We start from the raw sequence: 288,358 nt of genomic DNA, 5'->3' as shown, positions 1-288,358 counted from the left end.
AAAATCATGCTGGAGCAGGAAAAGTAGAGTCAAGTCTCTTGGCCTCTTTTCACTGCTTGAGAAGACAGCCAGAGGAATAGACACGCCAGGAGAAATGGCAAAAACTAAATTAGACTCCTAAAATCCTATTTCAGGTTTAATGATCAAGGGTGTTAACTCAAGGATTTATACCTGTAATTTTGAAACTGATGTCTGTAATTAACTAATGATTTTGCAGAGCTTATATATTCTCTGAGGAAAGTGCAAAAACTCTGCAAGTTTTGTGGTTGCAAGCGGCTGCACAACAACAGCCTCCAGCAGTTAATGGCAAGGGCAAAGTCAAGACTTGGACTGTCCTTCTCCTAACAAGGCGCTGATTGGCACTCATTGAGCTCAAACAGAATCATTTATAGCCACTGGCTAATGGGGTCCAGGTAACTTTCCTCTGATGGGAGGATTTTCAGGTTTTGGATTAATGATACCACAGACACAAAGATACATGTGATGACTATATGCAGACTAGTTCAATTTCAATAGGATTCAGGTTCAGGGTTCAGGTTCCTAAAGTAACAGGGTTGTATTATCAACTCAAGATGTACCAGGGGAGATTTAGATTGGACATGAGAAGGAATTTCTTCAAGAAAAGGGTTGTTGAGCATTGAACAGACTGCCCAGAGAGGTGGCACCATCACCATCCCTGGAGGTGTTAATGAAATCTCTGGACATGGTACTCAGTGCCATGGCCTAGTTGACAATATGGTGATCAGTCAGAGGTTGAACAATCAACGACATTTATCATTTCCCATTACAGATATTTCATGGATGGCTATGCCCTCTACTTTTCAGAGTTCCTTGCCAGCATTTAGGTGCAGTGCTGGGTCATCATTGTGCGTTTAGGTAAGGCACTGTGCTTGACACAAACCCTTCCAGAATGGGGAGCTTTGGGATTTAAGATGGAGACATGGCTCAGCTCCTGGATAGCTGCTTCAATCTGGAAGGGAAAACATGAAAACAGAATTGAAAGTCCTAGACAGAGCAGGTAACTGTAAACAGCTACTGTTACATTACACTATTACACTGCAGTAATGGAGGCCATAGTATTTACTGGTTTGGCATGAAAAAAGAAGGAGTAGCTGGACATTGTTTGGTGAAACCAAGTATGGATGACTTAAGGCCTGGGGGACTTGTCTCCTGTCTTGTTTGCTGCTGTTACCCTTGGCAGATTCATCCAACAGCAAGGCTGAGTGTCAACTCCAAAAATGAGAAAAGCCACCACACAATACAGTCACTGCCAAGCACACACCAGTGTGGACAGAGTCTGACAGAGATGCCTTTATCAGCACCCGCACAAGCACACTCTGCACCTGAACCAACCACAGCCTGATCCTGCTCCTCCTTGCCAGCTCACTGAGACTGTGCTTTCCAAACGGCCTTGCAGACACTCCAGCTTGATTGATCTAAAGTCACACGAACCAGATTTAAAGTCCATCCACAATCCCACCTGTTTATCCCAAATCCAGTGCTGGGTTTTTCAGTTTTTTTATCTCCAAATCATTGGCTGATCTGACTTGGAGTTTGGTAGGAAATCACGTACATATTGCCCTATTCACATCCAGAAAATGGAACAAAGCCAACAAAATGAAAACAGAGTTTGAGGAGACAATATGACAGACTGTTGTGATTAGGTAAGTGCACTGACTGGTATCTCACTTACTCATGCCCAGTCATATTTATCCTTCTTTGTCTGCTTTTTCCCACATGTGCATTCTGATCATAGAGGAGAAAAGGTTGCCATTTTGGAGTTTACTGAGGCAGAATTCATTAGAAGCTGCTCAATAATTTTCATGAGTTATATTTTAAGTCATCAAGTATTAATGAAGAAAAATGGACAGGATATTATGCACAGTTCATTAGAAATTATTGCTGTCTGAAGTAATCTAGGATGGACAGTCCTAGACAACACTGATTGTTTTCTGCCATGGTAAGGTTAAGCAAGACCATTAATTAAACTAGTTCAGGGTATGTGTGGAACTACGTGTATATTCTTTTGAAAAGTAAAATAAGTCTTCACTGAATTTCCATCATGTCATAAAACCAGAAAATTGTCAATATTAATAGCCCTGTCAGGACACAACAGAAAGAATTGCAGAGATAAAAGTTATGGAGGCAGCACCATTATTACTTTCTGCGAAGCTTTTACTGCTGAACAGAAAAAAACAGGTGGTTTGGCCATAGCAGGAGCTCATGTGACAGCCCATGTGACAATAGTATCGGTTTAAAACAGAAGAGTGGCAATTTGTCTCGTTGAGCTATACATGTTACTGCTTTTTTTTGGACACAGAAGACAGTACTGAAAAGATGTCCTCAGGAGTTCACAAGAGTTGAAAGACTTTTTGACCTTCCATCAGTTTCATTTTATAAAATCAGGAAACTTTTTACCATAGGTGTTTCCTCCTCTTCTACACTTAGTCATAAAATACTTCTTGGAGCCACACCAGAACATGAATGATCATATTGCATAAGGCAAAATACTGCCAATATTTTTATCATTTTACTTGCGTTCGAAGCATATCAAGCATACTAATTAAGTCATTCTACAGAGAAGCTGTAAAACAACCCAATGCACTTACAATCTGTCTTATTATAGCATACAGTGGGTCAACCAGATAATAAACAAGGAAAGATCAATTGTAGCTGTTGGGAGTATTGGATAAGGCTTATGTTCAGGCTTGGATAAAGTTCTAGGGCATTGACATTTTTCCAGGAATTCATTAGGCCGAGTTCCATGCAGGAGTCAGTCGAGCAGCTTCACTGAAATCAGCTCTCAGCAGCAGCCAATGGAGCCAGGCAATAAAATGAACCTTTAGCTCAGGTGTGCCTCTAACTGCTGGGTCTGGGAGTGCAGTAATCAGACAGTGCTGCAGGAAAGCACACTGTCAGTAAGCAGTGATTTTAGTAACAATTTTTCTGGGCAGTTGTCTGGTCACAAGGGGTGCAGTGGTGTTTCTGTGTTTATGCCTTGTGTTTTACGTGTGGCTGAGGACGCATGGCAGGGACTCATGAAGTAGCTGGTACTGTCTGCCTATGGCTAGTGTTCAGCTAGAGGAGTGATACAAGCTCCCAGCAACAGGGAAACATTATTACATTTTCTAGGAATTTCTAAAAAATTGTTAGATTAATTAGCTTGCTAACAGGAGGTGAAGAGCATTATCCTTTACAGCTGAACATGTGACAATGACTTGTAAATTGCAAGTTTTTGCCTTTTTAAGGAAACAAGACTTAATGTACTTAATGTGAGCTCAGTTCCCCTGTTTGACTTAAACTCACTAGGGAATGGTGAGTAAGTGTGGTGGGGAGTAGGCTCGAGGAACTGAAGTGAATTCTTAAATAATATAAAAATTTGTGGGAGATTTCTCAGCTCCTAATTCCAGGTGGTGGAAGAGAAATCCTTTATGCTGCTAATTCCTATAATGTGTCACATAGACAAATATGTAGAATGTTCCTAACAGAGATGGCACCAGGGACACAAGAATCCCATATTGTGTTTCAGTCTGGAAGAGCACAAACTTTGTTTGCCCCTGGGCTCCTGGGATGATTTATGTGCCTGTTCAGTGAACTGTTGTTGGAAACTGAACTGGAATAACTTTGGATTTCTGAGGAAACAAGATAGGGAGGCATTTTTTTCAGGTCAGTTGATAACAAAACTTTCTATTTTGGCATCTTCTTGGATTTATTAGGTTGGCCTAATAAAGATTCATGCGGGGAAGAGGACAGTGGTTAGTTGACTCTACTCTCTTTTGCTAGCCAAATGAGCAATTTTCCCTAGTCCTCTTCCAAAAGTAGGCTAGCCACATGCCAAATTATTCTTACAATAGCTATATCTTTAGAGATTGCCCTTAGTTGTAAGTGAAGGTGAGAGAGTTATTTCTTTTGAGGAAGAAGTAGAGTAGAAAAACATGCTCTCTTCTAGAAGGCGTTCTGAGTAACCAGTTACTCAACTGTTCTGTCCCTCGCTTTTCTACTTTCTTTATGCCTTTCCCACCAGCTTGCTGAAGGCTTGCAGCAAATCTTCAATGGATAGTTTGCAGTTCTGATGACATCCTATATTGTTTAAAAATAAAATGTCTTTCAAAATATTGGCTTACAATATTAGAATTCTTCAGTCTTCTCCCTTGTCTGCTCAAACACCTTGCAGTGTGTAACTGTGAGCATTTTCACCCACATCCTCTTCCAGCTACCAGGGAATAATCTGTTCATTTTCTCCATTTGCCCAGTGGAAACACTGCTAGTGTTTCTGAACAACAGTTCTGCTGTTGTGTCTGGAGTTACTTGCTCTGAGAGCAGCTGTGTGAAATATCCCAGCCAAGGAACCAATGCCAAAGGCTAAGGGAAGTCTGAAAGCTGTGGAGCTAAAATATGACTCTGAAACATGGTTGTGAAAATAACACCTTCTCAACCAACATTTTTCCACTTGTTAGGATTGAACAAAGAAGCTGAGGTTTATTCTGGAGGTCATCTGCTCAAATAGGGGCCACCTTCAGTGAGCTGCCTAGGACCATTCCAGATGACTTCAGAACATCTCCAGGGATGGAGTCTCTACGGCATTTCTTGGCAACCTGCACTACTACCTGGACATCTTCACTGTAAAAGTGTTTCCTGATGCTCAGATGGAGCTTCTAGTTTGTGCCCATTGCTTTTTATCCTGTCCCTGGGCACCACTGAAAAAGAGTTTGCTTTTTTATTTAGCCTGCTCTGACTTCACTTGTAAAATTTGAGAAAGATGTCCAAAAAGTAAATTATCTGAGATACCAAGATGCTCAGTAGGATTTATCTTAAAATCCCTTGTCTGAGACAAGACACTTTCTCCACACGGCAAGCAGTTCAGAGGGAAGGCTTCACCTTCTTCAGTACCCTTCACTGCACTAGTACCAAGAGATAAGGGTTATAGTGTCCTCAGTATATCACTGCCAAGAAATACACTGTTATTGTGTGGCTTCTTGGAGACATCATCTCCTAATGAGCTTTATATTCTTTTTCATACTCAAAGTGAAAAGCTCAGTAAACCGTCTGAACTTACCAAGTGCTGCTTGTCCGCAGCAACCACTGCATGTCAAAGCTTTGTTTTGAAAAGATTTCTGACTGCTCTCACAGTGAATTTTTTACCTTGCTCTGCATTTTAAATCTGCACTTTGAGTTTTGAAGCACTCATTGGTTTGTGTAGGGACTAGATCCTGTTTGGCTTTTGCTTATGCTATTATATCCAGCCTTGTTTCTGCCTGCTCCTTATCCAGAGTGGCTGGGACCTGGCATCTCTCATGACTGGCTTATGCTTGGTGTTTTTTTTTCAGGCAAGATCTGTTTTCTGTCAAATTCACTGTGTGCCATTAGCCATGGTGAAATGCCAAGGTCAAATCTCTCCCCATATATTTTGTCTATCATATAATCCTCTTTTGAGAAAGCACTATTACACTGATTAAGGGGTTATACAATGCTCATAAATCTTCCATTTCTCTGTTTGCACTTGATAAATTGGGCTTGGCCATCACTGGAGGGGCAGATGGACTGCCAAGTGCAAAACACCCATCCTGAAGGCAGCATCTAAGGCAGCATCGAGTTGAAAGTGGCCAAAATCATAATTCATGCAAAATAACCTTCTTGGATGCTTCAGCTCTTGTAGCTACTCCTACAAGGCTGCCAGTTTGCTTAACTGTAACTACCAATGCATATCTTGCTAAATCAAGCTCCAGACAAGGCAGCCTACTGGGGCTGGAGGGAACCTCTCATGTATCTTTCTCTGGCAGCTCCGTGAGCAGGCCAGCCAGGCTGACAATAGACCAGCAGACTTGCTCACTCTTGTGTGCATGCACAACAAATAAAATATGTTCTGGTAGTCCTGCAAGAGGACAATTCAGTCTTTTGCATCCTTCCCCCTTTTTACCCTCGTAAATATGACTCCAGGCATAGCAAACAACTTTAATATTATTCTCAAAGCCAGAAAATTGAATATCACAGAATATTGGGAGTGATATGAAAAGGTTTTTCTATAACCCTTTTTTCAATTACAAGGTTTCTGATTATTTAGCAGGTAAAAGAAACATAGCCTTATTCCCAGCCTCATTCTGGAAGTAATTTTTTATTAAAGTGAAAATTAAATTTTTTAGGAAACATTATAAGATCCTTTCTCTTCCTCTCCTTTTGCAATACTATAGGTAAGAGGTTAGACCATTGACAAAATATCTCAGGCCAATGAAATAAATCTCTTCTATTTAATGACTCCCCTTCTCCAAGTCTTTTTACACTGTTCTTAATCTAGGATTCAAGCCTAGAATAAGGGATTCTTCAGTTTCTTTCCTTTGTCTTTTGCTAAGCTTCAGTATTGTTCCTTTCGTCACTTTCTGGACTACAAGTTTAACAGTACTCCATGTTTCCTTCATCATAGAAACAAATATTTGGGGGGGTTTTTCCACTGCACTGATCAGAGTAGTATCAATGAATATTGCAAAAGATAACTTTCTAGCTTTGCTTGTAGTTTTCTGTATAAAGCACCTCTGTTGACCCTTGCAAGCACTCAAATTATCACTTTAATATTAAAAAAACATAGCAATAGGACAAGTAAAAGACATCTTTCTGGCCACTATCAATATCTGATCTAGGTTCCAGTGGTTGGGCTGTTTGTTCATGTGCATCTCCCCTGGGGAAAAAAACCAAATATGAATCATGGCAGTGATATAAAGAATGCATGATATAAAGGACAAAGGCAGTGATATAAAGAATGCATGTCCAGTATGATGCTTAGTACGGTTGCAGCAAGACTTCTCTTTTCAGTAGTGTACTCGGGAGATTTTTGACTTCACAGTTCAAACATGAGAATATGGCTTTCTGAAACAGAGTTTGATGAACAGCAAACAGTTGCATGCAATTCCAGAGTAGGTTCCAATTTCACCTGAACCAATCCACCAATATGTCACAGATGTTACTTGGTTTCTTGCTGAACTCTGCTGGTTTTTCACATGAAGGTGCTTTGCAGCATAATCTCATGTCTTAATATGTTGCTTATTAGAAGCTGCACTTGTAGAGAATCTCCTTGGAATGTAGGTGAAATCAGGTTTATGAGGACAGCTTTTAAGTGAAGTTGAGATTCCAGTAGATTGAGTTTGGGTGCACATTTTAGAAACAAAAGAAAGAGTAAATCATTGTTATGGTTTAATACACCAAAATATTTATTATCAGCTTGCTAGATTATACCATTACACATGAAGACCCAAGAAAAATCTCTATCTGGTGATGCATGGAGATGCTGTGTAGGTTCAGGATGCATATATGAACAAGTAATGTCATAACAGTTCAGTATTCCAGTCTATGCTAAACCACATTGTTTCCCTGTGTAGGGAAATCCACTGATACTCCTACTTAGGTAGTTGCTTCAATATTTATATTTACTTCTGTCACAGCCTTTCCTCAATTTGCTCAGTACTCTAACAGTGGATATAAATAATCTGAACTTTGCAAATGTCCTTCAATTTTTATTAGTTTAAGTGGAAAAAATGAGGCAGACTTAAGTGATGATAAAGAGTGTTCCCTCTGGTGATCCACTTTTATTTCTCTAACCCTGTAAGACCATTAATGTGTCTGGCAATGCACAAAGGGGTAATTTGAAAAAGACTTGCAGAATTTCTGGATCTGCTTGTCCAAATTCTTCCTTTGTTCAGCTATCTGACAATATAAGATCTGCATCTCAGGAGAGATCCTCCTATTTAATGGAGCTCCACAGTCCAGTCTGTTCTCACTTCTAGAGTCACTCTGAGCCCTGCATACTGCCATTAACAAAGTCAGAAAAGTGTTATAATAGCTCAATGTTTTTAAGAGACGAAAGAATCATGTACACTTACGTTCATGCCTTTGAGAAACCAAAATGCTCTGCACAAAACTCTGCTTTGAGAGTTATTCTTCCAAAAGAGAACCTGAGAACAAAGCACCATTCTATCCCAAGGGATATGCTGTGCTTCTGGTCTTTGTTTAGGCTTGCTTGGTGTTTGCACTGAAAGGAAAGGAGAAGCAGTGCGTGCAATTCTGTGTTGGCTTTCCATGTTAATATCTGCAGCAGTGACTAATGTCTGTTGTCACATATTCCCACAAGGAATAACATCCCAGACAGTGAACTCTTAGAAAGTGCCAGGAAGCTTTTTGGATTCCTGTTCAAAGGCTTTGGTATTTTCTGTACTAACAGTGAATGCAACATCCCTATATTTCAATTCTTTTCAGTCTGGAAAAAGTTAAATGAGCCTAGAACAGCTGAGTGTTTGCAGACTTGTACTTTGTACCCAAGTTCTATCGGTCCACTGAGATTTGAGATTGTTTTGAACACATCTGTCAGCATGTTCATCTGGAGATGAGTGTTAACTGGGTATATTCAAGGCAATATTACTGATCCATTTCTTGAGAGTTGAATCAAGCCTCAGAGGTGAAAGAGAATAACCAGTGTTTTCCCATCAGTTCACAAAGGCTGATAAGTAAATTGTCAGGTAGAAAACTTCTGCATTTTCCTCCCTAGAAATTTACACTCCATTTTATCATACAATTTTCAGATTTTCTTCACATTAACATTCTATATTAACATTCACTAACAGTCTATATGTGTGATGATGACTTCTAATTCAAGCACATGGCCTTCCCCTGTTCCATGCTTAATTTCTAGAAATTATCTGGCAACCCTCAATTCTTCCTCTGTTGATAGCATCTTCCACTGTTGTTTCAAGCTTGAGAAAATGGTCAGATGCTGGGGATGCTGAACAGGTGATTGGAATTGTTCTCCCTTATTTTAGCTATGTGGCTCCTAAAAAAGCTAGCTGATCCACAGAACAGCACATATACACATGGGTGTGCAACGTATGTTCATTTATGGAGAGGAATATGAGGCTGAAATACAAGGCTTTCTCTTTCATTAGTGACACTTAAAGAGACTTTCTAAGCCTTTGAAATCTAGTTATCATATTAAATTTGACTTATTATTATTTTATGTGATTATTATTCCAGAACGTTACACTGCTTTGTAATATTTCTAAGTTGTGCACGTGAATCAGGACAATGCCAAGCATGAATACAGGCGTGGTGAAGAATGGATTGAGAGTAGCCCTAGGATGAATACTTGGAGGTGTTGGTTTATAAGAAGCTCAGCTTGGCCCATCAGGGTGCACTTTTAGCACAGAAAACCAACCACATCCTGGGCTGCACCAAGAGCAGGGTGACGAGCAGGCCAAGGCAGGGGATTTATTTTGCCCCTCTACTCTGTCTTTGTGAGACCCCATGTAAAATCTGGCATCCCAGATAAGGAGCATGTAAACCTCTTTTAGTGGGTATGGAGAGGGGCCACAAAGATGATCAAACAGCTGGAGAGCCTTTGCTAGGGAAACAGGGTGAGAGAGCTGGGACTCTTCCTACTGGAGGACAGGAGGATCCAGGGAGAACTTACATCACCTTTCAGTACCTAAATGGGGCTGCAAGAGAGCTGGAGGGGACTTTTACCCAGACCATGTAGTGTTAGGTAAGGGGTAATGGCTTAGAACGGAAAAAGTGTCATTTTAGATTACATATTACTGGAACAGGTTGCCCAAAGAAATTCTGGAAGCACCAGCCCTGGCAGAGTTCAAGGCCAGGTTGGATTGGGCTCTGGCTCTGAGCAGCCTCCTCTAGTGGAAGGTGTTCCTGCCTGTGGCAGAGGGGTTGAAACTACATGACCTTAAGTTCCTCTTCCAAACCAAACCATTCAATAATTCTAAAATACTTTTCTTAATTCAAAGATACTAATTTGTAAACTCAGTTTGAGGAAGGATAGTCCCTCGACTTTTTTTTTGGAAACAAAATTACCTTGGAAGACTCCTTTCTGATCTTCTCTTATCATGACAAAGCTTAAGTGAGCTTAAGGTTGGGCTCAGGTGTGCTGGGATGGATTCATAAGAGAGATAGATGCTTTTCTGTTAAAAAAGAGGTGGACTCATGCTGATCTGCTGTTATTGCACTCTTTTAAAAGGCTGACAGTGCTGGGAGTAAATTTAGGACATAATATTAGGATAAAAATTCAAACAAATTTCTCACATCTTGTTTGAAAAATCTTTTTATTAAATTCAGCAAGAGAAAAATATTCCTCTTTTCCCCCAAATGACTTTTTTCAAAACATTTATATAGCCCTGGAACATTTACACAGTGCTCTACACTGCTGACATGCTTCTTACCTGGGTCAGTGGAGACAAGAGAGATACATGGATGATAACCTGTTATGGATAAAAAGGAAAGAGAGAAATGAAGCAGAAGGATTAGGGAGGAGCACTGGACTGTGAGCAAACCAGGGCTGAACCTGGAGGGAAGTTATTGCAGAACACAAGAGAGGAAAGTTAAATGACTTGTGTGTGCCAATACTTGGGGAAAGAATGAGAATGCAGAACAACAAAGCAGCATAAACAGGGGGAAGAGCAGATGTCTAATTAACCTAATTTTTTTTACAGTGAAATAATTCCTAAATGTTCCTGTAGAAGTGTGAGCCATTTGTCAGGAGCCCTGCTGGTTAAATTAATGTAGCAGTGAGTCTATGTTTAGAGACAATAGAGGCTCAGTTATCATTTCACATACACCCACCTAAATCAGAATTTCATGCTATGGTAAAAACCATGCAGGGAAAGACAGCAATCCCCAGGTCTGTGCTGCATAGAAAATACTTCCACCCTGCAAGGATTAAGAGTGTGGCCTCTGCTGTTTACAGACTCAGAATGCAAGAGGAAAATCTCACCTATCTTGTAACCTATCTGCTGCTACACCCAAAATTATAAAAGTATTTTAAGCCTAGACTAGATCAGAAGCCCTGTGAGTGAGGTAACGGCTCAGTTTAAGGAATTTCTAGAGAGCACCTTATATATGTGGACTTCATACATTTACGATATATAGTGTAATATATAAATTATAATGGAAGTTCTCTGGCCTTTTTCATATGCAGAATTCAACCTAAATTCTGAATATTCACCTCCATTGAAAGCTGCCCAAGTATCAGCTAATGCTGCCAACTTACAAAGGCTGATGATATAGTCAAAACTTTTGTGTTAAAGGTGGATTGCAAAGGATGTATTTGTATCATAGATCCATGGGAACAGCATTTAAAAAGTTGGTTGCACTCATGCAGTTGGCTGCTGCCATTTGTAACCTTGATTTTATTGTGTTGCATTCCTTGCATGAAAACTTTTCTCTGTGGACGTCTTTACACCCAAAGTCAGTGAGGTTATTAAACTCCAGGGCATTAGAATTTCCCAAGTCTTCATGGTACTCCAGATAGAGATTTAACTTCCCTCTTTCCCAGAGCAAGGCAATCTGTTTAGGTTGTTACATCAGGATCTGTGGAAAGTTAGACAAAGCATTTGGTTTTTCTCCTTCGAGGTGTTTGTCTCCATGGGGTATTTTCTCATATTTTGAGAGCTTCCAAAAGTGTTAGGAGTCTTTGCTGGATTTTGTTACTTTGGCTCAGAGATCCTATTTAAAATAAAATGGAAAAAATTGTTAAATTATTGAAGTGGATGTGTCTATTTGTTTGAGACTTAGGGAAAAAATAATTTCTATACATGACTTCAGGTCCATCTTCCCTCCCCTCCCCTCTGTCCCCCAAGAATAGCTATAATATAAAACTAGAAAAGCTATTTTCTGAAGACCTGGGAGAGATTTACTATTGAAGCCAGTGGTGTTGTTCCCAGGTGGACCCAAGATTTATTATTCTTCTGTAGAAAAATCTTGCATTGGAGAACTTTAATAAAGCTCCAGTTATCTAAAACCCTACAAAGCCAGATTCAGGAGTTTCAAAGCAGCACATTACCTACATGAAAGGTGATCTCTAGTAACATGAAGATGGGACTAAATAAACTGCCCAGTGGAAAAGGACTTGGGGGTGCTGGTCAGCAGTGGCTGAACATGAGCCAGCTTGTGCCAAGGTGATCAAGAAGGCTGATGGCATCCTGGCCTGTGCCAAAAACAGCGTGACCAGCAGGACCAGGACAGTGATTATACTGAGCACTGGTGAGGCCCCACCTTGAGTGCTGTGTCCAGCTCTGGGCCTGTCGCCACAATGAAGACATTGAGGTGGTGCAGTGTCCAGAGGAGGACAGCAGAGCTGCTGAAAGGTTTGGAATCCAAGTATTATGAGGAGTAGATGAGGGATCTGGGGTTGGTTAACCTTAATGCTCTCTGCAAGTGCCTGAAAGGAGATTGTGACAGATGGGGGTCAGCTTCTCCCTTCCCAGCTATTGGTAGGACAAGAGGAAATGTCCTCAAGTGGTGCCAGTGAATTTCAGGTTGGATATTAAGAAAAATTTCTTCATTGAAATAGTGGTTAAACATTGCAACAGGCTTCCCAGGAAAGTGAAGGATTTGCTATCCCTGGGAAATGTTAAGAAAATGAGTAGAGGTGACATTTTGTGTGTGTGGCTTAGTCGACCATATTTGGTCGAAGGTTGGACTTAATGATCTTGGAGGTCTTTCAGTGGTTCTATGACAGTTTTTTTTTTAAGAACACTCAAAATTTCAAATGAATTGCTATTTTTTTTAAATTGTTCATTCCTTCTTATAAAGGACCTTGAAAACTCCAGCATCACAAAGAGACCAAGGCTAAAACTGTCTGTGTGAGATTGCGTCTGAATAGGATTATTTGAGATCACAGACATTTCCAGGTGCACAATAGTCAAGGACAAAAAGCTCCTTATAATTTTGGTTGAGATCACAGCATGATGTGTGGCCATTCACATATGTGTGTACAGGATTTGAACTACCTGCTTTTCTCCTGCCCTGCCTAAGCAGGCACAAGTTTTTGAGAGCTGCCATGGAGCGTACCAGCTCAAGAGCTTCCAGCCCTCTTTATACATGGTCAGGAGGTTAAGTACAGGGTACCAAATAATAACTGAGGAAGGTTGATGCCTACATTTGTGAAAGTTAACCCTTGTGTGAAAGTGTTTGACTACAAACAGTGAAAGGATAGGAAGTGGCCTTTTTTTTCCCCTCTAAAGGAAGATGTGCATCAATGCTACAGCTCAGTTCATTGCACATATCTTAAAGCAAGAAGAGATGTGATTTGGTATTGTAATTCCTGAAAGCATAAAGTAATCTTTTACTCCCCCTGGGCACTGCCACATCTTTCTATTTCTCTCGCTGAGTCACATTAAACAAAGCATCAAATAAAATTCATGATCTGACTGAAGAGCCTCTCTCTGTCTAAGGGGTTGCAAAGAGAGACCTCCACACTGGGACACAAAAAGTGCTAAGGAGGGAGGGAATTTATGGAAAGAATATCTGCCTCATTAGGGATGATTAATGTGAAGGAAGAGCTCATTTATCTGGAAGGCACAGTGTTGGAGCAGACTCTGTGGGCAGGATGGGAAAATATTTGGCTGGAACAAAGAAAAAGTTGTCACTGCAGAAGGAAAAGGGAACAGAAAAAACCTTTCATGCTTATCAAAGATGCAGAAGGACCAGGTGCCTTTCTGTCTTCTGCAGGAGAAATGTCTTTGAAAAAAGAAAGACAACACTTCACTAAATGTCTTAGAGTCTTGTCGTGCTTTTGACCTTCAAATCCAGCTTTTGACCTTCATCTCCAGCAACCATTCCCCTCTCTGTGACAGATGTTAGGTGAAAGAGATATTTTGAACACAGTGCCTCTTTGTGTTACCTTACCCTTGCTTACACATGCCCAGTTTGACAGTGAGCCTGCAGTAAGCACTGGTAGCAGACAGGGTTTGCCAGTCCCCTTGCTATTGGAAATAAGGTACAGAAGAGGGAATGACAATCTACTCTGTAAATCTGGGTTCATCGGATGTCATTTGTGTTTAGGAACCAATACATTGTCAGGTGTGGTCAGAAAATAATGCTATGTCCTGCTAATTCCTTGGCTGTTACTTGCACTAAAATATTCTTGGGTCTGTCTATGCTAATGCCCTCCATGTGTGCTGGAGTATGGCAGCACAGTGGTTATTCTAACCTTTATTTTTGGGACATCTCCTAAAGTTCCAAAGGTTCAGCATCACATTAATTATGAAGAAGAATCCAAGAGCTATGTCCAGGATGCTTTATCTCCTCTATCTGTCTTTGTGCTGTTGAGTTGCTGGTGACTCTGTTAAAATGAATGCGGCTTGTGAAAGTAACCTAAAGCCAGTGGCCTCTTGCTCAAAAACAGTAAAATCTTTTTTCCAGGGTGGCCCATGATTGAAAGAGGTAATTTATGAAAGTTGAAAATTGAATGGTTTAGGCAAAGGAATTTAAATAATCTAGGGAATTTTCAAAGGAAAACTAAATTGTATTAGTGTATTAATTGTAATATATTTATTACTAAAAGGTCTTATGTTGAGGGGTATATAACTAAAATTATTCCAATGTTGTGTTGGGCACCTGTAAGCTTCATCTATATCCATTCCTTGGCAAGTTTATCCACAAGCTCAGTTTTGATGGAATACCCAGGGACCCAACATCCAGATGCAATTCAGTCAGATTCAGCACAAAGGTCACTGTGAATTTGGTGAGGCCACTTCAGAAATGAACCTGATCTCATCTGTTATTTTTAGGAAAAATATAATCAAAGTCATTGTGTGGGAGAAATTTGTGATGTTGCTGCTATACAAACCCTTTGCTAATATCTGTCATGTGTTACCATCTCTTACCTGGAAGAGATCAAAACCAGTGACTTGGAAAAAAAAATGAGAAGGATTTTACAATGAAAAAATGGTTACTGAGGATTATTTTTAGAATTAAATATTTTTTGTACCAGTATTCAGAATGAAAAATAACAAGAATAATTAATTATTAAAAAGAACTGCAAAGCAAATATGTAAAAGCACCATTCAAAAATGGTTTACTGGGACAAAAGCATTATAAATTAGTTTTGACAGGCTAATGTGGGTCTTAAATGCCTGTCCTGTTCAGTTTGTATCTCACTACCACTGAAGTGAAGGTAGAGCAATGTTATATGTGACAGAGGTCTGGTAGAACACAGAGGTGAGCTGAAGAGACTCGAGGTCAGCAGAGTAAATGCAAATTTGGCTGAGCAGTTCAGAGGTAGCTGTATGGGGCCACAGGCTTCCAAGTAGTTGTAAATTAGTGTCTGAATATGTCAGGTAAATACTAAGAAGATGCTATAGAATGCTTTCAAAGTGTCCCAAGGAGCTGTACATAAAAAGTTGTATCTCTTGGCTGGGTTTTGGCCCGCTGTCCTCAGGAGGTGTCTCCAATTGTGCAGGGCCTCCCTTTCCAGGGAGATTTGACAGTGTCTCTGCCTTTGGCTGGGGGTCACTGTCTGTAAAGGCTTTCCTTCCACTTCATTCACTTTCTAATTGCTACCTGAGATGTGACTGATCAGTTATAGACAGCTGTGTGCAGGAGTTTCTGGACACATGAAGATGCCAAGCTTTTTCTCTGGCTGGGTAAACTGTTCCATACAGGCAGCATTTGGTGTAAAAGGAAATGACCCTGCATGATGCAAGCAAATAAGGACAAAGCCTGTAAGTTTAATGCAACCATGCATATACTGCGACATACTGCCAGCTTCTAAACTCATGTTGGAAGATATTTCTTGTTTTCCCTGGTCTCTCTGATCAGTTGCAGATTTTCAGTCAGTGGAGGAGTGTAGCATCCAGGTGTTCCAATCTATCTGCTCTGGGCAGCAGCAAGATTTTGGGAAAGTTCCCAGAAACTATGGAGATGTGATATAATCTTGTGATTTCCTGAATGCTCAGATACCAACTTTAGCCTGAAAGCAACAAATTTCATTTTTTGCAATGTTTTTTTCCCTTCTTCTAGATTTCCTTTAAAAATCAGCTGTTATAATCCTGGGTAATTTTTTCTATGCTAAATTTCCCCATTGAATCCAGTGTGAATTGGACAGTGGCAGTGACTGCCCCAGCCTGATTTCACAATGCTTGACTGATGTTCCTTTCTCTTTTTCCACGTTTCAGCTTCCTTTGTCCAAACCCTGTGAGACAGGGAGACTGGATGCTCCCAGGCCTTTTCCTTCAGTGAGTGCTCTGTTCTATAAATTCTTTTCTTATTGTTGCTAACTTCCCAATCTAAGTATTTTCTATTTTTACTGAATTATAGTTTTTTCTGTTTGTTTGTTTGGGGTTTTTTTGGGGTTTTTTTTTGTTTTTTTTTTTTTTTTTTTTTTTTTGTTTTTTTTTTTTTTTTTGGTTTTTTTTTTTTTTGGTTTTTTTTTTGTTTTTTTTTGTTTTTTTTTTCCTAAGCAGTTGCTCATTTTGATCACCATTCTGAGCTCCTTCTAGTTTAGAGATGTCTTGTTTGGGTGACATGGCCATTACACATTGCACTCCAGGGAATGTTGTGCTGTTACTTGCTGTTCTAAATTCCTTGTCTAACAAAGCCTTAATAGCCTATAGAAGATATACAAAGGAGTTGAACATTGGAAGTGACCCAGAAAGCTGGATCTAAGCACCTTTAAGCTTCAGGGAAATTTGGATTCAGATGAGAGGTTTTTTGGCTTGTACTTGGAGTGTAGTCAGCAATTGCTTCCGTGACTGCTGAACCCAAGCTAAAATTTAGCAGTTTTACATATAGCCTCTTTATCTGATTTGGAAAACTGCCCATCCCTGTGCTAGTCAAAGACTGAGGAATCAAAAACGTGACCTAAAGCCACCTCTGTCTCCTCAGCTCTTGCAGAGAAGATGACTGCTGCACTAAAAGAACCATCCATTTGCTTTTCTTTTGCTTGTTCAGCCCTTGCACTGCCTGTAATTCCTGTGTCATGCCAGTCCCCTTGGATTCTTAGTGGTGATGCAGGGTTAGAGGCCTCATGACTACCTGTGCCCAGCCTCCTGTGAAGAAACATCCTCTTTTTGAACCTTTGTCACCATTCATATGTAGGTGAAATGGTCAAGATAAGCCAACATTCATAATTGGACATTATGAATGTCCAGTTATGAATGTTGGCTTATCTTGACCATTTTTTCTTAATGAGTAAAATTGTTTTCTTAACGAATAAAATTGTCTAGAAGGAACTTTAAGAACCCTCCAGCTGGTACTGCTAAACCTCCAGGAATAGGACATTGTAAATGAAATGGTAGGGTTGGACTGGTGTGAAATACAAGCTGTCAGGGATGGAAGCTCAAACAAGACTGAAAAATACCTGTATTTTTTGTTAACTTTTTCAGTTAAAATCCTACAACTAAGGGATGAGGGGAGGTGGTGAACTGACTCTGCTGGGATCTAGTAATAAGAGAAAACCTACTTTTCAACTCAGACTGAAGTATTGGCAGGAGTTTGCTGTTGCCTTCCTCCTGCTTTTTCTTGTCCTCTTTGAAGAACATATCCCCTGCTGAGGAGTTGCAATTCTTTGCAAGATGTCCATATTCTTGCTGCTGTCACTTTTCATATAAGTATCATTCCTAAGGATTGAAAGCTGGGATATCAGAATAATTTAAGGAAGACATAAGAAGACAGTAGAAGGAAAAATGTGGTAAAAGCAATATAAATAGAGTGTTTGCACAGAGGCTTCATACTGTAACAGTGCTCCCCTAGCTAAAGGGGGGTTGCATTTCTGTCAGCTGGTTTAGTAGGACAGTTTTTCCCTTTTTAGATTACATGAGCCTTGAAGAGGGAAAAAATGTCTCATGCCATGTTTTTTACTTCAGTCTTAGTGACTGCTGTTACCAAAACAGCTTACAAGGCTTCTGGAGGTAGTATTTTTTCTAAATCTCTCTGAAAACTGAAATTGTCTCTTTAGGTGAAGCTAATATATTAATTAATTGTTCATAGAGTATTTAGGCAGATGGAATGTGGATGGATCAAAGTCCAAAAGAGCTTAAAAGGGAAAGAAATTGATGATCTTTTTTTATGCATTAAAAGTCAGAGTTAATCAAGGAAAAAGTAAAAGAAAAGAATTTATTACTCCCTAATGTTTCCTGTTCTATGTGCCAAATTCTCTAGTTTATTGCTTGGTACCGACCCATTTTCTATTTTACAGAAAGATTCTCTCTAGCCATTCTTTTGTGTCAGGATGTCCCCTGGATCCCTGTCCTTCACCCCAATCATCTGGGCACTTTCTACAAGTTTACATTATCAAAAGGTTTTAGGATCAGAAGAGGAAATCCCCTCCCAGCTCCCCCTCCCCAGTAAACAGTTTACCTGGGTTCATTTTCTTCTGTTTCCCTTGTTTCCAAGAGGTTGAACACCCAATCTCTTTGTTGCAAGGGAAATATTTCCATGGTTTTGTCCTTAGAGGAAGCTGAGATTGCCCGTGGAATTAGAGAATTTGTCATGTTGATTCAGGGGAAGAGAAATATTTGAAATAATTGGAGAAGTGGTAGCACCTGGCAAGTTGATGTCCTTGTCACTATGATCTGAGCTGGCTCTGGTAGTTCTGGCCTGAATTTGGACTACAGAATAGGAAGATGAGGTGAACTTTTGATGTCACCGCACACCATGCTCCATACATTGCATTATCTTAGATCTTCTGCCTAAGATATTTTTTTTCCTATTTTCTACTGGATAATTGTGTGACTTGGAACCTTTTGGGTTAGTTGCACTGCATTTTTTTTGTTGCAGAAATTTACATTATAACCTTTTCCACTGGAGAACCTCAAAGTGGATTGCAAGCATCATTAAATTTTTAGTTTCTTCCTATTTTTTTTTCCCTCATTATACTAATTTCAGGAGGAGATGTGAGTTTTGCAAGGGTTAGGAAAAATGCACAAGGTTATGGAATAAAATATCAATAGTCAGGGACAAAACTTTTTAATCCTTCTTCCTAGTCACTCACAGACTTCAGAATAAGACCTTCAAATGTAATATTGAGAGTAAGTAGCAGCCAAGAGAAGTTTTGTGTGATTTCCACTTATATAACTAAAAACATAATTAAAACTTTATCCTTCAAGAATAGCATTTCATACATGGCAAATATAAACTTTTTCAAGTAGGCTGCAGATATATATAAACTTCTCAGTTTTCTATATGAGAAAGCATATTCACTGTCATCCTTTTAATGGATGAGAATTTCAATAGGAAATTGGGGAAACAGGCTTAGGAGGAAAAGGAGACAGAATTAGTCATTTAGTGTATCTGCCATTGCCCCATGGAGCACAATTCACCAAAGTATTAGTTGTAGACATATTTGCTGCACGTGAATTCTTGTTTTTATTTAGGTCAAATTTCCAAATCTGTCACTGATTCAGTACATTGACAGATAATGTACGTGTAGATATTTATCTAAAGAAGTCTTTAGATTAATATTTTTTGTTTCTTTTTGCTGTTACTTTTTTCACTTGCTGGATATTTGGTAATTCTCTTTCCTGAGTGGTTAACAAGAGATTGAACTCAAAAGTAAACACTCTGTTGCAGGTAGGAATTTGCAGATGAACCAAAAGATGAATCAAGAGTTCACAAGGTAAGAGAATGAGCAAACTTTTCCATAGGTATTGGAATACTTATAAATTGATACCTTTTTTCTAAGAGCTCATGCAATACAAAATTTTGTATCCATTGTATCCTCAACCTTTTTATGCCTAGCTATTTGTTTTTAAAAAATCAGTTGTCATGTTTATAGCATTGCATTGGTTGCTGTTTAAACCTGTTTCTCATCTCCCCTTCTGCTCTTTACTGGAGCTTCCTCAATCACCATTGCACTGGTTTGTTACTTACAAATAAATTTATCACTGCTTTCCAGGTTTGTCCATCCATGTGTGGCCAACATATTCATCTGCTAGCCATGGTAATGCAAATTAGAAGGCTTGTCTGAATTACACTTGGCATCAGCCTGCAACCCTGTAACTTAGGAACTGCTGTTTGCAGATGAGCTGTTGCCACTTCACTGCCCCACAGCTTTGACCTAAAGCAGAGCAGTGACTGGTGCCTCCAAAATAGATGCATGGTTTTTTACAGTAATTCACATGTGGGGATATTTATGCATGTTTTGGCAAATTTCCTGAGCCCTACTGAACATCTTCTTTGCCATTCCCTGTGTAAAATGGAAGGCTGGAGTCCACATCTTGGACTCTGCAAATATGTTGGCATTTCCAATACTACCAGCATTTCTTACCCACAACCTGTAGAGTATGATTTGCTGCCTGGAAGAAGAGAGAGGAATGGGATGGTAATGCAACTTGGTGATTCTCTTCCATGATCAAAGACAGCCCCGTTGCATTAAATGATGTGTCAAAGCAACAAAATACATTAGAACTAATTTAGTTCTCAAGCTTAAATCATCCCAAAAATAAGTAGTGGTGTTTGGAGAAAAATGTATGTATAACAGAAGAAAACTTGTTAATATTTTAAAGGAAGGAATTTAGCAGTGCTGGGTGGTTTGTTGGTACCAGATGGTCTTAATCTGAAATACATCTTGAAAAAATACTCTTTTTTTGTGGGAACAGGTCCAACAGCAGTGATCATCTACAGTCTTGTCAGGGTCACGAATGTGTCCCAAAGTGTGATATGCAGAAATGAGCCTTTCTGTTTCAGGTGCCTCATAGTGGAAATAACTGAGCACATTCTCAGACTTGAGATATTTCTCTCTGGTATGTATTATTATGCTATTTTTATTAAGAATGAGGGAACTAAGATACCAGCTATCATGACAAGATTTGGTAACTGAATTTTTTAAACAGCATTCTCAGGGTAAAAGCAATGAGCTTCTCTCTGCTCTGAAAATATTTTCTCTGGTTCATTGTATGGGCATGTCAAATAAATGCCACTTTGAAGAAACTGCCTCTCCCAATGTAATTCTTTTCAGTGCATAAATAGGTTTTTATTCTGCAAAGCTAAGCCAAAACTATATCATTCATATGAATTCATATTTAAATATTCCTTTTATTCTTCACTTGGCACAGGAGAGATTGCCTTCCTTGATTGTCATATTTATGTGAATGACTTTGTTCTGAGTTAAGTGCCTGAAGCCGTCCATGAATGCCACCAAGCTGTGTCCATTAATGACAAATTACACATTGCTGGTGTCTGGTTGCCACCAACACACTGGCCTCTGCTAGTAATTATGAATATTATGTAATTTACCAGGTTAGGGTTTGATGAACTGCATTGGCATGAGGGCTGCTTTGGCAGCTGGAGGGCAGAAGTAGTTGTGTGTACACAGCCCTACAGCAGGTACTGGTGCTTCCAGGGACTCATCTTTTGTGCGTGTTTTGCATATTGAGAGTCCCTTGTCATGCAAAACACAGCCCCTAATTATTCCATTACAAGATTTTTCCTTTTGAAAAGAACAGAGTACCTAATTTAAAAACAGTTTTGAAAGCATTCTACTTATATTATCCTGAGGAGGAAGAAGGGGGAAAGGAAATTAAAACTTCGACTACTGACAAACATTGTAGTGTGGTTTTGGTGGTACGGGAAGCCAGCAAAAGGACAAAAGAAGTCCATAATTTTAATACTGTGTACAGGCAAAACCAAATGGGTCTGCCATGGGTATGGGTACAGGCAAAACCAGATGACACTGCTTCAGTGTGCCCTCATAGGAGATGGTGTGCCAAGGAAAAGCAATCTTTTCTCTAGTGCAATATTTAACAGTAAGTTTTTAACTTTTCTTCTGTGTAAATGTACCAGTTACTCCCAGGTGGACTACTTGATATTTGGCATTTGGTTCTGAGTAAACAGCTCAGCTTGTTTAAATATTTGTTCCTAGGGCTTGGATATTACTCTGTGTACATTTTTAGTACCTATTCAATGTGGTTTTATACATTAAATGATACCAAAAATGGTTGAAATGAACTCAGTTAAAAATACCTGTGGTTAGTTGCAATATCTCTTATCTCACTAAGGAAACGTATAGTCTGCCACTCCATACTCTATTGATTTTTCTTCCTCTTTCTAATGGAAATTTAAAACAAAAATTTGTTTCTACTAAGTATGGTAAAATGGATAAAATGGATCAGTGTCATGGTTTAGGAATGGTATTCCTTAATTCATTTCCCCCACTGAGACTCACCAAAACCACACTGCCTCTGTCTCTTTTGGTCCCCCTCACCCTGTTTTTCCCTTCTCCCTTTCCATGGCAGTGGGATGCAGTTGAAGACTGGAGGCAAAGGTCACCCACTAGTGGAGATAAAACAATTTACTGGAAACAGCAATGAGATAAGAAAATGAACTAACAGCACCAATATTAATAACAAAAGATATCAGACAAAGAAATTATTTACACAGCCCGCAGTAATGAGCCCAACCCCTGGGTTCCTTCCCCCCACCCTGACAATGACATGAGGTGGTATCAAATAACATCAGGGTCTTGGCCACAGCCTTCTGGTAGTATTGTTATTATTATTGTTATTACTCCTATTATTATTATTATTTAAGGGCTTTCTTCAGGAATTATTCAAAACTATTCTCATTTATTTGAAGCAGCCTCCCTTAACTGGACTTCTGGGTCTTTTGTACCACCACTGTCCATGCAGTTCTACCAACAGGATGATAAATGGTGTGGTCAAATAAAGATGCAGGTTGTTCTTCACTGTTGCAGCATACTTGTTTTATAATATATATATTTTTTTTTTATGTTACATTTTCTTTCTTTCTATATAATGGTGTAATTTCATATTTCTATATCAGGAAGTTTAAGTATTGAGGACTGATAGCTCTGATCAAAAGCATCTTTTTTCAAAATGGGGAGCAGTTTTATACCAAAGTGAATTGTTCACTTCCTTAAAAGAGAGTTTCAGGTTTTTCCACTCCCCTGTCCTCATATATCTAGATGACTTCTAGTTCTGAGCCCTTTCAGTTATTGAATGAAATCCTAACAAGTATTGAAAATAGTCCTTGATACATTTTATTGTGAAAAAAATTAAATAAAAAATAGCTGAGACAGAAAATATCCTTTCCCTTAAATGAATGGTTAGCTGATTTACTGATGGATAAAGCCTTACATCCTTTCAAAATTCATGTTAAAAAATCTCTCTGTCTATCTATCTATCTATCTATCTATCTATCTATCTATCTATCTATCTATCTATCTATCTATCTATCAGATAGACATATGGATGTATCTAGGATCTATACAGATTAGGATCTATACATCCTAAATCAAACCTCTATATAAATATGTGAAATATGATACTTGAATGAAACTCTTGGGTTTTCTTTTTGTGTGGGACTCTAATCCTTCCCAGAAACTTGTCTAATGTAAGGTATTTATGATTTCTCAAGGAAGAGAATTTCACCTTCTAAATGCATAAATGACAAAAAGTATTACTTTTCTTTTGAGTATTCCACTTTGTTGTGATCCAGTGTCCTTTTCCTTCTGTACTCTAACTAGGTAACAGTTCCTGCTGTACTGATTCTAAGCAAGTTATTCCCCTATTTTATATTTCTCTTCAGATTAGTACAGACTTTGTAGTATAGTTCTGGTTGTAAACTTTAGCTTCTGTGCTTCTGCACCCTTCCACTCTCAAACACTCCCCCGTGGAGAAAAGAAAAAGCTGTTCAAGTCTATTTTGTTTCCTAGTGATCTGGATAAAGCCTTACCATAACCTTCCTCTTTTTTCCTCCCCCGCTGCAGCTTATCCAAGTCTCTCATTTTCTCAGCCAGAACAAAAATCATCCCCCTTGCTGGATTTTCTTCCACCAACTCCCATGCCTTTCGAGCTGATGTGCCATTGACTTTAATGCATGCTGTTGGGGGTAAAGTGCATCAGTCTACTTGGTCCTGAGGGCACAATAACACCCTTGTCTCCACATGGCAGAATTATCTGTCTGCTAGAAGAAATCAAAGACGATGACACATGTTTTCATTCCTTCCAGTTTTTTTTCATTGGACATCGTTATTCCACATATCAGATGCCCATCAGGCCCTTCACAGAGCAGCTACATTCAATGGTGTGAGTATTCACCCAAGAGGGGTTTTGCCACAGGGCAGAGTTCAGGGCCACATCTATTGCAGGTTGGAAAAAAAGCTCTTTAGGTTATGCTGGCCAATACATGCCATGTCAACATCATCTTTTCGGCCAGGCTTAGGTGCTGAATTAAGAACCAGTGAGAGAGGAAAGCACTAAGAGTTTACTGCATGAAGGCACATAGTCTTTTTTGGTATGAATGATGCATTTGGTCTGAAGAGAGCTCCACTGTCCTCCTAGGATATTTGCTTTGGGAAAAAAAATGGCTTGTGTTAAGTTTAATGTTACAGAACACGGTATGTGTCCACTAAAAAATAAGTGTGACTATATTATGTGCTAAGTGGAGTTTACATAGCTTTCCTGCAGAGCAGTCAAGGCAGATAGCAAGATGAAGCTGAGCAACAGGAGAGGGTTTATTCTTTTCAATCCAATAACTTCTTATTTGATGACCCTTTTAAAATACTTCTACTCCCAGCTCCCAAAAGCCCTTAGCAGACAATGTTTGGTAAGCAGATTACATGAAGCTTTTGCAAGCTCTGTAAGGAGCGGGAAGGACTGGGAGCCTTGAGGGGTTTCACATTAAAGAGTGGTGCCTGGTCACAGAGTTCCCAGCATCCAGAACTCAACCCTGTGCAGACAGGGGGACAGTGAGGCCGTCTGGGGCCCCGAGCCACTTCCCTGCCCGGGATCAGAGAGAGGATGTGACAGCACACTGTCACAGGCAGCAGGGCGGGGAGGCATGGGTACAGCTGGCTGCAATTAGCCAGCACTCTCAGAGCCCTTGGCACCCAGAAAGACGTGGCACAATGTGAATCTGCCTCCTCCCCTTATCCTCAAGGGAATGTGGTTATGCTTAGGAAAGCCGGGTGGCAGGGGAAGCTAAAGGGCAAATAGACGTGTCAAGTAAGTCTTTAAAAGAAAGGAAAGGAGGCTGAGGAATACTGGAGACAGACTGAGGCCTGTCACATCCTGTCAAGACAGCTAGAATTAGAAAATTATAGTTATGTTAGGAAGGAATTTTTTTTAAAAAATGGAGCTAAGGTTTTTCAGAAACTGATTTTTACAGTAGAAATTATGGGGTTGTGTGGGTGAATGAGTATACTTTGGGAGCAAAAAAAGACAAAATAAACCATGAAAAACTTCAAAAGAACTTTTTTTTTTGTTAGACCATCAGTGTGGGAAGGAGGAACTAGCCAGGAAACAGCTCAGTAGCAAGGAAGGGATCTGAATTCTGCTGTATATCATGAGCCATATGCAACTGAGTTTTATTATGATGTTGTGGTAAAGCAAGTACAAGGGATAAACAGTGTGTTGCCTAGAAGATATGAGGAATAAAGCAATCAGTGCTAGCACTGCTTCACCAATCAGTATGTCGGTATATTTTGCTGAGGTAGAAGCAGGGAGTATACTGTGTGATAAATATCCATGCCAGAAGGTAGAAGCTTGTGACTCCATCTTTGTTTCTTTATGAAGTGTCTTCTGATTGGTTTGAAAGAAACTGCAATTTCTATTTTCAGTATCTTTTCAGATTGCATATATACATATATATATATATATATATATATGTAGTATATATATGTAGACATTTTGCATTATTTTTTTACCTGGCATATAGAAAAATCAAGCTTAGAAAAGTGTATGTGCGCAGGTAAGAAAAGGCACTGGTCTGAAAAGGGTGAAAATAGTGGAACAGTGTGGCCTTGTTGTAGATTATAAAGTAATTTACTTAAACTACCTTTCAAGACTCCTTTGACACTAAGAAAGACAAAATGACAAATAGTTTAAATTGCTATGAAAGTAATCCTTTTTACTTTCTTCATGGATATTTGGAGCTTTCTGTTAGAAGCCCTAAGAATAAGAGTTACTGCACAGAAATGTTTATTAAAAAGTTCCCCATAGTAGTTCCTATAAAAACATTAAGTATTCAGTAATTTTATGCTAAAGTGTTCTTTCAAAAATGTTTAATGGAAAAAGTTGCTACTTGCCAAAAATAACAATTAAAAATATAGACAAAGGGTTTAAGATGAGGAGTCATTTTACTAGAAATAAATCTAAGTGTTAAAGGGGTGGAAATGCCAGGGGAATTTTGGCTGTGTCCATTAGCCAAGTGATGGCTGCTCCTGTGCATTGCTGCTGGGTAGTGGAGCGTGGAGAATTGCTGACAGTGGAGATGAGTGACCTTCGCTTTGAACGATGGAACTTCTCACAGCTGGTCCAGGGCTTCTAATGGCCCTGAACTGACAAGCTCTGGAGGGAAGCAGGGGCTGAATGAGCCCTGCCAGGTTCATTCAGGAAGGACCGCAGCCCTCTGACACTGCCCCAGATGCACAGCACTTGTCAGACAGGTAATGAGAGAAATGGCTTTGTTTTCCAGCAGTACACATCACTTGCTGCTTGGCTGAATTCAGCTAAAATTATTGCAAAAAGGAAAACAAACCCAAAAGTCTGGGAGGGTATGGGGAGGTTGGAGTATCTGGAAAGACTAGAGCAAGTAGAATTTGGCCAGGGCCACCAATCACACTAATGCCAACAAGAAATTTTCCCACAGAAATTGTGTAGCAGTGACAAAACTAAGGTGTTGTAGTCTGGCAAAGAAGACCAGTACCTGTCTCAAGAGACAAAGAGCAGGATTAAAGGTAAGAAATGGAGCACAAAGAATGGAGTAATAGCTGAAGTGTGATGGTGAACATCTCATCCTCTTTGAAAAATCTGGGTGCATGTGGGCATTGAAGGATGGGCTGGTTAAAGGATGTTCTACCTAAAGAAAGGTTTTTGTCTCTAAAAGGTTGATTTCTTTTGTTAAATCAGAAGCTGTAACTGTAGCTAGAAAGGAAAATCCAAACAAACCAACAACAAAACTCCAACTAATGATAAACCTCACCTTTTGTAACACCAGAGCTACAAAAATAGCACTTAGCACTGTTGAGTTTTTTTCTGTCAGAGAAGAACTCTGGAAAACACTGCTACACGAGCAGTGCAGTGACCATCAGTGGGTACATCTGTTGTATATTTACACTTTTTTCAGCAATAACCACTTGAATATTCCTAGTTTATGCTGTCAGATGAAGGTCACAGTCTCTTCAGAAACTGTCTCATCAAGAGGAAATAAATGTACTTTCCAGTAGCTCCAAAACCAGTTTTATTCCAGCTACATTGCCATTAATAATGTGAATTATTTCAGGCAAAGAAATGCAGAAAATGTGAGCTCAGTCTAATGTGAATGAGCACGATCTGTTCCCCTCCTCACAAATGTACGAAATACCTAAACCCAGGTTCTGTGTCTGCTGGGATGGTGCAGTGACAAGCTCAGTATAGTTTTGGTGAATAGGCAAGAGCTAGGCACTCTATGTGTAGTTAAGAGGCATCTCAAGGAACCACACAACACTCTGCTGGACCCCAAGTATGGTCCGGGACCCTGAGCAAACAAGTTCTCAGGCTCTAGAGATAAGGAGCAGCTGTGGTTTTTGATGTAAGGTTTTGCTGGTTCACTTTAGTGCCAGCTGAGGAAAGCACATCTCATGGATAGGATTAAAAACATGAAAATTTTAAAAGGTTAACAGACATGTTTTTAAGGAATATCTGTCTAAAGTGGTGCTTTCTGTAAAAGATGCAAATTCCTACATAGAGGGCTCCAGCTAAGTTCTTACCCAACATCCCAGGGGCATTCAGTTCTTGCTGATCACTTGTTAAAGCATTTGTCCAAACTTTAATTCAGGTTATGCCATCAGACTAATCTGATGCTTTATCCAACAATATATCTCCTGCTCAAGTATGACTCAGGATGCACCAGTAGCTATATTACCTGATTTTTCTGAAGACCACTTTTCCAGGGGTTTCACATTAAAATGCTTCACTTGTGTTAGGTCATAAAGTGGAAAACTGGCAGGTTCTTTTGAAGTATTATGCATTTTTAACTTTTTGTTTTAAATTAGGAAGTCCTAGGCAGTGGATTGAATGCTTCTGGAAACTCCTGGGCTCACCAGAGCTACTAGGTATCCCGACTGCCAATGATTCCTGAGACTACAGGTGAAAATGAGACCTTCTTGCCAATGCTTTGTGAAAAATTATTGCAGTTTTAGCTCCTTAGGGACTGGATGCTTAGAACAGAATGTATTTGACTGTCAACTGTATATTAAACAAAAAGCAACATCTCATAGAGCTCTGCTTTTTAAAGTTACTGTTATCTCCCCCAGCTTTCAGGAACATTGCAGGAAGTCTTTATGTGCTGAGTTAGATGCTGCATAATGAGCCATGACAGTTGGCATCCTGTAATCCTTCAGGTGGTGCCATGGTAATACATTGTACAGGGTGCCTGTGGATCAGCTCAAGAGCTGGCAGATTAAGATTTTGACAAGTTGGAATTAATAGTCAAATGGCCTTTTCTTGCAGTCATATGATGATTCCTATTCTGAAGAAGACCAGAGCGTATGAAGGAACAAAGTCAAACAACAGAAACATGATCAGGAAAAACTGTTCTTCAGCTCCCACAGTTGGGGATTTGACTATGACTGCACGTGCTGATCCCCTTGTGGTGCTCCCTGTGTGGCAGCTGGGGAAACATGGAGATGTATGCTTCCTCTTGCTTCTCCAGAGTCAATAACACCTTAATAAACACGTGTGGAATGAGCTTAGTAGGTATTCTCAACACAGAAAAAACCTCGTATTAAGACCTGGTAGATCATCTGGCTTGTCCACTCACCACAAGCTATCCCATTGCTTTCTCTGGCAAAGGCAACTTGGACACAGACCCCACAAGATATCTTCAAACTGCTCTTGAAATCTAGAGGTATCTTCAAACTTCTGTTGAAATCCACAGTAGTTATGAGTCTTGAATTTGGAGCTAGTCAAGAGATTGTATTATGAAGCTAGATGTGTGTTCTAGGTCTGGATGTTCAAGCAAATTTCTTTACTGTTTTCTGGCTTCAACACTTTCAAACCATGTTTTAAATTAGTAATGCCTGTGTTGGAGATGATTTACAGTACCATTACAGTTTAAGTTTCATCTTGGTTACATACACCTCATTGACTGCTTATTATTGTCCGTGCTTTGCCTTAGAACATGTCTACATTTACAAATTATGTCTGATTGATGGAATAACAAGTGATGGGGATTGAGAAGATCAACTGCAGCTATGACTTGCTCATTCCTAGTTTGATTAGTTTTCCTCTCTCTCCTATCTGAATGATTTCAGCAGGATCCTACAAATGATATGCAGTTAGTACCTCTATGGAACCACTACAACTTCTGCATTGTATCTTCAGAGGAAAAGCTGTATTTTCTTTCAGATGAGTAAGTAAAAACAACTTCTCTAGATGACACTACAGGGGAAACTTGAGATGGTGTAAATGAACCTAAGGTGACCTTCAGTATGACATGTACAAAACATCATGGTGCTTACTGATGATCACCAGCAGAGGAGGCTTGAAGTATCTTTTCTAAAACATCACAGATGTGCATTTGGATCACTTTGAATACTTCTCATTATCAACACACTCTTCTTTCTTTCATTCTCTATCCTTATATTTTAGTGTCTGCTTCACTACAGAAAATGTCTAGCCACCCACATTTGCCTGAATTCCACAGAATTTAGAGATTTAACTAAGAGGGTATCTTGCATTGAGGCCAGAGAAAGTTGATTCTGCTGCAGTAATATTTCTCCCAAAATGGAAAAGCTTTACTTGAAAACAGCTGCAACCTCACAACTATTGCTAAAAAACAGAATACAGGATTTTCTAATGGATTTCTGCCTTGTCTGTTCAGGAAATGTACTGCTTCTGCCTCTGAGTAGTTAATAGCAGCATTAGAGCCAGGTATCATGTGCACAGGTGTCATGGAAGTTTTGTTAAGTAATCTCAGCCCTAAGATGTTGTCTTGGCTGTATCTAAGAGGAGCCCATCAGCATCTGCTGTTCTGCCTCAGCTCAGACCAGCAGCCTCCTTTAGACCCGCTTGAACTGTCAGCACAGTGCTGTGAGCCCACAGCAACCTTTGCAGTGGCAATCCTTGCAGCTCACAGCAACCTTTGCTGGGGTAGTCCTTGGTTCCCAACCACTCTGCTGATCCAATCTGCAAAGCCCATTCAGCCTCTGCTCTGTCCCCCAGCTTTCACCCAGCTGTAGATCAGTCCTGATTTGATGCTTTTCCTGTGATCATTAAAATATCACTAATTTCATTACCACCAGGGAGCTGCACAGTTGGGTTTTGGAACAAATCCTGTAAGGATTTTCAACCTTAGCTGCTAAAAGCACAATTCCTCATGTACCTCTGCAATAGCTAATTGCTTTTATCTCACCTAAACTTTTTTTCTTAAAACATCCCCTGTTCAGATTGTGGGGCATGCAATTTTTGTCGACCCTGGAGCTTGGATATCTGAATGTTTTCACAAGCCATAAAGTACTCACAAAAAAAAAAAAATAGATTTGTCTGCCCTGTCACCAATAGCTGTTTATTCTGTTTCCACAGAGTCAAATTTACACTTAAGCTGTTTGTTCAAGATTTCAGAGGTTAAAGTAACCTAAAGCAACTAAAAAAACCTTAACACCAAAACTGGTCAGCCAATTTCCAAATTTCAGAAATATGAGAAGCACCCCAGTTGTTCTTGAAAATGTTTTGATCTTGGAGCTGCAACACACGCATTTGGAAATTACCTTCCTTTCTCAGGAACATTGTGTCCATCAAAAAAGGAAAGGATCCTGACTTCATTGCACAGGACTATGCCATACCTAGATACTGAAAACAACATGTCTGGGGGTAGCATCAAAATACTGGTTTTAAAAGTCTCCATTCAAGGAATTTGAGATCAGTCAAAATATAATGATTATGTTATGGGAGCATACAGTACTTCTATTCAAAGTCTTAATGCTGTCAATGGGAAAGGGAAATTATATATTTTTAAAATAATGTTCAGGAGGTGGTTCTGAAAATAAAGACTTTGATTTAACACCACTTTCTACTGTAAACTTAAAATGTAGTTTTTACTGGCAGGAGTTGCATGCAGCAAATTGACAAAAGAATGGAAGACAAATGCAGGGATTCTGCTTTCAGCAAAATCTTAATTTCCTGGTTGATTTTTGCCAAATGTAGCTTCATGCATGTACCACTCTGTTGTCTGTTGTGCAAGATAGGATTGTGTAAATGATAAAATTACCTTGTTGCATGGTCAATGGTGAGCTGCTAGAGGAATGTGTGTACTGAAGAGTCTCTATGCTTTCTTGCATCCACAGTGTTGTACTGGGTAAATGCCTGTGGAGTGAGACTGTAGAAGGGCATCATTATTGGGCTGACAGCTATTGATTGCTTCCACTAGTTTCTCATACTTTATTATCATCTATTCTTCACTCCACAGATGCCTCTACACCTTTCCTGTACTGAACACGGTTCATAAGTTGCAGCTAAACACACACAGGCAGAACTTGCCAAAGAGATCAGCAGGACAAAAACAGCAGCAGCTCAACAGTAATGCTTGGTGCAGAAGGAGAACTTAGTTTAAAAAGTGATTGACTGGCATCAAAGCCACTTTTCTCCTTGTGCAAACCTCCTCTTCAGTGAGTGAATTTCTAGATTACAATGCATGGGAATTTTGATCAGTTCTGATAGGATAAAATATTACTCTAATGAAGAATGAAATGGTTCAAGAAACACTGCTGGAAGAATTCTGAATGTCCTCTAAAACCCCAGCAGAGTAAGAAAATAAGATGTTAACAGAACTGGATGAACAGAATCATAACAGACCTTAAAGAGCACAGTTCAGCCAGCTGCAGGGGTTGCCTTTCTTTGCAGAGTTCACCTGGTGAGCAGCAAATTCCCCTCCATGGCTGGATGGGGCTGTCACAGGCCCTTGCTTGGGATCAGCTGCAGGAGCCTGGCTGTGCTTGGGTGGTGCTGCTGCAGCAAAGAGGGTCAGCAGCACACTGCCCCCCAGCACCAGCAGCCTGGGATCCTCCACTTCCTGGGATCTCTGCCCCATGTGGCAGGTTTGCTCACTGTGCACACCGAGGAATCCCTCTGTGACTTGTATCATACGGCCTGCACTTCTGTTGATGGCAGACTATTGACTGATACATTAATTTCACCTATAATATGTACTTAAAATTTTAATTATTCACCTCATAAACCATCAAAGAAAATGTCCTTGTCAAGCAGATAGTTAAAATCTCCTGTTTCTAAATATTGTAAGGATATTGAAATGCCCAGCGCTATTCGTTACTAAAAAATCCTGCTGGCTAAAATATTTTTGTGAGGTTGTAAATGGTGAACTTCTCTGTTATTGCTGCTGTGTAGTTTCTGGTATAAATGTCTCGACTCTGGGAAGGCAAGCCTATTGGAGGTAACAAAAATAGTGAAAAGGGAGATGGACAAAGAAAAGGGGGATGGTCAAGGAAAAGGAGTGATTTTTTAGCATGTAAAGATAATATTGATTAAGACATGCTAATGAAGTCTTAAAATTAATTCTTGTCATACAAGAGACCACAAAATAGCACAACTTTCCTTGTCAGTGTTGGGTGTGGGGGTGTTTTTCCCACATGCTCCATGCTTACTTGGAATATATAGGGAGAAGAGTATGGTTTATTTTTAAAGGAAAATTTTCTATACCAGCTAATGCTGCAGTAAAGAACTAATCATCATTTCAGGCTCTGCTGCCTCTTTGCAAACAAGAGCTGGGAAGCAATGCCTGCTTTTCTCTGCAGGCTGTTTGTGCTTCAGTGTAAAATGGCAAATGTGCCCTATGTTAGCTGGCATTTTGTGTCTTCTAAGAAGGAAAGGTACTTTCTTATTGTCATTTATGAGGCTGAAGTGTGGCTAAATCATAAAATACAAGCATGTATACAATGCAATAGACAGAATATATGCTGGCAAAGCACTGGTTTTCACAAAGCTGGAAAGATTTCTGAGTTTTATGTGCCCTTTGCACTGAGATGTATTCTCTCATTGAATTTCAGCACTAGGAATGAGGTAAATCAAGGTCTTAGGTGATGTATCTCTTTTCTTGGACACATATTCAATGTGAAGTTTTAAAAGTAAACAGGGAAAGAGAGTACCAAACTTCATTCCATTTCTATGGGAAACAGTTGCCTAATCATAATTTATGCCTTTCAAGTATATATTTGAGTGTGGAAAACATTTGGTGATGCTTAGTGTCTGTTATGTGGCTTCCCTGAAGTAGAGCAAGTGCCATGAGAATTTGTAGAGGGAGGAATAATAGATCTTAATAAGCTCTTCTCTTAATTGCTGGGCACTATAAATTTGCCTCTGTGGTACTGTTCTGTATCTCAGCTTTTCAGTGATGAAGAGTGCAATCACATGGCTTTCTTTCCATATGTAAATTTACTGGATTCCACATGTACTACAGTGAAAGACACTTTGAATTTCTCTTCTTGCCAGTATGAGCAAGGGCTGTTGAGTTTGAGCACCAGACAGATACCCCAAGTTTGTTCCCTTTTCCAAAAGAGAAAGTCCAGGTAATAAATTGGGTCAAAGAAAAGTTCAGAAAATCACAGGGAAGTGCTTAATGTTCCTGCTACTAAAAAACCAAGAGCATAAAGATGCCTGGTATTAAAGCTGAGGCTGTGATTATCTCATTCAGGATAAAATATGGTTTATTCTATGAGTAATTTAATGAGAGTATATGGCAGGTATGGCCAATGTAAGACTGTCCTAAAAAATAAGAAAGCAAAAGGTGCTATAGATATGTCTGTGTAAGATTATTTTCCTTTCTGGACTTGTTTTTTAGTAATACCCTGGTCGAGAATGTCAACTATTAGTGGCCTTATATAGGTTATAATTTAAATTTGTTCCGTTATCTGAGGACTGGATATGTAGCAAATAAAATTCTTTTTTAAAAAGGGCTGTGGGTCTGATCTGAATTGATGATTTTTTGCCTTATGTACAGGTCGTAACTGCTAACCTAGCAGCACATTTGTGAATGAACATGATATACCAGGAAATAACTGCTGTATATAATGCATATGGAGCCATGTCTTCCAGAATTATATTTTAGTTCTCAGAAGGAGTCAGAAATGTGGCTGATATGGTCAGCCATGACTCATGTGGGCTGAAAAATGGTCAGGTTTTACAGCTGAGAGGAGATTTTAACATCATCCACTAGGATCTTTGGGAGTGCTTGGATCAGCACTACTCAACAAATTCATAGGCTGTTTCTACAAAGAAATCAACAGTGACACAAGAATAATTGGAGATTTTTTGTTTTGTTTCAAATGATAAAAATAATTAAAAATGTGTTAGAAGTAAAAGTGAATGAGGAGACAGGTTGGAGGTAATTCCATGTCCTCAGTTACACAAAACTAGGAAAGAAATATAGGACATCTGCAAAAGTATGCTACAAAATGTCTTAATACTCAACATGAATTGAAAAGGCATCTAGAAAGATGGGAATGATTGGGAAGTAATAGAGAATAAAACAGGATACATCATTATTCTGTGATGCATTCTATTATTTCATTGTGCTGTAACTCTCTTCCCATGTTTTGAATACTGCATAACATAAATTAGATTGTAAAAGGTTGCTTAGGTCACAAAAGAAGTAACTGGGATATAGGCCTACATAATCACAAATGACAGGGAAAAGATGAGAAATAATGAGTAAAAGTTCCATACTCACAGTTGAAGAAGCAGAGGAAACTTGACAAAATGATTAGGTAGAAGATTTAAAACAGAAGTTTGCCATGTTCTTTTGCAAGCACTGACCTGGAAGGTCATTAAATTCTAAGAAATGGAAACATACATCTCTTGATACAGCAGTTGTAGTCAAGACTATTCTGTACTTCTTTTGTACAGAATTGGGGCACTAAACAGGACAGACTCTTCCTTTGAACTAGACATTCTATAAGAACCATAGATTTTCATTTGAGCCTTTTTGGAGGATACCAGAGGACAAAGAAATGGTAGCAAATTGCTACACAACTGATGGTGATATGCACCGGGAAACGATCTGCAGACACTGAGCATGTCCCAGAACTGTGTCTCATGGCATTTATTTCACTCTCCACTGCCTTTTCATTTCCTTTCTTTTCCTTCTAGTTATAACATGCTTACAGAACAGTACCTTTAGTAAGGTGTCTCTTTGAAATGCTCTGCTCTGTGTGTTATTTGTCTCTTCTCTTATTTTTCATTCCAGTGTGGTAAGTACTTCTACACTGTCAGGGAGCTGAGTTTGTCTGGAGATTCTTCAGGTTTCAGACAAAAAGACCAAACTCCTTATCTGAGGTGCAATAATCCTATATTCCCTTTCAGGACTGAATTAATCCAAATCTTGTGCCTAATAGAGAAAAGCTGCAGCTCATTTCCTTATTTATGTAGTTTCCTGTTTCAACACGTCCTTAGGAGCTGTTAGATGGAAAGGCAATTTGGACTTTTCCTTGCTTCATAGAACTTGCAGGCCAAAGGAAAAATCTATTCAGACAGAACAGCCATCAACAGAACAATGGCTGAGTTTTTAAGAGCACATTCCAAACCCTGAAGAATTCAATATCATTTTCTATTTCATTAGTACTTTTAATCAAAATGAGCACAGTACTTTGTTTAGTTTGAAAGGAGCAGTACAGATTTACACCTACTGAGATTCTGCTCATGTGTGTCTCATCTCTCCCAAGTATTCCCCATCCTGTGTGCTTAACTTGTCACCAATTTGGAATAGGCAACATGAAAGAGGTGCACTCTTCAGCTATTCTTATGGTAGTTTCTTCAGATAATTAGAAGTCTCTGCTTCTTTAGTTTGGGGCCTTTCAGCTACACTGGATTTATCTGAAGGAAGGTCTAAACCAACAGGCCAAACTGATGGATGTGCTCACACATAGCCTTGTTTGTCACCTGTGTCGTAAGTACATTGTAGACCCCTAGCTGTGAAGATTGGTGGTTTTATTTTTCTCTGTTCCCTGTACTATTGCTCATTTCCTGCTAGTACACAGAAGGCCCAAAGCAAAAAACCACCCTGGCCATTCTGAGCACGAAATCCACTTTAAGGCCATGGTGAAAAATCTTTTAGATTGTAAAGCACTGCTAGAATATCACAGGTCAAAAGATGATTCAGCTCAATGCTTTTTCCAAGGAAATTCTAATGCTAACAAAACCTTTCAAATTTTGTGTGGCTACTACTATACCTCTGTAACATCCAGTCTGCAGCAATTCTGGAGTGACAACTGTCCATGCTTTCTCAGGTGAGCATGAACAGGTTTTATTTGAGGGTCCTTGTACCATGATAGCAATCAAAATCTCACTGTTAACAAGGACTTGCAGTCTGAGAAGTGAGTTTTACCAGGAGCCTGTAAGTAGTGAAACCAGTGACAGGCTTAATGCCTAAAAACTGAACTTGGCAAAGAGTGATGGTGTCTGTATGGTGGGAGGCTCAGTTGCTGTGGAAGGAAATGGGTAGAGCTAGATCTGGAAAGGCCATGGCATTGAAGAATGTCGTGGTTGGTGCTTTGTCAGTTCCTGCTTTCCCTTTCTGGTATGGAGATAAGGCACTCCTGTTCATCTGAATGTCCCCAAAGGGAAAAGCCTGACAAAGTTATTGCAGACCATTAAGTTTTCCCTGTCCTTATATAAAATACAAATGCTGGACAAGGTGCCAGTGTCTGCCTTCCTTATGCATTATTAGTCGCTGGTGAGGCTTTTTGTCTAGGAAGCAGGAGTCTGCTCAAATTTTTGTTTGAGACAGCTCTGACACAAGCTTCCTACTTCCCCTGTATCTGCTAATGACTGCCCTTATTTTTCAGAGACCTGCTCCACTCCTCCTTGCTCGTTGTGCTTCATTGGCTGTGACAGTGCATGAAGTCGAGTAACTGTAGACTGGTGGGGAGTAGGGGAAGTTTTTCTTCTGGTCCAGTCCCTGCCCCCAAAACTATTTAGATAGTTCAAGCCTTCTGTGAGATAAAATCTAAAATTCTTCTGCAGACAGGGCTCAGAAGAGAGACAGTAATTGCAGCTGAATCATTTCCACAGATACTACTTTAAGAAAAGGAAAATGATCATCTACCAATGTTGCTGTCATTAACCTTTTCTGCTTTTGGGGATCAAAAAAGGAAGAAAGAACAGAAGAGTTCAGTGAAAAATAGTTCATGAAGTGGTATTTCTACAGTCAAGTAAAATTGCTTTTAGGTATTATTGCGAGTTGGATTAAATCTCTCTGAAACATATTATGTGTTCCAATAAATTGGTTGCACCCTTCATGAAACTGAAAATTAGAATCAGTAATGCTGTACATAACAAGTGAAAGTAGATTTACCTTTTGCTACCTAGTCATGAGCAGCTATATTCAAAATACTAAACAACTACATTACTGAGTTTCACATTTGCAAGTGGTGACATGACGGAAAAAAGCAATCAATTACTATTCATCATTTACTGTGTGCTATTTGTCTGGAAACTGCATACTCCTCTGCTGTGGTTGATGTTTTATTTAGAGGTGGTTCTTGGCTCCTTGAAGGTGTGCTAGTGGCCACAAGGGATTTTTTCAGCATTTAACATTTGCAGAAAGAGTGCCAATCATTGATTGAGGTGAGGGGAGTTATCTGCTCAAAGGTTGCTAAACGATGTATATCTTTCCAGAACCTGATTATCTCTCCACAAATGTATTTCTTCAGAAGTCTCATCCAAAGTCTGAGAAGAAACAGGGAATTTTTGTTACACACGATAAATTATAAGCATCCAAAAATAGACACATCAGTATTAAAGTTATTTCTCCCTGGGCAGAGGAAAAGAAGTAAAGCATTGAACCTGAATTTCTTGTGATCACTAATCTGTTGCATGATGATGGGATTGCATGGCCCTATGCCTATACGCCTATATGGTATGATCTGTGTTTCTATCTGATACATAGAGTATAATTCTATTCCCCTCAACCCTTGCAGCTAAGAGTTCAAATGCAATAGTTTTAATTCTGGTATATATTGTGGGCCTTGGGTATTACTGAAATCTCTCTCTACATTCATTTTTAATTTCATGTTTGTGTGAACTAATATTTTTTCTTTTTAAATTGCACCCTCATGAAACAATAATTTTACCATATGATGTTCAATGTGTGGAATTGTTCAGTCAGAATAACTAGATCCTTAAATTATTCATATAATTAAATATGTTTACACTTTATTAAAATATTTGTAAAACATTTCCATATATTTTGTTACATGGGAATTATAAGATGCATAGGACAGGAGCCACATTTTGGAAATTCTGCATCCAACCAAACTACACCTAATGGCTTAGGGTTGGATTTCCCTTCTGAATGTGTTTGCTCAGAAATAAGGCAGCAAGAGTAAAGCTGTACATGCATTTGACCTTAATTGTAAGAGGTAAGCCTAGTCTGTGTTGACACACAGAATAACCTGAAACTGTCATTATTTTAAAACAATTTTTTTTAATTCTTTGAACTGTTCACAAAAGCTCTAGCCCATTGTCTTCATTAATATGTATTACACAGGAAAAAGTCAGGTTATAGCCCTGCTGACAGTACTTGCTTTCTAAGTCTTGTGGCATGCTTTTTCTGGTACAACCTCTTAACTATTTTGCTGTCAATGATCTGAATTAGAGATGTGCTCATCCATACTGTTCATTGCTGTGCTTAATGTGTCATTACACAAAAAAACATTAAAAACAAATCTCTTGGGTTTTGCATTACTCAGCCCTTTAGTTTTGTTTAGCTTGGTATTGACTTGTGTAGCAATTTCCTACCTTAGGAAAATATTTTCACTGTTCCTTAAGTTCAATGCTGTCAGCTGGGGACTAAATGCAAAGAGAGCCCTTCTGTCATTGCCTGTGCTGTGCCCACCCTCCCTCAGCCCTGGGCGAGTACCTGGCAATTGAGGGGCTCTGAGTGAGCAGAGCAGCAGTGACTGGATGGGAGCCACTCTGGGACAGCTCAGGTTTTGCTCCAGGCTCTGTCCTTAAGCTCATCCCCAGGAGGAAACAAGTCCTGCTCTTCCCATCTTCTCTTGACACTGGACTTGAAGGAGCTTTTTAAAGCACAGAGAAAGCCCTATGGCAACATCTATATCAGATTCATTTGCTGCAGTCAGTTTTTCACTTTGCATTGCATTTTGGCTCTGTGTCTGAAACTTTCTGACAACCTTGTTATGGCAGCCCACAGTATTTTTGTGTGGCTGGTATTACAGAGGAGATTTTTGTAGACATGATCATTACAAAAATGAGTTTGGTACCCTGGACTTATTTTCATATTGAATTGAAATGGTGTCTACAGTTTTCATATTCAAGTCTCACCATAAATGTCCATGATAGCCTATACTTTGAAGTCATGTGAAGAAAATGCAGATTTCTGATATACAAGGTTGAATGCAGAGTACTGGGATGTGCACTGGTATAGAAATTGGCATTTTGAGATTATAGGGTGCAATTATCTCCTTGGCTGTTTAAGTGCCTCTTCAGATTGGGAGCAGTTAAATATTTTCTGTGTATTTCACTGTCACTAGCACAGTGTAACAAATGGTTCTTAAAGGACTGATCTGTGCTATTATTCTCAGTTATGTGTTTGATCAGATTTATGGTACGAGGCTAATTACAGTTGGTTTACAGTTTTAGGATATTTTTCTTTAAACAAATAAACAAATGCTAATTGACTAGTAAATGCTTTTTAATAAAATCTTAAATTATCAATGCATGGTAAGCAAGGGAAGGTTTCCTCAGTGAACACAGTTCTTTCAGATGGATGCTCATACTCACTTCCAAGTCTGTACCTTTTTTCCCACCTAGAGCCAACATCACCACTATTAGATTCAGTATCATTATTTCGACTTACAGTAGAGATTTTAAACAAGAAGTTTAATTACTTAAGATGCAAAAGTCATCTTATCTTTCTAGAATGTCCAGTAACTACAGGCATATTGTTACAACCTGAAAAAGGTTTTCATAGAAAGAATTTACCGCATGAGCATAAGTATTCAGTTCTTAAAGGAAATTGTTCTTATCCTGCAGCTCAACATTACACATCATGGTAATGTGAGTAGTTTGAGATCTGTAGTTATAGGAAAAGTTGTTGCTGGAGAGACAGAGAAGACAATAAACATAGTAATATAACATTACTGCAGAGATATTGTCTTTTTCTAAAGTTAAATATTTCAGAGCCCAAGGTCCTAAATGGCCGTGGTTCCTTCATTTTCTGTTATAACATTGATGTTTTAATCCGTTTTTAATTGATGAGTGCTCTGAACATCAGGGTGTATGCATCTTTTGTATAACCATAATGGACACATGCAAGGATCTAGTGCGAAAGAGTCTTATTGTGGAAGGAAGTGGTGAATTTGAGTTTAATTAGCATTTGGCTGGGTCTTTGAAACTACGGGTTCCTCTAGGCAAAGCCTTGTTAGTGGTCTATTATGTACTATGTAAATACATGATAAAGTGCTATTTGAAGCCTGTATTTGAAGTAAGGACCTTAACTCAGTGGTTTCTGGGTGTGGTGGAGCACCCTGGCAAACTGGGGAAGGAGAGCTGCAGCAAAACTCTGGGAAAACCTGTTTCTGGGGAAATACTAAATCAACCTCTGCCAAACTTGTGACACTAACATTCAGTGAAGTGTTCCTGTAGATAAATATTCAAATCTGAGCATTTGCAGAGGGAACAAAATTTTGGAGATTTTGACGTGGTTACTCTCCTACTGAAATCTTTTATAGAATCGTACTTTTGGTGAAAGCTCAAACCACTACTAAGAATTTTTGAAAATGTCACCTCACAATTCCCGTGTAGTTTCCATACACGTTATTGTCTGTTTTCTGCTTCAGAAGGTAAAATCATGTAACTGGTCTCCCTTCTTAAGGAGCAGATGAGCTGATCCTTGTGTGTGAATGCAGGACAAAACAGAGCTCTGTTCTCAAGCTAAACTGGCACTGTGATGGTAGTAAGGATTTTGGCCTGAGGGCTATGGATTTGTTCCTTTGATAGGGTTGTAAGCTTTGTTTCCACTTTTTTTTTGGTCCAGCTTGTAACAGAAATTTTCTCAGTTTTAAAATCAAGATGAGGAAGTTAAAGCTGTCCTTTTGGGTTTTAGGAAAATAATATATTAAATTGGCTAATGCATGTTTCTTAAATGATGTATCTTAGAACTGTAAAATCTTTTAGGCTAGAAAAGGCCTTTAAAATCATCTACTCCAACCTAGATAATCTAGTTCTAAGGACAGATTCTGCTGCAAATTAAATCTTTTAATCTGGAAACAGTAAAGTAGATGAAAGCATTACAGGATGATGGAAATTTTCTTCAGTTGCTAATCTTCTCCATGCTGAGTGTCACTACTGTCATTTCACTGAATCCAGGAAATCTTCCAAGCTTTTATCAATGTTATGATATGAGGAGAGGGAGATTCCTATCATATTGGATACTATCCATGAATAATTTTTCTTGGCTGGAATTTACCTGACTGCAATCTTTGATGCTTGGGCTGTGGAGTGTGACAGATGGATTCAGGATACAGATCTGCATCAGAGGCTGAAATAGAAGGACCATTGTGCAGACCAGATCTCCCACAGATATGTGTAAATGTTGAATTGGTTTGGGAGATCTGAGACATCTTTTTTTACATCTGCAGCAAAAATTAAAAGCAGGAAATAATACAGGGGCAACATGATGGCAACAGATTTGATCCTGACCCCACAGGTACCAAGGGAAGTGCTGCTGCTGGCTTTCTTTTTGAAGAAGCAAGTAGGTACTGAGGATTGTAACCATGCTAATTGAGGATGTCTGTCCTCCACTGGGACCTTGTGGTACATTGTTATTCACCAGCAAATCATGCAGCAGCAGGTCTTAGGAGAGTCTCACTTAATCTCTGCTTTTTTTTGTCTTTAAGTGAACATTGTCGTGTATCCCAACTTTGTTCTTGCAACCTGTGTGTCACATTATTATTACATTATTGTAGCATACTTGAAAAGAGGACATGTCCTCCAGATGCATTGCAAAGACTGTGTGTTTGCCTGGGTGTCTGAAAGGCTGGGGAATGGGAAAGAGGGTACAATAATAGTCGCACTTGCAGTACATTTCTCAAAATAATTTTTTTTTTTTAAGTAAATGTCATGATTTCAGAACATCCATCCTAATGTATTGCTTAAATACCTCTGAAAAAGTATTGATTCAGATTAAGGAAAAGGCTTGGACATGTTAGGTCAGCAGAGTGACCCAGAAAGCTCCTGTTTAGTGTTTGCTGGTTGGTAGGACTAAGATGCCAAACCCTCTGTTCTTGCACAGATTCATATCTGCATCCACTTTGCCAGAGCTGAATCTTTCAGCATGGCTCCCACTGAAGCCATTTTTAGATCTTGAAATTTTAATGTTCCTCTGACCATGTCCCTGAAGAGCCTGGTCTGCCACACCTGAAGCACCTTCCCCACCCTGAACACAGAAATCACCATAGTCTTTCTGTCATGGAGCAAAGACCTTAAGGCTTGAGCTGATGGATTTATAGTGAAATGGGAATGTGGGTGGCTATTGTGGAGATAAATGATCTCCTGAAGAGCCCTGAATTGTGGTCTGAATTCCCCTATTTTTCTGAACATTAGTTAAAAATGCAAAAATAATTCAGGGAACAGGACTGTTACCCAGACAACTGTCTCCCAAACACATTTTGGCCTCCGTAAATGCTCGTGCTCTCTGTTTACTTCTTCTAATTGCACATCTATGACAGGAAGGACAGAGAAAGTGGTGTCACAGGTTTCAGCAGTAAACAAATGTAGTTAATGAACAGATCCTGGCTGTCTGATCAATACTGGGCTGTGTGTTTATCACTTTCTGGCTCTTTTAGCATAAGAATCTCTGAGATGCTCTGTGGTCTGTTGCTCCTGGATGCTGCTTCACCACAAAGGTTTATGAATATTCAGGCAGAGAATTATTTTCTCTGTCTCCATCATCACCAGGGTTTAGATCTCTGCCCAACAAGCACCCTCAGGACGTTATCACTGTGAATTCACTGCTGGAGGAATGATCTTCTGCATACTTACTCTGCTGTAGGTATGAATGTGGCATCCTAGGTGGACAGGAAGATCCTTACCTTGATAGATCCCAGTTTGCAGAGAATGTGCAACACGAAAGAGATGGAAAGAATGAAGAGACAGAAAAGGTGGCCTGTCCTGCCAGACACAGGACAATGCAAATGGCAGTAGGTTCAAGTTTGTGTTAAACTGCTATGGATGCTCCATTGCTTCTGGAAGTTATTAAGGATTTTGGGAGGAGGGTGATAAGCTGGCAGGAACTTTGATAGCTGAATAAGAAAATATGTAAAAATAAAAACTGAGTAAAGGTTCATTACAGAGCAAAGAAATGGAGTTTACCTCATATTCAATTGATCAGTTCAGTGTCATGCTGGATAGTGATGGCTTTGTATTCACTTTTTCAAGAGGTCTTTGTCACAGCTTTTAGTTCCTAACTTTTACTTCTTCCCAAGAACATTGGCATCTCTGTCCTCCTTCATTGTGCAATCTGCTGAATCCTAATCTTGTGGTTAAAACAAGTGCTTAAGGTGCTCTGGGATCTTGTCTCTCCCTGAACAGTGCTGTCAATCAGACATCTTTCACAATCAATTGAATCAGAAAACTTCAAGAAGGCAGATATGAGCTAAAAGTTAAATGAAATTTTGCTTTAGGCCCGAAGGACCAACTTTGAAAATCTTTTGGACGTATCTCCTTGTATATTTTGAGATAAGGTTAATTCCCTGCAGATAAAGTCAAACTCTTCAGACAGAGACAGCAAAGAGTTCATTGTCACTTTAAAGGGGGTTGAATCCATCCACTTCTTTGACAGCAGAGGTAATGTAGCAGACTCATTTTCATCTCTCATTCAGAAAGCAGATGAGATGGGAATCAACTTGTTTGACAGATGAACACCCTGGAGATAATTTCACTTTGTCACAGTATGTGTGATTTCTTTACAATTAATGCCAAGCTACAAGAATGTGGAAGACTGGCCCATAAATGCCAGCCATTCTGCTTCCTTTAAGTCCCAGAATATAAAACACTTTTCTAATTTTAAATATTAAAATATTGTTAGAAATTATAGCCTTCATTGGAAAAACAGATGCTTTTTACAGTCAGATAGGAAAAACAGAAGAAGTCACGAAATTGGAGGGAGATGAGAACTGTGGGGTTTATTTAATTTTTTTCTTTTTCATTCCTCAATTTTGAATGAAATGAGTTTGAAGGAGAGATGCCATGTGCCTACTACCTCTCTTGCTTCAAAAGGGTATGGTTCAGTGTGCTGAGACACTCTGTACCACTGCTCTCCTAGACAATAGGTATATGGGTCACTTTGGGTGTCAGAAGCAAATGTTTGCAACAGTGAAATGCAGCAGAGATGTGGCTCCTTGTGGAGCATGTAGGTCCTGCTGCAGCTCCCAAAGAGCCTGACACCTCTCTTCATTTAACACTGGCTGCCAGTTTGGCTATAAAAATATTGGAGGGGAAACCACCTGCTTTCCTGGGCAAAAAAAATGATTGTGCTGAAGTCATCAAAATGTTTCCACTCCTTCAGAAACATACTGTGTTCCAACTGAAAGCAGGATAGATTCTCATGCTGATTTTTTTTACTGGAAGACTGTTCCAGATCATCATATCTCCATTGGTTAACCTGTTGCTATCTTCCTGTTGCTCAGGAGAAATTTCTAACACATGCAACATAGCCTAAAAAGGATGTTCAGTAAAGTGGAATACTGATTCCTTCTCTTGAGAAGATACTTGAAAATAACACAGTGGTTTTAAAAAGTCTTGGGACCTATATACTGTTTCTGAAAGAGATGACTTGAGAACCAAACCTACTAGTTAGGCTTAGTTGGAAGAAGTTCACATACAGTGGTCACAAGGTTACAGGTCTGTTAGCCAGTTCTGGTTTTAGAGGCTTAGTGGGGACAGAGGATTAGATTTTTTTTTATCATATGCACAATTTTTTCCTGTTTTATCATCTTTAGCAATATGTGCAGTATATTTCAACTGTTACCGTGGGTGTTGGTTGAAACTCAGAACAGTAGACAAAGGTAACAGAGATGAGAAGAGAGACAGAGAAATTTTTGCACTTCCTTCTGCTAATTATTGTGTGCATGAAGTCTCACCAGCTGACCTTGTGTCTTCTCTAAAATTACATTGCTAATTAATTTCCTTACCTTTCATCCTTTGTGAATCTTTCATTGTCCTTTCCCAGCCTTGTGATCACCTGCTTTGTGCTGCTCAATCCATGGTGAAAGAGGTGAGTGCCCTGCTGGAGAGGAGCAGCCCTGCTCTTTCCCTGTGTGCTCTCTCCAGTGACTCCACTGATTGTTCTTCCTGCTTTCCTGAATGTCACCTACAGGCAGTCCTGGCACCCTTCTGCTACAGACCACTTCTGCTGCAGGAGATATTACCAAAACTGTATTTGGTGGGAACAAATAGCACCTAGAGAGGTCTGTGGAACAGAACAGCTGATTTCTCCCTTGAGAAATTCTAGCATCAGCAGTCATTTTCTCCCTGACTGGGGAGCAAGAAGTCAAAATTTCAAATTTATTTTTTTAATTCTTTGATGAACATGAAAAGTGTAAACAGCTTAAATGAATTTGTCTATAAACATAATCAAGACATTCAGTTTCCATCCTGTTCCTACATGATGCACATAGGCCAATGGCCAAGAGCAGATATTCTCTGTAAGCTGCCAAAAGACTTATGGTCAGAAGCTATTTGCACATTATGGTCAGGTGCTATTCGCAACTTTCTCCATTCGGTCTGAAAAACCACATCCTGTGTGGTTGTTTGACCCTGCCTGAATGACAGGTGCCTACCAAAGACACTCTATTTCTCCCCTCCTCAACTGGACAGGGGAAAGAAAATATAACAAAAGTTTATAATTTGCAGTATGGATGGGGGGAGGTCACTCACCATCATGAGCATTACAGACTTGACTTAAAGAAGTAAGTTGAATTTATCATTCTCAGGTTGCGATTTGCAATAATGAGAAATAAAACAAATCTTTCCCTACCCCTCATTTCTTACCAAGCTTAATTTTATTTCCAATTCTCTCTCTCCTTCCTCCAGTGGTGCAGGAGACAGGGAATGGGCGCTACTGTCAGCTCATCCCATGTTGTTTCTGCTTCTGCTTTTCTCCTCAGGGACAGGAGTCCTTCCCCTGGTCTAGCATGAGGTCACTCCTATGGGAGACCATTGTCCACAGACTTCTCCAGTTGCGAGTCCTTCTCTCCTGCAGTTCTTCCCAAACTGCTCCCATGTGGGTCCCTCACAGGGTCACAGGTTCTACCAGTGGTTCTAATGTGGGCTCCTATCTCCATGGGTCTGCAGGTCCTTCCCAGGAGACTGCTCCATCATGGGCTTCCCATCTGCTCACAACCTGCTTTTGGGCATCCACCTGCTCCATGGCCTGCATGGACTTCCACAGGCTGCAGAGGGACACTCTTCCACTGGGGGCTGCAGGGAATCCCTGCTCCAGTGCCTGGAGCACCTCCTTCCTCTCCTGCTTCGCTGACCTTGGTGCCTGCAGAGTGATTTCTCTCACATAATCACTGCAGTGTCACAGACCATCAGCACAAGTCTGGAGACTGTCTGGACTGTCTGAACCTACTGCCAAGTGAGACTTGTAGCAAGATGCTATAACCTCTCCATCCCTCCAGTTCTCTGCAAATGTTACTCATTATTTGAATGAAATAATCATGGAAAAAACGTTAGAATCTCCATTTTATTGAGGAAATTATTTCAATATTTTTCAATATTCTTGTATGAAATTTTGATTGTTTGGAAAATCCTGCAAGTTCTATGAAATGCTGATGTCATACTGCTTAACCATCACCATTCGGTGTCTTGCTTAAGAACAGAGAGAAGTTTTTTCTTCTTTCCCACAGCATTTTCAGTGTTCTACAGTATCTGAGCACCTTTTCCTGCTGCCAGTTGTCCCCCGTAATTCTCAGCACATCTGCAGGATGGTTGTCCAGATCTCCATCTCATCTCATCTCATCTCATCTCATCTCATCTCATCTCATCTCATCTCATCTCATCTCATCTCATCTCATCTCATCTCATCTCGCTCTTTGGAGAACTATTTTCTCCTTCCTGCCTGTGCTCCTGCAACTGTCTCTCTCCTCTTCTGAGTGATTTCCTGGGTCCTTGGAAGTTCACATTCATTCTTCTCTGCCCTCAGCCTCCAGCATGATCCTGGATGGCACAGGAAAGGATGGCAATCAAGAAACCAAGAGGTTTCAAGCCAGGAAATAAAGAAGCAAGTTGATACTGGAAATTTCGGCAGAATATTAAACATTCTGACATTCATATTTATATTTCCAGGCTCAGCTTATCTTACAGATCACCCAGCTATATTCAGACTTTGGTGTAGTCACTTTCAAATAAATATGGCATTAAGCTATGAAAAAATAATTGAATAAAATTCAAACAGTCTAAGTGTTGAAGAGGTTTGCATTAAAACCAGTACTTACATAAACATGTAGTTTCTGTCTTTTTAGTGCATTTTTTGGTGTAGTCTTTCTCATATCAGACATTTCAGAGAAAAATAGATTTTATTGTTCCTCCAGATATTACTTTAGAAAGCTTTTTTATAAAGAGAGGATGTTTAAGTGGAATAAATACAGGTACAAAAAGGAACCAGAAGAATAAACATTATCTTTTCAGAGCTTGAGCTGACTGAGGATATCTTGTGCCATCTCAACTAACTCCATGTTTGTCCTTCTACATTTTGCTTATTGAAGCAAACCTGTGCAATGTTGAACCCTTTTGCTCCTGAATGCAGAAGTGTCTGTCTGACAGTAGCAGTGAAATGTAAAAATTATTCTATTGAAAGAGCAGAAACTTTATAAAGATTACTCTGAATGAAAGTACCAGGTTTTTTATTTAAGCTTCTAAATTGTGAATCATATTCTAGAAAGAACTTCAGGAGAACTGAATCTCTCCAGTAGTAAAGCAATTGGAAGCACTTATTCATTTTACTTAGAAATGTTTTGCTTAGAAACAAAACAAAACAAAAATTGTTAGGGGAATTTTATAGCTATTCTCTGTTCAATTAAAGTTTTAAAGTTGTTGTCAAATGTGCTTGTTAGAAGTAAGAATGCAGACAACACCAGCCTATTACCTGTGACAATTCCATATTTGTGTAAAGGGTGCCTTAGCCAAGCAATGAGTTACGTCACAGAATGTAAGTCAAGATGTGTGGTTTTGGAACAAAGATTAATATGCAAAAGTTACAGACAGGGTAATTAAGATTTGAACATTAGCTATGCAATGGTGTCCTGAATAAAAATCTCTAGTTTCTTTCTTTATAAATCCCACAATGGTCAGTTCATTTGAAATCCAAAGTTCTGTCAGTGGATTAATTTTATTTCTCATTTAAATGCTTGATATATTGTTTTCCTTCTTAGTAGACTTCCAAGCTTCTTAAGTCCCTTTCATAAACTTGTCAGGTGTTGGAAGTTTTTTGTCACCTCACATAATTTTGAGCATTCAGTTTTCTCTCAGTTCACATCACCTTCATCTGAGCTTCCCCAAAATAGCCTTGTAGTAAATATCTCAAACACTGCTTTGTCACCCCAAAACTTCTCCTTTTCCAGCACCATTTACTTTGTGAGGAAGATTATTTCAAAACTTAATAATAGCTCACCTTCCTCACCCCAAAGGTTTTGAATATCCATTATGAGATTTTATGTACGGAAAAATTATTTAAAATGGCTTTAAATAGAAAGGTTTGGAGGATTTTTTTTTCAATCAAATTGCATATTAATTATCTTGAAATTTTTCTGTAAGCAAATGATTTCAGAGATTTCTCACTATTTAGTGAACCTGCTGGACTAAGCACCAATCTGAAGAGTGGGGAATCTTTCTTCCAGTATTTGCTGGTTTCTGCATCATCAGTATGAGAGAAATACTTCTCTCCTCCTAACAAAATGTCTCAGAAAAACTGAAACAGCTACACATTTCCTTGAATGGAGGGTGCCCCTATGTGAAGATTCACATTGTAAAGAACCTGATCCACAACCTTCCATCTGGGCAGGTGCACGACTCTTGCAGAGACATTGTTTTCAGGTTCTCACTCTTTTTTCCCTCTTCTTAAAGTTTATGAAAGAATTCTATCTCAGTTTTATTTTCATGTTTCTCTTTTTAAATTCTTGTTATTTTATGTTTTAATATTTTGCTTGATTTAATGTTCCTTTAAATTGCTGCACAAGCAGCATAAAAGCCATGAATAGAATAAGGGAATGGCAGGCACAAACATAAAGAGGGAAGAATGACATCAGGTATTGACTGTAACTGCAAGAAATTAATGACTGCTTGTTGACAGAAAGACATAAACTGTGAGTAAAGCCTTGGTGTAAAAGCTGAACAGAAAATAAGTTTTTATGCAGAAATCTACTCAATTGCAGGCTAAACCATCAAATTGGTTTAACAAAGTGCAGGTTACTTGCCAAAAATATGAATGAGATTTATGCATCCAGCTCTGCAGCACAGAGTGAAGGGTACACAACGAAGTTCTTTTGCATATGGTGGCAAGAAGGGCTTGGAAATCGGGTCCCTTCATTTTGTACCCCCTCTGTAAATACCTCCCCTGCCCAAAGATAAACACTCTGATACAAATTTCAAATAATCATAGAACAGTTTGGATTGGAAGGGACCTTTAAAGGTCATCTAATCCAACCCCACTGCAATGAGCAGGGACGTCTTCAATGAAATCAGGTATGTGTGAAGACAAGTAATCAAAACCAGGTCTTGCTCTTTTCCTGTCTCCATCAATTATTTTTCTTAGTTATCTTGTTGTTCAAACCTCATTATTTTTGTAATTTACTGTTTATGACAGTTTGCTGCTGAACTGAGCAGTACTGTGCTGCTGAAGTGCCCTGTGGACATGATTGTACCAGACATTCCATGGTCTTGGTCTGTGTCTGTGTGACTCGATTCCCTGCTATTCCCTGATTCCATGAAGTATCATCAGACCTCCTCATATAAATCCTGGGCTTGTGGAGAGAACAGCAAAGCCACATGCAAAAACAGCAAATAGCTGACAATATTGTGCCAATTTGCAATGAAGGTTTATGTTGACATATTAATTTATTGATCCATAGCTACCATTTTCTCAGATGAAGGAAATGGATTTATTTATTTGTCACTGGTAGCCTTTGGAGTGTAGGGTCCATTGCTGATGGGTTGGAGCCTTCTGTAGTCTGTAGGCTGCTTTAGGGTGCAATCACTCATCTAAGTGTGGGCTGGGGATAGCAGAGCTCAACTTCCATTGTGATCTTCTGAACCCTAAAGCCCATTAACATCCTGTTCAACTTCCAAGGTTATGATTCTTCTCAAAAGACCTGCACATGAAGTCTGTCCTTGATGCTGAAATCTAAACAGACCAACAGTTTTCATGTGTGCTTATTAAATATAAAAATAAGAGGAAAGAAAGAAGAGGGACACCCAGTGATTCAAGATCACGTTTGTGTCTGCAGTGACTTCTGTGAAGGGGCACCCACTCTCCTCCTCCAAGGAAAAACCCACCGCCCCTGCAGATGGGGCAGACACCGTGCTTCATCTGTCTCTCTGAGGGCTTCTGAGGTGAGAGTTGCTGATCAGATGACAAAAGCAAAGGATGGTATTTAGACAAATGTCACAATTTTTGAGAAGAAACAGAGAAATATTTATTTTCAGGATATCAGTCCTCATGGCATACTGTTTTCCTTAGAGTTTTTACCTTGAACTTGCTCTAATTAAATGTTGAAAGCAAACACGTATCTCTTGGTTAAAAATGCATTATAAATTCATGATTTTTTGATTTCTGCAGAAGTTCCTTACTAGGGTTATTAAATCATATTTTATGCCCTTTTCACTTTAATCTCTGAGCAAACCCAATTCATGCACACCTGATTTGCTGTCACAGAAACTGAAACAGAAACTGGTGATTCAGATCAAATATCTAATTGTGCCTGGGGTCCTGCATCTTGAACAGATGGTTTTCTTCTTATCCATTCATCTTTACAATGCATAGATTTATATTTCCTACTGAGAAACATTTCGTAATATACAGGCATATTTCCAGAAAGGAGACAAAATGTTTATTAGTGTGCACAGCAGATCCTTGCATATGTCAGTGCTGTGTGTGGGAATTGTTTAACTGGAATGCCTGGAGAGAAGCAAATTCCACTTAATGTCTTTCCTGTAATGGGGCATTTAAAAGTTTGCATTTATTGAGGTATTACTTCCTGGCTAACTAACTCTCATCTAAGGACAAATATAATGGCTCTTGTCACCCTGACATTTTCTGAAAAATCCCTTCTCCAGGATTTTTTCTCCTGAGAAGATAAGAAGCCTCAGCTTCTCCATGTTTTGCTGCTCTGGAATGTGGTCTGGAGATTGTTTATCCAAACATGTGAATTGTTTTAAATTAATGACCAATCACCATCAGCTGTGTTGGATTCTGAGGAGTCAGTGCTTTCATTATCATTCTTGTTAAGCTGTCTGATGTATCCTTTGTCTTTCTTTAGTATAGTTTTAGTATACCATTCTATAATTAATACATAATATCATATCATATCATATCATATATCATATCATATCATATCATATCATATCATATCATATCATATCATATCATATCATATCATATCATATAATGTATTCATAAATCAGCCGTCTGAGAACATGGAAAGAAATTCTTATCTCTCACCTCATCCTGGGGATCCTCACAAACACCACAGGCTCTTCTTCTCAGATATTTTTGTGGCTTTTTGTACTTTCTTTGTACTTCCAAGGCCTCTATCTGCCTGTTGGATTTAATTGACCAGTTAGATAAGTTATCTGGGACAGAATAAGGAGAGGGGCAAAGTAGGATGGAATTTCCCTAGGACATTTCTTTCCCCCTATGTTTAAGATATTTTTTTCCTTATCCTTAGGGGGTTTTTTGGGGATTTTTTTGTGTTTTCACTTTTTTGTTGGTTTTTGTTTTTTTTTTTTTTTTTTTAATAATTCAGATTGCATGTTTCTTTCCTCTTTTAATTTTCTGGTCTACCAATATATGACCTCTAAAATTTGAGGAAATGTCAACAGAGGCTCAAGAGATCAGCATGTTATATCACCAGCTTTCTCTGTAAGGGATTGGTTTATTGCTTTTTGTTTTCCTCTCTTTTTGGAAAGGTGTATACTGCAAGCCCCAATTTTTTTAAGCTAGAAGGGCAGAGTACCTCTAGCACTACTTGTCACTTTAAAATGGGAAGTCAATTTTTGGGGGCAGGAGTCTGGCTGTTCTCAGAAGAGGGGCTGGACTTGATCTTACTTCAGTTCAGGACTTTGTCTGCAGTGGTCACAATCCTCAGCATCTATTTAAAGCTACCCAGCTGCCTTAAGCCAAACACTCACACAACCTAATTTTACAGAGCTTTTGATCTGTCACTCTGGGCAGCCTTGTCATTGTTATAACGAGTTAAAACTGAAATGGTCAGGAAGTTGGTCTGATACTTTAAAGGCACTATCATGCTTACATTGCTTACATGGCACCAGTACATTTGAGGGAAGGATGATGCTCCCCTTCTCCCCTCTCACAGAAATCTGTTTTGAATTGTCTCTCTCACAAACTTGGGGGTTAATCAATTATGAATCTTCCCAGACCTGTGGCAGTGGCCATCAAAGGGAGCCTGCTTTTCCAAGCATCAAGGCAAAGCAAACAAAGTGAGAGGATCCTCTGCCAACAGCCCAGAATCCCTGGTGTGGGTTACAAAGTGTGTTTGCACCCTTTATGTGGGAGGCAGGCAACATTCAGTTAATTAGGGCTTAATTTGTCATTTATTACAGCACATATGTTCTTCAAGGGAGGAAAAAAGTGAATTAGGGTCTTGCTGTGAATATTTTTCCTTGCTCTGACCTGAAGTATGGCTGACTGTAACAGCAACCACACTTTTTAATGCTATCAATTACTTCCACATATAGAACAGACACTTCATCTACCACACAACACTTTGCAATAGAGAACATATATTTCTATCAATGTAATAGAGGTATATTGGGAAAGACAACAAAACTTGAATATAAAGTGTAACAAAATATATTTCTTAGACCCTACTAAACTCTTACAGTCTCAGAAAAATGTAATGGAAACATGATTTAACTGTGGCATTCTTTGCTTCTTAAACAATAAAGAATAGTAACTTTGTTTTTAAAACGAAAATCCTTTTCAAATAAATTCTAGATCCTCCATATAGAGAATTTGCTAATATAACTGCAATTCTCTTTGCAAAATTGACCAGAGCAGTTCAAGAGACAATTGCACATTGGTAAATTCCCTGTTGTATGTACCTCTCAATTTTGATGTGCATCCTTTTGAAAACAGCTACCACAGGGTCATTGGTTTTCTAAGACATCAAGAATAGGCACAGGTAAGACAGAGTCAGTGCCCTGAATCTCTGCAGAGAGATGAACTGAAACTTTAGGGAGTGGATGGTTATTCTTCTTGTAACCCTGGTCTAAGATGCAGATCTCTGTGATACAGAGAGGTAGGCAGACCTGTGAAGAAAACTCAAATTTATTAATCTCCTTATAATCATCTTTGCAGGCAGAAGATCTACATTTGGCCTGGACTCCCTTATTCTTCCCTATCCAAATAAGTGCACAGTTTATTTCACAAAATAAACAGGAGAAACAAGTCACTCATCACAGAGTGAATACCCACAAAGTTATTTCACAGAACCTTCACTACCACAGTGGCTTTAATGGGGTCTCTCATTCACTTCATTATAAAGACAAGAAACCACATTGTGGGCACCACGAGACCTTTGCTACCACTTTTTTGCATCTTTTTAGGGCTGGTTGGGACAGCTATGTAGGTGCTCTCTGGTTGGTTCATGCTTCCTAGACTTGTCTCTGCACAGATCTTGAGTAGTAGAATTGTATCAGTTCTGCTGTGTGTGGTGTTTTCCCATGGTTTAAGGGCCTAAAAATTATTAATTTTAGTAATATTCTTTTTATTTGACTGGACCTAGAAGCTGGAGGTGGAGAGAGCCTCCAGCTCTCTCATATCCAATGCAGAGCTTCTCTCTGGGATATTCATCAGGGCACCACCCAGAGAAGCTGCAAATGACTGCAGTGACAGGGCTGAAGGTGTTTCCTTCCAGGAGGCTGCATCAGGAGCTCAGCACAGGGGCTGTGTGCACACCCTGCCCACATTTACCCTGTCAGCTTTCATACAGCTGCTGCACTGAGGCGCAGTCACTTCACAGCTCAAGGGATAAGCAGCAGCAGCTTCCACAGGGGGAATGTGAGCTGAGCAATGTCACCTTTCCTGCCTTTGGTAAAGACTTTGTGTCAGGTTCCTGAGGAAACTTTGACTCCCAGCAGCATCCTGGATCTGACAACTGGGCTCTGCAACCTGGACATCCAGCATTCATCTGAATGGATCTTCCCTTTGGGACCATCTCCTCTAACATAAACAGTACATTCAGACTCAGCCTTACATGGCTCCAAATTGCCTGCTTTTCTTTAAGACACCTTTGACAACAGTTTTAGGAAATGGTACTATTACTGCAGAAGTTGTGTGATGTGCACAGAGCTGGTGAAGAGTAATATGGGGGAGGACTAGCTAAAGTTTTTAAAGGTTGCGTGTGTATTACATTTTCTTTTTTCAATAAAAATGAAGCCTTTTCAAATCTAATCCTGTCATACATGTTCTCTGAAACCTCAGCCAGACTCTAGAGCATAAAAATTGGCCTGGTCTACATGCATTCTCAGCCTTGCACTGGTGATGTTTCTCCTGAACAGGAACTCAGGCTGTTAGCCTTAGATAATAGTAGAGAGGGGAGGCCTGAATCTTAATCATTAGATGTTTATTGGTCTTTTTGAAGAATATTCACCCCACTTAATTGACAAGAACTTACAAAATACTGTTTCTACAGGTTGTATTTAATCCCAATTTCGGTTTAATTGCTTCCCACAAAAGGAGCTTCCATCATTCACAGTCTGAACCTAGTTAATATATTTGTATTTCTGGTTTTCTTAAAAAATTTTCACAATTAGGTGGGTTTTTTCCTGCCATCAGAAATAGCAGCTTTCAGCTGGAATTATGGCACAGTTGCAATGTATTTCAGTTGAACTTCAGTTGTACTTCAGTTGAACTTGAGATCTTGAATTAGTTTCCAGTGCTACTTTGAGATTGATTTAGGTGTTTAGATATAGCATTGAACTAGAATTGTCAAGTGCACAGTTAAATGAAATTTAATTTGGTCAATTTAACTTTCACAGGTTTTTTTGGACACCTTGTTACTTAACACATACTGAAACTGATTGCTTTCATATGAAAATCAGTAGAAATAATATTTTTAAATAGGTCTATTTTCAATATAATACTCCCTCTAGTAGAAAAATAAGGCTATTTTTAATTTACATCAAAATTTCAGGTTCAGACAGCCTAAGTATATATGAGAAGAGTTCAAGCCTCTGGAGCACTTTTACCCCTGATTGGTTTCTCCTTTCTGTGTGAAAGTAAAGAAAACTACTTCCTGAGGGTCTCTGCATATTTGTATCATTCTTTCTTGCCTCATAGCTTGGTCTTGCTAGTACAGCTTTCAAAATCTGATTTGATGGAAGTACTGATTTCACATCAGGATAAAAAACATGTGGCCAAGTGTGGTTTAGGTTTAAATTTTAGATTAGGACTATATCTCAGAAGAAAAAAGACACCAATTAATGTTTAAAAAATAAATTAGGAAAAGGTAGAGAGTGAAGCTGTTTCTTTTTCTGAAAGCACCTTGTGTCTCTAGCTGGGTTATATTTGTAGCTAACTGTCTCAGCCCTTGTACTGCACCTGAGGAGAGCAGTACTCTGTGTGAGAGTAGATAAATGAGGTTCACAGAAAATGGGTTCCTTTCTTGCTGTATGAAAAGAATGTGCTTGGCAGTACATGTCCCTATTTGGCTAAATTATTAAAATACACACCTCAAAGAGAAGGAAATTTATCAAACATCAAAGTAAATGGCCAGCTTTATGTGTTCAGTAAGGTCTGATCCAAAATCCACTGAGGGAGGTGAAGTACATTTCTGTGTGATTTGAAGGGCTTTGGTCCGTGAAATGTCAGTGGTTTGACAACTCAGATCAAAGTTGCCTGGACATTTGCATGCCTGACAGTGCAGTTGAGTTCTTAGTGGGCTTTTCTGCCTGGCTTGAGCAGCTTTGGTGTCTGCTTGTTATGGGCAGCGGTAACATCAGTTCCCTAATTCGTCAGCTTTGCATGGGTGTCCCCTTTATCCAGGAATTAGGGTGTTTTCTATCACAGCATTTCACATTTGGCCTGTCTCAGCAAGACTGCAAATGTTGTGTGGATGCATTAGGGTAAACATCTGCACTAACAAAGGCATTTCCAGTTAAAGTAACTGGACAGTCCAAGAATCGAGTGGAAGTCTTAATTTATTATTTAACCTGAGAGTGAGTTTCATGTCCCGTGACCAGATTTTGTGCCAAGTCATGGTGCAGCTCTTGCTGCTTATTCCCTGGCTTATGTCTTTTTGGATGCTCTTTGTGGCTGAGCCATGGTCCTTGTGTAAATGACCAGCTCTTGTTCCCAGACAGAAATATTAATTGAGAGTGACACAGCTGCTTTTTGGTGTCTGCCCGTGTGTCATGCTGTTGTGCAGCCAGTGATGGGAACCGGACCTGGAGTCACCACTGAGCCCCCACACAAATGCAGGTGTGGGAAGGGAAGGGCTGTGCCCTGGATCTTAGTGCTGAACTCTGCCTTCTCTTTAATATCTGCCTCTATTTTTGCTCCTCTCTCCTCTCTTTAAGCAATGGTGTGTTTGATCAAAAGGAATGTCCTGCCAAAATTAGAACATATATATATATATATATGTATATAAATGTCCCTTTCTTCTGCCTGCATACATTAGAGAAAAGCACTTAGACAAATCACGTGAGAGCAGAAATAATTAGGTGTGTGATTGCGCATCAGGCTTCCCTAAATACATTCTCATCAGACATTCAGGAAACATTGCGATTTTATTACCAAGGGAAGGGTTTACTTTTATTATTTTTGTAGGGGTAATTGTTTTGGGTTCTATAAAATACAATCTTCTAACTAAAGAGTGTGTTTGTTTTGAAACCTTTGGCATGAAAGAAATTAACGTTTCAGTTTCACTGTTTTTACAATTGTAGTGGGTATCTCTATTAGCTGGTGTGAATCAGGGAGTTTCTATTACGTTTATTTGTTTACTAGCACCCACCTCAGGTTCACAGCCCTCTTGGTTAATGTACTAGTATGAGATCCTGGGAAAGCATTCCAAAAAATTTGCACACTTCTGTGATGTCCCACAAAATGGTTTGTCCCACCTGGTGATGCTGAAGTCATCAGCCCATATTTTACTTGCTGCCCAGAATAGTAAGGGAAAGGATGACCAAAAACTCCTTCTGCCCCTTTTGGCTTCCTCACCAATTCCCTTTTTGAGTTCCCTCTTTTTGTTTTCTTATCCTTTTCTCTGCTCTCTTGTTTTCACTCAAGTTCTTATAGACATGTAAGTTTCAAACCCTTTTGTGATGCTCCCTTTAATTCTCTGTTTTCTTGTTTCACACATTTGTTCTTTCTCCACTTTTGGTTTTTTCTGTGTCTAGCATTTTTGTTGTGTTTTGTTTTGTTTTGTATTTTTAATGTTAATTCTGCCAGGCTCCCTGTCTCTTCCCAGCAGCCCTGGGAGGCATGACAGAACTATCTCTATTTCCTTCTCTTTCTCCTTTGCAAAACAGGAATTGAATTCTTAGGATGGGTTGCAAAGAAGTTGGGCAGAGTGAAGGGAGTAAACACACAGGGGAATTTGTACCCTTGCTTTCCTGCAGCACCATCTACTCCTACATTGCTGTAGCATGGGAGCATATATGAGATCGAGAGACAGGGATGCTTTGGGGTGCCTTCAGCCCTCATATTTGTCCCTTGGTAAGGCAGGATGGTGTCAGCTTGATGGCATCTATTTGCAGCAGGTGTAAATTCTTCTGTAGCCAGGTCCTAGGTAGGAATAGAAACTTCCAGTAAAGTTACATCATTACAAAGTGTAACGGTAGAGATATCCATTTAATGGGCACTCCAGGGGTGACTGGAGTAGGTCCCTCATGGGATCTTGGGTCATGAGACACCGCAAAGCTCTGCTGCTGGGGAGACTGTTCAGACCAAAATTATTATCAAAGGGCCCAAATCTCCATGTCAGCACACATTAATTCATCTGCCTGAAAACCCATCTAGTTTACAAGTTCTGTACACATGTAAGGTTCTATTTGTAATGTGCTTGGTCATGTGTGGAGTATAGCAACCTTTGAAGGACCCCAAAGTCTCTGAGGCAGCTTTCCAGAACAGCTGCCACAGAGCTTGTATGCATCCCTGTGTATGCATGTACGCCCACATTTGTGTATATTCTCACACTTATCGAGGCCTTACACATGACTAAATTTCATCCTTTAATGCCCAGCTATATCTTCTCTCTCAGCATCCTCTACTTTTAATATTTTCAATCAATGCCTCCTAGATATCCCATTTTATGCCCAGCTACAGAGACAATGATTTCCAAGTACAAGAGAAACATGGAAATGTTTCAGGCTTCTGCTCTGGTGGCCTCATGTTCAATCCTATGTACAGAAACCAGGGCAGCTGTCAAAAAGAAAGCAAGAATCACGCATTCTGGTTTGTACATTTATGTGCCTGGTTTCTTAGAGATTTCTGCAGCTATTTCAGAATAATTTCCTTTTGAGTTCAAGGGAGTATTTACTTGCTCTGTAGTGAACCAAATTCCAAGCCTTATTGTAAGTCTTTCTTATGCCTATAACCACAAAGGCGTTTTCTGTCGCTCCTCTAATACAACTGTGATAAAGACTCAGCAGTGGATCAGTATCCAAGTTCTTCTGAAATTCATATTTTTTCCTTTACTCTGCTCTGAAACTGAGCTTGCATTGAATAATGTTAGATAAAATCTCTTGAGGTAGATCATGTAATGGTGGGACAGGTATCGTCTGAGCAGGACTCAATGAGCTGAAATATACAGCAGCACAAGAAACTCATTTAATTTGACATAGCTATGAATATTTGACATTTTATAAGGAAATACAGAAATTAAGCCCATCTTACTATGATTCTCTAGGAAGTACAGATTTTCTTACATGTGTGATCTCTGTGAACACAGAGGTTGAGGAGGCTGGTGAGGAGAAGTAGCAGCTCATGCAAAGATTGTCCAACTCTTATAGAGCAAACTTATTGCAAAAATTGAATTCCCAAAGTTTTTGCATTGGGTGTTAAAATACTGAGTTGTATTACACATGCCTTGCAATAGATGCTCAAGCTTTTAATACATGAGAAAACTTTTCTTCTGTGTATGTTTATTGGTTGCATACTTTATTTTCTCCAGTGTCCCTGAGCAGAATAACAGCAGAGGGAAGATACTCTGAGATGGCCTGGACATGCAAGGTCTGACTGAAGGCCAGGTCTCACTTCCTTTTTGGAGATGAGAGCACAGAGGGCAGTGAAAACCATGTTAAAGGATTCTCTACTTAGGTTGTTCTTAAAATGGTGTCTTTTTTCATACCATGCTTGAGATAACCTGAAACCTCTGAAATTGCTCTGTGTACCCTATTCTCCTCACAGCCAAGTAGTTCTTGCTGTGCCTCCTTCTGAACACAGTTTAAATTTACGTACTTTGACTTAGCTCTTGCATTCACTGATGCTTTTTAAGACAGCTGTCATTTTTCTCTTTGATTCCTCTTAAGTTTTTGAAGTAAATAAGAAAGAAGATATGAAGTAAGAATTAAGAAGATATGGACTAATTTTCTCCTTCCTTCTTTTTCTCTGGTAGACTCAAATAGGAGTAGAAGCTGAGAGAGGAATCCAAATCACTTGTTATCCTGATACTGCTACTCTGCAGTACCACAGAATTCCCTCTTCCTCCTTTATTTGGATATGCCCACCTGGGTTATGAATGGAAGCAGGGACCTCACCCATGCCTCACCCAGCAGCTTCCAAGGCCTCAGGCAAAAGCCAAGAAGAATTTGTTGAATCTCCTCTTTACATAACCACACTTCATTGGCATCAGTCTCGGGAAGGAAGGATAGGACAGGGCAGACCTGAGAATAATTTGGGAGCTGTAAGGAGCCCATCTTCCCCCAAGCTGGAGACCAGCAGAGCAGGCAGAAATCAAACCCTGCCTTGCCTCTGAGGCATTCACACCCCCTTCTGTTTCATTTTCCTTTCTTCATCAAACTTTAATAATATATAGGTTCCAAGTCAGATCCCAAATCATGCCTAACTTGTGGTTTTCTTATTTTCTAACCTAAATATTTTGTAATATTAGGAATAAAACCCGCTTTTTTGCATCATGCTTAAGCTTCATTAATCACCTTGTATTTGTTTTACTCTGTGTACTGCAAGCCCTGTGTTACAATCTTAACTCACTTCAGAGGTCTGGGATTGTTCCTTTAAAGTACCTGATCCCATCTTTGGCAAACTTAGTAGCTTTCAGACAATTGTGACCACAGAAACTAAAGTGCTTTGTGGCTGGGAAGAATTCTTCCCACAATTTGCGAGGTAGATTATTGAGGTTATTGATGGATTCATTCCTTTGACACCTCCATGCTATGATGTGACAGTGTTGGCCCACACTGACTTTATGGTCATGACTGTAACTTTGATACAAAACCCTTGTTTTATTTGCCTAAAAGCTTCTCACCTCCACCATGTATTTTAATTCAGTGCATAATTTTAACCATTCAGTTCCATGGCTGAGACAAGCAATTTTGAAAGGACTAGAATGATTCCTGAACAGCTTAAGGAGCTGACCTTGTCCTAGATATGGACTCTAGTCCATTGTATGCCAGTCTTCTTGCATGATTAGCATAAGACTGGTTTCACAACATTACCCCACTTGACAAATCCTCTCTGAGGATTACCGGTCCCCAGCCTCTCACAATCCCTCTCTCCTTAAAGGTTAAAAAATGCCAAATAACCTTCTTGTCTTCCAAACTTGTTTTTAAGTGGCAATTAGAAAGCAAACTAAGATCTGTACCATGTAACAGGGCATGAAGACAAATGACTCAGCTGGTGCAGAAGTGAGATTGGCAGGGGAGTCACTGCAGCAAGTCCCAGCCAGGGCAGCCTGACCTCCCTAAAATTGCTCCTATTGCCATTGTAACAGAGGATCACAGCCTCCTCTCCAAAGAGGGACCCCCTGCTGCATGGCAAGTGCACATATCCTCTTTCAATAATGAAAAACTCTTATTCTGTGTGGAAAGGGTCAGACTCTAGAATGAAGACTCACATTCACACTCCTCTCGTGCCATGCCTTTATTGCACTGGGCATCTGCTGCCCCTCTGGATTTCAGTGGTGACTGGGAGTGCTCTGTGCAGAGTGTATCGATGCCAGAGGACGCAAACCCACCAGGATGAGGTCCTTGTGGCCAGGTGGCAGAGTGCTGCTGCCTCCAGGTGTACTGTGGAAGCTAATGCTGTACTTTTCATCAAATTAAGAGAATTGGGAAAGCACTGACAAGGCAGTCTCCTTATTCTGATGAACACCGTGCTGAAACAGATGTCCACTAAATAAGAAGTTTATTTATTTGCTTGTTTGCCTGTTTGTTGAGTGAATAGATTTCCCTGGTCTCAAAGAGCAATCATTTGTCCCCAGTAGAACCAGTCCACTTGTCTGGGAGAAACTTCTGCTATTCCTAATTCTGAGTTTTCTGAACAGGAGATGCCCAGCTGTAATTCATAATTACCACTTTGAAGTTTTGATAACATACCAAAGTCTTTTGAGTAACAAAGTGAGGTGTGGTTTTTTTTTTTTTTTAATACCAGCAGTTAAATATATAAAGAGAGTAGAGTAAATGCATCATCATTAAATCAAGAGTTAATCATTGACTGCCTTTATAAAATATATATTTTTGCAGCACCCAATATTATAATGATAGATGCAGGAGCCACAGAGAGGATTTCTGTAACTGAGGTTATGCAGAAGGTCAAATGAGATGGCCATAATGATCCCTTCTGGTCTTAAACTATCAATCAAAGGGCATTAAATTTTACTCACTGAGCTGGACATGTGATTATGCAAAACAGAAGTACAAGGATTTTCCTGCTTGTAAAGGGAGAACCTGGGAAGAATAATAACCCTGGGATAAAAATATTATGCTGACCTTCTTTCAGAGCACCTACAAAGTTACAGTGGGTCCTTTTAAGGTTAGCACAAGTATCCTGGTTATTCCAGATGAGATGAATGCTTAGAATGGAGTAGATTATGAATATATAATTTATTCTATGACCTGAAATAACTTGGTATTTGGTATTTGGAAACCCTTCTGCATTTAGCTGCATGATGGACAATGAAAGATTGTTGTAGAGTTGTTGAAGTATTTTAATGAAGTTCACCCTCATATTTTGTTGTGATATTAGTCTATGCTTTTTATAACACTGTATTGCAAAAGGGACCTTTTGTGATGCTTTTGTCTCATCATTACCCTCAAAACCCCTTTTCCTTTCACTGCATTGTAAAACAGCACCTAGTCTCTGTTGGATGTCTGGGTCTAGAAATTTGGATAAAGTGTTCCCCATGCTAAGATGCAAGAAACTGAAAGAAAGCACATTCATTTTGTCTGTTGGCTGGAGCTGCTTTTAAAAGCAGAGGGATGTGTGGGTGGAGGATGTGAGAAGGAGATTTTGTACTGGCATATACATGTGTAAACAGATATTCAATGATTTGTAAAGAGCTGAGCTGTACAACACCCAAGAAATATACAATTTTTCCCCAAACCTCCAATGTTTGAAAGCTGGTGTGTTCAGCTCCTGACGTTTGTTTTTGTCAGTAGGGCCACAGAATAAAGGTTTTTTAGATTGTCTTTCAATCAGTGTAATTGATTGGCAGCCATTGATTAAATGGTCATGTGGACCGGTGCTGACAACTTTGGTTTGGAAGTGAGTGGGCAGGAAATGGGAATCACCAATGTCTACAAGCACATGCTAAATTGTATTGTCAATCAGATGGCCAAAGGCTTCAGAGTTTTTTCTGCTAGACTTGAAAGGGAGAGTGGTGTTTGCAGCAGGTGAAATTGTCCTGGAAGTCTCCAAAACATCTCAATTTTATTTTTGTCTTGCTCTGCTAGCCTAGTTCAGTTTTCTTAGGTTTTGATGTTATATCTGGCACTGTACGTCAAAGGAGAGAGTTTCCATTACACAATTTCTGTGTCAAGTTAGATCTTTTCAGTGATTGACACTGTTCAAGGAAACTTGTATGAATGTGATTTTAAGGATTTAATGAGTTTTATGAGTCTCTTTTCATAGAGAAATTATGCATTCTGTTGGGGCACAGGATTTCCTGCATCACTGAAAGCTTCAGCTGCTCAGCAAGATTCACGGAGCAAAAGTTAGACATCTGTAATCTTGATCTCTCATGTATTTTCTAGATCTAAGCCAAGAATGAAAAACTGAACCTTGACAGTTCTTTCCAGGAGTGGATATTGTGAGCTTGTGAGATTATCACAACCCAGGCAAAATGAGATTTCTCTTGTGGCTCTTTGGGTCTGATGGGATTTCAGTGGAGGTGGAAGTAACAGCAGATGTAGCTCAAACATCCTTGTTGGCTGGCTAGGAGCAAGGGCAGGATTGGAGAGAGGGGAGGCCTGAGCAAAAGAGATGAGTGGAAGTGATAGCCTGCTAGGAGGACCAAGAAAGAAAGCTGTTGATTCACTGAGAAGCTCCTTACTTGGGAGCCAAGCAATATATAAATACCAGGGATGGTTAGTGAAGAGGAGAAGCTGAAGAGCAAATGCCAGGGAATTCTGATTGAATTCTACAGGGCATTAGAGAAAGCACCCTGGCCTCACACACTGGAGACCCATAAAACCACAGCCTCATGTAAACCTTTACTTTTGAGTGATTTTATTTTTTTTTCCAGGGTTGTATCATCTTTTATTTTTTCATTGTGAGTTTTCGCTGACAGAACTGTAGCTGGTGAAAGATTTTTGGAAGATTTTTGGAGTTCATTTGTAGAGTACACTGATTTCTGTCACTGCAAGCAATATTTTGCTTTCAAATCAGACTCTGAAACACTAGTCTCAGAGTCTATTATTAATTCTTGATGTCATTAAGAGATGTCTTCTTGTCTGTGATGCACTGACATTTATTTTATAAGGCACTGACATGATTAGAGCTTTCATTCGATTTTCTAGCCAATGTGCTGGCACAGGGTTCCCAAGAGTTATGTTTAAAGTTAGCTTTCTAAGTTTGTGCTTCAGTCATCTATAAATGAAATAATTTCTTAATATTTTAACACCCAGTTTGGCAGCTTTCATTTTCTCAAGTCTTGCTTTGGCCTGACCACTTGCTTCAGTGCCCAGTAAGATTACTCTTGGCCTTCTTCCCAAGAAGGGCCCTTCAGCACTGTTCCAAATAGAGCCAAGGAGAGCTGAATAGGCTGAAAAATAGGCAACTGCTGTCTGTGCAGTCCTTGCTCATCTGTTTAACCACAGTCTGGATCCCCTGTGTGCTAAGCCTGCAGCTTGCACCTTAGGGATAGAGAGAGTCACTGGGAATGCAGCAGGCACAGGAAAAAGGGGTGAGACTGGTAACAGCAAGGGATCTAAAGTTTGCAGCAGTACCTGCCTCTCCAAGAGAACCACATGTATTCCTCTATGCAGTCATTCATAAAAATATCTAAAAATATCTTCAAACTTTTCAGTTCAGTCTGGTCTGACTTTCTAGGGGCCAAATTTGATACCTGCATATTATTTGTGTGACCTGGTTCTTTTACCTGCTCTGGATAGCCTCTTGAAGAACATTTGATGTTTCCACCGAGAGTAAGGAGTAAATGAGGAGAGTAGCTAGGCTATATGAGGCTATAAAAATATATTTCTTACCCTTCAGAATGAAATACTACAGCTCTTTCTGAACTCTTGGCCTTTGTTCACACTGGGATGTTGACAAAGTGTCAGAAGATTTTACTCTTTAGATCCTGAGTGTCTTAAAAGAGGTGTACTTTACACCAAATGCAAAGGACCTCAAAAGCAGACCTTACATGTTTAGTCTGGATGTGCAGAAGCAGACTGTTTCACTGCTCATGCCTCAGTGCATTAACTAATCTTTAAAGAACAGGGATTAAGGAGAAGCTTTGCTCATGAACAGGTTAGCCCTGGCTGTCTGGCACAGTCTGCAAAAACTCATTCAGATTCCTCAGAGGTATCTAGTGCTGATCACTGTCCAGAGACAGGACACTGGACTAAATGGACCATAGATGTGACCAGGGCCACAGTTCTCAGGTAAATTTCCACTGCAAAATGATACCACTTTCTTGGTTTGTGAGGTTTTCTGGTGTTTGTTTGGTTGTTTTCTATTCCTTTCATGTGCATTATGAGTTGTTATTTCTGTTGATGTATAGATACTGGTGTGTAGTAAGTTGAACAAGATTCCTCCTCTTTTATAGTCAGTGCTTATCTTTTCCCTGGCTCTGTCTAGGAGCCTCTTCAACCAAGAGAGGCAGAAGAAAATTAGTGTCTCTGTGCCAGGAGGGCTGGAGAGAGGAACCCACTGGTTAATGAGAAAGGCTAATCAATCTGCATGAGTTCTTTTATCTCAGTTCAAGTTTTATTTAGACATTACAATACTGTTCAGTACAAAGGGAGAACTACTACTACTTTCTTGCCAACAGCATTAGAATTAATACCATTTAACATGGGCAACCCCTGTACATGTTCTTCTCTTTGTCATTTAATTTTCTAAAACATAGCAAGGAAAAATGTTTCCAGTATTAAATAGAACGAATGAAGCTGACAGTGCTATTAAAATCATAGAATGGTTTAGGTCAGAAAAGACTTTTGAGATCATTGAACCCAACTGTTAAGACAGCACTGCCAAATCCACCCCTAAACTGTGTCCCTAAGCACCACATATGGTTTTTATCTATCTTTTCCTACATCGATACAGATATATATGACTTCCACTAAAACACTTCAAGCATCGGCACCACCTGAGAGCTCAACTGCGGCTTATGCATTTTGCAGTAAAATTTCTCTCCTCTTCTGTCTTCCCTCCTCTTCCTCCGCCCCCAGAGGACTGACAGGCTTTCTACTGACAAATGTTGAGTGTAGCTACTGAGGATTTAGCATGTCAGGCTGTGTCTACACAGCTTAGGTTTCTATTATTATGCAATGGCTTAGAGGGCAGTGCTTTGCCACATAATTACAGCGCCAATCTCTGTTAGGACCCGGAGTTTGGATGCCTCTTTCTATATCAGCTATTTGCCTCCTGCCCGCTTAGGACTCCTCCCTGACACTCATACTTGTTTATTAGCTTCTTTTTGTACCCTTGTTTCATCTGGTTTCTGGTTTTCTTCCCTTTCCTACGGTGCATAATTGTTTATTTCAGAGGTGAGGGGTCTGACTGAGTCGTGCCTGCGCGGATTCCTATGCAGTACAAAGCACTTGCTGCATGTTGCATCGTCAGAAGAGGTAAGAAGAAATTCCTGAAGCTGCCTGCTAGTTCTCTCGGGTTTTTCACACTCTATCTTTTTTTTTTTTTTCCTTCTTTTTTTCCTTTTTTTTTTTTTTTTTTTTTTTTTTTCCCTGTGTGTGCACATTGCTTGTCTTACAAGCCGTGCAGGCTCTGCCATCTAGAGCACTTTGTGAGATCACTCCACTTTGCTGTTTTTCCTTCTCCCATCCCTGCGTGTGACTGTGTGTGTCTGCCTCTCTCTGCCTCTCTTCCCCCCGCGGTAGGGCTCGGTCCCCCACCCCACACACACACACACACACACACATATACACACACACAGAGGAGCTGGGCTTGCTTGTATGAACTTGAAGACTTGCTGTACTGAAATGCATGTGTTACCTTGGGATGCACTAGGATCAGAATGCTCAAAAAGCCTGCAGGCTGCTTAGTCCTCCAAGACGGGGTTTTTTAAATCACACAGGAAAAGAATAAGTTATTCACTCTTTTTTATTCTCTTTCTTTTTCTGTTTTTTCTCTTTCCTTTTTTTGTGCTTTGGATATTACTGAACAAGGAGTCTCAGGGATTGACACGCTCGGACTTCACTGAATCAGGCTGCGTCTGACAAACAATCTTGTCTACATTTTGGTTTGCTAGAGATCAACTGGGATTTTTCTGATTCTATCTTCTTTTGAAAAAAGGATGCATGGAATAGAAAGAAGGTCTAAGTGCCTGTCTGAGACTATTTTACCAAACCTGGGATAAATGTTACTTCTCAAAGGTAAGTGCAAGGTTTTTTTCCTATGTATGTATAAACTGTGTAGTTATAAACTGTAAATAGATATATACCCAAAACATTTTATAGACAGCTACCTTTGATGGCAAAAAATGTCTCAGTCGTGTATCTTAAAGGATTGGTGAAATATATAACTTTATCTCTCTTTTCATGTTAGCTTAGATAAGATTGTTCATATACAGTAATGGATCTCAGTTTGGTTTCTGCCTCTCATGGTATGAAAAGGCATTTCAAAACCAATATTGTTTTAGAGTCAATAGGATTTTTTAATTATAGTTTTTAAACAGTGATGGAAAATGATGAAAAGGGTAATAATTTTGTTTCTAATAAAGGAGGACTTGAGGAATAGAGTAAAGCTGTGAAAGCAATTTCAGCTTTCTGAGGAATTAGTAAATCTTCCAAAGATAAGGAACAACTTTGCTGGACAGATCAACTCTGCTGTGTATAAAACAGGAGAGTAAAAGTGAGGACCTTGGCAAATGTCATTTGAAGAAACAAATGAAGGCATAGGAGCAACTAGAGAAGGGAAGGCAGTGAAGGGTGTGGAGGGGCAGTGGGCACCACTTTGGTATCTGCTGCCACAGAGGCTGTTGTTCTTGGTGAGGTGATGCCACTGGTGATGGATGTCCAGAACTGGCAAGGTGGGCATGTGGGGGACGGGGTACACAAACAGGTATATGCTCTGTCATGTCTGTCTGACGTCAGCAGACATATATGCTCTCAGCAAGACTAAATGTACTGAGAATTGGGGTGGGGGAAGCATCTGAGTGGCAGCACAGTACAAGACATAGCAAAATGGGAACTGAATCTCTCTCTGATTTGCAAGGATGTATGTACATGTTTGGGACACAGGGCAAGTGCATGACTGAATAAAAGAAAGGAACTAATGGGGTAAAAGAAATTGGCAGTGAAGTCAACAAGTCCCAGTGTGGCAGATTAGCCACTGGAAATGTAAAATGGTCAGTTGTGGTAGTGTATGTAAGAAAGGGTTCTTAAACTGGGTAACTACTACTTACACAGAAGAGACAAATAATATTGATTTAAAGCAAGAATAATTTTCTCTTTTCAGACTGCCTGATCTAGTATTTTAGGGGCAGTGCCATGAAGACATTAAGAAAAATAAGGTTTATTTTATCTATTCTACCTTTGGGATTACTATGACAGAAAAACTCTTTTGATGAGAAGAGGGAGGGAAACAGTAAGCATCATATCCTTCTATAAACTCACAGTTAATTAAATCTCTTGATATCTCTTAACTTTATAATACAATGTTCAGCTTGTGTAAGTCCAGCAGATGCAACACAATTGTCATGGGGATTTTCTGTTCCTCCAGAAAGAGGAAACATTGCCATGCAGGGGATCAATTTCTTATTGGACCTTGATGTGTACAGAGACCGTACTGGGGCAAATTTAGGCTTGTGATGAGAAAGAAGAGAGACAAAGAATTACTTCCACTCCTGCTGTGTTTCAGGCTGGTTGCAGTCCCCTTGTTTACAGCTTGCTCTGTGTCAGTGGTGAGTTTGCATTGCCCAGGGATCACCACTTGAGCACAACAGAGTGCTTCTTGCATGCGCTCTGCTCGGAGCTGCCGCGCCACAGCAGCACCAAGAAGAGCTCAGACCTTCCCTGAAACTGCTTCTGATTCTAGGGGAGAGAGGGGATGCAAAAAATAAACAATGCCAGGAGACATGTAACAAAAATTTCATGCTGAATTTTCTTAACCCATGAAACCCAGCAAAGATCTGCATCACCTCTTGGATCAGAGACAGTGTCTGATCTGCTCTGCCCAGCACAGCTCTGGTTTCTTTAGGGTGACTCTGGACCAGGTGTGCCCCAGCATCTGGCTGTGTAGGGCACTGGAATGCAGGCAAGCTGGCCCCCTTGGTGCACCATAAAGGGTGAGAAATGCGACCCAGCCTCAGAGCCCTGTTTGCTGCTGTCCTCTCTGCCCCATGCTGCACTTCACAGCTTCGGTGCTTCTTGTTGAAATTTACAGTTGGGCCATTAGTGACCATTTTTCCTAATGGGAAGTACAAATGGCACGTGTAGCCGTGCCCCTTAGCCTGCACTTTGCCTGCTGCTCAGGTGGACCCGAGCTGACAGCCCCCAGCAATCCTGGTCAGAGTGCTTCTGCTCCCCCTCTTTGCTGAGGAATCTGACCACTGACTCAAGTTTGCAATGTAATGGTTAGAGACACATCTGATCCGCCCCCTCCTCCCAGTTCTTTTTTTTTTTTTTTTTTTTTTTTTTTTTGTGCTGGTGGGCAAAAAGCAAAATGGGAGGCTGATTCAAAATTATCAAGGTTTAACTCGTCGTAGGCGGGAATATTCTTCAAGTGACTTAACTCCCTGCTGAAAAACCTGTGGACTGAAAACCCTTGAGGCTGCATTTGCTACCCACCCTCACAGAGGTGAGGGAGGGGATGATGACAGCGCCTATTCACTCCCAAATCCCGTTTTGCATTGCTAATGCATTTCTGCCTTGACTTACAAAGATCACCTGAGGGACAAGAGCGGTAATTTGTTCCAGCTGTGTACTCAGTCTTTTTTTTTTTTTTGTTTCCTGGCCTGAGCACTTAGCCTTACTTTCTTCATGTTTGTCCAATGTGCTGTCATGGGTTTGTTTTTGTGGAGAGGCTAATTATCTTCCAGGTGCTGAACTGAAAAGCAGTAACACTCTTTTTGAAGGAAGACATCTGTGGCTCCTTCAGACCAGTCCAGATGTCTCTGAAATTTGTTGTCCAACACCAAATAGGCCATTGTTTGTATTCTCTTTTCCCTCTTTTGTTTTACCATGTAGAATTTGAATAGTTCTAGCAAACAATTCTAGCAACTAATTCTAGCAACTAAGGATCTCACCAAGGGGCTGGGATTTTCTCTGTCAGTGTCCACAGGCCATGTGTGCTTGGATGGGGCTGAACAGCACCCAGTTATGAACTGAAACTTGTGACTACAGACAGGGTTTCATCAGAGTGCACGAGAATAAAAACAAACCCCACAAATCACAAATCAGCCTGATGCAGTGCTGCAGTGAAGGGCCAGCTGTTACTCTCTGCCCAACCCAGCTCCACCTGGGATGCACAGAGAGAGAGGAAAGCCTGTAAGTGATAATTCTGATTCTAGGAATTCAAACTACCTCCTGCTATGGCTAAATGATAAACCTTGGCATGAAATTAACATACATAAACCTGTCATTAGAAGGCTCACAGTGATGTGACATGGAAAAATGGGAAAAGACTGCGTCATTTAGAAGCATTTCTGCATCCCTTGGATCAGCAATTGTCACTGTACCTCAGAATATTGATATGACATTTTTTCTGATTTTTCTCTTTTCCTGTCATTTTCTTTGTCTTACCCACAATATGGGTCTCTGATAATATCCTCATCTTTATGGAAAAACATTGGTGACAAATCCAGGATGCCAACTTCAGCATATAAAATGAGCAGCAGCAGTAGAAGTTAGAAAATATCTTTTCAGTTGAAAAAAACGCTGATTTGAAAACATAGGAGAAGGAAAAATATGTCCTGTCAGGGTCTGCCCCCATGCAGAATCACTATTGACCTACATAGAAGGCAGAGCTGAGTGGGAGTTTTTAGTATAAATGTTTTTTGTTTTTGCAGGAAAAGGTATTTTAACAGACAGAAATATGATTGGGAAATGGCCAGTCTTAGGAATTTCCTGATTAAAAAACTGTAGGAACAACATTTCTTGAACACTTTACCTTACATTCTTTCTGGAAGATAATTTTTTATTACTTCTTTCTAGTTCATGCATTTTGCATGAAAACTGAAAAAAATTCATACAAAACTTTATCATAAAACCCCATTTTTCTAAAGGACAAGCAAATCTGTGAGCTGAACTGGAATTAAGCATTTTTGGCTCATTAGAAGGCTTGCATACCTTCAGATTGGGACAAGGATACTGTAGACATTGTCATTTTGACTCAAGGAACCAAAAGACTTTTGCCTGCCAAGCCTTACCTGGAAATCAATTTATTTCACCAAATTGGATTGTTTTAGGGGTGTCTTGTCAACAAATGCTGTGAGATATCAAGGCCTCTGAGATCTTGCTCTTGAAGTAATTTCTCCAGCTATGGAAAACTTATGCACTGAGAGGATATGGCAGCTAAATAACAGGTAGGAGGGGATAGCTGCAGCAATAGTATAAGCAGTACAATGGAGCATTTAGGAGGCTTCTGCTAATCACACCTCAAGAAGGAACAGGTCTCTAATCCTCTGAAAGATCTGCTGCCACTGTGGGGTTATGGAAAGAGGTGAGATAAGGAGAGGGTCCTGGAATAGCTGTAAATCCAGGGTCCTGGACAATGGTTGGTCAGAAGGTGAGAGGTAGGGCTGGTGCATCCCAGTGCACAGCAAGGCAGATTCTGAGCAGAACAGAAGCTGGATTAAGGATAAAATCAACAGAAAGTACACGATGGCTGAAAGCATCTTGTCTATTTTAATAGAGATAATGTTGCACTGAAAATCCCTGGAAAACACGTGTGTGTGGCACTGGTGCAGAAAATCACCAGTGTGACTCTTTTCCTGAATCCAGAAGAGGTAAGTGAGAGTGGTGCATAGATCTTTATGTGCAGGACTGAGACTCATGGCTGCAGTTGTCCAGTTAGGACAGGAGAGTTTGAACTGCCTTGGCTGGGAGAAGGAAAGACTATGAAAAACCTAAATCTAATCAAGTCACGTGGATTGTGGTGACCAGGCATGACTGAGGTTGGAGGAAATACATGCATTGGTGGACAAGTAAGGAATTTTTCCTCCTCTGCCTTTAGAAGTGCAAAGGGGCTCAAAATGGCACCAGTCATCAAGAGCTCTTAGCCATTCCTTTGTGGTGTCTAAGCTCCTCAGGAAAGCTTCAGTCTACATGTTGGTCAGAATGAGTAATCCTCCTTTTGTTACAGCCCAAAGATAAAAACTAAGAATGGGAAAGGAAAAGAGGATGTCTCAAACATGCCACATCCTCTGTTGCAGTGGCAGGATGGATAGGCTGTGATTATCAGCAAGAGAGAGGCACATGTATTGGTGCTACAAAGGAAGAACTGGCTGTACCAGGATTTAAATTAGATCCCTCAGTTAACAGCCTTTAAAAAATCTATCTGCCCTTTCAGTACAGAATGAAAACAATGAGCAGTCAAATGGCAAAAGGAAAAGTCGAATGAAAAAAGTGCCTGTCATGGTTTGTTCAGCATTCCCTGTCTGGTTTAAAAGTAGCCAACAACAAATGTCTGTTTCCTTAGAGATAAATATCAAAACCTTCCCAATCATTTCAGGAGATATTTCATCTCCTTCCCTTTGTGAATATTCCTGTGAATAGCTAAACACATGGGATACTCAGAAAGCTCTGCATGGTTTGGATGTGAAACAAGAATGCTAAACTAAGAAAGAAAAAGGCCAAACTGTATTGATAGAAAATAAATTATCTGGACTGAGACCATTTTGTTGATTTCCTAAATTGAGGAGTAGTTGGCATTTCGTATGACTTATCTTTAGTGTAAGTGAATGTTATCACTGCTGCTGGCAGATATTTACTGTATATTGTTTTTTAAATAAGGGTACAACATTGATTACTTGCTCTCCAAACTATTGACTGCACTTTCTCCCTGTTGTCAGCTCAGATAACTTATCTCTTCTGGAAATGTTCAGTAGAAAAATGGGAAAATGTGTTTGTTCCCAGAAACTCTCATGAAGAAGAGGATCAAAGGGTTTTGTGTTTTTCTGGTTTGGTGGGTTTTTTTTTGAAAGCTGCCTATAATCAAAATATCTTGTAATTATCTCTGAAAATTGATAAATTCCTCTGTGAGATATATGAGCATTCACTAATCCCATTTCACATGACCAAGTAGCCCACTGAGCCATGAATTCTTCAGTTGACACCCACTTTGGAAGGATAGTGTGTTCTTTCCTTAATAGTGCAACTACATCTTCTGTTCATGGCTCCACAAATGCATTTTGGCAGCGATACCTTCTTGAGATGAGGGGGAAGGTTGTTCATGGACTTCACAGTTCTGCTGTGTGGCCAGGAGTCTCACAGAGAATGAGCTTTCCTCTGTCCCTGGTCTCCCATCATCCTACCCTGACTGGACTCAACAGGCTGGTGGGAGAAGTTTCAGGGGCATTAATTAATAATGTTTTCTTTCGGATCCAGGGGTGGGTGGCAGCAGTTTCATGTGAACTGGAGAGAATTGGTCATACTGACAGAGAGTTGGAGCAGAGAAGCTGAAGTGCAGCCTGATGCATATTCATGAGAGCAAATACCCTGAGAGCAGAGAAACACTGGGAGAAAAATTGGAGAAATTTGGGTAGGATGAGGGGGAAGACAGAAAGCAAAAACAGCTGTGATAAAGCTAAGAAGATGTTTCTCTCTCTTTAGTTATTTGAATGTCACTTTTTTCCACTGAGCCAGAATACCAGGCTAGGCTAAAAACAGACTAATGATGTGTGTCACTGGTCACACTGTTCATAGCTGATACCTCTCTCAGCCACTCAAGGCTGTTTTATTTTTCACATCTAACCTGTTTTAGCATTTTGGTGAACATGAGAAAAAGCCCTTTGTGCATTTGTTCCTGATGTCTCAGTCTTTCACCTCCCTGGATCAGTGAGTTAAGAAGCTATTTTTTTTTTTTTTCCTCAGGACTGAACACAAAGAGTTTCTTATCATCAGCTAATACTTATAACCACTCAATTCCTAGTAGAACCTAGCAACAAGCTTTCAAGTTAATGTGAGAGACCCTCTAAAATACACTAGTCCCTCTTCTTATGATATCTTTTCCAGAGAGTGCGCAACTGATGGGCTGAGATCTTTCCCTTCTGTGCTGGATGTCTGATGGCTGCATTTCATGATCACCTTGGGGTTTTTATTTACCTCTTTTACAACTTTTTCATTTGTCTAATGCTATGAGCAGCAAAACAAAGGTCTGTGATGACCTTGTGGGTCTATGTCTCACAAAACCTCGCTACATTTTGGATTGTGTCAAGAAAATGAACAAATCCATCCTCTTGTAAGAAGGCTGAGATAGGACACAGTGAATTTCTGTGTACTGGTGACTTTTATCCTATGTCAGTGTCCTACCACAGAATGGAAAAATCAAAGTTATGCCACATTCTATCTCAACTATAGGATTTACATTTAAAAATAAATAATGCCCTTGGGCCAAGTAACAACTGCTGCAGTTCTTTCCAGCACAGCTCATTGACCTTGTCCTCTCATTTGACATATCCTGCTACTCCCATGGTGCTGTAGTTAGCATTAAATCACAGAGAGATCATGTAGTGACCTCACTGAAACTGAGACCTAGTTGGGGTAGGCTTTGCATACAGATATACCAGTCCTTACACCACCATCTCACCACACAGTGGAGAAAGACCTGAGAACAGTCTTTATTAGGCTGTGTTCTCTGTTTCTGTTTTTCAAATAGATTTTTTGCTTATTATATGTTAGTCTAATCATGCTTGCTTTAAGGAATTACTTTCAACTTTTTTATTTTTTCTTTTTTTTTAATAGCAGGTGTTGTTTTATCATGAAATGGTGATGAGCTTAATACATTTGTTAAAACTACAGTATTCCACAAAAATCCTGTTATAGAAACCAAATATCTTTTAGGAACTCCTAAATAAAAAGCCTCCCAAGTTTAGTACATCATGTAATTTTCTCACTATCATTCCTCACATTTCTCACAATCAATCCTCTCTTTTCTTTGTACTGACAAGTACATGAAGAGCAAAAATTAACTCTGCAGCCAGCTGTTCTTCCTAAATATGTCTTGTCTTGCTAGTTCAGGTAAAAGGCAAATTGCACTTTGAGACTTTATTTCTGCAGCAAATCAGGTCTATTTTCAGAGGAATTCTTCTTCAGTCACAGTATTCCAAGATGGGAAGCCAGGATGTGTTCCTGCCACAATCTGATTATACCATGTTTGCAGAGACTTTAGTCATAGGGTGGCAAAAACATTTAAGAACAAAAGAACACAGTTTTAGACCTTTGCTTCCATTTCTTCCACTCCTGATTAAATTTTCAAAGCCTTTCTAACATTTAACAAAGCATTATCTGAGAGCTGTTTGGAAAGAATATGGGATCTTAGATTGACATTCTCGGAAAAATTTCTACTTTGTTTCAAAACAATCTCTCCTGCAGCTATAAATTTATTTTGTAACCTATTTTATGCTCCTTCTATTGTTGCATCCTTCTGTTAAAAACATATTGTTTTTGTTTCTGTAGTCTTACTAGGAACAAGAAAAAACCATTTACCTTGCCAACACACAGTTATTTTTATTTGATTGTGTCACAGAATAACAGATATTGCTGAATGCTTATAGGGCACCAAGTAGTAAAATCATATTTACCTCAAACAAGAAAAGGATATTTGAGCTTACTAGCAGGCCTTTTTTAAATTGATACTCCAGAGAAACTTGATTCCTTGAAATTCTGTTGATAAATGCCAAGCTTTGGTGACATTAACTGATACTGGGCACTGGGATTTCCATTAATTTTTCTGAGATTATTTGACTAGTGTGATATTCAAATGACCAGGTGCTTTAGTCATTCAGAGAGGCAGCAGCACCCTGGGATGAGATAAAAAATGAAGTAAGAATTCAATCATAACAAAGAGTTTTTTTGAAATTGATACTTCTAATCACTATTAAAAATTAATAACAATAAAATGTAGACTGCATCACAGTTAGTGTATTTTAAAATTGATATCCAGTAAATCCTGGCATCTCACAGGGGAAAGGAATGGCAGTACCAGCCCCTTTGACGTACATATCTGTATTAAAATATTTTCATTTATTTGCAGGAAAAAACTGAGGAAGGAAGCAAAACCAAATAAAACTTTGGTTAAAGCCTTAAAGACAAAGTAGGCTTGCAAGAAACAGTCTATGCAGGACTTACTAAGGTTTGCAAAAGCCCACAGTTGGCTGCAAAGAAAAAGGGAAAGAAACTTTCAATTTGCTAATTTTGGAAAGGTATATTCCCAAAATTCCCTTTTGTATATTATCTATTAGGTCACTTCTAAAATGGAAATGGTAATTTGAAATTAAATGCTTGGGTAATTATGTTTCTACTTCAGATTCAATAAATGTTTTCAGAAAGGTGAAATGAGTTCAACTGAAACAAAGGATCTTTTTCCTGTTTAAATAAGAAAATGGCAAGTCAGTTCAAAAAATGTATTTTTCATTAATTTTGACCCTTTTGATTACATTTTTGAAATTACTGAACATATATGTATAATGCGTGCTTGTATACATATGGTTGGATACATTCTTGGCCGTAGGTATAAACTTTGCTTTTCACTTCTGCCTTTGTAACAGGAGATAATGGTAACAAATGTCAGAGACTTAGGCCTAGCAGAACTGATGTTTACAGAGTGCTTATAGAGCAGTAAAGACAAAGGATCCACTCGTGAGCGTACCTGTGTCAACAAAAGGAGACACACAACATAATAAGAGCTGGTGAAGAATTTTCAGTCAGCCTGGGATGTGGACAAGCTCGAGAAGTGGGCCCAAGGGAGTCTCATGAGGTTTAACAGGACCAGGTGCTGGTGTTGCACCTGGATGGAGCAGCCCTGGTATCAACACAGGCTGGGGGATGATCAAGAGCAGCCCTGAGGACAAGGACTTGGGGGTGCTGCTGGGTGAGAGGCTGGACATGAGCTGGAAATGTGCACTCCCAGCCCAGAAAGTCAAACCTGTCCTGGGCAGCATCCTATCCCTCTGCTCCCCTCTGCTGAGAACTCACTGACAGTGTGGCATCCGCTCTGGGGTTCCCAGCACAGCAGGACATGGACATGTTGGAGAGCATCCACTGGAAGGCCATCAAGTTGTTTAGAGGGTGGAGTGCCTCTCCTATGGAGAAAGGTTGAGAGAAGTGGGATTGTTCAGCCTGGAAAAGAGAGAGTTTCAGGATGACAAGGCTGTGGTCTTCCAGTGCCTGAAGGGAGCCTACAAGAAAGATGGAGAAGGACTTTTTACAAGGCCAGGCAGTGGCAGGATAAAGGGGAATTGCTTCAAACTGAGTGAGGTTTAGCTTAGATATTAGGAAAAAAATTCTTCCCTGTGAGCATGGTGAAGCACTGAACAGGTTGTCCAGAGCAGTGGATGCCCCATCCCTGGAAGTGTTCAATTGGGCTTTGAACAATCTGGTCTAGTGGAACTGTCTCTGTCCATGGCAGGGGGCTTGGAGCTAGCTGATCTCTAAGGTCCCTTCCAACCTAAACCATTCTATGAACTTTTTTCATTAGTGAATAGGTTTTTGTCCAAATTAGCTTTCTGAGTACGTTGTGGGAGGGGGGATGGGTATTATTCAACAATATCTTCATACGTTCTGTCTTTTAAAATATTTTTGGCTGGAATGTTTATGAGTTTTGTTTCTAAATGAAATTGAACTTTATATCATGTTTAAAGCTTTAATGTGGCATTTTGTGCTATTTTTACAGAAAATAACTTCTTATATTTTCCAGAAAGCAGATATTCTTCAAATTTTAATGAGACAGTCTAATCTAAATAAGTCAAAATTTTCTCTCAATTTCTGATAAAATTATGCTTTCTTACCATAATTCTCCTAAACAGCAATTCTAAACAATTTCCACAATAATTCTTAACATTAACTGATAACCATACAGCAATAACACCACTTCTTTTTGTAGAATTCTTTCTTTTATCCTATTTCATTTTTTTTTTTTGTTTTCTTGTCCTGGTAGGTCTGTTCTTTGTAGATGACTATGCACAAATGGAACAGATAGTTCAAAGGCTTCTCCAAATATAACAGGCCGTAAAAATGCTGCATTTACTTTAAGGTTCATAGGACAGGAAAATATGAAGGTAAAATGGCAAGGAGCATGTGGTATTTGAGTGGGAGGCTTGTGCCAAGGCAAAGCAGACCATCACAATCCTGAATTAGCCTCTGAAATATAATCTGTGCAGAAGAAATGGGGGCTGAGAGGGAGCACAAGTGATCACCAATGAATTAAGGAGTTCACTCTCAGTGCTCTGTGATGAATGAAAAGTAAAAGAAGCAGCTGAGAAATGTAAGAAAGTTTCCTGTGGCAGAGGAGCCACCTGCAGCAGCTTGATACCCTTCATACTAGAAATGCTGTTGGGTCGTCCATGGTTAATATTCTCTTAGGTGTAAAAGTGAACCTGCAACTACTCCATTTTAAAATGTGTTAGGGGCTATCATTAACACATGATTCATCATTCTAAGCCAGGGCAAAGGGGAATGAGGGGATCCTGACAGTTTATATCAAAATATTCCTAGAGTGCAGAGCTTTTGGAGGCTCTGACACTGCAGTGAGCACTCCCTTTGATGTTAGCACATTTTTCACTCAGAACTCTGAGCAAATGAACTGATCCTTGATGCTTTCCATGTAAATTGGGGTAGAGTTGCTATTCCTTAACTGAGAAATTGGCACGTGGGTTTTGGTTTGAACTGCTCTGTGCTCACCTGCAGTGCCTACAGCAGAGTGGTTGGTTGGTCAGCCATCACACTGGCTTTTGTCATCCTGCTGGGGCTGAGGCCGTGGTGAGGCAGTGCTGAGCCAGAGGAATGGAAAACAGATAAAATCCCAGAGCTGTGCTGCAGCAGAAACAGAGTGAGCTGTGCCTACACGAGTGAGCCCACTGGAGAGCTTCATTTAGGCTTTTCATTCCAGCAAGACTGTTACGAAAACAGTACTCAAATAGCAAGCCTTAGCTAAAGTAGGAGCCACAGAACTCTTTTTTACAATTTTTACATGCTCTAATAGAGTTGAAGAAAGTAGTCATCATATGCATTATCTTCCTGCTTATATTTTCTATGTTTATTTAATAGTCATTTGGGAGGAATATGGATATAACACCAACTGGAATTAAAAAAAAAAAAAACAAAAAAACAAAAACAACAAAACAAAAACAAAACAAATAAACAAAAAAAAAAATCAACCAAAAAAAACCCCAAGCAGAAATAGCTATACTAAGCTTTTCATCTTGCTTGGGATGCTAGAAATCATCCAAGCTTACATCCAGGCAAACCCACTCTTCCTCATGGATATTTTACTTATTATCATGAATTGGCATACTGAATTACTGATGAAATTCACACTAGAAGAAATTCAAATGATATAATTATTTTACTCCAGTGATGGACTGAAACATTTTATTCATATTACATACACAATTTTTCTGCTTTCATTATGCTACAGCTAAGATTTATTTGGCCTTTTAATTTTTAGGGCTTCTTATTTCAACTGAAGTTCTGAAGGATGTAATTTATGTCAGCTCATGGTTGACTTATTCCTTTAGTTTTCATATGAAGAGACCAAGAACTTCTCACTTCTCTCTCCTCATTTTGCATGTAAACATAACCTCAGCCTGGTAGTGAAAATGGTCAGTCTAGCAAAATCAGAAAGGTCAGGTGACCTAAGATCATTGATCTAGTTATTCACAGAGGAAATATGCAAACTGCTTATAAATGGTTCATGTGAAAAAAAAAGTAGAATTTATACTTTAGAAGATTTATAGTTACTTAAGTAAACTCAGAAAAAACCCCACCTAAGTCCCTTGACCAAAGCTTTTCTTACCACTTCTACAAGACAGCCTTTAAATCCACACTGAGAAATAAACCAAAAAAACATTCCATCAAACCAAATAAAGTTCTGCACTGCAGCTGTACATCACCCATTTCACATTTGGTGCAGTTTGTCTGGACTGCAACTAGTCCCTCCTGGCACAGACTACAATCCTGTCACAGCTGTCCAAACCTCAGTTACCCAGAACAGGATAGTGGTCCTCTGTGCCTGTTAGCTGCACTGGTAATTCCCATAATTACTTGGACATGCTTCATCTCCCATGACATTCAGTTGAATGAAGATGCACTGCCTGGTAAAAACTTCATTTTAATGTCTCACTCTAATTCCCCCCATAATACATTCAGCAGCAGCATGTTTACTTGTTCTTCCTGATGTGAAAGCTTCTAATATATGACTACAGCAGAGATAAAAACAACAATAAATATTCAAAAATCACCAGTGTGATTAACACACATAATCCATAAGAGCAGTAAGAAGAGCAGTAGTTATTAAATATAGATGGTTTACTCATGTGTCATCAATAAACATGTGATTTGTGATTCTCTGAGACTTTTTAGGTGATGATTCATTCATGATTTTATTTATTTTACTGTATAATGAAGCAGAATAGCAGAAGGAAGAGATTTTAGCTGATGCCACAAACATCTTCTTATTTGGTGAGATGTCTTCCAGTACTTTCTAGCTCGAGAAATTAAAGTTTAGGGGTCTAGAGCCTGCAAGGCAACTGAGCGTCCCTGGAGAGTGCTGTGTGAGCTTTTCTGCTTGGTACAAAGTGGCACTGCTCTGTAGGTGCTGCAGATGGTTATCCAGTGACAGTAAATCCAATGGCCTTTGCCACTGGTGATAAACAGATCCTAACAGAGACCCACCAGCACAATTCTGTGTCTACAACAGCCCTTTTGGGTGCAGCTTCAGCTGGTAAGAGACTTCAGTGCTCTCATCAATGATGTTGTACAATTCTGGTCCTAGAAGATGAACTGAAAAATTGCAGAGAAGTAGAGCATGGGTGGATGGATGGATAAGCTTTTAAACAAAGAATGATTGAATGCTGTGGCTTGGAAGGAATTTACTCTAGTTTGATATGATAAAGATATCTAAGACCATGGAAAATATTTTTGTTCCATGTCTCTTCTTATGAAAGTCTTACAGGACAACAGATAAAATTGGAGAGCGACAGGTCCAGAAAAATAATGAAGCATTGCTTATCTTGGGATACTGAGAAGATGTGAAACCCTTTTCTGCAGGATTCAGGGGTTTCTAATTGTTTACTTTGACTTATAGACCATTTGGAGAACTAAATAGGAAAGAAACATGATGTTTTTTAACACTCAAAGACATCATCTTCAGCTAACAATGTTAGCTGCACCACAAGCAGCTAAGAAGCAGAGAGGGAGAGTATTCTGGGAAATTGTCACCAAAGGCCTGCATTGCTTTTGAGTTTTTTGACTCTTTTCCCTATTAGCTACTAGCAGAGACAAGGTAGTGTAGCTACTAGCAGAGACAAGAGATATGCCATAGATGTGACATGATTCAGATTTGTTCAGACTGATTTGACTCAAGATGCTGATTCCTATGGTGCTCATGGCACACAAGGATGCCGTGTTTGGCTGAGTCCACAGCTGTGCACCAGCAGGGTGCAAAGAGGTGCAAATTACTCAGCGCTTGCACATGTGGGCAGAAGCAGTGATCTTCTACCAGGATACAGAGAGAAAGCTTCACTGCTGCACTGACTAAGTTATTAGCACCCTGGATTCTGAAACTATGCTGATATAATCACAGTCTCTGGCTCAGAAATTTCAGATAGCTTTCATAGTGTTTCACTCCTAGTTAGGTGAAAATTGTACTCTCTGCACTTTGGGCTTCTTCAATAGTTGCAGTGGCTGGCTGTGTTGGTGTGAGCACGAGGAGGCTGCTGTTGAGCTCTGGCAGCTGGAAAAGGTAGGCATTCTTATTGGGAAAAAAATTTAAATGGTATTATGGGCCTATTAAGCTGGAAAAGGAGAATGCTTCTTTCTCTCTTGTGAAACTGTTCTTCTAGAAGTTTAATAATGATAACATTTGAGTGTATAGACAAGAAATCACTTGAAAGGCTGTGGTTTGTGAGGAAACAAGAGTCTGAGCTCTTGCATATGGTTCTCAATCCCTATAACAAGTTAGAAGTATGGCAAATAGGGGGAGCTGTTTCAAGAAGACATCTGACTGGTTTCTTTAACTTTTACGGATTTAATTTAGGATTTTTTGTGTGTATTTAGAATCTGGCTTACCTGAGTTCCGTATGGGTAGAATTATTCACTGGCACCTGCCTTGAGTTAGGAAGGAAGTTTTTTCTTGTGCTGGTGGAGGGTGCTTCAGAAGAGAGTTTCCAGACAGACAAGAATAGAGGGAAGCCTCTAAATCAAGACAAAATAGGATGGGGGAGGGGGCAAGACTGAAGAACTATCACCAAGGTGATTGTTGACAGAGGAATTCATTTCTTTCTGGGCTGGTGTGTCTTGTTTTGTTAAATATCTTTAGTGATAAACCACAGATAGAATTCTCAAAACTCAGCACATCAGAAGGCTCTTTTACAGAAGAAATATATTAAATGTGCTATAAATTATATATTAAAAAGTGTCTTTATTTCCACTATTTTTTCTTAGGCTAAATTTTTAAAACCTTTATTCAGGTATTGTCAAGGTACTCTGAAAACCTAAGGAAATTCTGAGTTATTTTATGAAATAGTTGGGTCTCAGGAGGGGATCGTTTAGCCAAAATTCTCCAGTCTGTTCTGTGTGTTTTGAATACTAAATAAATGAATTTGTGATACTCCCTTCTTGGGTAGACTCATAGGCATTGACCATTGGCCTGCAATATATGAAATTACGACTGCATTGCTTTTATTCCTTGGATCACCCCATTCAATTTTTTTTTTTTTTTTTTCCAGAATATCTAGATTTGTACTCTCTGGTGGAGAAAGCTGCACTGAGATTCTTTTTCTAATACAACCATTTACAGAAGTGCTAATGTGTCCTAGGAAACATGAAGGCACAGTACTGTATTTAGAAATTGTTCTACAGAGTTATCAGATTTTTTTTTCCCTTTTTTTTTTTTCTTTCCTGCTCAATATTTCAAGAACTATCTTTAGGCTAAACAGAAAGAAAAGATTTATTGACAGCAAGATTCATTAGACTGTGAAATAGCCTCCTAAGGAAAGTTGATAGAAACTTTGAGATTTTAAAAGCAGCTTATTTGGCACAGGGGAACTCAAAACTTTTAATGTACTGCATGAGATAAGAAATGTGTTAGAAGAGAGAAGATGGACTAACTGGCTTGATAAGGCCATCTTTTGATGTGTAGTTCCTATAGCTATTTGCACAGAAACACTAGCGCTGCTAATTAACTGCTCATCTGCTTCGTGTACTTACGGCTTACCAGCTATAGTCAAATCCCATCTGTCACTTGAGGACAATTAAGTGGGCTGAGAAGCAGCATTTCATGACAGCACCTGGCCAGGAGGAGATAGTCCAGATGGACAGCATGGGAATCAGGAGATACCTAGGTGAGGAAGGGGAGGAGGCTGTCTCTGCACCAGGCAGATGCAGGTGGTTGCAAGCCTGTTCATATAAAGCAAGGAAAACCTGTTCTGGAGTGGCACTGATAGGAGCACACAAAACTCAAACTCGTGGTTCCAGGACCACTGCAAGAGCTGTGTGGTTTTCTTCAGACTGCTACGGTTCCTGTCTTCAATTTTGTATGAATTTTGACACCATAGACAGTGGAAAATTGCAAGAGCTGACCAAAACCCAAAAAATGACATGAATAATGTTGGAGATGAGGAAGAGATGATATAACCATTGTTATTAAGTGAGACCCAAACCCTGGAATAGGGTTAGGGTCAGTGGTGCTGTGACACAGGTATATGATACTGTCTCTTGGTTCTGCCTGGAACATGATCCTGGGGACTGAACAACTGCATAAATAACCACCAATAATCATGGTGTTGTCACAGCTCTCACTTTGTGCATTTTCATTCATGCTGCTCTTGCTGTCTGCTGCTTGTGGCTTGCAATGAGATCCTTTCATTTGAGTAAGAAAACATGTGGTGAATAATTATATTTGTCCCTAAATATAATGTTTCCTCAAATCTCTTCAAGCAGTGTCAGTGGCGCTTTAGAGGCCATTTCCAAGCTTACAGCAGTGTGCTTGGGTAATGAGGTAATGGTAGTGCCTCAATTATATTCTGCAGGTGAGGATGAAGCCTTAAACTGCCATTCAGCTTTAGAATTACTGCTGTAATTTTAAAAGTATCTACCCTCCTTTCTCTTTAAGCAAAATCACCCACTCCATTTGTCAAGATAATGATATCTGTGGCCAAGCAGGACCTCTCCTTCCAGGGATAGCTTCCTTCAGAGGGATGCCATTACAGCCTCATTTTCTATCACCTGAATTCATATAGTTTAATTTATGTCAATTCTATTTTTTTTTGACTGTTATTCCCCATGACTGTACATTATGCATGACCAGGAGATTGAAAGAAGAGCAATTGTGCCATATCAGTCTTTGTGCTGATATTTCCCAGCAAAGATTTTACATACATATATATATATATATACACACACACATATATATATACACACATATATATATATGTATATACAGAGATAAATTTATATATATATGTATGTCTTTTATCTGTAAGTAGATGTACATGGAAGAGAGATTTGTTTCTTGGCAGGCAAAAAAGGAAGAACTTTAACTTTTCCTGGTAGTAAATTTTGCACTTCCTGGCACGGTGAAAAGTTGCAGTGGGCTCTGTGGTCCCTTCTGGCAGGGCTGCACTCAGGCCAGAAAGACACATCAGTAAAGCCTTCTGGCAGATGGACTCTCTTTCCCCTCTGTGGGAAAACAGACTGAATTCTCTGCTCTTGCTTGCACATCTCAACGGGGAAAGGTTTCAAATAAAACCACTTCTGTTTTGTAGAGCTGAGGGGTCTTGTAAGGTGGCTGTGAAGAAAAAGTAGGTAATACTAAGTCTTGTTAGCCATAAGCATGCAGAAATCATTGCTCTAAATATCAGATGAGAGTTTAGTGTGGTATAATCTACCTTTTGTAACACTGCCTATTTTTAGGCTCCATTTTTCCAGTTTCTAAACTATTTTGGACCATATTTAAAAAAGAAATAAAATTCTTTCCTAACCACGTGATTCCAGGAGGCCTGTGCTCCTGTGTGTTCATGTGTCCATGGTTCCCATGCTGGTGGATAAAGGACCATTTGATATTATTCATTCTTTGTGCTTTCAAACTGAATCAGGACAGGTTATCAAAACAAGGCTGTGCAAGGTTTTGTGGAGTTTGTTGTTTGGGTTTTTAACCTCATCTTCGTGGGGTGTTTTGTTGCTTGGAGTTTTTTTTTTCACTATGATATTTAAAATATACTTTTAAAAGTTGTTGCTTAAGTATTCTGAAAGCCAGACTTGATCATCAGTTTACCTGTTCGTTCAGGAAAACCATGAAACTGAATGGATTCCTACAGAGAGAGGGACTCATTTGCCTAATCCTGCCAATCAAGACAAGAAAGATGAAATAAAAGCCAGCAACATAACAGGTAGAAAAATAAATTAAAATACTTTCATTCTTGCCCAAGCAAAAGGATTTGAGTAAGGAATATAGGAGAAAATGTTGAATAAAATTTTATTTAAATTGTGCTCTCTACAATTTAAAAGACATACCTGAACAGATTTTTCTCAACCACCAAAGTCATACCTTTCTAACCTGCACATCACTTTCCAAATTTAAAAATATTTTTTTCTTCTTCCATCCTTCCCTAATAATTTGAGGCTCTAAGGTCTTTCATAGGCCTGCATGAGGAATATCATATGTATTTTAACAATTTATTTTTAATTCTGTTCTCTCTCTAGTACAGAAATTCTATCCAAACAAAAATCACAGTTTTGATGCCTGTATCTGGCACAAGCACAGCCTGAGACAAATGGTGAATAATGCAAAGAATAATGAGGTGTACTATGGCATACTAGATACCCAGTTTCAAATGACTGTGATTACACCTTTCTCCCCTGTTACTTTTGTCACTAACATAACACTAAGCACATTTCTTTCAAAAAATGCGTTTTGAGCCTATTAGAGAGAATATGTTAAGGTCAGATTTTTCAAATGTGCTCAGCATAATGAATGCAGATGGGGTGCTAAGTGCTCTGGTGTTTTGTGGGTTGATTTTTGTTTTGCTGCTTTTTTTTTTTTTTTTAATGATCCCACAATAGGATTTATGGACATAAAATGACTTTGAAAATTCAGCTGCTATGTAAATTCTCAGGTCTGAAAGAGCTGGCTTGTAACAACCTTTTTTCATTTTGGAAAAAGTGCTTTGGTTGTGGGATTTTCAGGCATTTTCCCAACTGGCCAAATTCTGTTCTATGTGAAATCAGTGAAAATAATTTTATCTCAAATTGATCTTATCTGATGTGGATTTTTGGTCCTGCTTGTCTTCTTTACCCTTTGTCCATAGGTATATGTTTAGGAACAAACTTCACCTGAGCTCACAGAGGACTAGAAGTGCCTCAGCCCAGGTCCCAGCTCTTTGCCCCTGTGCTGAGGGTGGATCAGACACAGGTGATGCCCAGCGACTCACACCTGCCAGCACATGTGCTAATTATGGCTTTTCCTTAAACCCAAGCAAGAGTCTGGGGTTAGATGGCTGTATAGGGGTTTTCCATATGCAAGCCTTTATGACAGGTGAAGAAGAATACACTTTCATGATGCAGCTGTGCTCAGCTTTAGTAGCTGAAGCACTCAGTAAGGTAGATATCAATAATAAGCATGATGAGTTATGTCTCAGAACTGTCTAAGTCTTTTGATTCATCCACAAGGGTCACCAGATGACAAGATAATATGTGAATGTCTAAATTACGGGCCTCAAAAATGAGATCAAAGCTACTGCTAGCCACAGTGGATGAAAAACACAGGGGTCATTCAGTGTGCAAAAGCTCTTCATCTCTATTTTAACTTTGCATCCTTACCTTATTTTTGTGCCACTGGTTTCACTTGAGAAAAATAATTCCATACCAATTGTTTCTGAAACCTTTACCTACAGCTCAGGCACTGTGTAGCTCTGCACTATGGCCATTTCCCTTTAAATTACTTGCATTTTTCATTGTGAAACAACTTGTCCCTGGGACTGTTTTTGTACCACAGGCGCAGAAATGGACCAGTGACTAACTGATTTGCTCTCTAAGACATCATGTATTTCACATTGTAGCCATCTGTGCTGTGATGATACCCTTATTTGATTCTGTTTCTTGAACTCTCTAATGCTAATTTAGGAAATTATTTGCCTGGCATTTTTTAAGTTTTTTTTTTGTTGTTGTTATCACTATTATTTTTAGAGACAATGAGCATAAGGAGATATTTGGAACCTTTGTTTGTTCGGGTTTTTTTTCTCAATTTCTGAAAAGATTTTTATTTTTAACAGATGAACTTAGGACAAAAGAGACTAGATCCTAGCACATCACTGCTTTCTGGTACTGCTATGGTAAATGAATACATAATTCCTTGACTTATTACAGGCTAATACAAATCTGTATGTTTTTTCTCCACCTCTTTTAACCTCCTACATTCTCAGAGCATATGTTGAGAATGCCACCCGTAGCAAAGGATCAGTGTAAAGCATCTGTTGCAAATGATCCAGCTGAGATTGATTGATTTTTCAATTTATGCATTTAACTCTCTTGGTTTAGATTTCAACCTAGACCTCAACTGAATTTCAATAATGACACATGCCAGACTTAAGTGCTAGAGAGCTCCTGAAATTCAATAGATCCAACATTGGTAATTAATAGATATTTAGGCACTGGTTGACCTTGTACCTTTCTAATAAACCTCTAGGAAACTAATAGGTTAAGACATAAAGAACCTTTCTGAAATGTCCCTTGGTGGATTAAACTTCCAGGGGTGGCAGGCACTAAAACTTGCAACCTTCCTGTTTTTGAAGGTCTCTTCTTTTGGAGCTCCCTGTGCTTCTGAGGTCTGCTGCAATCCTTCTAGGATTGTTTAAACAAGATTTATAGCCAAGCAGTAAAGCAAACTAGCAGTAAAAATTCTTAAATTATTGTGCTAGGCAGTCTCCTAAGCTGTACTGAAAAAGTAATCACTTTCACTTATGCGTCTTGATTTATTGTTTCTGAAAGAAGCCCTGTACTCTGGTAGCATTTTCGTCAACTTCCTTTGCTGTTGAAAAAACTGTGCTTTACCTAGTTTTCTTCCTCTATTTCTGTCAGTATTTTCTGCTATGTGAAGAGAAATCTCAGTCAGGTCAATAAAGTTACTAAGATAAACAAATAGGAAATCCAGCTGTGACCATATCATTTGGAGGAAGGGATGAAGGTTCTTTGTAAGCTAAGCAAGTGAATTGGGTAGTTTTTCACACATCAGTTGGAAAGTTGAATACTTGACCAGCAAGATAGTTTTCAAGTTTGAAATTTGCTTCTCTCCCTAATGGAAATGTGAAAAAATAATTTCTTACCACTTCTGTGAAATGTTTGTAGAGGGACCAGAAAGAGAGATGGTAATGTGGGTGGCAAGAAGTCTGGCCATACAAAGTAATTGCAGCAAATTTAGAGTATCAGAACCCTTGTTTTGGTTTTGGGTTCATTTTTTTGTTGTTGTTGTGGCTTTGTTTGTTTGTTTTGTTTCTGTGTGCAATGAAAATTAAGAAATGTGAACCTTTCTTTCACAGACTATAGACTCTGTGTCTGATTTTCTCTACCCAAAAGAGACAAGGTGACCTGAATGTAGAGCTTTCGCTGCTATGTTATGAAACTGCAGAGCCTGATGAACAGGCAACTGCAGTTTGTTTATGGAATAGTGGCACAGAAAGTCACCATGACTTTGAAACCGAGCCGAGATCCATACATTGAATAGCAGATCTGTGTAGCATTGTTGCAAACCATAGTGCAAGGAATCAAGAGCCACATTTCCCCTGAGATTGCAGGTAATTTTTATGTTTCTGACTTTCTGTTAAACAAGAAACCTGCAGTTTCAAGTTAGTTCACAGTCATATTACCTACGGGACCATTGAATCTGGGGAAGATTAAAGCCATGTTGCAGGTGAATACCCAATCTCAATTACTGGCTGCTGAGCCAAGGAAACAGGGCTTTCCCAAAGCAACAAGTTGGGGAAAGAAGAGGTCTATGTCTCCACATTGCAGGAGGTCTATGTCTCCACAACCACCGGAGAGAAGGGAAGAGAGGTGAGCACACCGCAGGATTTCTCTCTTACTCGGCTCCTTGGGAGCATGAACACAGACGAGCATTGTAGCCACTGACTGACGGGGCAGGAAACCCTGGGGAGGTGCAAGATGCTCCCTTCCAGTGGGTACCTTGCTTTTTCACTTTTCTGCAGTTTGTTTCCCTTGATGCACTGCATTCCAGCAGCTGCCTTTGTTTCCTATAGCACGTATTTCCTTTATATTGTTTTATGTTGCCCTGCCTATACAATGGTAAGCCAAGAGTAAATCCTTTATGAGTGACTACATGACAAGCACAAGACAGACACAAGAGACACTGTCCTATTCTTGTAGCTGAGAAGGAATTTAAGCTCTGTATAAGGTGCCACAAAAGATTTCATGCAGTGGTTGGAGTTACATTATTTGTAACCAGAAATAACCGTGACAAAGACAGTTAAACTCTGCATCTGTTTTTGTCATGTGGATTCATGTTTTGTGATGAAGGCCAGGGATACAAAAAGAGTAAGCTGTATGTCATGCTTTTATAATATTTATCTATAAACAGAGACCTCCATTTGAATTGGGAAATTGTGATAAAGCAACAGAGACTTGCAATTAAATGTCTTTTGGTTATGGGTTTAGGTTTTTGGGTAAATTGTTCTTCCAGTTTCTGCTTTGAGGAAGATAATTAATTCTCTCCTAATTTGGTAGTGATGCATTCAGTTTTTAGCTTGGTAAATCATGTAACAGATTGGTTTCATTTCACAAAGGAACAAGGAACAAGAGTACTGGCTTAGAGGACAGATAAAATGTTCTAAGTCTCCTGTTATACTTAATTCGAGTAAACCTAAACCTTCAAATATGGCTCAACACTGGTTGAATAAGTCCTTACTTTCCCCAAGTCCCAGCAGGTATCCTACTTGCTGGCAGCAATTCTGGAATCTCACTAGAGCAGATAATTTGAGCTAAATCATAAATTGTCCCCTCATCGCGCGGTCAGAAGGCGAGGAGGTGATAAGTGTTTTCTGAGGTGTTTCTGATATATGTGTTTCCCTGAGGTTGTGAACACTGATTACAGAAGTGAGTCAGAGTCCATGGAAAGGGAGTTTTCTGCTAGATAAACCTCTACAGTGTGATTTCTCTGCAGATCGAGGAGTGACTTCTGTCAGGAAGGAAAAGCAGTATTAACTTTAAGGGGACCCTCAGAGTTAAGGGCAGAAGACAGCAGTTCTATTATTGGGCTAGATCCCTTCTTGCCCTGCAGAGCAATTCTGTGGTTTCAGAAATCTTCCTCTTGCTGCCATGGGGAGAGGTGAGATATCCAGACTTGGGTGTTCAGTTGGAATTCTGTAGGATGTGATGGTGTTTGCAGGGGTCTTAGGATGAGGGAAGAGATGAGAATGTTGACTCCATGTTTCAGAAGGCTTGATTTATTATTTTATGATATATATTATATTTTAAACTATACTAAAAGAATAGGATAAAGGATTTAATTAGAAAGCTAGCTAAGAATAGAAAAAAGAATTATAACAAAGGCTTGTGACTGACTGAGACAGTCCGGACATCTGGACTGTGATTGGCCAATAATTAGAAATAACCATATGAGACCAATCACAGATCCACCTGTTGCATTCCACAGCAGCAGATAATCATTGCTTGCATTTTGTTCCTGAGGTCTCTCAGCCTCTCAGGAGAAAAAATCCTAAGGAAAGGATTTTTCATAAAACGTGTCTGTGACAGTAGAAAGCCTTGTTCCCCCTGAAGAAGAGCAGAAACGTGAACTGTTTCCTATCTTCTGGCAAGTCACTGTAATCTCCTGGCTGCTCTGAAGTTTGCTTATGGTTGTTTTTACTGCACATGCGCCATTAAAAATGGGCAGATGTCCAGGCTGATGACAGCAAGTGAGTGAGCACAACCAGCAAGAGCTGCTTTTCTGGTAAAGTGTCTGATTGGGAAGAGCAGAGACCAGATCTCCTGCCGTGGGTAAATGACAGTCTGAACTGGCAGGTAACTAAAGAGCTCTGGGCTGGTCTTTTGTTCCCCTCTTGGTGGCTTTCAGCAGAGTAAGTGGATAGAATTGCTGCTCTGTTTTGTCACTAGCCTCTCCCAAAAGGAAGAAACAGCCTGTCCATTTGTGGAGGGGGAATTTACCTTATCTGGGTGGCATAAAATTGGCTGGAAGCTGTCATACTGAAATGTTAGAGAAGGTCTCAGTATGTTCCACTTGAATTGACACCTCTCCTTTTAAAAACTAGAATGCTTGCTAAGACATTTAAACCCATACATTATGAAGAAAAAAAATCACGTTGCATTTAATGAAATATTCAAGGCTGCCTTCTTTTTTTCTTTTTGTTGAAATCCCTGCCCCCAAAACACCTATTTCAGCTTGAAAAATCTCATTCCAAATCAGAAATACTTTGGGAGGAACAAAATTAACTAGCAAGAACCTATTATCTACACATCTGTAGCTGTGTAATCACACTTCAGATGATTGTCATTTCCATGTCTCTATAGGAAGACTGAGTCTTTTCTTTCATACCTAAAACTAAAGCAATCAGAAGTTCTGTGTTTGACAGATCTGAATTTTTAAGTTCTCTTGCAGAAGAGCACTGTAGACAAGATCTGAAATGATATGTCCTTAAAAAGGGGAAATGTTTATTTGGGAGTAACCACATAATTGTGGTTTTCTGTTGCATTGCAACTACTTGGAACAAACAAAAAAAATTTTGGCATAAAGTTTTTTTCACCACAAACAGTAAGAATTAATTTTGGAATCTTCTTAATGGGTTCTGGTTCTTTAACATTAGAAGCTTTTTCAAGACTTATCTAGGTTTATTTAGCCAACTAAAATGACAGTATGAAATTTCTTTGTTCACATCTCCTGCCTGACAAACAGAGGGAAATGGATGAGGAAATGTATTGGAATTTATTTTTTTTTCCAATTCAAAGCACACAACATTGTCTAATTGGCCTGAAGAAGTATGTATGTTTGTGGAAATGAAGATGTAAATTGGGAGCAATCAATTTTGACTACTTAGACTATCTCTAGATGGTGAGGGAGAAAGAAAAAGAAAAAAATTACAAACAACCAAACAACAAGAATTAAAAAAAAATAAAATACTATCTTGTTCTGCTCCTGTTGTGGAAAACCATTTTGCTTCTAAGGAAAGCAAACGTTGTGCAAACTTCTAGCTAGTGCAACTTTTATTGTTATTTGACAGATGGGTGTGCTTGTTTTTAATGGTCCTGTTTTGCCTTGATTATCTGCATCTTGTCACTTCTGGCTGAGCACAAGGAACACGTTGGCGCATTTCAGTGCAGACTACCTGTCAGTAGGAATATGCTTACAAACACTAATGTTGCAGCTGGAGTTAGCGTATTTTTTGTGACTCGACTGAAGCATAGAATTGCTCTCTGAGCCCTGTGAACCAACTGGTTTCTACAGGTAGTATCTTAGCAAGAGGGGAGCTCCTTGCTCCCAGCATCCTCCTAGGGACACACATGTGAGGCTGTGTGATGGTTGAGTTCAGCCCCAGTCATTAATGGGTCCCTCCTCCTTCTCACTGACACCTGCTTAGACAGAAGTTAATTTGTTGTTTTGCAGAGAACTGAGTCTAACCCCAGGCTTCTGGACATTATTCCTCTGCTTAGTAATGTGGCACCTGTTTATGCCCATGTGTTATTATTTTGTGCGGTGGGTTTTGGTGGTGTTAGCCAACAAAGTTCTCAATGCTGACTTTAGGCTTGGGTAAAGTGGGCATTTGCCAGCAAAACGACTGTGAGGCAAAAGACCAGCTTGTGATTCTCTGTGCTGCCTTGACTGTGCTTAGGAGCCTGGAAAACTGAGCCTCAGAAGAGGCTTATGCTACAGAAATACAGCTACCATCGTTCTCCCTTGCAAACAGCAAATTCTACTGTCTTGATCTCTCCTCTTTTTCTGTCTGTTATATTTATTTTGCTTCTTTCCATAGCTGGAGTTCTGTATCCCTGTTAGAGGCTTAAGTTTTCATCCTTGGAAAAGTTAAATTCTCACTGCATTTCTCAAAAGCTTTGAGGTGGCCTCATCTGTCACTGTATATCTGGATTCCTCTACCCTACTTACGTAGCTCTACAGTTTCTGAGAGCTACGGGTGCACTGTAGCAAATAATTTGCTTTCCCACATCCCTTCACAGAATGAGTGGGTTTTTTCCTTGCATAGCATTCAGCCCCTGTGAAAGGATCCGTATTTTTATGTTCCCAAAATGTCCAAGGTCTGATGTTGTCTTTATCTTGGTCTACCTCACCTTTCTTCTCTCTGTGCCCTTTCTGAATGGGCAGCACAGAAAGCTCTGCATATGGGGAAGACCTGGGTTTTGTACATACAGCATGAATACTGCCAATTGCGCCCACAGTGGAGCTTTTTCATCCCAGAAGAATGAGGGAGGACCAGTGTGTTAAATGGAGTGCAGAAATAGACACTGGTGACTCCATAGCACAACTCCCCCTCTGCAGGAGCACATCATGCCTGAGCAGCATGAAGGGAATGATGACAACGGCAAGTCCCTGCACAGGGACACTCTGGATTTTGGAGTACTGTGGGAGCACCTCCATTCTCGAGCAGAAGAGCTGTTTCACAGTGTCCAAACAGCAGTAGACCAATCAGAAGTGCCAGTCTCATGGAAAACTTGGAAAAATTTTGGCCAGCTTTCAGCATTTGATGTTGCGGCTCTTAACAGAGAGCTGCAAGTGACACACGTGATCGTTTTGTTGGTTCTCTGTCTGCTGCCAAAGAAAGTGGCGTGGATGCCGTAGGTGACGCGCAGCAATTGAGCCAGCCAGCTCTCAGGCCAGCCTGGCTGCCTGCCACCCACAGGCTGGCTGAGCCCTGGCTGCTGGGGATGGGTTCCAGTGGGTGGTTTTCCTTCTCCTTGCGGGGTAAGTAAGTTTTGCATCCTGACATGTCTCTGACTGATATCTATTCTATAATACCGTGGGGGGATCTCTTCAAAACAGCTCCATGTGAATGTGTCTGAGCAGATAGTCTCCTGCATTTAAATGCTGTTAATGTACCCAAAATGAGCTGTACAGTGCATGACCATTAGCATTTGTGAAGGAAGTGGGATGTGCTGGGTCCCAAACACGCAGATTTCTACATCATGCAGCCTTTCTGCTAGACTGGAATTTCTCCAGACAGCTCAGCACGACGACAGAGGTCAAATGGCTTTTCTTAGGTATTCTCTGAAGCTAACCCTGTGGTCTCCAACATTGTGTTCTTCAGGTATTTCTTTTAGAGCAGTTTCAATGACCCACATTTAACTATTTATTTTATTATTTAACTCCTGAGGTTGGTGTTGGTGGAATATTTTTTATTTTCCATTGCTGGCAAAAACCCTAAGTAAATTGCTGAAAAGCAAGTCCCAGGAGCATGATAGCATGCTTCACTCACAGTTACTGCTGCTGTGTGTGTACATACATAGATGTATGTGCAGCTGCTTTATCCAAAATAGTGGTGATCATAAACATTACTGGTGGTAGTTCTCCTAGAAGTTTAAATGAACTGAAACAATAAATTTACTAGCTCAGATTTCTTTCCTGAGTTCCAGTTGGTAGCCACAAACAATACTATAGTTTTAGTCACAAGGACATTTTCTCTTTGTATTAATCATCCAAGGTCATGAATACTCCCATCCTGTTAAGATTGTGCCAGGCAGTAGAACCCTCCTGAATTTAAAAAAACAAACAAAACAAGAAAAGGGCAGAGAACATGATCTCATACCTCTGTTTAGTATGATCTCAACTTCAATCATGCTTCTAATTGTTTATCAGTTGAACAGCAAGACAATTGTACCTGGTTCTGACTTCCTTTAAAGCAAGGCTAGGCTCCTTTCAGTGGTGCCAGGGACAGGCCAAGAGGTAAGAGACAAACAGAAGATGCTGCATTAGAACATCTGGAAACACTTCTTCACTCTGAGTGTAACCAGGCATAGAAATAGGCTACCCAGAGAAGATGTGGTGTCTCTGTCCTTGCAGGTGTTCAAAACCCACCTGGACATGATCCTGAGCAGCTGGCTCTGAGCTGGCTTGAGCAGGGGGATGGACAATATGACCTCCAGAGCTCCCTTCCACTGTCAACTGCTCTGTAATTCTATGATCACAGCTCTTGTCCCTCTTCACCTTTACATCATTTCTTCTAGAGTAGGTGATGAAAGGGAATGAAAGGAATGACACAGAATGATAGGGGAAACCTTTAGGAATAGGATAGGGAGGCATGATGGAGGCATGAAATGCTAGGAAACAAGAGGTTGTCCCAAAGAAAACCCTGGAAATGCAGTGCAGCAGGATGCCAGGGACTGACCGAGATGCAGGAAGATCAGTCCAGAGAAGTCATTAAGCCTCCACTGCTCTGGGTGTGAGCACCAATGATTTGGACATGGATATAAGTCTGTAAGGAGCTTCTTAGATGTTGAGTCCTCTTCCTTTTCATCTGGTGCAGCAGTTGTACAGAGCAACACTGGAATGCTAAACCTCACAAACCCAGGCTCCCTGACAGCTCTTGGCACTGAAGTGACTTTTGCTCCAGGCCCAGGGATGGATCATTTGGCAATGAGGTGCCCAGCTGCTTCTGGAGGCCTCTACTGTCAGGATCGTGGGGGCAGCAGGGAGAGTGTCAGCCCAGACAGGTGATGAATAAAAATGGAGAAAAGAGCTTCTATAATTTTATAACCTGCAGAAAATCAAAAGAAGCTGTAAAAAAAAAAAAAGGAAGCATTCTGCGTTCATCACCTTAACATAATCAGGAATGTTGCTATATTCATTTTTCTTTTCTTTTCCTTTTATTCCCCTACCCCACTCCTCCCCATGCTAATGTCACTATACTTTTTCTATATGTGGCCTGGGGGTAGTCACTGATGCTTTTACTGTGAAAAAGATCCCTCCATACCACAAAAGAGGTTGAAGCTGTGCTCGTTCAGTTTTTTTTTTTTTAGTTGAGTTCTGTTTGTTCCATTATCTTCCCAGTGGTAAGTGACAGGTGCCACTCTTCTGGGGAGAGATTACACTGAAGTGTGACTAGAGTCCTTTTAACAGGCTTTTATATTAATGATAGCTAGCTGTGCTAATGCTTAACACTCCTTTTTCCCTTTTTTTTTTTTTTTTAATCTTCATTGAATAAAAATACGAAACAGTGATGCTATGGCCACTTGGAGTTTAATCAGAACACTTACTGTGTTATTTATTTGTCCTTACTAGCAGTAACTTTCTTGGTTTCCAGAGCATTGCTCCTGAAACTACTTTCTTTAATAGAGACTAGGACGTCCCTTTACAATGAACAGGAAAATTTTCTTGTTTACTGTGGGGGGTTTTGTTGATTGGTTTTTGGTTTGGGGTTTTTTAATTTGGTGTTTTGGGGGGGTGGTTTAGGGGTCTTCCTGTCCTTTTTTCTGGTTTTTGGTTGTTTTTATTTTATTAAAACATGCTCTTAAATAATAGAATTTGTTGCAAATTAGATGCATCAGTGGAGCTGTTACCTCTCAATGTAAGAGAAGTTCCTTGAGAGTCTGCTGATATGTGTGTGTGTATGTATGAGGCAGCTGATGCTAGGGGCTGACATATCCTGGCTACTGGGAGCGAATATTTCAGAAGTTCCCACATCAAAAACTATTGTTGCTGTCAGCAGGGAAGGGTAGCAGGCTAAAGGTAGGTACTGAAAAGGATTTTCTTTGATTTGGTTTCTCCTAGTGAGGGAATTTTCAGGATATGAGTATCTGATGGGGAAAAAAACCAAAAACACTAAGATGCCCAACATAAATGCCTAGGTGGATTGGGAGCAAGAAGAGGTCTGACAGTAAAACCTGCCCTCTTTTGCTGTCATCTTTCTAGTGCCTGCTTTGATCTTTTGATGATAGTTTTGGCTGAATATAGGCCTAATGTACCCCAGCCCTGATCACCAATGCCACCTGCTCTCTTGTCCCCATCCTCCTAGAATTTGTACTGCACATCCTGCTGACATTGCAGCAACACTTTGAACTTCCTTCTTTTGGCAGCCTCCTCCTGTGAATTCCATTAGGTCACAAATACTTGAAACTAAATATTCTTCCCTACACAGATTCTCCATGTCCCCTCTGTGTTTCTAATTTTAAATTTGTTAGTATACAAATTAGTGTAAACCTGAAGTGTCCCATTAAGACCTGCCTTCTGTTTCCTGGGAAAATGTCCTCTGAAGTAACCTCAGAGTGTCCACTGAAATCTCTAAGGTAAAAGAAGATTGTCAGGGCTCTGGAATGTCCAGAGAAAGCTGATTTGTTTCCCAGAGATGCTCAAATGTTCTACACTGCATTTAAATGTTGCATTATGTTTTCCCTGTGGCATTCACATAATCTTGTTTCGGTAATTGAAAGTTACAGAAATTGGAGCTTTATCATTTAATAACCTTCCTACTTGCTGTTTGCTCAGATGACTGTGATCTAGTTAAAAACATTATGTAAATGTATTTACAAACAAAAAGTAATCAACCTGTAGAGGAAGGAACGCCAAAGCAGGAATACACTAAAAGTCAGAGACAAAAATAATATACCTGAGACTTGAATTCAGAAAATACTTATCAGTCCCAATTTTATGTGAAAACATAAATGTTTGGATGTTGAATGTGCTGACTACTTAACAACCATAAAGTTCTTGCTTTCTTGTGAAGTGTTAACTTTAGTAATGGGATATTTTGACTGACATCAAGTGAGAGCAGCTTAATATCTTACTAATCTCTTATTAGGACACTTTATTTGCACTTGTCAAAAAGATGTTTTCTTCTGTCTTTTATGTCTGTGATTTAAGATCCAGCCCTTCACTGAAGATTGTAGTTTGTTTTTTGAAGTTCTGAAATATAAATCAGCAACAGAAATAGAATAAAAGTAAATCTCTGGCTACCTCACTGAGGGGGAGGACAAGGGCACCTGTTTGGTTCTTGCACAGAACATTCGGCTCTGAGCCACTGCATATTTCAAGCGGTTATGAAGATGTGCAGGAGTTTCTTAGTGTCAATCTGCAATTACTTGATAAAGATCTGGTGGTTTTGTCAATCTGTAAGGGACACCATTTTTCCCCCCTAAATTTATTTTCAGGAAGAGAGAACATCAGATACAGTTTAATCTGTTTTGGGATAATTGGCACTGTTACCAGTGGTAGTAGGAAGTGTTGGTTACTGAGATAGTTCAGTACTTGGAAAACAGTATCAAAGGTTTCAGTCCAATGTAAGCTCCAGATTTTTTGATAGAGGAGCGTGATACTAGATCAAATAATCCTACATAAGGAGACATATTCTCATGCCTGCTGTTGACAGTAAAGGACACAGTATTTTTAGGAGAGGTGCCAAACACACCACTCTATTTATGCAATGCATAAACATCCTAAAAGGATAGGTAGAGATGATTGTATTTCTCTCCGCTCCTCAGGTGATTAATTGAATGCTGTTAAATGAGCAAAAAAGTCCATCTTTTCCCAGGACTGTTCTCTCATGCCTGTTTTTCAAAGGATCCATAAATCTATGGACTTTTCCTTCTGACATTAAGATCTGGTTAACAGTTCTATACATTCAACCAACTTTGCCCAGTTTCTGCTCACAGAAGTTTCTAAATCAATGTGTAAGGCAGGTATAGGGAGAACACAATTTTTGTCCCCAGCCATCTCCTTCCCAGGGCAGTTGGTATAAATTTTATTGGAAATTGCTCCTGGCAGTATGTGCCACTTATTTTCCTTTAATCCTGTTTTCATCTCACCTCATAATGATTTCAGGAATGTTTTTAGTTTCCAAAGCCAAGGAAACAGTTTCTTCTTGGCGGAAACAGCACTGGCTGTTAAATAAAAAGAAATGTGCTTTTCTGGCTGAGCTGTATGAAGATGATTGTACAATCTGTACTGTACGCTTGGAAACTGCTGCAACAAGACGTGCACCATATGGTGTATATGGCATTCCCTTACCTCAAGTGTTCCCTTACTCAGGCTGATAGGGTTGGTAATGAGCTCATTTTTGAATAAGAGAAATATGGCTGATTTTTGTCTTTTTGGATAGGGGGTTGGGGTAGGTGAGATGAGGCAAGCAGAAATCTTTACATGCAAGAACAGGGCAGAGAAATGTTATCATTCTTCACCACTGCTGGTTCTCTGATCAGCTTGAAGTCTATAGCAATCAGGAACTTCATTAGGAAAAAAAAGGGAGACTATTGAGCTGAGGTTAAGTTTATCATGATGCCATGATAAGAAAATAGAATTTAAGTAAGAATGGTTTTTCTTTCTCTTTCCGTCTGGCAGACACATAGTCCATAAATATGTGGGAAGTGAGCACAATAGGCAGGTGAAATGTGATATCAGCTCTCTTTTAATGTGTGAGAAGAGAATGGGAGGCTGGTAACCTTGGGAAACTCTTCTGCACATTGCATTCTTCTTCTTGGAAGTCACCTTAGAGAAAACTCTAGGAATGTGATACAGAGAAGTTAAAATTTTCTCTACCTGTGTGTTCCTAAAAACCACAGACAGAGAGGGAAATCCATTTAGACTATCACTGCTCCCAGGCAAAGTGGGTTTAGCACGTCACCATTCTTTCCTGATCTGCCCTAAATAGAAACAACCAGTTCATGGAAATTGATGAGCTGTATTACCAAGCTGACACAAAACACTGTTTTGTACTCCCTCCTATTGGATATAGTTGTTCATCGTGTGTATCCTGGTCTTGCTGAAAAAGGAATTAGTAGACCACTAGTGCCTACAAAAGCTTGAGATGGCTTTTTTTATCTCTCACCAAGATATTGCATTCTACATTTATTAAAGATGAAGTCCATCCAAAGTAACATGCAGTGACATGTCAGGCACATTAAGAATAAATGTGTATTGTCTCAGGTAAAGCCTAAAAATCTGGATAAACGTTTCTTGAGCTTGCATATTCTTACTAATCTATTCCAGTGTCCTAACACAGGAAAAGTCACGGGACTAAAAGGAATACATTGATCCTGAATAAAAGGAATATCCTTTGTCAAGAACCAAAATATGATCTTTTGTTACAGGCTATTAGTGTTACAAATCCTGTGTAGAATTTTCTGTCAAGAACCTCAACAGTAACCAGAGATAATGGGTAGATTGTGGAAAATAGAGGCATACTGGGGACTAAAACTGCAATTGTGGATAGGGCAAGCTGCATGATAAGTAAGATGTAACACCATCACACAGTTTTTCATGTAGTGAACAAAACTAGTCTGCAGCGCCATTGCAGTTACACCATGAACACTGTTAGGGCAGCCAAGAGCTGATAACTGAGGGCTCTCCTGAAGAATTGCTTTTGCCATGAGAGGGGTGATATGTTATCTTGGAAAACAAATTGAGCATGGGATGATGATGCAAAGCCCCAAGCTCCTTTCTTGAATGCAGAGGGTCCTATTGCTCCCCGAGGTTTATGGTTATTTTCGTTGAATTTTGGGTTCTCCTTTTATTACATGGGGATGAATATGAACAGAAAATGGAAAAATAGACTGCATCATTTTTGTGTTCCTGCCTTACCATTTTAGCTAAAGACACCTCAATAAGGATTCATGACAAAATAAATGTCTATAATATTAAAGAGTAAAGAACATAATTGCTAATTTGAGGAATTTGAAGAAAAATATCAAGAACAGTGTATTTGACTATTAGACAAACAAAAGCTGAATTTTCTAAGCTTAAATTGGCACTTTTTAAATGAAAAGTAGATTTATATTGTAATGAGTATTGAGAAACAGACCATTATCTGTGAGGTATCATTAAACTTATTGAAATGAAGACAAACAAATATTCTTTAATTTTTCATTATCTGAAGTCTCCAAAAGTTCATGAGGGTTTCTCACTGCATGTTTTTTATGGTGTGTTAGAGAAAGAAAAACATGCCTGAGCCAATGGAATATATTTGCATACAAAATAAAAAAAAGTAATTGCATTTCTGTATATGTATGGTCAGGTTAGAAGTCAGTAAACACTTGCACGTTTCTCTCTATGGAAGCAGGCTTTAATTCTCTACTGTTTTAATTTTCATCATTTATCAATCTGCAAGTCAGTATTTAAAATGCTATCACGTTGATTTGGCAACAGCCCTTTTGCATTAATTTGTGCTAGCAGTGTTAAGAAAAGGAGAGCCAGAGTCTGAAACTTCAGTGTCTCTTCAGAAAACTGTCAGACAGGAATATGTGTCCTGCTGCCACATGGGAGTGGACTTGAATTAAAATCCCAGGTTGTATTTGCACTGTGGATCACTACCTGACTTCCTGGGTTGCATAAACCTATTCAAGGACAAGGATCATTCCAAGCTCTGAGGTGCAAATAGAAGTAATTTCACCAAGAAATTGGTGAAATATAGAGAATAGAAATATCTAGTCAGAGGCCAACAGACTCATGTTTCCTTGGGAATACTCAATCATACTTTGCAGGACAGACTAACACAGTAATAAAACTTTGGGGGGTATAGCATGGCCTCCTTGTCCAAGAGCTTTAGAATATATTATTTTAGATATTTATTATGTATAGCATATATTTCAACTCCTGGGAGAAGCAGCTTTCAAACAGAATATCAAATATTAGAACTGGACCTATCCTGAAGACTTTTCACAATATACTGGCTTTCAGTGGAAGTCTCAATGTAAATAAAATGTTTATCTAATTTGAAAACCAAATATCAAGTTAGATTGGTGCTTTCCTTGTAGAATTCAAAAGAGGTAAAATATGCAGTTTCCACAGAGGTTTTCCTTTTTGCTTTCAAATGAAGGGCTTTTGTAATGAAAAAAAAAACCCTCAGCTCTGAGGATGTATACAGTTCTTTTCCTGCTTAGGATGATAGTGTATGCTTTTGTATTTTTTCCCAAAATCAGTTTGACCCCAAGTCTTACCACGATTTATTGCCCACCTGCAGTTCCATGCAGAAAGATCTAAATACACTTTATTACCTTGTACTTTATCTGACACAAGTGAGCCCAAATCTTCCCTGGGGTTCTGAGCTGTGGCGGCTGAAAATCTTCCCTGTTATGTAGACAAGGGTTTAGCTGAAAAATCACTGGATTGACTAGGGATTCTGTTTAAGATGCTTTGTTTCTCTGGATAACCTCTTGACCTGAGCATACTCACTACTTCTCCTGTTGTGATACATCAAAAAAGGATGAGCTTGAGACCAGCCTTTTAATTGCTACTTCCAAAAGTGTGGTTATCAGCTTAATATTGTCACTTTCTTGCTGTTTTACCCTTTTTACACACAGTGCTTTGCACATATGTATTGTAGTCCTTGTAAGCACCTGCTCCAGCTGAAAACCAGATCTGAAAACAGGTGTGCTGAACCCCACCATAATCTGCGTATTTTAATTTTTAGTGTTGTCTGATCAGCCTATTTGCTGACATGCTTCCATCTAAAACCTGAACTCTTTCTGGACTGTATGCCATTCTTACAAATATGCATCAAACTACTTATTCTTCTCCCAGGCCCAGGAAACAGCGAAATATGTTACAAATCTCATTTGGCACTAAGAGAAATTCATTTCAACCTTTATAGTTTTGAGTGAATGCTTAGGGATTTGTTCCTGTTCTCCACAGCTAAAAAAAAAAAAAACAAAAAAAAAAAAAACAAACCCAAAAAACAACCACAAAACAAAAACAAACCCAAAAAGTAAATAATAAATCATCTTGGCATGATAACCATTTTCTGATTTTCTGTTGGCTCAATTTATTATTCTCTGTGTGTATGGTTTTGACATTCAAGCCCCTGAAGACCTTATTTTAAACTTCCTGAAATAAAATTCTATGACAAGTTTCAGAGGTTTTTGGTTGAGTGAAAGTTCAGGGATCCCTTTGTTAAAATTATAGTTCCAGCACAGCACCACCACTTTGAGCAGAGATGAAATTAATTTCTTGTAAACTAAATGTGATGTCAGTTCTGTGTCTGGGTGAGGACATGAGGATCTGAGTGTAGCAGAAAATATGAGCCCACAGTGTAATTTACTGTCTGGCCTCTAAAGATCAATGCTGCTTTATCCTGCAACTATTCAAATCTTCTTTGAAGCCAGGAAATGCTGATGTTGATGATGATTAGAAGCATAGCAAGCATAAAGATCCAATCTGCACTAACCTAATATCAGGTGAATGCTGGTTTTGGTTTCTTCAAGGAACTTCCAATTCTTCTTTTTGTCTGACTCCTCTTCTACCAAAACCTTTCCCCACGGGTGGCTCACCCAGCAACTGGAGGAGGCACAATAATTCCTGCCATGACCAAGCAGGCCTGTGCCTGGCTGCAAGCCCCAGATGCCATCTTCATACATGTAATAGCAGCTGTAAAACACATGTTTCTCATGTTTAGTGGAGTCTTAACACCATATGGTTGTCAGTGTTCACAAATGAGGTGTTATTAAGTTGTCAGTTGCTTACAGGGGTGAAGTGGAATGGATTGGATGAAGAGGGAGGAGTGACCTTGAGTTAATGGAGGCTATTGTGGCACACTAAGCAATGAATAACACTGTGGGTAATAACCAGCTTGTTCTCATCCATATCCCTTTTCAAGTGCACCTTCTTTTATTACATCAATGAGCAAGTAGTCGGTGCATATGGCTGCAGGCAAGGAATTAAAAGGTATAAATAACACATACTTTAATTGAAATCCAACAGTGAATGCCTGGCCTCTGTGATTAAACCTTTTATCACATCTATTGTCCCACCACAGGTGCATTCCTACTACTCAGAGAACTACTTAGCTTAAAAAAATAAAAAGTCCTTTCTTTTTTTCAGATGTCCAACTTGAGTTATTTGAGAATTTCTATGGCAGTACCAGGACAAGTATTGTGGACATAACAAAGTCATTCTTGCACGTGTGTAGAATCCTCCTGTGGTCCCTTCTGCTCAAATGCTGGTGGCAAGCACTTTGAACATGCCAAAGGAAGAGGGAGCATGGGACCTGCATTATGGGTACTGAGGGTCATCTGCCTTAGGGCTTTCCACTCCAAGTATAGCTCACTAATGTGGTCCCTAGGATTTCCTAAAAATAATAAAAAGCCCCATTGGATTGGGCCAGCCTTGGTAGCATTGCCTAAGGAAAAAGGCTTGATGCTGGATTTCTCCAGGCTTTCTGTCTTCATCAAACCTCAGTGAAAAGGCTTGATGAGCAGGCTGCTGAGCAAGCAGTGTGACTCCTAGGGGGATTTAGCTGTGTGAGTAGATCAACATTTGCCTGAAAATAGGGGCACTGCTGGTGTCATCCTTTACACAATGGGTAGCAGAGTGGGACCTTGATTACTGTGATGGAAACAGCAATGGGCGATATTTATTACAGATCACTTCATGGGCAGACTGTCTGCAGTGATGATGAATTAATGTTTTCCAGGGGAGAGGGATGACTAGCTGTTCCTAAGCCTCAAATTTAGGAGTTTGGTTTGTTTATAACTCTGTCTGGAAAGAGTCCTCCAAACATTATCCAAGATTTACACTTATGTGATATGATAACCAAGCTGAAAAAAACCACTGTTCTTGACAGCAATATCCAAGTATTTTTTCTAGTTCAGGTGTGTCATATCTGCAATGTGATGGATTTCTTTTAACAAATCAGTACTGACATAAACTTGATGCCTGGTATTTCCCAAATAAAATTATGTGGAGGAAAATCTCTGTGTCCGAGCTACAAAAAAAGCTGGTTGCTGCAAAGAATGCAGAAAAATAACATTATATACAGCTCATAGTCCTGCATTAGTGCAGTGAATAGCCCTGATAATATATTTTAAATTACTCACTTAAAGATATTTGGTTTCTCTCAAGGAGATTTACCAGCAAAGACCAGCTTTTGTGGAATGTTTTTGAACCTAAACTACATAAAAGAGGCCAGTAAATACAGACCAGCAAAAGGAGAGAATGGCTCTGGGAGCTGTTAGAGTTATAAATTATTTGGTTTTACTGCAGCATGCAGCTGGAAGGTTCTTCCTTGATTTAAACGGTTGCTTTGTTTTCCCCTTCGTTGATATACCAAGTTTCCAAAGGCACTTAAGCCAGGTAAATCAGTATTTCTAGCACTGCAGTAAACATGTCAATTGAATATGGCGCTGAGAAGAACTCTGAATTAAAAATCTAAATGAGAAGTTTTACATGGCATCTGGTGGAAGGAGGAATTTGAAACTGGGTTTTCATCTATAGAAGACAATAAGCACCACAAAAAGTGTTTTATTCTTCATGCAGCACCTAAGGTTTTGAACGTAAACTCTTTGAGCCTAAATTGTCACAGCTTTCTTAAGTTTTACAATTTTTTTTTTACTGTATTTAAGTTTCTGTGCAGGAGTGCATGTTTCAAGAATGCCCTTGGTATTTGAAAGAAGAGAATTCAATAAGCTAAATTATAGAAAGAAGTAGATTAGGTTTTTACCCCACAGTCTCCTTTCAGAAGGGACTCCCCAAAGGCCTTTTCAAACCAGCAGGTTCCATCCCAGGGAAGGACAGGATGAAGGCTCACCTTGTTGCAGCGTGCACTAAGATTTTCTCTAGTGTGTCTCTATCGTCTTCTCTGAGACTGCTTTTGCTTTGAAGCAGGGTAGGAGAAAGCAGAATCCTGCAGGGACTGTGCAGGCAAAAGTAAGTGCTCTGATGTACTCTACAGTGGTTCATGCATATATACAGGGGATGTAGAAAAGCTGTTTTATTGGCAAGGGGGCTGTTGGCCAAGGCACCATGGTTGTGCAGTAGTACCTTGGGACCAGTACGTTCCACAAGAGCAGACACTGTGAATTTTGAATTACTGTTGCCTCTAAAAAATTATGCAGCCAATAGTGCTGTACCTCCACACAGTAATTGTCATTCCGCACTCAGACTTTGTCAGGCATTTTAAAGTTCCACAGCAAATCAATGTGTCCTCAGTGTTTCACAGCATCAGATCCTACTGGTTCAATGTCACCTGATAAAAATGAAAGACTTTATCTTATAAAAACTTGGTAAACATGAGAATGTGTATATTGTGGGGAATGATTCTCTGTTGCTGAGCCCTGGACTGCTCAGGAGCTCACATATGCCTGTTCTATTTTGGGCCTTTTGCAATAATGTTGAAATATTTCAGCTTGCCATGAACTTTCTTCCCATCAGTTCATACTGGGTTAGTAATGAAGCAAGGAAAAGGTATGGTGAGTGTTATGCCAAAAAAACCCCCAAAACAAAAACAAACTTATTCCCTCTCACTAAACTCTTGGAAGCTTATCAAATTTGTTGAAGAAAGTAGCCAAACAATCAAACAAAGCCCCCCATACCAGCTCTGGGTGGTTTTATCAAGCACGACCTCCTACAGGTCAGAGGCTGTAGATGGTCTTCAGTCAAAGGCAGAATGGAGATTTACTAGAAAGTTTGAGATCTGTTTACAGCAGGGTAAGAATAAATCTGGAAAATGTATAAAGAGGGATTATGACCCAAAGCAGTCCTTGTACTCTGAAGACTTTTTGAGTCTTGCTAACCTACAGAACGTCTGCTCACAGGCTCTGTTTTAAGAGTCTAAGCTGTCCGTAATGGAAGCGTGGTGCTCACAAGTCCTCCAAAAGCCCTGGAAAACCCTCATTCTCAAGTGCAATATCAATCTGTGATGTAATAGATATAATAAAAAACATTCACGTGAAACCCCTGGCACAAGGAAAATTATATCTTGGTAAAAGAATGTTGTCAACAGGAACAAGGTCCTTGCTTGGAAGATGATCCAATTTGTTGGTGTCTCTCCTTGTGTAGAGGTGACCAATATCTTGAGCACTGTATAACTCCATTGTCATGATGCTACCTGCAAAATTAATTTGTCATGTGTGTATCAATTTGTGCCAAACTATCTCAATTTTCAAGTGATAGTCATATTAAGAAACAAAAGCCAAATGCAGGGGGATTTCAAAAACATTTCAAGCACATATATTAGTATCAATTACTTCATTTTAAACTGCACCCACAGTCTAGGTAAATTTATTAATATTAGGTTTGGCTTCAGTATTGTTAGTAAAAGTTTGGTGTGATGTTACTTGGATTTATAGTCTAGGAATGAAGTAATTGCAGCAATGGAGGAAAAAGAGTGAGTGAACTACCTCTGTTAGTTACTGAGCTTTTTCACAACAAAATATTGCACTTTTTTTTTTCTTTCTGTTTTCTGTAGAAAACTTTGTTACCTTATATATGTGGACTATGTCTTGTTGACAGGAGGAAGTTTTGCTTTTTAGCTATGCTGATACCATTAAATTGGCAAAACCCCTGTAGTGTGAATACAGTTATTGCTAGAATAAAAGTGCTTATGTTAGTATATCTTATTCTATTTCAGCAGGAGAAATAATTTACACACCCAGAAATCACCTTATATTTCTCAGACTACATCTGCACTAGGGCTTTTATTGTAGTACTTCACTAGCAGTCAGGCTCACTAACTCCCTTTCTACCCTGACACTGAATAGGGGTAATGTGCCAGTAGGCTCAGCATTATACTTGCTTAAGTTTTCCCAAAGCAAGCAGAAGGTAATTGTGAAATCTTGTCAGAAAAAAAGTCAGAGTTTTCTCCTTTTGGAAAGTATAAAATCCTTTTGAGCTCAAAAGATAAACAACTTTTAGCCATAAACCTTTATATGAAAACCCGACATTTAGTTTTTGAATTCTTCCTCTGCGTCTCTCCAGCGAGGCTTAGGTTGTTTATGTTGCCAATCTGCCCTGCACTCTGAACACCCTTTGTGAAACTCACCTTCAACCTTCAAGTCCTTGTCTTGCAGGAATGTTGTAACTCATCACTGATGTCCTTGGCAAAGGGCAAAGGAGCTGGGTGGTGAATGTAGCTCATAAGGGAGGACTTCTATTGCCTGAAAATACATGGAAGTACTTATATGTGAAAAGTGGGAGAGGAAAGGTATTTGCTATTCATAACTTATAAAAAAAAACCCCACAAAAATTGGGCTCTTGATCTCAATAAAAAAATATTCACAAGGAAAGTATACTTTGGATAAGAAAAAACCAAAAACCCCCCAAACACATTCTCCTTGATTAAAGACCCTATTTTCCTTTCGTCTTCAAAAGAAATGGATTGTAGGAGAAAAGGCACCAGTGAACCTGCTAACCTTTGGTCAAGAATGTTGGGATTTCAGTCACCAGTTGTAGTGTCATGAGCATTAACTGAGACCATTTCCCTCTTTCAGCTCACTGGGTGAGCCCCTTCTTTCCAATGTTTTTCACCATGACATCCAGCATGAACACTTAAAGAGCAAACTTCAGAAACACGTTGCAAGAGGCTCCTGAAGCATCTGTTTTAAAAGCAAAGCACGTTAAACATTAATTGAAATTAACACACTGTTTACAAAGGATAAATCCACATGAATGTCTGACCCATAGGATTTCCACTTCAGTCTGAGGTTTCACATGGTTCAGTGACAAAAACAATTGTGCTGCAAGCTGCTGGCAGAAGAGGTAGCAGAGGGAAGGCTGTGTTTCTCTGGCCACAAGTACAAGTTCAGATTTCATCCCCACCAGAGTCGTTTTAAGACTGTTTCACAAAGGCTTTTTTTAGATTTTGGGAACCAGTGTACTGTGTCTTCTTTTCTGCCTTGATTTAAATTTATAATAATATTACAAATGTTGAAAGGTAGTGTTCAAAGCATCCAAAATACATTGTGCACTAGATTCATTCAAATTAGAGTTCCTTGAGTTAATTCCTGCCAAGCAATTCCTCTGAAATTTAGAAAGTTGTATAAGCCAGGGACCCAGACTGAAGCATTCACGAAATTCTAGTTAATTTAAATCTGGATTTAGGCATTTTATTGACATGTTTACTTGATGTGATTTTTTTTTTTTTTTTTTTGAGATCTCTGTCCATTTATTTGCCCGTCTGAATTCTGATGCCATATTAGGAGACAAGAAAAGCCTTTGCAATTTTCACCACCTAGTTAAAAACAAGAAAAGTCAAAAAAAAACATTAAGAAAGCTTTTCTGGTTTTGCAGTATTCTGATTTGCATTTTGTATTTTGAAGATTTTGGGGGAAAAAAATCTGAGCTTTGCCTGCTTTCATGAATAGAGCTCCCACGCCTTTTAGAGACATTCCTGCTCACAATCTCATCAAATTACAGATGGGCTGAACGCTGATTATCCAAACCTTGTTTTTTTATTTGCATGATGAAGTGTCACCATGGTATTACCAGGCTTAATAATTTGGAAAGTCACGATTTGATTGCTTTCATTTTGATGCAGCTCTACCTTGGCAATCAAGTGTTTGTGACTGCCTTGAGTGCAGTCATTCTCCTGGGAGGCTGTGCCTCCAGTCAGTCCTGTGGCAGGGCTGGCCCCTGGGTCTGGGCAGTAGGGAGGGGAGCCTCACGTGATGCCATTTCTTCTACAGCCTCTGACATTGATCTTATTTGCTGTTTTCTAGCCCAGACTCCCTCTCTGAGTGCTTTACTGTTGCACAGTTTGTATAGCACAGCCATATTATCCATATTTGTGCCTGCCCTGTGCCAGCTCATGGTGTTCAGCCCCTGCTGCACAACTTTGTTCCTGGTCCTTATCTCCAAATTCCTGCTCAGCTTTTTGTTTCTGAAATCATGCACTGGCCTTGCTCCAATTCTTCCACAGTTGTTACCCTCGCTTTTACTGGGATTCCCATACTTCTGGCTTTTTGACTCTCTTTCCAGCCTAATTTTCAAACTGGATTTTCCATCCCTGCTTTTAGACTCTGACTACTAGCCATGCTTTATGCCAAACACAGGGGTTTGCTATGGATTTTGCCTTCTCTGTGTTCCTAGTTTGTACTTGGTTCAAATTTGATACACAATTTAATACCTGCCCTGTTTTTACACTTAGTGATCCCATCAGAAGATAAGAATTTTCCACATCCTTGTGAAGAAAAGGTCTACTGTTCCAAAATAAAAGCATTCACCTCCATTACCCTTGATCAGAAGAGTATTTAGGCTACAAGGAGTCAGCTTGTCATTTTTTCCCACTGATCCCCATGGTGAGGCTACAGGAATTGCTGTTCCCTCTTTTGCTCAGCTGCTGGCCATTCTGTTGTCCATCCCTGTACTTCACTTTTATGTCCTTCTTTGACATGTGGAATGATTCTGCAGGCAGGCAATTTATGATAAAGGATCTCACAGCGCATTTCAAATTGTTACTGTGCCCAAGATACATTTTCCAGACAGCTGGTTCAGCATGCAGCAGCTCATAACTCAGTATTTTCCATCAATGTCTTATGCACATTAGGATTGTCAAGGGGATTTTGTCAGGACAATTTTCAGGATTGAGCTAATAGAGAAACATTCTCCTCAGTTTGCAAAGAATTTGCCAGGCTATGCCTATTAATAATAATGGTGATGATGATTGTTATTGTTTGTTTCACTGGGATGTATGTCATTCAGATGGAGATTTTGGTCTGTTGTGGTAGTTTTATTTGTGATCCGATTTTCCCAGGGGTGTGAATGGATTGCTGTTTATACAATGCAGCTGTGTTTTGGGTAGACTGGTACATAAGCTGTGGACACAATTTTTCTCTGAGAGGCTCTGGTTTTATTTCCCTCTGACAACACTAATATGCAGCTTTTACAATTGGCATGAATGGTGGATTTCCTACGGATTCATCAGAAAAATGAGGAACACTGAATTTTTAAGCAATTATAACTAGTATCAATTATGAAGCTGTTATAATTATAAAGTAACCCAAAATGAAAACAAAAACTCAATGACAACTCAGGCACAAATAACTACTTGTGTCCAGAAGAGTGATTCAGGATTGGGCCTTGTCATTAAAAGCAGATAACTAAGCTAAATAATGCAGAACAAGTGGCTGCATGTATGTCAGAAAATTATTAATTTATTAACACTTAAAGACAAACACAATTCCTATAATAATTTACATACTATACATCAATATATTGTATTTCATTGTATCTACCAATAGCGAATTTTTATATTTTAAATTATTCTAAATTTCATGTTATATATTAAATATTAATCGTATATTTTTATTATTTATATGAAGACATTTATTGTGATGAGGAAGATAGATTTTTTAACCATATAATGGATTATATCAGGTCAATTTCTCATTAAAGCTAGTATCATGCTCCTTGCAGCAGCTAACACCTCCAGCTGGAGATATGGATGAAATACACCCTGAAAGTCTTTAGGCAGTGGTGGCTCTCCATTATCAGGGAGCAGGAACTGAAAGATGGCATTCCTCACCATGTTAACTGGGTTAATGGGGTTGGGCAGAAGAATTGATACCAACCCAAAAACTAAAGCTGAAAACTCTCACATCTCTCTGCAGTGATAGAAAGATCCATGTAGGAATGCTGGTACTTAAATCACCTCTTCAAAGGGGATACAGTTTGAAACCATTGTCTAACACTCATTTACCCCTTAACAGTGGGGAAGACAGGAACATCTGGATGTGCAAGAAGGCAAGCCAATCAGGAATGTTTTCAGAGATAACACCCTCTGAAAAAGTAGACACCATCCTTTCTGCTCTTTGGTTTAGGGAGGCCTAGAACTGAGAGACCATTGTATACAGAACCAGCCTCACAGTGCTTGCAAGACATATCTGCTTGGAGTGTTTTGGAGGCAGGGTGGGGAAGAAAAAGCAAGAATGGACAAATAAAACAAAACCAAACCCCAAGTCAACAAAAAAAAAGCAAACAAAACAACAACAAAATCCATTAAAAATTTCTCCAATGAAAAATTTTACTCCCCAAAGCACACTCCCTCCCCACACACACCATATTATACGCCAATTTCTGAAACATTCCAAGTGTTGCCCAAATGTACATTGACCTGTTGACCAAGAATCTTGAATATGATAAGAAGTCTGGATGCCTTTGTTTTGGGAAATCTCACCTTCTTCTGAGAGATCAGGTTTTTATTTCTCATCATGTATGCTGAGATATCAGTCATGAATACATGCTACGAAGCTCCCAGTTGGTATTAAAATCCCCTGGCTGTCTGTTAAAATATTGACTTCAACCTCTGCCTATGATGGGATGCATGCACCAGTTTTCCACACACGTGTGAGCGAATACAGCAACTACTTCTGTTCTAACTGCGTGCAGCAGATGGGATCCAAACATGAAAATATTTGTACCATTCCCACAGATGTTTTTCATTTTCTTTGTTTCTTTGTACCTTGAAGGTGCATTGGAGGAACTAATTGAAAAGAGAGACAGTCAAAGATTGCAAACAAATCAGAAACATAGGAAAGTTAACATAGAAAATAGTTTATGACTGAAACCCTGACGTTATAGCACTGAGAGAAGGTGAATGACATCAGGAGATGCTATAGGGTTGAAAAGCCTGAACTCTTATCAGGATAATGGGGTCTCATCTTAAGGTATCTATAGTGTGCCATTAGAACACAGATGTTCTGTCTTTTCATTTAATTTCCTCTGTGTCCATTATTTTTTCAAGTGTTCTTCACATCCCAGCACTATGCAGCATCCTTGCAGGTCTGTGTGTATGCTTTCACATCCTTGTGTCTTCACACATGCACAGACAGTGTGATACCTGAAGGTTTCCTGAGCTGAAATAGGTACATTCAGACCTGTAGAGTCAATTATAAAGCAGATCAAACTAGATTGCCATAATCCTGTCAATCTATACATTGACCTTGTGTATCAGAGCCTTCTGTAAGCTACAGATAGGATAGTAAGGATTTGCCAGTGTGGGCTTGCAATGATTGCATTACTCACAGGTAAATAAACTGAGTTGTCTCTAAGAACAAAAAGAATGGCAACAAGGTCTCAGCAACAGATGGCATTCAGTCTCTAAGCAGCCCTTCAGGCTAAAAATCTGTGTCTGTGTTTGTGTTCAGGAGTGGGGAAAGGATTCCGTGAGGCCAGCCAGCGTAGCAGTGATACCTTTTCATATGTACCACGGAAAAAGTCATGCCACTAATAAAGTTTGATGGCATCACCCATTAGATGTTTTTTTTTTTTTGTTTGTTTGTTTGTTTTTTTTTCCCTCAGTAACAGGTTTTGCTTTTTTGAAAATGCCTTATTGCTGCTAGTTTTACTATGGTACCTGCACACAAAGCAACTGTTCCTCCAGGCAGTTCCTTCACCCAGGCAGCATCTGCTGTGTCACCTGTGCTGGCATTTGGCTGCAGGGGTGGCAGAGTGCTCTGCGGCAGACATGGGGCTTTATGCTCACCTTCCCTGTTTCATGTCCCTTTCCTTTCCCTGGTTTGCACTATCCTACCAGACCTAATCCACAGCTGTGGACGTAAGAGCTTTATCCCATTGCTGCACTATCCTCAGTGCTTCATCCCAGACTAATCCAGTACAAAACCAGCTTTCTCACTTTGTAGAGAGGCTTTCAGCAGCTTCTTACTGAATCCAGACAGCAGGAGCTGCATGGTGCCAGAAGCAGGGATGTGATGGACCCTTGGCTCTTGGGAAAGCAAGAAGGCCAATGAAGAAGCCTTGCACGCCCTCTAGTTTCTTCCATCTGTGCACTGATTCTGGAATATGAGTCAGTTCACCACATATTGTGAGCAGAGAAAGGAGAATTTACTGATTTTTGCTCATGAGGTGAATACGGTGTAATTCCATAAATGCATAAGTATATATATTTTTAAAAATGAAAGAAATTTCAGTAACTTTATTTTTATGAAGTTCAGGTGAGTTAGAAAGGATCTGTGGGTTTGAGTTACAAATATCAGGATACTGTCACTGATTCCAGTGAGAGCTGAAGAAACCCAGCATTTCTGGGAACTTGCATGCTCTAGTAGGTGTCAAGACCAGCATCTAAATCCAAACAAAAATTTTGGGGAAAAGTGATGCCTGTGTTTTGTTGTAGGTCGTGTGGCCATCCAGCCAAGGAAAGAAGCCAGGAATCCTGACTCTATCTCCTAAAAAGCTATTTCAGCCAGTTTTCACTTCTGTACATAGCAATGGGAAAAAAAAAAACCTCTGTGGCCAAACCCCAGGGTAGAATTTGTTCAAACCATAGGAGCACTGTGGTGTGTCTGTGCGTGTGCTCTCTCCTTCTGGCTCATGGGCTGTTTCATGTGGTTCTCCTTGGCAGAGGAAAAATTGATCAGGGTGAGCAGCTTGTGAATCTCAAAGCATTTTGATTTTCAATTTAGATAAATATCAGAAAGGTCAGATGCTTCTGAAGAATTCCTCCCACCCTTAACTGGAGAAATCAAATTGACAGGTGTGTCATGTAGAGAACTACACTGCAAATAGTAACAGGAGTGTCAGGTGGTGCAATCTTTTTGAAAAATACAGACCTTCTCTGATTATTTGAATTTGTAAGACATTTTCCTGATTTGATAGGAGAGCTGGCAAAATCTTGGTGGGAAAAAAGATTCCTAACTTTTACATCTTTACTTATTTGGTGTCCTGGTTTTGGCTGAGATAGAGTTATTTTTTTCTTTTTTTCTTTTCTTTTCTTTTTTTTTTTTTAATTTCTAAAGTGTTCTATTTTGGAAACTAAATAGTCCTAGGCTTCTTTATAAATTTCCTAAATTCTAAAATTTAAGCTGTATTACCCAAGTTTTGCTCAGTCAGTGCCCATGTGTCTCAAGTGACAATTCTTACACCAAGAAGGTGCTCCACCATCTGGTCCATCATCAGGAGTCTCCTGCTCTCTCCACATTCTTCTACCTAGACATGACTGCAGTTGAAATACTCTTATTTTTTTGTCTCATTAAGCCATTGTTGTAGAAGTTACTGCATGATTAATAATTCAGAGTAATAACTTTTGAATGAGAACATATTGTACTTTAGTAGTTTAATCATTGCAGCTGTCCCTTGTTAAACTTTCCTATAAACTTTTCAACTTTTGGGTCACCAAAGTTTCTAAAATATAAATTATTCACTGCAAAGTCCTGGCAGGTAACAACATTTTAGGAACACGAATTTTCCTAACCAGATAAATAATGTTTTCATTGATATTGGCTTCTGAAAAGCTTATGGAAGCTTTTTATCTTTTTATATTTTTATGCCAAAAATTCAGGTGCTGTATTGGGATGGTATCATGTTCTCTGATTGCCTCACAGTGTGAAATCTTCCTGGCTCAACCTTCCTAAAGCATCTAAAAAAAAGAGACCCTGAAATTAATCCATAACTTCAGTGTTTTAGTAAAGGAGCATTTGTTTTTCTCTGCCCATAATTATTTCTTAGTTTTTATGTCCATAATATGTGGGTATCAAAAAATTACTCCAATATTACGTACGCATGAATTGCCCAATATCTAATTCCCAGGGACAGAAGCAGTTCAGATAAGGTTATTTCAGCTCCCAACAGCATCAAAGGTGTCCTGATACTGATTCTAAGAATGATTACACCAAGCATTTAGGAGGAGTAGACAGAGTATCAGTGGAGGAGAAGAAGAGTAGAAATTCTGAAAAATCTTTTGTTTATGCATTTCTTTTCAATAAGTGGTTTCAGTGTGACTCTCTCATTTGCTTATTGGGCTTTTGGTAGAATCCAGAAGGAGATGGAAATTGTTGAACTTTAGCATTTTGAGGAGAATTCATCAAGAAAGCCAGCAGAGGTGACAATGTCCGTCTGGGAAGTAGCTCTCTCCTGATCTCAGGCATTTCTCACATTGCCGGGTAATCAAGATCACTGAAGCAAAAGGCAGCACCCAGAAACATTTCACTCCCCTGGGAACGGAGAAAAGAAGTAGAAACAGACTGATCCACCAGCAAGGTGACCCTTTCTCTCTTGAACACCTTCAAAGGGGATCTGGAGGTGCAAGGATGACACTTTACCTTCAGTTTCATCTCTGTGAATATAGTCTTCCTTTTCACTTGTAAATAAAGTTTTTAAATAATAATCTCTTCCATTTGAACATCTCTTTTGCAAGCAGTAAAATGGTACCCTTATGCAAATTTACTGGAAATATTTATTCATTTCCAGAAGTGCTTAAGTGTGTTTAATTGGCACCACTGTAATGAAGTTAGTAATGCTACAGACTTCTGCTGCAGTGTGAGTGTGCTTGTAGAAACAGAGGTTGATTTGGTGAATTTGTGCTGCCTTCTGTCCAAAAGCAGGCAGGAAGGAAAAGCAGTAGAAAATCTTCCACTTATTCACTTCTTAGATCAAATTATTGTATTTAATTTCTCCAGATATTCATGCCATTATGTTGTTTTCTCAGTACTTGCTGCTGATGGCTGGAAATTCCATGAATTGATATGGACCAGTACCAAGAACTTGTGAATGATTCGAAGTGGACATTATTCTTTTCTTTGGGCTGTATAACATGATATCAGAAAGAATAGTAATAGGATCTCATCACTGTGCACAGGGCTTTGTGCCAGGCTGGGCAAGGTGGACCATGACCTGTGTTCTCGTTTTACAGATATCTATATTCTGGCTCTGATACTCCTGTTTCTCAGCAAGCTGCCAAGGGAAAAAAAATAAAAAAGAAGTGTAAAAAGGAAAAACTTAAAAGACTGTGAATCATGTCTCAGGAGCTGCTAATGATCACCCTTCAGCTGCTAGCACAATGCCTGTAAATGCCTATTTAGGAAAAGAGCAACATGAATTCTAATGCCAGTGATCAGCACTCTTATGGTTACACATGTGGTGCCATTTTGTGAGGTTAAATCACATCTCTTCTTTCTCAACTAAGTGTTCAGAATGATTTTGTCTTTTTTTTTTTTCATTGCTCATTAGAGAAATCAGAAGTGGGGAAAAGCTACTGCCGTTGATGCGTGCGCACTCTGATAGTAGGAAAGTTAGAACAAACTAGTCTGTTTCATTAGAAAGGGATTGACAATGATCTGGTCCAACTGCCTGACCAATTCAGGGCTGATCAAAACCTAAAATTTTGTTAAGGGCATGGTTCAAATGGTTCTTAGCTACTGACAGGCTTGGGGCATCATTCACCTGTCTAGGCTGCCTGTTACAGTGCTTGACCATCCTCTCAGTAAAGAAATGCATCCAAATGTCTAGTCCACCAGCTTTTCTCAGGAATGGGATATACCCTATAATCCCTTCTTTAATACAGCTGTATACTTCCAACAAAATCTATTAATTATTTTTGTCAATATTAAAAAATATAAAGAACAACAAAATCCTATAAGGCAATTTAATACATAAATATAATAATATATAAAAATGTAAGAACAACAAAATCTTATAAACCAACCAAATACTTATTTAATTTAAATTAACTTGTTTCTAAATCAGAATAGGAAGTATTAGTCCATGTTGTTTTCAAAGACTGAATTTTTTTCTCCTGAGCTTGGGCCTTTACATGCCAATGGTCAGTCCTGAGCACTGTTTCTCAAAACACATATTGTACTTTTGGGTTGAGTTGTTCTGTTTCAGTACATAAACAAGAATTAGAGCTTTGGACTGATGTTCAACCTCATCAGTATTGTTTGAAAGGCTTGGTATTTCCCCTGAAACTGTCTAGGATGGAAGACTCAAAATTGCCCAGGACACTTCCTTTTTTCTAATGTCACAACACTAAAGAAGGAAACCTCTGTCCCTATAATGTGTCACTAAAAGGTGAACAGAGATCTGAGGTGAGCAGCTGAGACTTTCTGTTACAAGATTTTTGTATGCTTTGATGGCATGGCTAAAGATGCCAAGTTTGAGACATTTATCAATTCCTAGTTTGTAGGTTTGGGGTTTTTTTTCCTAATGTAAAAGGCATATAAGGAGTTGCTCCAGAAAATGTATTGCTGACAGGAATCTGCAGCCAAAAATAATTTAGGAGAGATTATCCTCCCTTTCACCTGTAACTAAATCCCAATGTGGTCATTAGCTCTACCCTTCATCAGCTCTGTTCCTCAGTCCTCCTCTGCTCCCTGACTCTGGTTGCAGTTAAACTCCAAGCAGGGAATGTTTCCTGTTTCCCTCTCCTTCTCTACTAATGTTTCCTATGGGACACTGCAGTTGCACAGGGAGTCCCCAGTAAGGTGGATCACAGGTGTGCAGCCAGAGGGAGAACTTCCCTGACCAGGAGTGTTGTTTGGAGAAAGCATCTTTCCAGCAGTGCCACGAGCTCACAGAGTAGGCTCAGTTGGCAGGTGTCCCAACATAATAATACACTCTTTTCCCTCCTTTTAGTCCCACTATTGCTTCATTCTTCATATTTGCAGGTCAAATGCCATGCCAAAATATAAATACCCAAAATAAAATAAGTTTCATTTCAACTGAGGGGAAGGCTTCTGGGTCTGCTGGCTCTCACTGTACCAGCAGTCAGGCAGCAAGCTGAGCAGCATCCCACCAAACCAGCTGCCTTAGGAGGTGGGGTAGCAGGCAGGCAGACAATTGGGCAACATTTCCTTGCCAGTAATGCTCCTGCAGATTTCAGATACATTAAGTGGTGAGTTTTCAGTATAAAATAATTCTGTGGACACTTCCGTGCAGCTGCTGTTCTGACAATGGTGATTGACAGAAACAAGCTGGGAAACGTGCTCAGAGCTCAAAAGAAAGGCTGAGGAAGGCAAACAGAGTGCAAAGATGAGGTGGGAGGAGGAACTGTGTTGAGCAGGAATCTGTGAGGGAGTTTTTGTATTCCTAATGCTTTGATCATGTAGAAGAAGCCCTTTTCCAAAGCCCTGCTGACCCTTGTTGCTCTTGTTTGGTGAAAAAAACAAGAAATCCATAGACTGGAGAAGACTGTGTCTGATATGTTGTTCACTATATCAAATACTACTTTTTTATTAATAATTCAATCAATTTCTTCTCCTTTCCTTCCTCACTTGCTCATATTGTATTCTCATGCTAGAATAAACATTTTCCATTCTGAGCTCTGAAAGACGATGACACCTTGCTGTTAAACAGACAAGTATGGATTTTAAAAACAAATCACGTATCATTTCTTTCACTAGTGATTTTGTCATGCATAAAGACACATCTCTGAACATGATTATAGATAGATAAGTATGAACATTTTGTTTATACCTGATAGACTTTGTGGCATAAAGAAATCCATGAAGGTTTCTATCTGACTGTTAAGAGATGGTACCAAACTAACAGAGAGAAATCAGTGAGGATGTTATTTTCGCTCTGACCACTGATTTGACTTTTTAAGTATTCTTACCAAAAATGCAAATGTCCTGGCAGTATTTTATTAAAAAATATTTTGATTGAACCTACAATATGAAATCAAGGGGAGCTTTATTAGTTCAATATTAATAACTTATACAGAATGTAGCACCCTTCTCTGCTGCATAGGATTGCAAAAGAGCAGTATAGATCTGCACTTTTAATGTTATAACACAGAACTGTGCAGAAGACAGAGGTGCAAAACTAGATTACTAAAGGTCATTCACAATCTGGTAGTAAGATATGGAAGATTTCCCCAAAATAATATTATCATCAACCATCTTACTTAAATACATATTCTGAGCCATATTTGCTGTAAATATGGGCTTTTTGAAAATTAATTTGGTTATGTTTAGCCCTATGAAGTGAGTTGCATAAGGACAGCAGAATTTTGTGTTTTAGCATGGCAGAGAGTGCGTCCTCTTGCTGTGTACTTATTCAAACCCCAAACTTCACATTGGCACGTTCATCATAAAATTCTGACAGTCTTTTAAGATGTCTGCTCCCTAGAAGTGTTCCTTGAAAAAATATCAAGGAACAACTTTCATCTTCTCTTTTATCTAAGATCTCTCTGGGTATTTGCAAAGGTTTATTTGTGCAAATGGTCACCTGATTTCCTCTTTTGATCACTTGAAACAGGGGAATAGTGAGAGATTAGCCTTCAGAAATACTTAGCTGCTGTTAACATTGGGGAAACTTTCATTAGGAATGAAAAAACTCTGTGTACAATGAAAAAGTTGCTGCAAAAAACAGACCTGACATGCAGTATTTATGAATGAATAGTGCATCTAGGTTTGTTTGCTGCTTTCTGGTTTGTTCCATTCCCAATGGGAATTATGCTGTATGGATGGTTAGACTACTAGGAAGATTATTACATAGCAACATAATGATTAGATTTTTTTGTCCAGAAAAAATATTTTTTCGTGTCATTTTCCATAGTGTACAAATTTTGGACATGCCTTCCATTTATTTTTATACAATTCTGAGTGACAGAGAGCCCAAAAAAAGATGTTATTTGAGGCAATGTTTGAACTTTAGGAAAAAACATCCTTGCGATCAGAGGAAAGGAAATCAATCCCCAAAAGCATGTAGTGCTGGTTTTGAGGCTTATATGGCTGTGTCTGCACTGAGGAATTTTCCTGTTTTCCCCATCCCTGCCTCAAAGTTATCTAAGGTAGGCAGTCTCTCTGAATGGACTGGGGCTGCCTTCCTGCACGTTTCCTCAGATATCCTTCCAAAGGATGAGTAGCACACCTGGGGACCGGTGCCTTGTAAACACACTTGACATCTGCTTCACTGAAACCTCCATTTACCAGTAATCTGTGCCCAGGCACTCTCCCTGGTAGCTGTCTGCTGTAACAATGACTGGAGATGGTGTTGAACAGAGTGGTGGCAGAATGGTTCACTTTGCTCCAGCCTCCTGCCTTTGTCACTGCAGACCCGGAGCTGCACCTGTGGTACAGCTTACAGCAGAAAATGGCTTTTCATTCACTCACTCCCAGGAGGCTGAAACAGTTTGCAAGGTTTATGCATTTGATAAGATCAAAGGGCTGGAGAGTGAAAGAAGCTGTTCAGAGTTATTAGCATTATTATTATTAACTCAAATGACAGTTTATGGTCAGCAGTGTTTTTCTTTTTGAATGGCAGGGTGTTTGAACCACATTCATAAATTCTAAAAATATTTGTGGTACAGGTGATTGACAGCTCTTTGAATGTTTTGAAAGAGAATTGGAATCTGTGACACAGAATGACCATGCATCTTGACTGAAGTTTGTCACTGTCTTTGCTTTCCCAAGTTCCTTCCATTCTAAAATGTTTACTTACATAGATGGTCCATCTCATCTTTTTCATCTACAGTCAGAGTAGTAATGGAAAGTTCTCTTAATTTTTAACTCAAGTGATAACCCATCTTAGAAGCTCAGTCAACAAATCTCACATAGCTCCACTGACTGCTGTGAGAATGTTCTGGCATCTTAATGTAAAGTGTCGCTAACCTGGTTCTGAAATTCACAGAGAATTTAAGCCTGCAAAACCAACTAGCATTTCACGTCAGTGTGGTTTGGTTATGATGAATATTTCAAACATTTTAACCAGCATTTTAACATCAAAGCTCTGGAGTCTATTTTAGGCAAGTATTGCTATAATTCTTTATATGTACGCTGATCCTGAAAAAATAGAAAAACTCTAAAGGTCTAGTATGCATATGAATAACTAAGGAGACAATATGGATGAGAGGTTTAAAACCCACACAGAATTAGGACATGTATATTCAATGTGTGCTCCAAAATTATCTTTTTATTTATTATATACATGGTTTTCTTCTGCTAGAGACAAAAAAAGAAAAAATCCCAAACCAGGAAGTGGCATCATTTCAACAAGAAGGTACTTGAGTGAATTTGCAAAGAAAATAGGTGCATTCTTGTTCTGTTATTGAATCTAATATCAGCCTTAAGAAGTCAGATGGTTTTCCTAAAAAAAAAGCAGAGCAGTTACAAAATAAAATTGCTGTCATATTTGTGAATGAGTAAAGCTTTGTGCTTCACCCAGTCAAAAGAGCTGAAATGAGATGCATTCAGTTTAGAGATGATTCCCTGTTTTCATAGCTTTTTCTTCTGCTATTATTTCAACACAAATTTACTCTATTCGGTTCTTGGATGCAAAACAATAGCATTAGGTCTTAAAAATAGCCTTTTCTTTATTGCTGCTTTGCTTGACTGCCAAATCTTCCCAGATGCTTTTGTTACTGGATTTATTATTAACCTTTATCAGATAAAATCTAACTACAAATAAGTAAAAAAATTTTGTTCACCTGGACACAATATTAAAATAACATCTTTACCTAAAGTGCATTGTTTTATATTTACTGTGACTTATCTCCTCTAATCAACTTTCTTTATACAGTCCCTATGCTAAATGCTCAGCAGTCTTCTACAGAAGTGACATTTGACTCCATGTCAGAGTTTCTTGCACTTATTAATTTTTCTGTGTAGTTTCTCCAGCCTCTTTTTCCTACTTTTCTCCATTTTCTCAGCAACTTGAGTGATTCCTCTCCATTTTTACCAGGCACCAAAGGTGAAAGCATCTCTATAATAAAAACGTGTGTGAGGAGAGCAGAGCAATTTGCAGTGTCACAACATTGTGACACTGTTATCACATCAGGAGGTGCAAATGCTGTGCTCCCAAGCAAAGATCATGCCATGCAGCCACTCCTGGCAGCATGTCAGAACTGCTCCTGACTTGTCTTGTTCCCTGCTGCAAAAGTTACATAAACCTTCAATCCTCATTATCCAACACTATTAGAATACAGGGCAGTAAAAGAGAAGATGGAATGGGTGAGATAGATTTTCTGCAGGTTTTTGAGGAAAATTTCCTGCGTCATGGAGGATTTTCGACTCTTAGGTATGAGGCCCAAAACAGTGCTCTTTCTAGGGCTTAACTTTCATGATGAACAATTTACTTTTTGGCTATAGTTATTGGATATTGATGATACAGTCAAATTCACTTTCAGTATGTGGGAGTGACACCTCTGCAACTGACAGAGGCAGGGAGGAAAATCCACTGAGCTGCTGGGCAGCAGGAACCAGGCACCAGGCTTATGGTGACTGCTGTGTTGTTATTTGTGGGTAAACCATGGACTTCCAGTCCACATTGCTAAGGGAGCTGCTAGCTTTAGAACCCATTAAGGGCTCCAGGTAAGGAATGATGTGAGCTCCTTTCCTGTCCCCAGACTCTACTTTTGCTTTTCATAACAGCCATGACTGACCATATAGACTGCCCTCCTGATAGGACAGCTCCATGCTTCTGCTAACATCAGGAAGGTGTTGGTTTACCAGGTTAGCACTCCAAAACAGACTCACCTAAGTTAAGAGTAACAGCCACAGGCCACAGATATGTCTGTGAATTATCTGCCGATCATCAAAAAACCTTCACCCTAGATAGTCAGACACATACTGAATAACTCTGAAGTCAAAAGTGTTTGAAAATGGTGCTTTGCATTTTATCCAACAGATTCAGAGAGAGGGATGCAGATGGTTTTTCAGTGAACCCAAGAAAGGGATGCATCCCTCAAAGGGTTGGCGTGGAAAGGCTAGATACAGATATGCAATCTTGGCAGAGACCAGGTCTGTGCCTGACAAGTTAGACCTTGCTTTGAGGGCTGTGGAGAGCAGTTGAAGTGATTTCCTGGTGGGTGGTTAGCATTCTGCAACAGCAGAAGCCATTTGGTGGGGAAGACTTTTTTTGGCAGTCATGGTTTTGCTTAAGCACTCAAAGCAGGAGTTTTTGTCATTAGCTGCTTACCCTGGGGCTGTGGTAGTGCTGCTCAGCACGCCTGCCCTCATGCTTGCACCCTCCACGTCCCCGTGCTTCAAACTTGCTTATGTTGGGGCAGGGGAGACTGAAAACAGAGGAAATGGAGATGCACTAGCTCTGCAAAGCTTTAAATCAGCCCCATGACACTGAATTCTATGGGGTTGAGTGGAGCAGCTGGTCTATGTGCAGCACAGAAGAGTCCCCTCCACAAACAGCAGTGTCAGCAAAGACATGCTCAGGTGTAACAATGTGAGGGCCAGGCCTTAGCATCCAACTCGAGTTCTTGTCACTGAAAATTTTCGAGTGCTTTATTGATAGTGGCTAGAGTGGTATTGCTTATTTAGTGGCATAAGAAGTAGAAAGAAACAAGAGACTAACTTAAAAAAAAAAAAAAAAAAAGAAAAACTTGCTTCTAGTATAAACATTTTTAATCCCTGCAGTGATCATGTAGAAGATATCTGTAAAAACCTGATTTCTGTTAATCCCAGTTGCTTCCTAGTTGTTGATCAGCAAACTAACCTAGGGCTATTGGGATTCTTGCTATCAAATGATTCCATAGAAACCAAGGAGCATCCTACCTGCTCCAGCTAACAGAAGGACCAGCTTGAATGCCTGCAGTGAATAATTTTCTAATCCAAAATTGGGGCCATCAACTTTATCACTGTACAGATGATGCTGTTAATGGTTGAGCTCAGCTGGCCAGTTGTGGGAGTCGGGAACAATGTATTGTTCAGAACCAGCTCTCAGGAGTATTTGCTCTCCAGTGTGCATTAGGAATACCCACAGAACTCGATAATCCCTTGATCTGTACTGCTGCCTGCCCTCTCCCCAACAGGTAAGGGTTAAGCGTGGTGATCAAGCCCTCTGTCATCAAGCCTTCTTATTAGCAGGAGAAAGGAACACACATAACTATACAGTTTGCAGAGCTGTGTGTTTGTGCAGGATATGAAAGAGCCTGTCCGCTGTTGTGAAGACTGAGGGGATAGCTCCTTTCACAGTCATTTTACCTCGGTAAGGATATTTTTAAAATAATCAATTGTTTTAGTCTGAGTGAAATAAAATGTCTTGTTGACTTTGCACTCTAAAAGCACCGTTGAGATTTCCCTTCTTCATTTAGATATTTTGGCTGAAGCGATTTAACAGGACATCTTTAATGTCTTGCTATGAGAAGAGAGAGAAGTGGTATGTGGTTGAGTTTACAGTGTCTGCCAGGATGCTGAGGCTCAGCAGAAATAAGATAACCTCACAAACAAACAACAGATGGCCGATGGCCTAATGCTTTGATTTGGGTGTACATGACAGGGATTTATTCTTTCAACCTGGAGAAGGAGCCTCAGAAAGGCTGAAACTGCAGAAATGCCTGACATGCGGACAGACACAGTTTGTTATGGGGATTTGGTCTGAGCAGATGGTATTGGAATACAGATCTATTATTAGGCATCTGCTTCCCTTCTCACTTATATGATGCGTAAGACTTGGATTAAATTCCCCAGGGAATGCCTGGATCACTTACTAATTTGTGCATGTGCATCTCTATTTGTGTCTCTGAATACAATGAGCTACATCCTGAGCTAAGTTACAGAGAGATACATTTATGGAGTGACAGCCGTGTCACTGCCAGCATCATCTCATCTGTGTTCTCATTGCACACAGAGCTCCTTGGTGATAAACTATTAGTTAAGGTTTAGTACTCAAAACAGATGGAGTTTCTGTGGTCTCTGAGTGAATGTGCATGGATCCACACAATGGGAAGGCAGCAACATGTAAATGTTCTATAAGACCTACATCCAAGTAGAAGCAGTGTAGATTAGGATTTATTTCTGCTTTTACTCCCTTTTCTGTCAAGTTAAGGTATATCATGGGATCAGTAAAATGGATGCCTTCATGCCAGCCTCTGCTGGGTTTAAAGCAGGAGCTATTCCAGGCTTTTAATGTAGGGACTTCTGAACTCTGCTTTTTATGCTTCCCATGTGAACAATGTGAAGCTGATCAGGAGAGCCCAATGGCTTCCTGCCTTGAGGCACCAACCTCCCACTGCCCCACGTGCAGCAGGTTTGAACACAATTCATGATCCAGTGGAGAATCCATGCAGCCTCCCCCTGGGGGGGTGACCTGACAGGGTTGCATGCCCTGATGGGGGGAGCAGTAGCCCTCAGCAGTACCTCAGGCCAGTGCCCTGCCTTGTACCAGACAGATGGATGTGCTGACAGCTGTCCTGCTAGGAGCAGCCCAGGTGGGGCCAAGGATCTGTGTTTTATCAGCTTATCCACACTCCCTTCCCTCACTGCTCCGCTCCCTGCACATGCCACGCAGAGGAGGGACTTTGAGCTCTGACTCTCCCTTAATCAACACTCCCACTTGGAAGCCCTGGAGCACGAGCATGCATCTGTGACACAGCTCTCACCATGACTGTTATGTCCAAGCCCTCACAAAGGCAAGAGGACCACAATTTCATCTGCTTGGCCCTTCAAAAGGACAGATTGTGTGGAGGCTGAGGCAACTAACCCATTTAAGGAGAGAAAACACTCCCAACCTAACATTTCTGCCCCTTATCTTCAAATATTTAGTAATAAGTACGTTTTAGTGTAGGAAAGATGCTGCCCTAGATGTGTCTCAGTTGCAGTTGGGGTTGTTGTTTTATCTACTGTGTTGCAGTGAAGGAAGAAAAAGATACTGAAATTCAGCTCCAGCAAAGGTCTCTGATAAATATGTAAAGCAAAATTCTGATTACATCAAAGAAAATAATGTATCTGTTAAGCTCTGCTTCTCTGAAGTGATTTCAAGCTAGTGTAAGTTGTTTTATTAATAAATAAATATACAGATTTAACAAGCAGTTCTCTCTCCTTACACAGAGAAACTAAGGAATGATATGTAACCACGGAAGTAATTCTTCTGCCTTCGAATTCCCACCATCTTCTGCAAAGCAAAAAAGTGCAATATTTGGCTGTCCTTTTCAAGTTCATGATGTTATTTATGACCCAAGCTGCTGTGTTTAGGAATGGGTGTATGTTACCCAAGTTGATAGTGTTCAAGTGTGAACAAGCTCTTACATCTGATCCCAATTAGAGTGGAAGAATCAGTGCTGGCATTCAAAAATTTACCCAAAACTTATGTTCTTACTGTCATGACGAGTGAACCTGCATCCTAGGGCTGCTTTTCCAGGTCGGAGGCTCATCCTTTGTGGCTGAAGGCAATGCCCAGCTCAATAGTTATTCAGTGCTTCAAAATGCATCAGGATGAGGGTACTATACAACAGAAACCATCCAGTATGAGATTTCTTGTAGAGTTCAGTGGCTGTACATCTGTTATGGTGACTTTGCTGATCAACCTGAGTACACAGTCACTGTCAGTGCAGGATTTAGTGGTGTACATGAGCTTTGTCAGACCTACAACCACATAAAAGCCCATGTCCTCATTTTTTTCAGTCAGACCAGTATCCCAGCTACTCCAGACAGTGCTCATGGGGTGGAAAGGAAACTGGACATCCATTTTCCCATTAATTCTGTGACTATAAATCAGTCTGGCTCAATTAAACCCAGTTTATATAATTGCATGAGAATAGCCATGTCTCTTTGAGCTATAGAGTAGTTACAGCCTTATTTAATTGCATGGTACTTAATTTTTGCTGAGTATTGAGCTGGTCTCCTGAAATGTTGGAAGACAGATGAGGCATTGCAGTAGCATAGTTAAGTTCTCTGAGGAAAGTTTTCTAAGAACAGAGGTGAAGGAGATGGGTGGAGATCTGAGATCCCTGTAAACCTCTAAGGGTGGGGAGGGGAGTTAATAGCTAGGGCACTAGTCAGGTTAATTCAGCCCTGAAAATTTCAGCGGCAAAAGCCATTGCACTTATCCAAAAAAATGCAGTGGATTATCAAGTTTTGCATTTTCACTTTCCATACCATGAATCATTCTAAGTGGAGAGAAAAAATAAATAGAAAAATGGGAATGGAGAATAAAGCCGCTTTCATGAAAGACATGTAATGAGCAGAGAAAATTGCCTCTTTTCATTACAGCCCTAAGCCTGACCTCATGCTCTGTCTCACAAGCTGTATTTCTCATTATTATCCTCAGAAATATCTTCTATTCCATGCATTTATTCTTCCTTTTGAAGAAATTCAGACAATGATGGCAATGACGGTGATGAAGAACTCTGTTTTATGGGAGCTAACCTGTGGCCATCCACTCAAGGCTTCTAAAGAATCCCAAAGGGCTTCTCTCCAAGAATTTATAGTTAATTAACACTTTTCACCCTCAGCTGATGATATTTCAGACTGAGTAAATTGTATCTATCATTGCTCAAGTGGAACTTGAACCCCAGATTTCTTTCATTAAAAAAAAAAATAGAATAAATTCTGTGGATAGAGAAAGAAAGCAGATGTCTACCCTAGCATGGGTTGCAAATGTCAATCTTATATTAATTACCAGCAACAATTGTTTCACATTGAGCTTAAATCTTGACAAGAGCATTGTATCTAATTCTCTCTTTACTGAGGTGGTAGAAGCTGAGGGGGAAGAGAGCCAAAAGTATTTTTACTTCCTTTACAAAGTTAAATAGAATCAATCCTGAGTGTATCATTAGACTTCACTATAAAAGCAGGGCAATTTTGAAAAATGAAACTCATTGACACTAGCTAAAAAATTAGTGACATAATACCATATCCCAGTAAAGAGATCTAGAATGCCTAATTGTCCAGAAATACAGACTGAAATGAGCCTGAATGAGGAGAAAAACATTAAATTTTTAAAAATTTCTAAATTCCATCATTTTCCTTCAATAAACAGGGGTAAAACAGCATTACCTACAATTCTTCAACAACATGCACCATTTCAGGAGACTGAATCTGAGCTGCTTATCAGTCATAGTCCAGAGGCTTATTTATGAGCTGATATTTCCCAGGATGTGTGGGGTTTTTTGTGTGTTTATTTTCCTGTGTATATGTGGCCCACATTGCTGAGAATGCTGCTGTGCATTTGGCTGTGTTAAAAGAGTTTCTAAAACAAATAATTAAGATTTTGTATGGCATTATATTGTTGGTTCATCTCATCATCGTCCATTAGTTTTCTTGAACCTCATTTCTTCATTCTTTTCTTCCCAGTCTCTCCTCACAACAGACAGTTTCCAGGTTCTTGATGTCTCAGTTTGGTTCTTTTTGTGAAACTAAGTCCTAGTTGTTTTCTTTTATTTTGGAAGTATTTGTTCATAATATTTTCTTGTATTGATAGTATTCACTGACTTAAAATATTCAGTTTTTCCTCCTCTTTTGTTTTTTTTTTTTTTTTTTTTTGGTCAGAGAAAGGAGATTCCAGATACAATCTTTTTAGGCAATAAAATGATTACTTCCCTGGGCATTTTTTTTTTTCTGAAAAAAATGTTCATTATTGATAACCAAAAAATAAAGGAAGAAAAAAATACTTAAAATGTAAGTTTACTTCTCAAAAGCTGAAAGTTGGAGTAATATCAAGTGCAATAAGCATAACTCCAGTGTAATTCTGCAATTTGTACCATTTGGGAATATGAAGAAATGTGACAAAGTGTAAACCTTTTCTTTTTCTGCTGATCTGGTTCAGCTGGGCATTGCTTGAGTATGAACTCTCAATCCTCTTCTAAGATGGGCAGATCACTCACCCAAAGAATTTTTAATAAAAAATATTTTTGAATAATTTAAGAATTTCAGGTGCTTTTAAGAAATGTGGTTTGAAGACCTGGTTTCAAATGTGGTTTTCAACTTTGGTTGACATCCTGCATCTTAGACAGAAGTTGACAAGACAGACCTCCTGCTCTTCCAAGTCTCTTTTATGTGGTCTTGTAAAGTAAAATCAACTTTCCTACTACTGTATCTGTCAGGATTAAATATTTATCATTAGACAAGATACCTTACCCGTAATTTTAAGGGTGGAAAGAAGGTAGCAATGTATCTCATAGGAGACTGACACATCCAAGAGCTTAGCAAGGTTAATTCTCTGCCTGTGCACCACTGCCTCTGAATGGAAGCTTTGTAATTGAAGAGGGAAGATGTTCTCTAGCAAGTGTTTTCCTATTGACATGATCATTTATTGTTTATTCATGCTCACTATAGCAGGAAGACTATTTTCTTCAAAGAGGCTATTTATACTGCTTTTCAATTTTCCCATTTCAATGGCTTTATGACTTGTCCTTCAGGTTTGCTGAGTTTTCTCTGCTAGAGGAATTTTCCTCCTCTCATAAGCAGAGGCACGGCTTGGGGAAGAGTACAATGTAGATGTGTGAGTGGCCTCCTGTACTTCCTGCAGAAGTCCCTGCTGGCCAGTCAAGTGATTTAATCCTCAATGCAAAAAGGCTTAATGAAACTGGAAGGAGTAGGAATGCAAGCCATCTCTACAGAGCAATGGATTCAAAAGTTTTTTGTAACTTTTTTGCAGGTACAATATAGGTCTGTGCTTCTTTGGGCTTGGCAAGAGGGAAAAATCCCACGGACTCAGGGCTCAGCAACACCGTGGTTGAAGAATCCAACTTCTTATCAAATGCTGACATAACTTGTTTCACTTTTTCAGCCAAGTGATTCCTGTAATTTCCTATGACAGCAAAGTGATTTGCACAAGAAAAAATTCAAGATTATTTCCTTTCCTTCAGGGACCACTGTGAACTAGAAATCACCAAAGGAAACCTTGGGTGACTTTTGGAGAACACAATATCTGTGTAGGTCCAAGATAATTAAAGTCTGGATGGTCAGGGAATTCATTACTGTTTTGTTTTGGTGGATTTTTAGGATGCACTACAAGATAGGGCATTGCTCCATAGAGGGAAAGTAAGTTTTTTTAATTGAAAACACTTTGTAAGGTGACTAAACTGTTTCATAGCACACTGCTAGCTTTCTGTATGGAAAGTTAGGGCCAGGTCCCTCTGTTATAAACTGTGCTCACTGCAGCTTGGGGCCCTGGGGACAAAAAGTCACAGCCACCATCCTCATCATCACAGCAGCTACCTCTTCTGTCTCTCACGTGCTGCAAAGATTTCTCAAGCAGGTTTTCATTACTCTAGCTGAAAAAACCTTTGGGCTGCTGAAGGATCTAGAAGCTGCAAATCATAATTTAAATTTCTACTCTCCATTGTCATTTCACACATCACACAGAGAACTGGGAAGGCCACTCTACATTTATTTACTCTTTGCTTGCTTTGTTAGTGGATGTATGAACAATATATTTATCACAGAATAGTATGTTTTGGAAGGGAATTTAGAGCTCAGGAGGTCTTTAGAACAACCTCCTGCTTAAAATGGAGTCAGCTGTGATGTTGCATCAGCTTAATCAGGGCTTTATCTAGTCAGGTCTTGAAAAATTCATTGGTGGAGACTGCTTCAGTGCTTGACTGTCCTCATCATGAAAAAATCTTCTCTCCTGATTTATTTATGACAATCTTCCTTTTCTGTTGTCCCATCCTACTCCTCAATAAAGAGCCTGGTGTTGTCTTCTCAGCTCCTTTGTTGTATGCATTAGAAGGTTAGGTCCCCTAAAGTTTTCCTTCTCCATGCTTGTCATGGGTGTCCCAAATATTGCCGAGTATTTTCCTTTAAATTGTCTCAAACCAGGACAACACTGAAGATGTATGTAGGCAATTTTCCTTTAGTTATTGATGCCAAAGTCAAGTAATGTCAAGGTTTTGATTGCTGTTATTGTTATTGTGTTGGTTTATTTCATAATTATATATACAAATGTATATATATAAATATATATGTATTATATTACAATACATTAATTCCTTCTCTGCCCCAAATGTGTATATATATATATTGTATTATATTACAAATACATTAATTCCTTCTTCCCCATGATATTAAGCACTACCAGAGTGACCAAGAATTCCGTAGGCACTCATCAATCAAGCTCAGTTCCATGTTTAATCAGATGGAAGCTCTCTGTGATTCAGTCTTTTAATATGCAAACTTTGTTGACTGAAGCCTTGGAGGCAATGTTCCTCTGGCACAGCAACACACTGTAAGTCCCCCTGTTCCTTTAAAAATGTGGTGGGAGATGGCACAGAATTACCCACTCACTCATGGGACACATCTGCAAAGGTCTGAAGGCAATTTTACTTAAAGGACTATAGTTTTGAAGATTTTGTTAGCATTATTTCAGGACTAGGCTCTTGGCTCTCCACTCAAGAAATCTGTGTATGAGTTAGGAAATGTGCTTTCAATCCCTCTTCCACTATAGACTTTTTCTAGACTGTATAGGTATAAATAACAGAGCTTTTATCTAATCTTTTTTTATTGACAAAGAAAGCAAGCAGGCATTTCCAAGGAATGATCAATTCCCTCCTAAACCAGACCCTGAGAACACTCAACCCTATAAGACTCTCTTTTGGTCTAATGTCTCTCACAGAAAAACCTCATTTCCTCCTTGCTTAGGGCACACACCTACATTTCACACTTCTCAAGTTAGATGAGATGAATTCTACTCTGAGTTTTTCTGAGCCTCAGTTCTTGGCTTTCAACTTGTCACTGTGTCTCAGGAGGGATTAATTGAAAGGATAAGAGCCTTAGGGATTTTTAGGCATCCAGTGCCACATAGAGCTAGGGACTGTGGTTTGGTTACATATATGCATCCATTAAGGTCTAGATGAAGTAGCTGTGTGGGGCAAAAGCAGTACAAAGACTATGATGGAAGATCTGTAGATAAGGTTCTTTCAGAAAAAAGGCATAACACACTCCAGGCTTCTTCCTCCAGATAAGGGCATGGAGAAGGTGACACTGCCTCTCCATGCAGATGAATCTGCCTCTCATCAGCAGCACTGTGCTGAAAAGGAGGTACCAAATTAATAAAACTCAGAAATTCACCTCACCTTCTTCAGTTGCAAATCATGTTTAAATTTTTATGTGGAATGGTGTGATGGGTATCATGTACGATTTCATTTCAGGTAATTACATTCTCCCTGCTTAAAATTATCTCTGTAGCTTCCACTGGAAAAAATGATTCTTCATTTCTCCCTCCTGCACCCTGCTGGGTAGGCACTATTGCTGCCAGAGAGTGGCTGCTGTGTGCCACCCCCGTGCCCTCCACGTACACACATACACAAATTGTGGTGATGTTACAATGAGCCCTGCATATGCAGCCTTTTGTCCTGACTGTGACTGAAATTGGTTGGAATTGCTTGGGTGTAGCTGAGAGCAATATCTGACCTGCAGTTTTCAAAACACAGGGGATGAAAGAGGCTGGGGAAAATCAATGCTATAGTCAGACTTTGCATTTTTATCAAGTATTCAGAATCATATCATTCTTCTTCATCCCCAGTGAAGCAGATTAATATAATTTGATGGATTGTAAAAACCAGATAATCCGGGGCCAGGTGGGGTGAAGAAACTTGATGGCTGCCAGGCAGTGTGAACAGTCATGTGAATGCTTGCAACGTGATCTGGGCGTCTCAGGAAGCTAATAGCCTCCCACAGGGATTGCATGGTTCTAGCAAAGGTGGTTTAATTGGTCTGTTTTACTGGGCAAACAGCATAGGAGAGCTCCTGCAGTCACTGCTGTTGAAGGAGGTAGCAGCCAGAAACAGAGGGTGGGTAGCTTATCTTAAAGCTCCAAACCAAGCTCCAAACCAAGCTGGCAACACTTCTCAGCTAGGCACTGGGACAATAGGAAGACATGGCTAAAAGCCAAGTGGACAACAACTTTCCCTCTTCTGCCAACTCCACAACAGAGCAAGCCTTATTCTATGGCCCCTCAAGGCAAGTTCCACAACTCATTTGGTTTTAAAACTCACTAGTCACACATGGGGTTTTGGGTCTTTTTGTTGGTTTGGTCTTTTTTTTAATTTTGGTGGGGGTGGGTGAGGTGGGGAGGGTGGACACTCCGTTTGGTTGAGAGGTTTTGGTTGTTGTTTGTTTTGCTTTGCTTTGCTTTGCTTTGCTTTGCTTTGCTTTGCTTTTTGAGCTGCTATGTTTATATTCTCAGGCAGCTGCCACACTGTGGTGTGTGTTCACAAGTCTGGGGCCAGCTTCCTCTTGGCATGAAATGAGGCAAGACCCAGGTGTTTACCCTGCAGACTGTATTGCTTCCTTCTTCAACATTCCTACAACTGATCGTTTCCCCTCCTTCCTTCCTTCCTTCCTTCCTTCCTTCCTTCCTTCCTTCCTTCCTTCCTTCCTTCCTTCCTTCCTTCCTTCCTTCTTCCTTCCTTCCTTCCTTCCTTCCTTCCTTCCTCCTTCCTTCTTCCTTCCTTCCTTCCTTCCCTTCCTTCCTTCCTTCCTTCCTTCCTTCCTTCCTTCCTTCCTTCCTTCCTTCCTTCCTTCCTTCCTTCCTTCCTTCCTTCCTTCCTCCTTCCTTCCTTCCTCCTTCCTTCCTTCCTTCTTCCTTCTTCCTTCCTTCCTTCCTTCCTTCCTTTCCTCCTTCCCTCCTTCCCTTCCTTCTTTCTTTTTCTTTCCTTTCTTTCCTTTCTTTCCTTTCCTTTCCTTTCCTTCCTTTCCTTCCTTTCCTTTCCTTTCTTTCCTTTCCTTTCCTTTCCTTTCCTTTCCTTTCCTTTCCTTTCCTTTCCTTTCCTTTCTTTCCTTTCCTTCCTTTCCTTTTCTTTCCTTTCCTTTCCTTCCTTTCCTTTCCTTTCCTTTCCTTTCCTTTCCTTTCCTCTCTCTTTTTCTCTCTTTCTTTTTCTCTCTTTCTCTTCTTTTTCTTCTTTCTTCTTTCTTTTTCTATCTCTCTCCTTCTTTCTCTCTCTCTCCTTTCTGGATTTTTTTAAATTCCTTGCAAATTTTCCTTCTCAAGATATATTTACATTTTATTCATGACTCTGTCAGGATTAATTTCAGCGCTTCACGCTGCCTGTGACTCCTCATGTATAATGAATGAAGCAGCAGCTGGTGCAGCTGACAGCCTGGGCACTCCAAGGGCATATACACACCAGCATCACTGGCAACATCCTACAGGAAAGATTTTAATACCCCTGCTGTCTGAAATGCACTTCTGGCCAGGGCATGCTTAGGAAAGAATTGTGGCAACTCTAAGCAGAAGGTACTTTTCAAATTACTTTCTTGCTGTTTATTTATGTGCATTGATAATAGCAAAGGCTTTGGCTCCATCACTGTCTTAGGGCTGTCAGATGCAGTGTCTGGACTTGGTTACCTTGGTGAAATCCTGTGGAATTACTTAGCCATCTCATTACTGTAAGAAACTAATCCTGGATCTGGAGTAGCATACAGACACAGCCCCTGTTTTCCCTTTTTGATCACACAGAATACCTTGTTTATGTCATAACTCTCCAGAGGTCAAGGATGCTTTCACACTGAATAGGCTCTCAGAGAGTCAAAATCTGGTCCCTGATTCTGCCACTGGGTTCTTGAGTAGCCTTGGCATGTTGTTACCCCTTGATGTTTCATGCAGGAGGAGTGTATTAGAGGTTTGGATGGACCCTAACACTGACATCTTGGTCTTCCTGGAAGTTTTTAGGTTCAGCCATAATAGGAGCAACTATAGTAACGAAAAAATGTTTTCTGGATTCCTAATTAATTGCTACATCAGCCATGTATAGCACTCACAGCCAAGCAAAAAAAGAACTGTAGAAGTTATACCAACAGTTAGTTTCCATCATTTTTTAAATGATAGAAAAATCAAGTTTCAGTTAATTTTTAAAAAGGCATTTCAAATTAATCTTTAAATATATCAAAAGAACAACCTTTCTAGATGATCAAGTTTGCTTGTGTTTCAATATTTCTAGTTATTATGACTGCTTTAATTTTAACTCTCTAAGTACTTTTAACATTTTGTCTTCTTTGCAATGTTTGGGTTGTAAAACAACATACAGCATACCAGATTGTCATCTCAGAATTGAACTCTATTTTCAAACCATGTCAGACAAAACCTCAGATGGCAGAACTCTCTTGCATCTTCACATTTTCTTGTGAACACAGCTCACGAGATAGGGATGCAGACTCCCTCCTAGCATCATGATTAAGTATGATCTGTCTTCTGCTTCATAAAAGTCATACTTCTTAGGGGAAAAAAAAATCAGTTTTGAGTCTTATAAGATGGTGTCAAAAAGATGTCTTCCAAAATACTGTGTAAATGTTACAGTCTTAGTTAATAATTAAATATCTTATTCCAGAGAAACTGGACAGATTAGCTAGGTGAAAAACTATTCATCCAAGGACTAAGGTTTTGTGCTTTGACTCTTGTCGACTGATTTTCACACTGACAATTTGACAAATGAAAGAGTTTGCTAGTTTTTCACAGGTGGGGAAAATGAGGCCTATGATGCACAGATCATTTGTAATGGATTCAGTTACTGGGAAAACCAAGATCACCCCTTGGAGGGATTTTTACCTGCAGCACTGTGCTGAGTCCAACACATGTGGTTGGCATCAGCAACCTGAAATAAACAGTGAGGCGTCACACAGCACATCCTCAGGATGAACTTTGCAGAGAAATGGTTCTGGCCCTTCACTCTGCCCACTATTGTAGGAGGATACAGGACCACTATTCCTTACACTGTTTGAGCAAGGGATGTTTTCCAGCTCATTTGACCAGTACTTTATTAAAGCAGTTACATCCAATTACTATAACGTCCACGATTTCTCCCTTCTCACAGTTCTTCTGTACTTGCACTTGCTTCTTTCTTTTCGATAGCTGAAGACAATGCAAGATAAATTTTGCCTTTCACAAACCAGACATCCCTTCAGTCAAGCCGTTTAGATTTATTCAGATAAGCGGTCACTTATGTAATTCTTCACAACTTGTCTGTTGTACCCTTGCAGTTTTGTAACCAAAATAGGTCTAAGATAATTTATTAAACAGGAGAATTCAGGTGCTGGCAAGTCAGAAGACTCTATTTTCTTCTTTATAAATTCTAATTTTTTTGATCCAGAATGGTTGTGATCAGACCTGATCCCCCATGCACCAAGTTGTTCATCCTTGTGATTATAAACTTCTGTGATCCTTAACATCCTGGCTGTGGTCCAGGCTTTACTGTTAATACATTTAGCATGCAAATTTTGAAATATCCCCCATTCATCTGGGTACTGCATTCTTTATTGGCTGTCATAATGGTATGTGTTGTTGCTATGCATGGTTAAACGTCGAGGGACTGCTCTGCATTTCTGTGGATGTTGCTATTTTCTGTGCTGCATTTCCTGCTATAGAAACACACAGATTCATAATTCCCAAACTTGTGAAAGCCAAGCCTTTATTTCCTCTTAGGGAAATAAGCCAGTTACACATATCCTGACTCCCAGAGGGCATTCAAAAAGGCTTATTTATGCATAATCCACTTCTTGGACCTTCACATGCCCCAGAGCAAGATATCTTTGTTTTTCATGTTTCTGGTATCTGTCAATGACATGCTGTTACAGAAAGCCATGAGACCCCAGCACAGGGGTAAAAATATCCCTAGAAGCTGAGAGGGCATGAGTGTAATGAAATTCTCCTAACTTTCAAATTCTAGTATGGCAAGATCATGGTGCTGAGTGCTTCTGAGGACCTTATTTGCATTGAATGTCTTCCTTATCCTACGGTAATTTATTTAGGTGTATTTGTATCGTAAAGCCACAGGTTATTTTTGGCTGTTTGATCCCAGCAGCAAGGAAATAAAATTGTTCATTTTCCTGTCATAAAAAAAAATCTAAAATCTTGGGAATATTCTTTGCAATATTTAGACAAATCTACTTGTCAAGAACCCAGTGGATGTCTGGACTCTCCTTCCAGTACCTACCTGAGCTTAGGGAGAAGAATGACTCAACCCCTGGGGTGGTCTATGACATTCAATATTTCTTTGAGCAAGAAGAAGACAAGAAGGCATGCCTGCTGGTCTCATTTCTGATTCTGCTCCCATTTTCTCAGTTTGCTGTAGTGTTCAATGCAGGGCTGCTTATATTTTTCTGCCTTTGAAACAGCAACTGCAGAAACTTGTTCACCAGTGGCAAGACAGTGGTTGTCCCAGAGTTTTGCTAGAGGGGCTGAGAAAGCCTCTCATGTTGCTGGCAGGGAACCAACCAGACTTGACTTGTGCAGTCTCACAGGTTAAAAAGCTCTTTACTGTGCTCAGGGTAGCAGTATGGACACGCACAGTGTTTTTTTCCAATCTGAAGTCTTGGTTGCAAGTTAATTGAAGTGCCCCACCTCGACACGTGGATCTGTGGTATTTTCTCAGGCCAAGTCCCAAAGAATTCACAGAAAAATACCTTGGTTTTCAATTAAATTGTGTGGTTTCCTGCAGAGAAGAGTCAAAACCAAGAGCAGAGGGAAAAAAACCTCTTCTAGTCCAAAGGTTGGTTAGGAGAGGAACCAGGCAATAAGCAGGCTTCTGTAAACTTTACCTGAACTGTGCCTCATGCTCTACCAAAAAGCCAAGGTGATATTTGCCTTTTCCAGGAATGAATGATATCTTCATTTCAAGGCTTTTTTTGCAATAATTTATAAATGTGAAAAATGCTTAAGGGCTGTTAAGCCCCCCAGACAATTCAAAGTTAGAAATGAGTTTCCAGGGACATTTTGGGAATGGCTTGTCTCCCCATCTGAGTGAATTTGTTGTTCTCCTGCTTCACATTAAGAGGAAATTACACGTTCACTGACAAAAGTGTATCTTTTAGTGCTACCTCTAAGTCTATAGAAGAACAGCTCCCCAGGAAGCAATCAAATTCCAGATGGAAACTGGATGCATGTGTATGGCTATATACGAATATCTATTTTAAAAGCAACCTTTCTTTTCAGTTTGTGATCAATCACTAATCCAAAACATTACAGATGGAGCAAATTTGGTTCAGCAATGCTGAGATTACTATAGTTCATGATTTTAAAGAGTGCCAGAAAGGTCCCTGGGCAGCCAGATCTAATGTTCATACTGTTGCATTGCTGGGAAGGGACCTGCAGAGGGTTTGGCTTGTACTTTCCCTCAGGTGATCACTCAGGTCTTAGCAGGGGCCACAAGATTGTCTCAGTAGGTAGCCAAGATGAATCTACCGTGTTGAAAGGAGGAGGGAATTAAGCAGTACAGCTGTACACCAGTCTGTAGCTGCTCTCTTCAGTGCTAAAGGGAGTATTGGCAGAATTAATTTATGAGCATAAGAAGCAAAATCTCTGTATCTACACACATAGCTGCTGGGTTTTTTTTCCTTTCTGTTTTTATCCAGAGTAGATGAGATTATTGCTGCATACAGGCTTTACTTGCTCTTACATACAAGATTCTAAATTCAGAATAATAAGACATAAATAAGTGCAAGTAATCCTGATGGCCCAGTGGTAAAAGAGATCAGAGACATGGAGGAATTTTGTTTCATTTTTCTTTAACTAGAGTCTAAATTCATAATCACTTTTCCTATGAAATATCTCAACATCAGACCAATACCCTCAAATCACCCATTTTCTGTAGAGTGCTTTTTATCCAGATCTTTAGATTCAGTAATAATTTTATTGAGTAAAAGGAGAACTGCAGGCAGTATTTCTCCAGTCAGTATTTAGAGTGCACTTGATTGCATTAGTACTTGTATAGGGTGTGTTACATAAGCAGAAAATTATTAAGACACATTTGTTGAACACTAACAACTGTTGTTCTTGCCGATAATAACAGCCACCATTATGCATGCAAAATGCAATCAGCCACTGTGCTTCACAGTGTCAGCTGATGGCTTCTGCTGCTGAAGGTGTGCAGGGCAGGGTCAGAAGGCAATTCCCTTTCCTCATGCATTGCCACAACTCAATGGTTGAAGAAAGGTGGACAGGATGAGTGGCTGGTCTTACAGAGATTGGCACACTGCTCAGATCCAGGTCATTTTCCTTGGTGCTTTGTGGGACTAGCACCTACAAAGGACTTCCTTCTCTCTTTGTGCTTGCTGTGTCCTAAAGCATCTTTCAGAAAACTGGGGTTGTCTCTGACAGGCAGCCAGACCTTGTTTGTAGTATGCTGCAAAATTCAGTGAATTAATAACAAAGGGTAACTGTTCATGGGGCAGAATTATGGAAGAAACTGGAGCAAGATGAATGTCAATATAGCCTTCAGTAGGCAGTTTCTCTTCACTGAGCTGTCAGAAAAGTAATTGTGTCTCTGATTAACCATTTTTTCCCAGAGCACCTACTGGGAGCATCCCCTAAGCATGTACTCTCTCTTCCTAGAAGGACAGTGTTTATAATAATGTCATGCAGATCCACATGCCCACTCTGTTGCCCACCTTCTCCTCCAGGACTTGTCCAAGCCAGCCACCAAGGCAAATCAGTCAGCATTTTTATTTCTCTGTGGATCATGAAGATAGGCACAGTCCTACTTTAACATACACCAGCACCAAGAGAGCTTCCACAGCCTGACTCCAACTTTACACCAGAAGAAGAGTGAGCAGATTCAGGCCAAGCAACTGTCTGTAAGTGATTAGAAGCAAATGGGATTTGGCAAATAGCGAGTTGGCAGGAGGCATTAGAGAGCAGCTCTTCATCAGGAGGTTCCCCATGGCGCTCTGAAGGGTCATTGTGTGTACTGGCAGAATTCTCACGTTTTCTTGCTTCCTCCTTCCCAGAGGCATTTCAGAGAGGAAGATTATTCTTTGCCACATAATCACTTCTCCCCTCCCTCTCCCCACAGTGCACCCTTCCTTCACAGGTTTGTTTATCATGCCGAGCCATGATGCAGAGTTTTTCTGTGCTGTTTCTCCTCTGCCCCCCTTTCTCTCCTTACATAAATTTTTGTTGCAGAGGCAGAGCCTCGAGAGATTTTTGATCAGTCAAATATTCGGTGTTTCATGAATTGCTTCTGCATTTAATAGGATGCTAGCAAGGAACTGAGTGAATGCTAATGGAGTGCTGGAGGAGGAGGTCCTGCTTCAGGTTTATCCTCACAGATATCTCAGACACTGGCAGGAAGAGTTTATAATTCATTACTTTGATAGAGGCTTTACTGAAAGAAAGAGATAGATGCACAAGAAGCAATGGAGTCTGGGGTGATTCAGCCTTTTCTGGCCATTTTCTTCAAACTGTAACTGATCTAAGCAAATTTCTCTGCCTGTCTAGGCAAAGGCTTTTGTCATATTGGGGGTGTATGTTGTATCTGGAGATTATCAGATCAGACACATAACCAGGGATTTGAGCTATGCCTGAATTACTATATTCCATGCATCTTAAGAGTCAGAAATATTTAAAGGTATAAGTTCAATCAGAAAAAAATATTAGCATCACTGTTTTGGTGAAATTTGAGTCACTTGTTTCTGAGCTTTGTTAAATTATTGATGATTGTGGCAGTTTTTTAACATTAGCAGAAATAAAGTTTACTGTGAAGAGTGAGATAAGGATCAATAAGAGGAATTACATGTATAGGGAAAAAATAGAAAAACAAACATTCAGGCTGCAGAATGGGTGCTCATCAGGCCACTGTAGAAGAGAGGAATGCAACAGCATAAAATGAAGTTTAATTTCAAAAAGCTGAAACAGCATCAAGAAGGCAACAGGGTTTTTCTGCAATGGGGAATGGAGTTCCTCAAGCCAGAAAGACAGGCCACCATAGAGCCATGGGTATTTCAGTCTGGCAGTATGACGCACACGTGTGGCGTAGTCCCCATAGCAGACAAAAGATTTCCATGGCTGGGATGCAGCTCTCCATCTTCCTTCTCAACTCCCTGAAGCCTGGCTTTGCTGGCTGAGGCTGTCTTGGGTCAGGATCTCTCGCAGGTGGAGTTGTGCATACCAGACCTGACTGCCAATAATTTGTTTTACAGTTCCTCTGTGCTGGAAGTGGATAAGTTATCCATGGTGTAGGTGTGAACATGCACTTATCGCTGCTAACAAAATTCCAGGGATTGTCAATCAATCTGTGAGGAGTTTACCTTGTTCATACATTAAACTGTCTGGTGAATTATCAGAGTCTGGTTCTGCATGTTTCAGCAGCAGACAGCAAACACACTGAGCAAATTCCTAATGAACTGATTACTTAGCTTAGCATTTAAACTGCCACATTTAACATCCTTCAACCTTCACAAACATGTTGAACTACTAAAGAGATTATGGCTGCCAGGTTTGCTGTGTCATTACTATAAATTATTCTAAGAATTTAATCAAAAATACCACCAGAAGCAAAATAACAGAATGAGGGATTGAGATGATAAGTATTTAACTCAGAGCAAAAAAAAAAAATTGTACTGAGAATTCATTTTCAAGAAGGTTTGTTGTAAGCAAATGTAAAGGACACAGGTGCATATTTCCCCTATGTACATATGCAAAATTATATACTGTGCTTGGAAATTTTTTAGCACATTTTCTGATGTCTCTTTTCAAATTTTCAAACATTTTTTTTCTAAGTCAGGAATGAGGGGAAAACTGGTGGACTCTTTGAAATTGGCAGTAAAAATCACACAGACTCTGGGTAATTGAAACCTTAGTGTTGATTTTGCATCTACAGGGAAAAAAAAAAAAAAGATTCATCCATTTCCATCCATTGAAATCTCCTCCACAAACCAAATTTTGTCTAGGGCTATGGAGAGGAAACTCTTTCCATGGGTAGCTGTGTTTTCACAGGAATTGAGAACACGTGGTTGCCCCTCTTCACATTCTGAACATCAGGTCTGTGACCTGACCAGAAAAGCTGTTGCAAATTTTTTTCCTGATCTCTCAAATGTCAAGACTACATCTTCACCAGCTATTTACATAGCCCAGTAAAGGTGTATTAAGGGCACACTTTTCTCTCCCTTCTGGAGCTCTACTGTCTTCTACCTTACATGATCACTAGATTTTTACCAAAGGGAGGGGTAGGAGGTGAAAATACAGAAAAAGACCCAATCTTCACTTAACCTTGGTGCTATGACCATTTGCCCCCCATCCAACCCACATTGCCATCCTCCATTATTCTCATTTTATCCTTCAAGACATGAGTTATGGCAACGAAAATTAATTGTTACAGGCACTTCTTAACTTCTGGGAAAATTTGCTTGCAGTTTTTCCCCTTTTAGTTTATATAAATTTATTGTTTCAGGGCATAGATTCATTGTTCTTAGTTGTCGACAGAAGATGTCAGCATTTCTAGAAACTGAATCACCAAATGTCACACTGAATGACCAGAAAATGTTAAAACAACTGTAAGCACTCACACAAATCTTTGTTAGGAAAGTTGCTGAGCAGCACCTAAGAACTTATTGGCACAGACATGTAATTCACCATCTTGGACTCAAGTTCCAGAACATTATTTAACTCGAAGCAACCACATACAGTTTTTTTGAAGCCTATGCTTTTTCACAGAAGGTTACTGGGAAAGATAAGTAACTCTTAATGCAGTTGTCTACTGAATTAGAAGCTCTTCTGTAAGTTTCATCATCTTTCATCAAATCCTGTTGATACAGTTGTTTTCCTGTTAGCAACTGGTAAGTGAAGTGACTGTTTTCTCACATATTGTAACTCCTTTATTGCCTTTGCCATCCAACCTCCCTTCCAATGTCCTTGTGTCCATGTTATGTGTTATCTCTGCGAGCAAAAGGTAGGATGCCCTATGGACAATAAAATTCTACAAAGCATCCACACAGTCCACAAGAGCTATTGAACTGAATCTTACCCTAGGCAACAGTTTATTTGTGAATGGCTTTATTTGTGAAAGAGTTAATGTAAATTAAATATTAATTTCTCTGTTTGTGTCCATTAGGACTGATCTGAATCATAATGAACATTGGAGAGTTAACAGATGCTTCATTGATGAGTGTTGTACCTGCTCCTTTCAATCACTAATGCATAAATTGTAGAAAATAAATGGAAATTAATCAAGGTAGAAATATGGGTCTGCAAAAGAAGTTGTGTTGCTTGGTAACATGGACCCTGTGCCTGCCAGGCAGAACCCCATGCTCTGTGTGGCATTTTGAGTCAGATGATAACTATTATCAGGGGGCTGCATGAAGTTTATCAAGCAGTTGCATGAGCTGGCTAAATGACTGGTTACAGATGTTACTGGCTCCTACATCCTCCCCACTTGAGCCATTCCCTCTGGAAAGCTCCTTTCTGCAGAGTATGATTATTTCTTATTTCTGCTGTGTTATACTCACCATTAATCTTCCTTCCTTTCCTAGTTATTGCTGTCACCTCCTTTTGTAGCCAGAAGGGACTCGGAACTGACAAACAAGAAAACTCCTGTCCTGTAATCTGCTGACAGTACAGCATATCTTCTTTCTTGCATGGCAGCTTCAGGGGCTGTGCTTCCTCACAGACATCAACTGAGGAAGATTAAGAAATTCCCTCCTAACTCATCAGATAGGAAGTGGTGGAAGAAACAAAAATTTATACACATAGAAGTAGATACTGTCAGTAGTGGAAGTAGTTTCTTGCATCTTGAGTTGCTGAGTGCATTTTTAGCCTTGTATCATGGATGCAGAGATTTGTTTGGAGTTTCCATAAGGATGTAAAGTAGGGATCTAGAAATTGTGAGAGCCTGAGATAGGTAGCAGAAGGTAGAAACGTTCATTCAGCCTCTAGCTGTGCTTTTATTTTCTCCAAATACTCCCAACAGATGTTTCATGTCAAAAATGAAAAGCAATAATCATCTGGGAGGTGGGAATATTAATATTATGGTGTATGTCATTAAGAAGGTTGGTTTAAAGTAGTCAGTGAGAGATCAAGATAAGGTGCTCTAAGGCTGACCAGGAAATACAGCTGTCGAAGGAAGCAAAAAATTAGACACATCTTGTTGGATACAACTCAGAGAGGTGTGCAGGGGTCAACAGTCACAGCAAGACCCATCAAAGGGCAGCTGTCAATGTGATCTGGAGCTAAAAGAAGAATTTCTGTGTTTTATAAACTGAAAGGGATTTTTTTTTTATGCTCTTGGCATGCATTCATTTACTATCCCTTGCCCTTTATATGTGTGTGCTGATCCAACTTCTCCTGAAATGTGTGTCATCTTCTAGGGCTTTATGAGCATCTGTGGTTACCAAGAGTAGCTGCTACTAATTTAGGCCATGCACCCCAAGAGGTTCCCTGGGTTTCAGCAGAGAAGGTACAGGAACTAAACACATTGGTAGCTGTTCTGTTGATTTATGTTTTCTTAAAGAAAGATACAATTAAGCTTGCTGGCTGCTTCCTTTACACGAAAAAAAAATGCAATATTGCAGCAATAATAATCTGTCATAAATTTTAGAAAACATATCTGTAGTTACTTTTTAAGTGTTTTTCATCTCCCTATTTTATTTTTCTGCATTTCTCTGTGTGCATCATCTCTCACCCATCTGAGAGCACAGCAGATGACAGCTCAGTGATACCTTACTGATGTACAAGGGAGTGTCACTGTTGTCTAGGCAAAATGTATTTTTCCATGTGCTTAGTCTAAAAACATTCTGTACTGTATATATTTCCTATGCTCCATACACCTGCTTCTTGTCAAAAGACAGCAAAGGTAGAAATATGCTTGCTCTCTACAGAAGTGGATGTTTTGCTTGGATGAATGCTAATCAAATGATTACATTCAGTCCAAGTTTCTCTTCAATTCTTCTGTAGGGTGTTATGGCACAGCTACAGGGGATTGCTAATCAACAGGTTTTGGATGAAAATCAGGTAACTGAAGACCTCTTTGACTAAGTGTTATTAGGCATTATATTGCTAATTATGACCAATGGGATTGTATGCTTAGGAGTCATTTCCATACTAAAACACGCCACATCACATTGTTGGCATTTCAATGCAGACAGGCAAACTGAGACCTGGAAAACCTCCACGAGATCCTGAAAAGCAAGTTCTGCTTTCAAACTAGACAAGTGCTGAGTTAGGCTGTGGTACATAAATGACACGTCAAAGACCCTAGGATGGTCACTCTGTATGGAGAAATGCCCTGCAAAGATGTTCAGATTAGCTCAGGGCTGGGCTGGAAGCAGTGTCACTGAGGCTGGCACAGCGCTGCAGTTGCCATATACTCTTATAAGTCCAGGCTCATTAGCCTATGGAAAAAACTATATTAGCCTTATTCTCGAGCCTGACCTTGTCATTTTGCTGGGTTCCAAATGGCATTGCAGTGTCACAGTCCTAAACACAACTGAAGGGCTCAAAAGACCCTGTAGGTTCACCAGACGCCTTGTTTTGAAAAACATTTATTGAAACTTCACCTTAAAACACTTGAAAGATCTAAAAAATATTGTGATTAAAAAGGCAAATGAAATGTGCATGCTTCTGCTGGGGCAGAGAGACCAGGCCATTTTTAAGAGTTCTCTACAGAAATATTTGCACTTTCAGGCTCATCAGCAGGACACAGAACTCTATATCTGTAGATCACCACTTCAAATTTTGTTTCATTGAAAGTCAGTGGTACCATGCCAGTCTGTGTCTGGTGAATTGATGCAATCATACATGTCAAATGAATTGCTGTCCACACTGACATTGACACCAAAAAGAATCTACGGTGGAAGAAGCAGAGAAGACAGAAAGTAAAATGGGTAGATATACTGAATTATTCTGCTGTAGATGTCAAAGAGTTATTTGCTTTAAAAACATCAGCCATCTGAAGTCATTGCATTCCTAAGCAAGGCATGTGGGGAAAAGGCCTGTGACATTTTACTGAACCTCTGAAGAGCAGAGTCTGTGGGATCTTACCCTCTGAAGGGTAAACTGTGGCATTCCTTGCCATTTTTCCATCAAATAAAAGCCACATCTTTTGTCTCAGGAAGTTCTTAATTTACAAACGTTTGTGTCTTCTGGGAATATTCTAGAGATATGTTGAAAAATGTATGCTCTGTTGGTCCATATATATTTTGGCCGCTATCAGAGACAGAAAATGGATGAGATGGCCATTTATTTTAATCCTTTCATCTAAGCCAGGATACAAGGTCTAACTTCCACATGTCCATTAGCTCCTAAGATACTCAATGTGCCATTTGACATAGCACTGTTAAGATTAAATTGTAGGCTATCCAGAACAATCAGTTATTAAAATGATCTGTTATCATTATTTTCTGAGTTTTGTAAATATTGGTTTTCTGAGTGATGTAAACTATGCTAATGATGATATGAAAAGATTTATTATCCATGGAAAAGTTTTTCATCTTTAGGGAAAAATAGGAGTTTAGAGCATTAGGTAGAAGGTTAGGGAGCCAGGTATTAGTTTCAGATATATTACTGGTTTCTGATACAGCCCCAAGAAAAATGCTTCTCTGTGCCTTTTCATCTGTAAAATGATGGTGACAGAGCTCTGTGTAACTCTTTGGCCATATTAAAATGGAAAGCACTGTTTGATAGCTTAGAGCTTGTTATTATCACCATGCAGAATGCAGCAAAAATCAAAGCATCCTGAAATGCCTTCTGTCCTCACTTATATAATTTATTCCTTGAACTTTGAAGCATTTATATGTGAAGAAGCACATCAGATGGAATCAAGTTAGAGAAGATGAACCTTCCATATCTTTCTGGGGCTCTGGATCAAACTGGTACAGAAGCCCCAGGAAATTATAGCAAGGCTTGTTGACTCTGCTCCCATGGGTGCTACCATAATCCAACCAGTGTCACCTTGGGGTCTGTAGATCAATTTAGCCAACCTCAGAATCACACATAATCACAGAATTGTTAAGGTTGGAAGGGACCTCTGGAGGTTGTTAAGTCCAACTCCACTTCCAAGGCAGGGTCACCTAGAGCAGGTTACTTGGGAATGTAACTCGGGATATATTCTATCCTTTTGTCCAGATCATTGATAAGCAAGTAGAATAAGTCTGGATCCAGTGCTGATCCCCAGGGAAAGCCACTGACTAAAGGCCTCCAACTGGATTCTACTCCACTGATCATAACCCTCTGAGCTCTGCTATTTAGCCAGTTCTTGATCCACCTCACTGTCCATTTATCTAACCCACATTTCCTGAGTTTATCTAAGAGGATGTTATGGGACGGTGCCAAAAGCCTTGCTGAAGTCAAGGTAGATACAATCCATTGCTCTCCCCTCATCAACCCATCCTGCCATGCCATCACAAGGGCTATCAGATCAGTCAAGCATGATTTCCCTTTGGTCAGCTCATGCTGACAACTCCTGCTGACGTTTCCTTCTGCAGGTTTGGTGATGACCTCCAAAACTATCTGTTCCATTACCTTGCCAGGGATGGAGGTGAGGCTGACTGGCCAGTAGTTTTTGGGTCCTCCTTCTTGCCCTTTTTGAAGACTGGACTTACAACAGCCTTCCTGCAGTCAGGCATCTCTCCCTTTCTCCATGATTTTTCAAAGATGATGGAGACTGGCATAGCACCAAGATCTATCAGCTCCCTCAGCATCTAGAGGCATATCCCATGGGTGAATCCCATGGATTTTGGCTTTTTGACTTTGATTTCTTATTGTTTATTCTCCATGCTCCATGTGTTTGTGTACCAGCACTTTAGAGCAGTAAGCGAGCATCCAGGTTCCCTAGACAGGATGTGAGAGGATTCACCTTAGACATTAACACCCTTGGTATGGTCAGTCCTTTGGTCTTCATCTTGAGAGAAAGTGCTTGTCATTGCTCTTGTCAGCCTGGCTTACACCCAGCAGGAGGAAGTGCCATGAGCATTGCCACTTCAGACCCCACCCCTCAAGTTCAAACCAGAACAAGCAGCCAAGAGGGCAAAGATGATCTTCAACTCAGCATCTCCCTGGCAGCCCAAATTCCTCTGCCCATACAGGCAGCGCTGCTGCTCCAAGTCCCCAGAGCTTTCTTTCTTCTCACTCACTTAAAGGGCTGAGTTGTCTCTTATATTTTCTGTAAGTTCTAGGCATCTCTGCTTCATTGTTTTTATAGCCATAGCTTCTCCTCGTAGAGTGATGTTGCTTTTGGGCCAGTGAGGCTGTTTAATGAGAGGATAATCTTGTTCCTTCATAAGGAAAAATTAATCAGCATTACAGTTTATCCACAGAGCAAACAGATTTTCAAATAAAATAGCATATTATGCTCTAAATAATTAAATAAATACCAAGATATTTGTCATTCAACAGACTGGTGTCAGCTGAGAAAGCAGATATCTTATTCCAAATTATGTTGGCTTCTCTTTCAAAGTGAAGTTACAGAAGAGAAGCAATTGTCAAAACGAAAGAGTAGCATTCCATATTTTTTCCCTCTGTGATTTCCTGTGCAAATTAGTTCCATTTATAAGTTACACAGTGATTTTTCTAAATGCCAGCGCTGCAGACTTAGAAAATTGCACCAAAATTCCTCGGTTTCTCTTGTACTACTACCAGGGAAGGTAGCATGATCTCCACTACTTAGCTGACAGGTTTGTTGATGAACAAAACAGAGCAGGAATTTGCTCACTTCTCACAATAATAGTGGCTCAGATAGCTGAGCACAGGGGTGGTGGAGGTTTTTTTGTTGTTAATTTGTTTGGTTTTGTTTTGGTTCTGGGTTTGGTTTTTTGGTTTTGGTGATTTTTTTGGTTTTTTTTTTTTTGGTTTTGTTGGTTTTATTTGGTTTTGTGGAGAGGGAGTTGGTTTCTTTAGTCATCTCTGTGCCAGCAGCAGTGGAAGATAGGAGTGGTAGAAGAAAAATAGTGCTTCTTCCATAAAAGTGCATATTATGGCTCCAGTGAATAAAAAGCTGGGATGGCAGAGATATTTATTTGGCTCATTGCACAGTAAATAGATAAATTGGACAATAGTGCATGTTTGGAATTTAATGGAAGAAGATGCCATCCCAAATATTTAGTAAGATATTTAAATATTAATAAAGCTTAGAAAGTGTCTCTGTTGTTCACATAGATTTGAAAAGACCCCAAACTTGTATGTCTGCATGTGTTTAAATTGTTCCCTGCTTCTGGTAGATATCCCTTCTCAGTCTTTCATGTCTTCAATTTAGAGTAACAGGTTTCAATTCAATTCCTGTTTATATTTGTTGCCTTGCAAGCTTCATACCCAGACGCACTTGTTGTGTCCCACTGGAAGGTGGGACTGTGAGGCCATGATGTACCCAGCATGTGTTTTTTTCATTCATGTCAAGTTGTGAGCTGTATGACCTTAAAACTGTGCACACACACACCCCAAAGTTGTAGACACTCCAGCTAAACTAATATTTAGAGGAGTACAAAATGTATAAGCACTGACTTTCAATCACTCTCAGAACTGTAGACATAACTATATCAACTGGCTTCACTGGCATAAGAGGTACAAAAAAATTGTAGCAATAAAGATTTTATTACTCTAAAGTATTTCTAAAATAACCTTTTCCCCTCTCTCTTAAAAGGGAAGTAAATGGAATACGTGATAGTCTGGGTAGAGTGTTTTATAGACATGCTTGAGTAAGGCAGCCATTTCAAAGTCATACCAATAAGAGACCAGCTCCTGCTGCCATTACTCATTTGTACAGTCCTAATGACTTCGAGACAATGATATGCTCGAGCAACTTGAGCAGGATTTAGTACAAAATATTAATTTCAGAATGGTTTATTGGAAATTAGAAGGTTTTATCTGTGCTATAAATAATATTTTGGGCTATAAAAAATGAATTGACATTTTAACATCTAATTCACATTGCTAAAATAATGGCACCTTTCAGACTACTTGTTTACTTTTTCCCTCTGTCTGTTGGGTCTGAAAGTGTATCACTCTGCTTTACTTTGGATTTTCATCAATATCACTTTCCTGTTCCAGTTCAATTATGAGAGCTTGAAAGTCAGAGTAGTTACTTTCATCAGCTTCTTCTCATTACTTTGTTTGCTCTTCATCTTGATATTGAAATATTTTCCAATAAACACCAGCTATAGGACATCTGTTTTGAACAAACCCTTCCTTTAGGGCCTTATCTGTCCTTTGTAAAATGCCTTATGTTGTTCACTGGTTCATCTTTCTGATGCCATCACCAGTGGTAAAAGCAATAGGGGACATCGTATTGTCCATCTCCAGCTCTGAGACTGCTGAAAGCTGATTTGGTCTCCAAGGGCCCAAACAGTCCCTGGGATCTCAGAAACACCAACCCATGGCATGATCAAGCCATGTGTTCTCATCATCAGGCTGCCTTGGAGCTTTTTCTGCTTATTGCCTAGTTGTGGAGGCTCAAAGACCCAAGAGCTGACATGGGGTTTTCCAGTGAACATCTCTGCTGTGCTCTTGGCTCCGTGAGAATAATGGCCCAGCTGCAATACCATGGTAAAAAAGAGATTTCAGGCAGCTGAGAAAAAGGTCTCATTGAGCTGCTTCTCTGTGCTTCATTCTCCCAGTGAAAAACTGATTTGTGACTAGGTCTCAGAACAGCTATGGTAATGAAAACCCTGATAATAACAGTGTAGCAATTAACAATTCCTGTATCTAAGCACTTCCAACAAATCTAAGGCTGACATTCCTCAGTCAATATGCATAAATGTTTAAATGAAGAATGCCATAGTTGGTTTTCCTGTCTTATCCTTCTTAACCCATCGAACTGCCATGCTGCCGTTTCCTGTTATCAGGCACTTACCAGTCATAAGCAATCAGTCAGGTACTTCACAATTAGCAGGGAGAAAATATGCAATTTCTTTGTGTTGGTGCAGATGTTTAAAGCCAAGAACAGGATAAACTAGAAAAATGCTCCACCCTCAGAGTGCTGCAAGTCAGCCTCTTGTAGCATAGCTTGTCTTGGCTATGCTTTGTAGTTTTCTGTAATAACACAAGAGTGAGAGTTAGATTCTACTGTCTGTCTTTGCATGGAAGTTGGATTATTCTGTGCATTCAGTTTGCTTACAAGGATTTGGTGCTGACATCCTTCAGAACAAGCTTGTTAGAAAAGCAAGAAAATAATGTCAGAGGGATTTTCTTTCACAAGGAAAAAAACCCACCAGTGTAAGGAAGGAAACGGTTGGTCCCAAAAGCATCAGCAACGAACCCTCTCCAAAGCAATTGTTGGGCAGAGTATTTGTTGTACTTTATCAGGCTGGCACTGGGGGGTTCCTTTTGAGCAATTTTCCGTCTGCACAGGTGGGTAGCTGAGATTAGAGTAAGTGTCTGGTCTGCGTAATTGAATCTGTGCTACTTATCAGCACTACTGAGAGCTCTCAGTTGCAACTGGAGGTCTGTTACCTGTGCTCTGGTTCACATGCAGAGAGAGCCAGTGCTCCAGAGCTTTCAGTCTATTTACACAGGGAAAAGAGGGAGGGGAGGAGAGAGCATAGTCCAGAGCAGTGGTGAGCACAACAGGCAGATGAATAGCAAAGAGAAGAGGCCCAGATCTCATGGCAGTTGTGATGCTCACATTAGAGCATGACACATTTTGTGGTTTCATGGTGTCCATCACTGTGTCATATTTTCTGCAATGAAACTCCAAACCATTAAGAACTTGGGGGTCTGTGTCAATTTACCCAGGGTAAATTAGGATAACTGGGAGAGCTGCTGTGAAAGAGGAGCATATTAATTTTTGGTCTTTCTAGGATAAAATACAGCCCATTTCCAGACACCTGGAACTGCTACACCTTAAGCTAAAAAAACCTGAAAGATTATTGAATCTTAACCAAATGCTATTCATGTCTGTTTTGGATAATCTCCATAGTCCTAAAGTTTTATTTTTTTTTTATTTATGAGAATGTGGAAAGGGTGAATGAGATTAAAATATTTGCAGTTTGTTGCAGAAACTAAGAACCAGACAGCAGTATTTAACATCTTGTGGCTTGTGAGATCAAGTAAAAACTTTCATTTTACTGTTTTTCTTGGGGTTGAGATATGTTATTTCCGTTCCTCCAGATATGAAACACTTTGCTTTGATATTTAATTTTTTATATTCCCCTGACTTATTTGGTAAACTTTTTTTTTAATAATCTAGCATACTTACAGAGAAAAGAGAAGAAAACTTGCCATGTGGGTGTTGACAGGTTGCTTGTTGCTCATTTGAATAAATGCAAACAATAGTGCAAAAGTAGCTCTCAGAGCCTGGGTGAGGAAATTATCCCTGTTTGAGAGAAAACCTGAAGTGAAAGCAGTTCCCCTCCAAAGGAGTGTGTTCCATACTATATACCAAAGCATAAACCAAACATTAAAGATATGAAGAGGTGCTACATTAATAAGGAGTAAATAAGCATGGAGAAAGTCTTTGTGTTCTCTTGTCTTTGCACAATGTTGCAAAACTTTTAGCTTCTCCACATCCTAAACACAGCTGTTAACAAAATTCCCTGGGAAGAGCAATGACAGAGGTTGCTGCTAAGTGGCCTGGGTGAGATGTTATTTAGTGTCCTCTGGAGCCAAAGCTGAACTTTTAGAGGGGACTAGCAGGCTTCAGGGAATTCTTTGAGAAATTAATTTAATATGTCAGCCATCAACTGTTAAGGTGAGTGCACACTGTTACACAGCTACATCACACCAGTATCGAGGAAGCAAACGGGCAGAGAGCAGTTTGATGGGTCCTTTGTATCTCCATAGAATACAGAACTTAAAATCCATGTCCAGAGATGCTTGAAAACAGGGAGGTATTCTGATTACTTCTCTGGAACAACCAGCCTATAGCACGCTGCTGTACTGCACATCTGCTGGCAGCAAAGTGAAACAACGTGAGCTCCATCTGCTGAAGTGCTCTCACAGGTACTGCCAGCATAAAGATCCAAATCTGCTTGGATTTGTAGTCTGGGGAGTCAAGTACTGCCGTGGGAATGCCATATCTGAAGCATGAGATGGGAGGAAGAGGTGAGAGGAAGAAGAAAGCTGGGGAATATTAACAGCTTTAGGAAGGGGTCCCACCTGAAGTCCTGCTCTTTCTGGAATGGGACTTTGTTAATCCAACTCATTGGAGCATAACGCTGTTCATACTACTAAAAAATCATTCTGCCAAGGACTATTGAGCATTTCTTCAGTAAGAATAGGCATTTTCACATAAGGCAATAAAACATAATCATTGTACTCAACTTAAAAATTATTACATTGGCAATGAAGATGATGGTATTGAAATAGATGACTTCCAATTTTCTCTCTGTATAGTTTTGGGTGAATGTGCATTTTATCTCTGCACATTTTAGTAAATGTGGCTAGTTTGGTGGTTCAGCAAGAGACCCATCTGTGTTTTGGAAAAGCAAAGGTTTTCATATTTTCTGAGAATAATATGCAGTAAACAAGATATGACACAATGGGAGACACTTGAGAGAAATTTTATGTATGGCTGTCTTAAGCATTGTGAATAGCATTGCCTCACAGAGCACCTCTTAGTTGTAACACTCAAATTAATTTTTAACAACTCTTTTTGCTATTCATCCAAAATATATTTATTACCTCCCTGTTTCTCAAACTTCTTCCATTGTCTCTGCACACCGCAGGTGTAGAGGTGTATCCGAATCCAGTGTGCCAGACTATGCTCTTGGGCATTTCATAATCCCATGAAAATACTTTTCACCAGAGATGTTGAGTTTATTTTTAAAGAGCTTACCATGAAAATGCAATGTAAATGATTCATATAGTTGGTGGTAAATGCTGACAGGAAAACATTTGTTTGTATAAAGCCAAGAACTTTCCACTAAGGGAAAGCTTCTATGACTTCGACATTTTTCTTCTGTCTCCCTCGGCACACTAGCAGGGGTTGGCATTTTTCTTGACAGGTTTCAGTGCTTTTGGCAAACACGCATCAGCTGAAAATTATGTTGTCACTTAGAGGTTGGTACGACAGAAAATCATTGCTCTTTTATTTTTAGGGAAGACCAATGCAAGGGGAATTAAATTATTTCCCTAAAGTCAAGGAAAAAGGCAGGAGTGAATGAAAGAATTCCAATTAGAATTTAATTCTGAAATAGCTCTTTGTGTTCTGAAATGTATCTTCTGAATATCTAAACCCAAATGGTACAGGAGGTCAGGAGGTCTGTAGAGTGGGATTTTCTTGCAGAAGGCCAGTCTGGGATTTTCCTTTTCTTCACTCTTATGTGACTGGTGACTCTTGGAAAGTCAGAAATCTGACTGCCAATATTTTCCCATTGTTTCCACCAGGGATTTCAGCTGTAATGAACTAGCTGATGTGTTCTGTTGATGAGAAATTTTGTCAAAACACCTCCCAGAGGCTTTGGGCCAGTCTGTTCGCACAGTGCTGTAGTCATATGAGGCTCAGTCCCCACGCTTGAGTGAATGAAAGAGCTCTTTTGAAGAGTTTGAAAAAGTGTCTTCTCCACCTCCTATCAGAAACATGTTAACAGGGATTGACAATATCCATACAGATCAAATTCAAGGTCAGTGACTGCAAGTGGGTGGTTCCTGTGGGCTGTCTTGAAGAACAGTAAAGAAGCTTTTTCCCAGATGGCATGCTGAGCAAACTGCCTCTCAGAGCTGTAGGACTAATGAGTTTGGAATTTTATGTTGTGCTGAAGTTTATGGCTCTGGACAGGAAACAGCATCATGAATGGGCAGACAAGTGATGCTAGTGTGCCTTCAGGGAGGAGTAACAGTGCTGTAGGTCAGATTTTCAGCATTTATGATAGGACATTAAAGAAATATAATTGAGCTATGAAGATAGAAATCATCAGCTTCTTGAAGAGAATTTTAGTCCTGCTGAAAGTAGCAGATTTGGCAGTCCCTAAGTCTGGAGTCAAAAGGCAGGTACTTCATGAACAGCAGCAATATGTTCTTGCTCTCTCTGAAGACTATGAGGGGAATGAGACTGCTTACTTACCGTCTTTTCCAGTTTCTTTTTTTGCTATCAAGACTGCCTTCAGGGTATTCCATTTTAGTGTTGATTTCCATGTATGCATTGAGTGCATTAGTTGAATCCAGACCAGCTTCAAAACCCACTGGTGTGGAGGGACTACTTTTCATTGGCGTAAAGGAGATTTTTCTGGAGGTCTATGAATGATGATGAGAATCCTTCAGCTTGTAGCCTATGAAAACATCCTGTGAGAGCACCATCAGCAGAGGTGATTGCTGTCTCCTGGAGGACCCACAGCCCAAGCATCCCACTGGCCCCCTGTCAGGGCCACCAGCATGATCCCCGCTTTCAATTGCAAATCATCTCATCACATGCCTCACCCAAATGACACAACTCATGAGATGTCTACACAACACCATGAACAGACTGCAAACCAATAATGCTAATTCCTGAAATTCTTGGCTTTTCTGGAAATGGCAGTAATAGATGGCAGATTCCAAGTGCCTTGAGCATATTTTCTGCCTTTTCCTAGGTATATGTGGGATACACAGGGCACAGGAGAGCAACCATCAAGCTCAGAAATGTCACATTTTTCAAGACAAATAACAAAGTAATAAAAGGTGTAGGTGTGTATGACTTTTCTAGACTCTGATTTTCAACATTTTGTGAGTATAAGTAAAACAAAGGTTTTTTGGGATCCCTTGTGTTTAAAATATAATTTAGCAGCTGGGCATTGCAGGTTTAAAAGTGTGTTACTAGCAAGTAATTTTCCTTACAATTTGTTATATCAGGACCATTTCTGATTAGCCTATGGAAACTTATTTTTCTTTTGTGTGTATAGCAGACGTCTTTCCTTTTTCTGAGAATATTTCCAGAATTCATAATTTCATTTTAGAGTTTTCCTGAAATTTCTTACTTACCTTATTCTCTTCCCTTCTCTATTGGATCTCTCATTGCAAGCTGATTTCCACTTTCTCTTCAGGCCCATGTAGAAAGCTGCCATATTCCTTTTGCACTGATGGATTTACAACTGACATTGTCATTTTAGGGTTTTTGTTTTTCTTGGTGGTAAGGACCACTTGTAAGGTGTTTATGGGATAACTCTAGGAAATGCAAATTGGAACAGGTTTCCCAAACTGGTGGTTGATGCCCCATCCCTCCAAATATTCAAGGTTTGTAAGGAGCTTTGAGCAATGTGGTCTAGTGGAAGATGTCCCTCTTTACCAAGGGGTGTAGGAATAGATGAATTTTTTGGTCCCCTCCAGCCCTAACCATTCCATGATTCTATAATTCTAAATCTTTACTTGGTTTATAGGCCATAAAATTATATATGCAGAGGGTAGCAAGACTTTGTTTACTAATAATTATAACACATTTCCTCAGCCTCCAAATTATATTACATTTTGATGCTGCACAATAGAGTGTATGTGGAGGGAACCCATCCCAAAGACAATGCACAGGGATCTGTTTAGGTGAGAGGCACCAAATACTGTAGGACATGGTGGGCTGCAGCAGTAGCACAGCTTTGTCTGGGGTGACAGGAGGGGAGGGTAAAAGAGAAGAACCAGCATTATAGTACCAGCAGTGTTGCCCATCATGTGTGCTGTGTTTTCAGCAACTCGGAGGGGATTTCGGTCTCTAGCTCTGCACCTTTCAGCAGTGACATATTTGCTGAGACAACTGGCAAAAGCTGTAACACAACAGGCTGGTTTTAACTGGATTTTTTATCAGTCATTTTGGTTTTCTACCAGGCAACTGTCACATCACACACCAATGCACCAAATTCATTGGGGATATTTTACCCTGTAAACATTGAAGCACTTGCTCTTTTCTTTTGCACTTGGAAAAAACAGTTGCACTTTGCTTAGTTTCAGAGAGAAGTAACATATCAATTTCCACCTTGATGAATAGCCCTCTTTTTCAACCTGATTGCTGCAGGTGCAGCTCCAATGGGATGGCAGGAAACAAAGAAGAAAAGTGGAAAAGTGAACATTTATTTTCCTCTTTTTTTTTTTCTTAAGTACTTAAAAGCAGAATCTAATGCCAAGTTCTAAAATAAAGGTCTCGTAGAAAGAGCACTGGCTGTCAGCCACTGAAATAAATCCACCTGTTCAGTCATCACTTCAAGAAAGTGTTGACAGCACTACAGTGAATTTAAATAGCAAATGATGGTTGTGTTCACCTGACAAACCTAGTTTTTAGGACTGTCCCTAAAGAGCTCCTAGAGATCTTAAGCTTGCTGAGGAGCAACATATCAAGCTCTACCTAGGGGCTGTTAATGCTCAGATTGAGGTCTGGGTGGCAATGCTTGTGCAGGAGACAATCTGTCATTTGCTATCAGGAACACAAAGTCAGAATAGGGAGATCTGGCTTTTGGGAGCTTTTCAGCTCACAGAAAGCACTGATTCTGGTTACCTCAGAAATTCTGCTTGGGTCTTACAAACTTTTGCTTAAGGTTATGGTGGAAATCAACATTGCACTTGTCTTAATTTGAGTATGCTGTAAAAGGCTGTGTTTCAACAATGCTGTTGGGCGAGGAGCACAGTCTTCTTGTGAAATGTGGTGTCAGGAGGGAAAAAATTAAAATTAAATATCTTTTCAGTCTTCATTGAGTGTTGTCATTACAGCTTTCCTCGCCTATTTTGTTATGTGAGTAACTATTAATGAATATATTTAATCCTTCATATGTCTAGATTTAAACCACAGAAGTCAGAGTATTTACCTGCAGTCTCTGCTCTTGTATGTGCAACCTCAAACCTATGCAGTGTGACTAAAAGTGAAAAATAAACAAAATGATCACATTTAGTTAGTCAAAAAATCACAAAGTTTTTTGGAAGTATTAGATTGCCAAGCTTTCACAGCAAAATAGTCACTACAGAAAACTTAAGGTGCTTCTTGCCAGTAATGTTCCTGCAACTAAATCCCTTCACAGGCATATTACTTCCTGCAGATCAGTGGAATAGGTAATTTGAGACTTCCAGAGCTACTCGAATGAATCTGGCTGAAAGATTAAAACCTTGCTACTGGAGCAAATTCGGTGCCTCATCCCACACTGACCTAAGTGATAATGTACTATTTTAATGAGTAAAGATTTTACTTCAGGGCAGCTGGCTGACATTTACTCATCCTCTTGGGAAGAGTAGAGTCATTTAGGAAGGATTTGGCCTTTTTTCTACTTGCTTTATCTCCCAGTGTGGGATAGAGGATTACTTTGCACCAGAAGTGGACAGTACTGTTGACTAACATTATAGAGAGCCACAGTTCTTTTCCCTAGTAACTGAAGGAGGCTTAAATTTAAAGGTCAGAACTTACCTTTTATGTTGAATCACTTGCTTTTTAGTGTACTATTGAAGGACTCACTGTCCAACCTATCTGTTAATATCTGAGTCAAACACACACACCTCCTCCTCCTTTCTCAAGGTCAGGCAGTTATTTTCAGGGAGCTTCACAAGGAAGTTCTACAAAGCCCATTTTTATATTAGAAGATTGTCCTGCAGCTGCTCTCTCTGTTCACAAAGCTCCCTGAAGCAGAAAGCCACTTCTAGTAAAGCTGTGGAGAATAGTATAAACCCATCAAAATAAAATTAATTTCAACCTTACCACTTAAAACTGGCACATGGATGTGCAACTTTTTAATATGGGAGAAGAGGCAGTTAGAAGCAAATATTACTGTTGCTGCTGTAAAAATAAAATTAAAAATGTGCATTGGATAAATGCCTGTTTACCTTTACCATTTTACTAGGATAAAACAGTCAGGTCTGGAATCTTGTCCAGGAGCTGAAAGCATAGTAATCTCTTGAGCCTATGTCTGTTGTCACAGAATGGAGATAAACACCTTCAGATGATAATTCAGTTTTGAGTTATGGTGAAAAGTCCATCTCCTTCCACTGACCACCAAGAATGACCCTGGAGTTACTGTACACTAAGCCTGACTTCCTAAGAACAGTCTCAAGAATCAGATGGAATTGTACAAATTAAAGCCGACTGGCATTTCACCTAGTGATAAGATTAAAACAATTTTTTTCCAGAGGGACAATTTCTTTCAGTAAATGAGTGGGGAGATTTAGTTCTGAACATGAGTTCTAGTCTTCTATCTGCATTAGAGATGCTCCCTGCTATCTGCATTTGAAAAATAGGATGGGTAGGAAACAAAATAGAAGCTAAACATGTAAACAGGATGTTGATTGGAATAAAATGTAAAGAAAGACCACTGTGGAATTTCAAGGAACTTCTGAAAACTGATAAAAAAGCCTTATTTTTATTAAATGTATCATGTTTTTTCATCTCAGACAGTTATTTGCTACTTAAAAGTGCAGGAACAGGGCTGACCAATCTTTAAAAAAGGCAAGAACTCATGAAATAAAGAATTAATAATAATGATAAAGCACAGGTGTTCAATAATCTGAAACCAAATCACAAATATTAATTTTTGAAAAGTCACAATACATCAGCCAGTCATAATAAATACTGGTGGCATATAGAGTTGTAGAATTGTTAATGTTGGAAAAGATCTTTTAGACCATTAAGTCCAACTGCTAACCCAGCACTTCTGAGTCCAGCACTAAACCAGGTCCCTAAGTGGCATAGGTACATGTCCTTTAAATACCTCCAGAGATGGTGTCTTAACCACTCCATTGGACAGCCCCTTCGAATGTTTGAACAACTTTTCAGTGAAAAAATTTTCCCTGTAGAAATCTAGGCTCCCCTGGCACAACTTGAGGCCATTTCCTCTTACCCTGTCACCTGTTATCTGGGAGAAGAGAGCAACCCTCACCTGGCTAAAGCCTCCATCCAGGCAGGGGCAATAAGATTCCCGCTTCTGAGTCTCATTTTCCCCAGGCTAAGCAACCCCAGCTCTCCCAGCCTCTCCTCACAGGACTTGTGCTCCAGACTCTTCACCAGCTCCATTGCTTTTCTCTGGAACATGCTCCAGCCTCTCAATGTTCTTCTTTTAGTGAAAGATCCAAAACTGGACACGGCAGTCGAGGTGTGGCCTCCCCAGTGCTGGGTACAGAGGGACAGTCACTGCCCTGGTGCTGCTGGCCATGCTGTTTCTGATACAGGCCAGGATGCCATTGGCCTTTTTGGCCACACTGGCTCAGGTTCAGTTGCTGTTGAAAGTCCTTTTCTGCTGGCAGCTTCCCAACCACTCTTTCCCTAGCCAGTAGAATTACAGTAGATTTCCCTCCCTCCTAGAGGAAGGATCCAACCTTGGCCTTGTTGAACTTCATAGAGTTGGCCTTGGCCCATTGATCCAGCCTGCCTGGTTTCCTCCGCAAAAACTTCCTATCTTCCCTCAACAATGCCGCCCAACCTGGTGTTGTCTACAAACTGACTGAGGGGGCACTCGATCCCCTCATGCAGATCATTGATAGAGATATTAAAAAGGACTGACCCAAATACTGAACCCAGGGGACAAAAAGAAATACAGCTGGAGGTCCACCACAGGAGGAAAGAAGAGAGGGGAAGATGGGAAACTGAGGAGGAGATATGTTTTAGACAGGTATCTTGTATGTTGGAGTTGAGAACCATAGAGAGGTGGCAGATACAGTGAGACCCTGCTGTGGGACTGGTATTTGACGCTCTGTCAGACTCAGCAATACTGTCCAGCAATTCTGGTCCTGGCATACTGGTAAGCACTGACAGCATCTACTTTGTCTGGGGTGAGGACAGTGAGTCCTTCTGTCTCTTTGTCCCACCATTACTACTGGAAACATGTCCCTGTCCGTGTCAGAGGCAGCTGCCAGGCCCTGAAATAATCCAGCAAAGCTCTTGCAGTGACTGCAGGCTCAAGAGGACTCAGCTACATCTCACACCTCAGTATTTACCTTGTCTTCCTTTCTTTTAAAAGCTATAAAGTCATATCCGAGATTATGTGCTTTTATGCTTGGTGGCTTAGGGACGTGGAAGCCCGTATCAAATAGAATTGATCAAAGCAACTGTGGAAACCACACCTGGCAGCAGTTTGTCTCTTGGGTGCATTTTGTCATCAAGTGCTTTCAGAGAGTTACAGACTTAGCTGGCCCCACCTAAGAGAGAGGCTTTGCAGGGTTTTCTGCTGAGCAGCGATAGAGACGGTGGTAAATAGCATTAATGGTGAGTGACAGTCGTGCCCTATTTTCTCCACATCACTCAGCTGTAAGTCAGCTGCCTTCATTAGGGGAAAGTTTCCTTGTACTTTGCATAAGGCTCAATTTCAGACTGAATTATGCGGTGCAGAGTCAGTAGGCAGGGATTTATACCTGTTGAGGGAATGGACTGGTAAATTCAGGTTATGCACATACACAGAAAAGAACAGAAGAAATGGAATAAGCCTCTGTGAAATCTGGCACAGACAGGATTCATAAAATTAGACATAATCCATAGAACAACTGCAAGGGGAAGGGTATTGTTCAGCAAATAAGCTACTTCATTAAAAATGTAAATGCCACTAGAGCTACAGATGAGTGCCAACATTCCAGCTTACTAGGAAGATGACAAGAAGGAATGATTGACAATTTTTTCTGCAGTTTAAATTCTGCTATTTTTTCAATATCCAAAACATAAAACTATGGACTGTATAAAGTGTTTACTAAATCTAAAAGTGAGCAAATTAAAAATATGCATAATCCATAGCAGAGTGTTAAATGAGAAACAATTTAATTAAAACAGTACCAGTGGTAGTAATATGATTTGCAGAGTGTCTGAAAAAGAACATGCTTCTATGATCTTAAACCCACAGATTGTTATGATGGATGAATACTGGGAAAGACATAACATGACAGTGTAGGGAGTAGAACTGACAGTATTAAATCAGTATTTGATTTTGGACCTATGAGATATACAAAAGAAAATTTATTAATTGATGTGATTCTTCTATGTGTATACATAACCGTAGGTGCAACTCCATGTGCAAATAGCTTACAAATTCTTTGAGATATTCTATGATTAGTGCCACTAAATAATGAGAGCTGGGATTGTTATTAATCATTATTTTATTACCATTGTAGTAAAGATCTAGAAATAGACACATTAGATGTAAATGAGCTCTGCTCTGTTGACTTTTAATTTGATCATGCTGATGTGTATCACTGAGGAGTATTTGGACATGGGTATAAGGGGATATTCCCATGCATAGAGAAAATGTGTTTTTCTCTTACCTGAGATAAATCAGTGTATCACCTTTTCCCTCACCAGTAAAGTGAAACAGACACCTGTAAAATACCATGCATTAAGTTAATATAATTTCAAAACTTAGCAAGTGATAAACATGAATTCAGAGTAATACTGGTGGTTTATTATTAGATTTCATCATATCAAATTTTCCTACCAGATGAGCTGGTGTTATGCAAAGCTAAGATAATGGAAGCATGAGATTAGTTACAAGGAAAATGAAATTTTGGTTTTCCTTATGAGCTGTGTGGCTTGTGCTGTGGTTTTGAGACCATTGATCAGATCTAGTCAGAGCATTGCTTCTCCTCATATGGGAAGCCTTGCAGGGAGAGGATAGCACACCAGGAATGCTGTCAGGATGGCAGCAGGGAACTACTGCACATACCTGGTTTTAGCCAGAGCCTCCAAAAGGCTCCAGGGCACCTCCTGCAGCAATGTGGCTGTTTCTTCGGTGAGCCCAAGACACTTTCTGCAAGGGTAGGTCTCACAGCTTCTATTTTCTTGTGAGTTCCAGCTCATCTGCTTGCTTTTTGCTCTACTGAGGTTCTCTGTAGGGTTCCCATGGCCCAGGGTGTCCCCGAGCTCTAAAGTATGGAACACTGGGGGCTGAGTGTTGAGCCCCCATGGAGAGAGCCCCATGTCAGCAAGGGGGCTCAAAATTATTATTCCTGCATACACAATATTTTCACAGCCTGGGGATCCAGCTCTGGCTGAAAAGAGCTATAAATGTGAGGTATTATTAGCACATGGCTTTGTAGTAAGCCACCCTCAGGCCACATTATGGTTTTTGATGTTTCTCGGTTGCACTCTAAAGGGATTTTAACATGATTTCAGAAAAGGAAAGAAGAAAAAGAACTTCCAACTGCTTTTTAAATTTTAAATTTTAAATAAAAAATGAAACCACTTGTATTTTGATTTTCATTTCTGTTTGGAGCTGAAGATTTGTTTAGAGACAGGCTGAGCATCCTGATTATTCTCTTTTAAAAGTGATGTTGATCTTTTTAAAATGCAAATGAAAATAAAAGATCTGGTGACCTTTTTATTGAGGTCTTCAGAGAGCTGAGAGCAGCCTTCCCTGTCTTCCCATGTTGCAGGAATGCCTCCTACTAGGGAACACAATATCAGGTTGAGTTAAAAATGCCCCAAGGGCCATATTGATGAGGGGAAGCTCACTCTCCACGGCCTTTTTAACATTCAGCCACGGCGTAACTTGTTTGTTTCCTCCGTGTTGGAAATGTCAACAAATGTCACCCAAGTTCTTTGCTTTCCTTTCTTATCTTTTGACATATTATTTGATATGTGTGCGAGAGTGTGGAGTATATTAATAAAGGAACTTTACTCTCCAGTGTATTAAAAGAGTGAATGCAAAGCTGTACTGAAGAAAGGTTTCTTCTATTAGTTTTGCCATTAGGAAAAAAATAATTCTCTTCAAAAGACCGACTGAAGAGAGAGATCAAAAGAAGACCTGTTAGCTTAAAGGGGTCTATACTTCTGGCATGGGGTCAGTCTGTATTCATTACTCTAGGATTTTCTTTGAGACAAAGTTTGAGTGCTTTGTCCAGATAATTTAAATATTCTTTTTAACAATGTCACTCCCATTGATTTCCTGGGAGACTTTTCCCAGATAAGACTTCTGGGTTCAAAATTTCAGAAGTCCTTAACATTCCTTCATAACTTTATTAAAATTTCAGAGATTACTTTGTTACCCAAAAGTAAGATTCCCAAAGGGTCTCAATGATGCCCAAAGCCTCTAGGTGTTTTTTTTTTTTTTTCAATATGTCTGCTGTTCCTAAGCCACTAAGATTCTTTGAAATTGCAGCTTTTGCCTTTAATGTGACTGCTGATATTTGGGTTGAATTAGCCTTTGAAAACAGTAATTTATTATACATTATAGCACTAGGTACATAATGTAATTAGACTAGGTAGAATATGACATTTAACATTTATAAGGCACTTTTTGTGCAAGTATAATTATTTAATTAGGGCAGTGCTGAGAGGCTCCCAAAGCAATTTGGTATATAATTTGCTTATATGATGTGAATGCATCAAAAGAAACAATTTTGGCCCAAATTGCTTTCAAATGTGTGGACAGGACAGAAAAACAATGAGGAGTGAAAGCATTTAATTTCATTGTAAGGACAGAGAACTCACATGGAAAAATATTAAGAGAGTTTCCAAAGGACAAATACCAATTTTCTGTGACAAAGCTGTGAATTTAATTGCCTGTGCACGACAAGATGATCTTTCTTTTTAATCTTCAGCTGTTTCATACACACTAAATTCTGATGATTTATATACTTCTGCAATGTGTTAAACAATTCTTTTTCATCTTTAACAGTCAGATGTTTCAACTATTTGTAGACAGTTAGTCATTGCTATATATATTTCATTTTTTGTTTTGTTTTTTATTCCAATCTGTCCTCCTAAAAAAAAAAAAGATAAAAAAGTTCTATTAAAGCATCCATGGACCCATCTGTGAATTTAATACCCTGTAAAGCATTTAAAGACGATGCATCACTGACATGCTGCCTCCTTAGGGGAATGTGCTCTGACTGCAGTTTTCAGCAGCCAGGGTGGAACAAGATGGCAAGGTTGAAGCCCTGGGTGTGCAGTTGTGCCACTGTCAGTAATCTCCAGTGTCCTGCCTTTCTTTCCATTTCCAGACATGGAAATTTCCATGAAAACTTTACAATAGCAAGGCTATGAAAGGCCAAATACATACCTCATCACTCCGGGATTCCTAATCAGGAGTATCCTGAAATGGAATTCTTGAAGTTGTATAATCTTAAACAATTACTGTTATAGGAAGGTGAAAACCTCACAGGAAAAATAACAATTCTTGTATAATTGTTCCATGTTTTATTAATTTGTGACCAGTTTAACCAACCTATTGAAGCCCCATAGTTTAAATAAGCCCCATAGTTAAAGTCCCTTTCGCACTACAGGAATGAAAAACTCTTTAAAATTATGTATGACTTGGATACTCAGAGAAGCTGATTTTACCTCAATTCTGATGATCAAATTTTTCTAAATTTGGTAGAAGCAATTATTTTTTTTACTAATTATTTTAAATGTGGAATGAAAAACAAGGGTTAAATGCTGAAGGCTTTAACAGCACATCTGCAATTGATATATAACTAGGGTCAAGAAGTCAGCAGTCCTCGGCATTTTTTTCTCCCATGTTTACTTCATCCAACCTCTTATTTAGATCATTTCTGTGCAAAGGAGTTGGACAGCAGCCTGTAAAATCAGGCCTGTCATTAAATAATATTCTCCTCATGCCAGCTATTTCTTGTAGAAATTACAACTTCCTACAAGGAACCAATTCAAGCATAGTGGTTTGGAAATGCTAGGAAGTAGTGAATTAGGTGCCTGAAAGGATAAGGGACTTGTTGCATTTTTTTCCCAGCTCTTTGTGCTTTGATTAATCGTTTGCTTGCATTTTGATAAGCAGCTGCACTGTGTGAGTATATTCCAACCTTGAGATGTTCATATTATTTCAGGACATTGCATCATATGCAAAGCAGTTTCCCAGCTGCTTCCTGACTCATGCTGGTAAAGGAGTAACTCAAACATTTACTGGATTTTGAGGGTGGTAAAATCCTAGAAACTGAAGGCTTCTCATCAAAAGATACTTTATCAAGATAAATTATATTTCTTTCATACTTCACCAATACAGCAATAGTTGTCAGGTTATGAACAGTTTGACAGAGGGATTATTTTGGCTCTATTTGACACAGAGATACAAACTTTCTGTATTTGAGATGAAATATGCTGCAAATATTTTGGGCTTGTATGTCACTGCAGCGATGATGTACCCACTTCCACAGGTAGCAATAAAACTTGCTTTGTTATCAGGTCCTCATGTACTGGGGAGCAGTAAAGCAATTCACAGGTACTCCTACAAGCTCCACCACTGATTTAGGGTGTGCCTTTCTGTTTGCAAGTTCTCCCTGTGGCTATACTCTATCATCTTTCATTGCAGAGCCTTACCATATTCCTCAGTATGAGCTGTGGTCAAATGGAAGATATGATACTTGAGGGAAATATTTTCATATCATGTTAGGTTCAATCTGTTTTCTGACCTTGTTAGTGTCATTTCTGTGTTCTGAGGCTCCTTGCTTGATGACAAACATGCGTATATAACCTGAGGATGGAGCTTTTCTTTATAAATTTGAATTCCTTAGATCGTATACCATAATATACCATACTATATACCATAATAAACCATATTAAAATATACCATACTATATAAAACACTTTTTTCTGGAAAGACATTAAAATGCACAATTCTAGTTGATCTCTAGTCCTCACCTTTCACCAGAGAAAATTTGCCTGTTCAGATTCATTGCTGAACCATGCACTGAACCATCAAGCAGGAAATACAGAAAGTCAGTACAAGCAGAGACATGGAACTGGGACCCTTCCTTTGTTTACATGTCATAACTAATCCTATTTTATTTGTGTTCTCAGTTTCTTTCCATAGAGTGATGAGCACAAATCTGCTTTCCTTCACCCACCCCATCCACCCCCTCTTTGCACCCCACTCCTCTGACAGTCATAGGAAAAAGTGATGACTTCAGCTGCATCAACTATTTACCTAAAGTGAGGAAAAAAGAAACCAAAAGTAAAAAAAAAAAAAAAAAAAGGTGATTTCAGTTTATTTAAGTGGGCAATAATGAAAGGGGGAGTCTAGGACCTTTGCTTCCCTAAGCAAAATTCGGTTCCAATCATTCTCAGTCACTTTAACAACAAATTGATTTCTAGCAATGAGTTTACCATAATTTATCAACCAGAGCAATCTGATCCTGTTTGTGTATGGAATATTGATCCCTGAATGTTGGTGGTTCTCAGCAATGCCTGATACCTGAGCCAGGACTACAAAGTGTGACGGATGAAGGAAATCATTAGCTTGTGTTCTGGAGTGAGGTATTTGCTATAATAAGAGCTGGTTTGACAGAATCATCTTCAGTAGAAATTAATTTCCTTATGAACAGAGTTCATTATTGTAGAACTCACTGGTTACTTGTCTGCATTATGTTCAAAGTTGCAAGAGAGGTGATGTACAATACAAGGCCAGAAGCTGTTTTGCCTCTGCACTGAGATCAAGAATGCCCTTCAGATAAGTAACATAAAAATACACAGCCTATTTACACTGCAGAATAGTTGAGATGTAAAGACACCTTGGGAGATCATTTAGTCTACCTGCCTGCTCAAAGCAGGGTCAGCTGGGACAGGTTGGCCAGGACTGTGTTTAGGCAGGATTTGAACATATCCTAGGATGGGGCCTCCTAGACTTCTCTGGAAAACTCATTCTGGTTTTTAACTGCCTTCATGGCAAAAAGGGTATTTCCTTGTGTTGATGTGGAATTGACTGCATTTTAATTATGTCTATTTCCTCTTGTCCTGTCGCTGAATACAACTGAGAAGACTCTGGCTCCATCTTCTTTATTCCCCCACATCAAGTATTTACAGATACTGGTGAGATTCCCCCTGAGCCTTCTTAAGGCTGAACAGTCCCAGCTATCTCAGTCTTTCTTCACGACAGGATGGCTCTAGCCCTTTAACCATTTTGTGGCACTTCTCTGAGCTCACTCCAGCATGGTCTTGTGTATTTTGCCCTGGGGAGGTCATGACTGGACCCACCAGTTGGGGATTGCCTCACCAGTGCTGAGTGAAAACGAAGGAACGCCTTCCTTAAGAGCTGGTAACACTCTGCCCAAAGACCGTTGTTGTTCTTTGCCACAAAGGCATGCTTCAGATGCAGGTTCAACAAGGTGTCCACCAGGACTCCCAGATAATTTTCACAAAGCTGTTTCCCAGGTGGCTGGCCCTTCATCAGCCCCATCAGGAGCTGGGGTTTTCAGTTGTACCTGCAGAGTCCTGGAGAAGATCCAGTTGATCCCTTTCCCATTGTTTCTGGAGCTGTGCAGTGTGCTGACCTTGTCACAGCCACATCACACGGTGGCACAGACCCTTGGGCAGCCTGTGGGCAAAGCCCCAGTCCCACCAAGAGGTCCCAAATGTGCAGGGATGCGTTCTCCCTCGGGAGCTTGGTCCGAAGGGATGTCTCTGATGTACAAGGGATACTTCCTCCATGGGGGTCTGCAGTCTGTTCCCTGCAGTGTGTCAGCACCATTGGAGAGCCCAGGGAAGTTTGTGGTCTCACTCTGGGCACCAATTGCTGTGTCTGCTGCCTGCTGCTGCTCTGTGCTCGTGGTGCACACCAGCACGAACGTGGCTTGCAGCTGAATCAACTACGTGGATGCTGACAGGTATTTAGCACTTCCTATTGTGCTGCCTGTTTTTCTAGGTCCCACTGTGTTATTAAATGCTTAAATGTAACATTATGTTTTGACTCTCAGTACTGTCTACTGGGCAACATAATTTGCCTCTTCAGTTACTGATGAAAATAAAGCACAGAGTGGGATAACACCTGACCAGAGATTACAGACTAAATTACCAGGAAAGGAGATCAAGCATCCTAACCCTTATCTCAGTGCCTGCATTACATTTTACTTTTATTTGCTGTGGATTAGTAACTCTTTGCTGTTACCAAGGAAATGAGAGACTCCTGGGCATCTGGCACACCCACAGTGCACTCTTACTATTGATGAATAGGAAAGGAAGCATGAGTGTACTCCAGTGCATGTCAGAGATCCAAGAAAAAACAAGCTATTGAAAAGAGATAAAGTAAACAAGATTATCTGAATGAAATCAAGAAATACTTTCAGAGAAGGTTAAAACTGTGGTGTTTGTTTAGAGCTCTTCAGCAAAATCAAAGATTTGATGCTTTTTTTGAGCAAAGAAGCATACAACGCTCTCTGCTATCCTGGAAATGGCACCCTGTAGAGGGCCTTCCACAGAGGTTGTCTTCATCATTCTTATTTTTATTGTCAGGATGTACCACTGAGTACCTCTGTGTAAGAAGAACTGAGATATTCTTGTAAAACAGTCCCAGTACATTGGAAAGGGGTATTTTGCCATTTTTTGGTGGCTTTTTCAAGGAGTTTGAAAATGACTCAGAGGTCCATGTCTTGAAATCCTTACTCATATTTCTCTTGGGCAAACCTCCCACAGGTTATAAAAATGGAGACTTTGGAATCTAGTTCAGAAAAAGGAGGGATCAGTCTCCAGAATTCAGACATACAATATGCCTTCCATGAGTCAACAGGCATAAAGCAGCATGAGTGGGAAAATTCCAAGCAGAAGGTAATTCCTGCAGGATGGACACATCATTCCCATTCTGAGCAGTTGTTACAAGGATGTGCATGTGTTTGCAGACCTTGCTGCGAGCAAAGTCAGAAGTGAGAAAATGAGTTGAGTGTGTGTTGGGCAGATAAATTTCATGTGGGAAATCAGCACCCAAATGGGTGTTATAGAATATTTCTGAGACTGAAAGGTGCTACTCTGTGAGTTGCTTGGTTGAGGTAAGAGGTGTGCTCCTTAGGTCATTTAAACATATGTTAGAAGACCACTGTGGACTGTGATAATCCAAGATTTAATTTTAATTTTTATTTGTTCCTGAACTATTATTATCTGATTGTTTTAATCTCTTCTTTTATATGAACATCCATCTCCTGAGAAGAATTTCTGCATTTTCTCACACCTCGTGATTATATGTATACAAGTAGCATAAGGGAGAAGATGGAGATTTTCTCCTATATTTAAACTGAAAAAATCATTCAAAACAAAAATTTTCCATTGACATGAAAAGCAACATCTCATGATGCTCATGGTGAGGAACAAGAGACTGTCAAGATCACTCTGAATTTCAGCACCTCTCACTTTAAAGGCCAGCACCTCAATCCAGGAGGCCAGCACCTTTTCTCTCACAGTAGCAGATATGTCATCCTAATCTGAGCTTCCTGCTTTGGGGAAGGAGCTCTGTGGGCCTGAAGCAGCTCTGGTTTTATCCAGAGGCTCAGTTTCCCTGGCACTTCTCAGTCAGATCAAGTGTAACCTTTGTGCTGACCTTATTCAGGCTGGTAGTTTTTGGCAGCAAGCGAGGGTAACGCGCTCATGCTGGCCTACTTAGATGTGACACCATCCTTGGGTACAACTGGCCAAAGTGGATTGAGGCATTTGTAGATCCTGTCAAGCACAAAGCTGTATTTAATTAGCTCAGTCTAATGCAGAGAGACCTTTGCCACTCCTCGTGCCTGCTGGACATGCAGCTCAGCGGCTCGGTGCCCTTCCTGCGCTCTGCACCCTTCACTAGGGTCTCCTCTGACTGCAGACAATGAACAGCAGCAATCATCACTTTTCCCCACTTCTCCTGGCTGAAACGGTGCAGTTTTCCCTCCCTGGAAGGGAAGTTGTATTTCAGTTTTCCATAACATTTTTTGCTACTGATAGGAAGATTTCACTGCTCTGCTGAAGGAAGCAGATGCTTGTTTGCTAGTATAGGGGAGATTTTCATGTATGTCGGAGTGGTATTTTATAGACAGACTTAGCTTCCAGACACTCTGGGTACCATCAAGACAGTGTGTTTTGCTTTGTAATTGTTCTACAGGACTCTTATTCTTTCTGGAAAACATTGATTTGACTTTCCACCTCAAAGCTTGAACCATCTTTCTGATTATTTCCCAAACAGTAGATGATAGGTGGAGAATTTAAGAAGGGAAACTCTAATAATGTTAAACGTTGTTTCCATAATAGCCCAACAGAAATATGTAACCTTTGGGATGTGTTGCAATTGACTGAAAAATACAATCTATTCCTGGAGTATTCATTTGAACAGCAAAGACAGTGCATCTGCTGTAGTATGAGAATACCTCTAATTATTTTACCTTGATTTTGTGTTAATGCATCTAGACCTAAGGGCAGGGAAGAGTGTGTTGTATCTACTACAAATAAATCAGTGCAATTAACTGCTGATATATGCAAACTGACCTTAAGTGCTAATACATGTCTGCTTCTAATATCAGGAATCTAGCTTAGAACAGGCAGTAAAGGGATCTGGCCTTGGATCAATGAAGGAAATTTCTTGAACAAATTGGGACCAGAGAGGTCAGACTTCTGAAAAACATAATTAAATTGGGACTGAACTGGAAGTCTCACACATCAAAGAACTGCAGTGATCAAATGATTAGGGAATGAAGGGGGGGTGGGATGCATCAGAAAGCAAGAAAGAAACAGCGAAGAGTGTGTAAGACAGCAGCTTCAGAGATGGTATTTGAGAAGCAGAAAAAGTTTACAGGCACAAAAAAAGGAAAACTAGTCAAAGACAGACTAAGTAAAAAACCCAAAATGTGTGAAACAAATACCAGGATATGCTGGTACACACTAGAAAGTAAAGAGTACATAAGGAAATGAGAAATAAAGCATGCAGAAAGGCAGTATTAGGAATGCAACAAGAAAATCCTTGGGTAATGGAGCCTGTTGTTGGCAATATAAATTTAAATGTAGCATATAGCAGCTGGCTGCTCCTATCTGATAAGACTCATTCTGAGCATAGTTGGTGAGCAGAAACTGCAAAGTGAAGCAGAATATATATTTGAAATATTGGGGTCTTATATATTTTATTTTATCTCATGTTTTCCCTTCATTTTAATTTTAGGAGACTTGTTCTTTTTTTGCTGACTTAGTGCCAGTGAAAGGTGCTGCAAGAGAGCCCTGGGGATTGAAGACTTTTGTTTCCTCATAAATAAACATAGTAAGTGTAGTACAAAATCAGCTTTCCTCATCTTGCTTTCCACTCACCTTCCTCTCTCCTAACCTGAAAGACTTTCCATCTTTCCTGGAACAAGGTCTCTGCAGACCAGATGGAGTTTGATGAGCAGCTCAACATGAGCTGGCATTGTGCAGCATGGAAAGCCAACCATGTCCTGGGCTGCATCCAAAACAGCATGGTCAGCAGGGCCAGGAAAGTGGTTTTATCTCTTTACTCTGTTCTTGTGAGACAACTCCTGGAGTACTGCATATACAGGTCTGTGCCCCCAGCATAGGAAGGATGTAGAACTATTGCAGCAAGTGCAGAGGAGGGCCATGAAGTAGTTAAAAGCACTGGGGCACCTCCCTGATGAAGACAGGCTGAGAGAATTGGGTCTTCAGCCTGGAGAGGAAAGGGTTGCACTGAGACCTCACAGGAACCTTCCAGTATCTGAAGGGGCTTGTAGGGAAGCCAGAGAGGGACTCTTCCTCAGGAAGTGTAGTAACATAACAAGGAGGAATGGCTTCAAGCTGAAAGATAGTAGATTTAGATTGGATGTTAGGAAAAAGTTCTTTCCTGTGAGGGTGGTGAGATACTGGAACAGGTTGCCCAGGGAAGTTGTGGATGCCCCATCCCAGGAGGTGTTCAACACCAAGTTTGTTGGTGGTTTGAGCAACGTGGTCTAGTGAAAGGCATCTCTGAAGGCGGGGGGCTAGAACCAGATGATGTTTAAGTTCCTTTACAGTCTAAACCATTCTATGATTCAATCAAACAGCACACTCAGGGAATCATAAAATTGTTTAGATTGGAAAAGGGCTTTAGGATCACTGCATCCAACCACTAAACCATGTCTCTAAGTAACACATCTACATGTCTTTTAAATATCTTCAGGGATGGTGCCTTAACCACTTCCCTGGGCAACAAGTTCTAGTGCTTGATAAACCTTTTGATGAAGAGATTTTTCTTATATTCAATCTAAACCCGTTCTAGTACAACTGGAGGCCATTTCATTGTGTTCTACTGCTTGCTACATGAAAGATGAGATCAACTCCCACCTGCCTGCAACCTCCTCTTAGGTAGTTGTAGAGAACAATAATATTCCCCCTAGCCTCCTTTTTTCCAGGTGAAACAAGCCCCTTTCTCTCAGCCAATCCTCATAAGATTTGTGCTCCCGACCCTTCGCCAGCTCTATTGCCTTTTGGAAAGGGAAAAAGCCTTCAGTCTCATTAGCATGACTGAAGTATCACGATGTACTTATACTGTTGTTATTTATAAAGTAATGGATTAGAGATGCTTTTTACTTCCTTTCTCTTTGCTTTCCTGGTGTTGTTTCCCAGTGTACTCATTTGTACTAGTCAAGGTTTCTTCACAGTCAGGAAATTTTGAAACCTACTCCACTATATATGAGCTTCCTACTGGTGACAGGCGAGCCTCTGAGCTGTGGTTAAGCCATTGGAGAGAAAGAATGTGAGATGTCAGGAAAGGAGGCAAAGTGTCTTTCAGGGGCTTCTGTTCTGCAGGGGGTCAGGGCAGCAAATGGGGCACTGGGGACAAAGTCACTCCAGCCACACACAGACACGCACTGCCTCTGCCTTCTGCTGACTGCCACTCCTGGGGTGACGAAGAACCAGTGACTGAGCTGGAGAAAACACTGCACAAGATGTCTCTTATCCACAATCTCCCTTCCTGTGCATGACAGCAGACTACCCCATAAACGGATCTTACATGCACACACTCTTTCCAGATACTTTGCAAACAACTGATTAGCAGAAGTCGGTACTTATAATTATCTTACAGAGGAGAAAGAGAGGTTAATTGAAACTCATCCAAGGTTACATAGATAGCAAGACACGATGAAGTAATCCAGGAATTAATGTTAATGTTAAAGCTGGATTTCTTTCCCAGAGACAAAAGCACTGCATCTCTCCTTTCAATGTAATTATGTAAACATTGTCCATGACACTAGATTTGTGTTAAAAAATTGTGCAGTGATATGCTTTACATGTGGAAATATCACTGTGGAAAGAGAAGGTAGGAGAGTTGGGTTTTCCGTGAGGAACTTGGTTAATTATTTTTGGTAAAACATTTGAGGCAGACTGTGCCTCTTCTTATTCACTTCTTAAAACTAGGTAGAAGTTGTCTCTTTTTCCAAGTGCATTAAGATTCTGGTGTGAAAGTACTGGTATTGCTACCAAAAGTCCTCCTTTCTTTTTCCCATCCATTTACAGCTCTTTGGAAATAGCTATCTGTGTAAGCAGGTTCAACAAAGTCTACAATTTTGAAAAGCTGCTCTTGTCATGGTAGAAGTAATGGGAATGTTAAATTCTCCTGAGAAACAGTAAATTATCCTCCTGTATGTGAATCAAAAAGGGAGAAGTGCTAGAAAGAGAAATTTAATGGACAGACCTAGTCCCATCAGAAGTGAAAAGCAAGAAAGTACAAGTCTCTGCTGAAAGAGCCCAGAGACTGTGGAGGCCATGTGCTGTGTCATGCAATGGCATAGCAGGGTTCTCACGTTTCCTTCTCAGAACTCTGCTAATTTCTCACTGACCCATGAACCAAACACAGAGACAAGACACCGGGCTTGTATTCCCTGTAAAAGGGGACCTCTGCCACCATATGCCTATGCTAACATTCTTAGGAATCCTGGGACATTCAGCCAAAAGTGATTGTTTTGATGTTTTTTTTAAAATGTGGACTTCAAATCTGCTTTGCTTATGTTTCAAAGGATTTCCATATCTTTGTATATCACTTTGTGTGTCCAATTAAATTTATGAGAAAAAATCAGAAAAAACATCTTTTAGTTTTAATATGCCTTGGATTTCCTACCAGTGTCTCTCTGCATGTGGGTTATACATGAAAGAAAAACTGCAGTCTGCACTCCAAATAAAGAATGCTTCCTATGGAATATTGGACAGACTTTGTCTCTAGAGCTGAACAAAGGGTCAATTAAAAAAAAAAAAAAAAGGCAACAGTCCCAGATAAAGAAGAGAATCCCAATTCTAATTATCCTGCTCTTCCTTTGATGTGGAAGGAAATAAGAATGCATAAAGACTTTTATGAGAATTAAAGTAAGCTCAAGATAAAGTTACCTGAGGATTTTCTGTCATGGCTCAGAGCCAAGGGGAGTTTGGATTCAGACCATGAGAAGAGGCCTTCCGTGGTATTTGCAGAAAGCAGTAGGGCCTGTTGATGGACATTTATGTTTCTTGCCACAGGCAGTTCTCTGAAAGAACTGCTCCTTAGCAGCTTTGCAGCTTCTGTGTGTGTTCAAAATGACTAAGAAATAGAGTAACTGGTAACTTCTCTACTGTGCTGATAAAGCAAAATGGAAGATTGCTGTTAAGAACAAGATAAATAAATGAACTGAATGGCTAAAAATAGCAGAGGGGCCCAGCTTAGCTGACTCATGAGCTTGTAGATGAAATCTGATAGAGACTGGCACACAGCATTAAAATAGGATAAATGTCGATGGCCATTAAATGAACAATGAAAAATGAATGGACCTTCAAATGGTCTGTGGGAGAAAAAAACCAAACCAGCCCAAGCCAATTAGTGCTCAAGCCATTTAGAATTAATGGTGTTGAAAACACCATTCCTCTTCTCCTGTGTATCTGTGATGGGAAATCATCACCCTGCACAGATGTACAGGCACTGCCCTGGAAAGCTCTAGGAAACTGCCCAGAGAGACCTGTTGCTCATGCAACACTTCCAAGTGTGTCTCTTTACCAAACAGACACACTAGGATTTTCTAAATGGCCTCTTTGTCTTCAGTTTGTTTTTGTATGCTTACAAGTGACTGCCTACACATTTAAATTTTGTGCATTACCAAAAATCATCCAGGTAGCTAAGCACTGTTTTGTGACAACAAATCAGGCAGCTAAAGCCTGTGCTTTCCAGTCAGTGAAGGCAGAATGATACAAATACAACTGTTTTCACAGGTAAAATCACATTAGTCAACAAAATCTGGCTATGATTATTAAGGTTATAATATTCCATTCACAAGTTCTGGATAGAGCTATATACTTTTTTTCTATTTTGTCAGAGGTTTTGCCCACTGGCAGGTATCAGCCCATGTGACAAAACTTGTTTGTAAGATTATTCATGTTTCATGAGACTACTTTAAGAAAGTCATTAAATGAAGCATTCAGAATATTTGTTACTAGTGTTTCTGAAATTAAATGTTTTAATTTGGAAACCACTCATTTCACGTACATATTTTTCCAAAGTACAATATTTAATGAATGAGTAAATCAAGCATGCCTACTGGATTTATGCTACAGGACTGAATTAATTTAGTTACTACAATCAGCACTCAGCAATTAAAAATTGAACAGTAAGCTTCAAGGCAGATACAAATGAGACTGACCTTGGCATTGCAGGTAGGCATCATTCTAGAGTAAAAATTTCCATCTTCTGCAGCACAAGAAATTTAGGCTAATTGCCAAGAGGAATTTTAGGCACACATTTCTTTTGCTCTGTTCTCTGTGTGTGCAGGAAAGCTTTTTAGTCTCAGCTTCAAGTGGCATGATGCCAGATCAGACCAGATCTGGAGATTAGTCATAGGAAGTAGTGACACCTGTACCCTTTGGATGGGAGCTAGAAGCAAGTCCAGTTTCCAAAGGATGTGTCTCCCTAACTGACCAAGTCCTGGAATCATAGCGTGACTGTGGAACAAGTTCACTGCTTATCAGACAATGGAGAACCTGCACAGCTCAGACCGTCTTAACAGCAGAGTGGACTGTTGTCTAAAAAGGCTGAACTTGGGATAAGGCCTTTTCAGTAGGCAGAATGTTAATAATGTTGATAATGTATGTCTTCCACGTGGATACTCTGAGTCCATGAGGTGGGCACAACGATGCATAATGTCCTTCACAGAAGTCTAACAAAGCTAACCAAGTGTCTCTCCTCTGCTTTCATGAAACTTAATATATTCTGTATTCTTGAAAAGTGAGAGTAGTAAATAATTCTGAGGCTTCTGCACTTCAGATTTTATGTGAAGTGATGAAAATGTCCCAAATGTATTATAGGGAAGTGCCAGACAGGCAGATGCTCGGAAGTACACAGAATGTGTTCACTAAGTTTTATTTTCTCACAAAATGAGTCTCAAAATCTTGACTAATTTTACACATTTCTTAAAACCAAATGGCTTATTTCAGCCAAGTGCTAGCAGCAATAATGAAGAGTGATCTAATAGATCTATACCTGGTTTCTTCTTTACTTAAGAGCTCTTGCGACATTTCTTAGGAACTAGGATGTAAGTGCATTGTGGATCTAAGAGCTCTAGGATCACTAAGGCTGCTAGACTCACACACTGCCCAGCCATCAGGGACATCTTTGTCAGAGAAGCTAAAAGACATAAAATGTTTCTCCTGGATCAATATCACTGTGAAAAATGTGTACATACATATTTCTCAGAATTTCTTCTAAGAAAGCAACTCTATCCCAGCTGAAACCAGGACAGTGAGCACATACACATTAGTGCTCAAAATACCCTTTCCATATACACTGCAAGAAAGTGACTCTAGGAAGAAATTTGTACCATGTTTTCCAAGAGCGCATCGAAGAAGCATTTGCTAGTAGGTTAATTATATCAAACACAAACAAAATTTTTGACTGATTCTGAAATTTGTCTGCTAAGATTTGGGGTTACACTTGTCTTTTAAGTGTTATATGTTAAAACTTCATAAAAGTGTCCAAGGGTTTTTTTTTTTTTTGTTTTTTTTTTTGCCTAAATAACCTGAAATGTGAAGAGGTTACTAATTGCAGAGATTAAGTGTGCTGCACCATTAGCATATGGATTTGTTCTTTTAGGATGTATGGAAAGAACTGGTTTAAATGAAAGAAGTTAGATATTTTAGTAAACTAGGAGAGATGAAAGCTACATTGATAATCTAGGCTTTTGACAGATGCATCATTTCCATCTTGGTAGTGGTAAGGAATTGGGTAATGTTAGTATTTTAAAAAAGAAATAACATGACTGGTGTCAGGAAAATATTAGGAAAGCATTATGAAAATATCAGAAAAGCTTTCCAAGAATGCACACAGAGATACACAGGTTTTGCTCATGAAAGATTGAATGAGAGCAGTATCTTCCTGTCTGAGAAAGCCCTGCCTAAGAAAATATTTGGTTATTTCCTTGGGATCAGTTGAATGGATTAAATCAGCGTTCACAGAGTGAGCCCTCTTGGCAATCAGCTTTTGTGCATTGACCTTACCTCTGTTCTGGATCCAGTTATAAACAGTTTTTTAGGGACAAAAATGTTCTTACAGTTAGGACCATCCTGTGAGCCAATTTTACTTGGACACATCCACCCCTTTAGCCTAGCTCTTCCTAAATACTGGCAAGATAAAACTGCTTCCATGCTAGGGAGCACAGAGCAGGTAGGAGGGACTCACAGCTGCTCGGAAATGTGAGAACAATAGAACAGCATTCAAAAGAATCAAACCACATAAATGAACCTCATGGTGGTAAAGGGGTGAAAAATATTTTTAGTGCAACCTTGCTATGGCTGCAATATTCAAGAAAAAGCGTTGTACAAAGGGCAATAAAGTTGTTAGACTTTACCCAGAGTTCCCTGTTTTCTGTTACTGTGGAAACAGGATCAGTCACATTAATATGGGTGGAGTTTCATATAGACAGGTACCTGGAGAAATGTGCTCTTGCAAATGTTCCATCTTTATGTGTAAAACATAAGGTGGCTGGAGCAAGCAAGCAGTTCATGTGCTAGAGCTATTCCTTTTTTTTCAGTGAAACCAGCTCCTTAAAAGGCCTAGCCAAAACCTCCACTGCATTGTCTGTATGCACCTGATAAAGATCAGCTTTATCCCCAAAGAATGCAGGAGTCTAGGCAAGAAAAAATACAAAAGATCAACAAAAGCAGTGTTGGTTGTCCTGATTTTGAGCCTCTAAACTGCTAGGTGCAAATTGACTTTCAACACCTGAGGAGTTTCACAAGTGCTCACAGTGGCCTAACACCAAGCCTTGGCCTAAATCCGAGTGTTTCCATGGATGTGCTACTGATGACACATCCAGATGCAGAGATATTTACTTTCCTTATGGCCATTGCAATTGTTTAGTAAGTGTAGCATAAACTGCTTGTATGAATCAGGGAAAACACATAACATACCTTTCCACACAGTTTTTTGGTGATGCAAGGGATTAAGGAGTAAGTTTTGTCCTGACATAGTCCCATCCTCTTTTATGCCTTGTTGATTAAACTGCTTTTGGAAATAGGTGTGAAACTTCACCTGTCACTGCAATCCTTCAAGCTCTGCATTGAGGGTAGATTTCTTAGTCACTTAAGTTCACTTAAAACAGAGATAACAGAAGATAAAGAACAAAGAAAAGGGCAGCTCTCAGGAAAGAAAACCTAGTTCCTCCACAACACCTACAAAACTGAAAGGAGGTATCTAAGCTTACCCATACAGTCCCTGGAGCCTGGGTTCCAGGGTGCTTGGAAACCATAGAATCAGAGCCACTACCCATCCATTTCTCCTTTTTAAATTTTTTCTTTCTCTCCCTTTTCCCAGCCTTTATGCTGCATATTATTTGTCTGAGAGTTACCTTGCGCTTGGCACTGTGGAAGGCAAAGGTTACTGGAATTTAAATGCAAAGTTCAATGAATACAGAAATAAAAAATGCCTTGGAGGCGTTGCTGAAATGAGATGCCAAATCCCAGAATTTGTATCTTTATGAGGAAATTTGAATACAAAACACCAAGTTTTATGGCTCTTGCACATATTAATTCATACCAATCCATGTTCTAAGAGGACTAAAGGGGCTATTTTTCATCTTGGGCTGAGACAGGAACTCTTCCAGATTTACTGACTTGCTGTGAGAAATATGCTTTATCAGGCTGATAGATATCTTTAAAATGTAAATCAGAATGGTGAGCTTATCACAAGACTGCCATTAGCAGCTTATAAAATTCTTGGTGCTGCAGCTAACAAGAGATTTTGTGAACAAGGTGAGCATACTGGTCAGCAAAAACAGACCCTAAACTTGATACTTTATTTTCTGTCTTGCAAGAAAATTACCAGAAATAAAATCAAAGCAATTTTTATTATACATCCATCTCCTTGGCAACTAGTAATTACCATGACTTTGTAGGATGGTCTAGATTTTAAAGGATATTAATATAATTGTGCAGGCTCAAGAATTGCAGTATTACCTGGAATCATACCTGGAAGTGCTCGAGTCCAGGCTGGATGGGGCTCTGAGCAGCCTGGTCTAGTGAAAGGTAGGTAGGAACTAGATGGTAGGTAGGAACTAGATGATCTTCAAGGTCCCTTCCAACATAAACCATTCTATCATTCTATTAGTCTATGAATTCTTACCTCATGTTTGGCCCAAGTGCTTTGTCTGTCTGGAGAGAGAAAGGAAAATCATTTGTGCTACAGAAGTCCCAGATTTTCTCCTTAAGGAGTCCTGTCCATTTCTGTTGTCTCCAGTGCCCTATAGGAAGCCCTTTTGGTTTATACCCTCTTCACTGAACTGTGAACTGTTCCCTTCAGGATTACATTGTAGAGAAACTCAGGGCTTGGAAGCTTGCAATAACAATGCTAGTAAATGATCACAAAGGCCAGAAATATCCTCTGTAAACAAACAATATTTACATTAGTACTCTCAAGTGCATGCAATAGCTGGAATGACAGTGGCTGTTGCCAATTTGCCCTCTTGCTGGCAGGAGCACATGCTGCACTCTCTGTGACTTTCATGCACACGTGCAGGCTCACACAGGCAGATGATGTGCTTTCGAGCCATCCACAGATGGTTTCCCCATCAGGGCTTGCTTTGCCATTTAAGCCTCCTGCTTCACATCCTCCTCTTGGTGGTTCAATCCCTATTTTATGTAATTAACTTCTGTTCCTCCCCCCATTTTTACTTTTTTTCCCATGAATGCTCTTTACTCTGACGCTCAGAGTCAACCATCTCCCCAAAGCACTGTGATATTTACCAGCATCCGGAAAAAACGTGGTTAGAGAATTGAGACACTTAAAGGAGACACGGCTGTTGTAAGTGTGCATTCACATTTTTGAATAGATATTCAGAGGGTGGGAATCTAGATGAGGGAGAAGCTATGAAAGGGCTTATTACTAATTAACTATATCTATTTCTCCCCCTTTTAAACTGCTTTTTGTTTATCATTTCAGCTGGTAGGGTAATACACTAAATTAAAGCTGCATAATACATTTATAATTAAGACTGAAAAAGCCAATTGCCTGTTACTAAACCACCAATTGATAATATTGTAAGGGATATTTATAGCTCTTTGGTATGTATGCCACAGATTTGCATCAATAACACACTTGCTTATCTCCAAACATTTTATTCAGTAGCCCTTTATTTACTATTGAAGGTAAGATTACTCTTCTCAAGCCATCCTTTCTAAAAGTGTCTCGCTTTCATCTTGTTTGTAAAGCTCAGCAAACACAGATGCTTCAGTCATTTCCTCTGCTATGAAATAGTAATAACAGTATATAATTACCATCATCACACCATGCAGAAAACCTTGCCATAAAGAACACACTCTACATAGTTCAGCACTCATAGCATCTTGCATTTCTATGGCTCCTTCTTTCTGACTCATCTTGCATATCCTAGAGAGGAGATACCAGGCCACCTTACCCAGGGCATGAGTTGAGAAGTTTTGGGCAGAGCCCCAAACACAAGCCCTTAGGCCCCTATGCCCTATGCCATTCCTTTCACAAGAAGGTAGAGCAAGACCTGTTTAAAGAGCTCTTAAAAATTGTTGAAGTGATACTTTTTGTTTTGTGTTTGATGCGTGTTACTGGGGGTTTAATAACTCGAAACATGTGCCAAGAAACTGCTAAGTGTCTGAGCCCCTGCATGTTGAGAAGGGATATGGCATAGACCAAAGAGTGCTGCAAGTTTACATGGTGATTGAAGGTTAGAGGCAAAATGGCCATCTTCAAAATGAGAGCCAGCCTGAATTGTGCCTGGACCTAGTGCCACAGGGGAGGGTCTTGGACACTGGTGCACACCATCCTGGCAGAAGATGTCTGGGAGAGCCCTTACAAAAATATAGCTTTTTGTCTACCTGCCCCTTTCCTCAGAAGGAGAATGAGGGCCAGGAATGAAGGATCTAGCCATTCTTCAGCCCTGCTGGATAGCAGGGCCTGGGAAAGGGAGAAACAGAAAGAAAGAAAATTTCCTTATATCCTGCTCATGTGAGAAGAATGTCAGGAATCCTGTGTAAGTAAATATTCCCAAACCTGAAGCAGGGCTTCAGCTTCTCCCAGCCACAATTGTATCTCCAAGCCAGCCCAATCATGAGTTTTGTTTATCCTTCAAAGATGCATCCTTGCAGTTTAAGCTGGAAAAGTGTGTGAGAGATCAGAAAAAAGCGAGATAATGGTACAAGGAGGAGTTGGTGGGGTGTAAGGAAGAATTGACGGGTGCAAGGGAGGGCCATGAAGAGCTTCACTGTCACTACAACAGTAGGGGTTGCAGTTTGAGAGCCTGTAGTTGTCAAAAAGCTTGCCAGGGGCCTGAGGTAGCACTGTCTTCCCCTGGATCCCTTCTCTTTGGAGCTATATGCTGTCATCCTTTCCATGGTTTGGCTGAGCACAGGGTGAAACCAAATGGCAATTACACAAGTGATTTCTGCTTCTAATGCTGTCTATCATTAATTTTATTATGAGTGGGCAAGTGACTTGGCCCAGAACTGGCCAGATAATTACATGGTCATCATTAACCACATTACTGAAGGGTGAAAATGCAGTTATTTTTATCCATAAAGTCAGCTGCTTCAACCCTAAAACTAATTGCACATTATTATGCAGCAGAAAGTAATTATTATAGATACTGATTTTAGCTTCTACTCCCAAAGAAGCAGACACTATTTCAAATGAAATCTTTCAGGATTTTTAATAAGCCTTGCAATCTGTGGTAGAAGAAGGAAAGAGAGAGAGAGAGAAAGAAAGGGAGAAAGAAAGGGAGAAAGGGAGAGAGAAACAGAGAAAAAAAAAGGGGGAGAGAGAGAGAGAGAGAGAAAGAGAGAGAGAAAGGAAGGAAGGAAGGAAGGAAGGAAGGAAGGAAGGAAGGAAGGAAGGAAGGAAGGAAGGAAGGAAGGAAGGAAGGAAGGAAGGAAGGAAGGAAGGAAGGAAGGAAGGAAGGAAGGAAGGAAGGAAGGAAAGAAAGAAAGAAAGAAAGAAAGAAAGAAAGAAAGAAAGAAAGAAAGAAAGAAAGAAAGAAAGAAAGAAAGAAAGAAAGAAAGAAAGAAAGAAAGAAAGAAAGAAAGAAAGAAAGAAAGAAAGAAAGAAAGAAAGAAAGAAAGAAAGAAAGAAAGAAAGAAAGAAAGAAAGAAAGAAAGAAAGAAAGAAAGAAAGAAAGAAAGAAAGAAAGAAAGAAAGAAAGAAAGAAAGAAAGAAAGAAAGAAAGAAAGAAAGAAAGAAAGAAAGAAAGAAAGAAAGAAAGAAAGAAAGAAAGAAAGAAAGAAAGAAAGAAAGAAAGAAAGAAAGAAAGAAAGAAAGAAAGAAAGAAAGAAAGAAAGAAAGAAAGAAAGAAAGAAAGAAAGAAAGAAAGAAAGAAAGAAAGAAAGAAAGAAAGAAAGAAAGAAAGAAAGAAAGAAAGAAAGAAAGAAAGATTTTATCATGTTTTTATAACACATAAATGTCACATCCTAGAGGTCTGATGCCTTTTGGTGGGACTCCTGAGAGGAGATATCACAAAGTCTCTCTGGAGGTAGATGTTAGGCAAAACATGAGAAGAAAGGTATTATAATTAGTATATCAAAATTGCTGATGTTCCTTTTCACTCTTTTTGTTTCTCCCAGGTACTGTTGCGTGATTTACAATGGAAAAATTGCTCTGCGGCATCCTGGTGTTTGGAATGGCTGTCACAGTCAACGCTTGTCCCAAATATTGTGTCTGTCAGAACCTGTCTGAGTCACTGGGGACTTTGTGTCCCTCCAAGGGTCTCCTTTTTGTACCTCTGGACATAGATCGAAGGACTGTTGAACTCCGTCTTGGGGGCAACTTCATTATCAATATCAGCCGACAGGATTTTGCCAATATGTCTGGACTTGTTGACCTTACTTTGTCCAGAAACACCATTAGTTACATACAGCCCTACTCTTTCACTGACTTGGAGAGCCTTCGGTCTTTACATCTGGACAGCAACAGGTTGCCTGAGATTGAAGAGGATACTTTAAGAGGTTTAATTAATCTTCAGCATTTGATTTTAAACAACAACCAGCTAAGCAGCATTTCTGATGACGCCTTTGAGGATTTTTTACTGACATTGGAAGACTTAGACCTGTCCTACAATAACCTCCGAAGCATTCCCTGGGAATCTATAAGAAAGATGATTAACTTGCACCAGCTCAGTTTAGATCACAACCTAATAGATTATATAACAGAGGGGACATTTGCAGATCTTCAGAAATTGGCCAGATTGGATCTAACATCCAACAGACTTCAGAAGCTCCCCCCTGACCCTATATTTGCTAGATCACAAGTAATTCCTTTAGTTGTTACCCCATTTTCGCCACCTCTGTCCCTCAGCTTTGGGGGAAATCCACTGCATTGCAACTGTGAGCTGCTGTGGTTAAGGCGGCTTGACAGAGACGACGACATGGAAACTTGTGCTTCTCCTCCAAGTCTGAAGGGAAGGTACTTCTGGTACGTACGGGAAGAGGAATTTGTTTGTGAGCCCCCTCTTATTACACAGCATACTCACAAGCTGCTGGTCTTGGAAGGGCAGACTGCCACGCTGAAGTGCAAAGCCATTGGGGATCCCACTCCCATCATTCACTGGGTGGCCCCTGATGACCGTCTCATCGGAAACTCCTCGAGGACGGCTGTCTACGACAACGGCACCTTAGATATACACATCACCACCTCCAAGGACTACGGAACTTTCACGTGCATAGCGGCCAATGCTGCAGGAGAATCCACTGCAACAATTGAACTCTCGATTGTCCAGCTCCCCCATCTCAGCAATGGCACCGGCAAAGCAGCTCCACCAAAATCCAGGCTCTCGGACATCACCAGCTCCACCAAGTCCAATCGCGGTGAAACAAAAGGTCCCCCAGAAAGGGCTGTCCTGGTGTCAGATGTGACCACTACCTCAGCTTTGGTCAAGTGGACAGTCAGCAAGTCGGCCCCTCGGGTAAAAATGTATCAGCTGCAGTATAACTGCTCGGATGATGAAGTCCTGATCTACAGGTAAATGCATTTTTGTTTGGTCCTCTGATGATGGCAGGGAGTGGAAATCAACACAAGTCTTTTGCTCTTTGACTTTTTAATGATTTGACTTGGAACTAAGATGGCGCTGTGACCAGTAGCATTAGTGGTATTTGATAAATTTGCATTCTCTCTGTCAGTTTGCCTGTTGGTCTGTTCATTGCTTTTTTGTCCAAGTCACACATTGCAAATCTCCGTAGTACTCATTTTCCAACAGCTGTTTTCTGTAAAATTTTCAATTTGGGAAAAAATAGTACTGCAGTTGGTATCCTCCTTAGTAGGCTTAACAAAGAAAGAAAAACTTGAAGACTAGAAGTCAGAAATTTCCCTTTCCACCTCCTGTAGGTGGGATTGAAACAGACTACTTAGAGAGGAAGCAACGTGGGAGGAAGTTTGTGCTGTCTACCCATAACACAGGCTCTAATTATTCTGTGATTCAAGATTTGGGGCTGCTAACAAGACATTTTTCACCTATATGATAAAGCTTGTTTCTTATTTCACTAACATCTGTTCTACACAACCGCAATGGCTGAAAACTTTGGAGCACCTAGATTTTTATACCATATTAAATGCAAGAAGAGGTGGATATAATTTCAAAAGCAAACCCTGAATCCTCCTTATGATCTTTCAGTTCTACAACTCTTCTGACTTCAAATGATGTAAAGCAGGAATCACTCTTGCAGTGGAGCAGCAATAAATTTTTAGGGACTAAAAATGTGTAGGAACAGTACAGGAAAGCAGTACTACTGTTCTTTCCTTGTGTAACAGAAGAATGATTGACATATTCATGCTAGTGATGAATCCCTAGAAACCACCTTGTCCTTCCTTTTTATTGCAAAGCTTCATTGACCTGAACTGTATCTTTGGTTGTATATGATCTCTCAGCAAAAGGCAGAATCTCATGGAAAAATGGAATCAAACATATCAACTCTTATAGCTTTATAAGCATCCTGAAGCAGTGAAGAAAAATTTGATCTGCTAGAGATATAATGGGATTTGGGGTTTGTACCTAATTTGAGAATAAACTGTGGCCAAAATATAATCAAAGGCATTGATTTCCATGGTAGGTTTGGTGTTATTGCCTGATGGCTATTCTATTCTCCTGCTGCCTGCAGGGAGAGCCGAGGCACTCATCAAGTCATGGTATTTGGCCTCCAGATCCCACAACAAGCCTTGTTATTTTCTTCTTTACCACAGGGTGGTTTCCTTCAGCATGAGGAAGTCAAAAGGAGAGGTAGTAAACATTCATGTGACATTTTTCCCTCACCCTTCTACAATGAAACCTAATTTTAAAGCTTCTTTAGAGCAGAATGTTTAGCTGACATGGACAAAATTTTGTGCCAACAATACCTTTATCTGAGTCAGTTGTAGAACAAAAAGAATGAAGTGATCAATTTAGCTACTCCAAATTCACTCAGTCATTGCCAAAAGCAGGGATATTGACCAGCAAGTCCAAAAAACATTTTTAAAGGATATTTATTCAAATTCTGAAATAATCTGAGGAAATTCTGTTTTGTCCACCTCCATTCCTCAATTATAAAAATATCTTGAAAGAAATCAATTAGAAAGTGAAAATTATTTCTTTTGCTCTGGCTAATGTACAGTGGAACCAGTGTGTTAGCTTTGGGAATTGCAACTATGTGGAATTAAGCAGAATGAAAGGATAACATAAAGTAATGATACAGTCTTAGGAATAGAATGGAAGAAAACATGCTAGTGCATTTTTTTCCCCAAAGCAATGCTTTTGGCAGAAGCTCAGCAGTAATTAAGATCTTAAGCACAGTGTAAGGCTGAAAAACACTCTGAAAGATGTATAAGTCATATGTTCATTGAAAAATTAATTTGGCCAAGTGAACAGGAATATTCCTGCAACCAGAAAGAGAAGTCTGCAGATGTTGTCAGATGCTGGAAGTGGTTGGATTTGTCAATTTTCTAGGGAGGAGGATGGTCAGGGTTAAAAAAAACAAACCATGCAGAAGCACTGACATGCAGCCTAGGAGCTGGATGGGTGAGAATTGGGTGCACAGTGAAGAAAGATGGCATCTTGCCAGCCTGGTCTGGAACAAAAAGTTGCTGTCAAGATTTTAGACACCCCTAAAAGTTTTTATCATGTGCCCACTTCCATGTCCCAGTAAGGTTTTGGTCCTTTGCTGCTTTATTTCGTTGTGGCTCAGTTTTTCAGAAGCTCAGTGAGGAGAGTGTTATTTTGAAATATCTCCCATCAGGCCTTTTTTGAGGATTCACTGATGATGCATAGTTCTTTTCATTCACAGCTCTCAAAAGCACTTCACCAAAGAAAACTTTTTTCTTTTTTTCTCTGCATTTTGCACCAGGGAAAAATGAAGCCTAGAAAGATGAAGTGATTGTCCAGAGTCTGAGAGTTAATCAATGGTACTCATAATATCAAAACCAGTCCTTACAACTTCCAGTCAGGGAACCACTCAGTCCCTTAGAGTTAATTACTAAAGCTCTTTTGCTTTAATTGGTCAGATGCATATCACTGCAATGAGTGTGTGGAAAAACCTAAGGGAAAAGGATTTCTACAGTGCTCTGCTCCATAAAATGCTGTGTATGTGCTAAATGGGATGTGATACTGCTTAGCTGCTGAAATGATGGGCACTTAATATACGCTAAGACAGTCAGTACTCCAGGACTGAGACACATCAGCTGTGCTCAGCTTTTAGGAATCCTGCTTCACCAGCAAGAAATGTATGCACAAAAGAAGAAATCTGCTGCTCTCTCTGCTAAGAATTTTTCATGGACATTGTACTCATTGTGAAAGAGTGAAAGCAGAAGTTCTCCCCTCCCCGCTGATATCACCATTTCTCCTGATGATTACCCAGGACAGCAGTCTCCTTTCCCCTTCCATGCCAGCTGTGATTTTCCACCATCAGGATGGTGCAAAAGGGGACTACAATGTGCAATGGCTCAATAAAAATTCAAGTTTTGGGACATTTTGGCAAATGTTGTCTGCTGAGCCTCCCATTTGCACTGAGCTGAAATGTTACCAGAATGTGAAGTTTGGCTTTGGCCTTACCAATGCCATTATAATGAAGATTAGCTGGAGAAGCCCAGTTTATCTGCTTTCCCATCTGACCTTCCTTTGTATTTGCTATCTCAGGCCTTTGCTCAAGCTCATAGCAGGTTTTTATCTCTTTCAATGTATTCAGGGTGCATATTTCTGATAGTGATTAAATGAGTAGGTCCTGGATCTGCATTCAGTGGGTTTTAATGCAGCAATCTTTCCATTCTTTCATCTTCTCTGTAATACCAACACCAGTGCTAGTAAATCACTTTTAGCCGAGAAGAGAAGCTTGTTAAAAATTGAAGAACTGAAAATCACTCCTTATTTGAAGGAAAAACATGCAGAAAGAATAACCAATGTCCAATAGAGAAAGGGATGGAAGAAGACCAAGGTCTATGAAGAGATGTCCGTCCTTGGACTCTGGGTTAAAGCAGTGAACACTAGGAAACCTCCACTGTCATAAAGATTTTACCTAGTCCCCTCAGTCAGAACTCCAAAGTGTTTTAGATGTGTAAAAGCATCACTCTTAAGATCAGTGCAACACATGCACTGGTAAGCTTAATTCATTCTGAATAATTGAAATTGAAATGAAATATAAATGTTAGAAAATAATATCTTTGAGCCTTAGTTTCCCATCTGTAACCTGGGTGACAGCACCACCTTGCTTTGTGGGGATAAACACATTAGAAAATATTATGGAACCAGTAGCCCACATAAATAAATAGGGAGACTTGCTTTGAAGTCATTGTGTGGTCTGCAGCAACAGGGATAGTCATGAATGATTAAGATGGAGGATTACATAACTGCAACACTAGAATTCAAGTAAGGCATCTGGGGAGAGAGATTGTGTTTTTTTCATGCATAGAGCACCCTACATGATGGGGGACCAAGTCTCAGTTTTGGCTGGCAGGCATTGCTGTAATATATACTTTCTCTACTTTTTCAAAAGCGAATAAATCTGCAAGTGTTTTGTAGAACTTCCCAGGTCATACTGAACCTTCTGGCTGTGTTTTGAATTAAAGCAAAGATGCAGCCATTTAAAAATGTGCATCTGAAGTGCGACACTGCCATTAGATTTATGAGACATTTAGGTCTGTTTTATTTTGTGGTATTTCAGAGTAAAAATGATGAAAACAGCTGTACAAATTAAGAATTACTGTAGTGTTATAGTCTCCCTAACTTATAAATTCTGCACTGGGAAAAAAATATTTTATATGTTTCTGAAAGCTTATTTTTTAAATATATATTTTATGTAGCAGGCAGTTGAAACATTAAAATATGAATAAATGGCTCTACATCTTCAGTTTATTTAAACAATGGTGCTATGGATTTGATTACTTAAAGAATATGATAATGATTTATATTTACACAGCTCCTTTTACTGCAACTGCTTTACAGGGTGGCTGAACAGAGATCCCCACTATCCTGTCACCTCTCAGTTAAATATTGGCTGCAGTTTAGCAATCTGCAGGTGATTGTTCAGTTCCTTTTCATGAGCAAAAAATAGCTTCAGCATTTGCACTCATGGATACTTTAAACTAGGGAGGAAGTAATTAACTGAGCTTGAATTTCCCACAGCATGGTGGTATAAATATACCCGTGCACTCTTCTAGTCAAGTGCATGTCAATAAGAAAGTGCTTCATGACTGAGGTGCTGCAGACTTCAGGAATATCTAATTCACATAAGAAGGCTCTCTCAAGCAGCAGTGCCACACTGAGAGGATGCCATTGTATAATGCTTCTTGCAAGGAAAGCCTACGGTGTGGAGATCTTCCAGCTCAACACTGAAAACAGAGGAAGCCCTGTCCTGTTGCTGGTAGGGCAAATTGTCTCAACAGCCTGAGGCTGCATCAAAGTGTGTTTATGTCATTTTTGTGTCTGAGGAAAGCTGGAAACCCAGAGTACCAGTTAGCTTTGGAAAAGACAGAGGATTCATTTATTCTGAAAGGCCCGAACATCTGTCCTTACTTGGGATTTGGTCACTGGGCTCAGACAAATAAATGATTGCAGATAAATGTCAGCCACACTTCTACCCAATTTTCATTTCCACCTGTCTCCAACCTTACTAGGCACTGACCTGCCTCCATGGCTCACACCTGGAGCGAAATTCCTGACTTAGCCTCAGCATTTGAGCTGAGCTATTCCAGATGCATTATGTGCAGGATACAACCCTTGATTTGGCCAAAGCATTTACATATTTAAACATTAAATTAAACAACAACTGGGAGGGAGGACAGCACATGAAGATGTTAATCAGCATGTATTAATCTTTTATATTTGACAGGTAGAGAGCGCCAATTTATAAAAATAAAAACATGAAGTCACAGTCCAAAGAGAAGCAAAATTTATATAATCAGTGCGGAGGGAAGCCTGGCATGGACATTTGGTAGTTCAGATAATTTGAGAGTGGTTTGCAGCAGTAGTGTCTATGTGCTTCTGGAGTACCCTCAGCAAGTGCAAGCTTGCTGCAAGGCATCAGTCATAATGAAGAAGCTGCTTTACAGATGCCTGTATTCTGGGACTGTGGGGTTTTATTTGTGTCTGCTGGAAACATTTTCATCTAGTCTTTTGTTTTTCATCTAGCCTTTTGTTTTCTTTCTTTTGCTGGAGGAAGTACAGGGACAGTTGTTTTTTGGGGTTGTTTTTTGCTTGGTTTTTTTTGTGCTTGTTTTTTTTTCCCACCACCCCACCCTCCCTTGCAATATGAGGAATATTTAAAGAATAAATAAGAAAATGTAGTGAAAATGAGAAAAAATACATGTATTACCAGAAAATTATATGAAATATATATATTAAAAAATAATATATGCGAGAAAAGTAGGTGTGCATCTCAATAATGTCCCTAAATTCATCCTAGATTGTTGTGAAAAACTATCATCCTCTTGATGCTTGTAAGAATCATAGAAAGTTATGAGGAATCCATTGGTCAGAGCATGTCCAGTTCAGGATGAGCAGAACCTGACCATGTGGATGCTGCCCAGACCATTTTCTTGTTTGCTCACTGACACAGAAAGGCAAAATACTAAATAGCTCCTTATTCCTAGGGGAAATATGCCCCTGACATGATCATGTGAGATGTATGTGAGGGCTCATGAGAAAGTGCTTGCACTGCTGCTGACCATCCTGCAGTGCCCCAGCACCTGCTCCTGGCTTGGAGGCATTCCCATTTCCTTCAAAGTTTAACTCCGGAAAAATAACATTTATTGAAGCCTGTGGAGAAGTTGTATGTGACAGCACTACTCCCAAACTCAGCCTGAGGAGTTGAATGTGAAGGCAAATAGCCTGATTCTCATCTCACTCCACATCTAGGGGTGTTGCACAACGTGGAAGGGAAATTAGAATCACTTTAGACAATGCTCTCAGGTATATGATGTGATTCTTAAGGTGGTCCTGCGCATGGGCAGGAGTTGGACTTTGATGATCCTGGTGGATCCCTTTTAACTCAGAATATTCTTTAATTCTGTTGTTCAGCATAAGACACTGGTACCCTGCTTTATCTCTGTTTCAAATTATTAATTCAGCTCAATAAGGCTGAGCATTCTCACTCAAGGAGAATTCAGGATGAGCTAGTTTTTGCCCATAATATCTGCCACATCCCCTCTCTCAGATCCTCTGAACCTAAGTACCAATATCTGCCCCCCACCGCCTTTATTGCAATAAAAAGTTATACATCTGATTCCAAAATGAAACATTGAAATAAGATTTTTATTTAGCTTCAGGTGAGTCAACAATTTGATCTCTAAATGAAAATCTTTACCATGTCCATAATTTGTATATGTAATGCACATTTAACCACCCAAGAGGCTCTACTTCATTTCTGCATTTTCACTGCAGCAAATTCCCAATATTCCTTTCCTTTCTGCTGCTCATCCATTTAATTCCAGTTGGTGTCAGAGATCCACTCTAATATCTTCTTTATTTTGAGTCAAATCTACTGATATCTGGGTCCTTTTAGGAGGAGTGAAAAGGTATCAGCTACCACAAAGTGTGACAACTACTCCTAGTCTTTCTAAATCTGCAGCCAAGAACATCCTCCCTGCCCTCACTTCACCCTTCATTTCAACTGGATCGCCACCAATTCAAGCTACTTAGAAATCTCCTCCAAGGGTGTTGAACCAATAGTAAAACTAATGGCTGAAAAATACCTGCTTGAAGGAGAGGGTGATTTATTTTGTCCACAGGTGTTTTGCAATAGAGTTACGAATGGAAAAATGCTTAAAAGCATACTGTGCTCTAAACCACCACATTACTAAAATTTGCCTTGCCAGTTTGAGATCGTTCTGCTCAACTGAGCTCCCACGTGCTCACGTGCAGGTTCCAGGCTGTAGGCAGGTGAAAGAGGGTGCCTTGACAGCTCCTACCTCCCCAGCTTTCTGCCCCTCCAGCCCATACAGCTCCCACCTGAAGTCATTGGACAGCCTTTTCTCCCATTTCAAAGCTGATGTGGCTTTACATTCTTGGTAGGAGGGTCTTCAAAGAGAGCTCTTGCTCCTGCTGCAGTAGGCTCCTCTTTCTCCTTGTCTTTCCAGTGCTGAACAGTTGAGCTCTGACTGTGAATATTGTTTTGAGGGTTGTGCAAGCAATTATATTCATTTGGTTATGTAGGACTATTTTATCTATCAAATACATGAGACAGGACAAAAAGGATGACAGGGAAGGAATAAGTCAAAATTACAAACACAGCCAGAGCATAGTGCCTTATTTCACTGGCATAGCTGCAGACTTACCTACCTAATTGCTTGCTCTGAATTTCCTATTATGCCCTTTTTCTTTCACACCAGGCTTTCTGCTTGTAGACTCAGGCTATTTTCAGAAGAAAATCTCCTTTATTGTACAATGATGGAACTGATTAACTCTAACACATAATAGCAATGATACAGCTTGCTTTCCAAGAGAAATGACTTAAAAATGTAGAACTGGAAAAAGACACAGCAGTGGAAAAATAAAAAAAAAAAAAAATAAAATAAAAAAAAAAAGAGAAGAATACACTGGACTAAATAAATTATATTATAAAGTCTTCATTAGCTTTAGCCCTTAAAAGTCTGGTTCTTTTTGGAGTTGCCTATAAAAGGCAGGTTTTCTGAGCAAAACATTTGCATTCAGAGTGAGAAAAAGTCTCTTTTCAGATGATACAGTGCAAGCTGAATGCAACACTCTCTTCTCATTTAAACCTATTTTGGGGCTTCAGTTGGGATGTTGATGGTGAGTAGTCTTTGTGTTAAGGCTTTGGTTAGGGAAAGATGAAAGAAGAGAATTCAGACAAGCTGAGGAATGTAAAATTTTAAGCAGAAATCAGGTTCATGCTCTGTGTAATTTTTTGAATGCTGTACTTGTAGGTTTTCAATGAAGGCTTGTACTACAAGTAATTTATCTTTTCTTTGTTCTTAAAAGGGCACAGGAGAAATATAGCTCAAATTTTGACTAGTAAAGAAAGAAAATATGAGGTAATGGATGTCTTTGAAAATAAGATATGGGTAATTTCATTGTTATGCCACCCTTTCCCCCAAATGTGTCTTGTTTTGCAGTCTAATATGAGGACAGTACAGACGTGTACCCTGTAATCCATAATAATCTGTAATAGGGCCTAGCAAAATAGGAATCCAGCCCTAACTGAGGATAGCAGGCTAGTACTTTCACCTAAAAAAACCTTGAAACTATAATGCCATTGAGAATTGCATATGTTTAAAATGAAATGTTCTGATTTTCATAGTAGAGAAAAGCAGCCAAGTCAGCAGGCTTATCTGCCCTATTGTCACAGCCCTACTGACCTCTCAGAGTCACAGTATGATCATATTAGGTCCTAGGATGTTTGGCAAGAATCCAATTAAGTGGCTCTGGTCAGAAAGGAAGCAGGTTTTGGCAGAGGGCACCACAGAGTGGAAGCAAAATTGCCTGTGTGACACAACAGCAGAGACGGAGACACTTGTACTGGGCAAGGAAGAGATGTTAGTCTGGCATCTTTGGATGGGAAATAGTCCACCCACTACATGGCTACAGCCATGCCTTAGGGTGGCTGAACAATCCCTGGAGACAGCAAGGTAAGGCTATGCCCTAAGCCTCTTTTATTCAGCTGCTCCTGGTTTACAGATTAGTTTATTTGCAGAGATGAACAGTTTGAGACAGCCAGCACTAGGTGTGAATTCATACTGTATTTGCCCATCTGTCATCGCTCCCCTTCCTCTTCCATCACTTTGAATTTGCCTAAGTGTTGTAATATATTTATTGTCTCATAATTTACTTCATTTTGACTAGAAAACAAAAGTGCTATTTGCTCAACCCAATACTTTTTTTTTTTCAATTATCTGATTATTTAATCGGCTTAGTTTGTGGAACTAATTGGCTCTTATGCAGATATCCCACACCGTGCTCTGAATTTTTCTCTGAGTGGGGATTGCACAGGCAGTAGCTGCCCAGTAGACATATGGGCAGCTGACAGCATCAAGACACCCCAGCAGCAGCAGCTCTGTCGTCTGGCAGATTGCCTCGGAGAGTCAGGCCTGGTGAATCAGTCCCTCTGCTGGCGCTGGGAGCGCGGGGCACGCCTCTGCTCCAGCAGGCTGCCTCAGAATGAGAAACAAGCGCAGCCCCCACGCTCCTTGAACTGCAGCCTTGGCACGGCTGGCAGTGCCGAAACGGACTTGAATCTGGCTAATTTGGGTGTGTGGAGGCAGAGCTTCAGCTTGGTTACTCTCAGGTGAGGATGTGTCACTAGCTTGATGCCTGCTCTTCTCTCTGCTGCAGTGTGGATTTTCACAGCTTGGAAGTGCCATGGAGAGGAATTTAACAGTGCTGCCAAGGTTGGGCAGTGGGAGAGGGGAAGAGAAAAGAAATTGGCTTGGAAGCGTCCTATCTCTCTGTGCCTCTTCCCTTCTAGCCCTGAAAAGGGGCCGAAAGTTCTTGTGATCTTAGCAGGCAATATAACCAAGAGGACCCCTGCTTCTCTCCTCAACCCCTGGGTCCTTGCAGCATCCTCTGGTTGTTGATTCAGTCAATGACGTGGCAGCCCCTGAGCAGGCAGAAGAAGGAACAGCCACCTGGAGTCACCTTCAGAGCCTGGCCCCTCCAGCCCAGGGACTCACAAAGCCCAGGCTGGCTGCTGTCACAGGCTGCTGGCTGAAGAAAGGGTCAGGGACAGCTCTGTCTTCTCTGGTGGTGTCAGACAAACCTCCTGCACTCTCAGTGGTGCTAGAAATGCTGCAGTCCCTTTGCTAGAAAAAAACAGTGCAGAAGTACATCTGTCTCTTGTATAATTTGCCTAGGGGTATGACCCCCACTGAGCACACAAGGCTGTGTGTATGGATAGTAGTTTAAATTGTTTGCTGGCTTTTTTTCCTCTGGGGACACTGGCAATTTCTATGAGGTGAAGAACTCTTTGCAAGGGGAAAGATGAAATGAACACTGGGAGCAGGATTCCCACTTGTGAAGAGTATTAACAAAAGCCTGGGGGACTGCAGCAGTCCCAAATCAGGGCACAGTACTGCACCTTTGTACAACAATAGGTTGGTGTGGGGTGAAAACCTTGTGCTATACAAACTGCCTAGTGAAAGCATATTTAGCTGTTTGTTTTTTCAGAAGGTAAGGTTTTTTCTCACTAAAACAGAGTGTTGTTTTTTTGGTTCACCTTCCCTCTTTTTCCCTATTTGGCCTCTTCATGGATATTTCCTTATTTGGGCTCTTTCATAGATAATTGTATTAGCTGTGGATTAATTGACCAATTATGCTGGATTATTTTTTAGACTAAATCCTTTGTTTCGTTGTCCTAAAACAGCTTTCATTCTGACACAGCTCCTGACAGTTTGCTGCTCCCTGTACCTCCCCATTTAATGGCTGGGTTAACGTGCTTGCTGAGATTCACACCCATTACTTAGTGATACCGTGTATGTCTGCACTAGGTTAAAACCTGCTTTCTACCCTCTTTATGTGATTTCAATCCAGAAACTTTCTGTGGTTTCAAGGTAGCAAAGGGAATCCAAGAAAAGCTGTAGAAACTTACAGGAGTCCCTCCTACTGAAAGTCCCTGAGGACATGATCTGTGTTTTCCTGGCTCATGCCATTTTCATCTCCTCTGCTTAACCCCAGTGAAGCTTGCTGATGACAGGGAGGCATATACTCAAAAGTGCTGCAGGCTGTTCTTTAAATCAGGTCACACTTACTAGTTCCCAAACACAATATGTTATTGTGGGGAAAGTCTGAAGCTAGTACCTCAGTTTAGCCAAAGCAAACCTTAATCTGGCATATAATGGGACAGAACCACAATGTAATTGACTGTTCTTGACATTGAACAAGGATCAGATTTAAAAACTGATTTTAAAAAGCCAGATCTACGGTAATCGGTCTTACAGTCATTGCAGCAATGTGAAACATCTGTCTAGCACACCCTCCAAACACCTGCCTCTGCAATGGCTATGAAGAAACAAACCATCCATCAACTCAGTTTTATTTTCTAGCCCTGTATAAAATGGAACAAACACTGGAATACCTCTCCCATGGGAAATTCCAATATTGTAACATCTGTTTCTGTAGACTGAAAATTCTCCATAACAGTTGTTTTGTTTGCTTATTGGAAAAAAAAAAAAAAAAAAAAAAAGCATTTCATATGGAAATGTGGAAGTGTTGCTATCAATCTCTTTGTGGATGTTACAGCTTTTGGAATGACAGTGCCATTTCCACCATACATCATGCCCCATGAGGAGTTACTCTCCTCCTGGATGTAAGGCTCTATAAATTCACCACATTCACTTTGCTCTTTCCCCTCACCACAGAGCTCCTTCTTCCAGCGCATTTTGTTTCTGCTTTCACCTCCTTCAGTGGCAAAGGAATGGCTGGACTGTGCAGGGAGAGGAGCAGCTGCTCATGGGTGAGTGGGAAAGGAGCAGAGGACATGGTGGAGGGGCAGAGCAAGGGCTGGGAACAGAGCACCACTCACAGGTGCCAGGCAGAGGAAGAACGTTGTGGATCCCCACACCTACAGCTTTCATTTTCATTTTTCTTACAAGAGGCAAGAAAAAATTGATTTAGCAAAGCCTCCTATTTTAATACTAAAATTATGTTTAGTTTGACATATCCAATCAACTTCACAGTCAAAGTGTACCATGGGTTTACTAGCATCCAATGTTATTGCATGTAGGAGCTTTGAACACATGGTCCAGGAGACATCCAAGTAATGAAAAATACTTTACACAAACTCCTTTGGGGGGAGGATTGTTTGGCACAGGTAACGAGTCCATCTGCCAGACACAAACCAAACAGCTCTGCCTCACACAGTCACAGCTGCAGGAGCTAAAAACCTCCAGCTGAAGCTTCTGCCCTGGGAGTCATCACATTTGTCAGCCTTTCCCTGACAGCAGCAGTAGATACCGCACTTGTACCATCCCAGCTGCACCCTCACTGCTACAGGTGAAACAAAAAGGCCCTCTTACATATTCTGAGATGTTTTGCCCAATTTTGAGCGTGTGATGTTTTGTGTTTTTGCTGGCAGTGACAGCCCTGCTCAGCAGGTGACACGCATTGCTGTTTAACTGCAGCACTGTCTCTTACACCTTGTTTTAATGACAGTTCAAAAAGGCAGAGAGCTGCACAACATTTAGCTAAAGGCAGAGGAATAAAGATGGAAGATAAAATCTGAAAAGGGTGACATGAGAACATAGAAAGGTACATGAAGGCGGAGAGATCAATTTGGGGGGGAAAAAATCTTCTTTATCTTTACTCCCCCTTTCTGTTCCCAACTTTGCTTAAGATATTCCTTCTTTTCCTTTTTTTCTCCTCTGGATTTTTCTACAAATCAAGAGCTTAGTAGTGTTAAATCACAACAGACTTTATGTCAGGACTGGATCCTCTTTTCCCACTTGTGATTTAATTCATGGCCAGACTGAAATTTCTCTGCTTTCATTTTCTATTCAGAATTATCAGGCTTGCAGGTCTGTGATACTTTTTGCTAACTAGAGAACTATGAGATTTATGACTGTTGACTTTTCTGTCATAGTTTTTTTTCTTTAAAAATGTTAGATAAATGTTAGATAAATAATGTGAGCCTGTGTTTTATGATTTGGTTGCCTGTTTATCCTTCTGCTGTTTCTTCTCACCCCACTGTATTTAGATACCTCTTTTGATAACCAATATTTTACTGAGCACAGATAGATTAATATATATGTAGGACACAGTTTCATGAGCCAATTTAGGATGCTCCTTATACATGTGTTTATCACAGACATGGTAACTACAGTTGAGATAATCACAAGTGGAACAACCCTCAGTGAGGATTCAGAGAGTAGAAATTGAATGCTGCTCCCAAGGATGGGTTAACATACACAGTTCCCTAAAAATCCACTATATTCTCTGCTCCATCACAGAGGTAAAATGAGGTGCTTTCTTTTGCTGTAGAGCAGGCCAGGAATGGAAGCAGAACAGACTTTTCTGTGAGTTTCAGTCCTATTTTTCATCCTTAGAAACTGTGGAAATTTATCTGCTGTTCAGTCAGATCTGGATAAGCACCAAAATTTTGCAGAGACTGACTATTCAATGAAATATTCAAGCTTTTCTTAATAAGGCCCTTGTTAATTCTAAATGTCTGTAGGTAGAACACCTCAGAAAATTGTAGATCTATTTCTTCCAAAATGAAAAGTGAAATTATGGAAGGCATAAGAAAAATATGTAGGAAATAATATTCTATTCCATTAATATTTTAAAGGTTTTCACTGAAAAACAACCTCCCTAAGTTCTGTTTTTAAAAATGGATATCTGAACAGACTTTTTTCTTGAACCTATGAATACTCTTATTAAGAACAAAAGATGCAAACAGAACTACTTCATTTCAAATTTCTTTTTAATAAACTCCAGATTCTGAGAACTACATGATACTTTTCTGTTATGAATCTAGAAAAGCTCTGTTAAACTTCACAGCTGAAAATTACAGTGTGTAGCAGAGAGTTAGCATTTTGGCAATCTCACATGCCTTCTGTTTTGTTTACAAAGAAGCTGAGTGTAGTTGTCAGCCTACACAAACAGACTGCCTGGCTCCCCTGGAGAGGTTTCTGTACCCCCAGGTTCCATTCTGACAATGGCTGCAGAAGGCAGCTCAAGCGGGGTTGCCTCTCCTCCTCCTGCCAGCTCCCGTGCCCAGCTGGAGTGGGGTGAGAGCCACTCTCACTTTCCTGGGGGCCACATCCCAGGTGGACCCAAGAGCTGGACTCACTAAGGCTGGCCCCTCACCTTGCTAGGACAGGGGCAAGACTCTGTCTCTACATAGTGATTTGGAGCTCTGAGCAGTCAGGAAGGAAGGCTGAGCTTTTGTGGCTGAGCCATTTCTTGACAATCCATTAGCCTAAACATAGTCCAACTCTCTTTGATGCATGAATTTTTTTCTACAGAGCTACTAGAAATAAAAGCTTTTGGTGGCTAAAATCAGCAGCTCTATCTCCAAGTGACTGATACACTACTCCCACAGGCAGCCCTTTTGGAAGCTGGTTCGTGATGTTATTATGCTGCTGTTTTTGGGGTAAGTCGTGTGCTTGAGAGTGCACTTCTCAGCACAACTGCAATGAAATGTCTGCCACAGACACAGACAGAGTGCACAATAAATTATTGCCTTTCTGACATTTTCTTTCTGCAAAGTGAACAACAATGAACAGAGTCTAGAAGTGACAATCAGTCTTTAACTACTCCTCCAGTACTTCCTATCAGTGATCTGCTTTTCTCACTCATGTGATACATGCACATGTTAATCTGAAAATGATACTCTGACTTGTGAAGAACCTCCTAGACAGCTGGTGATTTTTGTTGGCTTGGAAGGATTCATGAGTTTATCTATACCCGGGATGTTCCATCATTCTCAAGTTCTCAGGCATTGAGTAGCTATGACCCTGAGGGGAGTGCAATGCAACTATTAATCATTGGTAACAATGGGATGTTCTCTATGGGCATCATGTGCCACTGTCAGTAGATCAGAGAACTGCTGCTGACCTTAAATAGAGAAGAGAAAAGGATAAAGGTCACCTTTATTTCATCTACACAACAAAAGTTTTGAAAATAGCTTGTCATGAAAGCATTAAAGATCTGCTGCACAAAACCCTTGGCCTGAACGGTGCTGGCTTCCCTGACATGTGTGATAGTAGAGCCACTTTAGTACTGAGTAGTACTGCAGAAACTAACATGCCCAGCTGAAAAGGTACTGGTTTTACATTCTTCTCTGTTCATGTGGTCCTGTGACCTTCTGAAAAAGCTGCTAAATCTTAGGGGACTTTTTCTATGTCACTTTTAATAGTGATAATAGCACACAGAAGTACCTCACAGTCACAGACATGTTTCAAGTGGAAGTGACTGATACAAAAACACAACCTATCTTTGGACACTCTAGAACTGGATTAAAAAACCTTTTATGCATGAGATATCAATGTCTTCCTCTTTCCATATTGTCTTTGTATCCCCTTCTATTTCAACCAGTTACGCTAGGTATTTTCCCATAATTAAACTCTTGATACTTGTCTTCATGTTTATCCTGGCCTGGGACAGGTTATCTGTGACCACCTGGGCTTTCTCAAGTCTGTCCTTCAATCATTTTATAAAAATTATATTATAAAAAGCCACTAACTATTTAGCAAGTCATCTTGGCCAGTAGCAGACCATCCATCACCCATGAGATTATATTTTATATTCCAAATCTCCACAACGCCTTGCCTCCTCTCTGCAAGTATAGAAGTTCGTACCATCCTCTGATTCTTTCAAAAGTGAATTTCAGAACTTCAGTAATTCTCAACAGCTTTAGACTATGTCTCCATCCTGCCTCAAAGTCTGCTCTTTGCTTGTTGTTTTTACTTCATATGCAGATGTGTAAACCACTCTTTATCTTTCTCAGGCTGAAGTGAGGACCTATACATTCAAAGTGGAAATGACCTGTGATGACATTTTGATGTCATGGTATGAACTAGTACACAGACATGGAGTCAACAACTTTTCATCCCCTGAGAAATCCCTAACTCACCATGTTCAGTAAACCACAGTGCTGTGGATCAGTGGAAGAATCCCTGGATAAAGTCCCCAGCCTGTGCTGGACTTTGTTGAACAAAAAGTCAGACTAGATGATCATGACTACCCATACTGCTATTAACATTTGGGATCCACCCCTTCCCACAAAGGCAAGAACATAAAAGCAGTCAAACTGTCAATCAAAGTCTTCTGGTGAAGTCAGCAGGTTCAATAAAACTGAACATCTCTGCATAAGATAATGCTAGAATTGTATGCATTAAGGTTTCAATTGCCTTAACTTTTGTGAGTGAATACTCATTACTTTAACTGGCAGTCACATCACAGCAGTCCTATGGATCTTCTATGGCCGTATCAAAAAAAGGTGCTACATGGCCTTGTCTTCCTTGAGAGCTAAGCAGAGCCTTTATAACTGATGTGGCAGGGGCTGTCAAGCTTTCAGTCAGTACTGGTCTCCAAGTATCAGCCCTTCCTAAAAGTTACTGGAAGCAAGGCTGGTGCAAACAACAGATACTGACCATTTCATGGACTGCTGGCTGTCTGGAAGTCTGGTAGGACAAGTCTTAAGCAGTGTCCACAGGTGCAGAAAGCATGTAGCAGTATCAACGTCTTTCTCTATCCTTGTTTATTCTCTGGGTAAGCAATTAAGCTATGATCCATGCAGTGTCTCCTATCCTGTTCCACTGAAGTCTTGTGAATTGATTTTATCTCAGCAAGATTCAGCTTGCAAAAAAGCACTTGTGCTTGACTAAACTAAGAAGATATTATCACACTTTACATTAGGCTGCATCTGAGATGGAAAAATATAAAAATGTGTACTTCTTTCTTTCTTCACTGTAGGGATGTTCTCTGCTAGTCAGTCCCTTGGATTGTTGCATCCAAGGATATTTTGAGCACTGCAGACACACCTCTGCCTTTCAGGCTGCCTTCTGTGTTGTGGTTCATTGTAGAGGAGGTTTGGTACAGATGTGTCTTCTGGTGTGTATTACTCTCTGGGATGGTCAGTGGTCCCTGCAGCCATTCATCAGTGTTGCCCTCTTTGCTGCTTCTGCTTTGCTGCTCGTTTTGATATGTCTGTGTGGAGGCCTCACGTGTTGCAAAGCCAGCAAAGCTAAGGGTGAAAGATTGCAAGAGCAGATTTCTTTCAAGAAATAATCACAGGCTCAGTGCAGTGGTAGAGATTAGGCCAGGTTTAGTGAGCACAAGCTCAGTCTTAAAAAAATAGCTGAAGGAAACATCACTGAAGGAATTATTGAGACACACTGTGCTTGACTGAGTGAGCAGTCTCAGCACCAGAGAGCTCACTAGGGCCCCTGTGCATATACCCATTATTCTGATTTAAAACAAGATGGAAATGTCGATGCCTTTGCATTTTTTCTGCATTTTCTTTTATGGTCATATTGACCCATATACTTAAACTTTTGTGTGGGCAAGTACAGCAGCCATTTCTCTACCAAGCTTTAAATCTATTTTAGCCAGAACCATTGGAGAAGCCACCTCCATCTGTACAGGATTTTCTTATAGACAAAAATGGAGCCAGCTTTTCCTTCAACTCATGGTAGCTGTCTCTTGAGTTATAGAAAGCATTTTCATTAGAGACTATTCTAGTTAAATACTTTTGAATACTGGTTAAAGCTTTCTGAAATCCTCAAAGTATTTGCCTGGCACTTGTGAATGTTCACAGAAAAATGACCCTTTGTGTCATCACATGGGTCACTCTGAAGATGTCCACAACTTCTTGAGGGAGACAGACCTTGTAATCTGAGAAGATTGCTTTGGGATAAAATATTATGCTAACACCTTCTCTCTCAAACTGAGAGCAGCGTAGAAATTTGTAACTTCGAAAAATCTGTCCTCATATGATTACAGGTTGTTCTCTTCAGAGACAAGAAATTGTTCTATAATGTCACAGAGAAATTATGAACACAGAAAGGAGGAAAACTTCTGTCTGTTTGCTTTTGAACCTTATACAACTTGTCCCTGAAAGTAGAGCAAATCCAAGCTTGCTGAGCAATATGTAAAAGGCCAGTTGTACTGGGAGTGGGCTTTCCTCTCTCGAGGAATCATGAGTGTGTTGGAAAGCAGTAGACAGAGAAATGCTGAACATGAGCAGTTTGAGAAAGAAAAAGAGAAGCTATCATCTCTTAAATTCTCCGTTGGGGACGGTGTGATAAGTGATGCATACAGATACACTCCTACAAGATAACCCTTTTTTTAGGCTCTACCATATGTTCAGGAGCAGCAGTCACATTTGTCTTCGTGCTGGAGAGAGGGTGGAGTGATTCATTCCATAGCAAGGTAAAAAAAAAATATCCACATAGCAGTGGAACCAGAAATATGACTATGAAAGTTCTGGACACTTTGGAGAATAAAGAGGTCAGTATTTGCCAACAAACCCAGAGCGCACATGAAGAAAAAAGACCTGAGTGAAATCTGTGGCAGGCTACCACATATTTACATTATAGAGTGAAAAATTATGCAGGTGTTTATAGAAACTTTTCAGTTCAGTCACCTTTTCTGTGGAACTGCAAAATGTTGCCAGCATGGCTGTTAAAGATCTACTCATTTTCTGAAACATGGTTATGAATTTTAGTCATGACAGAATAAATTCTTTTCTACAGTTGAATATTGAAGCTAGTTAAGCATTCTTCAATATTTCATTGAAATTTAATCACTGTGACTCAGAGTTTTATCTTCATTAGGTGCATAGCCACATGAATTTAGGATCAGACTCATTTTTGACTTGTAGCTTATAGTCAGGTTATTGTGCAAGAGAAAAACACATGCACTGTGAGGAATCATTGGCTCTGTCTGCAGTTTCTGATATCAGAGGTAAGTTAATTTTAGTCTGCCTGTGAGGCATATTAGACAGTAAATTCTGAGAGATTTGTAAACGCCAATAGCTCAATGAAGTTTTCTGCAGTGCCGCAGTTATCTCTCCACTACATCTCTGAATGCAGCCCTTTCCAACCATCAAGTAATGATTTTTGGCACCATCACAATGCTTTTTGGCATTGTCACAGTTGGGTAAATATCAATAGCATCAATATCAAATATCAATAAAAGATTCATGGTTGAGCGTGGGGGAATGATTCAAATACAGACCTGCAAAGACAGAGAGAACATGGCAGGGAAATGACTACACCCTAAGTGTCGGGTGTGAAAGCAATCTTAAAAAAGCCCTTGAGACACTTGGACACAGATTTTTTACATCTCTGCTATCTCCTGAGAGAGGCACAAGGGATGGAACAGGATTGTGTTCTGCTTGAGATGTCTCCAGCCACTGTGGAAACAAAGGCAGCTCCCAAGCAGATTTTCAGGACCAAAGACAGCTCTTACTAGATCATTCCCACCTTGTTTCTTTTGCCACGTATATGAGGGAAATGTGGGGGTTCCATTGACAGGCAGTTGGGTGCAGGCTACTTCCTCCCATCTTGTAAGTCATAGCTACTGTTCAGCAGGTTTGCAGCTTCATTTCTTCTGCAGGTGACCATCCTTCTCTCCGTCATTTTGGTGAGAGAGAGAAATAAGGAAGGAAATTCAACTTCTAAAAAAAATTGAAACCTCTACAAAGTTGTCTGACTTCCCCAGCAAGTAAGAAAGGCCATCTCATCAGTCAAGATGCTCATCTGACCCTTATTCTCTCTCCATGTCAAAGACAGACACTGTGCCTTGCTGGAGTCCTGCCACAGACTGATGGTTCTGCCTGTCCTAATTCCACATGTCACAGGATTGGCACTGACTGGTTGACACCTAGGAAGGGGACTGAAACAACATTTAGGGAGGTGAACTCAGAGCCCAGGAGCTGTGTATCAAGTGGTACAGAAGCAAGTTTAGGACTCCCTCTAACCCAGCCCACTGCAGACAAGCCAAAATCAGCAGTTCTGCTAATGAAGCACAACTTTGCAGTACTTCATAAGGGAGTAAAATTTCCTTATTCTCATGTTCATACACTCTGAGATGCACTCTGGTACTTCTAAGGTAGCCATTTATTGACAAAAGAAGGGAAAATGCTTTCCCAAGTGCAATATAGTTTTCTTTAATCACTGCTGATGTAAGAAATCTCCCAGCCCATACAGTGGTTACAGAGGATCAAGTTTCCTCTTTAGGGTATCAGAAAAGTTGATTCAAATGCTGATTACTATACTGGTAGTACTCATGACCAACATACGTATGGGAAAACAGAGTCCTATAACTAATACACCCTAGAATGCAGTTCTGGCTGTGCTCTCCAAACAAGCCTGAAATTTTATATTTCTATGTAGTGTTTTTTAAAATTATTTACTATGCTTCTTTTGCAGCAATCAGTCTGACTTTTGACTTTTTAGTCTTTCTGAAGGGATCACACTGAGGTTTTGATGCTGCTTGGTGTAATGAATCAATGTTCAGCTCAACCTTTTTGCTCCTAAATATCAACGAACATTTGGAAAATTTCTACTAGTGCTCATTTTGACAGGATGGGGACAGAATTCCCTCGTCTGATAGTAGAGGTGACTAATGATTCTGTATTCTTCAAGCACACAAAAAAATTGTGCATTTAGTACCATTGTGCATTTGATTTGCATTTTATCCCACTCTCCTTTTTAGCTCTCAGGGTAATTTTTGCATGTTCTACTTATTTAAGCTATTTGGAGTTACAGCAGAAAAGCTCAGAGAAGATTTTGCAGAATGAAAATTTTGAGTTTTTCAGTCTTTACCCTTGAAGCTCTCCAAAGCAGAGCAATCTGTCAGTCTCTTCCTTTATTACTCTTTGAAAGTTTTTTGAGCAAAGATAAAGAAAAATCTTCTTTCATTTCTCTTTCAACAGTACTCTTACATGTTATTCCACAGAATTTATAGTTTTTCAGTAAAATTATTCCTAAGTTGCTTTTCATTATCTGTAATGACCTCACATGGATGCCTATAACAAATAAAAGCTTCTGTTCTCCTGGTAAACAATGAAATATCCATGCCTGCAAAAACCTCCAGGAATGATGACTAGCAATTAATCATGGTAAAGGAAAAATGAACCTAGCAAATCTGGATGTGGCTGTATCAACAGCCTTGATACCATACCTAGCGTTTGTTGTATTTGTACATATGTAAACCATATTCAGAAATTTAAGCCATAAGTGGGTAAATCTCAGGAGCCAGGTAAAATTTTAATCAGTTGGTGAAGTTGAAACCTAAGAAGAAATTCTGCTCTCTTCTTAATGTTAAACTGTCAGACTTAAAGAGAACAATTGGGTTTCTCTTAAATAAAAGGGAGATGCAAAATTTGAGCAGTCCTATATTTATGAACTCATTTAATATGCAACGTTGTTAAAGAGTAGGATTTCTTTCCTTTTCTGGTACTTAAAAATCTTTTGCATATTTTCTGTGAGTGAGAACTAATTTTAGGATAGCCAAATATATATTTGCAAAGTATATAGCTGATACTTGGAAGAGAGAAAAATCCAAATAACACTGCTCAAGCTTTCCTGTTTCCAATGAGTTCACTAATGGGATGCATAGCCTGGATTCTGGACTGCTGATATTTACTAGGCTACTGGCAGTCTGCTTTTAGACTCCTAATTGTGGAGAGTTGGTAAAATGTAAATAAATAGTACACTAGTTTTTGTTAAATTTTATTCATGTACCAGAAATCTGTGGCACTTATCTAAGATCCTTTATCAGAGAAACATATTGCTAAACAATAAAACATATTTCTTGACAATTAAATTATGATACTATTTGAAGCTATAACTGACTTCTCATTTTATTTCTCCTGAGGTCATTATAAACTAAAACTTATTTTCTTGCTGGGTGGGTTTTACTTGCCTTTTCAGTAAGGAATTTGTCACTCTTCATGCAGTACAATTTCAGTCCAGGCTCAACTTTGAAAGAAACAGGGTGTCTCTGGCTGATGAGCAATGTTTGATTTTGTTTGATTTTGGTCGCACAAACTGAAAGGATGTAACTGTGTTCTATCCTTTAGTAGAGCATTCCAAAATTCAACATCTCCATGTCTTTCTAGGCTATCCAGTCTTTCTAGCCTGCCTTTTCCTTTGCTTTATGTGCAATACCCAGAAAATGACAAAATGTCACACCTCTGCTTTAGGAAATGCCTTCATTACATATCTATGTTACTTTTTTCTTTTTTTTTAATTTCTGCTTATTTTCTCACTAAGGAGATGATATTTTCTGGCCATTAGTGATTTTTGCACCCCTTGTTCTTATTCTACATATGGAAAAAAATTCGGAATGTTACTGCAAAAGTCACCTTGAATAATTCTGTTTTTTCTTACCTTGTGTATGCTTCATGGAAATTTTTGTTCCAAAATATTTCCTCTCTCTTCCAGCTCAGAATCTAGAAGCTTGATGATTACTTTGCTTATATGTTTTTTTAAAAAGTTTACTTAGTTTACAAGAAGCAAACAAATCCCTTTTACACAGTAAAAAGTATTTCCAATGTTTGCTAATTAGGTAAAGGGTTTGGCAGAGAGATTCTCTAAACATAGGTGAACTATGTCAGTGTCTTTGGTGAGTTGGTAAATATTCCTTTAGTTCAATTTTCTAGAATTGGTGAAGGCAGTTCTCCCGTTCTCTCCCCTGGGAATTAAATTATTTTTTTTCAATCATTATGATAAGAGAGATACTTGAGATTCTCGTAGATAACCATTCCTTATCTCCTGAGAATATCCACAAGTTCAATCACTGAGGCAGGGAAACACTTGAATGATATGTGTTTAAACTTTTTAAATAATGCATAAATTGTGCCTTAAACTAATGCTGAGACACTCTTCTGTACAAACTGGTAAATCAGTGTATACACAGCTTCTATGGGTGGTGATGCCCATTTCATTTCATTTTATTTCATTTCATTATTTCATTTCATTTTCTTTCGGTAGGAATATTAGAATAGTCTTGTCAGCTGTTGGCTGACTCCACACTTCCCTTACCAGTGCACAAAGATTTTTTTGACAGAAGAACTAGAAGCAGCATGTTGAAGTTTGCTTTGACCAGCCAATTACAAAAAATGGGCAAACATAACTTCAGGCACTTCCTGGGGTTTTTGTCATTCTGGCATGACCTTCCGGACATAAAATTATCCTGTGCGGAAGGACACCAAGTTTTTACAGGACATGTGAATTTCAACCTGGCATAAATGCTATGAGCTGCTAGCAGGGACAAAATTGCTAGTAAGCCACTGAGGATCCTGTTCCTGTCAGCTCACATGAGCTCTCACAGAAAAAGGGGGTGGGTTAAGCACTATAGGATCCCTTCATTATAATTTACACAGATCTCACTGCCTGGAAATAAGTGGAAAATTCCACTTGCAACTCTTAAGAAAGGACAGCTTATGGCTGAATCTGACAGCTGTTCTGCCAGGAAAATAGCAGATTCCCTTTTCCAAATTAATTTCATTTGAGTTTCTAAACGTGCTCATTACTTCTGATGTTGCTCCCCTCAGGTAACCTCTGCTGGCGTGGAAGGATGACCTTTTCTGAGGTAACTGTCCAACACTGCAAAAAAGAATTCAGAATTACTTCAGTCAGAGAGAATAACCATGACCCTTCAGCCTAGTGTATGAGCCATTTGTCTATAAAAACCTGGGAAAAGTGTGTCCCAGGTCCCAAATTCTGCTTAATGACTTGAACACCCCTTTCATGGAAAACTTTTACCTTTCCCCATCTTTAGAAACATGGTGGTTGTAATATATTGCTTCCACTGCCAGTTGCTAACTTTACATACTGTTGAGTAATCTGAAATATTCTGTCTGACTCTTTGAAACATTGCTGTGAATTATGAGAGCTTCCTAATTCTACATTTATGTGTGGCTACAGAGTGAATTCATTAGTGTGCCTCTGCATTGTTTCCATAAATATTTCAGCTTCACGTTTACTAACAGAAATATTGTGTGGGCTTTCAATTACTCTGCTAATGAGCTTAAATATGTTTTAGTTGGATTTGAATTAGTGTGAGGAATTTTTTTTCTGAGGCAGTTAGTATAATGAGGTGAAAGGTGTTCTGTGTGCTGCTGAATAGCTTGGGTGTGACTGGATTAATCTTTAGTGCTGACAAGGCTTCCTAGAGTGTATCTGCTTTTCCTCTAAAGATAAAATTGAAAGCTAAGGGCACTCAATTTCTGCTTCTGTGGTATCCACATGAAAGAAGTTATAGCACAGATCAGGGACCCTGAAAGTCTAATTTACTGTTGTCATACAACATGAACCAAAATGAGATTGTCCCGGAGTAGCAGCTTCCACCTGAACACCTGAACTGAGCACCTTCATTGATTCAAAGGATCAGAAGATGTTTCTGGTGATCTTCATCCAAGTGACTCACCCATTGAGCCTGACTGTGGTTTGCAAGAATTTTGTTGAGAATTATAAAGGGAAGAGAGCAATGGCAATGGAGGGGAGCAGAATACCTTGTACTATGGTTCCCCTTCCTCAGCCTTGTGAAATAATGTCCCCTTAGAGGCTTACGCTTTCCTCTGTCACTTGATAAATTACTCCAAAGTGCCCCCATGGGACATTATTCAGCAGCCTATCAAAAATTTTTATATTCTCAGAGACAATTGTTTTAAGATTGGGTTGTTTTGCATTTTTTTTTTTTACTTTCCCTTATAGCACAAGGCGTATATTTAATATCAGTATCTCTCTGGCTCACCATCTTCTGACAGGCATATCAATTGCTTTTGTCTGTGCCTTCTCTTCCCGACCTCCATCCCCACTTTTCCAAAGGAGCAGGACAGAACCTAAGCAAATTAGGAAATATTAATTAAATTATATGTGCTTTGTGTTTTATTTGACAAGGCAGATTCTCTGAAGGGCAGCTGGATGAATGAGTGATGAGAAGATAAGTTTCAGAAAAGCAAGAAGGGATTTGTGTTTAATAATAAATGTTCCGTCTGAAGGCAAATTTATGATTGCATATCATAAAACCCCCCAAACTAATAAAATAAAAATGCAAGAAATTATTCATGCTGGGTTGATTTAGTGTTTACTGAAAATGTCTGGCTACCTCCTGGTATTGTCTGACATTTCCTTATGTTGACATGACTGACAGAGGAATTATACCCTGTTGCTAATACTAACAAACATCTCTTATCCCAGGACACCCGAAATAAACCTGTCATTTTTCCAAGATGCAGGTCACAATAGGTCTCTGTCTTTCCCAGATTCTAAATTAAAAAATCTTGAATCAGATGCCAAAATAGCTATCTCACACAGAAACATACTTGGTACTTTTTACCTAGATTTTTTTTTTTTAATTCCTGAGGCCTTAGGATGATCTGAAGACACATATTCAAGGATTTCCTTTGACATCTAAAGGGTCAGAAATTAATCTCTGTTGTTAGCTTACTTAATTTTTAATAACGTTTTAGACTCTATTTTCATTCCATCACTACAAAAACTGGGGCTTTTCAGGAAAATAATACAGAAGAAAATTAAACCAGTATATCCCATAAAACTTTCAAGCAAATCACAAAAGTTGGCAGCCAAGAAGAATGCTAAGTGTGCAACTCAAATTTGTCAATTGCCTGCTCTTGCTCCCAGGCAATACATCATGTGTGACATTTTCACTTCAGTTTAGATCCTTCTAGTCTTCCTCTGATCTTTTTCTGCCTTTTTCTCCTGCTTTCTTAATCTCTGTCCACCATCTGAGGTCTTTTCACTTCACTATCTTTAAAATTGTCTCGGCTTTGCTGAAAGATCTTCACAATTTTACATGATTTTCAGTCAGTCTTTCTCCAGTATGCCCCCACTGATATTTTCCCTCTCCCCTTTCTCTACCAGCCTACTTCTATCCAACTGAGATTGCAGGGGGACGCTCTACCTGAAATGCAGGACTCTCTCAGACCCTTCTGCAACACTCAATAGCAAATTACCTGCAATATTTTCTTTTATTTTCCTCCAGAAAAAACATTTGAAACTGGACTGAAGGAAAAAAAACCCAGACAAATATCTTAAAATAGGGGACAAACTTATTAACGAATAAAGCATGATTTTTGGCATTAAATTTTCCCTGAAAAATGAAAATTTTTCAGATTCCAGTGTTTATCTTTTTTGGACTGATTTCTAGTTCTGAGAGTAATATTTTGCACTTAAGTGAAAGCAACTTTATCTAAGAGAAAGTTCAGCAGTGCACAGTGAGACTGATATTTTCACAGTAAGGCTTTACTATACACAAAAGATAGTGTGTTAACAGACTGGAGTATAATTTTACAAAACAACAGCTATTTCACCCTTGCACCCCTCTTTCTCTTTCTTTTCCTCTTCTCATCACAAATTATAGCAAATAATGACACCATTGGTTAGCAGTTTCTCCATAAGTGGTACACAGTCTACAACAGCTACAAAATTCACACCCAAGGAATAAAGCTTTTCTAACTTTTTTTTTCACCTTTTCCTAATACAGCATTCAATAAATTAGCACAACTCTATTTTGAAGTCCTATCATTCATTTCAGAAGGAGAAATTGTATACAGGTACTCTATAGACCCAGATGACAAAACAGAAATTTTGCATAGGTAGTATATAGTCCTGGGAAAAGAGAAAAAAGGAAAAGGAAAAGGAAAAGGAAAGGAAAGGAAAGGAAAGGAAAGGAAAGGAAAGGAAAGGAAAGGAAAGGAAAGGAAAGGAAAGGAAAGGAAAGGAAAGGAAAGGAAAGGAAAAAGAAAAGAAAAGAAAAGAAAAGAAAAGAAAAGAAAAGAAAAGAAAAGAAAAGAAAAGAAAAGAAAAGAAAAGAAAAGAAAAGAAAAGAAAAGAAAAGAAAAGAAAAGAAAAGAAAAGAAAAGAAAAGAAAAGAAAAGAAAAGCAACATAGTCTAGTTACTATAGAACTGAATCTTGGAAGTTGCAAGTACCTTCCCAAAGGAATTGCCTTGACAGGTCCCTGCAAGTTCTGTGATTAAAGCAGTTTTAGACTAAAACTAGATGGTATCATATTCCTCTTTTGATGGAGAAAAGGAAGAGAATTGCCTAGCCAATTAACCTAATCTGGGTTTTGTCTAATTTGTCTGTTTTGCATAACCACAGTGTTAACCAGCAGTTCAGTTCTGCTAATCCCCAGTGCTACACAGAAGAAAAGAACCATTTGTATATTACAGTGTAATCACAATATCTACTAATTTCCTTCGATACACTACAGGCCTCTTTTGAAAGGAGATTACTGGCATTATCCCCATTTTATAAATGAGCAGCCTTAGAGTACAGCAAAATGATTTCTCAGGAACTGAGAGTTACTGATAAAGTGGAGCCTGATATCAGTGAAGCTGATAAAGGAAGAATAAAACTCAGTTATCCTAAATTCTCAGCACAGTTCACTCTCTGCAAGCTTCAGTGCTCACTTGCATCTGGGATTATGACAGAAATCTGCAGCAAACCTTTCTCCCCTTCATTTCTAACTAATTTATTTTCTAATTTTCTTAATATCACCACATACCAAAGTGAATAATTACAAAATTGCTTGCTTTCTGTATGTTGTGTCCACAAGGACATAACACGGACAGTTAAGTGGTGGTACAAAATAGGATTGACTTCAAATAAGAGTTCTAGCACTCTTCTTCCCTTTTTTTAAAAAGTGTTTCATGGACTCATTTTGGTGCTTTCACAAAATGAAACAGAAGTCTCCATGGATTGAAGGGTATGGATTGTTTGAAAAAGCCCTGCAAACCTTCACGGCTTCATAGCTCTTCATCCCACATTAACTCTCCAAGGAGCATCTGTCTACTGTTGTTCTATTTCATACACTTATGCCATGCCCCAATCCTGGCCAGAAGTCTCCTCCTCTTCTAGCAACTAAAGCTATTGTGCCAAAAAGTGAGAGAAGAGGGCTTTTTCCTGTAAATTAAGAGGTCAGTTGTAAGACCCCTATCCTCATTTCATTCCTTATAGAGGCAAGATTTTCAGAGAGGTTAGAACCTTGTTAATATATGAATACTTTTCTTTGGGATATTTCGACCTTCAGATAGGATTCAGAAGCTAGATTAAGAATCAGATAACAAAATCCTGGCAGGAATGTAGAGATTTGCCTGCTTCTCCTACTCCAAAAAGAATAAACCAAATGAGAAAGGCAGAAATTATTATGTCTTATGTGTCTGGACAGTGAAATTTCCATAAGACTTTCAAATTGTGTCTTGACCTAGCTGGAACTAAAATTACACTTTCCCCTTTGACATATTTGTGTGTTAGTTTGCTTTCCCAGTCCTCACTGCTCCAGGACTCCTTAAACTGGATAGATTAAAACCTTTCACAACCTATAATCTGTAAGCAAGTCTTTCATTAGTTAATCTCCTCCAGCACTTAGCCAACTGTCACTTCTTTTTTTTTTTTTCTGAAGCAAAGATAGTATCAAATTTAGATCTTTATTCCTCTGTTTTGATGGGAGGCATCTCTGCAAGGTCACCATGCCCTGAAGAGCAGGTGGACAATATCAAGCTTGTTGCTTCAAGATACCACAGCTGTTAAGTGTGTTTGCTGAGGGCTCCCAGGTGAACACCAGGATCTTCTGAGTTCCAAAAGCTAACAGCTTTAAAAAGCTATTTTTGATCTCTAATGCACCAGATCCTTGCTATCTGAAACCAACTTTCTGTGTTTAGGTGATGAGTGGGCTGAACAAAGCCTTGCAAGATCTCTGCCTAGACCCAGTTTTGTTGGCCCCTCTCAGGTTTACAGCAGCTCTGTGCTGTTGAGTCCCAGAGTTAAGGGCACAGTGGTCCGTGATTAATGGCACTGCATGTATGGAGCAGCCATGAAGAGACACCGCCTCTGAGGCAGCAAAGCAAAGCCTGAAGTGGCATCTTGCAGCTACCTGTGTTGGGGACAATCAAAGAAAGAGTCATCACATTCCAAAATGAAAATGTGACTGCATCGATATGAGATGTGGGGAGCGTTAGGAGATGTCATCCATCATATCTGACTGGCAGCATGTTTGGGTAGGGTAGCCCAAAGCACGGAGCCATGCCAAAGTACTCTTAAAATCTGGCACGTTTAAGAGAACAAGATTGCCTTCCCTGTAAGATAGAAAACTAAGTCTGAAATGAATTACTTAACTCCTAGTACTACTGAAATTGTTGCTTATTGCTATGCTTAGCTGTTCCTTAGCAGAATAATTTGAATATTTTACAAGAGTATTTAAGGTTTATTTGCAGAAACAGACAAAATTCTTTATTTAGATGTATATGGAGACTTGATTGCTTTTTCCTTAGTTGGGACTACAACTGTAATCTTTTAAAGCACATTATTAGTCCCACTGTTGTCACAGATGTTACTTCCAGAATTCATTGAATTTAGAAATGATTCTGTTTCTTCCAGGATTCATTGAATTTAGAAATGATCCTCGTTTCTAAGACGAGGTTTTTATTATAACACATTTCAACACAGTTAACCTGTCCAAGTTTTAGGACTAGTTATGGCCTCAATTCTGTGCATTCAGAAATGGAATGGCTATACACTTCTTGCCACTATTCACCACCTGCCAGTCCTTGAAATATTCTAGGCAGTTTCACTTCCTTGGAAGCTTGTGTGTTTGAAGAAAGCAAGTTGTAAATTATTTGGGCTATCAATGTTCACTGAAATTGGGCATAAGTGTGTGAGGCTGAACAACTGTATTTCTATTTTTATATGTTTGTTTGCTTTTCAAAAAGAGCCACATCCTTACCTGAGGCCAGACTGAAGGGTTGTGAGAAAGCCTATATGCAAAGATCACCCACCAGACACGTGCAAAGCTGTAAAGTGGGTAGACCCAGGTGTTTGCTGCTTGCTCGGAGACAGTGGAAATCTCTTGTCTCTGTGTTCCACCAGTGCAAAGCCAAAGGAGCCACTCTAACAGGTGGTGTTGTAGTCCTGTTTTTCCAAGGGTTATGACCCAAGTACAAGACCCAGTTTGTGGGGCTGACTACTCTTTCTGCTAACAGTGCAACTTGTTTGCAATGAGGTTTTACAGTGAAATGGCTTCTTAATGACTTCACAACTGCAGAATTTTTTTAAGTTTTGGTCTGGGATTGGTGGTGAAAAGTGGAGTATAGCACTACAGGAGGAAATAGGAAGCATTTGGTGAAACTAATCAAGGGTTTAAAATCAAATGTTTTATGATCAGTAGCATTCTGTTATTCCATATATCATCCTTGGTTTGTGCATATATACTTGAACAATTCAAAAAAGTGCAGTTTGCTATGAGCAGAGGTGTTCTATTCACAGAGCCACAGGGAGAAATAGCTTGAGACCAAATATTTCAACTTTTGGAAACTATTTTAGCAACAGTATCTGGAGTGTTTCATGAGGGCTGCTTTATGACCTCTCAGCTCATTCTGAATAGCTCATCTGTATCTGTGTCAAACAGCTACATTAGGATGATAAATTTGCCTAGAATTTCAAATACAACATTGAGTAAACCTGCCAGATGATGTTTATATTCCAAGTGTCTCTCATCGATATTTCTTTTCCTTACAGAATTTTTTTTTCTGTGCTTGTTTGCTTTTTAAAAAGGAGCCACATCCTCGCCTGTGGCCAGACTGAAGGGTTGAGTAAGTGGCGTGAATGCATAAATGCAAAGATGATCAGAAAATCATCTTTGCAGTGCCTTGACATTGCTGCTTCTCTGTGCAGGTCTGTTCCCTCCCACTGCACAGAAGGGGCTCTGAAAGCAGCAGTTTGTGCTGGCTCTGGCCATGATTTGAGCCTAAGGAAGCCTGGCTCTCCTGCAGTGAGTCTGCCTTGGTCCTGTGCCCAGGCCTTACCCTCCCAAACAGTCACACCAGCTCACTGTGTGCTCTGAGTGCCTGTATGGGCTCCCTTGTTGCTGATGCAAAAAACCTGCAGGTGTAAGTTATAATGGGCTGGTTTAATTTCGGCTTTTTTCTCTCACCCAAGCCTGTAATGTGGCAGTAATGCAAAAGATGCATGGGGTATCTCTCTGGTGTTATTCTTGACTGCCCACCAGGCACTAAATCTGGGATTCTCCACTCTGTTCCACTAATGTGCTACAATTTTCACTGGTTTGAAATGGGGGTAGACCACGTTCATTCCCATCTGCCAATTTTGAATGCTAGTGATGCTCTAATATTGCATGAGTTCAAATGACTGCTTAAGTGTTGTGGCAGCAAAGAACAACTTCCATAAATGTTCCAACTTGGAGCACAGCTTTGGCCCAGCTATTTGGTTTTTGGAAATGGATTTATACATGAGTAGATTTTTTTTTATTTTAAAGAAACCTTCTTATTTCCATACCTATATCTTCCTACCTCTCCTCACACTTCCACAGCCCATACTGCCAATGCCAGCGTTCCTTTCTCACTCACACAGGGGAAGGTGGTTGCAGTGATAAATCTCTGGCAAAGATGATGATGGTAGCTGCATTTTTAGGAGATATTTCCCACAGTGGGGAGTAGGAGGATGAGGAAAGTAAGTGGGAGAGTGGAGAAAAAGAGAGAAATGGTTGCCTGCCTTTCATTCTCAGTCAATGAGAAAACTGAATGTAGACCTTTGCCTTCACAAGGTAAGTAACCTGCCGATGTGAGACAGTAAATGTTCAGGCACCTGTGAAGGGATGTGACAACTGCCACGCTGAGTCTCAGCAAGCACAAGGGTCATTTGCATACTCATAAAGAGCTGCTCTTTGTATGATTTTATTCTGAGTTATTTGTTCAAGTTTGAATATATTTCAGATTATGACAGATGCAAGTGAGGAGGAAAAGAATCCCCAGTTTAGTTCAGTCTGCTTTTTCTTATTCCTTTTATTGCACAGCTGAGAGCTGGCCCTCAAAGCTTGCGTGTTACTGAATGTTGAGATGTTGAATCCTCAGGAGCTGGGGAGCTGGAATGATTGTTTGAATTTTATGGCTCTGAATTTATGGCTCCTCTCTGCCAGTACTCGGAACAGTTAATATCACGTTGTTCTAATCTACGTTCTTTCTTTTACCTTTGTTCCAAGACTAACCAATTCTTTTTTCTTTTTCTTTCTTTTTTTTAATTTTTTTCTTTTCAAGGATGATACCAGCTACAAACAAGGCCTTTGTTGTAACCAACCTTGTTTCTGGAACAGGCTATGACCTCTGCGTCCTGGCAATGTGGGATGACACGGCCACAACCCTTACTGCCACCAATATTGTGGGATGTGCCCAGTTCTTCACCAAAGAAGACTACCCTCAGTGCCAGTCGATGCACAGCCAGTTCCTGGGTGGGACCATGATTCTGATCATTGGAGGCATCATTGTGGCCACCCTGTTGGTGTTCATTGTAATTCTCATGGTCCGCTATAAGGTCTGCAACAATTCCCAGGGCAAGATGTCTAATGTCAGCAACGTCTACTCACAGACAAATGGAGCACAACCAGTTCAGAACGGTGTCTTGCCCCAAGTCAATCCCAAAGTGGTGGTGAGAAATGAACTTATGGAGTTTAACTGCCAGTCTGCGCGGAGCAGCATCTCCTCTTCCTCCAGCTCCGCAAATAGCCGTGACTGTGACAACTACAGCCTCCAAAGTGAACAGGGCACATTGTCCAGTAAATGGAGGCCTCCTTCCCGGTCAAAACACAATATTGACCGGCTAATGGGAGCTTTTGCCTCCCTGGAACTGAAGTGTCAGAAAAAGGAGGAAGTGACAGACTCCAGAACTTCCACGGTGGCCCGCCACTCGGACAAAGAGCCACTGCTGGGCCAGTCAGAGTCCAAATTCCGCAGCTTCCTCATGTTGCCTCTGGAGGGCAAAACTAAACGTAGCCATTCTTTTGACATGGGGGACTTTGCCACATCCCAGTGTTGCACCTACCCAAAAAAGATAACAAACATTTGGACAAAGAGGAGCCTCTCGGTCAACGGCATGCTGTTGCAGTATGATGACAATGACCTAACAGGGGCCAAAGGGACTTTCGGGAGCTCAGAGTGGGTGATGGAAAGCACGGTGTAAATATCAGTGTCTCCCCCCTTCTCTTCTCCCCTCATGTGTTATAAGTGTGGTTTGCTTCAGGGCCGTGCAATTGGAAAGAGAGGGGAGGAAACATTTTCTGTTCTACTGGCCAAAAAGATAGGCAAGCAAGTTACAGGAATAGTAAAGGAAAAGGAGGATCATGAAATGTGAATAGGCACATATGGTACCATTCCTGTCTGGCCCCTACTAAACCATGCGTGAATGTTTCAAGGAATTTGCTACTTGTATTTAGCATTGCTTTCCAAAAGTTACTCAGACTCCTGGTGAACCTTCACCCAAGATTAAACAAGGAGGATGAAAAGGGGTTTAACAGCAGAAATTTAATTTTACAGGGTTTCTTTTTACTTTCTTTCTTTGGTTTTGTTTTTGGTGGTTTTTATAATGGCACCTCTTTTTTTTTTTTTTTTCCTTAACCACAGAAATACACTTCTGTGGATATGACTGGTGCTAGGATATATCTGGTTGTCATTCCAAGGAATTTTCTCAAAAGTGCAGGCAGGGCACCCACAGGGGAAGATCAGAGTAAATTGTTTTGCATAATCTCATGGTCTTAACTGTGAAACTGTGACATCTGGGCAAACAATATTTGTTGTTGAATGGACTTTTGTTTGGTATTTAATTATTTCTCTTCTGTTTTGATTTGTTACTGCTTTTGAGTTGCTTTTTTCCCACAAGACAAGGTGTTTCCATGCATATTTTGGTTTTGTTTTCAGCCTCATCAAATTCCCCAGATCCTCCCCATAAAGGAGGATATGTACAAAGGTCAAATATCTGATGTACTGTATAACTCACTTCTAATGCCATCCCTTTTTGTCCTAGGAAAAATTAAATCTAGGGATAAATTAAAAAAAATCATCCTCTTTTTTCCGTCTCCTTCATAATCTCTTCTTGTCAATGCTCAAGGCAGATTGCAGCAGATATTGATATCTGTAGGGATGTTGCTATAAAAGATAGGGAAAATAGTTATCAGGATATCCTAATAAAGGATAAAGAAAAGGAAAACAAAAGTAGCTCCTGGGAGCTCTCCATGTTATGGATAGCAGTGGCTTCTGGTAGGGGTCATGCTCTCACTCCACTAAAAGGAGAGACTTGCACCCTGCTGTGACAAAAGCTCCTTGTCTGTGCGGTCACCATGACATGTCTTTACTGTATCAGTAACATCAGGAAAATTAAGTTTTTGTGTATTTCAGGTGATTGGTTATGTTCCAAATTAGCCACAGAAGCTGAGTAAAATTTGAGTATCACTGAGGAGCGGGTGAGCCGTGTCTCCCCTGCATTACATAAAGCCCTTCCTCAGTCTGGTGCACTCCTACTTCCCTGTCTCTCATCCTCAGGAAGACACTTGTAACAGGAGCTCTTCAGGGTTTGTAAACAGAGTCTCAAACTGGTTTTTGGTGAGCATTGCTGTGGTTGTAGAAATACACATGGCCCATCCAGCAGAATTTATTTTCTTTACCAATTTTACTGTGATTTCAAGCAATCTGCTGGCTACTGCAACTGTCCTGTCATTTATTTATTTATTTGTTTGATCAGCTGTTGGGAACCATTCTGAAATTGCATATTGTTACTATGATTTTGTAAAAGAGGTGGAGAAAGTATGCAAGGCACAGAGAAAATAATACATGAAAAAACTCTATGTATATTTTTTTTAAAAAGTTCAGAGATATATTGTGACATGGCTGTGTACTTGATCTTGTATTCGTCATGTTTCCTACTTGGAGTTTTAGATAACAACATCCCTGTGATCAGAATATTTTTTCCTTTATTTTCTTTCTCTTTTTTTTTTCTTTTGCTACAAAATGTACAGTAAAAAAACATCCTTGGGAAAAAAAAAAGCCCCTGCTTTTCATTTATTTGTTATTCTGTGGTCTGCTTTGAAACCTAAGAAGTAATTATTTTTTAATTGTCTTTAAAATTTAGACATTTGCTTTTTCTTTACCACAAACTTCAGTCTTGGACTTCAGAATTTTAGGTATAAAGCAGGAATCAAGAAATACATACCTTTTTGGAATGCATGAAAAAGATTTTGTAAAAAGCATTTCACCTCTTTTCCTGTTGTTACATTTGTACAAGTCTATATTACTAGAGTACTCTAAACACTGATCTAAAATCTGCAGACCGAAGAGCTAGCATTTTTAGATTTAGGACCCAACTTTCTGTAGGTTTTTGCTCAGACTCTTTCTCACCAACAGCATTAATAGATTCAAGAGAGATCCAGTCAAACTTTGTTCGGAACATTTTTCAAACTCTCTGTTTTTCTCACACTTTCTGAGATGAATGACACCTCCAGTGCCAGAATCTACATAATCCAACTGTCCAGATGGCAGTTCATATTAGCCATTAATGACATGTTGCATTTATGTTGCACTGAAAACTCTTAAAGAAGTTCTTGTAGCGAGTTAGTAATTTTCTTTTCCTTGTTCCACTGTCGTGCACTTGGATTTTTTTATTATGTTGCTACTTTGCTCGGAACATGACATCTGGGTTGTTTTTAATTTAGACATTGAGTTCATTTTAAATATTAGTAACATATGCAGCCATGAATTTTCAAAATATATCACATACTTAAAAAAGGATACTCTTTCACATTCTCATATAAAATTAAAAGAAGTAAGCCAACAGATGCCATTTTAAAATAATGGATAGTTGCCAAAGAACCAAGGTAATAAATTCCACACTCTAGCAGCTGCATTTATTATGGTTAATCATAATATTAATTCATTTAGCATTAATGAATGAGGCTCAATCCACACCAGCTGATTTGCAAATACTTAGCAAAATTAAACAGGTGCTGGGTAACTACCTTTTGTGCTGACAGTACTTGGGAGGAAGAGGATTCAGGGACTCAGAGATGAGGCAGAGGCCTCACATTGAGTCAGCAAGTGGCCAGACCTCAGAAAGGGTTGGAGCTACTTATGGGTGGTGATCATCCTTCAGGTGCTAGCAGTCACTGCCCTACTGCCGCTATCAACAAAGCAAGCCTTTGGAATTATCCTGTGGCTTCCTCTGTACCCCTCTGAGAGCTGCTGAAGACAGCTCTGTAGTTTGGGCTACATTCTGAATCCATGCCCTAATTGCTAAGGTGCAATTAAGGCCCCAGGGTCCTCCACACACCATCTGAACAATCTCTACCTTGGCTCTGTTTTCCTGTGTGTACCTCACTCAGCACCTCTGGGTTGGATTATTCTTCTGTTGTACTGCCATAACACCATAGTAGGGATTCTTTTTTGCATCACTTCTGAGCACAACTGCACATCCGTGCTTCCTGAAATGATTCATAGATGCCCACCCACTTGGTGCAATAAATATTTTCACTCATCACTGAGGAGCTGAGATAGCTTTGATGGCCTAGCCCTCTTATCTCAGAAGAGAGACGAAGAGAGAACTTCTACACTGAGATGTTTATATGATGTCTCTCAAGTAAATATGGGATGGTCTGATGTGCAGCTGCACCAACCATGTTTTAGGGGCAAAGGCCAGGTAGTGCAGATAGTAAGGAAAGCAGCAGAGATCAACAGGAGCCTTCAGAAAAGACAAGTCTGATATATTAGGGGGGCTAAAGAGTTTAAAGTGAGGTCTATGGGAATAATTAAAGACATCTGCATATGCATATGAAACTCCTGTAAGTTCATTTTTTGAGGTGTTTTATAATAGTGGAACTTGCTTTTTTCCTAAAAATGTATGTCATTGGCTTGAAAGAAGAAGATATGATTCTACTCTTAAATTACACAAGCCTGCTAAAAATCCAACCCAAATCCCCAAAACATCATCCTATCATCCTGGAGAATATTAAGCAAGATGACAAAATGAAAATTTCTGAAAATAGTGATTATGTGGGTTTCATTTGTTGTCTGCTAAGAACCAAATGGTTGTATGAAATGAAAATAAAAGTGTGTGTATGCCTGTGTATGTACATATGAATAGCAAAGCAGACCAGACTATTTCCTTACATTTATATCCTTACAGATTACATGAACTGGAATATATTTCTGGTTTCAAATGTTATTTCTGAGTTTGCCAGCTGTAGAGAACAGCAAACTTTCCCACTTTTTTTTGAGGAAGATAACCCATTTGATGTCTCCAAACTTTACTAGGTTATAATTGGGATTAATTCACTTGTAAAGCAATGCATAACAAAGAAATGAGAGGTCTCTCTGCCCAACATGATGTGAGGTTGAAAAGGTGGCAGATTTTACTTTGCTAACCTTGTTTATATTTCAAATCATGGGACTGATCTGCTCTGGCAAGAGAAGAAAATAATATTCCAAATGCCTGCTTGTTTCATTTCTCACTCTTCACCCAGAAAACGGTTGCAAAGACACATAACAAAACACAATCCTTGGAGGTTTCTGAATGAGAGCAATAAATGCAGCAACTTAATACAGCAAATTTAAGTATTCTTATCCAGAGAACAATGAATAATTGTACCTGATAGCTAAGAAAATATTTTAGTCTTTGAACAGCTTGAATGTCACATCTGCTTGCAATATTTTGCGCCCATTAGCCCGTGGGTAACCCACAGTACCCCATATGGTGCTCACATACCCCCTTCTACCCCTTGCAGCCCATTTCTCTGGAACTTTTTCTCAGTGACTCTCTGTGTTCAGTGTTTGTAAGTGGGCAGTTCTGCATGTGGAATTATCAAGAACCTTTATTAACATCTTGCATATTTCACCTTTAAATTCCCCTAAACATGATTATGAGATCCCTCTGAAAACATTAAATTGGGGTTGGTTTTAGGCTGTGGGGCCAGATGAAAACCAAATCAGAATGCCTTGAAACTCTTGCTTTCAGTATAGGAATTTTATGTTCTGCAGTATGTTTTCCTTGTCCTAATTAACCACTCCTTAATCCCCAGAGGTACAGCATTCCTTAGCATCAGCTGTCAGAAGGCCCTACTACACGAAACAGTGCCAGATGCTTATTCCCAGTATTACACTTCCAACAGATGGCAAATGTCACAGATATAAATACACATCCAGATACAGATATATCAGCAAGTGCAGGCATTTGTATTCAAGCATATATATCCCCATGCACATGTGTACATGTTGCACTCTTTATCTGCATGGTTTATGACGTACAGGTTTCCTAGCTTGGCGACAAATGAACATTTACATTTTTCATTAAACACTAGTGGAAGAAAGGGAGAGAGAGAGAGAGCAGAAACCTCTTCTTTATAAGAAGCAGATTATTTGATAAGCTGCATCTCATCCCAGCTGGGAGACATCTGCACTTCAAATAAAGTTAATTGGTGCTGAAAGGGGTCATTCATTTCCTACGACCACAGTGAAGTCTCAGCTCCTCTGTTAGGGCATTTATTCAGCTGATGCTCTCACCAAATGATGCAGATAAGTCTCCTGTCAATGAGGACTTGTGTTCTGCCACGGGGAGTTACTGTTCTGCATTCACTGAGGACGTTGTGCTTTAGCTAGCTACCTTGCTTCTTGGGGTAGGGCAGCATCACATGTTATACTCAGTCAAATGAGGCACCCAGACACAAGGCTAGGGAAAGAGAAACACTGGTGGGAAAGAGAAACGCTGAAAATCAATGGCCTGTACAAGAAGAAAATAACTTTTAAATCCACAAATCTTAGTTTGCAAACAGGAGAGGAAAATGCTCCAATCATTACCTGTACATTTACAGAGGTGGGCATCAACTCATAGCAAAAGTTGGCCCATAATATTTTTCATGCAATGAGAAATTGAATGGATAGCTTAGATGACACGTTTTAAGTTCCTTCTGTGGGACTAGTCTATTTTAAAAGTATCAATACTCCTATCCTCTTCTCTTCAATGAATAATGCAGACTAGTTTAATGCTGGGCTGTTAAACGCCACCTATACCATTTATGTGTCAAATCACAAGACAGGTGTCTGAACAGGAAGAAAAGACTGTTGTTTCAGGGAAGCTGTTCCTCTTTGACAGTGCTGTTGGTTCACAGGCATGAAATGCACGATCTGAGAAGGCACAGGCATCATGAAATGCCATCTTTATTCCCTGAGTCTTGATGAGACTTAAAGTAAAATCCAAAGAGTGGATGTGTTAATCTTCCTTCTTTTGAACATGAGTCAGAGAAGGGAAAATTCAAGTAATTAGGCTCATAAATGTGATGTGCCATAGACAGAAAAATGGTGCTCATCAGACGGATGAGATCCAAGTGTTGCTGCAGCAGGGAGTTGCATGCTATCACTCGTGAAACAGTCATGCACAAAGACTACTGAAGCAGAATCCAAAGAGGATCACTGCACAGGTCACAGCTGAGACATGAGGCATGGAGATGTAGGAACAGGGTAGATCCAGCTATTCCATGCCTAATAAATCATTCTATCCTAGTATCCTGTGATATGACACTAGTTATTTCAGAGAAAGTACTGTTAGGAAAACTTCAGAGAACTCTGTCCCAAAGCCTGATGGGCTGCACATCCTTATCCCCTTCTCCATAAAGAAGCAAAGAATTCCTTCCAAAATTCACAGCCTGAAAAATAAAGCACAGCAGAATTAAAACTAGGACAAAAAAGAAAAAAGCTCTGGAATAGTTTTCCAGATGAAAAGAAAAAAACAGGAATACTTCCTCTTCTTTTAGAGTTCCTGCCTTTGAGTCTCTCAAGCTTGACTTTAAAACAAGATAGTTCTTATCCTCTGCAACTGGGTTGCCTGAGGGACTTGGAAATGGACAGGCGAGTATTTGCAGAGATGATGAGAATATTACTCTTTTACAAGTAGGGTACAGTGCACCTTCTGTGTGCTTCACTGTCACTAAATGCAGACCAAAGTTCTTGGCAACAGAAACAGCAACAACATTAAAACATGTAGCAACTTCATGAAGTATGAAACTTTGGGCCATAATGCAAAAAAACTGAAAAACAAACAAACAAACAAAACTCCAGCACCTCAAACAGTGACTTCCTTACCTAGATTTGAGAAAAAAAAGACCAGATATTTGTTCTTGTTTTCAAATAAACCTCTGAATGTGCATATAATAAAAAACCTCTGTAGAAAAAAAGATTCATTTTCTAAGAGATCATTGCATGCTACCAGGTTGTGTAAAAATATCTGGAAATCAGATATGAAGCACTCAATGTAGCACCAATTTTTCCTAAGAAACTGGTGTTCCTGAATTTTGGGGCAGTTGGAGATGATGTCTTTTTTTTTTTTTTTCTTGTTTAATAGAAGGCCATAAATTATGGCTTTCTACTGAAGAAACCCCAGCAGGATTGTGGACCTTTAAAATCAGGTTGTGAGGCCAATTCCAAGCTCAGCAGGTGCATGAAAATGCAAACAGGCCTGAGGCCATTAGTACAAATGCTTTTAACAGCTGCCAGAGAGCCTCAGCTTGCTGTATGGTTGGGCTGCTACACAAGCACATCCAAAATGACTGCACAGACCCAAATGATTGAAATGTAGCTGCCTGTGAAACTCTGAGTGTTGACTAATGGGTAGCACTGGTTAGAAGTCATGAATGCAGATGAGAGCAATACATGTTTGGCAGCAGCTTCTGGGCTGCAGTTTTCTGTACCTGCTGGGTGCCCAAATCAGAGCATCACTGCTGGTCTGGGCCACCAAAATCTGAGAGATGAAGCCACCCAGGTTGTATTTCCCCTACAAAGACCACTGAGCACATCTGAATAAGATTCAGGAACATTTCCCTCCCTTGGGGAATTTTGGTTACAGAACTCTGCAGAAAGTCAGTCCAGAAGGGGAATCCCACTTCTGCTATTTAGATCAGCCTGTAAGAATTTGCGTTTATTTGAAGTGGAAGGAACTTACATCTCTAGCTTGGTCTTCAAGGACTCATCACCTTCTCTCCTAGCCCTCCAACCCCCTTTCCCATCTCCCAATGAGATTTCATTCCTTCTCTGTTTCCTTTCTTTACTGATTTATCATTTGATTTCATCCAAGAGGCTGTTTTTCAACTGCTGTACACACCAGCCCAGTCAGTGCCATGAAGTAGCTGCACATGACAGGAGAATGAACATGGCTGATGTGATTTCTGGCCATGCTACATTCTCAGTTACTCTGCTGCAACTTTGCTGCTGACTGCACTGACTTGCAATTACAACTGTAATTGTAATTGATGATTACAATTACAGTTGTTTGAATTATTCACTGTAACAAGCCAACCAAATGTACTGAGATTCTTCATCAGCCACAAACCGAGGACTCAAATTTCTGGAGATGTGCTATCATCTTTTAGTGTTCTCTCAATGGGTTCATGAACTCAGATCAATACTGGGGACCTTGCTATATTTTCACTCCTAAGTAATAATTTGGGGGTGGCCATTTCAGTGAGATTTCTCCAGAAGAAATCATAGAGCAAACAATTGACCATAAATACAGACTAAGCAGAGCCCCTAAGTTTATCATGATTCCAGCAGGATGCAAAGCATAGACATTTAAGAATATCAAACTGGTGAGCCAGTCTTCAAAGAGCTAAAATATATTACTATGTCAGATATTTTAGATTTGCTATTAATGTCACCATGTTTAAATTGCATCTGGCATTAATATGGATGATACCAGGTGAGCAGCTTCGGAATTAATCTCCTGGACAGGTGACCTGGATTTCATTTTAGTGAAGAGAGGATCTCCTACCCTTCAAGTGCCTTATCATCTCCTGAATATTTTTTTGAGTGTCTGCTCTATATGTTTAGTAAGCTAATTGCTGTAAATATTTATTTTATGTAGTTATATAACTTCATTCCCATAAATGTAGAATGCAGTGAGGCATGTTCCCATTACCCATATTATTTGTGGTATATATAGATGGGCAACGCTGTTGTTCAGAATGAAATCCCATACAGATACCATATGTTTTTCAAAATCCACCAAAATAAATATCCAGTCATTCAAGAATTTATACCCTTAAATTTAAACCAGAGTGGGAAAAGAAGAGCTAAATATGAAATAACTATTGACAGAAATATACACATATGCTTTCTGCTCAAAACTTCAACCCCAAATATTCTGAACAGAGGTACATCTAAATTCTTCTGTGTCAGCAGTCTTTCCCGAAAGACCAGGGGGATATTTTCCCACAGTGATAATAATTTCCCTTGGATGTTTTGTCCCTTGTTATTTTTCACCTGATACAAAGCAGCTGATGAAGGAATGATGCTCTCTTTACTACCTCCGTTGGTGACAACCCAGACAGACTCAAAATGTGTGTGGTATTGGTGTAGTTTGCTCACTACATGTTGTCTTCAACTCTTAAATATCTTTGTCAGTTACTTTTCATGCACATGACTGCAGGAGGAATGGTCTTTCTACCACTGTCTGTATTAGGGTACAGTACTCTCACATGAGTACAAGTATTCTCCACTCATTATTTGCTGTTTGTCTTGTCCTCTTCATCACTTGGCCATAGACAAAATTGTTCTGGTACAGCAAGGGGCTAGAAGTAATAACATTAGTTTTACCACAAATAGCTGTATTGGGAATGTAACAGCTGAAATTAGCAATATAATCAACAAATCCTAGAATAAAACCTTTTGCAAAAATATCTGAAAATGAGACTAAGGTTTGCTATGAAAACACAACAGAAACAAAACAAAATTCATTGGATGATTTATCTAGAAAATATAACTCTAAGAGCTTTAACAGTGAGTTAAAATGGAAATTATAATGTTTCCTGAACTGTGCTGCATCTATACTCAGAGCAAGAAAATGAGCTGAGAAGCTGATGTGGAGTTATAACATGTAGTTTGCAACCCAAGACAGTACAATTTCTAAAAGGGTTGTGAAATTCCTGAAGGAGAAATGCAATTACCAGAAGTGGGATTAACTAATATTAGGTAATCAAATTTGAAAGACATTTTCTTAATGTCCTTTATGGAAGGGAAAAGGAAGGTAATGGATTCAAATGAGTTTTGAAATAAATAAATTATTTTTTAAAAGGCTGAGAGTGGATTTACGATCCAGACCTAATACTCAGTTTGCTCCTAGTATCCAGATTATAGGAGATTATCACAGATCAAACCCCTCTAACAGAAAAGAGCCTTTTAAACCACCTCAGCATTGCCCTTATTAGGAATGAAGGAGAGAGGCTCCTTCCGCTGGGGGGAAAGAATCCCTTGATTCATGTCTTGTCAGTAGAAAGGCGCTTGCTTCAGCACTGAACCAGGTTAGTTATGGCCCTAATTTACACAGCAGAATGTCTTCCTGGAGGAAGGGACGACACCTTTAAGTAATAATGAACAAGTGTGCATCGACAGAATAATAATCACAGATTGAAAAGGTTACAGCAGAGAAGGTGGTAAAGCTAAGTGCCTGCTTTAATTCCACTGGGTGCCATAATATCAGGACTCGGGAGCTGCACTTACAATATAAAATAACATTAGTGTGGCAATTAGGACTTAATGGTTTGTGGAGAGAAGTCTGCAAGACTTTATAAAAACATCTAAATTAGTCTGTATTCAAGTTTTACATCACTCACACTTTTTTTCTGTCTGTATTGCCCTCTCCCTCAAAGGCAGAGTTCTTTTAAAATACTGGGAAGAAATGCTAGAGGAACTGGGGACACTTCTCAGTTTGTATATATGGGTATAATCTGAATTCCAATTATTCAAATTGAATAATTTTTCATTTATTCAAAGTAAAGAATCTGGCCTAGGGTGCCTGAATAAAATTGCTGACCTACAGCAAGCATTCATTTGCTCCAGTAAGCAAAGAAAAAACCAAATCAGTAGATGCAGTGACCTGGTGTCCTGGTCACTAAATTTTGACCTATCCTAGGTGCACACATCCTACAGCACTTAGAGAAATACTACTCCAATGAGACCTTTTTGAGTGAATTCATATCCCACACATTTTGTTTGGACCTTCTGCTTGTCTCAGAAGGAAGAAGTCACCCAGATTTGCAGGAGATAATCTACAATTTTTAAAATTCTGCTGAATTCTGAATTCTGTCACCATAATAGCAGGGTACCAATGACCTGCAGTGATGGTCTTGCAGAAAACCTTGGAGAGCATGTGGAAATTTCTCCATGTATGTGGGATAAGAAGCAGGCAAAAAACAGGGCTCTGTTTTTTGAAGTCCACCACATGGCACCAGATTTTTGACTTCTATGAAAATACATTTCTTCAATAGTTTTCATAAATGGCTTCCATGCAGCACATCAGTCAATGGCTGACTGACTGTATAAATCTCAGACACTGAAAGTACACAGAGCAATTGTCTCCGTTCCTGTCTCACCATCACACAGTTCTGAAGCTGTCTGAAAACTGAATTTACACATAGTTCTCTGATCACGGGTGGCAACAGTTGATTTCCTCAAATTTACAGTAAGAACTGACAGAAATGAAGTACGTCCTTGCCTCTTCATTGATCTCTCTTCCCTTTTCTTTCACACACATACAAATTTTCTGTTTCAATTTATTGTGTATATCTTATCTCTGGTAGATGTTTATATGACTGTACATTCTCTGTCTGAAACTGAAGGCTCAGACACCACATAGGTCTGCATTGGTCCAGGTACTGCCAGTACAACTATTCTATTCCTTCCAGGGGAGATTTCAAACCACTACTTTCCTTTTAGGATAGGCTTTTTGTAGGTTTGTTGTGAAAGAAAAAAGTACATGCAGGGTTTTGATTGCTGTCTTTCAATAAGTCTGTGAAAATATACAGGCAATTTGGAAAAAAAAACCCAAAACACTCCTGAAAAATTCTTTACTGTGAAGTAAAGACACAGAAACACGTTGTCCAGAGAAGCTTGTACATATCTACATCCATGCACACATCTATCTAATAATAGTCAGAATTCAGAGACAGACACAGAATTTTCATTTTTCTCACCAAAAAAAAAAGTAAAATGGCCAAGCTTACTGAAAGGGAGGGTTCCAAATAGAGAGGCTGGATGCAAAGACACTGTACAAGCAGCTGTCTGCCTCTAGTGCTGATCATGATATTAATTCCTTACTGAAAATCAGGGACTCTACTCACTACACTTCATTTCCCCCTCTTTTCAAAGGAGAAGAGCTTCAGACGCTGCCCCTTTAGGTATGGTATCCTTCTTCATTTCTGTGATAACTGAACACAAAAAAAGCATCAAGGATTAGGATTAGAATTTTGTTGCAAGACCTGTGTGAATCAGGGAAATGAGAATACAGCAAGATGAGGCAGGGTAAGCAAACTTATCTTCTTACAGGTGCAGGATTGGTTTATGTGATCTTCCCATGTTTTTCTTCCCTTCCCCACTGTGGAGCAGAAGAGTAAAATTAAACTCAATAGCAATAAATGTATTACTTTGGTGCTGGGTTTCTAAGCTTATCCCTACCTGGTGCATTGGAATTTGAATATTTAATTACTGAGTTTATCCTTTTGTCAAATACATTTTTAATGTAATATTCTGGTCTTCTTTGTGCCTGCTGTGTGGGGAATGTGTATATGCTCATGCCAATGTGTCCTTTTAAGCAGATACAAAGAGGAAGGAGTTACGTATTAAATACCAATTTTGTTTTTAATAGCTGACCTTACAGTGATTAATGACCAAAACCACAAACTACCCTGATTTCAGATTCAAATCTTATCTCTTTTGAACACAATCACTCCATAAACTTGTAGCATTAACAGACCACATGCAAAATCACATGTTAAACAAAAAAAAGCAAATAGTTTTTCATAGAAAAGAGAGCCTACTTCAATTAGTGCAGACAGTGACCTTGAAATTTTTAGTATATTTTAATTTTATGAGCCATTCAAATATTGGATTGATGGAGACAGAATAAGTATCCAGTCTCAATCCACTAATTAGGCTGATTTCTGGCTGAAAACATTTTGGTAAAAGAGTTTTATGTTTCATTTAGGTAAATAATGATGTGATCTGCAACTGCTTTTGCTGGCATGAAAATTCTGAGGCCTGTCACTCGGTGTGCTTCAAGGCAAAGTATGGATCCAAAGTCAGTGATTTTTATTGTGACACTGCTATATTTGGTATCTTTCATAAAGGTCCTATACTTAAATTATTTTGACAGATTGTCAGCTTCCATTAAAAAAAAAAAGTTTTTAGCACTCCAGACTATGGAAAAAAAAACCTCTTGACTAAATTTAAAGATCAGAATGTAATTCAAATGCCATTTTTTTAAATTTTAACACCATAATATCTTGTGATTGGATTGTGATGAGCCTTGCTCATGATTTTTTGAAAACTTAAGGCCTTCCGTCCTGTGTGTATGACTGGGTCAGAAGGAAACCACATCCTTTCTCCCTTCTGACTAAAGCCTGTTGACTTTGTCCTTTACAACACCTGGCAGAGTTGACAGCCTGCTATAGGACACTTAGGCTGGAGATTCCATGAGACCCACTAGAGAAGTCAGCCCTTCTCAGGCCCTACTAGGGACACCCACTGTCAGCTACAAACCTAGGGTTTGCCTAACCCAATTCTTCAAGAGGAAAACAGCAAGGTAAGTTCTCACTGCCAAATGGAGGCGTCTCAGCTGGGCATCACACACTGCACCTCAGCTCCCTGTGTCCCTGGGGGCTCCAACCCGGCGCGCTAAGCCGCTAACAGGATAGCAGCCCTCCTCCACACCCTCCAGCTCACCGGATTTTGAGGGACAGAATGAGGTTTAAGGTTAACTACCTGCTTCCAGAAGATTACAAATAATTAAATAAGGCAGGCATGTGAAAAGATTCTGAGTACTCCTGCAGGGGGACCCAGCGCGGGAGCCTCCTGCCCCTCTGGTGGCACGGGTGGGTGGGGATTGCCAGGCTGGCATGGGGACAGCTGGGCTGCTGCTGCAGGTGGCCACATGCACAGCTCCCTGAGCCATCTGCTCTGAATTACACTGGATTAGACACACAGCACAGACAAATCCCTTCCTGCTGCTTGTGTGAGATAGATTTATCCCATGTGAAATATGGCTCCGAGGAAGGGGTTACCTTTCTCACTTGCTAAGGAAATGCAGTGAACAAGGAGAGAGTCTACAGCCAGATAAAATGAACAGCACTCCTAAATGAGAAATGACAGTTTGGCAGGCAGTCTTTTTTTTTTTTTTTTTTTGATAGCCCCAGCACAAAGTAAAAAAAAAATAAAAATTAGGACAGGTACCAAAAGCTTCATGCAGGATTCTCTGAAGGCAAGAAAAGGCACAGGCAGGCAAAGAAGTCAGTACAAATAGCACTGGATTCATAATTGTTTTACAGAGATGGAAAGTACATAAGAGGAATGGACAAATCTGAGGCAAAATGTCCTTAAGCACCATTTACATCACAGCTCCAAAGACAAAATCCATTTCATTCTTGACTTTCCTAGGTGGTTTTCTTGCCACGGGAGCAACAAAACAAACAAAAAAGAGCTACAGAGCAAGTCTGTCACTAGTATTTCAAGAGCCTGTACTTTTTATCCAGTTCTTATTATTTTGCTTAATTCTGCAAGCACACTGCTCCCTGAGAGGCTGTCCTGAACCCAATGGTCATGACCCAGCATGGCTGTGTAGCCCTGTGGGTTTGTGAGGCACTAATTGTGCTTACTTTTACTTTTTCCACCTATATAATGGCCTTTGGCAGAGCTAATATTTGCTTCTTTCTTTTCCAAACAGCTGCTGGTTCTGCCTTACAAATACCCACTTTTCCTTGTGAGTGAAGCACATTGGAAAACGTAAGGGAACAATGGAACCAAGATGCCAGTCTCTAGCTTCAAGAAGCTAAATAAGAAACAGTTCCAAATGAAGTCAATCCCTGTACCTGCCTCCCTAAACCAAATACAGGGTAGGGTGCACTTTTCCATGTTACTTGCACCCACAGTTCAACTCTTTTAAAATGAAAACTCTCCTTGCCTTTATAATGCTTGGGAGCAAAGAAGGGGGAACAGTGAACCCAGAGCCATGCAAGAAACTGAAGCAAGGTTGGAATAAAAGCAAATAAAAAGGAAGAGAAACACTGTAGTAATGGCAGAGACTACAGGTTATGAATATGTCATAAGAAGAAGGAAAAATGCCTTCTCTTTCCAGATGCTGTGCAAAAATAGACCTTCGTCAGAGAGTTTAACGTTGTTATATCAGGAAACTAGAAGGATTTACACAGTATCAAACAAATTTTGAGATATAATACTGAACTCTTTTACAATAGGAAAAATTAGAATCAATTAAAACCAATGGAATTATCCCAGACCTATATATGTTACATTGTCTAGGACTGAAAGAGAGTATTTTTTGCCATTTCTAGTCAGAAATTACTGATTAATAAAATAAAAAATATTTATGTGAGTAGGCTATTCCTCATGAGGCATATTTTTTTTGCATAATATTTCAGGAAATACTGCAAAACTGTCCTGAAAGGACATTTCAGCTCCTTTTCAGAAATAAAAGGCATAATTTTCCATTAAAACAGGTGTTTTCTTCCATTATGAAATGAAAAAATACAACTCAACAATGCAAAATAAATTGAAGAATGGTTTTCTTTTTCTTCCAGTTGGAAATGAATGCTATTTTCAGTATTAAATTTTCATAGAACAAGAAATCTATTTCCTATGAAGTACTAATAAAGACAAGTATATGACTAATCAATCTTATTTGTTTCAATGCCATCATCTTTGACATAAAGAAATGCTGTACTTCCAAAAGCTCTAATTTTTTATGTCCCTTAAGACTATATCAGCCGCATGACAGTTTTGGCAGTGTGCTGTGCTATGTGGTTTGATTATGCTGCAAAACTTAATAGAAATTTCATGTTTAGCATATGTTTTCGTTGGTCCATACATTGATTGAACAGCTCTGTACATAATTATATAATTAATTAATAATATAATTAAACTAGTTACAAGTTGTGTCAGCAAATCCTTTAAGTATCATATTCAGATTTTATAGTTCTTTTGATAGGCACAGTCTTCTATCTTACTTCTGAATGGGACTCAGTAGTGGTACAACACAGGTTTCCCTGCACATTACTGGAACACAACTTAGTTAACTGTATTACTTGATGAAGTTCGGAGAAAATGCTGTTGCCAAATTCCAGAAAAATTATTGGAATAATCCTGAAAAGATGACCAAAATATTCCTGGATTCTGTTCACACTTGACCACTTTACTTCTAAACCAATCTACAAATTTTTTCAGAAAATTTCCCATATTTTAGGGAAGAAGTGAACAATTTGCCTGTTGCGATCCTTTAATTTCCAAATGACCCCAAGATCATATGTTAAGTGGCAGAAGTAAGGTCAAATGAGATTGCTTACAGAATACAGCAGACATCACACAGGATTAGAGAAATGTCAGCCTGGCTTGCTGTATCATCTCTGACAATTTTAGCAGCAGGCTCACAGGTGCTCTGTGACTGTAAGCTAAATATAACCCCCTTCTTTGGTTTGACAATAATTTCTATCCTACAGGATTTACGAGCCTGGCTGAGGTCTCCATGTACTGGCTTCTTGTGACAAAGTTTTGTCAGGGGGAGACTTCATGGGCAGCTTCTGTGAGAAGATCCCAGAGGATTTTCCCAGCTCTGACAGAGCCAAGCCAGCCAGCTCCAAGATGGAATCACCACTGGCCAAGGCCAGGCCCATTAGCGTCAGCAGTAGCATCTCTGGGATAACAGATTTTAGAGGGCAGGTAAAAACTGGGCAACTGCAGCCAGACCCTGTGGGGAGCCCACACTGGAGCAGGTTCCTGGCAGGACCCATGGAAGAGGAGCCCACACTGGAGCAGGTTTGCTGACAGAACTTGTGAGCCCATAAGGGACCCACACTCAAGATGCTTGTTCCCAAAGATTGAACCATGTGGAAGGGACCCATTCTGAGGCAGTTCATGAAGAACTGTAGCCTGTGGGAAGGACTGAGGTTTGGAAAAGTTTGTGGAGCACTGTCTCCAATGGGTGGTATCACACAGGAAGAGTGTGAAGAGTCCTCTCCCTGAGGAGGAAGGAGCATCAGAGAAAATGTGTGATGAACTGACTGCAGCCCCCATTCCCTGTTCCCCTGGGCAGCTGCAGGAGGAGGAGGTAGAGAAAATCGTGAGTAAAATTAAGACCTGGAAGAAGAGAGGAGTGGGAGGAAGGTGTTTTAAGATTCAGTTTTATTTTTCATTACCCTTCTCTGATTTGGTTGGTAATAAATTTCCCCCTACTCATATCTCTTTTGCCTGTGACAGTAACTGCTTAGTGGTCTCTCTCCCTGCCCTTTTTTCAACCACAAGCCTAAAATTTGTATTTTCTCTCCTCTGCCCAGCTGAGGAGGGGAGTGATAGAGCAGCTTTAGTGGGCATGTGGCATCCAGCCAGGGTGACCCCTTCACACACCAGTGAACAGCTCACTGAAGTTTATTTACATTAAAAACAAGTACACACATGTAGGTCTTTCTGGTGGATTCACAGAAGAAAATTAAATGGGAGATCAGTTTGTCTCTTCCATTTAGCTCTGTTTATCACTGATATTGGAATTTCTGTGGTCTGCTGCTAATTCTTTTAAGTGGCATTTCATAATTACATGGTCATACATCTGTTATTTAAAATAGATGATTGTCTTCAATGGCTCTCAACGAAAATTAAGACACGCCCTTCTGGAGGTATTACTTATTTAGTAATCTCATGATATCTCAGTAATATTTTTGATTCACTCCCCCTGTGTGTCCCCCTGATCCCACTGCTCCTGCCAATGCTATGTGGCAAAACGGTACCGTTGTCACTTCCAATTACTCTGGCAGGAGCTGAGCCAAGGGCTGTGGGCCTAATGAGGTGTACCCAACCAGGAGCAAAATGCAGCTCCACTTCTATTCCCTGGGTGACAACTATTTTGTGAGAGCAATCCATACCTGGTTACCTTCAGAAGCGGAAATAAACATGCGTGCATAATTACAGTGTGATCTCCTGCCCTGCCAGGGTGGGGAGGGAATTGGGCAGCCACGAGAAGCATGGGACGATCCACAGGCCGAGTCATTGAACACGTTCTGCTGCTGTGATAGCAGCATCTGTCTTGGCTAGTTAATACTCTCGTTGGTAGCAAACAAGAAGGGGCATTAGGCTTGCTTCTGCAGGTGTGAAAAGCAATCAAAACCTCCCACTGACTTGAGGGAGAGAGCACAAGCAGGCGCTTTGCAAAGACACAGTGCTGCTGAGTGCTCTTTAGATAAGGCTACAGCAAGAGCTCTGTTAGGAAAACAGACAATAAAGAGAAGCAGAGCACTTAGGCTGGGATTAATTTTACCTACTTTAGCCATCTAAAACTTCAGTACCTTACATAGATTATTCATTTAAACTCTCTCTGCAGAGGAGGGATGCACTTCAAGAGACTGACTAATCCTTTCTGCTCCATCAGCAGTATATAGGGGTGTCTTTTACAGAATTAGGGTGATGTAGTCTCCCATAAACAGATCACATAAACTCTCTGGATGGCCACGAGCAACAAAGATAGTTAAATCCTTTGGAGATGACCTGCAATCTGACTTTAGTTAGCAAGCAGAATATTATGCTTTCCATTGCCTTTAACTGGATAGATATTAGTCTATAGTAGCCAAGGAATAAATTCATACTCTCAGAGGACCTGGTAGGACTATTTTATGCAAAAAAAATTGTTTAAATCTGAGAAACTATGTAAATGCATGGGGGCAAGCAAGCAACGATGAGAGTAAAAAATATCTTCCTGTTTTGTCTCTGCATTTCAGGTTTGATCTTTCCTGACAATCTACCTATTGGCACTTGATGCTGTGACAGTACAGGTTTGCCAATCCTTCTCTCAAGCTAAAATTCTCTCTTTGTAGGGAGAGAAAACAATAGGAATGAATGGCACCGAATCCACATAAGATACAGAGAAATTTTTGGGTGCCTATTATATCTTGTGAGATAAAAACTCTGATCAAGCCTAGAAGAATTTGACAAGGATATGTTTGACAGGCTCCAAGTAAGCCAACCTTAAATCACATTTACCATGCTAACTTTTACTGAGTAGCACTGAATTTGAATAAGTGGTGCATGAAGGGCATTGTGACAGGCTTAATGCACAAAGTTTTATTAGTGGGGTCTGGAGGTGAAGATATATATACCAACCTCCAAGTTACTAAAGATGTTAAAAACAATGGGAATAGAAAGACACAAGCAGGGGTAAAAGCCAAAGAAGGCTTCTCTCTGTCACCAGCTGGGAGTCATTGCCAGGCAAACATTCCCCGCTGCAGTCTCCCTCATAACAGCAGGTTATATAATAGTGATGGCAGCCATCCTCATCCTCATGCTCATCCTCATCCCCCCGCACTTCATACCTACATCACAACCTCTGCCAGGTCTTACGGGCTGTTCCCATTTGTGCTGCTCTTCATGCTGACTCTGGCACACTTAGCTGGCCACAGGCACTGCACACAGACTGGCACAAAGCTTTGGTGCAGGTGTTTCACTGGATAATCCTGACCAGGCATGTAGGTGACCACTGCCTGCTTTGCTGTGCTCTAAGCTTTGTGTTTCTGTCATAAAAACTAAAATTCATAAGATGAGCTGTAGCAAAGATGTAGGAAGACATTCTTCATGCCAATGGCAGCTGGATCCTGTAAGAACTGTCTATATGGGCTTGAAGGTACAAGAACATGAGGCCAACCCTGTGTGTCCAACAGAATGAAGCAAGTGACAAACTGCCCTCACAGCTCAAAGCCCTGCCACAGGAGCCCTGGTGAACAGCTACAGTAAGCTTTGAGCAAAGGCAGCAAACAGAAAGTGTTCAGCTTCACAGTGATTGCAGCACCTAAGGCACTGTGCAAGAGGAGAATGTCTTTTGGCTGTAGAATTCTTTATTTCAGAATTCCTATTCCTTAAAGCAAAAATCCCCATCCCACTGTAGCAAACACATTGTGTTACACAATTCTGAAAAATGCTGTAGTGTGCTTAAAAAAGTCTCCGAACAACAAATGTTTATATTTTATATTAAATTGACAAAAGTGTCGTATTTTCTTTCCCTTAATATCAAATTTTAAGTCTATTTTTACAATGCTTCCAATTTGTTGAAAGTAAAAGTAAACCTAGAAAAATATTTGCCACTTTCACTTCAGGCCTTAAAAATCAAATCATTGCCCTGGAATCAGCTTTAATGAAATAACTCTTTTATAATGTGAAAATATTAAAGTATCTCTTTGAACCATATTCTACACAGCCTTTTTTCTTTCTCAGTGGTATGTTTTTCACTTCATGCTTCGCTTTAACCACCTGCATTAAACTTGCACCTTCACATGTAAACATCCTGGATTTTACTGCGATATTCTTTTTCTTCTGATAATGTCCTCTTTCTTTCATTCCCTATCTTCTTGTCAAGTTCTCTTTTCCTTCTTTGTTGCACTCTCACTCTCTTCTTTTCTTTTGCAATATGTCCAAGGAAAAACCTGGAATAAAAATTTCAAAACAGGCTGTGTTACGGATATAGGGATCTTTCAAGGCTTTTTAATTTCCATGAGAAATCAGAGCAGGTTGTAAAATCCCTTTGAGGACTATGCCCCCCAGTGTAATCCTTTGGCCCACAAAAATAAAGTTCTTCCTTCTCACTCAGTAGAGAGCCAAGGACTCCAGATCCATTGTCTTCCTTTAGAAAATACATGGCAAACGTGGGCTCCTCTTCCCTTAAACATTGCAGATTTTCTCCCTAGAATGTCCTAGATAATGCAGAGAGAGGTGGTCATTGGTTAGTAGGTAAGAAAATAGTGACTGAATCAAATTATTCCAACCTTAAATTGATAATTGAGTTCTTGGACACTTCACATAATGAGAAATTCCACTTTGGTGAGGAAGCCAAAAGTCAGTGGCATGGGTTGGTGCCCTGATATTTGCACAGGTTGCATGACATGTATGCTTTGTCAGTCAAATTCTCTTCACTGAGAGTCAAAACCTGACCCCTCACTCAGACCCAAGATGACACATTTCTGGAACATCCTTCCTTCCATGTTTCTTCACAAATATTCTCGCCTTTCAACCATGTATTTCTAACTTCATATGCTGGGCACTGAGTGTGAGGAGAAGATCTTTACTGTGTTTCTACTCCTACAAAAAACACTCAGTCATCATCAGTCAACTTAACCGGCCATTATCCACTGTGAAGACACAATGCAAATAAAACCTGCCTCTGCTTCTTTACAAGAAAGAATGCTTCCTTCTCGGTCATATGTTAATAAGGAAAAAAAAAAGGAAAAAAAAAAGAGAGAGGGACATGGCAATTTCCAATTAGCAGCCTCTGTATTCCTCTGCACTCAGTGTTTAAAATAAGTTGAGATTGTAGACTGTGCACACAGTGATAATACTCCCATGCTGACTTGGCAAAGTACAACTGCGTCCTTTATGAAGCAATCATGCTTGCCTGGAGCAAGAGGCAAAGTAAAACTATGGAGAAACCATCAAGAATCAAGAGAGCAGGCAAGTGCCAAGTGCCTGCAAGTATACAAGTACCAAACTAAGCAGAATTTACCTCTCCACCCACAGTATGGCAACAGAGAAGCCCTGCTCATCTGTAGTAGGGCTTAATACAGATGGCATGTAATGCACCTATGTACTGTCAGCTTAAAACAGTAACCTTACTGTTTTAAGCTGGCAGTACATAGGTGTATTACATGCCAGAAAATGCAGTGCAAAACGGTGCCTCTTAGTGGATGTTTGGCATGCTGCAGGGTCTGGTATCATGACTTAGGTCATGGCCAAGATGAGGGCTCAGTATCAGTTTCTGTGATGAGTCTCTGCCCCATGGCAGTAGCTTGCTCAGTCTTTCTCCTCACTCACAGGTATTCCAGGTGAACAGACTTCATCCCAGGGATCATCACCAGCTATGCTGGCTCACTTACTTCTGTAAGGCAAAACCGTGAATATCAGCAAAGGCCAGCCACAGAAAGAGTCACTGTGACTAGAAGAGGTTAAAAATTAGTGCCTGGAAATTCATGTGACAGCTGCAAGAGACAATGGGGAGAAGGAAAGGTGCTGATATGCAGAAAAGATGTCTCCAGGTGATCTGGTCCAGCCAAAAGGGCGGATGTGCTCTTGCCTTCAAGTTCACCCCTGAGAAGCCAAAGGATCTCATGAGCCTTTTGCTCAGCCACTGTCACTGTGCTGCATATGCATGTAATCCTTCTGCTGGAGATGCCAGCATTCCAAATGTATCATTCCAATGCATCATTCCAAATGGCTACTGCAGGAAATATTTCTGCCTGTTTATGCTTGCAAATTTTCCTGTTCTACTGGGTGTTCAGACAGGCTCACAAAAGCAGCTGTAAATGAATTAGCAGGCAAATTGCTCTGCACACTGGAAGATCAGAAAGAAAATGCAAAAAGAATGATACACATAAATGCTGTGTTTGCTGTAAACAAAGAATTGTGTTTTTCTTTTCATATCCATATTCATAATGACTCTAATAGGGCAAGGCAAAAAAAAAAAAAAAAGAAAAAAAGAAAAACAAAAAGAGGAGACAAGGAAACAATTCTCTTATGAAAAGAGATAGCACATACCTCTCCTCTGGACCATCCTATATCTCAAAATCAAATCATAAAATGTTACCTCTTCCAATTGATAGAAAGTTTCTTGAAATGAAAAAGAGACTACAGAAAAGTAGTGCAGACTACAGAAAAGTGTTCATGTGAATGACATCTCAACAACATGAGATTCATTTGCATTGAAACAATTGAGGAACTATTGGTATTCATAAAACATTCACATACCAGACCCTTTATGCTCAGGAAATTTAAAGGAAACTAGAAAACACTCACAGGAACAAGAACATCTAAAACTGAAGGATTCTTTCACTACAAATAATGATTATGATACTATAAAGCTTTTCAATTTTAAGTGTTCTAACTGAGAAATTTCATAAAGCTTTTGAAATATTAATAAATATTTAGTTTTCCAATATATATGTGAAATAGTTAAAAACTGGTTACCTTTCAGGTAGAGGAAACAAGTGTAGTTGATTCGCTGAGTCCTGCTAAGATTGAAAGCTTCTCAGACCATAATTTATTTACAAAGTAACCCTTTGGTTCTATCCTTTCATCAGCCCCCTTAAACTTTGAAGATAAGAAGAAATACTAGAAAACAGGAGAACACATGGTTATTCCTTCATTCTTTCAAAAAAGAAAAACAAAACCAAACAGCATAAATTCCATCAGATTTCATTAAAAATCAACTATTTTAATTGTCCGGCGTTCATTTCTGCAGAAGAGAGATAAACTAAATATCCTTGGTATCTGCCCAAAGGGAATATTTAGATTATCTAAGCTGTTACATTAGCAAGAGTTCTATCAGGCAGCCAAACAAGTGATTTATGTTCACAATGCTCCCTCCATACATGTTATCTTGCAGGGAGCTGGGTAAGGCTCTAAACTTTAATGCAGTCATGGTTCCACAAGCATAAATGCTGCTGAACAGTCACAACAATTCACAGCACTGCACTTTTCACCTGCAGAGCATCAAATGCATCAGGAGCTGTGCAAGTCCTACTTTCATTTCAGAGATGGGAAAACAGAGCAGCCAGAGACACACAGCAGCTGAGAAGAGAATGCAGCCCTGATAGCTTCCCATGATGGCACAAGCCCAGACTTGCAGGATTTAATTTTCAAATTTAACTAAGAAAGCTAAGTGAAAATTCTCCGTGAGGGAAGAGGAAGGAGATGGGAGGAGAAAGATACATCAAGCAGAACACTACTGAGGCTGGCTCCTCTAAGATCAGCTTTATCTGTAAAATGGGATGTGTTGAGTGCCAGCCAGTCTCTTGTTTTGGACTATACTGCTGCACAGATGAGTGATTCATATTTTCAGCACACTGAGAAAACATGTGGTCATATCAGTGTATTTTAATCTAGCAATGCTGGACAGCTTTCCCCCAGACAACGAAAATCTACCTCCTTCATTTTAACTAATCCTCTGGGCTAAGGAGCCAGTCTTTCCCTAAATAGTCTTCTCCAGGACACACCTCCATACCTCTTTAAGCCAGGCTGGGGTTTGCTGTGGACAATGAACCTTATTGAGTGCATTGATACCAGTTCTGTGAGATTTGCAAGCCACACAAGACTTCAATTTGTTTAATTCAAATATTAATATATAGTCAATGTTATATTAATATATGGTTAATGTTAACATCCATTTACTGAGTTTTACAACCACAGGTCCACCACAACCATCACTGACATTTCAACCAAAGGTTCTCACAAAATGTGGAGTAAAGACATTCAACATCCAAGAAATATCTGTAAATTGAAGCATCCAATAACATACCCTTGCCACTCTGACAGGAATTCCTCTCATTGGTTTGTTACTAATGAGAATCATTAGAATGCTGAAGGAGCTAGCAGTGCAAGGTCACTCTCCATCATCATTATAGAATTGTGGCAATTGAGGGAGGTGTCTAATTACTGGAAAAATTCTTATATTACAAATTTCTTCCAAAAAGACAGGAAAGAAGACGTTTTTAAGTACAAAAATAAACATCAGGGTTTATCGATTCCTATTTGCTAGAAAAACTCACAACACAACAAAAGCAAAACCCCCAAAAAACACACAAGCTTATGTACACAAAACACTCAAACCTGTCACAGGTTTCAGTTTCATGGATCCTACTTCCAATCTTTCTGTTAGAGAAACCAACCTGGTTAACCAGATGGAATGCCAGCATCACTGCCTGAGTTAGCACATTAATGCCTTTTGGCCTAAGCTGGCAGAAGGGTTATATTCCATGCACTGAAAAGCCATGACAGAAATATTTCCTTCAAACAAGTTTGATGGAAGCTTTGTAGACTTCTTTGCACATTTCTCAGTCCACATCACAGGCCCCTTGCTCACAACCAGAGGTTACTGTGCACAGATGGTTCCAAAAAATGAAACCAATGGTTGTCCGTGATGGTGTCACTGTAGATTTTAAGTGTATTGATACTTTTAAGGCTGTTGCAAAGTAAATATCCAAAGGACTAAAAATAAGAGGTCTTTGTATAGCCAAACACATCGCAGTTTTTAAACACAAGACTGTACCTTTTAAAGTTATGCAACCAAAATCGTATTTTGCTACAGACAGTAATAGCAATTATCATACTTTTTACTAACACAAATCTCCTGTTGGACATTTTCATTGTTTGTCCTCTTACCACTTTCAATTCAAGGATAATCCTACAGACTGAGAACTGTAATAAGATGCTGATTAATGTTTTACATCCAGGAAGAGAATAACTCTAGTCCTGTGTGAGCCAGTATTGTCTGGTTTACATAGTCAATATCAGATGTTCTCATTAAAAGCAATACTGAAGTCATACAATTTATTGTCCCAGCCATTAGCTATTGGCAGCTAAAACCTCAAATATTGCAGTAATAACTGCAATATAATTTCACAGACAGACCAAAATATATGAACTTATGTATCAATTGGGAAAGCAATCCAGCTACCTCAGAGAGACTAATATGAAGCTCTGAGATCAGATGAGGAACCAGAAGATCTTCTAAGGAGAGCCTGTATAGTCAAAGTTCTTGAACTTTTGACAGAGTTCCCATTCAGGACTGTCTAGAAATGGGATGTGAAGAGAACAATTGTGATCCTGTGAAATTCATGAAGAAATGATGAGAAATATGCTAAAAAGAAGTCCTTTTCTCAGGATAGGTACATTGCAGGATACAGAAATCTGGTCTGAGCTTTAGAGCCAGCTGCATTTAAGACGATGTTTTGACTTCCAAATCTTTGTTCTGTCACTTGTGGATATTTCTTGTGGAGTCTAAGGAAGTTAAAGTTGATTTGTAAGTAATATGTCAATAAATAAAAAATAAGTGAGCAATGACCCAATCATGAGTATATATGCAAACAATGTTAAATAGATTTCTCTCTTTTCTCTTTATACACACAATCTGTATGCAATTTATTTATAGATACACACTGAATATATAAAATCATTAAATATACACTGTAGGTACATAACGTACATGCATATTCACTACATAACTCAATAATATTTACAAAAACATGAAACTGGGACTGAAATAATTAAAAACCTAGAAATCAAATATTTTAGAGCTCATGTTGAAGCAGATGTCTGGCTTTCCTCCACATGTGGCAATGATGCTGTCTGATGGAGAACATCAGGTGTCTCAGGGATTAAGAATCTCTCTGTAGCTAACAATTGAGAAGCTCTGAGGAAAGGTTTACATTCCAGACTTCCCCTGACCTTCAGCATCTGACACGAAGTTTTTGGAAAGTAATGCTCCACTTTAAGGCAATAAATTATTCTGAAATTCTGAAATGGCAAGTATCATTTGCATCACTTCTTCTTCCCTTCTCTTCCCCCCTTAAAGAGGGCATCTAATTCTGTTCTGAATGCCCAGCTGCATATCAGGTGTTGAATGGGGCTGGCACAATATGAGACCTGTGGATGACATGCCTTCATGAATAGGCAACTGGAAGGCAAAGTAAGCCTATTTTACCTCCTATGCCCTTCAGACGTGCAGTTAAAATGAATACAGATGGGTATTTAAAACAATAATAGACATCCCTTTTTAGAGAGTGAAATCCCACTGGTGGCGATGGGAATTAGGTATTGGTCTTTAATGTTCCTCTCAGCTGACAGAGCCCATTTGGCTTTGTGATAAGTTTTAGCATCCGCAGATTTGACAGGTCAGTTTATTTGAATGGTCTTAGTTTTAAAGATACTTTTTATTTTCCTGTTCATCCGTGCATTTGCTGCACCAAACAAGGCTCATGCATTTAGTTGCTTATGGCTCAGTACAAATGAAAGCATAAGGGATAATTGTAAGAGAGAGTGCTTTAAACAGGAGGCATCTCTGAATCCAGGATGGAGTTATGCTCAGAAACCTGCACATCCCTCATTTGCCACAGGGTGGAAACAATCTCAGGAATGCATCTTCATAACATTGCTGCAGCAACTCAAATGCAGTAGTTAGGTGCCATATGATGTACACATGGAGGCAGATGCAGCTGATAGCTTCAAACAGCTCTGAACAGAGCACATGATACAACTTCAATGCTTTTTTACACCCAAGAAAACAGCATGGCTCCTCAGGTGCTTTTCTAATCTAGTATTTTAACAGTACACTAGTTTTATAAAATTCCATGTAAAGCATGCTAAATATAAAACATAATAAAAGGAAGAAGAGTTCAGATCCTCAAATGCATTTAAGCACTTAATGCCCCAAGGCATTTGTCTCCCATTAGATTTTGAATGGACGAATTAGGACATAAACTGCTCTTCTGAGCTCAGGCCAGAGGATTTCTCTCCTGCATCACTAATTTGGGAAGATTTTCTAATGATCAAAGACAAATATATCTCTAAAAAATACTTTTGATGTGGAGAGGGGAAATAACATAAGACACATCTCTTTTTTCTCTCTACTGACTTGAATAAGTGATTTGAAGGCATGCACAGAATGCTCCTGTTCCTCCCAAATAAGGGACTAGTTAAACTCATTCGACTGGAGGCAGCAGTGTGTCTTGCAGTGCAGCAACCCCCTCCTGGTGAGCCAAGCAAGCAATCTCTGAGTTCTCTGTTCTCCCCTAGATTGCTAAAATGATAGAAGATTTCTGTCCCCTGGAGATGCCAATCCAGCAATCTTGAAATCTCTTAACATTCATATTGGGCTAAGAGAATGTTTAGATTTGTCTGTCATGCCTGGTGCTTTTCTACTCCAGCTCAGTCTTTTTATCCACAGCTGTCTGTGGGTTCTTCCTGCTTTTCCTTTTACACGACATAGGTGTAAAGCACTTTTATCTTGAGAATTGTGTTCAGTTTGTATTTTAAAGCAGATGGCATTTCCAGTGCAACATCAGGGGGCTTATTATAGTCAGGAGCTTTCTCTGGGAAAACAGCAGCTTAGTACCAAATGAGCTGATCTGAAGCCTGTATGAAAAAAACTGTGGCTTCAGAGCTCTCCCATTTTTGGTGTTGTCTGCTTCAGAGGAGCTTTGAAGCATTTACTCCCAGGGCTAACATCAGCCCCATCCTTGCAGCATCCTTGCAGTACAAGGGAGCCCTTTGAGCCAGCGTGCTGCCACTGGCATTTTGAGAGCTACACATAACTGGCAGGAGAGATGTTCACCGGCAAACCTTTCTGCCACTTTGCCATTCCCCTCCAGATGTGTCACATCTCTCCAGATGTGTCACATCTCTCACTCAGTAGATCTCCACGTGCCCCCGCAGTGCAAGCACGCTTTGCGCAGTTTCAGTTCTGGGCACTGTGGTTAATCACTGTCATTTCAGCATCTGGAGCCTGGGAAAGGCTGCCAGGCCCTTCTGCACAGCCCCGTGAAGCTGTTTGCTTTCCTCTGACCCATAAAACAAAGAAGAAAAATGGTGACAAGTCATTAACAAGATATTCTGTGTTTCGTTTTATGAGTGCCAGCTGTTCCCCAGCAATCACTCATATAAAACCAGCAGTAAAACCTGACTGCTGTGGGATGTGAGTGCAGACCACATGAGCACTGAGCAGCTTTCCAGTTAGGGAGAGAGGGGGTGGTGCCACGGCACTGTGTGGGCCAGCAGCTCCCCAGGATCCCCTGGGCTGGCAGGGAGGGAATGTGACAGCCTGAGGGGCACCGGGGCAGCCCCAGCCTGGGACATTTTGGGCACGTCCCCTGAGGATGGGGGAGGCCAAGGCAAGGCTGCAAGGCTGGGACAGGGGCTGGTGGGTCTGGGCAGGGCAGGGCTGTGGGGAGCTGCAGCCCAGCCCTGTTGGGTGTTGCTGGGACAGGGGATGGTGGCCATGGAAGACTGCCGTGGGATCCCGGGCCATGGACAGGGTGGAGCAGCCCTGGAGTCCTGGGAAAGGGCAGGCAGGGCTGGTGGTGCCCCTCAGGCTTGGCAGGTAGACAGAAATATGTGGAATACTTCTATAACGAGGAAGACCCTGACTTTAAGCAACTCGGGTGAATATCTCAGTGCTGCCATAAAACCATGACAAGTCCATGATGTCTGGTAAATGTCAGAACCCAGGACATCCCCCTGGCTGTCCTGAGCAGCCAAGACCTCCACCAGGGGTCTCAGAGACCCTGGCACAGAGCCCAAAATGCCTGTGGTTTTGATTATGACCTGTGGAGCAAGTTACCAACCTTAGATGAAGATCTGCAAGCCATGACAAATCAAGTAGAATGATAGTGAATTCATCAGGAATGAAAAAGTTGATTCTGGGGTTTCTAGAATGGAAGTTCATGGGGCAACATAGAGGGTTCTAGGTGTGTCCAGCCTTTCTTCTTCTTGGCCTCCATCTTCTGCTGTGATGTTGGCACTTTTAGATTGGTTTAGAGTAGAAGCTCACTGTCTAACATAGGTGATAGGTATTGGAAAGTAATTGTAAACATTGTATATGTAGGTTTCAGTATAAAGACATAACACTGCCCAGGGGCAGGCAGAGTGCCTTGGACGGTTGTGCTGAGCAGACATCTGCCGGATCCCATTTTTCTCTTTCTCTTCTGTTTTGTGGTTGATTTATGTTTGCTGGTTGTCGGTTTCTCTTCCCGGCTGATTTATGTCCGGAGATAGCTCAGGGATGCCACTTGCTCGGTTTCTCGGCTGTTTCAAAGACTTGGAAAGGCCCAGAGTGGCCTTGGACAGCCCGCGCTTCAAAGGACGAGGAGAGACTTCTGATCTTGTTTCGGTCTCAGTGTTTATTAATTGTTTATCTAAAAGATTTTCTTTCAGCCCGACAGAGGTCTGCACAGCAAGTCAGCCATGGGCACACTCCCCAGCCTCCGGGGCGGTCACTTATCTTTATACTCGAAGTTACGTGTACAATATTTATGATTTTTCTCCAATACCTTCTACTCTTATTAACCGGTGCACTTCTAGTAAAGACCAATCCCAAAGTGCCACCATCACCACAGAAGATGGAGGCCAAGAAGAAGAAGAAGAAGGACAGGACACGCCCCAATTCCTCCATCTTACTTCTCTAGACCCCCCTGTACAGAAATCCTAAACCCTGTGTTTTATACCTTAATTAACTTATCCCTTCACCATTCACCCAGTGAAATCCTCCCAGTCCTCATACAGGTGTCATCTCCTGTGTAGGATCAAAGTCCTGTCACCAGACACTTCTGGCAACATTCCAGGACTCCCGAGCCCCCCAAGGGTGCTCTTGGTCACTCTGCACCCTCATCCTGAGGTGCTGAGATCCCACAGATATCAGCAGGACAAGAGAAAGAATTTTGTAGATAAGATACAATAAACCCCATTGAGACTGAGAAATGAAGAGCCCTGACTCTTTCTTCAAGCGCCAGGCTGAGAAAAGAGACTTTCCAACTTTTCTCAAGGTCACTCTGACCAGCTAAAGATCCCAACAGGTAAAGGCTTGGCCAAAGTCTGTGTTTCCTTTGTAATGAAAATTAATGAAAGTATCCTGAGTTCACCCAAGAGGGGCCAACCAAATAACAGCTACAATGACAGTAGTCATGGAGTCAAAGCTGGATCCATTCATTTACCTGGGGACTCCACCCTGAAATCCAATGCTGTTATCAAACTAAACCCCTACAAACTCTTTCTGCTAATGCTTGGGAAAATGCCTGAGCTGGAAGATTGAGTATCAGACAAGCAGTACTCAATGTTCCATGCGTTGCTTGAAGAGATTCCTAAAATAATTGGTAAGACATACCAAGGGCCAGAAAACAATTTAGATCAGAATTTTCTAAGTTTGTATCTCCAAACTGAGAAGGACCTCTATTGTTTGCTACTGATTCTTATGAATCTAGCTTGTTTCAAGACAGAAACACAGCTTGGGAGTCTCCATAGACATTCTCATTACATGCCCAAAGATCTTCCTGCTTCATTCCATCCGAAATTTAATTGTATGAAGGAAAAGCCAAACAAAAAGGGAGAAATAAAGTCCCCATGGTGGAGAGCAGAGGACCTTCTGCAACATATGCTATCAGAAATGAACACAAAATGGCAGCAGCCTCCAGCAAACACTTAGAAATTTAAAGATGCAACACATAGAAAATTAAGCCTTAATTGCTTCCAACAATAGCAGCATAAGCCATAGCTAGTTGTCACCTGAACCATCTGCTCCCCCAAGCAGCAGCTCTTAACACAGGCATGAGATTGAAAGATCCTCTCACTTCAGGCACACACTCAGTTCACATCAGAAAAATAGCAACAAAAGTCAAGTGTTTTCCTCTACATTTCAACATACAGGAGATGCAACAGCAGGATTAGCCACAGAAAATACAAAGACAGAAATTGTAGCAGTCATGAATGTCTCTGCAGAACAAGCCCAGTCCTGTTTCACACAAATGCTGACAAAACTGATAAGCACATTTTCTCCTTACAGTCAGAATTTATAACCTGAAGTGGCTGTTATAATGGAAAAGTAAATGATCCCCTGATACTCAATCAATCTTGTGAGAAATAACCTGAATAATGAGTTACAATTGCAAGAGATGAAATTAAGACAAGAACAGCTAAATAAGGATCTTAAAGAACGGATAGCATTTAGTATGGTATTGGAAACCTAAATTAGACTTTAAAATGTGTGCAGAGACAGAGGAGGAAGGGGGAGAAAATAAGGAACTGGAGCAGAGGCCTCAGATAAAGATGAGCCTTTGATGAGAAGTAATCAGAAGCAATGTCAGATTCGCATTATTTGAGGAAAAATCCCCACTTCAAATAGAATTTTTTATGCAACTAAGTTTAGAGCTTGGCACTATAGAAAGATTTCCATTTACAGTATGAAATACTGTAAAATGCTTACAGCTCAAATCAATTTGTTGCAGATGTGATTAGAAGTTGTCTCTAAGACCATGCTGCAGCACAAGATGTGGAACCAAGCTAATAACAACTCTTTTACAGTTTAGTGCCTCACACTGATGGATGGTCCTCACCCGACAACAGTGCAACAAAAAGAAAGTATTATCCCTATTTTAAAGGGAGAGACTGGAATACATGGCACTTCAAAATCACCTAGAACACTAATGACTAATTGTTGGTTTTTATCATAGAGGAAGGGCGTATAGGATCCTGCCATAGGTTCTTGACTACAAAATCAGATTTAAAAAACAACGAACCAGGAATAAGATATCTTAGTGTTTACCAATATTGGATTAGGTGCAATGACCTTTGTTTTCCATCCAGACTTGATAAAACTGAGTTTTCCTCATAGTCCTACCTAAAGCTGGAACATATGAGGTTGGAATTTATCTCATCTGACTGCATATGTCTGCATTTCACTGAGTGCTCTTGTACTCCAGGTTTATAACAAATGGGGAAAAATTGTCACCCATAGGATGTGATTCAACTTGTGTCAAAGCAAATGTTTAATTCAGGTGAGAAAACTGATGTTCTCTCATTGCCCACAAACTTAGCCTGGTAGGATTAGTTAGATGTTAGCTCAGACATTTATTCTGCAGATGTCCATGAGATGAGTGCCTCAGGCACTGGAAAGTGATAATTAAACTGTAAACTATATCCTCTGGTCTATATAGGTATTATGATAACATTGTCCTTTCCCCTTCTCAAGTTCTCTCCATGTCTGTTCAGGTCATTTTTATGGCATCTAATAAAAATTCAACTAAGTGCTGGGGAAATACAGCAGGAAAAAACCCCATGATAATTCACACTTTGTAGCATAGGGAGGAAATGAGGTGAATTTTTGTAACCATTGATGGTAATACATAGTGCTTGATGACTGTTGTCATCCAGATTCTTCTGCAGGGCACTTTAAATCAATAATGGCAGAAATGCTCACAAGAATCTTAAATAAAGGCTATTTTGCATTGCCAGGGAATTAAGGATGGAATAATAGATCTGTCCTACTGATTGCCTATTTATGTATTCATTCACTGTCTAGTTATTTATCTATTTCTCTAGTATTTGCTGGCTGATGTATCTCCCTATGAAGATAATTTTTAAGGAATGCCTCAGGTCACCTTGAGACGAGTACCTGTGCTAACTCCTGTGATTCTGTCCTGCAGACCCATGATAAGTGAACCAAAAGGAGACAAGATCATTATTGAAAGGTTAAACAGTGGAAATGACCTAAGGGGAAGTTTCAACAGACGGCTTCTGTCATGAAACCGGTTAAATCTCTATTTTACAAAGTGTTTTGTTACATTGCAACAAAAAAAAAAAAAAAAAAAAAAAAAAAAAAAAAAAAAAAAAAGGTGAGGACATTCTTCTTTGCAACATAATGGAAAACATCAGAGGAAAACCATGACAGAGGCTACTATTGTCCAATTTGGAGTTGTAGAGTTCCCCTCCAGGAAATACTGAGTTAGAAGACCTACAATATTTCCTGCAGTATTTAGTGCTGGGTTTGGCTTTGACATCAGCTGGGTTTAGATCAGCTCCTTCTGTCACAGCCTTGATAATCATGCAGAACCTGAAAGATGTTGGAATAATCAAGCTTTCATATAATCAGGGGCATATTAAAAGTATTAAATGCATACCTAGAGACACAACTGTGTAACAGCTACCAGGCAGTTACAGATCACTGGCTTTTGAACATCACAAAGAGAAACAAATCTTTTATTTTGCATTGTTATTATTTCAGTGACATTCTGTAATCCAACCAAAGCCCTGTTAAAAATAATTAAAGGAGTTTTCATCTTTATTGTATTGTGCTATTTAATTATGGTCATGGCATCTGGAAAGAGTCTCCTAGCTGAGGACGATTATTAAAAATAAAATACATTGTAAATAATAACCCTTAATAACTATCCTTTAAGAAATGTTGAGACTCTAGGTACACTTGGAGCAAAATCTGCTGTATTGCAAAAGGAAAACTGAAGCTTGACAAAGTTTTGTGACCCCTCCCTCCCCAGCAAGTTAGTGCTAGTAGCATCACTGCAACCTAGACCATCTGCTTCATAGACTTAATTTTTCTCTCATTAGGATATGATCCTAAAGTGATTCCTGAAGTCAGTCTATTCCCATTATTAATTACGGTGTTAATTCCCTTCAGTCTGAAGATTTAAGACACTATCTAAACATAAAGATGAAATCTAATTGCTGCTTGCTTTTAAATGAGTAGCCAAGAGTTTTTGTAGCAATGGATGAAAACACGTGTCATTGGACAACAGTGAGGTTGAAAACATGGCTTAGATTTCACATTAAAAATTAAGCCTTGTTAGATACCATATCCTTATAGCCAGAATCACATCAAAATTCACAAACAATCAGTATCTGATGACTGTGGTGCTTGACTCAGAAATGCACCACCTGATGAAAGGTGGAGGCTAAATAGCATTTCATGACAGGTGAATGATTTTGGGAAGGAAAAAAAAAAGAAATCTCTGTAATGCAAATGGGATTATACATACAGTTTGTAAACATGAAAGGGATGAAATGTACCTGCTCTGCAAATAAATTCTCTGCACCTGAAGAAATAAAACATCAATGCATATAAGTCAAGGCCAATCTGTATGACTTGGGTATAGGGGCATTAATTTTCTGGGTTTTTACTTTTCCTACTATTTTTAGCACTGGGGTGCATAGCAAGAAATAGTGTTACACTTCCAGGGCAGGATTGAGTTCCATGGGCTCAGAACCCTCTCCCTGATGTCACTAAATATTTTTTTTCTGTGATCTTGTGTATTAATCTCTTCCTTTCTTTAATTCCTAACTAGACATCCTGGTAGTAGCTAAGAATTACATCCAATCTTTTCTCTGAAGATCTGAGATTTCAGTAAAGCCATGTGGACAAAAGCAAAGCACGTGAAGGTGCCAGACCAAAATCACCATGGAGGTAGAAGTGGCGAGATTTTGAATCACCGAGCTGATTTTTTTCTTAACCTAACTGTGTCTAAGTGCAATGATAACTTGATTTTTTTTCTTTTTTTTTTTTTTTTTAGCAATCATTATATTTACCATTGATTCTCCTTTTTTTTGCCCTTTTCTCTCTCTTTTTGTTTAACTTCTCATTAATCCCTCCTCCAAACTTCATTTCCAATGCCAGAAATTCATAAAACTATTTGGGACACATGAGCTGTGAAAAGTTTTAATCAAGTGATAGATGCAATTTTCATTTCACTCCAGTCTCATTTATTTAATGCAAGAAAAGTTTAGGAGGATTTTGCAGGACATTGCATCATAAATCCTAATTTGTGTATTTTATTTTCATTGCAAACCTACAGACTGTAGTGAACTTGATAGAATTTATGATGTTTTTTTCTGAGAAAGTCCCAATACAAGTCTGGATTGAGATAGCTCTTGTTCAGTGTACACTTGACTAAAACAACATGTAAAGCTTGAGTTTTGGAACACCTTTAAATAATCTGAAAAGTACAAAAAGTATCATGAAAATCAGATTCAAGTTTGTGGAAGGAAAAACAAAGCAAAAAACAGAAGAAAAAGCAATTCTAGGTAAACTTTCAGTAGAAGGTAGGATGGATGCTTTCCTTTCATTCCTTCCCACAGCAGGAGGAAGACCAGGAAGCATGTCTGGACAGTACATAACATTTCAGAAATTACTGAATTTAGTAAAAGGTAAAATGATTCCTTGGTTGTGTGGGGTTTTCAGAGTGAAGGACATCAAGACATCTCTTGGACTATACTCCCATATATAACTAAGAACTAGCAAAATAATCAAAATTCCTGTTGAAACAAAAAGAAATGAAGAGCAATAAAAATTTTTTGAGGATTCACACGGGGAAAAACAGGTGACCTGTGTGGGATAATTATAATTGGCTACTGTGATTGAAGAATAAACCAGAGGGGAGAAAGCAAAAGCCACAGGAAAAGGTCAACCAGAGAAAGAAATATGTCCAAAGTTTGGTTGCAATGAACTATATGTCCCCATACAGCAATTAGAGCAATGGTTTTCTATTCAGTTTATTCACTCTGTTGTATCACTCAAGAAAAGGGAAATAAATCAGGCTGGTGCCTGACCTTTAAAAAACAGTGGATCCCAGTGAATCATCCTGTCATTGACATAATAATTTGATTTCTTTTTAAGCCTCTTTCTACACATCCAGCAGCTGGCAACAAATAGAGTTATGGCCTGTGTTTTCATGAGGAGGCCTTTTTCCCTTGCTTCTTAAGGTAAATAAAGTATAGCAGTTGGAAGCAACTGAAACATAAATTTATCATCATGTCCACTGTGCCTATAGAGAGAAAATCAGTGCCATGAATGAGATCTGCATGAAACTATATCTGAAAACCCAATATAGCATCAAAAGATTTCATTTTAAAGTATTGAAAACTTTTGTTTCTTTCTCTTCACACTTATTTTTAATGTGTTTGTCAGGGTTCCTCAAAGACAAAGTGTTCAAACACCAGAAGAAAAATTTCTATTTATACTTTATAAGCAAGGGCCTGGAAATCTCAGATAAAGACAATCTAAGGAATATTTCTAGAGAAATCCAACAAATTAATGGAAACACTCTGGTTTTGTACATTTATCTAATCTCAACATTGAACTCTGCTGGATTAAAATTGAAATCAAAAGTTCCTGCCATGCCAAATATGTCAACAGGGCAAAAGAGAGACCCATAGTTCTTTGTGAACTTATAAAAGTTCAGAACTAGACTGAGGATATTATGCCAGCATCAAAAACTAGGAATCTGTTACTTTTATTGGGTTATTTTGTGTCATAAACCATTGGAAGAACAGAAAGTTGCAAAACATAAGCTGCTTTTTTCACTTAACCTCCTTTTTTCCCTCTGTTCTAACCATTTTTATATCCAAAGCAAATGATACAGAGAAAGCACTAGAAGTGACCTAATTTGTAGTGCTGCCTCTGGATTTAGAAAAGTAAGGAAAGACATTGGCTGTGGACCTTCAGTGTAGTTTCTAATAGATAAGATGGGGCTATGGAGTTTGTATGGTACCTACACACCCATCCTGTGCACAAAACCTTGATCTGTTCTGCAATTGAGCCGGGACACTCCTGATTCTTTACTGACTGCATAAGGAATGCAATTTAAACAGGAACTTGGGGCAAGTGAAGATCAAGGAAATGCGATGTAGAGAAAAATATCAAATAGATGCCACTTTCTTCTCCTTGACCTTTGTGTCTGAATCTAATGATAATTTATTGATCTAAGTTGTCTATTTAGATCACCTAAGTCACTGACTCCATGCTACTAGAAACAGCAATCTCTTGTAACTACCAAACAGCCTTAATTTTTGTGTCTCTCAGTGATCTCACTATAGTTCACTAAGTTCACTCATTTTGCTGTTCTTATCAATGCTACTCCAGTTTTTAGGAACTCTTTTCTCATTTCAAGATTAAAGTTATTCATAGAGAGTTCATATCTATTGTCGTACCATTTTTCTTTTAGCTTAAATGTCTCTTCTTCTTCCCCAATCTTTATTCCCTTAGCACATTTCAGCAATATCCCTTCCCCCTTTTTATTTTGCTGGGCTAGTTAAGGGAATTTTTCTTCTAGTGTCTCTTGAGCAATAAATTAATCATTCCACATTCATCCAGTAATTCCTTCCTGCACCTACTTCAGGTTGATTAAATCTTTCTTGACTATAGCTTTACAGAATTTTCAGTGTTGTAAAATATTTTTACTGGCATAATATGAAAGTTTCCCACATCTGGCATATATTTAATTGTGGGAAATTAATATCCATTTTATCCTTTTGTCAACAATGTCCTACAGTTTAAACAGCTCTCTTCCTACTGTGGTGCTTATCCTTCTATTTTATTCCTAGGTATCAATCATCTGACTCCTCAGCTAGGCAGCCTAGACTCTCTTCTTTCACAAGTAGGTATCCACTTTCTTATTCATTTTAGCAGTCTTCCTTTTCTTTGCTTTCATCTGAATTTGTCTTTCTTGCAGGTGGTGAGGCTCACAGTATTCCAAACAACACCTCCCCACGACTATGCTATTAACACTCCCATGTGTCTCCTGATATATCCAAAGAGAGCATTTGACTCTTCAATGATGGCATCATATCAGTGGCTCTCAGTCATTTGGAGACTGACAGATATATTAAAAGACTTTGTTTTCTCTTCCTGCTCTGGACAGTAAGATGCCAGGACACTGCAGAAATTATTTGCAGTTATTCCTGGTGCAAGATGTTACACACTAGCTCATTTTGCCATTTTTCTTTTACCCTGACTCTTCCAATATTTTGTTCTTCATGTATAACATCTCTAAGCTGATTTCTATAACTGCCATCTCTTGTGTTTGTGTCATCAGCTCCTCTTTCTCTGTTTCAGGATCAGGATGATTCACAATAACAACATACAATTTTGCTCCTAACTTTAATTTTTCAGAAGATCCACCATTAATTATTTTAAAGCCCAAAAATTCCTGTTATTTTTTTCTTCTTTCTTCTCAACTATGTAATGTTTTTTGCTAATCTACATCTTCCCACACAGAGCTAGTAATTCCTCAATTCTTCACACAACTTCATAACTGAAATCACACAATTCTGGCTAGATAAGATCACATGCACTTCCTTTGTATAGGAAAAACAAATAAAAAAAAAAACGGCTAAAAAAAAAAAACACAGAAAGAAATCAGGTTATCCTGACAGCATCTACATTCAATAAACCCACGTAATATCCTATTCCTCAGTCTCTCCAATTCCTATTTTCTTATGGATTCTTTACGTATTTCCGAGGTTTGTTTCATGGATTTCTTATTTTCCATTACACTTATCTTTCTACATAAGGGCATTGCATTTTCCTCTTTCCAGTTTCATGTCATTGCACACTTCAAGCACAGACTTTAAACCATTTCTTTCTGAATTAAGATTTCATTTGCCAGTTCTTTCAGGGTTCTGGGTTGGATATATGATCTACTCACTTTTACTCAAGACCTTTGAACCTTTTGATTTCAATTTCTCATTCCAATTAACTATCTTCTCTTTGTCTTCATATATATCATGACTCATACTTCAAATTTTTACCCAATGAACCTCTGCCATTTCATACACAAATTAGGAGAGTCCTGAAGTTTCAGCCATTCTTTTCTTCCATGTGACCAATTTTCTTCATTTACACCCTGACAGCAACTTTTAGAATGTATTTTTTTTAGAGTGCACAGACTATTGAACAGTACTTTAAAATATGCATCAAATCCTACTTAAAGTATTTTGAGGGAAAGTTGCCTTTTGAAATTTTTCTCTCTGTCTGGATTTCCCTGGATTCTATCTTTACAAGAACAGAACATGTCTCTTGTCACTCAAACTCAGTCCTGGAAGTAATAATTCAAAAGTTTTATGCTTTAGCAAAAAATAATGCCAGGAAATCAATGTTAATGCCAGTTTTTCCAGCTTCAGAAAAAGACTTCTTATGAAATGCAAATAATGGAAGTCTTGATTCACTGCCATGGTAAGAAAATAAATGAACAAAAGTAACTGATTCTGTTTTATTAAAATATTTCATTGTTGTGTTTTTCTCATTTACTCCAGTTTAAATGGCATCTGAGAAGTGAGTCATTTTGTGTTTCAGTCTGTAAAACATGCAAGGAATGACAATGTCTGTCCTCAGAGGGCTAATCCTGTGCTATGGTGGTATACATTCAGTGACTTCAGCAGGATATGGAAATCTCTCCATGCTTTCTGTGATCCAAAAGCCAAAATCAGCCAAGGACCCATGGGGCTATCAAGCATTTTTGCATTCATGGACTATTTGTAGGCGGAAGGCTGTTGTAGAGAGGCAAACCAAGTATATGCTCGTGTGTGAGAGAAAAAAAGATAAACTTTCTGCAGCTGTACTGCAATATTGTAGTGAATTTGACTTCTCTACAGGCTTTTTTATTTCTAGTTTTAGTTTCCTGACTCTACTCATGGTAACCTGATTAAACCAATGGTAGGTCTGCAGAGTTCTGATCGCCACATGAGGCACAAAAGTCTCTGGTTTCATCAACACATCCCTTTCCACTGACAGCATGGGAATGGCTTAGGAAATAGCTTTAGTTTTCAAGAATTAAAGCACTGTCTTATGAAACCCTTTATTTCCTTGAATTTCTGAGTAGGCTGGAAATTTATTTACAAAGAAGAAAATAATCACAATGACCTATCAGCCTCTGCAATCTCCTTATTTTTGTTGATGACTTCCAGGGAAAGGAATAATTTATTAGGTTCTTGGCTGCACATTATTCCTTTTTCATCAGTGTTGCACATACAAAGATAGTTACTTGAGAATGATTTCTGCAGATAGGGATAAAAACAAATTACTTTTGCAGTGGCCACTGAACACATGTAAATTAAACTAATTATGAAGTGTATTGCTCCTCATGGACTAAATAACATCCTGTGAGGCTCTGCTGGCCCTCTACATTCATTTGTTGACAATATATTAATAAGAGCATATTTTAACTTGTAAATCATTATCTCCACAGCTCATCTAGCACAGAAAGAATAGAGATAGCCTGAAAAATTCAATGCAATCTAAGATATCACAGCTCTGAGTAAAACTTCTCACTGGCTTAAGCCTTATTTTAGAAGAGAGAAATGTATCCCCAAGGCATTCTGACATACCAGTGTTCATTTCCCTTTTGCTACAAATGGCAAGCAGAGACTCCTATCATGTCACAGCACGACACCTAGATGCCTATGTTCCACAATTCCTTCCTTAAACAAGCGATTCTTTACTCCTTTTGTTCTCCTAGTCTTTACAAAAACCTTAATTTTTAGCTTATGAAGTGAACTTGACCTGCTCATCACAAATGTGACAGGGAGTGGAATGAAACCTAGTACAAGGCAGCAGCTGAAGGGTTTGTCAGCTGGTGGAAGTTTTAAGCCACTGGCCACTGTTAAGTAGCACTGCCATTTCTGCCACTAACACAGTAAATCTGTGTCTAACACATGAAACCACGGAACAAAACACAGGTTGCAAACAGGCTTGCAAACATATTTGTGTAAGTCTAGCTGTGGCTGTCACCAGTGAAAAGGATGTGATGTGGATCCCAGTGCATACATCTATGATATCTGTCACCAGCTTTCATTTTCATTTGGAGCCTCTGATGATTGCCCAAGACAGCCTATTTTTTCTCTAATTATAGACTCGGAGTAACAAGTAGTTATAAAAATATCTGGGGACTTCTGTTTGTTTCCTGTAAAAGAACTAGTGAGGCACTTTCAAAAGGCTCATTTTGAAAAGGCAAGCCCAGACTCTTTGAGATGCAGGAAGGCCAAGTTCTGCGTCCTGCACTTTGGTTTCAACAACCCCAGACAACGCTACAATTTAGGGGCAGAGTGGCTGGAAAGCTGCCCAGCACAAAAGGACATGGGAGTGCTGGTCAACAGCAACTGGGCATGAGCCAGTGTGTCCAGGTGGCTAAAAAGGCCAATGGAATTCTGGCTTCTATCAGCAATTGTGTGGCCAGCAAGACCAGGGCAGTGATTGTCCCTCTGCACTCAGCACTGGTGAGGCCACACCTCGAGTGCTGTGTCCACTTCTGACCCCTCACTACAAGAAAGACACTGAGGTGCTGGAATGTGTCCAGAGAAGAGCAATGGAGGTGACAGAAGGCCTAGAGAGTAAGTCAGACAAGGAACAGCTGAGGGAGCTGGGGATGTTTAGCCTGGAGAAAAGGAGGCTCAGAGGGGACCTTGTCACCCTCTACAACTCCCTGAAAGGCAGGTGTAGCCATGTGAGGATCTGCCTCTTGTCCCAGGCAACCAGCAGCAGGAGAGGAGAACACATCCTCAAGCTGAAGCAGAGGATGTTCAGGTTAAAGACCAGGAAGAATTTCTTAACTGAAACCCTTATCAAACATTGAAATGGGTTGCCCAGAGAAGTTGTGGAGTCACCATCTCTGGAGATGTTCAAGAAATGAATGGCCATGGCACTCATAGCTATGGTTATTTGACAAGGTGGTGTACAGTAAAATGTTGGACCCTACAATGCTGGAGGTTTTTTCCAAACTAAATGATTCTATGAATCTTACAGAAAATGAGTTCCCTTTATTGTTTTTCAAGCTGAACATCTGAAACTTTAGTCATCCAAAACTTAATGTCCCTTTAACAATATTCAGACATGTAGCTGATGTTTATCTCAAATGAGCATCCCTCTTGCTTGCTTTTTCAAAGGGCATCCATGCTCAGCCATGGCAAAAAGTATGAGATCGAATTTTCCTTGTAATGAGTCACTACAACAGGATTTGAGTTTGGATGAGGACCATGAAAACAACTTTAATATGATCAGAAGCACAGGATACTACTGTCAGTAATTTTTACAGACCTCCCCAACTCTTACAAGCATCAGAGCTCCCATTTGGCAAGATAATTAAGCATCTTAAATTATTCATCTCTGTGTTTTGGCATACTTACAAAGAACCTCTCAGAAGCACCGTAGCCAGCTTGATTTGTCTACCAACAACTGGTAAACGAATACAGTCTCCACAATCTATGGATTAAGATATTTTATCAATCTCCTGGAAAGAAATGTACATGGTATATCAATACATAATTTTGTTTGATAATGTAGGTAAACTTACCCCTGTCTAAAATTACCATGGAACAAGCAGCACAAGGCTGGGTATTTGATGCTGTCCAAGCAAGGAGCAGCATACATACCTGCTGCACAGGAGGTATTATCAGCCAAGATTTCCATTGTTAGCTAGTGAATGGTACCACCTTTCAGGAGCTAACATCTGCTTTGGGGCCAAGGAACAAATTAACTTCTCCTCCTCCAAGCTAACTCAGTCTCTCTCTCTTTCTTTCTCTCTCTCTCCCTGTGCTCTCTCTCCTTGCCCACCTATAAGTTTAAAATACCATTAACATGATCCTTTATGATTTCTTCCTTAATGACTACCTTGCCACAGCTCCTTACTTTTCCAAGGTCTAAAGGAATGATGTCATTCGGCCAAATCTACTAAACAGGCTCCTGCATGAAATGACAATTTATAACAATTAATTAAATGTTAGGATTAGTCTCCCTGTCAGATGATGCCACTGGCTAATGATACTCCATTATGTCAGTGACAAATGATGAGATGGCAGCAATAAAGCTGCTTGGAGTGAAGAACTTACATGTCAGCCATTTATCGGTCCACACTTATCCCAAATCACTGAACTTCTTGAAAATACCCAGTGAGTAGCTGATATGATTCAAGCTGATGTAGACTGACATTATAAGTTATTCAGCATAAAGGGAATAGAAGAATATTCAAGATTTTATATTACTCTGTGTAGGGCTTTACCACTCCCTAATCCTACAACAAGAACTACAAGATCTCCTGGTAATTTGGGATCAGTTCTCCTGATCCTGACTTGGGCTATGGATGTCTGCTATGATTCTCCTCAAGAACGACAAGGTGTTGATGAAATTATTTATAAATCTCCCCCAGCTTTATGAAGGGAATTACTTCTCATTGCATGGGCTGTGATTAAGTGAACAGCTTTTGTGAAGGATGAGGGCAAACAAAAGGAACAGATAAAATATTTGCTAATGAAAAGAACCCAGTGGTACAATATAGAAGAAGGAAGTATTGAATGAAGTGTTCCTGCCACCCACATGCTAGTTGAGGAGTAGCACCACAAAAAGAAAAAAACAAAATGAAAATATATTTGTAACAAATTATTCTGACACCTGGGCTGAAATCCAAGAAAAACTTTCAGGCAATAAATAAGATGTCTAAGAAACTGAATTTCTTACACTTGTGGTAGCTGTGTGCTGGATGCCATCATGGAAAAGCGTGGGTTAAATACAAAACTCAATAATTTTAGTATGTTTGCAGCTCCTCACTAATCATAAATGCTGCCTTTTAGCTCAGCTTCATAACATTTCCTTTTCCTTGTGACTACTCCTGTGGTGCATATGCCAGTGCTAGCTGGGAAAAGGGCAATGGAAGGTGCAAGAATGGTCCAAAGCAGTCAGAGATGCACTGAACACTGATGCATTGATGGGTAGCTTTTCATTATTCTCTTTCTCAAAGCTACATTCTGTAGTGCTCACCTGCAATATACATAGAACACTAAATGTGTGACAAATCGGGGAAATTATGGTGGTTGTTTTCAGTCCTATCAAAGCCCCACCTTATTTTATCCAACACATTGTTTCAGAGATGATGGCCCTGTCCTTCACATGGATGTTGCCTGCAGCCAGGACCATTTATTTCTAACAAAGATCCTATTTAATGCAAGAAACACCTAAAGCTTATTACCCATCACTGGCTGCATAAAATTACAGGCTGTCAGTATGTGTTAGATGAATCCATCTGGAGAAGATAAAAGAACCAAGAATGAAACTGGTTTCAACATTCCAGATAAACTGTCTTTCAGCATTAAAAAAAAAAAAAAAAAAAAAAAAAGCTGAAAAAGAAGAAAAGAAAAGACCAAAGACTGGTTATTGTCTTTTTCTTCATGTAAAACTAGGGAAGAGGGCACAGATCTATTAGATAATGCAGTCAGCTTCCTAGCTGTTTCAGAATTATATTTTTGAGGCTTTTTCATTTGACATAGGTCTTTCTTGCTCAAAGGGTGGTCCCTCTCCTATTATTGACTGCAGTATTCCGAGCCTTGTCTTTTTGGAGGAAAAAAGAGATGCATAAACTGAAAAACAACAACAGACTTGGTCTGCCTGAAAGCAAACTCTTTTAATGCTCTTGGAGGGGTGGGGGGTGTGGAATGGTAAATCCTTTTTCCATACTTTACAGAAATATGAAAAACACATTTGCATGTGTTTGCATGAAAAAAATCCTCAGACTTTCTCTTATTCATGTCAGTAGGTTTGAATGCAATGACTAAAAAACATTAATACCCCTATGCACATTTTTGGGAGTATACATAGAAAATTGTAGAATTGTCAATATAAATTGTCTAAGTCGTGTTCAGGCCAATATCAAGAGCCTTTCACTGGGGAAAAAAATGTAAAGATGCTGCACAATGATTAACAGTCCAGCTCTGTAAGAATTTTCCTATTTACTTCTGGGAAAAAGAAGTCCTTGGATTAGGACTTTTGGGAAATGGAGTCAAGCTATCAGCTACATGATGTTCACTGTAGAGTTCATCATTAACATAAAACAATCTTGGTGCCAATGTATTAGCCAAGCACTCAACTTTGTTTCATGTAGATGTGAAACTATGCTCTGTGTTTTTCTATTTCCTCCAAATGAAGTGGGAGGAAACACTTTTTGACTAACAGAGCCTTAGAGAGAGAGTGACTCTAAGATGTAAAAATGTAGTTCTAATTCTTGGAAGTAGATATCATTTTTCCATCCTGTAATCCTTTTTTTTCCCTCCTACTCACTCATGCCTTGCCTGCCTCCTCCCTTTTCTACTCCAATTCCTCCCTTTCATATGCCACAGGTAAGGATACAAAGCCATAATAGCATCCTAGAAAATCATATACACAAGATCTGTGCAAAATATATGGATCATATTAAATAGAGGTGGTAAAAAGAAATAAAAATAAAGGCACACAATTCCTCATCCAATGACACATGAAGCAGATATATGTGTAAGTTTTGTGGGAGTAATTTTAATACAGGAGCCTTGGGTCAGCTTTAATGTGAGTAAAAAACAGCAGCAGATTAAGCACGAGCCTAAGTGGAGAAAAACTCTTGCAGTCCTTCTGGCAGGAGATTAAAATAATTGCTAATGGCAAAGCTTTTCAAAAGTATGAATATTTTAACTCCACTACCTATGATAAAGGAGCCATGGAGAACTAAGACCTCCTTTCTAAAGAAATGCTGTAGAACAAGACTTTTTTGTTGTTTTTTTACAATTAAGCAATACTGTCTCCAACAGACAGGTTATGTGGGGTGACAGGAAGGGCCTTATACACTATCCCACAAAATGTGTAAACAGGAGGATGAGTGTGGGGGTATCAGTGTGAGAGATGCTGCACACAGCTTTTTACGGGTCTGAGACACAACCCAGTGCAGGCAATATCACCTAGACAAGAAGTAAAGGTGTTTCAAGTAAACTCCTGGCTCTGACCCTGACTTCCAGTGTGCTCCAGGGTTCCACATAAAGGTAACAACTCTATCCAGTGCAGTGTTGGCATTCATATGGTAAAAATCTTTGAAATTCATTAAATGAGAGCATTCAAAATTCTTTTTTTTTTTTTTTTAAATCTGGTGTGACCTCAGAAAATTTGTGAATCAGAAAAGAGAACTGCATTTGTTAAGTAACCATTGTTGTAGCAGCTTGTGTCTCCACCACTCGGATCATTTGATCTCCACTTACCCCACAGCTGCTAAGGAGTGAATTACCCTCATGGGGAGCCGCACAGCAGTTCTCATTTCCTGCAGAAATGCATTAAATTTCATGTTAGAATTTGTTATAATTCTGTGGAATTGAAGCCATAATTCTTTGCCATACTACTTCATACTGCCAGAAGCAAAGAAGACACAGATGGCAGGCCTGGCTTGGTATCTTAATTGACACATCAGCTAGTCCAGGATAAAACACCTAGATGCAGACAACCTGCCCACAAAAGCAGTCAGAGCGCAGAAATACCTCTTGTGCATCTTTAATGAGTTTATGATGCCTAATCTGTCAAGGTCACAATAAAGCATGACTTCATTTTTTACCTCACCATTATGCTTTAGGAACCAGTACATTTTAGCTACCTGGAATATCAATAGAATGGATTCTATCATAACTATTCATTTTTACAAGAGGAAAATTTGGATGGGAGCAGGCTGTGTGAAGAGCACAGAAGTACAGAAAAAGCAGAGCTGGCCAAGAGAATGCGCTTTTGGGAAGCAGGAGGACACAACAGGGCATACCATCTGAACTGCGTTCAGTTGATGACACACTAGGTGTGTTGATGACACATCCTTTTAACAATGCTCCCAGGAAGTCACACCCTCCTCAGCTGCAGGAGGAACAGACAATGAGCTCCATATTGTAACCTAGGCAAGTGAGTCCTACATGAAGTTAGATGGTGCCCTCCAAAAGTTCTGCTTTGCTGAATACAACACAAATAGTGTTCAACTAAAGCACTAAGCATTCAACTGGCTGAATTTCATGATCCCTTCTTGATTTTAGCAGCTAGTAAAAGCCCACAAATACTGGGTAAGGGGAGCAGAATTGTCAAAAAATTGAAATTCACAGTCACATGAAAAAAGAGGTCAAAGGACAGCAGCCTTCCATTACAATCACAGGTACTCTGTGTGCCTCAGTAAAAGAATCGTATACAGATTATAACAACAAAAAACCTAAAACACCTCTTGTCATTATAATCTGTATATTCAGCTCCTGGGTATGACTCTGGACTGATCAGAAGCCACCGTCAAGGTGACAGAAAGGAAAAAAAAAACCACAAAAAACCCTCTGCAGCAGCAGAGAACTAGAGGTGAAGATTTCAAATGAAGAAGAGAAAGAACTTTTATGATTTCCAGCATAAATATTTTTCTTGACTTCTTTTTCCTTTGTACAAATTTCTGCTGCTAATCCCACATTCTGCTAATTCTGAAAAGACAGAAAATGTCTAAAACACACATAAGTTCTCCTGGTTATTTAGACTGACACAAGTGAGGGAGCAGGTGAATTGTTCCTAAAATTAACAGAGGCTCTGATTCTTTTCAAACCACTGAAAAAGTGTCATAACATTACGAGTGTCATCCAACTCTAAATCTTACATAAATTTTATAATAATCAACATCCTGTGCACTAACTCATTGAAAAATCTCTTCTGGTTTTTTGGATTTTGTTTAGGCAATAAATTTATAATCCAGGAAACTCTTTGAAGACCTGTGAATTCAGTTGTTCCACAGACATAGGCATCATTTATTTATTACTACAGTAGTCTGAAAAATTATGATCTTTGATATATTATTAGTAGTAGCTGCATTATGCTACAGTCATTAAGAAACATACACATATATGAATTTTAAAATTGACATTAAAGAAGTTCTCAGGACAAAAATGCTTATAGGACACCCCTTCAGAGCTTGTTAGCCATATTGGAGGGACAAAGAAAGCAACAGGAATTTTCAGAGGTCTAGAAATAATAACACACAAGGAAAGATTGAGCAGAAAGATTGTCTAGGTAAGGGAATAATGAGAGTCAATTTGGAAACAGCCTGTAAATATTCAAAAGGATGCTCCAAATTCCGAGGGTATCATCTCTCTTCCTCATTCATGAGAGTAAGACAGAAAGCAAAGGGATTTAAAATGCAATAAGCAGGATACAGGTAAGGCATTAAAACACCCTTCTAGAGGTAGAGCTCAAGAATCACCAAAGTGGATATGGAATATCCATCATGAGACACTGCTAAGAGCAAGAAGGACAAATTGCCTCAGAAAATTACTGCTGATGTCACCAAAGCAAGAGCATGGGTGATACATACTCTCAAGGGTCCTTCTAACTCTTTCTCCTGTGATTTGAAATGTCACCACTTCTATTTTAACAATAGGAACTAGTTTTCATTTCTTTTGTTTTGTTTGTCGAACGAGAAATTTTTTTTAAAAAGCAGTTTGCCTGTTGAAAGATGGATTATTTGTATCATAATTAAGTTATAACTCTTTTGGGTCAAATTTCAAAACAAAGTGCTGGCTTGGAAAAATTACTGAGAGTTATCTCAGTATTCCAACTCAGTTTTATTATGGAAATCAATCTTTTTAAAGATACAATTAAAAACAGCCATATAGTGGACAGAGCAATAAGCTAAAATAATTGTTCAAACAAGATGCCATACCCAAAACGCAAGGCTAGAAATCCTCCAGACAGGATTTACCATGCTGAAATGATTTCTTTTCCAGTGAAGGTTTGCATCAATGCCTCTTTTTATAGATGAAATTCATATTCATCTGTAAGCTGCATGTAAAGACTTTTCCATCACTTAAAATTCAGTGCATGAGAAAGAGCCCTGGGCTTATCTTCTGCAGAGGAGGGAATTTCACCATACACACACAGACAAAATGATCTTTATGAATCCACTTCCAATAATGCATCTCTCCCATACTGTAAGCAACTATCTGCTCCATGAAAAATCTTGGGTGTGGAAAGGGTTTTCAAAACCCTTAAAACCAAAAAGGTTTTTGAAACCTTTTTAAAATCATAGACTCTGCCTAAGGGTTATTGAAGGTTGTTTTGGTTTTTTTTTTCTTTTTCCCATTTGCTTGCATTGATCATGTCCATACAAAGTAGCAGTATTTTAATTCCACATGCTCCTTACATTTTTGTAATGAACATATGAAATAAAATGAAAAAGACTTGAGTTAGTATTTCTTATTGGGAGACTAATCAGCTTGGAGCTGGCAATTTTTATTTAAATCCAAAGGAACAGCCAATAATGAAGTATAAACAATACAACAGCAATATGTTGTATAATCAATCGTGCAATATGTGATTCAAAAAATCTTTGTAAGAAACATACACCAATCTATTTATGGGCTACAAATTCACATTAAATAATGAAAAGCTGCAAATTACAGACACAATAGAAACAAGTGTACATAAGTTCATGAATGATGTATTAACCCAGACATTGGCAAAAATCATAAACCATGGTTGGGCAAGTATAAATGTTCATTTTCACAGATTGCATGGTGTTAAACACACTGTGAACCTTGGTTGAAAATTCACCTACAGAGCATTGTTGGGATCAAATGGCATTATTATGTTTCCACAAATGTAGGAGAAAAGGGACGGGAAAGAACATGGAAAAATTCTAAAAAAACAACTGCAAATAACAGGATGCCTGCAATACAATAAAAGTAATTTTACAGCTAAGACAAAGTAATGACCACATTTCTGAGATTTGTGATACATACCAGGAGCTGGGCCAAAGTATGGTCCATACTTATACCAGCAGTGTGTGTGCCCTTTCAGCACACTCAAAATATTATAAAGCTTGATCTGACACAGTCAGCAGTCTACACATTATGCTGTTGCAATGAGTCTAATTTCAATAACAGCTCAGGGCCAGAAGTAAATAAATAAATTAAGGAAATAAATAAAAGGGGGAACTAAGTAAAGCAACTAACCTTTCATAGGAAAAAGTCCAATGTGACTGTGAGCAAGATCAGTGGTATTTCTGCAATATTATCTTCATCTCTGAAGATCAACTCACCTAGCAGAGCTCAAAGGTTGAAAAACTTTGACAACAGGAAATGAGCAAGGGAGGGAGCTTTAAAAATGTCTGTGACCTTCAGCACCCATGGAAAGAGGAACTGAAATGTGATGTTTTCATGCAAAGCCCATATTTGCTAGATACTCCTGCTACTTTTGGAGGGTGAGTTCCTGAGATTTTTGCATATGGTGGATAAGGTGCTGTTGAAAATACTGATACGATGCAGAGCTTCCTGAAATCAGTTCCTAGAGCCACCCCCAGTCACTTAGGACCCCAGTTACTTAGAACAAGCTATTTTTCAGAGAGATTAACAGGTAGCTGCTCTGATCTAGATACTGTGCTTCTGTGAGATGGACTGAAAATACATTTTAATGCTTTGTGAGCCCTCTTGCAGTTACGAGACAATGGCATGGGCTAGTTAACCTGTTTTTCAAAGGGTCCAAAATCTGTTCACACTTCTATACGTTGCTAAGAACACTGCTAATCTTCTGAGTGTCAATGAGTGGATTAATGAGCTGCCTTCTCACAGAAAAATTCTGACCACTGGCTCTGAAGCTTTTCACACTGTACAAGTCTTAAGCTGCATCTCAAATGTCCAAAAGAAGAGAACATGAATACAAGATTTGACTCCTCAAGTGTCTGTTTTCAGTTTTGGAAACATTTCTGAACTTAATACATTGAAAAACCTGACTGAGTCAACTGCAATAGGGCATCCAAAAGGCAGGAGGAAACATCCAGAATTTCTCTTCACTATGCAGACAAAATAATAGCCATCAAAGAAATTCCTGATTTGTTGATGTTAGCTTTTCTGGAGAAACAGAAATGTATAGAAAGTATGAAGGGACAGAGAAGTCTCAGAAATTTAGATGCAGTTGTCAGGCAAGTACATAAGTATCCTGTACAGAACTTATCACTGAATTGTCTTCCCCAGGGCTAAACAGTCTGGTGACTGTGTTGCACTTTTTGCCATCTTTCATGCATTTAGGTGTTCCACAGGAGCTGAATGGATTTTTGTTGTCTCTGGTCAGGAAGAGAGTTTAAGATGCTTATTTCAGATGCTCACCGGAGAGATTGAACCCCTCTAACAAAACAGAATATACTAGAACGACCCATGGTTTGGAATTACCATTTTATCATAAAGCACTGCATGCCAAAATTTTGTCAGAGACAAATGGTTGAGAGAAATCATATGAAAGAGATTAATGGAAAACCACCTGGGCTGGTACTATGTGAAGTGACAGAAAGTGAATGACTGATGCAATGGAGAATTTATTATTGACCCTACTGTTGACAAATCTCAACTTCCCTGTTGTTCAACACAACCACTTTTTAGAGAAGTACCTTACTGGGGAAAAAATATTCAGCACTTACAAAGAGACATTGATTTCTTTCAGCTCACTCAGTCTGACCTGTGAAAGACAAATGGTGAAGGTATTAATGGACAAATGTAAAAGGAGCACATAGGCTAGTGAATAGTTACAGCTCTTCCTCACATCAGGCTACACTTTGCAGGTTTACTACAGTCCAAGATGAAGGGTGTAGATTGAAATTCAGAAATTACCCTTCTATCAGTCATGCAATTTTATGACATGGAAAAGAAAGTCACAGCAGGCAGAAGAAAACTACTTTAGGCCTCTTCAAAGTCTAAGACAGTTTTAATGTAGGTTTCAAACTGCTCTGAAAATCCCCCTTGAGCCAGCAAACATGAACAGGTAGGATGTTCACAGACAGTGATTGCTGGCTGAGGATAAGACAGAATTGTTCCTGACTTTATATCTTACCTTCCAAAACCTGCTACCTCCCAGTATTGGAAAGCTCTAAGCTCCATTATGCTTAAATTGCTCCATATTACAACATCCTCCTGCTCTTGAAGGTGGTTTGTTATAGTTACCCTCCTGCCAGGTAGGTATGAGGAAATAAATGATATATTTTGATACAAGGCTATTTTGCTGAACTGGATGGATTAAAGAACTGGTAATAAATTTTATTTTGTCTTCTAGGCCACTGGTGCAAACCAAGTCCAGTTCAATTGTGACCAGAAGTTATTGCCACCTGACAACGGAACCAAATACATGTGAAATTGATTGGCAGTTCTTAGCCCAGTTCCTTGTGACTTGGTCATGAAATTGTCCCTTCTCACACAAATTAGACTCAATGAAGCTGTGTTAATGCAAACGCCCAGGAACAAGTAGGGTAGAACACTCTGCTTTGTGACTGGGAGAATCAGGTAACATTCTTCATTTAAAAAGCTTTCTTCATAAAATGTTCTTTTGTCAAGACTGAACTTTATAAAATTCAACACGAACATTTGAGACAATTATAAAATTTCAACACAATCTTTTTGTTGAAAATTTCACACTGAAATATTTTTTCATTTTACCTCAAAATATTGTTGTGCTTTGGAATTTTATTTTCAAAAAAAGGAAAATAAATTGCATGCTGAGTGTTTCAGATGACAGTTAGAGTGGGATTCATTTTGCCTAATTTTAGACATCTACACTGTAGGCGTCAACCTCAGAGCTAGTCACTCCGGGCTTCCTTTATAGCTAATGGAAAGAAACAGGTACATTTAAGGTGTGACTCGTCTGACCTATTTTAAATACCTACTTTAAGATCAATAATGATCTTAAAATTACTGTCTCTCTCCACTGCCTATGGTATGAATCTACAGAGATCTCAAATGGAGATCTACCAGAGACATCTTCTACTGCTCAGATGAGCCCTCTCCCAGCTAACTCTCCATTACATACACTTAGTTTTCAGCTTTTTCACAGTGAAAACCATAACTAATAATATATTTTCATATGAAATAAAAAGCTGTATGTTGCTTCAGAATTTTCATTTAATGAATAAACTTCTTTCCCAAATGAATTCAAAATTTAAAGTGGAAAACCCTATTAGCTATGTGTGAAGCTGAAGTTATATAAGGGACATTTTAGCAGGCAAGAAGGATGAAAAACCACGGGTTCTCTCATCCTGTGTCTTACATCTCATTAAATTATTTCCATTCACAATTACCAAAGTCAACAGAAATGCTACAAGGAGGTTCTGTGTGATGGAAGATTCATGGATTCAATGATTTTGCTCTCCAATCTCAGCTGCCATGAAGGAAAGGGACAGGAACACGACAGCTAGGAAAGCAGAGAGAAGAGATGGGGACAGGTGGGACTGACTGCTCATGGGAAGCATGCAGTGGGTGGAAAAAGCATGAAGAAATAGATGTTTTTATTAAAGAGTGGCTGTAAACGGGAAGGGGCAAGAGTGTCTGAAGGGAAGGCAAATATTAGAAAGGACAGAATGGGTGGCTGAAGAAAAGCAGCTCTAAGACATTGACATTTTGCTTTAAATTAAAATTCCAAAATGAGGATTGTTTTCTCACAGGTCTGAACATAATTTCCTAGGCTGCCAGGCACACGTCAGACACAGTAAAGAAGCATAAGTGTATCCTGCTTTTCCCTCTATATTTAGTGTACCTAATTCAGATCCAGAACTGTTTGCAGCCCTCTTTACTCTTCCTCATCTTATACTTCCACAGATCCAAACCATTTTGTTGCAACCTTTGGCTGCACTGGACTCAGATTCAGCCACACAGGTGGGAATATAATTCATTTTGCTCAGCAGAACCAACTTCTTTGGTAAAAACAAATATACATTGATTGCCTCTGAGCCTAACACACACACTTTCTCCAGCCCCCTGCCTAACAAAACTGTGAAGGAGATTCTTTACTTGCCAATAACCTCACAAAAAAATTAGCTTGATTTTGACTCCGTTACTCAGGCTAATCTCTCTTGGATTTCCTAGCATTTACACAGGAAATGGTTCATTCATAATAGATGGTGTGTACATTTAGGTTTTGTAATTCAAGGAATGTGTTAGGTGGTTTGTGGTGACATTTTTCTTAATAATGTGGGCAGCACTGGAATGTCTTTCTCCAACTACAGGTCTCTTGGTGGATGCACACGTTATTTAGATTGAGAACATGAAGCTCTCTCAGGTGGTTTTCAGGTAAAACAGAAAGTATCTGCAGGGAAGGTTAGAAATAATATTGAGATGTGCCTTTGCCTAGAACAGAATCCCAGACTGACAATGGGGTTTCATGCAATTACCTTTTAGCAATCTTCAGCTGCCTTCCTCTCCTCACCACTTTCTTTCAGGCAGGAGGAAAAATGAAAATATAGGAAAATGAAAATATGGGAAGCCAGACCAGAAACAGGCAGGAGTTTTAGGCATGTCTCTAATACTGATTAATCCTACAGCTTCATGTTAGTGCATATCCTCTCTGCTTCAGTGGGACTGGTCTCCTAGGCAATGTCAAATTAGCCACACTTCTGATCCTGCACTCAAAACCAGACACTGATAATATCACATTATTACTATACAAACCTAATCTAAGAGGCAGCTTCAGCCCAGAGTCTTAACATCTAATTGCTTTAGAAACAGGCTAAACTTCACTTTCTTACACGGTCACATGATTCAATGAGTGGCAAAACAAGTGAGCTTTAGACATCTGAGATGGATGCCTAAAGCTCCTTTCTCTGTGTTTTTCTCACAGATCTCCAAAGAAACTATGTGTATATGCAATATTTTGGCCATTGTGTAATTCTGAGCTCTTTCATGCCTTCACTTTGCCTGCAAATGCACTTGTCTCCCAAATTCACGGGAGAAATAAGAAGTACAACAGCCAGCATTTTTGATGTAGTAATTCACATGACTTGGCAAAGTTTTCCTCTCCTGAAAGTGGAGGATACCAATAAGATCTCTGACACTGCCTGCCGTCTGTCATTCCCACACTACAATTTTTCAGCTCTTTGTTGCCCATTTAGGAACTGAGCTTCACACTGCACAGAAGGAATAATGGACATGTGAAAGTTCACCTGGAAAAGATGCACATTTTATTCTAGCAATGAAATAAAAGCAGATGAGAGCCTTGAACTGAAAGGTGTGATGGGTGATGTGACAACAGGAAGTCCCTAGAACACAAATGACTTTTCCCATTTATCTATAAGTTATTTTTGTACAAATTTCGTACAACTTCTTTTCTCTTTATCTGGAGAAAAGGTTGAAAACTAGCTGAAAAAAATGCGAGTAGCACAGAGGACTAGCAAAGATAGCACCATTAAAATAAAAAATTCTGTTATTAATTCCCTTCTGGTCTTAGGTGCCAAGAGACAGTACTTCCCAGGCCTATGTGTTTCCCCAAATACACCATTAATAAGGTTTTCTAATTCCACTGCAGAATCCTGTAACTTATAAAACGACTTAGATGTTTGTTACATGCTTTGACGCACATATCTGTTCAGCAGGAAACAAATATATTACAAAGGCTCTTTGGTAAATTTCAAAGCCAAAAGTTGAAGAATTTGGGAGCAAAAAGAAGTCAGTGATCAGGGTAGCTTACACACAAGCAATTTTACACTTTTAGCATCTCAGAAGGCACAATGTTTTTGCACCCACATTCTTGGGCCTGACCATCTGAACTGCATCCCTGTCAGAACCCAGGAAATTCCTCTGACTGCCCTGGAGTACTTGAGACCTTGGCAGGGGGCTCAGAGACCTTGGCACGGAGTCAAAAACACCTGTGCCTTTGATTTTAACCCATGGAAACAATTACCGACTTTGAGGAGTTACGAGCCACAAGAGTTTGAGTAGAATGTTAGTGAATTTATCACAGGGTGAAAAAGTAAAATTTTGGGCTCTTAGAATGAGGGTTCAAGAGGCAAGACAAAGGAATCTGGGCATGTCAGTCTTTCTCCTTCTTTCTCTTAGCCTCCATCTTCTGCTGTGATGGTGGCACTTTTGGATTGGTTTAGAGTAGAGACAGACTGTTTAACATAGGTGATAGGTATTGGAAAATTATTGTATATAATATACATGTAGTTTTTAGTATAAAAAGATAACACCACCCCAAGGCTGTCAGTGTGCCATGAACCGATGTGCTGGACAGATCTCAGCAGGTTAGAGAAAGTTATAGATAAGAAAAAATAAACAACTTTGAGAACAAGAGCCAAGGAATCCCATCTTCTTCTTCAGGCTCAGGGCTGGGAAAAAGAGACTTTCTAACACCTCGGGGTCATCTCAATGCCAGAGACACCATCACATCCCTACTGAGTTGCACATTGTGCTTAACCCACTTACAGGTGGTGTCCTACTACAGTCATGAGGCTTTAATTATTTCATTAGTTCATTTGAACACCCTGCCCACCTTAGCCACTTTCATCTCAGAAAGAAGCTTCTTCTCATGAAGAACCCTGCAGAGCCCAGGCAGTCTCCTCTGGGTCTCTCATGTCTCATCTTTATCTGCAAGTGAGTGCAGAGAACCTTAGGAAGTTTCAAGCACAGATCCACAGCAGTGAAGTGCATCTGGAGTGTGCTTCCCAAAAGCATAGGAGCACTAGTAAAGATTTTCAATTCAGCATGTGGCACAGACACACAAAAATGAAACACTCTGCTCTAGGAACAGCAACTTAGGTTTTGTGTGTGTTTGCAAAAGAAAAGAGGTAGAAGAGAAGGAAATCTTCTAGATACTGCAGGAACAGATAAAAGGAAAACTCCTTTTCAAATTTTCACGACATCCTTTTGTCAAAGGCTCAGCAGACAATATGGAGATTTAACATAGATTAGGCTTTACATTAAAGGGGGTGACAGCACTATTGTCAATTAATCCTACAGATGATAAGCTCTGAGAGCACCGCCTCTGGCCTGAGTTTCTCTGGTACCTTTGTCTGTCTATGTTGAGAATTCAGATAAAGTTAGAAATCAAGATTACAAAGAATGTTTATATAAAAAGTGCATTCATTGTCATGCAAAATAACATCTTTAAAGAGAGAGCTTAGGTGAGAATCATCTGAGTAAATGCAGATGTTGCCCACACAGATGCTTATGCATGAGCTGGCTGGGTACAGTCTTCTTGGAAGAAGCCTGGTACCCTTGTCATTATTTCCCTCCTGAACTATTTGGCCAAAATGGGTCAAACTAACCACATACTCAGAGCAACCAGCTCAAAAATTAGCATCTGTCTATTGATGTCTAAGTATAGAGAAATCCAGAACAGTGTGTTTGCCCAAGACTCCTGCGAGGGTAGATTTACAATAGCAGACAATAACATACTTGTATAAGAGTATTTACTGTCCTAGAGTCACAAATGAAAGTCAGGCCAAGGTATAAGACAGCCTTTGCCTCCACAGCACCCTTATGATCTGTTGGCACACCTACGTGCCCATATTGCTGTAATTTTGCAGATATAATCACCCATATTTGCTAGACCACAACAGTGCAGATGTAATAGCAAGTTTATGCTACCATTTATGTTTTTACTGGTCTCATGCATCCCCCATGCTGTTTGCAGGGGGAAACAAGTATCTTTTTCTTCAGCAAGTTCAGAGGGCATCTTGCACTCTGGTTCAGCTGGTAGAGCTGGCAGTGACTCATGTTGCACAAAAATGCAAAAAGCAAGAAAAACAGGAAATCTTGTGATTCCTGTCTCTAAAAAAAGGCTTTAAAAGCCATTAGAATGATCCTGTGTCTCTGTTAGCCACCACGGATCCTGGCCAGTTTCCAAAGCAATGAGCATCACCCTCATCTCTGAAACCTGGTTCTCAACTGCAATGTCAGCTGGAAGGAGGGGGCGAGGAAAAGGAAACAAACCAAAGCATCCTACAGAATTAATTAGGAGTTTGGAACACAATTTTCACTGAAGAAGCAAATGAACAGTATACTCACACATCAGTAAGGAAATACATTGATCCCTGAACAGAAATCATATCCCTCTCCTGAAATCAGTACTTCCTAAATGTATGTACATTGCCTATAGTTCTTATTAATCACTCCTCTTCTAGCCAGGGTGATACAAATATAAGTGTGGGATACTAAATGGCCCTGGGGAGTTATCTGATGAGTGCAAAATTCTTTTGTATGTTGCTCTTTTTAGAGCTGAATATGTTTCATTCCTTTGAACACTTTCCTCTCTTTCACTCATTTTCTGCACACTTTTTTTGTTTGAAGGCAAGCAGATTTTCTTGAATGCAGCCTTTATCTGCAAAACATTCCATCATGAGAAATATTTTGAAATAAAAGAAAATGGAATCTTTCATTTTGTGTGCATTGCAGTTTTGGTTCCAAATGCTATTTATTCATTTACAAATCCATTCTAGCTATCCAGCTAATTTCACTTTCTTTCCCAGTTATAACAAATCAAATTATTACCCAGAGTTAAATAAAATTACTTCATTTTGATTCTTATTTTTTTCCCTAATGAAAAAAAAAAAAAAAAAAAAGAAGCAAACCACTTTTGTCAGGAGCTGAGTGCCTTCCAAGCTAACACATCAGTTACCTTTTCTTTGGGTGCACCCCTCCAATTTCTCTACACCACCTCTGGGTGCTCAGTACCACAAAGGGATCAGAGGCATTAGTGAGAAGTTATACCTCACAGCAGCCAAGGTTCTGTAAGTGGGAAAGCAGTGATGTAAGTGGGAGAGCAGTGATGTGCCAGCACAAGAGGCAGCACACCTCAGTGGAGACACAATGAGAATTTGGAAGGCTCGAGCTCTATCCCTAACTCTACAATTTTAGGTACAGCATGTAGCAGTTTTCATATCAGTGAACTGGAATGGTTTTTATTTTATTTCCGTCTTAAAATACCTATTGATCTTACAATTCAAACTGCTAAGAAATAAGGAAAAAAAATAGGTAATCCTGCTAAATAAAGCAGGATTATACTGTCTAATAAAGACAGTATTTTGTTCTATACCATGCATTTTACTGGGTTTTTTTTCTCTAACTAGGTAAAAACTACATACAAATAGCACTGGCTCAGGACTTTTTAGACAATTAGTATTTCAATTTCTAAAAGAAATAATGGTATAGATTTAAAATAAAAATACCACTAGTATCAGAAGGCTATATAATTTTGGAAATCTGGTAGTAAGTTAAAGTTTAAGAACCTACAGAATGAATGTTTCTCAGATTGAAAGCTCAATTGAAGCTTGATCAATACCTAAGTGTCCAAGAGGTCAATATAGGTACCAAAGTTTTTTTAACTTGTAACTAAGCCCGTAAAAGAACTAGACAGCAAGTTATTGAGAACTGATAAAGGTGAAGTCATTTCAGCTAATAACAGCCTGCAGAGGACTGTGAAATTCCCCAGATGTACTTAAAGTCATTGGAGCTCTAGGCAGCATGGTGGCAGATTAGATTTATCTTGGATAAGCAGGAAATAGCGTACATTGACACAATAAAAAAATCAAAGTCACTGACAGTCTCTAAGCCCAGCTGCTGCTCCAGTGGAGAAAGAAATGGAGGAGCCAGCACAAGCAGATCAGAAAGAGATGATGAGTACAGTTAAAATTACATGGGTTAGACATGAGGAATGATACTCAAAGTAAAGGGGGGGAGGGGAGGGGAGAGGGAGAATTAGGGATTTGGGATTCATGGGTAACGATGGTTGTTGATGCTGGAAGGGAACTTCTTGAAATATTTGTAGAAAAAATTATGGGAAATATTTTAAAATGTGAAAGGTTCAAATAAAAATATTTTATTCCTAATTATAACAACTAAAAGACACAAAAAAAGGAGAAATTGAGAAAAATATAAACATAAGCAAACCCATGAGGAAGTTATTGACTGCAATGAGGTCTCTCCTCAGTCTCCCTTTCTCCAGGATGAACAGACCAAGTGACCTTGGCAGCAGCTCATACAGCTTCCCCTCAAGAGACCCTTCAACATCTTTGTGGCCCTTCTTTGGATGCTTTCTAAAAGCTTTCTTATATTGTCATGCCCAAAACAGCTCACATACTAGAGGTGAGAGTACACCAAACAGAGAAACCATAAATATAGCAGAGTTTGAGCTTCAGTATTTTTTCTGAATGGAGGTCGTTTGCTGAATCACAGACTTATGTTAGGCATTCAACCTACTGGCTGCTACTCTCTGTTATAAAGCAAATGCAGATGCATGCTGGTAGAAAAAGCTTCTTGAATCATCTCAGGAAAAGCTGCAATGACATTCCCTATTATGCTTCACAATAGGAGTTTCTCTTGACTCTCTTTGCTTTATTTCTCAAATCAGAAAGAGAAGGAGAAAGAAAATACTTTTCCTCTGGTTGACTGAGTTTCAGAGAATGTCAGGTCCAGTCTATCTTGCTTTCCTTAGGATTGCCCAGATGGCTCCTTTGAAATGGATGTGTCTAATTTTAGAGCAAGAGAGAGGAAAAGAAAGCTAGAGAGGCTAAAGCAAGGTGACTTTTCCCTGCATGTGTTGGTGCGTTAAGATTCTGTGGCAACATTTTTCCCTTTTTCTCTGCTTGACTCTTTCTCTAGTCTCTTTTTTTTTTCCCACAGATAAGCATGTTTGTTAACTTTAATGAAGTACAGAGACTGAAGTACAGAGAGTGCTCTGTGTTTTATTCATGTGGAATTCTCTTAAGCATGTAAAGGACTCATTTGCTTTATTTGTTTTCCGTGGCTATCCTTAGAAAAAGATGCATCAAAACCACCATAATATCATACTAAATGGGAGTAATGGGGCATGAATTTCAGGTTACTGAGGCGGCTGCTCATGGAAATAAAACAATAAAACAATACATGCTGTTATTACAGCTGTGTGCACTTTGTTTTTGAACACGTGTCTCATGCTCAAAACTAATCACTGTAGATTTTATGTGTAACTTGGCTTTCTTCTCTTTAACACAACACAAAGTGGCATACACAAATGAAACAATGAAGTATCTTTAAAGAAAAAAGCTGTATAATTACAGCCAAAGAGCTGAAACTGCTGCAGACAAAGGATACAGATTTCAAGTGAACTTGAAATTAAGATCTTTGGCATTCTCATCTTACAACTAGAGTACATGGCAGAGGTGCTTTACACTTGCTTGCAAAATGTTTTAGATAATTTATCATTCAGTTTGTACAGCCCTTCGCAATTAAAAAAAATCAGTCTTTAAAATAAGGGTATATTGTGTAGGATAGGTAAAAACCTAAGAAAAAACAGGAGATTGCAAACTACAAGCAAGTGAAGGAGTTTTGTGTTTGTCGGTCATGACTGTAACCCAAAGAATAAGATTTTCACAACAAAATCTCCCAAGGTCTTAACATCTAGTTCCAACAACCCTGCCATGAGCAGGGACACCTTCCACTAGCCCATGGCGCTCAAAGCCCCATCCAACATGGCTGTGCGTTATGAAAAATATAAATAAAACAGGGGCTTTCTATCAAAAAATGTATCTATTCCAAATGGCTCATTTGGGAATTTGATGAAGATCAACAGGCAAAGAAATGAGCTTAGACAGTGTTTCATGTTACTGAGATGAGTTTGTGCTATTAATTAAAATGAAACTTATTGCTACCTAAGGTTTCTCTGTTCTATCTTCAGTACCTTACTAAATTAATTTTCTGAAGTCTTCTCCATTTAAACTAAGGAACATTATGATAGATGATCATATTTCTCTGTGCTAGTTTGAAGGGTAATTTACAAGAGTCTGGTGGAGGCTAATTCTGGAACTGATTGACTCCTATTGGCTCTGGCCTTACCAAGGCAAAGAGGCAGCTGAAACCTGGGATTAAGGACAAATTGACAGTCACTGCGTCATCTCCTTCAAGAACATCATTACCCTGCATTCCCAGGGAGATGGGTACAAGGGTCCATGTTTTTCTCTAGACACTGTAGGATAATGCAGTGAAGTGGGTCTTTGAAACCCTGATGGTGCATATTTAATATAGTTTATGGCAAAGTTATACCTCAGCACCACTGAACTGCAGGATATTTTCTATATGTTGTGTTGAATGAGTGGGGATTTTTGAGTAAGAACAGGATGATATCAATGTACACTTTGCTGTTAACAACCACTACCACTGTATATTCAACAGGTATACCAAATAAAGGTCCTGATCTTGGGATTCTGATTTCACTGGAAAAGACAAACCCTTTGCTTCTGCTGGTTTTGTTATTAGTGAATTCACTAAATGCTGTCTTTTTCTGATTGTTTCTATATAAAGGATATAGATCTGGGAATAAATATTTACATAGAAATATCATCTAGTTTTTCTTCTAGAGAGCTAGCCATTTTCAATAGACTGGAGCTGTGATGAGATTTGTGAATATTAATATGCAAATATTACAGTGAGTTCCATTTACAAGAATGGGTATGAATTATGCATTTGTAAGTCAATGTCCCAAGATTTCTAGTGTACACTTGAGGATATTTGCAGCTGCAGTACTACTGATGCTAAATACAGTAAGTTTAGAATTCTTGTTTTCCATTTTTTGCCTGGCTTTCTCCTTCAGATTCTTTTTATTTCAGATGCTAACCGTGACTGTCTTAGAGCTCCCCAGTGTACACCTATTGCAAACTGAATTTCCTCTTATATTTAAAAGGCAGAGAAAATAGCATAAAGAAAGCTTCCTATTAAGGAATGTGGTGGGAAAATGCCAGCAGATAGTGATTGTCATAGCAAGAGATACTGGTCACCAAAGCTAGCACAAAGGAGACCAAAAGTTGAGTTGAAATCCAACAGTGTTATGAAGAATGGAGCAAGATCCATATCCATATCTATATCCATGTCCATCACATATCCAGAGAAACAAAGGCTCTAGATTCCACCAGCACCCTACTAAGTACCATAACAAAAGATTTGCAAGCTTCTCAGAAATCCTCACTTCCTATTTTCCTTTTTAGGGACCAGTTTTCCAAGGAGCAGGGTAACAGAGATAGAGTACTCTTTGGTACCTGGACTGAAATGCAGCTGGGCAAAAGACTCTTCTAATTTCTGCTCCATTTCACTTTCACAGCCTACAGCCTTGAATTACATTTCTCAAAAGCATCCTGAAGCCTACAGACTCAAGACGTCCTCAGAGGTTATGACAATCCAGTTGCCAAAGAAATCTTTCATAAACTCCCGCTCTGTTGTTCTTAGCAATATGCTATGGCCATGCTACAAGAAGGTATTCCTTTGTCAAAGTATTTTCTTCTTATGATAATTGTTATTTTTATATTATTTTTCAGCTGATATCATATGTTTTTGAACATGGGAAACAATTAAGGAAACAGTTTTGGAAGAACAAATTTTATTGCCACAGCTCAGACTTTCGACAACACACATTATTTGACAGCAGCTTTTCATCTGCTTGCCTTTCCATGAGAATACTTATATATCTCTTTTAATTAGGGACAGCATTCCACTGCCACTTGTGCCAGTAAAATCCTCCAAAACTCAGCGGAACAGCGCTGGTAAAACACCTTGGACTTAGGTGCTTTGCTGTTATGAAGAAAAATCTGATGAAAGAGAGAATACAGAAAATAAATTCCACAGGGAATAAGAATAATTGCATTTCAGCATTGCACAACAGTGACTCTTGTCTTGTAGATTATGGACTAGTGGCAGTCTGTGAGACATTGACATTGGAAAGTGGTCCATGATATGATCACAGAGAAAAAATTAACAAAGGCAGTCTCACCTACAGTCACTCAAGTGAACAACTAAAATGGGAAGAAGTGAAAAGAATAAAAAAGAAAACCTTAACTTAAAAGTAACTTAACTGTAAATGAAAAGTATTGTGGCAACACTGCAAAAGGGGGTGCAGGGATCTTCTTCAGACAGAGTAAGCACCCATGGAATTTTTGTAAAAGGCTAAATGGTGTTTTGATTAAAGAAAGTGGTAATATTATACAACAGAGTGAGAAGAATCAGCAGCAATGTTGGGATGAAGTACATGATTATTATGGTTCAAGACAACAATTTCTAATAGTGATTGGTGCAGAAAAAGTGTAAGGAGACATGAATTATATATTAACAGAGCCAGGCTTCAAACTATTTGTGAAAGGAAATTCTGCTTTAGAAACAAGGGACAAGATATGCTGCCAGCATTATTCACACTGCTTCATTGAAATACATGGAATTACACTTGATTTAGTTGTAGAGGTCTTGCTTTTCTCTCTGAAAGATACCAGTGGGCTTTGGTTTGCAAAAATACAAAATGTTTCCATTTTAAAAAATCAGCTTTGGCTGTTTTAGCCTCCTCTCCATTATATCATTGTACCAGTGAGTTTTCAATGAATCATTTTTTCATAAGGAAGCACTAGATCTTGTTTGTCAGAAAAGGCCCATTCTAAAAAATTTCAAATTTCAAAAGAGGTAATGAAAACAAACTTGCCAACTTATGCGAGATTCTGTGAATTGTATGACTAAGTCTTCTTTTTTGCTTTAACATTTCAATGAATTCATTGTGACAAAGAGGAGGAACAACCTGATTTTTATTTCACAAATATATTTTGTGTTTATCATCATTTGGAACAGCAAACAGAATGTAAAACACCTTGAAATTTGTCTTGAAAAGGAGAAAATAGTTCTAATCAGATGCTTCTGAGCTAAAATTCTAATCTCTCCAACGCCTCCCACATGGCAAGCATGGTATCTCCCACTCTTACCTTGCCATATGAGGTTATTACCCCTACCGGTAATCATTGTATCAGGCCCTACCTTTTCTATCACTCCACTAAGCCAGCACCTTAAGGGTTAAGGAAGAAACTTTGTCAGAGGAGTTTCTGAGAACTGTTAATTTGCAGCATGCTATTTAAAGAACACGTCTGCTCATCAGAGGATAATCTCAGAAATCTGTGGGTTTGCAAAGTGGCAGGTACCCAGCTCTCCCTTGGCTGAAAACAGCAGAGATTTACTTTCATATCTACCTCCCACATACAAGAGCCTTTGCCTTGGTTTTTCTGCTCAGCTCCTCATGACAAGGCACTTCAGGCTGTGCATCTGAGCTTTGTTGGAAGTTTCTTTATAGATTCAAAATTAAGGGTGCTGAGCCAAGCGCTCAGGCTCTCTGCAGAATTTAGACATGGGTACATATATGATGAGGGGTTGCTTTGGAGGTTTGTGCTCACTATTTTCAGGTTCAGTTGCTAGCCATTAATGCAGCCATGCCATCTCCTCAGTCATTCCTGCTGTTCTTCTTTGAACATATCCTGGCTTTGCTAATTACAATTACCTTTTCCATCTAAGAATTCCAGAAATTACCAGTTTGTCAAGATGTGGAAATAATAAGGATTTAAGTTTCTAAGTTATAGTCCAATAATTAAATTTTAAGATAGATCAACTGTGATTTGTGAGCCAACACAGATCACTGGTGTGTGTCTGACATACCAAAACTTATCAATGTCCTCAAATAGATGTCCTTGTCAGGTTTGGGTAGCTTCTGGTAAGCCAAAAAAAAAAAAAATTGCAAAAGGCACACTTACTATGTCCATTACTTGCTCAGAATTAATTTTTACAGAATCCTAGAATGGATCAGGTTGGAAGGGACCATGGTGAGTCACCTGGCTCAACCTCCCTGCTCAGGAAGCGTTATCCTAGAGCACACTGGCACAGGATTGTGTCCAGACAGCTCTTCAGTATCTCCAGTGAGGGAGACTCCACAACCTCTCCAGGCAGCCTGTACCAGTGTGTGGTTGCCCAAGCAATAAACCAGATTTTGTTCATGTTCGGATGGAACTTTTTGTGCATCAATTTCTGCCCAATGCCTCCTGTCCTATTGCTCAGATGGCACAGAGCCTGGCTCCATCCTCTTGCACCTCCCCTTCAGATACTGATAGACATTGATGAAGCTCCTTCTCAGCTGTGTCTTCTCAAGGCTGACCAGGCCCAGCTCCCTCAGCCTTCACTGCTAAGAGAGATGTTCCAGTCCCTTAATCATCTTTGTTGTCCTCTGCTAGACTGGCTCCAGCAGCTCCAGATCCCTCTCATCCTTGGGAGGACAGAACTGGACACAGCACTCCAGATGTGCCTTACCAGGGCTGAGCAGAGGGGCAGGATCACCTTGACCTGCTGACACTGCTCTTCCTAATGCACCCCAGGATACCAGTGGCCTCCTTGGCCACAGGGCACACTGCTGGCTCATGGATGGCTTGTTGTCCAGCAGGTCCTTCTTCACAGAGCTGGACAGCCCCCAGACTACACTAGTGTATGGTTACACCTGATTAATTTTATTTTTGATATTTAGTACAAATCTCTGCTTTTGGCAACTGCCTGAAGAGGACCTCAGTGGCTCTGAAGGCATGAGTAGTCCCAAGCCTTCCTGCTGGCCTTTCCCCAGGGCTGTTTACCTTGTATTGCCAGGCACTGCTCAGGTGTGAGGTCAAAAACAGACCCAGTGCCCTGGGGCTGAGGTGAGTGATGAAGACTCCATCCCAGGAGCACTTGTGCTGGTCCTGTCCCCCCACATCCTAGAATACCCCCACCCTGGCTGGCCCAGGCCAGTCTCCGGGAGGCTGCCCTGGATGAGGCCAGGCCTCCCTGAGCCTGGGATGGAACATGAAATATTGCATTGCATTGCATATATTGCATTTCATTAATCTAATCTTCTAGTTATATGAGAATACTTTTACCTATCTCTCTCTCTCTTTTTTAGCCAGACATAAATTGAAACTCATATTTTACTGTCATTAATGCCAGATCTCTGCACTTCTGGGCCACAAAGCATACAGGTAGAGGTAGTTCATGCAGGACACATTTCCACTTTGCATAGGTACTGCCAGATCAGCCGCACTATCAAGAAGACCTTATCACCTGCAGATGGCTCCTATTTTAAATTATCACCCAGTGTTCCAGCTGTCTCTTTTGGAAGCCATGCTGTTTCACATGTCTTGTTTTGCACAGCTGGCCAGTGAGACAAAGGGGAACAGAGACAGCCCTGTTCTCAAGGCCAGGAATCATCCTCCCAAAAGTGGCTGTATGTCACAACTCTGTCACCATTTGCACTCAGGACTTTTGACTTCTACAAAAGGTAATCCTTGTAGCAGAAGCAACAGACATGGAGACTCAGGCTTGTTCAAGCCTTACAAAGCTGCACAGAAATTACTTGCATGAGGAATGAGCTTTCTTATTCGCTACGAACCACACTCAGTTGGAATCAGTACATATATAGATGCAAGACTGACCCATGTCTGGTTTTTCCTTCTTTCTCAGTGTAATCAGGAGCCACTACCTTTCCCACACCAGGAAATTAGCAGCTGTTGGGACAGTTCCCCTCTGGAGCTGTCCCTCAATAAGAGAGCTTAATATTCCTATTTGCAACTTCTTAGCTGCTCACACTCCGTGAGGAAAAGTGATGAAGGATGTTAGTGGGAATTCTGATAAGATGGCACATTGCAGTCACCGGTATCTGAGAAGTGTTCAGGATCAGCTCTGCTGAAGAGGAGAACAGCACGACTTTTTGTTCTCTTTGTCTCAAGCTTCATCTGCAGGGGTCCTCTCTTTGTTGATTAAAAATTATTTCTTATCTACATGATGCCAGGGTGAGATTGGCAGCCCACAGCAAAAGCACTTCATGCAATGGTTATGTTTTCCTGCTTTATATTTTTCTCACAGTAAGTTTGGCTAGATTTTCTGATTCCTAAAGCAGCAGCAGACAGATCTGATCACTGAATTGAGGACAGATGAATAATAACTGATAACGAGCTCTGCAACACAGCAAGGGGCCTGAAAGTGGAAATCTCTGCATCAGTGGAGCCGGAATGGAAAATTTTGTTAATGAAAAATTGGTTTAGACTTTATGCATGACTCTACAAGCAGCTGGGCTTGCTGGAAGCACAGGGCGTGCAGCTACTCTACTAGTTACACCTTTTCCTCACTGCCCCTCTTTTAATTAACTGGAGAATTTGATAGAAAACCTTTTACCATCTCTCCAGATCACGTGTAGGTACGAGCAGGAAGCTCATCCTGTACTTTGGCTGGCTGGCAGTCACGGAAGAGCTGCTTTTGCTGCAGTCAGCAGCAATGGGTATCATGAATTCAGGCAGAATTTTTTTCTGATGACTGTATTCACAAGGAAAAGAAACTGCGCAGAAATCAGAGGGCATTGAAATAAATCTTTTTCTTTTTGTCCCGCTTCTCCTTTCATAGCTTGTGAACTCATTGGAGTAATTCAGACAGGTGTAAAATCCTTGAAGACAAAGAACACAAAATATACATCTATAAATATTTGCATGTTTATATATAGGTAAATGTATATGCATAAATTGTAAACAAATACATGCACAATATACGAAAATGTATGCGTACTAAGGCAATTTCTGCTGGCATCGACCCTTAAATATCATTCAACACACATAGAATAATTAAGGTTGCCAAAGACCTCTTAGAACACTGAGTCAAAACATTAACCCAGCACCACTGTGTTCACCACTAAACTATATCACCTAGTGCCACATCCACGTGTTTTGAACGCTTCCAAGGATGGTGATTCCATCGCTTCCCTATGCAGCCTGTTCCAATGCCTGATCACCCTTCCAGAGAAGGAATATTTTCTGACATCCATCTAAACTTCCCCCTGTGCAATTTGAGGCTGTTTTTTCTCATTTTTCCACTTTTACCTGGGAGAAGAGACCACATGTCCTCTACAAGTCCTGCGCTATCAGTTTGGTCCACCACAGTGGACTGGACCCACATTTTGGGTTTGTAGTAAATCTGATGGCTGCTGGTTACCTCTACAAAGTAAATGAACTACAAGGTCTTTTGTACATGCATACAATTTTGTATGACATTAATTGTAATGTAGTTCTTTTGCTTTTACTGTGCTTAGTTGCAAACTCAAATCAGAGTAATTGACCCAAGTGTTTCTAGAATACAGAATTGGCATGTAGTAATTGTCTTCTCTTCAATTTTTAAGTATTTGTATGAAATCCTAGATCTACATCAAAACTTAATAGAAAATAATAGTCCCAAATGAGATCTGTGCAGCTCCACTGAATTTTAATGGAGCTAGCTTAAGGAAAAACTAGATTTTTATTATGATTATTACTCTGTCTTATCATTTTCTCTCAATAATATCATGGTGATTTTAAAACATATTCAATACCCCCTTATCTGGAGTCCTACTGAGTACAACAAAAGCACAAGAGGAATAGGGACTCCATTTTACTGCAAAATTGAGCTCAGCAGAGCAAATAAATCACATAAAACTGCAGGCACACATTTATATTGCACTGCCTTCTTTGGGACTTAAAGGGCACATCTGGATCCTTGCCTGCTCAGGTCCAGATAGACTAAGGCAGCACTGTCAGCAAGGACAATGACAATGAGCTATGGAAATGTCCTATTCCCTACGAGCAGCTGGGAGAGCTTCTGGTTTCTGTTGTAAGCCAGAAAAAGTACAACTGCTATAAGGTGGATTCTGCCATGATAGTTGGTTGACTCAGAAACTGTACAGAAAAATATGGTCAGGTTGAACACTTAAGTCACTTAGTTTGATTTTTTTTCTTTTGAAATGTGACATTGCCAGAGAAGCATTATCTACCTGGTACTCATCCAATATACAGCAAAGAGCCTTAAGAGAAAAGTGAAACAGTAACATGACAGTCATATTCCAGGAAAGTATTTGGGAACTCCATGTGAAAATTTCAATAAGCCTCATTTTATGCTATGTTTATGAAAGTGTGGAGTCAGACCTCACAAATGTGGGATGTGATAATTCTATTCTGATCTGTGTGCCTATTCATGTGATGCTGGCATTAGACAATTCTAAGTTACAAAGCACCATCCATTCACGTTCTGAATTTGTCCAGCCCCATCTGTGTCACTGGCATGATTCAGTACTTCTTGCGGACCAGAGCTTGGTAGGGGGACGTTTTCATGCAACAAATTCCATTTTCAAGCTATGGGGAGCACTTTTGTAACAGCTGGGAGTACTTTTCTGTTGTCACAATTTTATGTAGGTAATGAAATAGTAGGGGAAATAGGCCACAGAAAGTCAGGTAGTTGTCTAGCACAGTTCACAGGCAGTCTGACAAAAACACAGAGAAGAGTTTTATGTGAAAGCTCTTTCTCAGTCATGTTCCACAGGACAGTGGTTGTATGTGAGATAAACCTTAGTGGATGTAATCACTTGGATGTTTAGCACAATAAGAAAACATACTCTTTTTCATTCTGGCTGGGTACGCTGGTAGTGGGGTTACTAGGAGTGAAAACATACAGAAGTTAGGAGCTTGTAGCATAACTTTTATACTGTGTTTTTAGATTATTGATGAATAATGTTAAATCTAAGACTGTTTTGCAATTGATTCAAAAATTAAAGATGGGAGTGTGGGCTAAATGCATCTGATGAAGTATTCATAATGCATAATTCAAGTATTGGATGTGCAATATTCCTGTCAGTTTCAGAAGACTGGCCTTCATCTCTTTTTTTTGTCTGCTTCGCCTTTTCTTTTACATCACCTTGCTCTCATCACTAGATGTATAACAGCTTTGAGCTCTGAACAAATAATAGTGATCCCCACACTACATATCAATTACCTTTGGTCAAGAGATTGATTTAACATTTCATGGTATCCATACTCTTAATTTATGATTGCAAAGAAAATGTGGCAGGATGCCTTGAAAATCCTCTAGTGCAGTTTCTACATGAAAAATTAATTTTATTTTTTTTACTGAAACTTCTTCAGTGGGAAAAAATCATATTTTATGGCCACTGATACATACAATCTCCATATTCTTGGTGGGGCATTTCATATTCTACTCACAGCATTAGAAGAAATTACTGCAAAAACCCAGTTAACAGCTCCTTTGTGTTTAGATCACTATGAACCAGAGTCCCCCACTTTTCAAACATGCCAGAAACAGACATGAATAGCCTTTTGCTATTGTCATGCATTGGGAAAGCACTGAAAAGATGGAAATCTGGGTCAGCAAGGCTTGTGCACATAGAAAAACAGTCCCTTGGGCTTCAAACGTAAGCATGTATATCACCCATAATATCTTCCAATCATTGTCTTAATTACGAAGATGAGAATAACTAAATTTGACCCAGATCTTCCTCCTAACAGACAAGTCTGTGGAAACTGTAGAAGCAATTCACTGCAAACAGATTTGGGAACAGTCTTCTGTTATGTTTCAGCTTGCTCTTTAATGGTAACAAATAGGCTTAAAGTCTAATGCCAATTTCAAAATATGCTAGTGTGCACTTTTACAGCTGTAGCTGTAATTCAAGGTATTATTTGAAAACTCGTATTGTAGTCACGCTTCACCATATCCTGATACAATATGAAATTTAGCCGGAAAATATTTCTGAGGTTAAAAGATCATTTCCCTAAAATCAACTGCTTTCAAATTTGCCTTCTAATTTTCAAGGACTTCTTCCCAGTTAAATAGACATTTTTCAGTGCAT

General features: G+C 39.6%; 1 protein-coding gene across 1 annotated transcript; it reads left to right on the top strand.

Annotated features, from left to right (window-relative positions):
- Window positions 1–65,893: 65,893 nt before the first annotated feature.
- On the top strand, window positions 65,894–221,348 carry LRFN2 (leucine rich repeat and fibronectin type III domain containing 2). Its single transcript, XM_063152027.1, has 4 exons — window positions 65,894–66,227; window positions 66,783–66,989; window positions 183,122–184,514; window positions 216,490–221,348. The coding sequence occupies exons 3-4, from the start codon at window positions 183,142–183,144 to the stop codon at window positions 217,406–217,408; spliced, it is 2,292 nt and encodes a 763-aa protein (XP_063008097.1). The 5' UTR covers window positions 65,894–66,227; window positions 66,783–66,989; window positions 183,122–183,141; the 3' UTR covers window positions 217,409–221,348.
- Window positions 221,349–288,358: the final 67,010 nt, after the last annotated feature.

The sequence above is a fragment of the Melospiza melodia genome, chromosome 3 (genome assembly GCF_035770615.1).
Source record: "Melospiza melodia melodia isolate bMelMel2 chromosome 3, bMelMel2.pri, whole genome shotgun sequence".
Taxonomy (NCBI): Eukaryota; Metazoa; Chordata; class Aves; order Passeriformes; family Passerellidae; genus Melospiza; species Melospiza melodia.
Note: the sequence above shows the minus strand (reverse complement) of the source record. Positions and strands in the feature narration are given on the sequence as shown.

Excerpts from the sequence above, each read along its gene's own strand:
- LRFN2 (XM_063152027.1), top strand. The coding sequence starts at position 183,142 with ATGGAAAAATTGCTCTGCGGCATCCTGGTGTTTGGAATGGCTGTCACA. Across the intron at positions 184,515-216,489 it reads GATGAAGTCCTGATCTACAG|GATGATACCAGCTACAAACA; the intron begins GTAAATGCATTT and ends TTTCTTTTCAAG.